Here is a 260,920-nt window from a genome sequence, read left to right as displayed (position 1 = left end):
AAATATTTTATTTCTTCCTTTCTCTCTATTCTCTTTTTCAGATGTTCTGATAAATATATGTTATCTTTTTTTATTTTAGCTTTCACATCTCTTAAAATCTCTTTAAAACTCTTCATTCCTTTGCCTCTCTGTGCTGTTTGCCAGGGAGTTTCTTTGGATGTAACTTCAGCTCACTAACTCTCTCTTCAATTGTGTCTAATATGCCTTCAACAGGTTTTAAGTTTCAACCACTGTGTTTTTTATTTCTTGAAATTCCATTTTAAAAGCCAGCTGTTCATTCCTAATTGTCTATTGTTGAGTGGTTTCTTTGCGAATGCATCTTTTATTTCTTTACCTAGCTCATAAATATATGATCTATATTTTGTATCTGAAAGTCCTCCAATCTTTTTAGGGATCTAAACCCACAGCTCATTGTTTCTGCTGATTCATAGACATAGTGACTCATCTCCTCATGTGTTGGTGATCTTTGATTGTGAGTTCATTATTTATTTAAAATCAGTAGGTGTCCTGTGGGCCTCAGCAGGGGCTTGGGGAAGCAGTTCTACAGTCAGCATTTGCTTTTCTATTTCTGCTGTTACCATGAGCACCACTGATCTGGGTTTATTTCATCTGCTTTGAATCAGGGACTCCAAGACTCCCCTTCCCCATTTTGAGTTGGCTCTAGTCTCAGTTTCCCAGTAACAGGGACATTTATCTGGCTGCCTGCTGACCCAGGCCTGGCCAGGCCCCAGTCCTTTGTCCAGCAGGGAGTATCCTTGGAGAAATGCCTTATCTCTTGTTAGGTCAGCTACATCTAAATGTGTTTTCCTGTTCTCAGCCATGATACCATAATGCTTCTCCCCCCAAATGGTCCATAGAAGCAAAAAATCCCTTATAGTCTCTAGTAATTTCCTTTCTACTTAAAGCATCATGCATGGATTCAATTGCTTGCACTAAAGATCAAATTTTAAGAGTGATTTTCCCGTGTGGTATAAAGTAGTCATCTATCTCCTTGTCTGCAAGAAGAGCAGCCCCTTCTCCTGGAGAACTGCTTGTTTTCCTCCTAGCCTGACCCCATGACTGGCAATCCTAGAACTCTGCCTCTCAGACTACAGAGCGGGGTCACATGATCCAAGATGGACAATCAGAGTCCTTCCCTGGGAGTTTCTGAGTTTGAGTGGGCAGAGAAGCTTCCTCCTCTTCCAGGCAACAGCATAGGGATGGAGCTCAGTGGCGAGGCAGTCGTGCTTCCCACGGGTTGGGAGCTCGCCTGCAGAGAATGCAGCCATTATGCCGAGAGATGAAAGAGGTGCAAGAGAGGGTGGGGATCGCCTTACTCCCGTTTTTATCTGTGGTCTGATCATGTGAGCCAACACTTCCTCCCTTGCTGCTCAGGTTTTCTGTCTTTTGCAGTCTTGCCTCTTACATGGTGAGATCATGGCTGGTTATTATTTTGTTTTCTGCCGTTCTGTGTTTTAAAAATGTTCTATCATCTACATACTTTTAAAAAATAAAAAGTATTATTAAAAACATTTTATAAAAAAGTATTAAGAAACTCCAGCATTCATTTCTTTGGTGAAACAAATAAGCTTACCCTTGGTTTTTGTAAAATGAGATCTTCACATGTTGGATTTGGCTAAAGCAGGGACCCACAGAGAGGGTGCAAATTGCACATCCATTCACGAAAAAGGTCTGGTTTCAGTTGTGTCACGTGTGTGTGATGGCTCTGACAAGTGGGCATTGGCCCTGGTCTCCCTGCCCCGGTGCCAACCTCTGCCTCTGCCTCACTGGGCTGTAATGTTTGAGGGGCTGCCTCATTCAGCTTGGTGTCCTTGGTGCCCTGGACTGAGCTGGCAAGAAACATTTTTATTAAGTGACTTATGCCAGACCTCCGATTCTGAGTCAAGCATCCCATAGCCTTCGGCTCGGACACCAACAAGTTGTGTGGTCTTGAGCAAATCATTTAGCTTCTCAGAGTCTTAGTTTCATCTCCTGTAAAATGGGCTTAGTAACTGGTCTTCTGCAGGGTGGTTGTAAGGATTAGACCCAATGCACGGAATCAACAGTCAATGAATTACGACAATGGGGGGAAGGAAAGGTTAAACGGCAGGTGCTGACAATCTCAGATTGTGAAAAAAGATGCTGAAAGATACTTTTCCTGTTGTCACTTAGGAATCAAAGTTGGGACAAAGAAGGGTTTGGGTTCACATTTTCTAGAGAAAGCAGACACTACTGCATGGCAGACTCCTCTCCATGGCTGATTAGAAAGTGGCTGAACCAGTTCTGCTTCTCCCACCGTTCTGCCTGGTACCAGCAGGGGCGGTGCATCACTGAACTGTCACTGCCCAGTTACCTAAGTTCCCTGTGCCTCAGCTGCCCCACCTGTAAATGGTGCCCACCTCCTTGGGTTGCTGTGAGGATTAAATGAGACAATACAGGTAAAAGAGAACAGTGATCAGGACCTAGGAGGTAAAATATGTATCTACTACTATTGTTGTTATTACCCAACTCTGACCTGTCCCCGACCTGCGTCTGTATAAGCAGGAACCTAGGAAATCCAGAGGAATCACTTGAGTCAAGGTCCCAGGAGGGAGGGCTCACCCTGGGAGAAACACTAGGGGCTCCTCTCTTAGAAGGTGGGGGTGCCCAGCATCTCATTCCCTGGCTGGATATCTACTCCCTCAGGCTGGTCCTCCCGCATGCCCACCTGAGCAGGTGAAGAGGAGGGGACAGAGGGTGTGTGGGTGGGATGGGGATGGCAGTGGGCAGAGCAGGATGAGTGAGTCACCTATGGTTGAGAGGACCCCGAAGGAAGTTAGGGCCATTTTCCTTCAGGGCTGGCCACTGTGAAAGGGACACTCAGCAACAGGAATAGAAGGGTGGACTGTGGGGTGGGTGCTGAGATGTGGTGAAAGGGGTAGAGCTGGCAGAGGGCACTGAACAGGCAGGGGACCCAACCAGGTCCCTAGAGCCACCATGCACACCACAGGAGGCCCTGCTCTGGACACGGGCCACACAGAAGGGAGATGGTCACTTCTCAGGGAGCTGATTACAGCAGAGGCCAGTGAGGTAGGGGGACCAGGTCCCTCCCTCCGCAGGCCCCTGGCAGGGACTGTGACAGGAAGGAGGAGGGCGTGTCCACTGTGAGGTAGAGTTTGAATGGGCACGAGATGGGACCGGGCTTTTCTGCAGGAACGTGCTGAGATAGCGGGAAGGAATGGGAGGGGACGCTGAAGGCGGGATTTGGGGAACAATCAAGCGCCTGTGATAGAGCCCCTGAGCTGAGCCAGCTCAGGAACCAGCGGGCAGCACGGCCTCCCTGAGGGCCCCAGTCGGCACCCCTAGCGTCTGGTTCAGCAAGGCCCCTTGCTGGGTGGTAGTCCCAGGACCTGGAGTGAAGCTGAGCCCCTGCCCTTGGCTGGACAACACGGCGACTCTCCTGGGCTGACAACCCCACCCAGGAAGTCCTAACCTAGGGGCTGGGGAAGGTGAGGCCACTAGACGGAGCCAGCTGGGTGTGGGGCCAGCTAGTTCAGCCTGGTGGCCTCCTTCCCTCTTGCCCTCCCTCTGTAGGGTCCAGCTCCGCCAGGCTCAGCTGACAGCAAAGGATCCTTAGAGACCCAGAGTCACAAAGCCCTTGGACTTGGAGCGGAGGCGGGGGGCCGGGCCAGGCCAAAGACTAGGTGGCGGCTCCCCTGGCAGCTCTGAGCCCAGGACTGGCTGAGGTCACCTGTCAGGAGGCAGCGGGGTGGTTTCCCTTACCGTGGCTATTCTACGGCCTTTCAGTTTAATTCTCCAGTTTGCTGAGTGAATGGAGGTGGATGGACCCAGTTCAGGAGCTGTGTACACCTGGTGGGAAACGATTTCAAAAACAACCTTTCTGAGCCCCAGTAAATATCACGAGGGTCATGATATTAACCTGAAAATGTTGTTGTGTGGGATAAATGAAATCGTGTAAAAGGTTTAGCACAGTGTTTGGGACACAGTAGGTGCTCAATAAATGGTGGGTTATTATTCTGCCTCCTCCCTTCACACCTGCCCCAGTTCCTAGCACCTTTATAAAGAAGGAATGGGTGGAAAGGAGAAATGATGGGGTTGAAGTGACCAGAAAGGTTGTTGGAGCGCCCTCTGGTGGCCAGTGGTGGTCAGAGGCCCAGTCAGAAACGATTCCAAGACTGGATGAGGGGCTGTACCCACCTCTGGAGAAAGTGTCACAGTCCTCCAGGGCCCAGCTTGGGGGCCAGCTGAGGACAGAGCTGTCCCATCCACTATCCTGAGACCCTCATGGGGAGGAGGGAGCAGCTCCTGTCCCTGTAGGGGACGCCTGTGCAATGGCAGGGACATCCAGTCCCCAAACCTGACACTTGTGCTGGGAGGGTGTCCTGGCTACCAACACTTGCTGCAGGTATGGCTGGAGGAAGGGGACATGGCAGGCGAGGGAGGAGGCTCCACGCAGCCCTGGAACTCCAAGTCACCTGGTCTCAGGCCTGTGGCTTCCCCTCTCCAGGTCGTTTCCTTCCCAGTGGACGAGTCCCCTGTCCCCCAGTGGGTCCATAGTTCAGGATTACAGTGGTTAACTTCTGCAACAGGAGATTCCCAGCAGGAGATTTTCTTTGCCACCTGACAGCTACTTTTCAGGGAGGTTAAGTGACAGCCAATGTCAAGCTTTGTGGCTATGCCTGGGACCCAGCATCCTGGCTCTGAGTACCACATTCTTCATGTTGTTTCTCATGGAGGGCCTCTTCTGCCCCCCCCCCCCCCCCGTCTTCAGCCCTGCCAGACTTACTCCTCCCAGCTGCTCGGGTGGCTTTTGCCCTCTTTACTTTGTAAAGGTGAGGGCTTCCGCTGGAAGAAACAGAAGTCCCTTGGGGCTGGCGCAGGGAACTATAGTTAGGAGCAGGGAGGGAGCCGGCCAGGCCTCAGGGAGGGAGCTCACTTCTTCCCCCTTCTCTCTAGGGCCACAGGTCATGAACTGCAGGTCCAGCCACACTATGGGGGTCAGTCTCCTTTTCTCGTGACCAAGTTCCTGGAAGAAAACATCAGGCTGGGTGTGAGCCTGCTGCTACGAGGGGCTTCTCCGAAGTCTGGAGGGCCTGCCCTGGGTGTTTGCCTGGGCAGCTCACCCACACTCAGCTTCCCTGGTGTCACCTAGGCCTGAGCCTGGTGCTTTCCCTCTGGGTTCCCACAGTATCTTGGGTTCACCCTACACAGTGGACAATGTCTTCTGAATTCCCCCTTCTCTAGAAATCCCCCATCACATATATAGCAGCCATGTTCTTCTACTGCCTCAGGCCTCTGGCTATATAGTTAACAGGGTCCGGAGGAGGCACCGGATCGGAACTGGGCCAATCATATTACCTTGACCTTGGCCAGAGCTAACTGGGTCCAGGCTGAGAATACATCACTTCCCTGTGGAGATTTTGAAACTGGGATCCAAGGAGTAGAGGTCAATCCCTTTCTCCTGTGGAAAGCAACACGGATTGAAACTCAGAAGCTCTTGGAGACCATGAGGGTAGAACAGCCTGTGGTTTCTTCCCCATCTTCAGGTGATGACCTCCTGATAGCTTTTTGGGAAGTGCCCTGGTCCCTGTGGTCTGATAGGACCGACAGACAAAGGGGTGGGCCCAATAACTGGGCTGGACCAATCAGATTCTCTCCTGGAGGTTTGGCACTTGTGCAGAAATACACAGAGAGACCAGGTAATTGGGGTTCACCCACCCCCCATAGCGGGGCCCCAAAAGTGGGGATGCCTGAAGCTCCTGCTTCCTGTTCTGTCCTCCCTGACACCTGGTTAGTAAACTGTGGTTTTCTTCTCCTTCTCCCTCTTCTTCTTCTCCCTCTCCCCACCCTCCCCTCCCCTTCCTCCTCCTCCTCCTTTTTTTTTCTAATTTTACAAGCTAGGAGTTTCCAATAAATTCTGCCTTTCTTTCTGTTCTCCAATGCTCCACCCACCACATGCACTTTTTAGTTTGAAAAATTTCAAAAGTTGCAAAGTTGAAAGGACAGTTCAATAAATATTCTTATCCCCTTCACTTAGATTCACCACCTGGTAATATTTGCCACATGTGTTCACATACACACATTCAAGCATTTGTGGTTCTTTCTGAATCATCTGCAAGTAACACTGCATCTCTAAGTCCTTCAGCAAACTCTCCTGAGAGTAAGGACGTCCTCCTCTATCACCGTAACACCACGGTCGCATTGTCCAGTTAGCACTGGTGCACAGTGAATCACCTTAACATTTGCTGGCTCACAGCAGCAGCAGCAATGCTTTTATTATCTATCTTGGTTCTGTGGGCTGACTAGGCTCAGTTGGGTGGCTGTCGCTTGGGATCTCTCCTGTGGTTGTAGTGAGATGGTTTTCCTCATTCACATGGCTGCTGGTTGAGACTGCCTGTTGCCTGGGACCTCAGCGGGGGTTGTTGGCCAAAACACCTACAGGTGGCCTCTCCAAGTGGCCCGGGCTCCCTCACCACATGGTAGCTGGGTTCTAAGAGTCAAGGTCTCAAGAGGCAGGAAGTGAAAGCTGCCAGGTCCTTCAGCCATGGTCTAAAACACTGGCCACCATCACTTCTGCCACATTCTATTGGTCAAGCAGTCACAGAGCTCAGACTTAGGGACAGGGCAGAGCCCCATTGCTAGACTGGAGGAGTATCAAATAATTGGGAAGCTATGTTTTAGAATTACCATGCAACCCCATACATTTAATATTGACAAAATAATATTACCTAAAACACAGTCTATATTTAAATTTGTCTCAATAATGTCTTTTATAACCATTTTTAAAAAATCCAGGATCCAATCAAGGTTAGGCACTGCATTTAGTTATCATGATTCTTTTGTATCCTAGAACATCCCCCATATATTTTGTCTTTTATGATATTACCATTTTTGAAGGGTCTAGTTGTCTTGTAGAATATCCTACAGTCCATATTTATCTGATGGTTTCCTTGTGATTAGATTTAGGTTAAAACATTTTTGATGAGACTATTACCTGGCTGGTCTTATACCTCCTACAGCACCCCTGGGGGACATATGTCAGTTTGTACCTTTGCTGGTGATGCTGAACTGGATCACTTGGTTAAGGTGGGGTCCACCAGGTTCTTTATATTATAGTAAAGGTACTTTCCTCCCTTTTCTAGGTTTTACTAAGGTCTCAGAGTTGACCATTCCAGGTCAACTTTTCTAAGTATTATACTTGATAGGCCTTTTCAACATGTAGATCATGCTGTTTATTTCTAGAACATTTCTTCTTTTGGGGGGGAAGTTATACCATTGTACACTGTTAGTTCTTTTCTATTGTTTTGTTTCTCTTCATTGGACACTCCAATTATGTGTATGTTGGATCGTCTTTTCATATCTTGTGTAACCATCTTTCTCTGTGATACTTTTTTTAAAACTTTGTTTTATTGATTTTATTTTTGTTCTCTTGGCTCTTTTCATTTCTTTTATTATATGAATGCCTCATTATATTTTCAGTTGAATTTAATTCCCTTGAGTACCTTGTAATTTAATCTTCCCTTCTGAGATGATTTTGACTTTTTCTGCAATTTCCTTCCTGATTTTTGTTAACTCTCATTTTCTGCTTCCTATTTTTTGTCCATTTCTGTTTGATGTTTAAAATTTTCTGATTTAAAAAGTGCTTTTCACATCTGCAAATGCTTGTTTAAAAATATTTAGTCCAAAGGAAAAAAAAAAAAAGGAAATATTTAGTCCAGGTTAGAGTGTGGTGTTAGAGTTTTCCTCTGCTTGGTGGTGTTTCTCTGGAGGAGAGTTTTCATCCACTGAAATGTTTTGATTCTCATTTTCTATTTTTCTCTTATAGTAGAGTTGTATGGATATTGTCTGTTTTTGTTTTTTTTCTGTTCATGTTGCAATATCTTCTATCTCCCTTGACCAGCAATAACAGGCATTTGCAGACAGGGTGAGGTTCAGGTGACTTATTAGATTTCTGAGTTCAAGAGAGCCCTCTTCTGTTGGTAGAGTGACTTTTTTTAAAAAAAAGTTATGAAAACTTTTTTTGGGAAGAGGGGTTGATGTATCTTTTGATTTGGTGATTCTTCTTGTTTTTGTAAGACCCATAACTTTCATAGTTTACTCTTTTCTCACTGTTCACCAGCGAGCCTTCACGGGACACTTTCCCCTTCCTAATCACCGTCTCACCCAGAAGCAGCGCCTTTTCAAGACAGCCACTCTGGTCCTGCACATTCTCAGACAACTTGCTTTCAATTCCTGCAGAAGCCAGTGCTCTTATCCACTGGGTCTCTCTCTCTCTTCCTCTCTCTCTCTCACTCTCTCTCTCCTTCTCTCTCTCACACACCTTTTGTTTGTGTCTCCTAGACTCCTGCTGCTCTCTCATCTTTTGCATGGGGTCTCTACTTGACCCTCTGCTCCTTGGAGTCCAGATCTTGTGCTATCATTTTCAGATATTTATTTCTCTACTTAGCTATAGATTGAAGTTTGCAGTACTCTGTTTCCTGGTTACCCTGAAGGCAGGGGCATGGCTTTGGGAGGATGTGTGGAGAGATTTGGATTTTGGCAGCTGCCATTATCCTAAGGAACCTGGAAACCAAGTCAGGTCCTCATAGAGAACCAGCAGTGATCACCAGCAAGTTACACGTGAGTTTGTCAAGTAAGTTCCTGTAATTTTCTTTTTGCTTAAGTTGGCCAGAGTCATTCTGTTGCTTGCAACCAAAGAACCCTAGCTGCAACATCACGTTTCCTGCCACCTGGCTGGAGCTGGGTTGCAGGGAGAGGCAGATATGAGCTGGAGAGAGAGGGAGAAGAGCTTTGGAGCCCTGGTTTCAAGCCATCCTGAGGTCCTGAGGGCATTTCTGGGAACCGGCAGCTTCAGAATTCTGTGTCTTTATTGAAACTTTTACTGAATGAAACACACTTCCACAGAGTGTCATTAGCATCCGGTTGAAGGACAGAGCATACAAAGCCCCAGACCCCCCTCATGTCCGCTTTGGTCACTACCACCTTCAAGAGTAGTGTTCTGACTTCTCTCACTTTAGGTCACTGTGACCTGTTTTATACACTGTGCATGGAATCACACACTATGTGTCCTTGGGTCTGGCTTATTTTGCTCAGTATTACATCTGTGAGTTCCTCCCATGTTGTTGTATAGATTTAGGATCTATTTTGGAGGTGGAACTGACGGGACTTGGAGGTTCATCCAGTATCTTTGGGCAAACCACTTCACCTCTCTGAACTCAATTCTTCATCTGTAAAATGGGACTGACAATGATATTACCCAGCTGTCAGTGCTGCCGTTTCCACACACATTGAGCTCCTTCAAAGGGCCTGGAATAGGGCAGAGGCCCCCAAGGCCATTTCCTTCCCTTTGTTTAAAAGAGTATAGTTGTGACTTGGAGCACTTGAGCTTGAAAAGGCCCAGTGTGTGAAACACACGCCCCTCTCTCCACCCACACACCCCTTGCCATTTGCACTTCCAAATTTTGGAACAATACTTTCATGCACACTGGCCTCTGCTCTGCACTCTGTCCCCAGTTCCCAGTCCTCGGGCCCATGGGAGGATATGGCTGTCCTATCAGTAAAAATATTACATGAATAATGATGCATATTGGTGAGAACCTCGCTCAGCTGTGTGGAGCTTCAGTTTGCATAGCATAGCACAGGGGTTCAATCCCAGTTCTCTGTTAACCTTTCTGGGCCTCTGAAGATGGGGACCATCCTATGTACCTCTCAGGGCCGTGGTGAAGGTGACATGGGCTAACCCATGACAGAGCCTGTCACACTGTGCTTGTGCCTGGCACCATGGGCTCAGGCGTGGCTGCATTCTGCATCCCTGGGGATCTTGAAGGCTAGGCCCTCCCACAGATTCTGATATAGCTGTTTTGGGGTGTGCTGGGACATCGGGAGCTTTAAAAGCTTTCCAGGTGACTCTACTGTGCAGCAAGGTTGCCAACCACGGGCCTGGCATATAGTTGGAGCACAGTAAATGTTAACATATTGAGAGAGGGAGAGGGAGAGAGAGGGGGGGGGGAGAGAGAGAGAGAGAGAGAGAGACACCTGAGCTGGCTTGGAAGGCTGGAGTGTGCAACTCCCTGTGGCTGGCGTGTCCCCCTGGGCTCCCTTGTACACCTCCTCATTTCACTCCCAACCCCTTACTCTGCCTTCCTCCTACAGAGGAATCCGGGACACTCCTCACCTGCCACCGCCTGTACGGGGTTAGCCGGGTCCCTCTGGCTTTTTGGGGGATATGGCGGATTCTCACTCCCTGTCGTGAGCGCAGGTGAGCTCGGCAGAGCACGAATCAGAGGGGGAGGCGGCCCAGCTGTGAAACAGCCCTGAAATAGGCCCCCCGCCGCCCCCGCTGCCTCCTCCCGGAATCTGCTCAGGTGAAAAACAACCCTCTCGGTTCCAGTGTCTCTCCCGGCTTCGGAGGGAGGAAGCGCTGAGCCGTGCGCGCTGACTACACCCTTGCCTTGCCTGGGGCTGGCTGAGATCCGCGCGGACCTGCCCGGGGCTGAGCCAGCGCGTGCAGTGGGGGCACTCGGCCACGGGTCGGCGCTGCTGGTCTGCGATGAGACGCCTAGCAGCGGCTGGGGCTCGCGCCCGGCTGGTGGGAAAGGGCGTGTGGCTCTCTAAAGGGAGGCTCCTCACACCTCTTTTCGGCCTGGGGGCCCAGAGAGGTGGTCTCCCTGCATTTTGGGGGGGTGGATGGGGCCGAATGGGCCCCTCATCCTGAGGAACCTGGGCTAGAGGTCTGCACACGCCAGTGTGTACACCCTTCTGACTCTTCTGCAGGAGCCCCAGAAAGAGGGGGGGGGGCATCATCCGCACTCTCCTAGTTCTTCTTTTTGTCCCACATTTCCCACGTGCTTCCTGAGCTGTGAACTTTGGGTGTGTGTGTGTACTATCTATCTATCTATCTATCTATCTATCTATCTATCATCTATCTAACCATTCATATGTGTGTCCATCCGCCTAACACTCCTCTCCTACAGTCTGTAAACCAGCTGGACTGAAGAAATGGGGGTGTATGTGTAAAAGATTATCCATTTCAGTATGGGGGAGGCAGACCAGTGAATTGGATGCCCTGGAAGTCTTGACCAGGGGTGTGGTTAAGTTGGGCCCTGAAAGTCAGCATTTCTGGGTAAGAGAAGGTGATTGGGTCACAGAGGTGAAAGGGAGAGTGGAGGGCCAGGGTCTCGCACTGGAGGGTACAGAGGAGGGAGGGAGGATGTGAGACTGAGCGGAGTACATGAGCTTACCTGTCCTTCCTTATCAATGAGGAAACTGAGGCTGCAGAGGTCACATGACCTTCTGTGGTGTCCACAGCTGGGGCTGAATGCAGGTGTAGTAGGCTCAGGTGGAGAAAGAACCCGGCCTTTGACCGCAGAGCACAGGAACTGGGGAGTAGGGACCTTGGTCAGCCCATGTCAGCTCACAGAGCACAGGAACTGGGGAGTAGGGACCTTGGTCAGCCCATGTCAGCTCACAGTGCGGAGCACTCTGTCACTGACCTTCCAGGGACATATGGGGTCTTTCAAGCTCCTGGCTTCTACTTTGTGTCCCTGAGGTTTCTCCTGCTCTGTTCTCTTCCCCACCCTCCTCTTGAGAGAGGCTCTGCCATCAGCCATGACCTCTGCAGTGTGTGGGAAAAGTCTTTGCCCCGGGAAGGTGATTTGTGTCTGCCAGGAGGCAGGGGCCACTTGGTGAGGCCAGGCCAATGCCTCCAAGTCCCCTGCAACCCCCAGTGGGGCTGGGGCCAGAGAAGCCGTGGGCCCAGGGGATAGGGGCTCGGGCCACGGGCTGTGCAGAGTTGGGGCCGGGGACAGAGGTCAGACAGCTCTGTAGTGAACTTGCTGTGCAGCCCGGGCCCGGTGGCTCCGCCTATCTGGGCCTCAGTTGCTCTTCTGTATGCTGAAGACAGGGTGCAGCGCCCTGAGGTAGGGGGCACTGAGGGGTGGAGCTGGGTGCATGGGGCGGATGGGTGGGAAGCTCTAGGTCCTCTGGGTAACGGCTGTGGCTTCTCATTACCACCCAGCTCTGCTGAGAGGCCCCGTCTGCCCCCCCAGCCACTCTCCCACCTTGTTCCTGCCTGTCCCCCCTCCAGTTGTGGGGGCCTCATACCCCACTCCAGCTAGTTGGAGTTCTATTAATATTTCAGTTTGATGAATTAAAGATTCTTTTACCCTCCTTCTGTATCCCAGGAGGGACTTAAAAACATATCCAATCCAATCAAACGCCATTAAAATGCAGCCCACGAGGGTAGGAGCTGGCGGGTGTGGGCTTTCTTTCCTAGCACTGCTTTGTCCTTTTTGGGGGTCTGGATGATGGGTAGGTTTTCGTGGGCACAGGAAGCAAGAGAAGGTTGAGATGAAGGTGGAGCTTGTGGGGTGTTTGTGTCAATGCTGCCATCCGTAGAGGCAGCAGAATCCCGTGTGCCCCTCAGGCTTCCGGGATAACTGAGGAGGTGGGGGTGGCGCCGTGTAGCTGTGACCTCAGCCCCAACACCTGACCCTGACACCCCCACCGTTGGATGTTTTCAGGGCCAGGCCAGCCTCTCGGGCTGTCCGTGGGGGCGCTGCAGAAGCCTGAGCACTGAAGACTTGGAGACAGCGTGAGCAAGCCGGACGGATATCCCCCGAGGCTCCGCTAGCAGGGGGTCCTGGGGGTCATTTCCAGTTTTCTGTCCTGTCAGCTGTCTGGGTCCCCCTTGGGAGGACCAGGGCTGAAGTGTGTGTGGTGGGATTGAAAGAGCCCCTCCCACCCCGGATTCCCAGCCAGGCTGTGTGGCCTGTGCCCTGTCCCAAGGGCTTGGGTCTGGGTGGAAGACAAGAGCCACCAGACACAATCTAGGGCTCCAGGTGTAGGCAGGCCCTACACGTGGAAAGCCTTTCTCACTCCCATTCTTTCCTTTCACCCCTGAAGCAACTCCAAGCAGAGTGGCAGCTGCATCCTGATTTGGCGAGGAGGCTGCTGAGGTTCAAAGTAGGCGAGTGGCGTGGGACACATGCCCGTTAGAACAGTGCCGCTGTGGACAGTGCCTGCAGCCGGGGCGCTGTGTGGTGTGTGTGTGACTGAGACTAGGGAAAAGTGCGGTGGGCATGTGGAAAAGGATTGGAGGGAGCTGGAGAAGACCTGAGAAGGCGCTGCAGGTGAGCGCCGCCGTGAAGCAAAGGCATTCCCTTTCCAGGTCCCCCACCCCCACCCCCGCCCCTCGCAGGTCTCCTCTCATGGCCAGCTGGACTGCGTCCCCTCCCATGGGTGTCACCTGGCTGCCCCCCTGGTGCCCAGAGCCCTGCCACTCAGCCGAAGGAACAGGCTGGCCTCAAGAGTGCAGGCTAGGTGGGAGGTGCTTTTACATGTTAATTGTATTTTGACCTCTGGGCTTGTGACATCCATGCTCACGACTCTTGGCTCGCAGCTGACTGCCCCCAGACAGGTGGAGAGAAAGGGATGATAAGTAGTTTTAAATTGCAGCGTGGCAAAGAGGCTGGAAAATCCTGAGTCTTAAAAAAAAAAGAGGGGGACCAGGGGGAGAAAAAGAGGAGGAGAAAGCGGAAATCAAGGAGGAGAGGACGCCTCCTTCTCTCTGGGGGAGGGGGTGGCCAATCATTCATTTGTTTAACAAGCAAACATTTATTGGGTTCCTACTGTACTGCATGCTTGGCACAGTCGCAGCCCACACCCCCTCTTGGGCTCTCAGCTCTGTCAGGGTCTAAGTGGCCGGGACCTCCTCTGGGGCTCCTGACCTCCAGGCCTCAGCTGCCCCTACCTTCCTGGCCACCTTTGAGCTTGAGGCAGCACAGGTATCTCCCCTTCTTTTTCTTCCTCATGTCACCTCCGTCTTCAGCTGTCTAGGTGGGGAAACTGAGGCCAAGGAAGGGACGGGGAAGCATCATTTTTCAGGCCAGGAAGCTCCAGAGCAGACGGGAGAAGAAGCTAAAGTTGATGTTGGACCACTTCTCTTCCTTCACAGGCCTAACCCATAGCTCCTCCCCTGTCCTCCCATTTGATGGATGTGCCTTCCTTCCCAGCTGCCTTGATCTCCATTCAGGTGGAAGAGACAGGGGCCCCAGCTTAGCCTTTAACCCCCTGTCCTGCACCCCCATTCTTGTGGGGTGCTCCTGCAGCATGTGTTACTAGCCTAAATCTTTACATACCTCGTCTGGTTTCTGCAGCTTGTTCTGTGCACTTAGGTTTAACAAAGCTGTGTTGGGAGTCTGCTCTTGCTGCTCTGCCCAGCCTGTCTCCTCTTGCTGTTTGCCAAGGTGGGTGGGAGGCTGTAGGTGTGACTGCTGAGTGCCCTGGAAAGCCTCTGATCCAAATGGGGTGATTACAGGTGAATAGGCCCTTCTCAGGGACCCCCAGGGCCTGATCTTCTTGGAATCTAAACCGATAATATGGTGCAAATATTACCCATTATGTAGCTCCCAGGAGGCCTGGGCAGTGCTCCCACAACAAGGCCCCTGGCCTGCATTCCTGCAGTGGAACTGAAACCTTCCACCACGGGAGCGAGGCAGTGACAGTGAGTCCCTCTCACGTCAGCTTTTGCTGGCAAACAAGTTTGCAGAAAACTTACCGGCAAACATGTGGTTTTCAGAGCTATGGATTTGGGAACTGAACAGAGGATTGCGGCTTTAGCCAAGTCATTGCTTCAAGCCAAAGGCTCGAGAAGGTTCTGTGGGGTATGGAAGGATTCCTGGAGGTTGGGCTCATACTGACTAGAGGAAAGAGCAGATTCCAGGGTCCTTTCTCTGCTAGGGGTTCAGAGGTGTCAGGAGGGGGTCACTCACCTTGTCCAGGCCTATCCCAGAGCCTGAGCTGGGGGAATTTCAGAGTTCCCATGTCCTTGAGACTCAATACTCCATGGGTCAAAAGAGAGAGGCTGGGTGACCTTGGGAGGCAAGTAAGAAAGACTTACTCCAGGATTCTTAACCCAGAGGTGGGTGGAGGGGACCTCAGCCTCGGACCCCAGCCTCAGCTTCTCCATGCCTACAGGTGACTTAAGGCTCTCTGGAGAGCCTGGGGCCATTTCATTCTCTCTTGTCAGCTCTTCATCTTGGAAATGTCCTGCCAAGGGACAGTTATTGTTTAAATAAACTCCCCTTTCAGAGACATTTCCATCTAATGGCCTGGTTTAGGAGAAACCAAAATTGAAACCCATCAGACGAGGCTGAGGCGGTGGCTGGGTCAATTCAACATGGGGACAATTTATCAGCTGTTCCAGGCCTGCCAGACTCTCCTTGGCCCCTGCACCTTCAAGCTCACTTTAATATATTTCAACAAATTCTAAACTTCAGGATTTCACAGACAATTGCTCTCTCTTATTAGGATTCTTTTGAAATGGAGAAGTCATAGAAGCAGCTTGGTGGGTTTGAGTTGCCAACGCAGTGGGTGGGAAGGGGTGGGCAAGTTATTTTCCCTTACCAGAGAGGCCAGAATAAGAGTGGGAAGAAAGGCTATGCTGCAGCAGGAGGGAGTGAAGTCAGACCGCAGGAAGAACTTCCAGGGCACAAAGGTAGATAGCACAGGTGCAGGACTTTGTATTATTATTTTCTCTAGGACTACCTGCCTCTTTTTCTCCTGCCCCCAGACCGCACTTCCCCAATGCTGAGATGGCATCTCCTTTTCTCTGGGTAAGCCTGTGTACACGGGAATGGTGGATTAAAATGATCACCCTGCTTACCTCACCAGTGTCAATCAGGTCAGCTACCTTTAAAGGTTTCAAGGTGAGACCCAACCCTGAATCCCAGCGTCCCTAGAAGGACCTCAGCCCAGCCTTGCATGTCACCTATGGGCAAACCAGTGCTCAGAGACGCTGGGGGACGCCCCCAGGTTATGCAGTCTTAGCATCAGGATTTGGCCTCCTGCTTGTAGCCCTGTGCCCCCTCCTAGTTAGAACTCTGAAGCGTGGCCGGCTTGCTGAAGAGGGCAGTTTGGAATTGAGGCCCTCGAACCAGCTGGCCCAGGACGGGCCCTTGCTACATGACTCCTTGAGGTCACCTCTGATTCCTCTTCTCCCACAGAGGTGGTTCTGTAGCTCCCTTGTTTCCACATAGTGACCCCAGCTCCACCAGGGCAGGGGACACCAAATGAAGTTCCTTGAGGTGTGTGTGTCTGTGTGTCTATGTGTATGTCTGTGTCTGAGGTCTCTGTGTATGTGCGCGTGTGGGGTATGGGTGTACATGTACGTGTATCTCTGTGTATGTGTATCTGAATGCCTCTATGGATGTGAGTGTGTGTATCTGTGTATCTACGTGTATGAGTCTGTGTGTGTCTTGCTATCAAGGGCTGGGAGGCCTAGAGGCCTGGAATGGCCCAGGATGGCTGCCCAGAAGAGCTAGGCCTCAAGCTGGGGACCTTTGAACTGGACAAGTCCACAAACTCAGCCATCTGCCAGCCAACAGTGTTTCTTTTTTTAACCCCTGAAAAATATAGCCTGCCCAGCCTTCTGCAACACAGCTGGTGGGGGGTGGGGGACAGGATAATTATGGCCAGAATGAAGAAACACTGAGGGGTGGGGAGTGGGGAGAGGGGCTGGGTTAGTTTTGGCGCTCAATAAACCATGGCCCAATTTATTTTCAGATTCATTCATTCATTCATTCATTCATTCATTCATTCAACAAAAGGACATTCAGTAAAAGGATACTGATGACTACATTCTGTGTAAAAATTACAGTGACTCCCACTCACGGGCACCTAACCTCAGGACTGGGTGCTGTGCGTTATTATCTCATTCTCTTTTCATGACTGCTTTTGCAGTGGGGCCAGGCGCTAGCCCTTATAGTAACTTTGTATGAATCGAACAAAGGACTCCCATCTTTTGGGCAGACACGGCCTCAAAACAGGGCATGTCATTTGTCAAGCCCAAGCTGGCTGAATTTGAGTCTCCCAGCATCCCCTCAACTGGGTGGCTTCTGGCATGCCATCCCTGCAGCCCTGCTCTGAGGTCGGTGTTATTATGGTCCTTGGACTACAGGTAGGAGACCGAGGGACCTTGGGCAGTAGGAGCCAGGCTCCAGCAGGGTTTGGTTGGAACCCAGTAGGATGTTCTCAAGGACACAGGCTCTCCAGGAGTTACTTGAGGTCCCTGCAAGCCCAGAGCAGTGCATACTTGGTTGGGCAGAGCCGCTGGACAGCAGGCATTTTTGTGGCCTTAGCTTCTGTCTCTCTAAAATGCATTGTGCGGAGGTGCGCGTGGCCACGGGGTGCACTTCTCAAGGGCAGGGTGATGTGCAGTCATCTATGTGTTCCCAGGCTGCGGATGCAGCAGGGTCTTGGTCATGGCTGGTTGCACAAAAAAAGACATGAATAAATGCATGATCTAGGCCCTTCCATCAGAGACTTAAGTCTGACTGGGAAAATGAGACATGTATTTGGGGCCATTACATGTGACAGCAAAGAGAGTTTGTGTTTTGCCAACATTTATTCATTTACCAAGCATTCATTGAGCTCACACTATGGGCTAGGCAAGGTGCCAAGCACAGGATGAACTGTGGTGAACAAGATGTGGTTCTGGCCTGCCATCAGGCTGGGATTCTGCAGGAGGGGGTGCCTGACTGGGTCTTTGGGAAGGGAGGGGTTTTGGATAAGAGGCATGGAGGAAAAAAGGGCAGACCAGTAGGGGAGAGTCAGACCCGGCTATTCCCAGACCCCCCAGGCATCCCCCTGACCTAATTCCCCTAGAAAGTAGGGGTTGGGCTGTGCGGGAGCGTTGAGTCCCCCCTAGGCCTGGGCACAGTGGAGCACAGGGTGGCAAGGTGCCTGGCAGCCGGAGGACTGAGGTACTGCTCGGGAGGCCACTGCCCAGCCACTCTCTCTCCCCAGCTCCCTGGCATCGTGCTGAGCACTCTCCCTGGGACAAGGACAGTCACACATCACAGCTCTAATTGAAGCCTCTTCTGCAGTCTGGGACAAGATGCTCTTGCAATCCTAAGAGGGCCACATGGCTCCCCCGCCCCCTTCCTCCCCAGCCTGCCTCTAAGACCAGCTTTCTCCTGGGATTTTTCACTGCCTCCTGGGAAGGAGAGCTGGGGCTCCAGCCTCTCGCTGGCTGAGGGATTCTTCCTCCCCAGGTTTGCTCCAGCGTGCCTGCCAGGCCACCTGTTACACTTTGCAAACCATGCTGGAGGGAGACCTGGGAGCTGTGGGCCATCGGGTCGGCTTATAGGGCTCTGGGGTGGACAGGCCCTCAGTGGAAATGGGTCCGGGACAAGCTGTGTGGTTAAGAGCAAGTGGAATCGCCTCACTGGGCCTCAGTTTCTCCCGTGTCATATGCTTGAACCAGGAGCAGTGGGGTGTGCAGATGAACATGCCACATGGGGGCACACGCCGCTGTTCGTGCTGATGTGCAAGAAGCAGCCCTGGGGGTGGGGGTTCTAGTGACGCACAGGGGTGGGGAGGAGCGCAACCCCTTTGCATCGTTTTGCTGTACTTCTCAGGGTGTGTGTCCGGGGCTGAGTTCCCTGACCCCCGACCTTTGGGGTCAGCAGGGGTCTCTGCCACGTCCGGGGTGGGGGGGTCGATGAGCTGACACACCTGAACGGCGGGAAGACGGGAGAAACGGGTTTCCAGGAGAGGGCGCCGGTGGGGGCGCGGCGGGAGGGGGAGCTGACGGCAGGGCGGGTGTGGAGCGTGGCGGGGTGCTCCGAGAGTCCCAGGCTTCCGGCGGTGGAGGTGCCGGTCGGGGGTGGGCTCTCAGGTGCTCTCTTTAAAAGGCCGGCGGAAGCGCTGCGCGCTCGGCCCGCACTTGCAGCGCAAACTTGCCGGGCTGGGCTGGGCAGGGCTGGTGCTTTCTTGAGTGCGGCAGCGGCCGCAGGAGCCGGGCCGAGTGGCTGCGGTCCCCTCGCCCCCTCGTGCTCCGAGCACTCCAGCCCCTCCCGCAGCCTCCCCTCTCCGCGTCTGCCTCGCTCTCCCTGTCTCTCGCTCGCTCTCATTTTTTTCCTGCTGCCGCTGCCGCGGCGCCCGCACCTCGGCCGGCTACGCCCGCTAGTCGACTCCCTCTCTACTCCTTTCCTAGCCCGGAGCCCCTCGGCCGGACCCCGATTCCTAGAGCCGCCTCACCCGCTCCCTCCAGCTCGGACGCTGGGCTCCCCGGCGGCCGGAGCAGGGCTTGCCGCGGCTCCCCAGCTGGCTCGCTCGCTCTCGCTGGAGCAGCCACGAACGCCGCGTGCTTGGCGGCGGCTGCAGCCCGGCGGCCGCCAGCTCTTCCCTGCGGCGTCCAGGACTCCGGGCGGCTCCGCTCCCGGCTCGGTCCGCAGCGTCAGCGCCGCCCGCCGCGGCCCGGGCTCTGGGCACCGCAAGAACCAGCCTCCGGCTGCCGCCTCCTCGCCTCCCCGGGGCGGGCGGGCGCGCCACCGACCCCTCGGCACGGCGCAGACCTCGCCCGCGCTCGGTGAGTTATGGCCCGCGGGGACGGGACAGAGGGGACCGTGCCCTCCGGCTTCTAGGGCGCGGGCTGCGGCGGGGACCCCGGGGCTCGGGGAGGTGGCCTCTGATGAGCTCCCGCGCGCAGGACTCCCAGAGGAAGATCAGCGGACTGGAGTTCTTAGGGCTGAGGGTCTTCCCTCGGGGCCGGCCCGGCTTTCTGAGTGCCCCCAAGGGAGGGACTGGGGCAGCGGCTATTCTGCGGGCCTGGGGGAAAAGTGTCTCCGTGTCCGGGGTTATGTCAGGTTCTATCGAGTGGGGGGTCGTGCCAGCTTTCAGGTGGGGGCCGCGGCATTAGCGCGCCCCTTTGCAGGGAGGCAGGGCAGGTGAGGGCGCGGGGCGTTATCTGCACCCCTTTCCTGCCGTGTCCCGGCGGGAGGGCAGTGCCAACCTCGCGCGCCCTGGCTCCTTTTCCCGCACCGCGTCCGGTGGCTGCCCCAGCACCGCCTTCGCCACCGGCCGGAGCCCGGCGCCTGCTTGCTCACAGCCGCGGTGGGTTGGGACAGCGCCCCAGGGTTTGGGGTCTCTCCCCGGGCCCCGGGACTTCAGAGCCAGGTGCTCCTCGGACACTCTGGACCGACCCTCTCCCGGACCCTGATGAACTCATTCCTCTATGTGGCCGCCGGGCCGCGCGCGCACGTGCGCGCGCGCATGTGTGTGTTGCTGGTGGGGTACCCTCGGGGTCGGACTTCCCCGGCACCCAGGAACTGGAAGCCCCCCTTTCCTGGATGTGCGGGGGCGGCCTGGGAGGTGGAGGCCGGGACTGAGAGAGGCGCCCCCGCACTGGGGCGGTCTGAGGCTGTTTATGCTGAAATGGGCGGCAGTGGCGGCGGCAGGGAGTCCTGAGGCCCGAACGTACGAGCGCCCCCTGCCCCCAGGCCAGGAGCGACACCCCTGCCTTCAGACTTTCGGTCCTTTTTGGAGGCGGTTCCTTGCTTCTTTCCCCTCTTGTCAGCATCCCTGCCCCTGGTGCGGGAGGAAGCTGCTTTGCGGTATTGAGATGGGTGTTCCTAGTGAGGTGCCCAAAGCCACGTGTCTGTGGGAGCGCTGCTTAGTGTGTCTGCCCCTCTGTCAGTCTGGCAAAAAGGCCTCCACGATGGGGGAGGGAGTAGTGTGTGTGTGTGTGTGTGTGTGTGTGTGTGTGTGTGTGTGTGTTGTGTGTGTGATCCAACATAATCCCTCCCTGCTCTATTCTGGGGTGCCAGTAGGGGCTCAGGTTAGGCAGGGTGGCCAGTGCTCTGAAAGTCTCCATACGGGGCACCCAATTCCCACAGCCTTCCACTCACGGTGGAAGTAAAGAATGTTCTAATTCCCATTCCCCACTCCCCTAGGATGTGCCCTGGGTCTGTCCCACTCTCCCCCTGGAGCCAGGCTCTGGGTGTACCTGCGCGGCGCCTCAGTCCCAGGGCCTAGGTGGTGGCAGAACGTCCATGAAGAAGTGAGGACCTGCGGGAGCCTGTCCTGAGCACCTTTCTTGAGGTGGCAGAGCAAATTCCCACCCAGGAGTCTGGAGTCTCCTGGATGTGGTCACCCACCAGGCAGGGGGTCATCACCTTTCCTGGGCAGGGCCTGGGGGCTAGAGGTGAGAGCCCTAAAGAGGGCCTGGCAGTGCTGGAGAGTGGGGTCCGAGCCCTTGCACCCCCTCCCTGGCCGCCACTTCCAGGAGGGCCTTAGATAGAATCCTGTCCTTGGGATGGGGTGTCGGCCTTTGCGGATGGTGCCCTGGAGACTCCGATTAGCCCTGGATGAGCACGCCTGCCCACTGGTGAGTCAGGTGGCCACTGTCTTCACCTCTCCCCAACTTTTGTCCTTTTAACCATCAACTTTCCCCCACCTGTCAACACCTTCACACCTCTCAGAGACAAAAAGTAGCAAAGTTATTCCCCTCAGGCGTCTTGGTTACTTCAAGGGCTACCCCTCCCAGCGACTTTTGCATTTAAGAGAGACCCAAAGAGGAAGATGGCAATGCCTAACCCAAAGGAATGCTCTGCTGATGGTGGATTTTCAGGAGAGAGATGTATGGGATTGTGGGGGCTGGGGGGCAGTCAGCATGTCTCATAGAACCGGTCCTATGCAGGCAGAGGGGGAGGAGGGGGAGGCAGGAGCATGTCAGGAGTTGAGCTGCTTTCTCCGCCTCAGTGGCCTAGCATAGGCCGCTCCTCCCTCCCTCCCTCCTCCCCCCTTTCCAACCTGCGTCTGGGCGGCTTCATCTGTTGGAGGCGTGACGTCTCCAGGAGGGAGCGCCTTGCACAGCGGCAGGCAGGCAGCCCGAGGTAGGTGAGGGAGCCTGTGAGTGAGTGATGGAGCCAGCGCGTGAGTGAGCAGTGTGCTAGCCCTAAGGGCCAGGGGGCGGACCCAGGCCAGAAAGGCTCTGCAGCCCCGCCCCCTTCCTGAGAGTCCCTAGCCCAGCCTCACTGGAACCTGCCCTGCTGCAGGGGGACAGCTGGCAGGAAAAGATGGGACGAAGATCCACCGGCTTCTGAGGGTTGTAATTACAGCCAATAGATACATCCTCTCCCCTAGACAAGTGTGGAGCCAGCAGCCCCTAATTACCACCCACCCCAAGACATCTGCCCACCCCTGTTGTCCTCCTCTGCTCAGCCGAGAACCCAGCTTTCCAGTGGGTAGACCCTGCCGGCAGCCTGGGCAGCTGGGCCCGCAGGCTGCTGGCTGGAAGGTTATCTCACTTCTGCAGAGTGGTAGCCTCCTTTGCTGCCTGGAGGGAACTGGCATCTGGGCTTTGCCCTGCTTGTTGGGGCTGGCAGATGAGCTGCTGGTTGGTCAGGCCAACCCAAGGGAGGAGGCCGAGGGCCTTCCCCTGGTGGGTGGGGGGCCTGGAGCAGAGGACACCAGCTTTCTATTGCTCCCTCCCAGCCTGGTGCTGGCTCCTAGAAAGAGCAGGGAGGGTTTGTTTTTGTGTCAACTCTGCCCTAGTTAGCAGGGGACTATCAAAAATTAATTTAGAGATTTCACTGCCTTTGGCCCTTGTAGAGTGCAGGTGGCTCTTCCCCTCACTTCTGGGAGCTCTTTCTCTCCTGGCTGAGTATTGTCTCTGGCCTCTCTCTGTCCTCTTGCTCTGCCTCTCCACTGTCGCCTCCCTGCTCAACCCGAGGCTTGTAGCTCTGTGTTTCTAACAAGCTCCCCACCCCCACACCAGTCCTGGAGTCAAGCTGTGGGGGCTTCTGCCTCAGTCCCCCCACCTCTCTTTCACTGCCTGAGCCTGCCCCTGAAAGGGAGGCAGATAAACAGAACTTGCTTAGAAAATATGAAGCCTGCCTTGCAGCCCTGAAGCCTGCCCACCCAACCTAGCCTGCAGGCCTGAGAGAGCCTCTTCCAACCTGTCTGTGTCTCTCTTGGCTTTTGGAAAAATGAGCACCACAAGGATAGTAAAAATCACCCCTTAAATTAAAGCTGATGACTCCTGTCGAAATGTTTTATTATTAACCTCACCATTTAGCAATATCGTGGCAGCAGTGAGGCATAAATATATGTGTATACACGTATTTTAAATAAATTGGGGAACGCAGTGCATAATGACATTATCTGGACCCCATTCAATTAAGGTAGATATTATCTGCAGTAATTGGGAAATGCCAGCCCACAGTGACAGCCCATGCCATTTCGGGGCCCAGCCATGCTGATGAGCCGGCTGTGGTGTCTAGTTAAGCCTCTGGATTCTCCTGGAGAAAGCACTGGCTTCTGTTGGCTGTGATGACAGTGAGTCCCAGGAGAGCACATCCAGCTGCTCATCCCAGGCGGGGCCATCTGCATTAGGACCAGGAGGTTTGCATCCTGCCCTGTCCCCCACACCAGCCCTCCCAGCCACCCCTCCGTTCCTCAGGGGAACAGATGCTGGCCCCTGGACCTGTTTTCCGGTTGGGGCCATGACTTCTAGTTAAAGCACTGGCATTGCTATAGGGTTATTTTTAGATCTGAATATAGAAATAAAGATTGGGGACTTGACCTGATTCTTAAGTTTCTGGCGGGTGATGGCTTTTTAGATGTCACTGTCCCTTCTCTGTGCCTGGCCTCAGTGTGGCCTGGGGATGGAAGTCTCACCCACAACTGTGATTATGTTCACAGCTGTGCAAGAGGGTAGCGCTTGGGCGTTGACTCGCTAACCCAGTGGGCCCCAGCTTTCCAGGGCAGTGCCGAGGTTGGAGGAGCTCTGATTTAAGGAGGGGGAGACAGGAAGAAGGAGGAGAGAGGAAGAAACAGCATTAGCAGCGAAGCCCACAATAGCAACAGCTGCAAACAAAGACACTTGCCCACTTGGGTCTTGTGCCGGAAAACAGGATGGTGGTGGCATGTGGGGGTGGGAAGGAGAGGCCTGGGGGGTTGTATGAAGTGGGGGCTGGTGGCTGGAGGAGATGTGGACAGGCATGAGCTTGCTGGCTGGTCCCTTGGCTCTGGGGGAGGGGGGAGGGTCAGGGATAAGCATTTTCTGGGCTGAACTTGGTGGGATCAAGGGCCAAGGAGAGGTGCTTGCTTTGTCCTGCAGCTGATGTGAGCTGCTGTGACCTTAGCAAGTAGCTGCCCTTTGAGCTTCAGCTTTCTCTTGTCACGAGTTCCTGCCTATCGCTGTGCTCAAAGCCACCCAGTGGGCCCTCACTTCTCTGTCTACACCATGGCCCACAGGCCTGCTTGATCCTGTGCTTGGTACCCACTCTGACCTCCTCTCCTGCCTCCCCCTTCCCACGGCCCTCCAGTCATGCTGACCTCCTTTCTGTTCCTTGAACAAGGAATGCTAAGCACATGCCTACCTTAGGGCCTTTGCACTTGCTGTTCTCACTACCTGGGATGCTTTTCTCCCGATACATGGCTCCTGCTTTTACTGTTTTTAAGTTTTGCTCAAATGCCACCTCCTCAGAGAAGCCTTCCCTGACTATTTCTTTTTTTTTTCTGAAAAAGTCCTTCTGGATCATTCTCTATCTCCTTACTGGCCTTATTTTTCTTTACAGCCCCTTGATTTCCTGAAGTACCACACATCTGTCTGTAGATGTATTTATTGTCTCTCCTCTGCCACCCCCTACTGGGATGTTGGCTCCACAGGGCAGGTGTTTGTGCCTGTTTCACTCCCAGCAGTTTCCCCAATGCCCGGAGCAGAGCCTGGCACATGGCAGGTACTCAGCACATATTTGAGTGACACACTGAGTAACTGAATGGTCATGGCAGAAGGGATTGTATTCTACGAGGTTGGACAATTAAGTTCGCGAACTCATCCTAGAAAAACTGCTACATACCTCATTGCTGAATATCACTATGGTCACCTTCGAAGTCCTCCCCTTGAGAAGCTATGCACTGATACCAGTCCCCAGTCCACCCTTCAAAGCAATTTTGGAACTCTTTTTCTGGAATGGCCATCAGAGCTGTCATCGTATTACCCTTGATGTCCTGAATGTCATCAAAATGTCTTCCTTTCAATATTTCCTTTATCTTTGGGTAAAGAAAGAAGTCATTAGGGGCCAGATCAAGTGAGTAGGGAGGGTATTTCAATACAGTTATTTGTTTACTGGCTAAAAACTCCCTCACAGACAGTGCTGTGTGAGCTGGTGCATTGTCATGATGCAAGAGCCATGAATTGTTGGCGAACAGTTCAGGTCGTCTTAACTTTTTCACGCAGCCTTTTCAGCACTTCCAAATAGTCAACTTGGTTAACTGTTTGTCCAGTTGGTATAAATTAGTAATGAATAATTCCTGATATCAAAAAAGGTAGCAACAGTGGTGCAATAAGTTCATGAACCTAATTGTCTGACCACGTATACCTGATCACACAAAAGAGTTGTAAGAATTCAGTGCAAGATGTGACCCCTTTAGTGGACCCAGATGCTGCTGCAGACCCCCTGCCCTTGGCTCTGCTTTAGTTGGGTGACTACCATGCTGCCTTTGGGCAGGGACCTGGATTTGTCTTGTTATTTATTGAGAATTTCCTGTGTTCTGAGCCTTGGGCTAGGCACAGAGGATGCAGAGCTGAGGGTGGTACTGTCCATAGGCCCTTAGTGTGTTCTCAGGGTTCACCAGTGCCAAATAACAACACAGAGAGAGGCTTTATGGCATTAACTGAGGAAGGAGATAATAGGAACTGGAATAATCAGGGTGGGCTTCCTGGAGGAGGAAAGATCTCAGTTGCTACTTGAAGGGATGAGTGTCATTGGGAGGAAGCTGGGAGGAATCAGGGTGTGGGAAGCATAGGCAATGGACTTAACGTTTTAAAAAAATTTTTTTAATTTAAATTTTTTTTATTGGGGAATAGTGTGCTTCTCCAGGGACCATCAGCTCCAAGTCATTTTCCTTTAATCTAGTTGTGGAGGGTACAGCTCAGCTCCAAGTCCAGTCGCCGGTTTCAATCTTAGTTGCAGGGGGCATAGCCCACCATCCCATGTGAGAGTTGAACAGGCATCCTTGTTGTTGAGAGCCCGCGCTCTAACCAACGGAGCTATCTGGCCACCCCTCCGGAAGCTCCCCCGCAGTTCATTGTCTTCAATCTAGTTGTGGAGGGCTCAGCTCCCTGGCCCATGTGGGAATTGAACCAGCAACCCTGTTGTTCAGAGCTCGAACTCTAACCAACTGAGCCAGCCGGCAGCCCCTGACTTAAAGTTTTTCCATCCTTAGTTCCCACTGGCATTCAGGTAAGGAATTTCTGTCTCTATCCTTCCCTCTCTCCTTCCTCCTTCCTTTCACATGAATTTCTCAGTGCCCACCACATACCTCGCTCGAAACCAGTCACTTCTGAATCAAGCCCTTGCTGTTTTGTTAGAACAGGGAGGTCTGGGGTTGCTGAGGTTGAGCGGGTTCTCCAATCAGGCTGGTGAACTGGAGCAGCTCCAGGAAGTGAGGGAAGGGGGCATGGGACAGGACCCCTGTGGTGGGGGTTGGGTGAGCGCTGGGAGGCTGCTCTTTCTACTAACATAGAAATGGACTACCTGGGAGGGAAGGGGGGCAGAGCGCAGGAAGCGTTCACTCCCATCGCATCATTCATTGACTTCCACGAGCCCTGGTGGGGGATGCCAGGCATTGTGCAGGCTGGGATGCAGCAGTATCCAGTTGAATATGACGCGATCCTCTCAAGTTGTGGTCCAATGGGGGAAGGTTGTGCTGCTAGGGTTTGAGGGAGCTCATTGGTCACCCCCTTTCCTCATGGACGCAGGTGAAGATCAAACTCTGGGCTTTGTGGCTGGTGCAGCTGGGGTGCAGCATGGCTCCTGATGACCTGTTCCCTGAGTTCAGACTGTCCAGCCAGCAACACCCCTGCCTAGCCAGGGCGGGGCCCCACGGGGATAGGAGAGAGGGGGCTACAGAGGTGGCCTCCACGCCAGCATCTCGGGCCCACATGAGCTCCCTTGGGCTAGGGGGGTGGTATAGGAGAGACCGCAGGTTTGCCTGCACTTTCCCCTGGGAAGAGTGGAGCTGCCAGTCCCTCCTGCTGTGGAAATGTGCCACATGAGACATCTAAACAGCTCAGGAGATCCAAAACAGATTCCACTCATCCATTTACACTTCCCGAGCTTTGCTGAGCACCTGAGCTGGGCTGGGTCCAAGGTGACAGAAATGAAGTAAGTGCCGCAGGGAATAAGAAACACCGAGGGGAAGGGGCTGCCAGCAGGTCGGGAGGCTTGGCTCGAGGAAGGCAGAGGATGGGATTGGAGGCAGCCCTGGGCAGGCCCGGAGCCCTCTCTGGGCCTGGCTCTCCTCGCTGAGCCCTGAGGGACTAGCCTGCAGAGGCGGGACTAGCCTGCAGAGGCGCCAGGAGCCTGAAGGCCCCCAGAGAGGAGAGAGCCTGCTGGTCACGGCCCCCACCCCTGGGAGCACAGTACAGGGTCATGCCCTCTGGCTCTGCCTTTCATTTTGGTGTTTGGAAGTATTCCATTTCCTCAGTTTTGGGAGAATAAAAAGCAGCTCAGTGAGAACTAAATCGGAGTTTAGTAAATCACAGTAGTGATCTTTGGATGTGGTTGTTTCATGGTTTGTGGCTGTTTCTGGCTCAGGCCCTGGTTGTTGAGGAAAAGATTTAGGTTAGACCTGGGAAAAGCGTGGAAGGCTGATTGTTAAAACTTGGGTCACTGAGGCAGGTTTGGGAGTCCTTTGTGTGGTCCTCAGATGGTGGGGGTGGCTGGGTTGGGGGGAAGAGTGGACTGCAGCCATCTCCCCCAGCTCCCCTCACTCCCCTTTTTACTGAAGAGAATGTTCTGGAAACTGCTGTTGGCCGGTGAACTATTGCTGTGTGGAGATGATTGCGTGTTCTTCACTCTGCTCCTTGTCCCTTCCTTACTTCTGTCCTCTGGAGTCAAAGAATCTAGCAAGGGCTGGAGAGGGCAGTGAATATAGAGTCAGGGGAGAGGCCAGGAAAGGAAATGGAAGATCAGAGAGGAGGGACCCACTTGGGGGTGGTGGGCACACTGGCTTGGATCTGCACCCATTCTGGTGACCTCACCTGGGAGGGATCCCCCTAACTGCCCCAGGTTTGGGTTTTCCTGGCTGTTTTGGAATTGGGGGGTGGTGGTCTGAGGGCTCCAAGCCTCCCCCCACCCAGCTCCCCCTTCCCCTGATGATGGAGGCAGCCTCGCTCCCCCACCTGCCCTGCCCCCAGCTTCTGCTTTTGGGGCTCCTTTCACTCACAGTATTTTTACTTTTCCCTTGTTCCTGTTACATGATCAAAGGAAAGAGGGGAGGCTAAAAGAGGTGGTGGTTTGCCCGGCTCTTTGGAGAAGCTCAGAAAGGCAGGCCTGGTAGGACTGAGATGGAGTGCAGCTCCTGTGGGGGGAGGCCGTGGGCCGTCCGACCAGCGTGCGCAGCGCCCTGTCCTCGGGGTCTTGATTGTATTCCTGCAAATATGTACCTTTCACCTCTCTGAGGCCTCCTTCCCCCATGTGGCTTCTGTCCTTTCCGTGTGTGTGATGGTGTGTGTGTGTGTGTGTGTGTGTGATGGTGTGTGTGTGATGGTGTGTGTGCGTGTGCCTGTGTATGCACATGGCCTAGCCCACAGTGCTCAGGCTTCAAGGAGAAGCCAGCATTGAGCCCTGAGGAAGGATCTGGAAGCCTGCGCAGGGCCTGACTGTCAGAAGCTGCTGTGCATTAGTCTCCCAGCCCGGATGCCCTGCTGTAGCCTCGGCACACAGCCTGTCATGATGCCAAAATCCCTCCATTTGAAATTCAGGAAAAGCAGGCCTGAGCTCCCTGGCTGTTGGAGCTGGGCAGGGCCCGCGTGGTGAGGTGGTCAGGGCATGGGCGGCCGGCACAGGCTCTGTGTCGCTGGGCCCTTGATCACTAGTTGAGCTTTGCTGCCTCAGCCTCTTCCTCTGTGTGATGGGGATACAAATACCACCTAGCTCACAGAGAGGTGAGCGCTACCTGAGGAAATGTAAGCAAAGCACTTAGGACAGTGCCTGGCACGTAGCCAGATGTTGTCATTTGCTGTTATTTCTTCTCGGACGCTACCGGCATTTGCACAAGACAGTGTTTCATTGCGCAGGTTGTCCCACCCCCAGCATCTCTGACCCCTGCTTGAATTCAGGCTAGTAGGTAACTCCCTCTCATCATTGTGACAACTGAAAATGCCCCTGCAGGGACAGTGTGGCCCCTCGGATGGATCTTACTCTAACCTACCCATTTTACAGATTTTGAAACTGGGGACTTTCTAGGGGACATGCCTGGCCTCCAGGCCAGTAGCAGGACTGAGGGATCTAAGGCTTCCTCAGTTTCTTGTTCTGAATAGCCCAGTATTGGCCTCAGCAACTACTTCCCCACGTCTTCTCAGTCCCCACAGCTACCTGGGAAAGAGGTCACATGGAGGTGTGAGTGATGATGACAGTTCCATGTAGGCATAGTCACCCCCTCCCCAAAGCACTCACACCCGCCTCCAGCCCAAGGTCACTGGATCCTGGCTTCAGGGGTCAGGGGGATGTAGGAAGCTTTCCTGCGGCGTCCCCAGCGCTCTCTCAGTGTGACTGGTGCTGGCTTTGAGTCCTGGACCCATCCTGACTTGCTGTGTGACTGGGGTGCTGCTGGGTATGGTTCCCCTGCAGAATGAGGTGAAGGAAAATTAACACTGCCCTTGGCTCTGAGGAGTAGTGGGGGAGGGAGCATTTTGATTAGGGGGTGAGATGTGAGGGGAGCATCCAGAAACCACTTGCCAGAGAAGCCCAGATGCTGAGACTGGGCTCTGAGGTGCTACCGTGTTTCCCCGAAAATAAGACCCAGCCGGACAATCAGCTCTAATGCGTCTTTTGGAGTAAAAATTAATGTAAGACCCGGTATTGTTTTACTATAGTAAACATGTAATATAGTAAATATATAATATAGTAAATATATTATATAGTAAATATATAATATAACATAATGTAATGTAATAATATAATAATATAATATAATAAACCGGGTCTTATATTAATTTTTGCTCCAAAAGACACAGCAGAGCTGATTGTCCGGCTAGGTCTTATTTTCGGGGAAACACGGTAGAACCTCTTCTCCCCTCCCCTGTCCCCAGGACTGGAGCAGTCAGGGCGTCTGTGGGGGAGATTACAGGTGGGAGATGGGTGGCTCTGAGACCACTGCTTGGCCTTGATAGAGGGACCACATCTGTCGGGAAACCTCCCAATCCAAACACAAGCCAATGACTAGGGAAACTGAGGCACAGGATGGGCAGGTGGCTTGCTGGTCTTTATTTGACCAACCCAAGAGGAAGGGGGCCTGGGGCTGGCCCTCTAGCCAAGCCCTGACTCAGCTTCCAGCCTTCTCCCTGGGCCTCCTGGGTTGAGGGAGGGACGTTGTTGGCTGTGAGCAGGGAAGCTGGGGCGAGGGAAGGAACCCCAAGGGAAATTAGCCCAAATTAGCAGTGAGAATGAGGAAGAGCTGGTGTTCCCTCCTCTACCCTTGCAGATAAATATTTAATCACGACAACAACAATAATGACACGATCCTAACAGTGTGATCCTAACAGTGTGCGTAGCTCAGGCCGCAGCTCAGGCCGTAATCCGAGCCCCACTGTCACCTCAGGGAAGTTGGGGAGAGGGAAGGAGCAATGGAGCAGTTGAGAGAGAAAGATGAGCAGAAAGAGGAAGGGAGAGAGCAGCCACGCAATCGGGAAGGAGGAGGCTTGCTTCTCACTCAGGAGCCCCAGGGTTTACCCACTGCCTGGCGTCGCTGGGCAGCTGGGGTGGAAACACCAAACAGGAGGGTCCACCTCCGGCTCTCTGATTCAGGAGAATCCTGAACCCCGACAGCCCCAGCTTCTCCCTGGCCTTCAGAGGGAGCAGCTTCCAGCCTGATTTCTTCTTCAGGGGACCTTACTGGCCTTCCTTGTCTCTGAGTCCCTAAGGAGCCTAAGTGTCTCTGGTTCCAGCGCTGGGAGCTGAAAAGCTGGATTCTAGGTGGCGTTCTGCTGGTCACTACCTGTGTGACTTGGGCAAAATGCTTTCCTGCTCTGGACCTCAGTTTTCTCATCTCTAAAACGGGGTTGGGCCCAGTGGAATTGATTTCTCGCTTCTCTTTCAGGTGGATGAGTGTTGAGGAAGACCCCTTGTGTTCCCAAGACAGTTCCAGGCTGTTCCCTGGGGAGTGTCCTCTCTGATGGCAGTGGGTACAGGCCTTAAGAAGTGTTCGGACATGACCTAATTTCTGCCTGAAGCTCTCCCATTTTGGCTAAAGTTGAGCAGCATCCAGGAGGAAACCAAGTTCAGGGCGTTTGTGGAGTTGTAGGCAATAACCTCCAGCATCTCCTCTCAGGCTCCTGATGAGAGATCAGAATAACTAATGTCTTCTTTGGGCTTCTGTTTGACTCTCCTCTCTCTCTCTCTCTCTCTCCCTTCTAAGGTTGGTAGGAGGAGAGCATTGGAGCTGTTTTCTCCTTGATGCCAAGATACGCCAAGCTGGGAGCACGCTCGTCCTTTCACAGTCGTCCATCAGGAACAGGCCTGCAGGACGTGGGGACCAAGACCAGAGCTTTGCCACATCAAGGCCATTCCCTGCCACCTGCGGGCATGGGCTGTGCCGGCAACTGAGCACCGCCCAGGTGGCAAGGAGCACCAGCATGGTTCACTCCGTTGGCTGCCCTCAGCCACCCTGCTACTGAAGCTGCCCTGGACAGACGTGTGGGGGTCGCTCTGCCCATGCTCACCCAGGCCTTGGGGCCAGGGGCCTGCCAAGGCTGAGTGGGGCCTCCCATTCATGGATCTCTAGGGATTTCCGAGATGCCTGGGAAGAGAGGCTGGGGCTGGTGGTGGGCCCGGCTGCCCTTTTGCCTGCTCCTCAGCCTTTATGGCCCCTGGGTGCCTTCCTCCCTGGGGAAGCCCAAGGGCCACCCCCACATGAATTCCATCCGCATAGATGGGGACATCACACTGGGAGGCCTGTTCCCGGTGCATGGCCGGGGCTCAGAGGGCAAGGCCTGTGGAGAACTAAAGAAGGAAAAGGGCATCCACCGGCTGGAGGCCATGCTCTTTGCCCTGGACCGCATCAACAATGACCCGGACCTGCTGCCCAATGTCACGCTGGGCGCCCGCATTCTGGACACCTGCTCGAGGGACACCCACGCCCTCGAGCAGTCCCTGACCTTTGTGCAGGCGCTCATCGAGAAGGATGGCACGGAGGTCCGCTGTGGCAGTGGCGGCCCCCCCATCATTACCAAGCCTGAACGTGTGGTGGGCGTCATCGGTGCTTCCGGGAGCTCAGTCTCCATCATGGTGGCCAACATCCTTCGTCTCTTCAAGGTGAGTGCTTGCTGGTTGGCCCACAGGTGTGCTTCCACCAACAGGGTGCCAGGGCTGCCAGCTCTTTTCTCCTCTTCTCTCTTTGAGAGAGAATTTCTCCCTGGGAGCAGTATCTGAGAATTTGGGGGCAGTCCTATGGTCAGAGCTGAGGTCCAGCTGAGTGACAGTGTCTGGGTCAGGGCCCAGCCTTGTGGCGCTGACCGTGGTTCTGAAACAGCACCTGCCACCAGCAGCTATTTGATCAACGTCGCTCCTCTGAACCAAGAGGGGGGAAGGAAGTGCTGTTGAACAACAGAAGGGAGAAAGAGATAGGTAGACTGACATATAAAAAGACAGACAGATGGAAAGGTAAATTAAAGGACAGACAGATAGATAGAATGGAAATATGAATATTGGAGCTTGCCAGGTAGAAAAAGTAAGAGTTTTGTTTTGACATGGTTTTCAAATAATTGCAATTTCCAAGAAAGATATGTTTTTCTTTTGGGTCATTGAAAAAGCCCCTTATTGCCCTCCTGCTTCAGCATTATGGTTAGAAAATGTGTCCTGATTTTTTATGTGGGGCGTTGGGCCACTGAACCCACAGAGAATGGAGATGAGGACGGAAAAAGGCCTGGGGTGAGCAGGCGGTCCCTGTTTCTGGTGCCTTTGGCCGTGACTCAAGCTTCCTTCACTCATTTCCTTCCTCTGCCCTTCCTCCTTGCACACCTTTCTCCCTTTCCTTCTGGAATCCCTCCCTACCCTCTCCTTGCCGCCTCCCTTCCTCTCTTCCTGGGGCAGGAGCTGCTGATTTGCAATTCAATTGGAGCCAAGTGCTTCGCTAAGCTGCTAAAACAACTGAAAGCTACCGGGTAGAGAGAAAAACATTACAAGCATTTTACCAATAATTATGTGCCTGCTCCTCTCTCTGAGCCTCCCTGTTTGCTCTGTGTGCTTCTGTGTGTGCGTGCTTGTGTGTGTTTGTGTGTGTGTGTGTGTGAGACAGAGATGAGTGGGGAGGGGGGGAGAGAGAGGGAGAGAGAATAGGGTGAGGAGGAAGGGATTCACAGAGAAAGCCACTGGGTCCCTCCTTCACCCTGGTGTCTGATTCTCGCCTCTGGATTTGGCCCCTTCTCTCCTGAGTCTCCAGAATTAGAGAGTAGACTGAGAAAGGGTGTTTGGTCACAGGCATGGTGGGAAGTGCTGGGGCTAGAGCCCTATTACCTGGACACTTTCTGGACCCCATTTGCTCAATCCCATCATGCATCATTACTTGGGAGCATCTGTGGGAGCTGGGGTTGAAGTGGGTGGAATGGTGCAGAAGGTCCCTGTTTTGGGGATAGGGGCGGGTGAGAAAGAAAGGAGGGCTAGAGTGGTCCTGTCACTGTGGGGCCCTGTTGGAACTCTGCCATGGCTGGTCTGGGCCTGTGGTCCTTGCCTTTGCACCTTCTTCTTGAGGTGTTGGTTTTACTTGATGATCTAGACCAGGGGTGTCCAAACTGCGGCCCGCAATCCATTGTTAATTGGCCCACAGCAGATTCCAAAAATATATTTAGTTTACTTAAATAAACCAGGTGAGGCAATACGTACTTTACCTCGAGTGAGTGGCCCGGCTGTTTGTGTATTTTACCGCATATGGCCCTTGGTAAAAAACGTTGAAAAAAGTTTGGACCCCCCTGGTCTAGATGAAAACACTATGTTAATTTGAAAACAAGTGGATCCATTATGAAGAAAGCAAAATGAAGATGAAGCAGGAGACTTGAGGACAGTTGGAGCAGTCCCTGGGGAGCTGGGTTGTTCTCGGCCATTCCTTGGCAGGGTGTTTTGAGAATGGGTAGCCTGGCCCAGTCCTTTACCTGCCCAATTTTGCAGTGAGGCGTGGAGACCCAGCGCGGGTGGGAGCGAGGCGTGCTATCCCAGGCTGAGGCGAGTGCTGTCTTGGGTGAGCTGAGTCATCACTTCAGCCTGCCTGCCCTGGCCAGTGACGACACCTGGGCCATCTGGGGGAGCCCAGTGCGGGGACAAGCCCAGGACTCCTTGTCAGCCTATCTGGGTGGGGCATAGATCCACAACCTCTGAGAAGGTCAGAGCATAGGTGGGTGCTGTAACTTCCTTATCTGAGCTTTTTGTTAAACCCCATCTGTGACTCTGGTTATTTTAGAAAGATGGTAAAACAGCCTGTTTGGGCCCTTGGGGCTATGACATTGGTAAGAGACCCTTCCACTCATGTCCCAGAGGGGACCCAGCGCCCACTTTATAGGGAGGTAAAAAAGATCAAAGGAGCCAAGGGCTGTCACGTGACGTTTGGCAACAGCTCCAAGAAAGGTCACTGTCAGTGTTAGCCCTTACAGCGTGTTCTTAGAAACATGGCTACTTTGGGATGAGGCGCCTAGTGTCCCACGTGGGGTGGGCTGTGACCTTTGTGCTAACTGCTCCCAGGATGGGGAAGATCTCAGGTGGGGTGAAGGGGCCGGGGGCCAAAGTGGCTCCCCAGCTTAGGGGCTCACAGGTGTTCCTTTTCCTCTGCCCATCTGGCCATGGCCTCAGTTTGTCTCTGCCTCCTCAGATTACAGAGAGATGAGTGGGGGGAGGGCAGGGGTCAGGAGTCCCCCAGGCTGCACAGAGAACTGGATGAGGCCGTGAGGTGATGGCCTGGGGAGGAGGGAAGGAATGGAGACAGAGAGGCATGTTGGGAAAGGAAAGTGAGGGGGAGCAGGGGGAGATGGGGAGAGAGCCAGAGGGAGACTGACAGCTGTGGTCTGCATTTTCTGGGTCTCTTTTAACAGCATTAATGTTCCTGGCTGGCGACAAGAGGGCTCCTCAATAATTAAACTGATAGAAATGAGAGGCTGGGCGAGAAACTTAAAAGCCATTTACAGAGGCACAAGGTTGAGCTCTGGGGAGGGGGGTCAGGAGCAGGAGCCTCAGGCAGGGGAAGATGAGACAGGGGCATGTTGGGGCACCTGGGGGAGCTGCCATGTCAGGTGTCTATTTCAAAGGGCACCACTGTGGCCCCAGCCCTGCTCCTGCTCCCGCCAAGGCCATGAGAAGGGCCTGCTAGGAACTTCCACTGGAGGCTGTGATTATAGCTCTCCTTCCAAGAGGTGGATTTCCTGTGCACAGCTCAGAGAGGAGCTCTGGGGTGATTTCCTGCCTACAGAATGTTGATGGAGTGCAGTTAGAGCGAGGTGTGAACAAAAGTCGACTGTCTGGACTGGGAGAGGCCAACTCCCCACCCTACAGGTGTGGAAACCCAGCCCTGATTAAGTGACAGGGCAAGGCTGGAAGTCAGGTCCCCAGCTCCCAGGCCTGACTCCTTCCAGACTGCCTGCTGAAATAAACTGGGTTGGAAGTGGGACTTGAACCCCGGGCCCTCGTTGGGAATCAGAAGCCCTGACTTTGGGAAGTCATGGATCTGACAGCTTATCTTCCTTACTTCCCTGCTCCCACCCCCCTCCTTCATCCTCATTTGGCTCCTTTCTCCTAGGACAGGGAACATTGATGGATGTAAATACCTTTCAGAGGAGATCTTAACCCCAGAGGAAAGGACCTGTACAATGCTACGTTGTGGGGACAGCCCAGGTTCTGGAGCCAGTCAGACCTGGGTTTGAATCTCTGCTCTGCCAGAGTTACCTAACCACATCCACCATATCCATTCACTATAGCAGTCATTTACATGATAGTATGAATGAGCCCATAAGATCTTATCCTGTGAGCAGCCATTGTTGGGGGGAGAAAGAACATACTAAGTGCCTTGGAAGGAAGCACTTTTTAGGTTCTGGGCCTATAAGAGCATAGAAGGATCCAGAAATCATTTCATTGAGTGCCTCGTTCATTTTGCAGTGGAGAAAAAAAATGAGGCTCAAAGAAGGGGCGATTGCACAGTGTGGTGGTTATGAATTTGGACGCTGGAGCCAGATAGCTTTTGCCACCTTGCAAAATTGTTTCGCTTGTTTGTGCCTCAGTTTCCTTATTTGTAAAGCGGGGATGGTGATTATCTCATAGACCAGGTGTGGGAATTAAGAGTTAATGTTCACAAAAGGCCTAGCATGGTGCCTGGCACACAGTCAGCCCACGGGAAATGTCATTGCACAGCTTGTAGCTGGGCCTGAAGTCAGCAGGAGAGACTCGTCCATGCAGAAGAGGCTGGAGCGGGTGGGCAGTGACAGACGGTGACCTTTGAGGCTGATCCTGGAGAGGCCCCACCATCTGCTGGTGTCTTCCTGCAGGGTTGAGACTGAGCAGCCAACTTAACTTTCGGAGGGTGAGCGTTTTCTCGCTGTCACAACAGTGGGGCGTGGGAAGAAGGACTGGGGTGGAGTGGAAGGAGGGCAGGAAGAGGCTGGCAGGAGAGAGGATGGAGGGGGACGCCTGCCAGCAGGGGGTGGACAGGTGCCCCAACTTCCCAGGACAGTGATGCTGTTATTGACATTAGTCCTCTGTGCACCACGCCCAGCCTGGCTGTGTGAGTTCTCTTGTCCCACGTGGGGCTGTAAGTTCTGTGCAGGTTTGTGGCTGCTGCTAGAGAAAGCTGTCTGCCGGGTGCTTGGCTTGTCTGCCCGTCAGTGCCTAGCCCAGGGCTCCTGGGGAAACTTTGTGGCTTAGCTAACACCAGATGTTCTGTTGAGGACATGGGTTTTGTGTCTTTAAAGTATGTTCACTGCACAACTAAGAGCAACTTTCGAGAGGACCAAGCCACTCTCCCACAGCCTGGCCATCTTCCTTGAAGACAGCTCTTCCTCCCAGTGCCCAGGCCAAAATAGTGGCGGCATTTTGACCACCCTCTTTCTCCTGTCAGCAAACCCTGCAGCCTTTCCTTTCAGGTGTCCTGGAGATGACCACTCCCCACCCCGTCCACCCTGGGTCTCACCCAGACCTTTGCAGATGCCTTGTCTCTCCTCTCCCAGGACCTCCAGATGGGCCTCCACAGACAAACCTTTGCTCAGCAGCCAGAGCGATTGTTCTAAAAGCCCAAACAAATCTGCAGACCCCACTGGTTAAACTTTTTATTGGCTTCCTGTTGCTGTTAGATGTAAATGGAAACTCCAAAACTCCTGTCTGTGCCACCTGGAGACCCTGACCATGTTCTTTGTCTCTCCTGGGGGCACGTGATACCAGTCATACTGTTTTCTTTGTGTCACTTGAAGATGCCATGCTATTTTCCCACCCCACGGCCTCTGCACCTGCTGTCCCCTGTTTTCTGGAATGTGTTCCCCTCACTCTTTGAGGCTGGATTCTTTTTGTACAACCATAAGCTTAAATAGACTCTCTCCAGACAGGCAGCTCCGCGCCCCCACACGCTCAGTTTGTGGTCGTGTCTTTGTTTGTTTTCCTACATACTTGCTATTGGCTTTTCCTCCAGCCTGCCAGCCCATCTCTGTATAGCCCCAAGAGCTAAGAATGATCTTTGTGTTTTAAGTGGTTACAAAAAATCAAAAGCATCATAATATGTCATGACATAGGAAAATTTATGAAATTCAAAGTTCAGTGTCTATAAAGTTTTATGGGAGCACAGCCACGCCCACTGATGTACATATCGTCTAGGGCTGCTCTTGAGCTGTGACCTTGGCATTGAGTGGATGAGACAGAGACCTTCGACTGACCCCTGCTAGACTCTAAGCTGCACCTTTAGGACCCCCAGCTGGTGCCAGGCCCTTGGTAGGCCCTCAGGAAATCTTGGCTGAATAGACTCACGGGAGTGAGGCATTTGCAGCCGCATGTCCCTCAAAACTCTGCGGCAACAGCAGGGGAGGCGTGGTCTGCAGAGCCCCATGTCAGCTCCCGGCTGTGGGGCGTGTGCCGCTGGGCCCACCTTGCCACTGGGTCAAGCCAGTGTCCCCCAGTGCCCACCTCTCTGTTGACCCCTGGGCCACCTGGATATGTTTCCTTCCCCCAAACACCTCCAGCTCCTCACTATTTATGGAATTCCTTTCACCTAAAGCTTTGTTTCTTGTTAAAGGGTACCTTTATGTACCATTGTAGGCTGTTATTAGAGACTTGTCCCAAGAGGGCTTGCTCAGTATTCAAGGGTGAATGAGGGACGCTCCCAGAGAGGTGGCTAAGGTGGAATAATCACATTTACATAGCACATATCCTGTGCCACGGTCTGCTCTAATCCTCACAGCAAGCCCCAGGGGTAGGTGTATAATTGTTATCCCCATTTTACATGTGGGGCACTGAGGCACAGAGAAGCTAAGCAACTCACCCAAGATCACACAGCTATTACGTGGTGGATCTGGGATATGAACAAAGGCTGTTTGGCCCTGAATCTACCCTTTCACCACTCTGCTCTCCTACCTCTTGGCCATCAGATAGGCTTGGGTTTGAGATCTGGCCTAATCCTCACTGTGTGGCTGCACTCAGCCTCAGTTGACTCATCTGTAAAGTGGGTGTGATGACATTCATCTGGCAGAAGCAATAATGTGTGCAAAGCTATTGGTAGGTGCTTAGGAGACGCTGGTGTTTCCAGGACAGGTTTGATAGACATTAGAGTACTGTGAATTGCTGGGCAGCTGAGGGAGTGGGAAGGGGTGGAAGAGGTGTCGGAAGTGGGTCTTGCTGAGGGTGATTGTCAGGGGCTTTTTTCCCGACGACGTGAGGAACACACAGCCCTTCTGCTTTTATATGGTCTCTCTTTCCCCTAAACCCAGGTGTCTCTTTGTGGCAGATGTCTGGGAAGGGGGCATCAAGACCCAGGGTTAGGCCTGAGCCCGAACAGAGCGGGGAGAGGGGTGGGAAGAGGGCAAATGTGGCATCGGGAAGCAGCCCCAGGGGAGGCAGGAGCCCCCTGACTACTCTCTGCCAGTTCTCCCTGTCCTCTTGGCAGGTCCATCCCTGGGAATGGAGCCACTGGGGCAGAAGTGGCATCATTCCAGTGGTTCTCAAGCCTGAGGCGCATCACCTGGGGAGATCTAGTTCCTGGGCCTCCGTGGGTGATGAGATCTGGGGGGTCAGGTCTGTGTTTGGACGCCTGCGAGGAGGCTCGGCTGGCTGCCGGAATGTCCTCCTTGGCGTCCCGGCCTCCCCGTGTGCCCATCCCACCTGGCTTCTCCAGGAAGTGCCCCCGCCCACCCTGCAGCCCTCTCAGCCCACTCCCTCTGAGGTGCACCCTGGGTGCCAGAACCTCTCTGAGTATAGGAGGTCTGGGAGTGGAAACAGGAGGCTTTCAGTCAAGTGACAGACTGGCAAACAGACTCATTATTGCGGAATTAGAAGAAGGGAGTAGAGACTTTTGGGTGTCTCTGGGGTGAATTCCTGGAGATGCCCTGGGGGGAGGGCTCTTAGAGACCACATAGAAACTGGCAGGGCCCCTGGGTGAGGTGTGTGACCTTGAGGAGGGGCTGAGCCTGGGGAGGCCCAAGGTCGTAATGTCTGGCTTCTGGCTCTTCCTCCTCCATCTGGACCTCCATTTGCCCATCTGTACAAATTAATTAATAAATAATTAATTAATTAGTTAGCTCATTCACCCAATCTGAATTGAACATCTCTGAGCCTTGCACTGCTAGAGCAGTGGTTCTCCATCTGTCTGCACATTGCAATCACCTGGGGAATTTGAAAAATCCTGGTACCTGAGCCCCACCCAAGGAATTCAGATTTAATTGGTTTGAGATGAGGTCTGCGCTCCCCAGGTGATACCCATGTGCAAACCAGGTGGAGAATCACCACTCTAAGCAACTTTCTAAGGCCGGAAACAAAACAGATGGAGGCCTTGCCCTGGTGGGGTTCCATGTGTGAAGGGGAAGGCGAGAAATGAACAGGGAAAACACATGTACATATAGTGTTAAGGGGAGACGTTCCCTGCAGAACAAAGCAGGGAAGTGGCGAGAGAGCTATGGGCAGCAGGGGTGCCAGTTTAGATGGGACGCTTAGAGGTGGACTTTTAGAAGAGGGGACATTTGTGCATAAACTTGAATAGAGTGAAGGGGGTTGGTTGTCCTCTGGATATCTGAAGGCAGAGTTTTCCAGTTAGAAGGAACAGCAAGTGCAAAGGCCCTGGGGCAGAACTGTGCTTGGTAGTTGACTTGACCCAGGAGCTTAAGAGGGAGGATAGCCAGCCCTGGGAGCAAGGGAGGAGCCACATCCTGCTTCTTCCTGCAAAGGGTGTCGTGGGAGAAGGGTCACCAAGATTCTGGTGACTTCAGGCAAGTCACTGGGCCTCTCAGGGCTTTAGTTTCCTCACCTGTAAAATAGGCAGTGGACCCTGGACTGTCTTTGTGAAGCCACAGAGGTGATGGGGAGGAGATAAAAGGGCAGAGCCTGTGTGAGAAGCATGTTTTTCCCCCTTGGCTCCCACCCTGCTGGCCTCCCCCCACCCAAGCCCCCATGGCCCTTCCATCTCCTCCCCTTTGTTTCCCTGCTGAGGATGAACAGAGTTGGGTGCTGGGGACCTGAGCAAGGCAGGGCCAGTAAAATGGGGAGCCCCGAGGGCAGTAGCATGCAGTGGGCAGAGTGTGGGCCCTGGGACTAGATTGCCTGGGTTCAACCCCCTGCTCTGCCATTTATTACCTGGGAGGCACCTCTCTGTGCTTTAGCTTCCTTGCCTGTAAAATGGGACTTCGGTAGCACATATCTCATAGGACATTGTGAGGATTAAATGAGGAACGCATCGAAAGTGCTCAGGGCAGTGCCTGGCACAGACTGTGGCTACCTGCTGAGTGCCTGCTCCTGGTGGGCAGCCCAGGGCACTGGCTCGGAGGCAGCCGTGCAGTAGGCAGCTCAGATCCAACCCCAGATCACGCTGGGACTGCGCTCATCTTACCCCTAAGAATCCATGTCTCTTTCAAGTGTGGAAGTAGAATGATATGGTGGGGAGCCGGCAGCACGGCGGGTGCACAGTGGGCTCAGCAATGTTAGTCCTCATCTCCTGCGCCAGAGCACGCAAGGGGGCTTCAGGGGGCACGCGTGGTCTGAACCACACAGGGGGGCGCTCTGCAGTGTGGAGGGGCAGGTCGCTGGCTTTTGGCAGAGGGATGACTCTGGTGAGTTTCCCCGAGTCCCCTGTGTGATGCTTCTGGGATCCGGTGGTGGGGGTGATCTCTGGCTCCCCACTTGGGGGATGCCTGTGAGTCCCCTTATCAGAAGCCTGCCATAGCTCAGGGACCTGCGTTCTGGGCCTGGCTCTGCTGCCAGCTCTGTGTGACCCTGGCTGGGTCAGCTGTCCTCTTTGTGAAACGAAGTCTCTGACCCCATTCCTCTACCCAGTCGTCTTTTCTGCAGAAGGAGCGCCTAGCTTCCTGCCCAGCGTCAGGGTGACCATGGCATTCCCACAGCCACCAGCGTCCCTTCCAGTCCCCTCTGTGTTGCATTCCGTGATCGCGTGTGGGGCTTTCCCAAACCTGCCTCCGCGCCTGTGCCTGGGCCGTGCCCTCCTCCTGGAACGGGCAGACTTGGACTCCTCCTTCAACCCTGACTCAGAATCCATGACTTCCCTGCCTCCAGAGACTAAAATGATCCTGGGGTACGTGGGTCTCTTGGGTGACACTCGTGGGTCTTCCCAAAGCCCATGACCACGTTGAGGGCAGGCTTGGGCGGGGCCTCTTTTGTCCCCCCCCCCACCAGTGTCTGTTCTAAAGAGACAGGCAGACAGACAGACATGTCAGGGAGCCGCAGGGAGCAGGGCCTGCAGCAGGGGTGGGCCCACACCATCTGAAGGGTTAAGCTCACCTACTTCCCCCTGACCAGCCCTGAATGAACTGTGTGCCTTGCAGTTTCCTCCCAATTTATTAAACTAGCGTTTTTATGACCCAGACATGTTGGAAATGAAAAGAAGGCAAATTCTGCTTTATATTCCAATTGACCTTTATGGCTTGCGACTGGCCCGCAGGCCTGGGCTGGGTGAGGGGAGGAGGTGCAGGCTCAGCCTCCCTTCTCTGTCCTGTGGTGCCACTGAGAGTCATGGCCCGGAGCTATGTTGTGGGGAGGGGAGCAGGGACTCTCAGTCTGAGGACCTCTTCCTCTACATGTCCCAGCTCCCTGCCTCATTCGGTGTGGCTCTGGCTTTCTCTGTTTTCCTCTCACGTCCTCCCCCATCTCTCTCATCCTCCTGGTCCCTTTTGAACCCTCTGCCCTGCCTGGGCTTCTCTCTGGGTGACATGGGGCAGCCTCATCCCAGAGCCCCGGAGGTAGAAGCGGCTGACAAGCCCACCTGCTCCTGGCTGGGCGCCTGGCCACTCACCTGCTTCACACCTGATTGTGGCTGTGACACCTCAGTACTGAGCACTGCCCACCGGGCTCCCAGCCCACCCAGGACCCCTCCCCTGACTCAGGGTGACCCCCACATAGCCCCAGAAATTTCCCCTTAAGTGTGACCTGACCATGGGCAAGTCTGGCTGTTGCTCTGGGCTCTGCTTTGCCCGCCTGTGGGATGACAGAGGTTGGCCCTGCAGATGTCCCAGGGCTGTGGGGGAGCAGGCTTGCCACACGGGCATAAACCTGCTTCAGAAAGGGAAAGTCCCGGCTCTGCCACCTACTGACTCTGTGACCTTGGGCAGGTCACATGTCCTCTCTGAGCCCAATTTGCATATCCCTAAAATGGGGAAAGGTTTTTTGTGAGTATTAAATTGGACAATGTAAAGGGCGCAGTGCATAGTACCTACCTCAAGAAACAGTAGCTGTTGTGAAGTGTGCTTGTGTGCGAGGAGGGGGCTGGACTCTACTCCTTTTCCCCTCCTTTAATTTCCTCATTCGTGGACCTGAGTCCTTCCAGGCCTCAGTTTCTCCCTGGGGTCTGTGGAGAGGTGCCCCAGGGTGACCCAGGAGATGTGAAGTTCTGCTCAGCCCAGTCTTGCCCCTGGCTTAGCGCCGGTGCCCTGAGGGCCGAACCAGGCCTCAGGGAGGCTGGAGGTCTCTGCCTCCCTCCAGCCGGCTCAGGGGCCAAGGGGAAATTTGAAACTATCACCGCTGAAATATCCTGAAGGGAGAGAGCCCACTGAGCACCACCCCCGCCCTGTGCCAGAGCAGAGAGGGGCCCTAATGGTTCTCCGGTGTTAGGGCTGCAGAGCAAAGAGAGGCAGCACTTACCTCATTCTCCATCCCCCGGGGCTGTGGTTTGGGGGAGAGGACAGGCTGCAGTGACCTCTGTCAGGGCCCTGGGCAAGGGGTGTTTGGCCTCCTCTCCCCACACTCAGAGCTGCCTGTCCTTCCGAGCGCAGGTTCTGGAAGCTGTTAGGGAATCCCGTGTGACTCCCACCCCAGAGCAGCTGGAAGAGGGCAAAGCTGAACCCTTAGGAGTGCATTCCATGTGGGATGCCCCCCAGGGGAGGTATTGGAGGTTTAGGACTGGGGGGGGCCTGTGAGGGGGCGCGTGGGAAATGCGGTGCACGCCGTTTCCCCAAATGAGGCCATTTATTTTATTAAAGATGAATGGCATCTTCAGTGTGGGTCTGACAGGAAGGGGTTTGTCTCTTTCATGAGGCATCATAGATTTTAATAACAAACTATTCCAAGCATACGCAAAATCATAGAGAATAATATAATAAACTGTCCTGTAACAACCACTAGGCTTGGTCAAATATTGATATTGTGCCCTAATTTCATGTCAAAATTTGTTTTCATTTTAAGAAAGACAACCCTGCAAATACTGGGAGTGCCAAAAATGTAGACAAGTGGACACTTTGGTCAAACGTTGCTCAAGCAGTCGTTCGCCATCATCAGAAGTGTCTGGACGCTGATGGGAACCACTTTGAGCACCTCTTGTAATTGCAGAAGTCCAACGTTGTATTCATCTTTTGTTATCGGTGTATATTAATGCAGTTTTTCCTTTCTTAGAACGTATATCCATTTTTTGGCCCCTCTGTATCATCGGAGGCCCGTACATAGCCGCCTTGTTCCAGTCCTTTTTTCTCTTCCCTCAGAGGCAGCCACACCCTATCCTGATGGGTTGCTTTTATTTCCTTTAATTCCTGTGCACTTTAAATTATATACATATCTCCACAAATACTACTTAGCTGTGCGTGTTTTAAGCTTGATGAAAAAGGGCTCGTGCTGTGTGTATTGTGCTGCTGGCTCGGTGTCACCCTGCTACGTGGTTTGTTCCTCGTCTTTGCTGCGTGGCAGTGCCCTATGCATTTCCAAGTTCGTTCTGTTGTGGCCACCTAAGCAAGGTCCCCGATGATCTCTGGTTTACAGCGGTGCCCACGACCATCCTGGCCAGTGCCTCCTGTGCTCGAGGGGAGCTTCTTGTGGGTCACGTCTGGGCTGGATTGCAGTCATGGGGGAGCTTTCCAGAGGCTGCCACATCGCTCAGCTCTGCTTTACCCACCTACCTCCCATTGGAATCCCCTGGGGGCTTGTTAGGACAGGTTTTCTTGGGTGCCTGGGCCTCAGCCAGCCCTGCTAAGGAGACTCCCAGGCTGTGGAGTCTTTTCTCATCAAGCTCCTCGTGGCTTCTTGGACCTGCACTTGGAGGTTCCCCTCCCAAGTCTGCCATGTACTCACTGTGTGACTTTGGGTGAGTTGCTGGATCTCTCTGAGCTAGTAGGGTGTCCTCATCTATAAAATGGGGATGACGCTAGGGTGAGGACTCAGTGAGGGCTGGCCCTTCCCTCCTCTGATGCAGCTCGGTGTTCCTGCGGTGTGCCAGGCAGCTGCACCCAGGCTGGGCTCGGGCGTCATTCTCAGGCGGTACCGGCCTCTTGACTCTATCTGTGACGTCCATGCTCCACAAATGTCAGGGACCCCTGCTTTGTGCAGCCCGTGCCATGCTTCAGGAACAGACTGTGGGCCAAGGACCCCACATTCGGGAGATGAGTGGGCAGTAATTTCCTGACAGTGAGATGAGGGCTCTAGTGGGGGTGGACCAGGTGCCCTGGGAATGCAGCCTGGGGTGTGGGTGTCAGGGGAGGGTTCTTGTGGGAGGACGGCTAGCAGAGGCTCGATGGCCAGTTCACAATGAACTAGGTGGAGGGCACACTGGCTGGCAGGGGAGGGCATTCCAGGAGGAGGGAACAGTGAGTCAGAAAGCTTGGTGGAGAGAGAGAGAGAGAGAGAGAGAGAGAGAGAGAGAGAGAGAGAGAGAGAGAGAGAGAGAGAAAGGCACCCATGTGCTTGGGAGCCTGGTGTGCTTTTGTGGTGGGGGGTTGCTCCGGTCTGCTCTGCAGGGGCTCCGGGTGACTGGGGGAGCTGGGGCCTGACTCAGGCGTCTGCCTCCCCCACAGGGATCGCTCCTGACTGCTTGGCCTCCGGTTGCAGCTGGAGGGGTTTATGGGAAGCCCAGAAGTGTGAGGAAATGTTAAGTGCCTTATAAGTACAGTACTTTGATTATTTTAAATTGCTTAAGTGGTTTCTAAGATGGTCCTAAGTATCCCAGTGACACAGACACAAAATCAATTAGAAAAGTACAACAAACCCAACCAGAGGAAAGTAGCCCCCTTACCTGCCTTTCCTCCCCCTACTCACGCCTGGGCCTGGCTGGTGGGCCTGGACCTGGACCCCCTCCTCGCACCCCCCAGCACCAGGCCCAGGAGCCTCCAGCCCCTGTGCTGGGCTCTCCCGGCCTTGAGTCTTGGCTTCTCTCTCAGTCATTTTAGGAGGGGGTCGGGGTAGGGTGGGGGGAGGAAGGAGAGGTTGTATGTGGGGTCACCTGAGATACTTCTTTCTCCTGAATGAGCCTTTTATCTGGTGGCCCCAGGGGACGTGGCGCTCCCTAGGCATGGCTTTCCTTTCAATTACAGCATTCTTGTTTGAATGCATAATACATTCCCTAGGGTGTTCAGAGGAACCAGAGGACATGCCCCAGCCTGGCCCTGGAGGTCGCCTTGCTCCCTGGGTGCCCTCTCTCTGCCCTCCCTGTGCCCTCCTGCATGCCCTTCCAAGGGGCTCCTGGGCCTGGGCACCGGCTGCCTGTGTGGCATACATGGGCACACCGTTTGTCCAGCGCACTGGGGCATGTGCACACCTGTGTTCTCTCCTACCGTTTGCACACGCGTACAGCACCTGCTGGGTGACCTGGCAGGGGCCTTGGGGATTGCTGTCTGTCAGTGACGGAGGCCTTTGTGTGGCCACACAGCGCTCGCTGCTTGCAGCCTCCTCGTAAGGGACACTTGGGTGGTTCCCCATCTTGTGCTTTTACAAACAGAGCCGTGATGGGTGACTTTGTGCATTGGCCACTTTGCGTGTCTCTGTAGGGTAAATTCCGACAGAATGCTGGGTGAAAGGACAATGTGTTTGTAATCTCTTGCCCCCCTGCCGTCGAGGGGTGAGGGCTGGACTTGGTAGTGCCCCGTGGCTGGGCCTCCGGCAGCACTGCCAGGTGGGCGAGCCTGGGAGGAGGCCCTGACCTGGCCTCCATGCAGCCTGGTGTAGGGGGGCATGGGGAGCAGGCTGAGCTGGACCCAGGACCCCAGCTCTCAGCTTAGGGGCTGCCCAGGGCAGTGAGTGGGCCCCTCTTCACCCTATGTGGGTGGCGTAGGGACAGGAGCAGCCCCTGGCCTCTGGGCAGGTCTGGCAGGAGCAGGAGGCAATCCCTGCATCCGGGAGGCCTGGGGGCTTGGGCCACCACCCCATGCATGTCCCCTGGGAAGGTGCTGAGAGCTGGTGTGGTGGGGGACCATCCCTGGCCAGGCTCAGCTGTCTGTCTGCCCAGCCCCCATCATGCTGGTGTGACGAATCCTAGCAGAACCTCTCGCATGCCCGTACTCTGCTGCCCTTTGGAGCCCATGCCGCCTTGTGTGCCCATTTCACAGATGAGACTCTGAGAGGTGGCGACCCGTTGGGTGCTGGATCTGCTCATGGGTGGCTTTGGGCTGGTCCTTTGCCTCCAGTTCCTCAGGGAATGCTTTTGTCCCAGACCAGCATATTATGCTCCTTCCCCCTCCAAGCCTTTGCTCAAGCAGTTCTCTCTGCTAGGGGTGCCCTCCCTTCTTTTCTAACCAGACTTGGGATCTAGGCAAAATCACTTAGACTGCGCCTCAGTTTTCCCATCTGCAAAACGCATCTAGACCAAATTTTACTGGAGACTTTTTGAGGGTAGTGAGGAAGGAGCTTTTCCACTTCTTCCTGAAGGGCCTTAAAACTCTTCTGTGTGTGTGTGTGTGTGGGGGGGGCTTAACACTCTACCTTTTGTGTTCCATGTAAGACATGGTCTTAAGTATCAGGGAATCTGCTGCCTTCGTTCTCCTGCCTGAAGGTACGCAGTGAGATGAGAGATAGAAAAGCCTGTCACCTGGAGCACATTGTACATATTTATTACATTAATTTTGCTTAATACATCAAACTCCCTTTGAAAAAGACATGACTCCCCTTGTTGAAACCCTACCCATTCTTCCCCATTCTCCTAGTCCAGCCTCAGACCTCCGCCTCTTCTAGGACCCTCCCCGCCCATGCCAGCCCTCACCTGCCTTGACTCCAACTGCTCAGACGGTAGTAGTGCTGGCCAGAGCTTTCACCTCCTCTCGTCTCCCTACTGAGAGAGAGAGAGAGAGAGAGAAATTCTGAGGTTAGGGACTATGTCATCTGTTTCTTTTGTGGGTCCCCATAGAATCCAGAGGGATGAGTCAAAAATTTTTTTTAACAGAGAGGTGTCAATGTGAAAAAAAAAAAGTCTCTGTTCTTAAAAGAAATCAGGCACAGAGCCTACTGGAAATTAGGCAGCAGGTACCCGAATCAACATGAGACATTTCCCTGTTTCATGACAGATCAAGTGAGTGGGTTTTGTCTCAGTTTGTACCGTTGTATTCATACAGCAATGCTTTACTGAGGCTCTCCTACAGGCCCCATATTTTGCTATTGAATGAGGAAGTGGCTTTTTCCTTAGCTTTGGTTTGGGTTCCAGTTCAATTAAAAATATGTGTGCTTTATGTATGGCTTGGGGTCCAGCCTATGACTATGGTCCATGGTTTTCAGGACTTTTGGGTGCCTGCTGTGGGGAGCTTCTGAGCATTTCTTAGCAACTGCAATAGGGCCACAGACCCTGGTGGAGAACGGGAAAGGGCATTCAGGGATCGGTCACAGCAGTTCACAGTTTACTTCTTGACCATTGCATCCAACGATCCTTCTGAGTGGCCAGGAGAGCTGCCCTATTTTATAGGTGAGGAAACTGAGGCCCAGGGAAGTTACCACGTGAGAGGCTATCTAGCTAGTTAGTCTCAGAGCTGAGCTTAGAACCAAGGTCCCAGACTCCCAGCCCGGTGCTCGGCCCTTACACTCAGCTGGAAGTCACGGGAGAGCCCGGCAGCTTTCTTACCGTGGGAACCCGTGGGTGGCGTTTGCAGGCGGGAATCATGTCGGTCCTCCTGCTGTCTCACGGAGCTGGGGATAGTGAGCCTTGGGTCTCTATGTGTGAGTGTGGCCTGTGGTCCCCTGACTCCTTCCCGTTGGTGCTGTCATAGAAGTTAACGTGGTCATTGTAGATGTGGAAGAAAACAAGAGCATAAAGAGCAAGTGAAAGTTGACCATTCATCTCACCATCCAGAGTGACCCCCTTATGTTTGTGTTTTCTTCTAGCCCTTCTGCTGTGTAATATATGAAGCTGGGATCATACCATCTCGGTGGTTCTATAGTCAGAGCACATTTGGGAGCATTTTCCAATATTCTTAAACAGTCTTTCAAACCCAGTGTTTAATGGCTACGTAATCACCCATGGGGGGCGCTATCATCTTTGATGTACCATGTCTTACTGGTGGCGGCTTCCTCCTGTGCATTTCCAGGGGGCTCTCTCTCCTGAGGAGATGTGACAGTGAAGGCTGGGGTGCTGGGTGTGGGAAGCAAGAGGTAGGAGGGCCCTACTTAACTGGAGCGGTTATCCTGAGAGAGGCAGGTGCTCAGGTGAGCTCCCTGTGACGGTGGGTGGGAAGGTGGACGTGGCAGGTGGAGCGTAGGAGGCAAACCAGGTGTCCTTGGTGATGCTGTGGGCGTGGGGCGTGGGGGCCTGGAGAGACATGCTCAGCTGAACTGCGGGCACGGGGCTAGGGGCCTGTGACTTACTTTGATTCCTGCTCGGTATGAAAGCCCCTAAAGCCCTGGAAATTACGCTCAGGGATTTCAATCCAGTGTGGCTGCCGAGGGAGGGGGTGGGCAGGGGGCCAGGCTGGCAGGGAGGGCAGGTGACCTCACTTGCACGATTTTCTGCGTGGCAGGAGGGGCCTGGGAGAAGGAGGCAGAGGCCCTGGGGTTCCCAGGGTGGGAGCCCATTACCGTGGCGGCCTATCTCGCCCACCTCAACCCCAGCCCCTCCCTCCAGCCCTTGCCACATACACTGCAGTTCCCCTGGGGCGCTGTCTCAGCCCCTCAATGTCCAGTCTCCTAGCCTTTGCTTCTCTTGTTCCCTTAGCCCCAGAAGAATGCTCTGTCCACCTTGCTTTACATTTAAAAATTGAAGTATAAGTTATACACAGTAAAGAACTTAAATTTCAGGGGCACTGCTGGAGGAGCTTTTATCAATGCAGGTGCCACTGTGAGCATCAAGATACGGAACACTTTCAGTGCCCTAGGCCCTTCCCGCGAGCCCCTCCCAGTCCACAGCCCGCACTCCCCGGGGCTACTCAGGAACCTGACTTCTAACAGAACGGATTAGTGTTGCCTGGTTTTGAGCTGCAGACAAACAGAATCGTGTGGCGAGTCCTTTGTGTCTGGCTGCTTTCACTCACCTTGTCTGTGAGATTCATCCCCGTGGTTGTGTATATTGGTTATTGACTCTTTTTCATTGCTCTGTAATATTCTATTATGTGGTTGTTTGCATAGTTTATCGTTTATTTACCCATTCTGCTGCTGCTGGACATTTGGGCTGAATCTAGTGTGTTTGGCTATTATGAATAAAGCGACTCTGAACATTTGTGTGCGTGTCTTTCACTGGACATAAACGCTCATTTCATATAAATATGTATAGGCTTGCCGGTTCATGGGCTGCATGAATGATTCACTGTAGGAGGCACAGCCAAAGGGATTATAGCTTCTCACCACTTTTTTTTACTGCCTGTGCCTTAGGGCCCATCTTGAATTCCTCCTCTCCCAGCATCCCAATGGATAACCTCACTGGTCACTCAGGTGTTAGGTCTGCCAGGCAGGGTGTGGTGCCCTTCTTCACTGCTCTATCTGCCAGCCTGGCACGTAGTAGGTGCTTCGTAAAACAAATGGTTGAGTTGATGTGCCTGGCACCGTGTCAGGAGTTTCACATAGGTTATCTAGTGTAAGTCGTTGGCTAGGAAATCAGTGGCACTGGCTCCATTCTGCAGGTGAGGAAACTGAGGCTCATCCAGACAGCAGTACAGGCCTGCAGCACTGCCTGCCGAAGCTTGTGCTCATTCCACAGTTCTCGGTGGCATGTGTTTGGAATTTCTTGTTCTTTTTCAGCTCGCCCACTTTAATTTTACTCGGCCTCATATTCTAGTCCGGGGGTTGTTGAATTAAATCTCATGGGTGACCTAGTTAGCTTGTGACCCAGCCAGCTCTTGAAAGATCTGTCAGCTCTTTCTTCATCCTGGGTCTGTGCCCCAGCATTGGGGGTTTCCAGGTTGGGGTAGGGGTGGGAAGTCTGCAGAAACCCATTTGTAGGTAAATAAAGCCCTCTTCTGGCATGGCCAACATTTGTACCTCATGTTTACTTTTTCAGTTTCCTTCCATTGATTGTGACAATCCCTCGAGGTCACAGCCTGGCTGTCATCATTTGCATTTTCCGAGTGACAAAAATGAGGGAGGGGCTGTGATATGCCAGAGTTCATCGGAGCCTGGAGAAGAGCTGGGGTGAGAGCCGTGAACTCCTGCCTTCCAGCCATGTGCTGTAAAGTGTTTTAGGGCAGTTGGGAGCTGGTGGAGGATTGGAGTAAGTCTCAAAACTCAGCCAGGCTTGTCCCAGGGCTGCTTGGGGCAGCTGGAAAGCCTCTTGCAGGTCATCGATTTACTAAATGGTCTTTTAGAGCCCTGAAAGCTTTGCTGGTTGTCTCAGGGGCAGCCTCTGGGCTGAAGTTCACCACAGACCCCTAGAGGAGCCTGGGGCCGAGAGGCCGCTGTCCGTGGTCCTGAAACAGGACCTGCTGCTGGGAGGTGGGGAGGCACAGCAGTGTTGGCCATTTATGGTTTTCCAGGAGGCTCTCTCCACCAGCCTCCGTGGCAGCTGGGCATGTGGCCGGGCAGGCGATGCGGGTGCCTTGATGTTTAGCTGAGCCTGGAGACGCCGTCGCTCTCTGCTGTGCTAACAACGTGCAGCATAAATAATTCAGTGGTGGCTGTGCTGTGCCTGCGTCCTCACCCAGGGGGTGACCACATGCGTGCTCACGCATGCACACTGCCGCGTGGGCCAGGCGCTGCTGTTACGAGCTGGTGGCTGGGCCAGAGACGGCTGTCATTCTAGCAGGGCCCTGGCCACCTCTCCACCCCAGTGGATAGGTTTCTTTCTGGGCAGCCCCCTAGGAGAGGTTAGTGGAATACAGGGCCAGCTGCTCCTATATGCTGTGATTAAGTGACACTTAAAGGTCCGTTTGTCCTCAGACCAGCCTGAAATGCCAGCAACCTGGAGGAAAGGCCCCTCTTAATGGGCACTCTTCCTCAGTTATGTTTGAACTGGTTGCATTTGATTCAGCAAATATGGAGCTCCAAGTTTGCGCAAGAAACCAGAGCAGGTGGTGGGGATGGGAGAGATTGCCAGAGTGAATAAATCTGGGTCCTTCCTGCATGGGGAGGTGTGACACGCCTGTGATTTGTCACAGCTTAAGTTGGGGTGTAGGGGGGTTGTGGGGAGGTGCAGGTCTGTGGGGGCTCAGAGGAGGGAGAGGTCAGTTCAGACAGGGCATGCATGCATGGGGTGGCTGCCTGGAGCAGGCGGTTGGTGTCCTGCAGGCAGAGAGGGAGCCATGACGCTGCTCTAAGTGGAAATGGCATGTATGGCTGGAGCTTAAGGTATGTCTGGTATGGGTGCAACAGGACTGTGGCGTGGGGGAGTTGGTTGGTGGATAAGTTGACATGGGGCTGAGGTGAACTGGGGGGCTTAGACCAAGAGTATGGACTTGATCTTGTAGAACAGTGTCCTGGTGAGATTTGGGGATTAGAAATACTCCTTTGGGTGTAGAGTGGAGGGTTGGTTGCAGGCTGAGGCCTGAGACTGAGAGAGTGATTAGGAGACAGATGGAATAATTCAGACTGGAAGTGATGGTGGCCCAAATGATGGCCTTAAGCATTTTGTCATTCATTCATTCACCAATCAAATAGTTAATGGGATGTTGAGCTAAGTTAGGAATACAGCGGTGAACAAAAACATATACAATCTTCTCCCACATGGAGCTGACTTTATAGAGGGGGAGAAAGACAGTGAATAAGAGAAGGAATATTTCAAATGGTGACAGGTACTGTGGAGGAAAATTGCTAATCGCCCAGGATCAGGGGTTATGAGAGTGATGGACGAGGGCAAGGGCTCCTTTAAACAAGGTGGTCAGCAAAGGGCCATTTGAATGTAGGCCCAGGCAAGTAAGGACGGGGGCTCATGGCAGCAAGTGCAAAGGCCCTGAAGCAGGAACATTCTTGGCCCATCTGAGGAACACCAGGATACTGTTCAGAGAGGAGGAGAGGTGGTACAAGGGCTAGACCAGCAGGGACTCCTGGGCCCCAGGATGGTTTGTTCACTCCAGCTGCAATGGGCAGCCTTTGGAAGGTGTTAAGTGGAGAGCGACAGGATCAGAGGTATGATTTACAAGGTCCACCCTGGGTGCCCTGTGTAGCATTGTCAGTGGCACCCGTGGTCATTGTGGAGTTTTGGTAATAACCCTCCTCCCTGTTCTCCCTTTTCCCCTCCCCTCTCCTCCTTCCTCCATCCTTTCCTCCGCCTCTCCTCCCAGGGGGCAATCAAGCCCTAGCCCTCTTCACAGAAGCCCCTGAAGAGGCTTCCAGGGGGCAATTCTGCAGAGCTCTGTCCCCCGTCCCCTGTTCTGCACTCCTGGTCCCCAAATCCTGGCCCACCAGGGCTGGGACCCTCAGGCCCTGCTAGATGGGCCTTGTGCAGAGTCGTCCCTGAGCCTCAGTTTTCCGTACCCAGGAGGTGAGCACCCTGACAAATGTCTCCCTCAGTGGGTCGATGTGATGTTTAAATGGGAAGATGTATGTGAAAGTTGTAAATGGAAGGCAATTGTTATTATGTTTCAAAGCCAGAGGGAAGACCAAAGGGGATGGTTGAGGGGACATCCTGAGAGTAGTTACTTAGGAACCTGTGATTCCAAAAGGTGGCCCTGGCTGAAACATAAATGGAGTCAAAAGCTGTAGGGAAGAGAAATTTGGGGAGGCGGAGGCCCAAGCAACTGTCAGAGGAAGCGGAGGGTGTGGGGCACATCTTTGGTCTGAAGGTGATGCAGTGCCCTGGGCTGGACAGGTTGAATCCTGTCGTCACAGGAAGTCCTTCCTCAGTTTCCCCTGAGCTCCCTCCAGCCCCTTCCCACCAAGAGGTTGGGGCCAGGAGGGTGTTTCCAGCTGGAACCTGCTGTGGGAACTTAAATGCCCTTATTTGGGGGGGGGTGCTTACACTCCCCACCTTTCACACGCAGACACTTCTCTCCCCACAAAGAAACTGGTTAGGCCCCCGACACCCATCAGTAAGGCCCAACCACAGGAACCTCTCTGTCTCGCCTCAGGGGAGTGGTTGAAGTTAACTGCTTTTCATATTTTTGTCAGAGAGCTGGCAGTGAGACCCAAGCTGGGCGTGCGTTAATTGAGGGGTTCCTCCTGGGGAAACCCCTCTGATTGGCATCCAAGAATCGTGGATATGCAGTGGTCCTCCAGGCACAGCTTATAGAGCTGTAAGCGGGGGAGACACCGCCTCCCCTGGGCAGGGGATAGGACAAAAAGAAACAGCCTGTTTAATTTAATTCCGTGTTTTTTTGCTTGTTGGATGAATAACTTTCATTAAGATAGAAGATGGGGGATGGACAGGGAGAAGTTTGATTAATTTTGAACTAGTTTCTCGTTTGTTAATTTTCTCCCAGTTCGGGAGGATTATTAACACAAATTACAGACATTGCTCTCTCCTCCCTAAGCTGGAGCAAGACTCAGCTCATAGGGAATCACCCCCCCACCCCACCTTCCACTACAGTTATTTAGGTGCGACTTGAGGTGCTAAAGGCGAGGCTGCCTCACCTCAGGGTCTCTGGGCAAGGCCCTTCTTTCTTGTTGGGGGTCCCGGCAGCCTGTGGAAGATCTGGACAACTGAGAAGTAAAGCAGAGTCACCCTCCCCGCAGCAGTACCAGTTACCTGGGTGCTCTGGTGCGGGGGATGAGGGGCAGCCCCACCCATGGCATCCGAGGGAACAGGGCAGCATGTGAGCATGGCACAGGGGCTCAGAGCCTCTGGGCTGCCCCAAGCCGGGGCCTCAGTCTCCCTGCACCCCTATTCTGACCCTTTTCCAGCCCTTCGGCTCTCACCTGCCTTGAGCTCTGCCCCTGCCAGGCTGGATCTCCCTCTGGCTGGATCTGCAGAAAAACTGCCCCTGCCATGTGTTAACGGGGGATGACGGGTCAGCAATTTCCTGCTCCCTCCTGGGCATTTAAGAGTTCCAGCTGCTTGGGGGACAGCTGGGCAGGGTGGTGACATCCGGGGGTTGAACACTCTTTTGTGTTCCCCAAAATGCACTGCGAATGCTGCCTCTGGCAGTCCTGACAGTACCAGAGTGTACGTGTGTGTGTCTGTACCTACAGTCAGGTGTATTTGTCACCGTGAGCCACTGTGAGCTGCATGTGCTTGTGTGTCCAGGGGTGTCTGTGTGGGGCTCAGGGAGTGCTTCCGGGGCACCGGTGTGAGCCTGTGTCCCTGAATGTGGGGGTTGGGGTGTCCAGTATTCCCTGTACCTGAGTGTGCTTACCTGTCTCAGCACACGCTGTGTCTAAGTGTGTTTGTGTGACCCAGATGTATTTCTGTGTGTGTGTGCATGGGTGCACGTCTGTGTACTGGGTGTAGGTAGCGTGGGTGGGGTGAGCACTTGCGTGTGTTTGTGTGTGAGGGACACATGTGTGAGCCTTTCCAGGATGTCCCTGTAGCACACCCATGTGTGCAGGTCCTTCTGTTTAGGGGGAATGACAGCCTGCTGGGTCCTGGCAGGGCTGGGTCCCGGTGTGTGTGTGTGTGTGTGTGTGTGTGTGTGTGTGTGTGTCCTTCTCCCTGGCCCCTGCCACCGTCAGCTGATACTCTGGAGCGTGAGATTGGATTATCTGGAGCTGCCCACCTGGCCTTGGCAGCCTGAGGGGAACCGTAGGAGACCTGTTTCTGCTTTGCTCCTTGTAACCTGTGGGGCACAGGATGCCACTGGAGAGAGGCCATTTCCTGTGGGCTCCTGGATCTCCACACCCCCGGCCCACTGTGGGGGACCGTCCTGCTGTCACCCTACCTCCAGGTGTGAGTTGGAGGAAGGGGCTGGGCAAAGGAGAGCTGCCAGGCAGGACAGATGGCCCTGCAGCCTGGGCCAGGGGAGGGGCACCCTCTTGACCTCTGACCCATGACCCCCTAGGGTCGGAGGGAATGCCTTGTTTCCTGTGGTTCACAGGCTGTGGGGGCTGCCTGTTCTGCAAGGCATAGCTGAGAGGTTGAGCCAGACATACACTCAAAGAGACATATTATAAGAGGGGCCATGGGTAAGGGGACAGGGAGTGGTGTGGGGCTGCCTTAGCTGTGCTGTTCAGTGACAAGCTCTCTGAGAAGGTGCCGTTTGATTAGGGGTGTGAAAGGGCACGCTTTGTGGGGAGAGGCCAGCTAGGCAGAGGGCAGTCAAGTGCACAGACCGTGAGGGAGACCGTGCCGAGGCGCTCAGGGACGGCTTAAGGAGACCAGTGTGGCCTGTGGGACGTGGTGGGGGAGGGGTGAAGAGCTGAGGTCTGAGGTGGGGGGTGATGTGACTGGACTCCTGTCTCGGCGTGACCCCGCGTGTCCCCTGTGTGTTCATGTGTGCACACAGGCAGACCTGGACCACCACGTGCGGGAGACCAGGCCGGACGCCTGAGAGGGGCTGCACATGGAGGTATCAGTGTAGAAGGGAGTCAGGGAGCCTCGGGGGCCTTCTGTCTGAGAGCTCAGGCGGCGGCTCTGGCGCCAGAGGCCAGACCTAGAAGCACATGGAAGTGACAAGGAGGCAGGTTTCAGCTCAGAGTCCTGAAAAGCCCGCAGGCCCTGGAGCTGGAATGGGCCACCGCATGAAGTGGTGAGCTTCCTGTCCTAGGAGGAGGGCAAGCAGAAGCCAGAGCCCGTCAGGGACACCGTGGGGGCCGCCTCCTCATCTGGAGTCTCTGGTTAAAGCTCCTTCTTCCAGGTGACGTGGGTGGGTTTGAGCAGAGACTCGCTTTGAACCTGGTGATGGGATTTGGGCCCTGCAGCCGGCAGGGGAGAGGCTTGGGGACTAGGGCTGAGCTTCGGCCTCCTCTGGACTTGCCCTGCAGAGGCCCACTGCCTGCTGGCTCCTAGGGGGGACCTGGTGCCTGGCTGGGCTGGGTGGCAAGACTCCTCTCCAGGCTCCACTACAACAGGCTGCCCGTCGTGGGCCCTGTTGCGATCTGGGCTAACTAGGGCAGAGCTTTGTCAACCCTCTCACTTTTCAGGAGGTTCTGGGCAGGGGCCTGAGCGGGTGGGACAGGCTGGAAGGGGCCAAGATCCCCTCGGGGCTTCCCTCTCAGAGAGTGTCAGCTCAGACTGCCAGTTGCTGGAAGCAGGACACGTTGGGCTGGGCCAGTGGGCATCTCCTGCCTGTCCCCTCGTTGTCGGGAGAGGATGCAGATGTGCTGGTGGCTCTCGCTGTGGCTCAAACGGAGGCCAGGCAGCAGGGGAAGGATTTCTGCCTCGGGCGTTGGTGGGCCCGGGTTTTAGTCAGCAGCCGAGCAGCTGATGGATGACTTCTCTCCAAGTGCTCGCCTATGAAACACGGATAATAATATCTACTTTGAAGATTGTTAGGAGTAAATTAAGTGAGGCAGTGGTGGAAAGCACCATCAGAGGTCAGTCCCTGGAGCAGAGATGAGGGTCACAGGTTTTCCTGGGAGGTAACCGCACGGTGCACCTGTGGAGAAACGAGAAGGAGTGGGCGCTGGGACAGGTGACTGAATGAGCAGGTCACCTCACTGGGTGATCGGGGCTCGTCCCACTGGGGTCTGCTGGGGACTGCATAGAGCAGGTCTCACTATTAGGCAGGGACTGCCCTTTCCCCCACCACGTCCCCATACCTGGCACACTGTGGGCAGGTGGAATGTGGTTGCTGAACTGAATCGAACATTTGGAGGTTTCTGCAGAAGGTGGAGAGAAGTAGGAGGGTCTGGGGAGCCATTCACCCCAACTCCTGGCTGCCATTGTTCAGGAGAAGCTGGGGCCTTCCAGCTGGGAAGCCAAATTTCTGGGCTGAGAATCACAGGAGGCAGCCACCAGATAGCTGGAGGTGATACAACCCAATCTGTATTTCCATGAGGAGGCGGCAGAGCGTGATGGCAGGCAGGGCCCAGCTGCGAGGGTTCAAATCCCAGCTTGGCCACTTACCAGCTGCATATCTCTGGGCAAGTAATTTCTCTTCTCTGGACCCCAGTTCCTTCCCATGTAAAGTGGGCTAAATGATAGTACCTCTGTCTGTGACAGGCTTCTAGTGAGGACCAAATAAATTGATGCATATGCAGTGCTGAGAACAGAGCCTGGCCCATAGTAAGTGCTCAGTAAAGGTAAGCTATTATAGCTGTTGTTATGATTATTAGATGAGAAACTGGGGTGCGGGAAGGAAGAGGGTCTAGTTCAAGGTCACATGATGAATTAGTGTAGAATTCGGTTGCTTTCCATTGCGGCCAGCTCATAGAGCTGCAGAGGGTGATGGCGGTGGAGGTGAGAGGTACAGGTGGCCTTCTCTTCCTGCTCTGGGCTTAGTCCCTGCTCCCCTCCTCACCCTGCCTGTGTCACGAAAGCAGCTGGAGAGCCCCCAGGAGCTTGGTTATCTTGAAAAAATGGGTTTTACCCAGAGGGGAAGCAGGCAGTTGACCCTGGAGAACATGTTGGCCTGTCTCCTCGCTCCAGGCCCTTCCTTTGGTTTTTGGTGGGTTCAGCGTTTAGGGAAGGGCTCAGCAAATGTTTGTCACAAGGAGGGAGACACTTGGGAGCTGGAGGACTTGTGGGAGGATCCTTCTGTCCATCTCCACTGACATGCCCTGGCCCCGGCTGCCCTCACCTCTCCTGGACCCGTGCGGGAGCCTTCGTGCTGCTCTCCCGGCTTCCTGTCTCGCCCCCTAGGTCTGTGTTCTGCACAGCCTGTCTCATGCTGCGCTCTCCCATCCTCTGGGTTCTTGGTCTTGCCTTTTAGTCCCCTGACCTGCTGTGGGCTCTCAGCCTCAGGGCCTTTTCACCCGCTGCCCCTTCTGTGAGGGATGCCCTTCTCTCCTTTTCACCTGGGTATTGCCTACCCCTCGTCCAGGTGTTGGGCAGCCCTCCCGCTCTGTGCCTGTGTGGGTGTGCATATCCCGTTAGAGACTGTCCCTCCTGCTGAACTCAGCTCCGCAAGGACAGGGATTTACCTGCTTTTGCTCACTGCGGCCGCCTGGTGCCCACCATGGTGCTGGGAGCATAGTGAGTGCTCAGCGAATACATTCTGAATGAATGCATGATGGAGTGGGAGACTCGTATCACCTCAAGCCTTGCCAGGGGCCAGAAACCCTCATTTTGCAGGTGAAGGTGGAGCTTCCACAGCAAATGTGGAACTCCACCCCGAGGGACAAGTAATGTGCATGTGGACCCCGTCCGGAGGGTGCCTGAGGGTAGCAGTGGGGCAGCCAGGAATCATATACCCCATGGACGGTGGAGGCGCCCCTGAAGGCGGGGTGCTCAGCAACCAGCTCAGTGCCAGGTCTCCACTGGAGGCAGTGCTGGGCCAGTGGGGTGCGCAGGGGAGCGGAGAGCTCCAGGGGCGGCTGGCCAACAGCTCGTCCTGTGGTCTTGGCTAAATTACTGCCACTTGACCTATCCATTCCTCAGTTTCCTCATCTGGACTAGGCCAGTGGTTTTCAAACTCTTTCTTTAGAAGCAGGGATGGTTTCCCAACAGAATCTTGTAAAACTCATTTCCGAGAATCAGGAAAAAGCAGACTGCTACTCTGGTTCATTCATTCGGTCACTGAACATTCACATCTATTTGCAGAGCCTGCAAAATGAGGGCTTTAGTGCCAGCTACTGTCCTCAGTGCTGGGGCGATGGCTGTGAGCAAGGCAGACAAAAGCCCCTGTCCCTGTGGGACTGACATTCCAGTGCAGAGGCAGAGGGTCAAGAGGACACATGAATGAATGTATAGTGTTGCAGATGGTGATAACAGGACTAGCCAGTGCAAAGGCCCTGGGGTGAGCCCTGCCTGGTGTGTTGGGTGGACTGGCATGGAGGCCAGAGTGGCTGGAGCAGAGTAAGTGAGGGGAGGTAGTGAGATGTGCAGTCAGGAGGGAAGGGGGAAGGTGGAGTAGGGCCTAGCGAGCCATGGCAAGACATTGGCTTTTACTCCGGCTGAGATGGAGGACTCTTGCAGAGACGGGGGACGGGATCTAACTGGGCTTTGGGGTCAGGTCTCTTGGGCTACCATGTGGGGAATGGACCGTGTCTGGCTGTGGGGGTGGGAGACCAGCACGAAGGCTGCTGCAAAGTTCAGGCCAGAGACACTGGCGCCAGGCCCCGGGTGGTAGCAGTGGAGGAGGAGCCATGCTTGGGTTCTGGATCTATTTTCAAGGTAGAGCCAACAATACTTGCTGATCAGTCATGTTTGGGGCATGAGAGAAATAGGAGTCAGGGGTGTGTCCAACGCTGGCCTGGCCGGGAAGGATTGGGGAGGACTGGGGGGGCGGGGGCTCAGCTCTGGGCCTGCCGAGTTTGAGATGCCCGTTAGATGGTCACGGGGAGCAGGCAGTGGGTGGGAGCCTGGAGTTCAGGGGAGCACTATCAGGCTGGAGGTGGCCTGAGAGTGAATGGGGAGAGAGGCGAGGGGCTGAGGACCACGCCCTGGGGTCACCATGGTTGTCAGGGGAAGGAGGCGAGGAGGGGCTGCCTGAGAGGAAGGAGGGCACTGGGAAGCCAGCTGGGCGCCAAGTGGGGCGCCTGCATGGTCAGATGTCGGGGCGGGGTCAAGTGTGGTGAGGACTGGGTGGAGGGCTGGGGGCCGGGAGCCCCCAAACCACAGCCTGGCAATCCAGCCTGGGGGTCACCGGGCCTTGCCTGCTCGGCTGCACCTTCCTTCCAAGCTGGTTATGGCTACTCCCCAGCCAGGGCTCGGTGCCCTTTCCTCCACGGCAGCCCCAGAGCTCCGCTGGGGCCTTCCTCCTGCCAGTCTGGCTCTGGCCAGGGCTGTGATATAAATTACCCAGAGTGATGGTGATGTGACTTTTATCAGCTCATGTGTTCAATAATGTTAATACATCCCATTATATCACATTATATTAATACAGAGCCATATATTACACATGGGGCAGCACATTAACTTGGGAGAGTGGCAGGCAGACACTGTGGTTAATTTCCTCTCAGTCTGGCCACGCCCCCACCACTGGCTCTCCGTGTGTGTGAAGTGGTCTGTAGGATGCTCGCATATTACAGACACCCCAGGCACGCCCCACTCACCGAGGTCGTCCAGCTCTGCCCGGCCTCCTGCAGCCTGTGGGCAGATGGGCTGGTTTTGTGGAAGAGGCTTTTGGATGTCAGTCCCATGTTGTGAAGGCCCCTCCTTCTGTCCTTACCTCATTAAGCCCCTATTGAACAGATGTGGAAACTGAGGCTCAGAGACGTGAATCGGATGTGATAGGGAGAGGCCTGCAGCAAGGACTTGACTCCCCATCCGGCTGCTTCCCAGGTGCAGGGGTGGTGTGGGCAAAGGGCAGGAGGCTGGGGATGGATGTGGAGTGCCCGTCAGGTGGGCACAGGGTGAGGGCACTCAGGTGCTGGAGTCAGACAGACCTGACCCAAATCCCTCTTGGCCACTTGCTGTGGGATTGTGCTTCCATAGTTTCTCAGGCCTCAGTTTTCTCCTCTGAGCAATGAAGGTAATAAATAGTGTTCACATCGTAGGGTTATTGTGTGAGGATTAAGTGAGATCGCCCTGTGAGGTGCTCAGCATGGAGGAGGTGCTCATCGAATGCGAGCTATGGGTCCCATTATTACCACTAACACCTGAGCAGCCTCTTGCCTGCTGCAGGCCCACCCCCACCCCCGCAGCTATCAAGATGCCCGGCCCTGGCCCAGCCAGCTACATGTCCCCAGTCCCTGCACAGCTGTACCCTCAGTCTGCCCCCCTGGGGTACTGCAGCCACCCCGGGCTGGTCCCAAGCCCCCTGCCCCTTGGACATGTGTGTGGCCTAGTGCCCAGTGCTGCCAGCTCCCTGGCCCATCGGTAGCTCTGTGGCATGGAAAAAGCCAGCTTTACCATCAGATGGGCCCGGGTGCCACTCCCGGCGCTAATGGTGCTGACCCACGCATGTCCCGCAGCTTTCTGAGCGCAGCTTCTCCTGTGTAAACCTGGGCTGAGGCTCCCTGCCTCAGGCTGTGAGAATTAGCAGCAGGAGCGTCCGTGGTCACTAACTGCCGCACCTGGTCTATTAACAGGTGTAATGATGGATTGCTGCCTTCTGTCCAAACTTCTTTAACATCCATTCTCCCGTGTGAGCCCCATGGTGAGACTGACAGCCCAGATTCTCACCACTGTGCCCACTCGACAGATGAGGAGACTGAGGCTCACAGGGGAGGTGGCTTGCCCATGGTCACATAGCCAGGTAGTGGGCACAGGATGTGGCAGCCTGCCTCTCACCTCTGAAACTGGGTTTTGAGCCCTTCCTGAAAAAGGGGGGACAGGTGCTGTGGCTCCATGAGGCACCCCCAGGGCCCTGGTCCTCCTCCCCAGGCCTCTGGGCTCCCTCTGTCCACCGGCCTCCCCCGACATGAATCATTCTTGACAAGGTTATGGAGTCAGCATGTAAAACCTGCAAAAGTGAGTGTAATTTATTGATCTACATTTCGGTTATGAAATAGGACAAGTGCTGATTTGAGGATCTCGTTTGCTCCCAGCCTTGGCTGCCTGCTCCCCCGCCCTCCCTCCCAGAGCTCTTATCTGCGGTAATTCCTCCGAGCCTGCATCAGAACCCCGCCTTTGTCAGCTCAGCGAGCCTCTCCACTCTGCGCCCTTTTCTTCTCCAGTCTCTGTGCCTTATCAGCCCCCCTTTTCTTCCTGGGTTCCTAAGAAAACATATAATGTTTAAAAGGGTGCGACAAGGGACTGAATAAAACGCTTTCTGGGGAGATATTTGTTCAAAGGCCTGTTGCCGGCATCTGTCTGGTTCTCTCCCGGAAAACATAATTCAGAACAGGCCTGGAAGTTAATCTGTGTCCGCTTGCTCTCCTGATAAGAGGCTGGGCAGGCCCCAGGGCGGGGTAGACAGAGACAGGCGTGATGGCCCCCCAGCGATTGCCTTCTGGGGTGTCGCTATGAAATCAGGGGTCCTGGTGCAGCAGGCCCTAGGAGTTGAGGGACGCCGGAGAGAGGGTCCTGCCGAGCCTTGGGGAGGGAGGAACGAGACCTCGGAGCATCTTTTGCGTGCTGACACTGCCATGGAGTGGCCTGCTTACCACCGAGCAATGCGGTTGGCTTGCCCAGGCGAAGCGTCAGGCCACGTGAGAATCACAACTTGGCCACTGACCCGCTCTGTGGCCTTGGCAAGGCCCTGAGGTTCGGAGACTCAGTTCCTCACCCCTCTAAGGTGTTCGTGGCACTGCGGAGCTTGTCCTCAAGCTGGTTGTATGGAAGGAGGAAAGTGGCCCCTTCGCTCATGGAGCACCTGCCCTCTGCCATGTGCTATGCCAGGTGTCCGACGACACAGTGGGGAATAAATGGTCCCTGGATTCATGGAGCTGATGGTTTAGGGGAGGTGGGTCACCAATGAAATAAATAAGTAACTATACAGCATGTGAGAAAGTTATCACTGTTATGGGGGAAAGCAAAGCAGGAATGAGGGAGATGCGTGCCGGGGAGGGAAGCAGGCTTGCCAGTAAGCAGGGTAGTTGGGGAAGGCCTTCCTGAGAAGGTGATGTTTAAGCCGTCTTGCAGGGAAGGAGGTGAGGGAGCGAGCCACGTACCGGCGTGTTCAGTGTATAGAAGGGAGACCAGTGTGGCTGGAGCCCAGGGAACAAGGCCAAGGTGGGCATGGTTGGATGTGGGGTCAGAGGTAATAGGCGTATGTGTGAAAAAGCTTTGGTAGAATGGCAAGTGTTGTTGATAACTTCGACAGCTGGCCTTACCCTGAGCTGCAAAGGGCATTTTATTAGTACCTGGCCGGGGTTCCCACAGGAAGGCTGGGAGGTGAATTTTGCTGGAAGAGGGGCCTGGAATCTCTCCTGTTCCCTGCCCACCTAAATGCCCCAGTTCTTCTGGCTGCAAAATGATGTGAACTCTTCCCAAGCTGTTTCCCATTATGATGCCAGAAGAAAGGAGAGGCCACTTGTGACTGTGGGGTCGTGCTGTGTGGTGGGAGAGGCTGAGGGCCCTTGATCCGGGCACTGGTGACAGTGGAGGTGCCCACACTTCCTGGCCATGACTGGGGCCTGAGGGAGAGAAGTCAGGGGCCATGAGCCCACTCTTTGGCAGCCTTGGGTGGGGTTGGTGATCCTAATTAAAAGCTTGGATCCAAAAGGCTTGATGATAGAATTTCTAATTAAATCAATTTCATCTCGTTTGGGAGACAGAGGTTTGCATATGATAAGCATGAAATTAATAATTATGTTTAGAAATTAGCTGTGGCTCAAAGCAGAGCCATTTACACAACCCTCTGGGTCCCCGGCCCCCACCCCTGACTGATCCTTTGTGTTGGAGATAGATGGGTCACTTCAGCCCACAGTGTGACAGCCAGGAGTAGAGGTGGGGGCTGAGCAGAAGAGGAAGTAGCTGGCTCTCTCCGCTGCTGCCCTGAGGACCCTGCTCCACAGGAGATGTGGGCGGCCCTCCTTGTTACTGGAGGCTGCCACCATCACCTTCAGATTCTGCACACACGTGGGCATGCACGTGTGTGTGTGTGTATATGTGTGTGTGTGTGTGTAGGCCCACTTATGTAAGGGGGAGACTGCGGTTTTACATGACAAGTAACAGCATGGGTTCTGGGCTAGACTCTCTGGGTTCAAACCCTGGCTCAGCCACTCACTAGCTGTGTGACCTTGGGCAAGTTACTTAACCACTCTGTACCTCAGTTTTGGGGAACTGGGGAGAATAAGAGGGACGTCCGTTCCATATGGTTACTGTAGGATTGAAGGTGTTAAGCCATATAAACCACTTAGGACAGTCTGTGGCACGTAGTCAGCACTCAGTGTGAGTTCCCACAATGGTGACGCTCACTGCGTGTGTGTCTGTTTGTGGAATTTAATTCAGTTCAGCCCAAACCAGCCTGTGATGAGTGTGAGCCTGACACATCCAGGCTCAGGAGGCAGAAATAAATAGAGCCATTCCTGGCTGTCCTGGAGCTTGTGCCACCTGTGTCTGGCGAGCTGATGCTGCAAGAACAAGCCACCCCCAAGTCTGTGGCTGAAAGTACAGCCATGTAATACCTGCTACATCACATGTCTCTATGCCTGGCCGAGTGCTCTGCCCTGTCTCCTCAGGGCCCAGGCTGGTCTGGAACATTGCTGGTCACGGTAGCAGAGGGAACATGTACCTTAGGGGCTCACGACAGCAATGAAATGCTCTGGTCTCTAAGTGATAGCCTTTTCTCTCGTCCAGCTCATTGGCCAGAACGTGTCACGGGGCCCCAGCCAGCCACAGGGGCAGGGAGTTGAATTTTACCTCGCTCCAGGAAGGCAGAGAGCTGGAAATGTCTAAGGAACAGCACCCATGATTAGTTACGTGTATATCCATTTATCATTGATTATCTCTCTCACTAGAATGTCAGCTCCATGACGGCAGGGTTTGCCTCCGTGTGTTCACCCCAGTGCCTAAGATTGTGCAAGGTGCGTAGTAGGTGTGCACGGTGCGTAGTAGGTACTCATTAAACCATCACTGAGTGAGTGAGTTAATGAACGGGAGGGGGAGGCTGGTGGCCAAGGGAGCAGCCGAGGCGAAGGGACTATGTGGGTCTTTGGGACAAGTTTTACTGTCTTTTAAGAATATTTGTGCCTCAATGACTCTGGTGTCCACTTCTCAGTCACGGTGGGGAAATGCTGCAGGCCACGGTGTGAGAGGACGGGGCCTGGGTGTTGGGGCAGAGGAGGGACAGGGCCACCCAGTCACCAGGCCTGGGGAGGGAAGGGGTCGGCTGAGCGCCCCGGGGCGGGAGACCAGCAGGCTCGGTTCCCTGGAGAAGACCCAGTCGGGGCTTGCCTGGGGCAGGCCAGGGAGAGAATCGATGGCACTGGGGCACAGGCCTGTCGGCCAGGGCCAGGCCCCTGAGTGACCGGATGCTCAGGCCAGCTGTCGTCAGCCAGTCTGTGTCCACAGAGCAGAGTAAAGAGATCTGAATAATGAGGGCATGCTGAAGTGAGCGGCCCCGGCTGGTCTTTGGGAAGTGGCCAGAGGCCCCCAAATGACCCTGTGGGTATGGGGGGAGGCCCCTGGTGTGTGCCCTGGAGGAGGCCCTGGGGCAGGTGTCAGAGACCTGGGGCCTATCCTAGTCCTATCCCCTGCCCAGACACCCCACCCCCCTCTTCCCAGGCTTTGAAAGTCCCTTCCGTGTTCTTTGGTAATTGGGGAGGGAGCACCTCCATGGGGGTGTGGGTGTGTCTGGCTTCCTGGGGGCTATCCTAACTGTAGGGTCACTCTTGCCTTCTGCTCTTGAACCCTGGGGTCGCTGTCACAAGTGGCCCTAGTCAGGGCTGACTCTCTCCTTTGCAGCTGGCAGTTGGACTCTCCCCACAGCTCCCCCTGAGGCCCCAGGGGTCACTGGTTGCCCCAAACCCAGCACTACAGCCTGGAGGCATATCACTCTGCGGACCTCCTTTTTCTGTCCCCCCAACCCCCGTGCCCAGGCTAGTTCTCTGAACGTGGGTTCTTTACGTCCATGTCCTTGGCACCTGACTGAGAGGAGGGGCCCAGTGCCCCACGAGGGTCTGTGTACCCAGAGCCAACTGTGTACCCAGGTCTCAGTGAGACACACTCCTGTCCCCCATCCTGAGGCCCTGTAGAGGGAGAAAGGGTGGCTGGAAGCACCGCTTGCTCCTCTGCGCACTGTGTCTCTGCAGCAAAGGCCCTTGGGAGAGGGTGCAAGGCTCAGGTGGGCAAGGGGTGTCGGGGGGCGTGGGGACTGTGCCCCTCAGCCCTGATCTTGCAGGCCAGGCCTTTAGAAGCCGGCCTTCTGTCCTCTGGCCGGCTCTCTGACCCACACGTTCCTGCCCGAGCAACTTTCGTGTGCCTAAAGGCCTGGCTGCCTTTCATCTGTGATGCTGAGACCCCAGTGGTTAAGGCTTCAAGCAGCCAGGATCAGAAGGGCACGGAGTAGGCAGCCAGCTCCAAAGTCTGCCCAGCCCCATGCAGGGTTCTCTGCTTCCTGGGTGAGAGGGTATGCAGGCGGGCAAGGGGGGGGTCCCGAGGTCTGACTGGACACTGGCCTGGGCTGGAGTAATGGCCAGAGGTGGCTGCAGGATCCCAGCCTCAATCTGGCTGCCTGGCCTGGCTTGTGGGTGGAACAGAAAGAGCAGAGTCAGCTGGGAGGATGGTCAGAGCATGAGGCCAGGACTCAGGGATGGTGAGCAGGGAGGCAGAGCAGCTTGGTCTGTGTCTTGTTGCTGATATCTCCTGGCTCTGATATTCAGAGGGCACTTTCATCTCTCTGACCCTCACTTTCCTCATCTACAAAATGGGTACAATGGTCCTAACCGCCCTCTCTAATAATAATCTCTGGCATTTGCTGAGGCCCCCGTGTTTTAAGCGCTTTGAGTATACTCACGAATGCAGGCCTGTCTATTGTTACTATGACAACTTTATAGGGGAGGGAACTGAGGCTCAGAGAGGCCCTGGCTTGCCTAAGGTCCCGGGATGTCAAAGCTGGGTCGCACAGCCCCAGGCAGTCTGGCTCCAGAGTGTGCTGGGAACTTACATGCTGTGCCAAGCATTAGGGAAGAGGAGGGAGGGGAGGTGAGTTTAAGCACTAAAGCTCACAAGAGGGTTTCCGTCAGGTGGCCCAGGCGTATCCATGGTGATGGCCACGGACATCCAGCCACTTAGCTTGGGGTGCCCCAGGCCTTGTGCAGGTCAGGGTAGGGGTTTCACCCCTGACTGTTCTGCAAAGCCTTGAACAACGTAGGGCCCTGGGCGGGCTCTGAGACCCTGGGCAGGTTGGCCATCCCCAGCCCCACCTCCTCTTCTTGAGTGGTGTGGGACACGGACTGGCTGCTCTCAGGGGGTCCTCAGATTTTGCTGGTCTGGGGGCCCTTGATCCAGAGCCTGAGCTGTGGGCATCCTGGGGCACCACCTGTGTGCCAGCCAGTGTCACCATACCTGGGCCTATGTGTGTGGCTGCAGGATAGGCACAGCAGCCCAAGAACAGTCAGGCTCTAAACACATGTGCATACATGTACATGGGCCTTTGCACTGGCTGTCCCTCTGTGTGAAACACCCCCCCTCAGGTCCCCACATGGCTCCCTCCTTTGCCTCCTTGGGGTCTTGGCTCAAATGTCCCCTTGTCAGAGAGGCTTTCCCTGGCCTTCTCTCTAACAGCCCCCGCACCTCCTCTTCTTTTTTTTCCTCCTGGACCCTTATCCCCATCTACCAGCTCTGTATCACCTTTCCATTTATACCTCTGTCTAGACTGGGAGCCCCACGAGGGTGGTGGTCACCGTCTGTCCCCGGCACTACACTTGGCAGACATCACTCTACTGACTAGTGGCAGGAGGAGTAAATGAATGAATGTGCTGGGTACTTGTGTGCTCAGGGTACATGCGCCAGCTGTACTAATACGTGTGTGTGAGCGCATGTGCCACACAAAGACAGACGGATGCACTTGGCATTCATCTTCATTGTTGCTCAAGCCCGGGAGCAGCTTTTGTCTTTCCCATGTGGCATGGACCTCCTTGTCACTCCAGAAGTCAGAGAGAGGGAGGTTTATTCATGGATTCTCTCCCACGTCAGTCACTCAGCCCTTCTGTGTGTGAGGCTCCACTGGGTACCAGCTATAGACACAGTGTGTGTCACTCAGGGGCGTCCACCTGCTCCCTCCCCAGGGGGCCCCCACAGTTCAGTGGGTGTTGACTAGAGTTTGAGCGTGGGATAAATCCAGTTCCCCATCTCTGCTCCCATGTGCCTTCCGCAGCACAATTGGGGTGCCTTAGAATGCCTGTTGAATTGACAAGTAGACCAAGCATCCCAGCACCTGAGAGGACATGCCTGGTGCCCCTGGAGTAGCCCAACTCCGGGCTGTGGGAGGTCCGAGCAGACTCTGGAGGACGAGGGTAAAGGGAGGGCTTTCTGGAGGAGGCAACATTTGAGCTGGGCCTTGCCTCACAGGGAAGAGTTGGATGTGGGGAGATGAGGTCATGTCTCTGTGGGCAGAGAGGAAAGAGAAAAAGACGGACAGATGGACCTAGAGTAGGACACCTGTGGTTGGTCAGGTGCTGTTGGAATCTGGGTTCTTGCTGACTCTTGCCTCCTGAGCGTGTGACAGGAGGTACCATGTCCCCAGCACCTAGAACAGTGCCTGGCACACGGTAGATGCTCAAAGTGTTGGGTGAGGGTAGGAGGGAGGGAGAGAGGGAGGCAGAGAGATGGAGGAACGGGCAGTGGGGTGGGCATGGCTGCCTCCCTCCCCTCTTATGTAAGCTGCTGTTGTGAGAGCCGTGCTCCCCCATCCCCTCCAGCTGGGCTGGGGAGACAGTGGGGGCTGAGGAGAAATCAGAGCCCCACTCTGCCTGTGAGGTTCCCAGGGCGATCCCTGGCTCTCCCCCACCTCAGTCCAGGCTGGGATGGGGAGGCAGGAGCATGTTGGAGAGCCTGTCAGCACCGGGGAGGAGGTATGCACTAAGCACAGCCATACTATGGGACTGGGGGCAGGAGGGGGGAGGCACAGGGGAGCATCCCAGAGGGAGAAGTCAGAGAGAAGGGCAAGAGGAGCGGGGCGGGTAATAACTCACACAAGAGCTAACCCTTTGAGTGCTTACTGCCTGCCAGGCGCTGCCCTGAGCGCGTCACATGAATCCCACGAGTCACCTTCACAACCTGATGAGAAAGGGACTGTAATGATTCCCATTTTGCAACTGAGGAAACGGAGGTCCAGAGAGGTAAAGTGACTTGCCCAGGGCTTCCCAGCTGGTGGGTGGTGGAGCGGGGATTTGAACCCGAGCTGTTTAGCTCCCAAATCTCTGCTTGAAACTGTCACCCTAGGAACTTCGGGAGGGCCTGGATCTGAGGAGAGAGCTGGCAGAAGGAACATGGGACAGGATGCTGCCTGATCCCTGGACACTGCTGAGGAGGCTGTCCCCTCCCCCGCAACCATCTCAGGGCTGGGTCCCTGTTCCAGGCTGTCAGGAAGTGTTGGGGACAGAGCAGGGGCCCAGGCACTCCTGCAGGCAGACACACATACCCTGCGGGAACCTCGCGCTTGGCCCTCCCACCCTTTCCTCGGAATGGGGGTAAGAAAGAGAGCAGGGGCCTGGGTCTGCAGACTGCTGACAGGGGGAGGGCCCTGGGTCCTGACACCTGGACATCCACCCGTCTATCTGCCATCCCGTCAGTCCGTCCGTGCCCAGGCTCAGTGACTGAATAGGAGGTGAGGTGGGAGGTGTGTGAAAGAAGGATGAGGGATGAGCGAGAAGTCACCTGTTGCCTCTCCATCCTGCTCTGCACCAGCCCCGACACCTCTTCTGGGCAAGCGCCCCTTTGACTCTGGGCACTGTGTTGGGAGAACACAGCAGAGGAAGGAGACAGTCTTCTAAGAGGAGGAGAGTGGATTCCTGGGTGAGTGATTAGGGCCAAGCCAGAGGTGAGCCAGCAAACAAACAAACAAAACCACCTTGCGTCAGCCTGCTGTGAGGCGGGCTGTGTCAGGCGGCCTGGCGGCAACCACCTCCACCACCTGCTCCAGCTCCAGCTCCAGCTCCAGATTCAGGGCACTTCTGTTCAGAGGGATGACCCACGGGCGGCATTTATTTTATTCTGTGCTATTGTTGACAATTTAAAAAATATGGACACTTCAGACAGGTACAAAGGCACAACAAATAGGGCACTGAGCCCCCATGTACACACCACTCAGCAGTTGTCAGCTGTCGGCCAATGCTCCCACCATGATTCTTCTGAAGGAAATCCCAGACCTCGTCATGTCACTTCCTCTCTAAATATTTCAGTACATATCTCTGAAACAGTGGGTCTCAGCGGGGGACAATTTTTCCCCTGGGGGATATTTGGCAATGTCCATAGACAATTTTGGTTGTTATAACCGTGGGAGGGGTATGTATGCTATGGGGTTACTGCCAAACATCCTACAATGCACAGGGTAGCCCCCCAACAAAGAATTATCTCCCCCCAAAGTGTTAATAGTGCTGAGGCTCAGAAAACATGCTCTAGGAGATAGGGACTCTCAAAAAGCAATCAACCAACTGCAACTATAATACTATTATCAGCCCTAAAAATAGCAATGCTTTCTAAATTAATCATCAAATAGCCAACTGGAGTCTACATTTTAGAGGGTGCTGTTTTCATGCTAAGTGCTCTCAGAGGCAGAGAGGATCAGGGTAGTTTTTGGATACTGCTGACACAGACAGGAAAGGGGTCACAAGATTCAAATATGGTTTGTTTTCTAAGCAGGTGTTATATTTACATGGTTCTACATGCAAAAGGTACAAAAGGTATAAGGTGAAAGGTCCCCCAACCCTGTCCCCAGCCACCTGGTTCCCTCCCAGAGGCAACTGTTTTGTTTCAGAGCTGTGTGAGTTTATACCTGAGTACGGTATTTCCCTGAAAATAAAACTTAGCTGGACCATCAGCTCTAATGCATCTTTTGGAGAAAAATTAATATAAAACCCGGTTTTATTTTAATATAATATAAAACCAGGTCTAATAATATAATATAATATAATATAATATAATATAATATAATATAATATAATATAATACTGGGTCTTATATTAATTTTTGCTCCAAAAGATGCGTTAGAGCTGATGATCCGGCTAGGTCTTATTTTCAGGGAAACACGGTATGTACCCCCCTCATACGGTAAGCAGGGTGCTGTAGCACACAGATCTACACTTTGCTTCTTTGCTGCTGTTGTTTTAACCCAGAGCAGTGCCCGGAAAGCCACCTTGTTCTTTTTTGCAGCTGTGTAATATTCCTTGTATGGCCATAGCTTCTTTCACCAGGTTGTTTTCCAACTGTTGCCATCATGAAAGGTGCTACAGTGAATGGCGCAGTACATGCCGTTTTATAAAGACCACAAGAGCTGCAACAAGAGGGCTTAGTTGCTCAGAAAATCCAGAAAACCAATCATCTGCTCTCCCCATGTCCTTTCCCCTGAGTGAGCTCAGTGAGGGGGGGCAGCGAGGGACCCCGGGGGGGCATCGCAGGGGCTAAGCTGGGTCATGCCCTTTTCGTAATGGGCATCCTCAGTGGAAGGTGCACTCTGACTCTCCCTGGGAATAGGGACACCATAGACAATGGCTAAGTGGGCGACCACTTATCCAGGGGGTACCCCCAATCCTCTTGCCCCCAAAGCATTTCCCTACCCTCAGTTGCCATGAGGACTGAAGCTCTGGCCATGAGGTTTGTTTGTTTGTTTGTTTTTTGCCAGGATTGAATCTTAGTGGTTCCTTAGGGGAATAAACCTTATATTTGACATTAACCCAGATCAATATGCCCACCCCTTCACCCCATCACCCTGGACAGCTGAGAGCAGGGCAGAGGACACACAGGAAAGGTATGTTTTGCTGTGGATGGAGGCAGGGAATAGAGATCATGGGCCATTGAGCAGCCCTGGGGAGCTGGCAGCATGAGGGATGTGAGCATAGGCTGGGGAGGAGGGCAAGGCACAGGAGGGGCCCCCCGGGCCTTTCCGCATCCTTTGGGGATGGTTGGATGTCAGCCAAAGGCGGAAGGGCAGTATAAGGGCTCTGCATCTTACCTTTGCCCGGGGGTGGGCAGGTGGGAGCTATGGGGACAGGGTCTGCTGGGTGATGACATAGGGGCTACCTCGGGGAAGGAGATGGGCCAAAGGACCCCTCGAGCCTCCCTCTCACCACCCTCATCCCCACCCCATACCCAGGCCGAACCATCTCACCCACCTGGGGATTTTTCCTAGATGGGATCGTCTAGCTCTTTATGTAAATCAAGGCCCCTAGAGGCCCCTGGGGTGTGTGTCCACACGCATGTGTGTGTGCACGTGTGTGCGCGTGTGTGTGAGGTCTCCGATGACGCTGTGGTGTGTACGTGTGTATTGTCGGGGGACCACCAGCTGCAGGCGCCAGGTGAGGCTAGCGGGGAGATTTTCTGGAGGACGGGTTGAAGCTCATATACCAGTCACTTCTCAACCTGATGTCAGCCTCACTCCTGCTGGGAGTGGGGAGGGCCACGGGGAGGGTCAGGATCGGGAGCCGAGTGGAGGTGGGCGGCGTCGGGACCTGGGCTGGAGCCGGTGGCAGGGCCGGTCGACCATTTACCCACCTTCTCTGGGCCTCCGTTTCCTCCTCTGTCAAGTGGCATAGGATCTATCCAGCCCACGTCACAGGGTCTCCCCCAGGATGAGAGGAGGCAGTGCCCGTGGGAAGGGCTGGGGAGGTCCCAAGGCTGTGGGGACAGGAGGGAGGTGGTGTGTGGGGTTGCGGTGTGCTGGGTAGGGTGGGGGTGCCAACCGCCCCCATTAGTGGCCCCTCTCCCCTCCAGATCCCTCAGATCAGCTACGCCTCCACAGCCCCTGACCTGAGCGACAACAGCCGCTACGATTTCTTTTCCCGCGTGGTGCCCTCAGACACGTACCAGGCCCAAGCCATGGTGGACATCGTCCGTGCCCTCAAGTGGAACTACGTGTCCACGCTGGCCTCGGAGGGCAGCTACGGCGAGAGCGGCGTGGAGGCCTTCATCCAGAAGTCCCGAGAGGACGGTGAGTCAGGCGCCTGCCTGCAGGGCCACGCTCGGGGGACGGGGGGATGTCACAGCACGCGGCTGAGCCCTGCCCGAGAGCCATTCTCTGGGTCCTCCTGTGGGCTCCACCTGCCCTGGGCCATGTCCCTTGTGGGCCTCAGCTTTCCTCTGAGCACTGGGGATTGGCCTGCAGCCTTGCTGGGCAGCTGTCTGACTCCTGGGTGAGGGGTGGGTGTGAATGACTTTCACAGACGCAGCCAGTCAGATTGAGGGACTGTCATATTCCTGTGGAACAGCCATTGTTCTCAGGCAGAGAGCAAGGGAAGGGGGTTGGGATGGAGGTGGCCTTGTTTAAGGGGGTCTCTGGGACCCAGGAGCCAGGGTCCAGCCAGCAGGTTCTTGGAGCAAGGGTTGTTTGAGGGATCAGGGATCCAGAGTCCCTAAGATTAAACAGTCTGGTGTGGGTGAGGGCAGGGCTGGGGAAGTCACATCTCACATGGCTGGGCTGCTCAGGCTTCCGTGAAGTAGGTGCCCTGTGGGTGGGATTTGAAGAGCTGTGCGAAAGTAATTTGCTCTCCTCGAGGTTCCCCTTCTTACCACAGGCCACCTCCCCTCTCTCCCCTTAATTGCTGTTCTCAGAAGCTCCAGTGATAAAGCTTTTAAGTATGGGCAAGTAGTAAGAGGCTAACATAACAAGGGTTAACACCTTGGCAGGCCTGGGCCTCTGAGTGGGTCAGTTCCAATAGCCATGATGAAGGAGGGCAGCCAGTGGGGCTGTGGGGTGGGCTCCGGGGGTGCTGCCCCGCCATCCCGCGGAGTGAGACTTCCCAAGAGGGATGGCTGATTGAGGGCTGTGGGGCTGAGGGACGTTGCCTGTCATGCCTGGGGTTTGGGGGGAGAAGTGGGGAGGCCCTTCTCCCTCCTCGCAGACCCACTTGCCTGCAGAGAGAGCCCCTCTGCCCCCTCTCCTGGCCTTTCCCAACGCCCAGTCTCTAAATAGCTCCTGTGGCAACCTCGACCTTGGGGGATGGTGTCTGTGTATTTATACCCGTATAACCCGGGACTCTAATTGCTTTTCAAGGACCACAGTGTCCAGAGGCTGGCGTTAGTAACACCCTGTGGGCATAATCCTGCTATAAATCTTGGATAAGCCCCTTTAATTGCACAGCCAAAGCCGCTTGGGTGCCTGCAACCTGGCAGAGAGGGCGGCCTGGGCGGAAGTGGGGCGGTGCTGACTGATGGCTGCGGCTCCAGGCCACGCCCCATTCCAGCCGCTGGGCCCGCAGAGGGAAGCTGCGCTGGACAGACGGCTCTCACCTCCAGCCCGGCAGGTGGCAGCTCCCTGAGACCCATGTTGGCAGTGTCAGACCCCCAGTGCTGCAGCCCCCTCCCTCTGGCTGCCCGAATGTCCTTTCCTCCTTTTGCTCAGACTCTGGGCTGGCCCCACGTCCTGCTCAGTGGCTTGACTCTTTCCCCAAACAAGCCTGCTGCCTTTCTGTTTAAGGGGCAACCTCTGCAGGATTTGGGGACAAAGGTACTGGATGGGGCAGGGACAGAAGGTTCAGCATCCTAGCGTTCACTTATGTTCAGTCCCTGCTGTAGGGGACCCAGCTCTAGGACCTCCGTAGCCCTCCCTGTGTGCCCAGCACACGCTCAGCACCTGTCTTATACCTGTTGTCCTGGGTATTCCTCCTGCCCTATGAGGTAGGTATGCCCACTTTACAGGGAGGAGCTCAGGCACAGAGAGGCCAAATAATAACTGGCACCTGGTCACACAGTATGTTACTGGTGGAGAAGGGATTTGAACTCAGGCAGTCTGGCTCTGTGACTAGAGGTCTCAACGCTTTTGTATTCTTGTCACTCTATCTTCTGCCTGTTTCCCACTGCATTAACTGAAACCCATGTGGACAAGCCCTGTGCAAGGGATGGGATATGACAGTGACACACACGTGCGTACGCGCACGGCCTGGAGGGACCCATGCTGACAAGAGTGTGAGAGGCATGGGATGGGGGTGAGGTCTGGGCATTGCATTTTGTCTGAAGCTAAGACTATTATTTAAATTTCTAGGCATTTGGTGGTTAGAAAATACAAAATCTACTCAAGGTTTTTAAAAAAGACTTCTAGAAAAATAAGAGAACTAGCTACTCTGCCAAGGCCTCCAGCTAAGGGGCACTTCTGCCCTGGCACAGCTGCCCCCTCACAGTGCCCATGCCCTCTGTACTCCATCCCATCGCTGAGGGCCTGACCTCCCATCCTGGCTGCACCTCCCGTGTCCCCAGATCCTCCTGCTGTCACCCAGTGTAGGGTATACAACCCCCGGCTCCTGGCTGGGCCTGCCCTTGTGTATCGGCAGCGAGGTCTCCCTGCCCCGCTAAATGAAATTTGATTTGGAGGAACGTCTTTAGGCGGGTGCAAAGAAAAGGAGAAAGCCACACTCCAGCTGGCCAAATTGGAATGAGAATTGAGTGGCCAGTAGAAAGAAGCCACTGTACCTTGTAGCCTAATCCCTGCGCAAGATTAAAGATGTCTTTGGCCATATATTGTATTGATTTGTCCTTTGGAGTATAAATCATCAGTGAGTTGCTCAGAGGAGTACCAGGGAGCGGGGCAGAGGGGAAGAGATGCTTGCCAGGCTGAAGATGCACATCAGAGCTGTGGCAAGTGCTTGGCCAGCAAGTCCTGGGTGTCTACTGTGTGATGGGCTCTGGGACATGCAAGGGAGCATAATCATGCCCATTTTATAGATGAGGAAACTGAGGCTACACTGCTAGAATGTGGAGGAGCTGGGACTGGAACCCAACTCTGTCATCTGGGTGGGGAGCTCCTGGGTAGCACCCAGCACTGATTGGGACACTGGCATAGGGCTTACAGAAAGCAGGGGCCTCTCCGTGGGGTCACTGGGGGATTTGGTTCTGGTCCTCTCTAGTGAGCAATTCCAGCATCCTGGGCACATCTTGGCCTGTGCTCCCAGAGTCAGAACAAGATAGCTTCTCTGGGTGTGGCAGGAAGGGGTGTGGGGGCTCAGGTCTGCTCCTTGGAGGACATCCTATCTTACACAGTGGGAAGTTCCAAAGCCTCATCTTCCTGTTGTGTCCCTGTGTCCCCCATTGATATTCTGGATATGCTGATGAGTCAAGCTGTTGCTGGTCTGACCTGCGGCTCCAACTCCCAGTGCTGAGCCTCAGATTTGATTTAGATGGCCCGTCAGCGCAGCATGGGCAGTGACTGGCAGGGCGACAGCCTGAGGCCCAAGGCTGGGGTGCCTCCTCACCCTGCTGTCTACGTGACATCTCTGGACTCAGCTTCTCTGGCTGTAAACAGAACACTGGCCTCCTGGGGGCTCTGAGGGGCTGGGAGAAGAGCTTGACCAGCTGGCAAAAGCTGTGCCAGTCCCTCTGGGTGCTCATGTTTCTGAGAGACCAGAGAGGAGAGGTTTGCCCTGGGGCACTCCCAGGATCCAGAAACCCCTAAGGGTGGACACTTAGAGTGCCCACTCCCCTTTCTGCTGCCTCCCCTTTACCTCTTTGACTTTATCTCCTTCCACTCCCCTCTCCATCTTTCTGCTCCAGCGACAACAGCCTCCTCACTGCTGCTGGAACACTCCAGACACAAGCCCACACCCGGGCCTTGGCACTGCCTCATTCCTCTGCCTGGAAAGCTCCTTCCGTGGATACCATGTGGCCCAGACACTCAGTGCATGCAGGTGTCTTCCCAGGTAGCCCCTCTTCAGAGCGGCCTCTCTGACCGCTGTATCTAATGTAGCCTTTTCCCCAGCCCGTTACCCTTTATTCTCTCTTCCCTGCTCTGTTTTTCTTTAAAGCACTTGACAAGTAAATTTTTATTTGTTTATGGTCCACTGGAGCAGAGATTTCCCCCCGGTTTTGTTCTTTGCTGCATCCCCAGCCTCTAGCACAGTCCCTGGCGTATAGTAGTTGCTCACTAAGTGTTTGTGGAATGCATGACTGATCACAAAATCTAGCCCCCAGCTACTCATTTCTCAGTCCTCCTCCCACCACTGGGCCTGCGAGGTTGCTCTCCCAGCAACCTTGGGAGGGCACTGAGACTGGCATAGCATCGGCATAGCATAGCATACAGAAGGGGACTGAGACTGGCATAGCATCGGCATCTGGGGTTAGTCAGGCTGCCCGCCCTGGGACCTCAGCCTCTTTCCCCACTGATCTCCCTGCTGTCCCCAAGCCTCTGCTGACTCACTGAGCACAGAAATCCTTTCGGGGTCGGGCAGAGGTAGGGATGTGAGAAGTCAGGGCCTGTCTGCAGCAGCATCGGGCTGAAATGTGGGCTTCAGCTTCCTGTCATTTCTCATTGCAGTGCCTGCTTCAGATGCTTTATCCTGAGGGGCTGCCTGCCCCAGGGACAGGAAGGGGAAGAGGCTCAGCCTTCCAGACCCGCTCAAGTCTCCCAGCTGGCCTGGGCTTCACGGATTTATTTCATATTCGCTGGGTGTCCAGAGGACAGGAGCTAGGCCATGGGCCCTGCCTGCTCTTAGTAGGCGTGGGAGGAGTGGTACAAGCCAGACCTAGCACCCTGCCCTGGGTGCAGTAGGCGCTCAGTAGGGTTCGCCTAAGTAAGTGAATGTAGGGATGAAATGATGCAGAGATGAAGAGAAACATTCTGGGGACGCAGAGGGTCCCAGCACAGCCAGACGGGCAGTCCAGCAGGGCTGCAGGGCAGGCTACTTGGGCAAGTGCAGAAGAAGGAAAGGGCACGCCAGGCGGGGGAACAGCATGAGCCAGAGCCTGGAGGTGGGAGTGAACAAGGCAGATGGGACTCCGGTGAGGGGCCTGGCCTGGTCCTAGTGGCCATGGGACAGGGAGCGATGTGAGATGGAGCTGAGCAGAGATTCTTTTAGGTCAACCCTATATTTTAAAATGTATTGGTACTTGGGGTCGTGCCTGCTTGCCCAAGAGAGTATGAGCACACATCACCTGCCCTGTGCAACCTGCTCATGGCCTGGGGGTCCTCTCTGCCCATCAAGGCTCAGTGCCAAGACCCCCCTTCCCTGCAGGCTTCCCTCATCTGCTCTCCCCCAGCAGAGCTGCTCACTTGGGTGGGGAGGATGGTCTGCCCCGGGCTCACTGCCTGGGAAGCCCCGTGCCTGTTGAACTCTCCCTCTGTCTCTTCCACTCGACTCTGGGCTCCTTGAGGCCGGGGTGCCTCTCGCACCCCGTGCACATAACGGGGCCTCAGTCGATGTGCGTAGAATGAGCAAATAAGCAAATGGATGAGCAGACCTGTGCCCTGGGCTTGTCACTGCCCTTCTCGGACCTCCTTTTCTCATCTGTAATAGGGGTGGGTGCGTCAGCCCATCACCCTGGTCTCGCTCTGACACCCCACAGGCTGTCTCTTCAGCGTCCACGGCCCCTGAGCCAGGCATTCTTTCTGTAAGCAAAGGCTTGTCAGGGGTGTTCTCACGATTCTGGCTCCTTCTGGAAACACCCTCAGACATTCACGGAAAATCACTTATTTAGGATGCTTCTCTCAGAGGAGTGCTGGAAAATGAACAATTGCTCAAGGTCTGAGGGAATGGTTGTCAAATGGTGGCACTTCAGGGCATGGTCTTTTGGTTCAGGGGTGATTGGGGCCAGTTGCACCTGGACAGAGCCTGGAGCGTGCAGTCTCCTTGCCCCCGATCGGATGACATGTGGTTGGAATTAGCCTAGAGGATGGGTTACTGAAAGCAGGGAGGGGTCCTACCAGCGGTTTGGTGTTTATGAGAGTGGGATGGCTTATAGCACCTTCTCAGGGAGGGACCCCTGGACTCTCCCTCCCATTGCCTCTTGGACTCTCGGCCCAGGGACCCGGCAGCCGGAGCCCAGCATGACCTGCCCCCTGGCCACACATTCTCCAAGGATGTGGGGGGGAAGTGGGCCCACCCAGCAGCCAGTCTCCACGTTCTAGATGATCAGTTAGGCCGCCCTGAACCTGAGACCCATCACATCTTTGGCTCCCCTGGTCTGCCACCCATCACTGTGCTGTGGGTGGCAATTAAGTGGGCCTGCGTGGGCACCTCCCACGGAGCCATGAGACCACCATGCGCTGGCCGAGTCTCCTGGCCGGCACTTGGAGATTGGCAAGGTGCTGGGGTTGATGTGACTGCTCAGTGATTGCCAGGTCAATCTGTGTCCCGCTCCGAAGATGAACCCTGTGCCTGTCGGGCCCGCCTCGGGGACTTCTCCTGTCCGCTCTGATTTTTCTGCCACTCTGGCCTGCAGCAGGGCGCTGACACCTCTCAATTTTGTGAGTCCCCTGGGTTGGGTGTCATCAGGTCACTTTTCCTGCACGCTCCGACTCCTCTGACATGTTTGGCCTGGCCTATCACGCTGAGAACACACTCCCATCTGAATTCGCCTATAAACTTGACAGGAATGACAGGAAGAAAATGTTAGACGCCAAGCCCTTTCTGTTCTGAATTTTCATCCCTTCCCTCTTGGGCAGGAAGCAACCATTGCTTTCACTGGCCTCCTTTGTGGAACGTGTTTGAAGATTTCTTTGGGGTTTAAAAAAATTTCCCTTTGCTGGGTGTGGCCCCTTTGTGGCCTCCGAATCCTGTCCTTTTCTGGATGACGCAGTAGAGTGGAGTGGTTAAGAGCTGGCTCTGTCACCGTGAGCAGTGCCACCTTGAGCAGTCATTTAAGGTTTCTGGCCCTCAGTTTTCATCTGGTGAAACGGGGATATTAATAGTACACGTATCTCCTTTTAAGGTTGCTATGAGCACTAAATGGGTTAATACACATAAAACACTTAACACAGCCTGGGCCTGTACTAAGCAGTAAGCTGCCCAAAGTGTCGGTCTCATTGTTATTAACCAGAGTCGGGGAGTGGGGCAGAGGGCCCTGGGCTGGGAGTCCGCGCCCAGGTCTAGTCCTGGCTCTGTCTCTGGGTGGCTTTGTGACCCTGGGCTGCTCACTTTATCTCTCTGAGTCTCAGTCTCATCACCAATGTGAAGGTGATGGGTCAGGGCATCTCTGAGACCCCATGAGGTATGTCTCACATTCTTCACCCACCTCTCCTGGCTTTTCTATGTGTCATCACCACATGGAGGTCTGGGTACCATGAGCATGGCCTTTGGCTTCCGGTGTCTATTGTTCTTGGGCCCAGACCTGAGGCCACAGAGCAGCCACGTCCATAGCAACCTGTTCCCTCAGCCCTTCAGCCTCTTTGCTTTCTTTACCTCTGAACCTTTGAACAAATAAATCCTAAACCTGGTTTGGACCCCATTTGCTTCAAGTTCATTTTCTTGCCCTTGCTGCTCCCTCCTCCCCTTGCCTGAGCCTCTTCACTGGGAACGCTCTGGGTTCTGTCCTTCTGGGTTCCCGTGGACAGGGCGTCCCTTCCGGTTTCTTCCCGTTTGTTAAAGAGCAAGTGGTGGAGGTCAGTGACCTTTCCTGCCCCCCTCCCCCACTCTCCAGGAAGTCTCCTTCACCTGTTTGCTGATTACTGGACTTGAGCCTATTTTCCCATCCGAGGTGGGTCCCCAGCTCCCCAAGTTCCCCACTCTAAGGGCCTTGGAGGTGTAGCGAAAGCAAGTCCCATCCCTCTAATCCTTTGCAGCTGTGGAAGGGCCCGTGAGCTCATGTTTCCTTCCCTCCCCACCCCCAGGCTTCCTGCTGCAGGCCAGTGTGTGGCTGCTGAGTGTCCTGGGTGGCATCTCTGTCTCATCCCCATCCCCTACTCCTGTGTGACCTTAGGCAAGGCACTTCCCCTCCCTGAGCCTCCAGTGTCTTCATCTGTAAGCCCAGGAAGAGGCTGTGTGCCGTCTTCAATGGGCTCATGCATGTGGACACACTGAGCATGCACACAGCCCTTTCCCCTTGTCATTTGCAGTGTCCACCCAGCCAGGCCTCTCCCAGAGGCCCCTGCACTGGCCCCTCAGCCAGCCTGGCCTGTGTGAAGACCTCTGAGCCTTCTTTTGTTTTAATGTACATATTTCTAGGGAAGGTCTCATTAACCGTCCTCACAGAAGCTGCCGGACCCTGGCCCCACCTCTGCCGCTGCACAGACGCCCTGAGAATTGTCCTCATTTTACAGGGGGAGTGACCATGGCCCGGGCTCCCTGAGGGCTCGCCCAGGCCCTCCCAGCTTGTCGGTGGCAGAGCTGGGGTTTGCACTCAGCTCCGTGCTACTCCACAACTGCCCAGCTCTGGAGCTTGAGGGAAGGAAGGTGGAGCCCTCCTTTCAATGACGGGTTGTATTTCCTTCACCTGGCTTCTCCAGGGAAGCACTGGTGGGTCAGTCAGATGGATGGATCCAGGAGGAGCCGCCCCTCACAGAGGGCCAGGGAAAGAAGAGGTGGAGTGGCTCCTGGGGTAGGGAGTGTGTGTGTGCTGAGGGGAGGAGAGTGTGTGACACAAGAGTCACCAGCCACACGTGGCTTTATATGAGCCTGAGGGGTACTGTCTAAAAGTGGGCAAAACAGGCCCTGGAGGTGGGGAGGGATGTGTCCCCTGGTGGTCGCTCCTCCAGTGCTGGCTCCCCTCGTTCTCCTGGGGTTTACAGGGACTCAGAAGGACAGAGTCCAGGATTCCACACCACACAGGGGACGTGGCTGGCAAGGGGGTGGGGAGCGGGAAAATTCCTTTCTTCTGCTCTTCTCTTCAGGCCTTTCATCCCTCACGTCTGCACAGTAATTCATTCAGTGGTGAATTAATATTTCTTGAGCACCTACTGTGTGTCAGGCATTGAACCGTGACACTGATGGCACAGAGCTGGACGAAACAAATGAAGATCCCTGACCTTGTGAGCTCACGTTTGGAGAGAGGGCCAGAGGCAATTTACAGTGAATAAGTACATACATCACTGTATTCTATAATTTCAGATAGGAGCTGGTGGGCATTGCCACGAACGAGAATAAAGCAGCATAAGTAGACAGAGAGGGACAGGTACTCAGGGAAGGCCATTCTGCAGAGGTGGCACTCGGGTACAGCCCTAGTGCAGGGAGGGTGTGAGCCATGTGGACATGTGTGGGGCGAGTGCCACAGGCAGGGACCCAACAAGTGCAAGGGCCCTGAGATGGGAGCCTCGCTGGCATTTGGGGAAGAGTCAGGAGGCGGGAGCAGAATGACTGAAGGGAGAGAAGCAGGAGAAGACGGGCAGATCCTGTGGGGCCTCTGGGCCACTGTGAGGACTTTGGCTTTTACTCTGAGTCAGACAGAAACCAGTGGAGGGCTGTGAGCAGAGGACGGATGTGAGCGGACTTGGGTTTGATAGGACCCCACTGGCCAATGTGCAGGGAATAGACTGTGGTGCTGAGGCAGGAAGGCCAGTGAGCAGTCTACTGCTGTCGTACAGGCAAGATCACAGCTTGGCCGGGGCTGGGATGGTGAGAAGGGACAGATCTGGGGTGTATTTGAAGCTTGAGTCCCCTGGACTTGCTCCCAGGTTGCATACGGGCAGAAGACAGGGGCGTTGTCCAGGCACTCCTGGCTTCAGCACCACGGACAGCGACACGACCCCAAGGCCAGAGACTTTCAGGGACGATCTGGTCAGCTCTGGTTCCCCAACAAAGGGCCAGTTCTCCAGTTCTTGGCCAGTCTGTGAATGCCGTGTGGGGCCTCATCCGTAAAGTGCAGGTCCCTTCCCCTCGATTTTGTTTTCATTTATTTTAGCCAAATATGTTTATTTCTGGGCACTGCTGCAAATCCTTTTGAGGACGAGGCAGGTCTGAATGCAATTGTATAGCTAGGATGAGAGGTTTGGAAGCAGTTGTCACCAAAAATCTCTGCAGCTGGCTAAACTGTTGTTGCAGGGAGGGGGAGGCCAGGCTGGGTGTGGGGGAGGGGAAGCTTTCCTGAGGAGGGGCCGTCCAGAGCCCTGAAGACCAGACCTGGTGGGCCTGTCCCAGAGAGCAGAAGGGGGCTCTGGGTAGGGGAGCTGAGTGACTGAGTTTGGTTCTTCACACCACCTCTTTCTGATAATGAGGAGGGGGCAGCATTCCTGAGAGAGCAGCAGTCTGCCCGGACTTGCTGTGAGTCTTTGGAAAAGCCACTGTTTTTTTTCTTTCTTTTTTTTTTAACAGGACTTTATTGGGGAACAGTGTGTACTTCCAGGCCTTTTTTCCAAGTCAAGTTGTCCTTTCAATCTTAGTTGTGGAGGGTGCCGTTCAGCTTCAAGTTGTTGTCCTTTCAGTCTTAGTTGTGGAGGGCGCAGCTCAGCTCCAGGTCCAGTTGCCATTGCTAGTTGCAGGGGGCGCAGCCCACCATCCCTTGCGGGAGTCGAACTGGCAACCTTGTGGTTGAGAAGACGCATTCCAACCAACTGAGCCATCCAGGAGCTCAGTGGCAGCTCCGCTCAAGGTGCGGTGTTCAATCTTAGTCGCAGGGGGCGCTGCCCACCATCCCTTGCGAGACTCCAGGAGTTGAACTGGCAACCTTGTGGTTGAGATCCCACTGGCCCATGTGGGAATCGAACCGGCAGCCTTCGGAGTTAGGAGCACAGAGCTCCAACCACCTGAGCCACCGGGCCAGCCCCGCCACTGTTTCTTATGGTGCTCAGTTTCTCCATCTGTAAGATAAGGATAATTGTAGTCCCTACTTTGCTGGTTGTTGTAAGAATGACAAACCAGGTGAATTAGCCATTAGAAACGCCAAGAAAGGGGAATGAGGTGCTGCCTCTGAGGCCCAAGGGTGAGCTGACACCTCTTCCTGGTTGGGGTTCTCCCCTCTCCCATGGTGACTACCCTCTTTCTCCCCAACTTGCACGGTGTGTTATATCCACGCTCCATTTTGCTGTAGAAGGAATGACCATATGGATATTCTATGCAGATTCTCATTTTTAATCAACCAGAAGGAAAGCAAACGATCATTTTGCAGACATCTTGGGGCCTGAAGGAGGCCTTGGGATGGGGAGAGGAAGGAGGACAAAGTGACAAGCAAGAGGAGGGAGGGAGGAGAACGAAAACGGAGGGGGGACAGAATAGGGGCTGCAGAGGGCTGGAGGGGATGGGAACCCCAGGCCCCATGGACCGTCTCCCAGAGCCTGCCTGTCTGCCCCATTGTACAGATAAGGAAGAGAGAGGAAGCAACTTGCCAGTCACCCCAGAAGGTGGGAGAGAGAGAGACTGAAAGGCGGAGGAGAGGGAGAAGATGGGCTGGAGAAAGGGAAGGTGGAGGCAGCCAGCACTAGGCTCTGGTTGTGGGGCTCAGTTTTCCTATCTGTACATTGGTCATAATACCTGAGACTGGGCTGATTGGCAGGAGCTATGGAGAGAACATGGGCAGAAATTATTCAGCTGACAAGTGCTGCATGAACATGAGGGGCCATGGAATAATGGGGCAGCGGGTGAGTGTGTGAGAGAGGGGAAGGGGGAAGGGGGAAGGGGGAAGGGATAGAGAAGACAGAGAATAGGGTGAGGGAGTGATTGGGAGGAAGACAGGAAGAGAAGGGTGGAGGGACAGGAGCTGGAGATGAAGCCAAGAGACTTTCTGGACAATAGGCCAGCCCTTAATTAATTAGTTCATTCATTCATTAATTAACTAAGTAATTAATTCTTTAGCATCTATCATCTATGTCATAAATGGATGTCAGTTCCATGAGGGCAGGATTCTTGTCTGTACCCAGAGTATCTAGGACAGCACCTGGCTCTGGGAGGCGCTTAGTAAATTGTTGCTAAATCAATGAATGTGCTATTCCTGGCAGCGGGCCTGGCAGTGGCCATCTCGCTGGAGCTCATAGGCTAGTGGGCACAGTGACATCTAGTCCAATAATTTCCATTCACTGTGCTAAGTACAGTGATTGAGACATTGGGATTGTTATGGGCACCCAGGGGAAATGGAGCCTGCGGTCACCCACGGAGACTTCCTGGAGGAGGGGGCCTGAGCTGAATCCTCAAGAATGGATAGAAGCTGCCTAGAAGAAGAAGGAGTTTGGGAAGGGAAACTGGGCATAAAGGTAGAGGGGACAGTCTGAGTGAAGGCCTGGAGATGGGAACCCTGGTGTGAGCTGGAAACAGCAGATGCTGCCGGAAGTGGGGCGTGATGAGAGATGAGGCTGCAGGGCCTCAGGATTGCGCTGAGTTCAAACTTTGCCCTGAGGGAGGTGAGAGCCACTGAAGGTGTGTGTGTCGGATGGGGAGTGACAGAGTGGGACTGGAGGTTTGGTAGAGAGTTGTGGGGGGCCAGGCTGGGCAGGCTGAGGCTTATACGCAGACATAAGGCTCTGCTGCGGTAAGATGGTGCAGACAGGAGCTGGTGTGCGCAATGGGTGAGGTCCTGAGGGTCAGCAGGCTGCTGCCAGGTGAGGCTGGACCTGCTCTAGGAGCATGGAGCCAGCCCGGAGAGGGGGCGGGGCGGCAGCGTGAGGGGCACGTGCAGGACTGCAGATCACGGCTGCTCTCTGGGGCTGGTTTAGATCAGAAAGGAGCTCTCAATTCTGGGCAGTCCACTCCGTCCCTGGGGACATTTAAATGTCAGTATAAATATCACCATGACATGGGTCCCTACTGACATTTAGTGCCCAGATTGCCAGGATGTCCTTGTACTGCAACATGGGACAGTTCCACGCAATGAAAAGTTGTCCCACCCCGAATGCCTATTGATTGAGAAAACTAGCAGATGGTAGCACCCCTCCCCTGGCTCTGGCCTGCAGGATGAGGGTCAGCTGAGCCCCATCCCCCAGCTCCCCAGCTCCTGGATGCCCTCCGGAGCCCACTCAAGGCTGTTCCAGGGACCCAGGCCACCTTTCTCTGGTCCACTCCCACATCGGGCCACACAGACCCCCAGGGTGTGGGGCCCCTTTTCCCCAACAGCAATGGAAGAGCCTGGGGCAGTTTTTGGGGGTGAGGTGAGCACTTTTGCAGCTTTGGCCCGTATCTAGGCCTCAGCCTCTGACCTTCGGCCATCAGCTCCTACTAACCTATGCCCCAGGAAAGGCTTTCGGGGCACGCTGGGTCCGGCCGATGGCTGCGCTGTCCTCACTGCGGGAGGCTGCCACCCTCGTCACTGCGCCTCACCAAGGCCAGTTTGTGGGGCACATTCACATCCACCATCTCAGTCCTCCTTCCCAGGCATGGTCAGCAGCCCCATTTTCTGGCGGAGGAAGCTGAGGCCTGGTGGGGTGAAGGCATCACCCTGCGTACATCCAGTACCAGCGCCGGCCCCAGGCCACTGTTCTCCGCGTGTCCAGCCATTTTGCCGTGGAAAGGATCAGCTTGGAGGAACCCCTCCCCCGGCCCTGGCCTGAAGAGGGGGGACGAGGGCTGGCACAGGAGAGGATCCAGGAGGACTTCCGTACCCAGTGCCTGTTTGTGGCGGGCGGGGGAGCCGAGCCATGGCCGCCAGGAGACATGCTTGGTCTGCCTGGGTATCACATGCCAACGTTTCATTTTGCTTGTCCGGCTCCACTTCCTGGGGGTGTGGGCTCCTAAATATTTCATCCTGGCCTACAGCTGCCTGTTCCTCTCTGGCCAACCGGGGGCCAGCTGCTGTCGCTTAACCCTGGCCCCTCCTTGTTCCTCTTGTCCAGCTGAGCTTAGGTTCCTGCTATGGGGTGCAGATGGCAGAGGTTATCTTCTCCGTGCCCCTGTCCCACACAGGGGTCTCCACCACCAGCCCAGGCCTAGCTCCTCTTCCCAAGGGGTCTGGGGTGAAGAGCTCGGGCAGACAACAGTGCTGGAAGTCAGGCTCAGATCAGCCAGCACTGACTGAGCCCCTACTTTGTGCCTGGAGCTCTGCTAGAAACTGGGGAGTTAGGAATGAGAAAGACATAGTTTCCCCTGAAGGGGCTTATTGGCTGTTAGCACAAACTGACAATAATATTATAATAATACCAAACATATTGAGTACTTATGTGCCAGGCACTGTTCTAAGCACCTTATATAAACTTACTTATTCCTCATATTCTATTATGAGGAGACGAGGTGCAGAGAAGTTAAGTAACTTGCCCAAAGTCACACAGCTAAGAAGTGGCAGAGCTCGGATCTGAACTCAGGCAACCTGGCTCCAGCCCTCAGGCCCTAAAGCATGAAATTATAGAACTGACCACAGCACAGGTAGAGGTTGGCAAGTGCCAGTGGTGGGGGTGTGATGAGAGCCTGAGGGGCAGTGAGGGGTTCCAACTGAGGGAAGGATCTGTGGTGTTTCAGGGGGGAGGAGGAGAAACTGAGCCCTTAGGCTGGTGGGGTTGGGCAGGTGGAGAAGCAGGAGGGCATTTCTGGGAGAGAGACCAGCAAAAGCTCAAGGGCGGGACAGTCTGAGTTGAGTTGGAGAGAGCAGCCCTGCTGTGGTCGAAGGTGGAATTGTGAGGCTGAGGAAGGGGCCAGCAGCCGCTATGTGACCTCGCCCTCCAGGTGTGTCACTGGAGCTGGGGGCAGATGGGAAAGAGGATTGGGGGTCTTGTTCTGTAAGTGGCTCCTTGGCAGAGAACTCAGAACAAACTCTTAGCAGTCCTGGGTCAGAATCCGCTTCTCTGAGCCAAATCTGAGAAATGGGTGGGATTCCCTCATTCTGACCACTGAGAGAGGGGGGAAGGTGAAGTCTGGGGGGCCAGGCTGGGCAGGGGTCTCCCCGGGGGCCTTGGGGTGGGGGCAGCCAGGTCCCAGCCCTCTCTCTGTGCCCTGCCCCCTTAGTCTCCTCGCGCCACCACCTGCCTTCAAACACCTTGGCTTCCTTTTCTATTTTTTTTCCTCCTTTCTCGCTTCAAAGGTGTTTTGCCTAAATGGGTTTGTGTTAAGATATTAGGTCGATCACTCAGCAAATTTCCCTGTGCTCAGAGCTGAGCGCCATGAATAATGCAGCCCTGAACAATGCTGCCGCTGCCCAGCTGCCTCCTGGGGAGGAGACAGCAGCCTCAGCTCAGAGGCACCGAGCCCCACAGCTGCCCTGACCCGTTCCCCAAAGCTGCATCCTCCCTCACCCCAAGTATCCCCCAGGGCTGGGGCTGCCTGCAGTCCTCACAATGACCCTGCTTGTCTCGGGGGTGGGGATAAGGCCACCCCATTTTGCAGATGCAGAAATGGAGGGTCAGAGAGGTTGGGTGAAGTGGCTTTTATCATGAAGCGAGCAGGTGATTAAGATGGGACGCGGCCCTGAGTGTGCCCAGGCTCAGCCTCCTGTCTCACACCAGGCCAGCTCGGACGCCTGGTTCCCCTGCATTCTCAGGCCAGCCCATTTCTCTGCAGGGGCAGAGCTGGGCATGAGTGCAGGGCCTAGTGGCGGAGGGAGAGGGTTTCAGAGGAAAGACAGGGCTCTGCCTCAGTGGGGCAGCTGCTCGGTGAATAGTTCTTGGGTGGCAGAGGTGTTGTACCCTCCATCCAGTCACTAGCCAGTCCCCATTGGCCCTCCAGCCAGGCCCGCCTCTGCACCAGTAGCAAAGCGGAGGTATTAGTGGTACCAAGGTACGGCCCAGGCCAGCCTGGCAGTTCCAAGGAGGTGTGGACATGTACCTCACGTGTGGGTGTGCACAGGTGTGTGGCCCGGTGACTCTGTAGGGTGTGATGGCGGGGAGGCTCAGTGTGGTGGTGCGAGGCTGTGCGGTTCCTGCGTGAGTTTGTGCTGCTGTGCGATTGTGTGATCTGTGACTGCGTGTGGCCGTGTGCATGTCCTTGTGGCTGTGAGGCTGTATGACGTTGTCTCCTGGTTCATACCCGTGATGTGATGGGGTGGGGCCGTGTGTCTCTGTGTGAAGGCTTGTGGCTGAGGTGGAGGTAGCGTGTGGCATGTGATTTTGATTTGTGAGGGTTTGTGTCGCTGTGTGTGTGTGTGTGTGTGTGTGTTGCGGAGAATGTTTAGGAAAGAAAGGATATGTCCCGCCCTGGACACATCCCGCCCTTCAAGCTATGGCCCTGGGTTCTGCCCAGCACCGTCCCTTGGGGACAGTTCTCGGTTTAGCCTGTTGCCCCTGGTCCCCAGAGCAAATGGACCTCACTAGCGCTGGATCCTGACCCAAACTGGGGATGAGGTCCCTGTCCCTCCAGCTCCTGCCCTCCCGCCTTAGCAGGCCCCACCCCACTAGGTCTTGCCCACTCCCCAAAGGCATTGGCTCCAGGAGGCAGACCCAGGCCTTCACAAACACCATCATTGACCCTCACTCCAACCTCACAAGGTGGAGTTTCTTTAAGTCCTCCCCCATTTTGCAAATGGAAAGCCTAATGTTCAGAGAGGCTATGTAACTTGTCTAACAGCGCACAGCCAGGAAACGGTGAAGGCAGCATCCCTGGCCTCAGGCTGGAGGGCTGGGGGAAGCTGCATGCAGGTGCAATATTCATGCTTTGCACAATCCTCTGCTGGAGTGCATTAGGGAGACACCTCCAGATGGGAAACCAGGTTGACTGTCTCCCCGTCCCAGGGCCCACTGTCTGCTGTGGGCTGGAGCCACCCTGGCCACAGCCGGGACGGTGAATGTTCTGTTTCATGTCCTTTACTGGCCCAGCTGTCTTCAGGCCCTGGGCCCGTGGGGCCCCACCGATTTGCTCAGCTATCTTATACTTTTATTTACTTGTTCTGCTTTTGTATGTGTATTTCCTCAGCACTCATAGCAAGGAATTTGCATCTAGATGGAGAAGTAAAATCTTAAGAGAAGGCAGGACTGAGCGAGGTGTCCAGGTGTGCGTGACGCCCAGCCCCACGCATGTACATGGAGCTCATTGGTGGTCCTGCCACAGCAGACGCTGTACGTGGATTATCTTTGTAACCAAGAGCCTGGAACCAAGTAGGTGCCAAGTGCAAAGTGGGTGCCCAGTGCCTGTGCACATAGATGTCTGGGCACTTAGTGTGACCAGGTGGTGGCACAGAGGGGAGGTCACAGTGGGCTGTGGGGATTAGGGAGGCTCCCAGAGGAGGTGGGAGGGTTTGAACAGGTGCAGGTGCCCACGTGGGATTCCTACACAGCCTCTGCCTCACGCCCACGATAGCAGCTTCTGCCACGCTGCCCCTCCCGTCCCTGTCAGACACTTAGTGGCTCATTCATCTAGGAGGTAGGAATCACTGCCTGTCCCAAACAGGTGCGGCGTGCGTACTGGGTGCTGTGAGGCCCTTAGTATAGAGACGGGCGGCAAGGACATGACTGAGGCCCAGTGAGGGAAGGACTGCAATGGGGAGCCAGAGGGTCACTGACCAGCCCTGGGGGGCCCTCCTGGCTGAGGGGGCAGCCTCTGCGAAGGCCTGTTGGGGAGCAGATGTGGTAGGATGGCGAAACAGTGTGAGGTTGGGTGCTGCAGGCCTAGTCCTGTGTGTCACACACACACACATGCACTCACACACACGCACTCACACTCACACACACGCACTCACACACTCACTCACATGTACTCACACACTCACACAATGCACTCACACAAACTCACTCACACACTCACCCACATGTACTCACACACACACGCACTCACACTCACACACACTCACTCACATGTACTCACACACTCACACACACTCACACACACTCACACACTCACGCACTCACACAGACTCACACACACACACGCACTCACACACACTCACATGTACTCACACATGCACTCACACGCACGCGCACACACACACACACACACACACACGCACTCACTTACACTCACACGTACACATGGGGCGCCACGAGGGTTGCAGGCAGGGAGCCATGTGTCAGATGGATTCATGCTTTAGAATGAGGCTGGAGTGGCAACTGAATGGTGGAGAGTAGGGCTGGGGGCAGGAGCAGAAAGGGACGGGGGCCTGAACCCCGCCTTCCCAGGCCTCTAGCCCCCGTGGAGCCCCACACCCAGCTGGAGCCAGAGCTGGTTGGAGTTGAGGCCACCCCTCACCGTCCCTGTACCACCCTGCTCACCCTGGAACAGCCGCAGGTTAGGGGGGCATTCACTCAGGGCCTTGCTGACCTCAGAGTACCCCCCCCAGCCCCCGCCACAGCTCTGCTGCCTGGAATCTGCCATAGAGCCCCATTTATGTAGGTAAAGGCTGCGTTCCCAGCTGAAAACAAAAGGAGCATCTTATTAGTCATCGATCCCTCTGAGTAGCTGCCTTTCCTGAGAGCGAATTTGGGGAGAGGGCCTGGTTTTGGAGTGGGAGGAAAGGAGGGGAGGACCATGCAAGCGTGTGTGTGTGTGTGTGTGTGTGTGTGTGTGTGTGTGAGATAGAGAGAGAGAGAGGGAGAGAGAGAGAGAGAGAGAGAGAGAGAGAGAGAGGGAGAGCGAGAGAGAGAGAAGCCTTAAGGTCCAGGGTGACCACCAGCCCCCCCACCTCCCTCTCCGCCAGGAACCTAGGGGAGCCTGGGGGGCCCCCTTGGTTTGTTTAACTCCACCCCCTTTCTATCCCCATTGCAGTTTGCTGCCTTCACATTTTGCTGTAATGTAGATTTTTCCACTTGATTTCCTAGAATTTGTCTTTTCATTGTTTTTCTCCCTTTTTAAATTTAAAAGGACAAAAAAAAAAAAAAAAAAGAAAAAGGAAAGGGGCGAAGAGGAGCCCATGTCTGCCGGCCTCTTGCGGCTGCGGGACTAGGAGAGGACAGGCCTGGCCGTGCCCCCAGGGAAATTGCTTGATGCTCTAAAGAGGGTTTTTTTCTTCCTTGTCTGGAGCTCAGAGCCTGGGGTGCTGCTTGGGCAGAGTGAGCAGCCCGGGGTGCAGAATGCGACCCAGGGCCCTGGGTGCTGGAACAAGAGGCGGGGGGTTGGGGGGGTGCCAAGTCCCCGGGGAGCTGTGGACGCTGTGCCTTATCCTGGTCACCTGGGCTGCCCACTGCCTGCAGGCTGGCTGTTTAGCATCTTCCTGGGCAGGGTCCAAACCTTGCCTTGGGGCCTGGCAAGGGTAGGTCTCCTGGTGAGGGAGAGGATGAAGGAAGGAGCTGGAAGAAACCTGAAGGAGAGTGAGAGGGATGCCCAAGCCTGGAGGACGTGGCTGAGAGCTCTGGGGAGGAACTGGGGAACCCTGGTCCCCTGACGGCCCCTACCTGGGGGCGGGCATGGGCAAAAGCAGGCTGCTCCAGGGGGAGGCCTTTCTTTCTGCCTTCCCAGGCTGCCAGGGTGGGGGCCATGACGGTAGGAGACCTGGGGGCTGCTGGCAGGGGCTGGCCTCGCAGGACGGCGGGGGAGGACTTATTTAGACAGGTGGAGTGGGGAGAGCCTTCCAGTGGGGACAGGGGCTCCTGGGAGGAGGTGGAAGCTGAGCACAGGTACAGTGATCACACCTGTGTAAACCTCAGTCCACTGGGGCATTAGGGAGATACCTCCCCGCAGGCAAGCGGGCTGACGGACTCCCCCTCGGTGTCCCTTAGTGCCTGCGGGTGTCTGTGTGCCAGCCCTCAAACAGGCTCAGATGGAGGGAACCAGGCACAGACAATCCAAGCCAGTGGAGCCCAGGAAACGAGGTCACTTCAGCAGTGAGCCTTCACTGAGGGTGGGATTTACAGGCCCAAAGTGTTTCCAATTTCTGGCTCACAAATAAGGCAGCAGCTCCTAGAGAAAAGTCCCTGCAGAATCCAAATCTGCCTCTGCCTCGTCAGCCCTGTGGCCTGGTCGGAGCCTCCAGAGTGCGGGGGTGCAGCTCCAGCCTCTGTCCTTCACATCGCCCTGCTTGTTTCCACCTCGGTCCTGACCCCAAGATGTTTTCCATCACGCTTGCCCAGCAATGTAGGCTCCATGGGAGCAGGGCTCTGTCCTTATGGCTGCCTCCCAGCATCTCAGCCCAGCCGGGCACATAATAGGTGCTCAGGAAACATGTGTTGACTCAACGAAGGAAAAGCCGTGGTGACGTGTGGGACAGGGCACGTGGTTGAATAAACAGCATCTGGGGAAGCGTACAGCCGGCCTGGCACCCAGGGGGCCTTTCCCTACCAAGGTCTGCTCCCACCAGGCAGGAGACTGGCATCTTGGCTTCTCAGGCTGATGTTCTCTCTTCTGGTCTTGCTTCTCCAACTAGACGCGGAGCTCCCAAGGAAGGGGTCTTACTTGCTATCATTTCTTAAGGATCAATTGTGCCAGAAACTGAGCAGGGCACTTCTGGAATGAATGAATGAATGAACAAACGAATGAATGAACGAGCACACAGACCCAGCCCTGCCCTTGGGGAGTGCAGGTGGACGCAGACACAGACACATACATTGGCTAGACCCAGAGAACACTGGGAAAGGTCACTAGACCACAAATGGAAAGGGCACAGAGACCACAAATACAACAGGAAACCAATATTAAGTTTCACCAGTGGAGTCTCTATGTCACATTCAAGTCAGGAAGGTACCTGAAGCCTGGGGGAGGCACAGAGCTCCAGCTCACACCACGGGAGGGCTGGCCAGGTTGGAGCCCTCCTCAGGGGAAGGTAGGATTTCAGGAGCTGGCTGGCTGGCAGGAGACGGGCGGCCCCAGGCAGGCTCCTCATACCCTGCCCCCTCCGCCCCACTGTGTGTACTTTAGGTGCCATTGGGCCAGGAGTGACCAACCGAGAGGCCCCATTTCATGGATGAACAGGGTAAGGCTTGAGTGTGCTCTGGTGTGTTCTCCACCAGGCAGCACACATGAGGGAGGCCTGGAATGCCTTCACTGTCATTGTGTCTGAGAGTTTTGTCTGGCCTGGGTCCTGGGGTCCACATTTACTGAGCATGTATATTTTGCATTATTTGCTTCTGATTATTTTTTGAAGAAATAAAACATGGGTTCCCTCCCGTCCCTCCACCTCCCGTGGAGCCCTCCTGAGTCTTGTTCGTGTCCTTCCCTCCCTTGAGGTAACCACAGCACTGAAGATGGTGGGTTCCCTTTTCATCCTTGTTTAGTCACTCAGCGAGCATTTATTGAGCACCTAGTATGTGCCAGACGCTGTTCTAGGCATTGGGGCGAGTACAACAAATCCAATAGACAAAATCTCCTGCCTTCATGCAGCTTTTGCTCACATATATATGTGTATGTCCACGTGTAATAAGTCTTATTATATGTAGTCTTTAAATCCTACAGAGGGGGCGGCCGGTTGGCTCAGTTGTTTAGAGTGCGATGCTCGTAACACCAGGGTTGCCGATTTGATCCCCACATGGGTCAGTGTGAGCTGCACCCTCCACAACTAGATTGGAAAAACTACTTAACTTGGAGCTGATGGGTCCTGGAAAAAGACACTTAAATAAGTAAAAGTTTAAATTCTACAGAAATGGGATAGATCATTTTGCAATTTGCTTTTCAGTCAACTATTTTCTCATGATTTTGTCCAGCCGATATGAGAGCTGTTTTATTAATCTTAATTACACAATATCCCATTGTACAAACACACCACAGTTTATCTGTTTTTCTGTTGGAAAATATTTGGGTGGTTTCCATTTATTTTTGCTGTTTCAAACAGTGCTGCAGCGAGTTCTTTGTGCACGTGTCCTCGTGCCCACGTGTGCATTTCTCTGGGAAGGAGTGTGGAAGGGATGTACGTGCTGGCTGTAGGCACTCAGCATACTCAGCTTTACTGGACCTCACCACGTGGTCTCCACAGCGTTCAAATGGACACTCTTCGATGAAATAGTCCAGCTTTCTTGTAGCAGAGGTGGGGCTTTGAGGGGTGGGACCAAGCACAAGCCGGGTTGACTGGTGGGACAGCACAGGGCGAGAGAGAGCAAGGTGTGGTGTCAGGGCTGATTTGGGGCCACCACAGCTGCATATCACTGCAGGTCTGGGATGAGGGCAGGGTGGGAGTTGAGGAGCTGGAGAGTCGGGTGGGCTGGTGGGGCTCAGGGAGAAACGGGATCACTGCGGGGTATAGTCTGTGTGGCTCTGCTTACGTGTGCAGTGACCAAGCACGTGGGAAGCCGTCAGAGGGCTGGCCTGGATTCTAAACCCCTGGTGCAGAGGCGAGAGCCTCATCTGGAGTGGGCTCTGCCCCAGCTACTCTGTGCCCCTGGGCAAAGCATGCTCCTCTCTGGCCTGTCTCTTCTCTCAAGTCCAGGTTGGGCCAGGAGGTCTCTGAGGTCCCTACCACCCCCGTGTGCTCAGATGTTCTTGGCAAGTGGCTGTGGCTTCCTGCCCCTGGCCCTGCAGGCGGAGGCACTGTCTTGGCGGGCAGCAGCTTGCAGCTGGCATGTGGTAGTCGGGTGCTTGCCAGGGGGCTGGGAAGCTGGCGTGTGGAGTAAGGGGTTTGCTAAGGCGGATCCAGGAGGGCCTGGGGGCCATGGGGAACCTCAGACTCCTCCATGCCCCTCCCTTCTATGAGCCTGTGCTTGGAGCTGGGGACATTATTGGAGGGTTCCAGCCTCTTCCCAGAAGTGGGAATGGGCTTTTTCCTCGCTAGGTGGGTTTAATTTGATCATATTTACTATCAGTGTGGACTCATGGATTCTTGTTTCATCCAATGTGAGAGACCATGGGGGAAAGAAAGTACCCCTTCCTTGGTGGAGAGGTTTGAAGAAGGTGTTTCAGGAAAGTGTCAGCCATGGTCCCCACAGTGATGGAGCTGCAGCTGCAGAGGCTGGACATAGGAGGGCTGGCCGGCTTGGTGTGCTACTTGGGGTCTCTCCAGGGGTGCTGCAGGAGATGGGGGTTAACAGAGACCCAGTGACCCGGGACTTCCCTTTCTCTGCCCAAGAGAGGCTTTGCACACAGACCTGGATTGCAGTCCCATTTACCGGCTGCGTGAGCTCTGTCAGGTGATTTAGTACCTCTGAGCCTCAGTTTCCTCATCTGTAAGATGGGGCTGTTAGCACCTGCCCCCAGGGTGTATGAGGATTCATTGAGTGCCAGGCATGCAGTGGGTACCCAGTAAATGCTGGTCCTTCCCCGGCCACTCTAGTCCTCTCTGGCAATAGAACGGGCCCTGCAGGGCAGTTGAGGCAGATGCTATGTCACTAACTACTGGGAGCTTGTGTCACCCCAGTAGGCCCTACTGAGCCAAACCCTGCTCTAGGGTCCCCTGGGCAGCCATGCTGACAATTGGGCAGCAGTGCAAAGGGGCACCATTGGCACTGGGCTCCTCACCCTGAGTGATACCAGTGGGTACTTACCTCAGGTCAGGTGCTGTGCCCCGGCCTGCCTGTGCTAACGGGCCCCAGGGGTCCCTCTGACTCCACAGGGCCTTGGTCATGACAGAGTGGATGGGCTGAAGGGCTGGCTGTGGGCGACAGGCAGCCTGCGGTCAAACCCCTGCTCTGCCTCTGACTGTCTGTGACCTTGGGGAAGCCACTTAACGTCTCTGTGACTCACTTTGCTCGTTTATACGCGTATATCGGAGCTGTGCTGATGATGCCGAGCTCAGGTGACTGGATCCATGTAACAGCTGCAGAAAAATATGCCACATGGGTCAGACACTCCATAATGTTCACCAGTGTCATTGAGCTCTGCATAACCCCCCAAACTCCCGTCCAGGCCCCCCTCTTGTGGTTGTAAGAATATCACACCTGGCTCAGACCGTGCTCTCAGCTCAAGTGCCTGTGACTCACTCACATTCTAGCTGACAGAGCTGTGGTCACCTAATTCTTCCTTCACTAGCAAAACGAAGCATGCAAGATATGCCCTGGGGTTTCACGTGGGGCCAGCCCACGGACCTCTTAGGGGAGCATTGCCCAGAAAGATTACTTAACCTAAGAGTTTCTCCCTGTTGGAGAACAATTAACTCCCAGCCCTGCCTCCCTCCCCTCTGCCTCTGGGCCCCCCTCCCTCCTGTAGCCAGGTGGCTCACCCTCACCCCCGTCCAGCCTCCTCCTCTTGTCCATCTGTCTCCCCTCATGGGGGAGAAACGTCGCATTTGGCCCACTTTCTAACTGGAAAGGAACCATATGGAGGGTTTAGCTGGAGCTGCGTGTCTGCCCAGCCACCATTAGTGCAGGGCCAGTGCTATGGGCAGCAGACTGGCTCCCCTTGGCTCTGCCTGTGACCCAGGACTGGTGGGGCCCAGTACTGCCCCAGGACCCTTCTTCCTTCTCTCCTTCCCCCATGAGCTCCTGGCAACCATACTTTCCTCCGGAGCTTGGGAGTTCTTTGAGAGGCTTAGGAGAGACGTGAGGAGCTTGGCCTGCCTGAAAGAGGCAGAAAGTAAGGGAGGGGGGTGCTGACCAGGGTGGGAGCTGAGGGCCAGGCTGCCTTGCCTGCCGCAGAGCAGCAGGGGGCGCACTTCCTGGGGGCAGGGCCCCAGCCCCGGCCAGCACCTGGCACAGAGCTGCCCCACTTCTAGTGTGAGTACCTCGTCCCCCTCAGAATGCACCTGACCTGGCTGCTTGCGCCTCCTCCCTGTAAAACTCAGCTCAGGGTCACCGCCTTTGGGCAGTCTTACCTGGTTGGCACTAAGCCCATGGGTAGAGGCCCCTCCTTGGGCGGAGCTGGGTGTTGGCACCTTTCCCCGGCAGACTTGTGGGGGGTTGTGTCCCCCTGCACTGTGAGCCCCTTGCAGCTCAGGCCCCAATACAGGTGCGTGGAGCCTGTGCAGAAGCCTCAGGTGGCCCCAGCCTGGACCAGGAGGCCATTGGGAGGCCCAGGGGTGCCCAGCCAGGTGGATGGTTTGAAGCATTGGCTGGGGCCCAAAGGGGTCCTGTTTGAGGTGAAGCTGGGCTGAGACCCTTGAGTGGGACTCAGGAGGGTGGTGGTCTTAACAAAGGGGCTGGCTTCATTAAGAATAATCCCCCATGCTTTTCCATCAACTGGGCCCTGACTCTGCCACCGCGAGCCCTGGGGGTCTTATTTCCTGGATGGGAATACCCTTCTGTACCCCAGTAAGGCAGGGCACTGTGTGGCTTTAGGCAAGCCACTTCTCTTCTCTGAGCCTCAGTTTCCTCCTCTGTCAAATACGTTTAATGACGAGAACAGGAGTCCACAAGTGCTTCTGTACCTGGAGATCAGGGCGGATTTAAGAACACGAATGACACCTGTCCCTGGCCAGCACTGGAGGGACACGTCTGAGGCTGGGAACTGGCTGGGGGACGTATCAAAGGCTCCCAGCGCTTCTGTGAGCACCACAGCCTGGGCGTGAGTCCGGCTCTGCCGTGTGTTGAGTGCATCCTGACGCTGGCTTGGCACCAGGCTCCTTGCAGAGAAATGAGCTCGAGGGGCAGGCTGGGCCTGGGGCCCCTCCCTCAGGACCCAGCCAGGTGGGCCGTGGACCAGAGAAAGAGTGACAGGAGGGCTCCCAAAGGCCCCCTGGTCCCAGTCAGAGCTGCTCCAGTCACCCCACCTGAAGCACGTAGTTATTTATTTATTTAGAGTTTAAAATGAGTTTATTAAAGAATGTTATTAGGAAAGCAACAACATTTGATTTGTCATTAAAAAAAGTTCTGTTTCTTCATCCTGTATAATAAAGGTAATGTAAGAGGCTACAGTTATAAGCTGCTTTCTACTGGGTTCTCTGATAGTAAAGCACAGTGTAGTCATTTTTGCAATCCTAGAATAAATAAAAATGTCCCTTCTATGTGAAGCACTCCTTTCGAATGGCCTTCCTGGGCTCTCCGGAGCATCCCGCTGGGAATCTGATCGCAAATAAGATGCGGGGAGGCTGAGGTGTCGAGGCACCCTGCCAGGTCAGGGTGGGAGCTGGAGAGCCCACTCTCTGAGGGGCCTGTGAGTGAGTGCCTGCAAAGGAACCTGGGAAGACCTGGGCGATAACGTAGCTGGGTTTGCAGCATCGTGGCCCGGGATGTGTGGGTACCAGTCAATAGCCATGAGCCCTGCTCTTTCCAAGGGGCGTGTTGATGAGCACAGAGCCTGGAAACAAGAGCCCTGGGAGGTGGGTGTGGGTGTGGGGTGCACTAATGGCCCAGGATGGGCAGTTTTTTCTCATTCTCAAATTTACTCCTTTAAAAAACCTTATGAAGTGTTTACAATGAAAATCATCAATGTTTACTAAGCACTTGCTATGTGCCAAGTATTGTTGTATCTATATGCATTAACTCACATAGCTTTATAACAACCTTATGAAGTAGGTAGTATTCTTATCTTCACTTTATAGGTGATGTATTTGAGGAACAGGAAGGTTCAGTAACTGCCCTGAGGTCACAGAGCAGTAAGTAGCAGAGCCGAGATTTGAACGTAGGCAGGACTAGCTCCTAAATATGATGCTGTAGTGCCTCTTGCTAGCAGCCTATTTTATGTATGGGGAAACTGAGGCACAGAGAACTTAAGTGACGTGTCCAGGATCACCCAGCTGGTGACTGGTGGAACCAAAAGTTCATTGTGGCTGTCCTGACTACACAGCTTGTGCCCAAAGATTGGAACTCAGGGCTAGGAGTCAGGCTGGGGAACTTGGACAGCCCCCACCCTCATTCTCCTGGGGGAATTGTGTGTTGGGGGGTGAAGGGGAGAGAGACTCATGCTTCCCTGCCCACCCTGGGTTGACTGGCATCCTTCCTGCAGGGGGCGTGTGCATTGCCCAATCGGTGAAGATACCGAGGGAACCCAAGCCAGGGGAGTTTGACAAGATCATTCGGCGCCTCCTGGAGACGTCCAACGCCAGGGCCATCATCATCTTTGCCAATGAGGATGACATCAGGTGAGGGTCCAGGCAGCGGGGCAGGGGTTGGGAGCCAGGGATCCCTGCTGGTGACTTTGCTAGACAAGTCTGACCCCAGCTTGGGATCCAGAGGGGAGGGGTGGGCTGGTGAGTGTGGAGCTGGGACACCCTTGTGTGTGTGTGTGTGGGGGCACAGGCTACTGCTAATGGCCATCCCTGCCCTTCCCCCTCTCTGTGTCCTGCATCCATTCTACCAACCCGGGATGGGAAGCAGGTATTTTTGTGGAGGGGCTAAGGCCCTGGGCTTGGGGCCTGAGCACCTAGGTTCTAATCCTGCTCTTCCTCCTGCTCTCGGTGACATCAGGCAAGTTTTTCAACCTCTCTGGGTGTCTTTTCTGCTTTAAAAAAGGAGCTAATGATACCTGCCTGATAGTGTTTGCAAGATTGTGCATAAAGGGCTTAGAGCTCTCTGGCATGCAGTAGGCACCTAATGCATGTTGGCCACCTCTCAGTACCTCCCTCTTTTCTTTGGTAGTGAGCTCAGAATATTGACTAAGGCGCTTATGCTGTGGCTCTAGTCCTGGCGTGGGCACACACCACTGTGGGCAGTGTGGCCCCTTCCTGGGCCTTGTTTCTGCAACTGCAGAATGGGAGCAGGTGGGCTCCCGGAGCCCAAACCCTGGGCCAGCCCATCTCTCTGCACATCTGCCCCTGGGTCCTGGGTCACAGGTCAGAAACTTGGTGCCTTTAAAAGATGACCCCTGAGCGCCCCTCCTAACCTGCTTTCCTTCTTACTGCCTTTCCCGTGTTACCACCTCTCTGAGACTGGATGTCAGGGCCAAGATGGGCCAGGCCTCCGTGATTCCCCAGTCTGAGGGGAGACACAGCCCCTATTCCGAGTCTGGTGGGGGAGGCACACCCCTGCATTTGCAGAGGAGGGTGAGACAGCAGATGTGGTCCACCCCAGACCTGGCCTTTAGGGAGCCGGCCTGAGCTGTCAGAGCTGCTGTGCCCTCAGGCCTCCCTGCCCACCAGCTGCCACCATACAGCTCCTTTCCCATTGCTAACCAGAGTCCACTTTGGGTCCCATTCTTCCTAATACTTTTCCCCCACTTGGTAAAGAGCCCATCCTGGACTTCTGAACTGCAGCAAAACAGAGTTGCCCCAGGAGACATTCTGGGTCTATGAAGCGATGGAGCGGAAAGTTCTGGGAGATCATTAAGGCCTCAAAAGCCGAAAGGAGCAGCTCTAATGGAGGTGTCTCAGGCAGCGAAAGACCAGGGAGGGGGAATCTTCTGAGTCCATCTGACTCCTCTGAGCTGAGCAGAGGTTGCTTCCGACCCCCTCAAAGCTTACAGGATCCCTAATTCTGGTTCCAGAGGTTCCTGTTGCCCACAGATCAGCCACCTCCTGGGAGGGGCCCTTCGGAGCTTTTTCCTCACTTCAGTCACCGGTCCCTGCGCTCCTGCCTCCCACTCCCACCCCAAAGCCCAGCACTTGTCGGGTCGCACACCCCACCCAGATACGCCCCTACTCCAGGCCCCTGGGGGAGGGGGAAGGGCCTTAGCCTGACTTGGAGTCGCTGTAGGAAGTGTGCTGGATGGTGGGGGCATTTCTGGAAATCCACATGCATTTTCCAGAAGTAAATAGAAGTAAAAATAAACCCAGGTGACTTTGCAGGGATGGAAGCTTGGTCATTTCTGGCCGGCAGGATGCAAGTGGGTATTAATAGGGCTGTGGGTATGGTTCTGAGAGCAGGCCCTGGGGGGCCTGCAGCAGGTCTGGGGGCTGGAAATGTCCAGAGTCAGGAGATGGTGACGGAGGGAAGGTATGGTCTCGGGGGCCTGGGAACAAGTTTCTTCCAGGCATCCACAGGCTGTCCTCTGCAGTACGTCGCTTCCCACAGGGCCAGCAGCCACCCCAAGCCCTGGAGTTGTGTCCTGGCCCTCACCCATGGGAGGGGCCTGGCGAGTTTCTAGTATCCCTGCCTCTCACTTGCTGTGTGATCTTGACCAAGCTGCCTGCCTCCTTTATGCTCCAGTCTCACCCGGAGGAAGGAGCTGGGTGGGAGGGATTCTGCCCAGCCCTCCTGTTTCTCTCCTCCTAGGAGATGTCTTTGAGAGGCCCTTTAGTTCATGCATCTGCTGACCACTGACGGAGCAGCTCCCGGGGCCTCGGCCCTGTGCTGGGCTCCAGGGCCCCTGATTTGATTAAGGCCACTGCCACCAGAGGCTGCCCCACATCCTTTCCCACATCCAAGAGGGTGTAGGGAGCAGCTCTTTGAAGGACCTGGACTTTTGGCACAGAAGGAGGTGGGGTGGAGAAGGCACTGCTAGCAGGGGAGCAGCAAGCACAGAGGGGGTAAGGGTGCAGAGGTGTGCGTGTATGCGTGCGTGTGTGTGTGCGTGTGTGTGTGCAAATATGAGAAGTGGCCAAGAGATGTGGGTGAGGGTGGCATGACCCTGAGAGAACAGGGGTTGGGCAGATGCGGTTCTGGGAGCCTGGGTCAGACATGGGGCAGGCACAGACCTAGGGAAATAGGTGTGGTCTTTGTAGGGACAGATGTGGCCCTAGGGGACAGGAGTGGGTCTGAGGGAGCACATGGGGCCTGTGGGCAGCGCGGGCCAGGGGACAGGCAGGGGCTAGGGGTACATGGGTGATATGGGTGAGAGGGGTAGCTGTGGGCCAGGGGCAGGGGAACCATGGGCCTGGGGAGAAAGACATGGGTTCTGGGGCAGCCATGGGCCCTGGGCTCATGTGGGCCAGGGGTGGGGGATCCAGGCATAGCTTTGGGGACAGGCATGGGCTGTGAGGGGACAGGTGTGTGCCTGGGGGAGGGGTCAGCCAAGGGCCCATGAGCGGGTATGGCCAGGGTGGAGGCAGTTGCATGGGCAGACACGGCTGGGCTGGGCTGGTGTGTGTTCCCACAGGCGTGTGCTGGAGGCTGCACGGAAGGCCAACCAGACAGGCCACTTCTTCTGGATGGGCTCGGACAGCTGGGGCTCCAAGATCGCACCTGTGCTGCACCTGGAGGAGGTGGCTGAGGGCGCTGTCACCATCCTCCCCAAGAGGATGTCTGTGCGAGGTAGACCCAGCACACCCACCTCTCGCCTACCACCACCGTCAGTGTCATCCCTAACTGTTCCTTCTGATTGCTCCCCCTCCGCCATTCCCTGCTTCTCCCACTCCTCATCTTCCCACATCCTGTCTGTCTTCTTTCTTGGCCCACAGCCTCTTTGTGCTGACGTTCTGGGCTGGGAGGCCTTTTTGGCCACACTCAATCCAGCAGGATACGAATCCAGATTCAGGACTTTTCTTCCTCCCTTCTCAGATATCTTTGAATGTGGGAGACGTGTTATACACAGGGGGCTCATTTATTACGGATGCTCCTTCATCCTCATAGACTCCCATCTCTTCTCCATCTGGGACGAGGCCCTCATCCTGCCTGGAGGGAGGCCTTTGCTGGAAGGGGCCGGGAGCTGCCAGCAGGCTACAAGAAGAGGGTGCTGTGCCAGGGGCAGGGAACTCCCTGCAGAGCCTGCCTGCATCTGGCAGGCTTTGGGGTTAGGCCTGCCCTGCTCAGCGTCCCTTCCTCTTGGGACAGAACCGATGGTCACTCTGGGCAGGAACACACTGGTCTGGCTGGAACCTTGCTGGGAGTGAGGCATTAAGTTTCCATTAACGGCCTGATTTGCCAGGGTCCTCACCACGGGGAGGCAGGCTCCCAGGGCCTTCTCCTCTGTTCTCGCTCCATTCAATGGAAAGGCCTGCAGACACCTGCCTCCACCAAACTTTCCAAGAGACAGAGGCCTGATCAGGGGAGGGACTTGGTCAAGGTCACACAGCAGCGTCCTCTGTTCACCCCGAGGCAGAGGCAGCACAGGCAGCAGTTTCCACACCCCTCTCAGCCTCAAACCCTAATAAACACAAAATAATAGCTATGCTCTTGGTACCTAAAATGCCAGGCCCCTTACAGACATCTCAGTTAGTCTCCCCAGCAACCACGTGAGACACTTTTATCCACATTTAGTAGGTGAACACATTGAGGCTCAGAGAGATAAAGTGACACAGTGGCTAGTAAGTGGCAGAGCTGGCATTTGAACCCAGGACTTTCATGACAAGTCCCTTTTCTCTCTAGGACTTGTCAGGAAAGTCCTGGGTTCAAACGCCTTTGGAGCAGTGGTTCTCATCTGAGGGTGCTTTTGACCCTCCAGGGACATTTGGCGACGTCTAGAGACATTTTTTTCATAATTGGGGAGTGATGCCACTGGCATCTAGTCGGCAGAGGTCAGGGATGTTGCTCAACATCTTGCAACACACAGGACAGCCCCTTAGTAAAGAAAGATCGGGCCCAAAGTGCGCGGTGGAGAAACCCTGCTCTGGGCCAGTCCACCACCAATGCCAGCATTTCTCCCACTGCTCTGTTAGTCGTCAGCCTCCACTTGGACCCAGCCACAGACAGGAAGCTCACCTTTGGTGTAGGCCCCATTGAGCTTTCATGCCTTCTGGCCTGTCCCAAGTAGCTGAGTCAACTGTGCACATTACATGGAACACGCACCAATGCAGAAGAGGCTGTGGGAGGAGAGAATGGGCATTTTTTCACCTTTCAGCCTGCCCACCGTAGAACAGGGTTTTCTGGGCTTAGAGCAGAGTTGGTACCCCCAGGAGCACATGGAGGAGGAGGCTGCATCTGTCAGTGCTGGGGAAGCTCTGCGCTTCAAGGGAGAAGATCCAAGTCCAGGTCCTGGTCTTGCTGTGTGACCTGGGTCATCCCCTATCCTCTCTGGCCTGGGCTCCTTGTCAGACCAGAGAACTCAGGTGCTTCCAGGTTTGGGCATCCCCATAGCCTCTCTCTGCTCTAACCTCAGGACCTCCAGGTAGCTCCTTCTGAAAAAGGCCCGGTATTAGCGTTTTGGTAGCTAATGGAGGCAGAAAATCCTCCTGGTGTATTTCTCTTCCAGAAAGGTAGCACTTGTAAGATTACACATAGTCCCTTTGGGACTTAATACAGCTCTTTTCATTTTGAGTGAAATGAAATGCTCCACATTTTGTTTTTTCCACCTGGGCCCTGCTCTTCCCTTCCTCCCTCCCTCCGCCTGGGCCATCTCTAAGCCTGGAGGAAGCAGGAAGGGCTGGGGACAGGTGGAGAAGGCGGGTCATGAGGCCCTGACGTCCTGGTTCCCTGCCAGGCTTCGACCGCTACTTCTCCAGCCGCACGCTGGACAACAACCGGCGCAACATCTGGTTTGCGGAATTCTGGGAGGACAACTTCCATTGCAAGCTGAGCCGCCACGCGCTCAAGAAGGGCAGCCACTTCAAGAAGTGCACCAGTGAGCACGCGCGCCGGGCGGGGCCGGGTCCGAGACCTAGAGGTTTTTAGGGGGCGGGGCCAGGAAGGGCCCTGAGTGGGTGGGGCTGTAGGGGAAAAGGGTGCGAGCGCCGAGTAAGGGGCGCCTATGGCCGACACTGCAGGGGCAGGAGTGTCCAGGGGCCCAGGCAACGTGGCGAGGAGATGGGTGGCATCTGGGAGCGGAGTTGGGGCCCCGAGGGGGGCGGGCCAGGGCCAATTCAGAGTTAGACCCTGAGAAGCCTCGGGAATGGAAAGGCTTATGGTGATAGAAACTGCTGTGGTGTCTCATACAAGCCATGGGTGACGCTGCTGAGTGGGGGAAGGGGCTCCTGGGTTTCGGCAGAGGCACCATCTTGCCTGTGACCGCCTCAGGGTTCATCTGGAGCCTACAGAACTGAACCAATCTCAGCTGCCCTGTGTCAAATCCTAACGTTGGCGGTCTGAGCTCTTTACAGAAACCACTTCTAACTCCTCCGGATTCCCTCAGTCACTCAACAAACACAAGTTAGACTCCAGGATGTGCCTGGCCCTGGTCTAAGCACAGTGGATAGTGCAGTGAAGGAGAGTCTAAAATCTCTTGGAGTTTTTGTCCTAGTTATCCTAGTGGGGAGAGCGACAAAAAACAAGATCAATAAGTAAATGTAGACTATGTGAAAGGAAAATGTGCAGTAGAAACAAATAAAACAGATACAACAGAGATGGCCTCCGTGCAAAGGTGACTTTTGAGCAGAGTCCTGAAAAGGACAGGGGATGAGCCACGTGAGGATGGCACAATGCGCCCATTTTACAGATAGAAAAACAGGCACAGAGAAACTAAGAAAAGGGACCTGAATTTCACAAATGGATGGTGGTAGAGCAAGATTTGAACCCAGGTCTGACCTCTAAGCCCTCAGCCTCCTAGGTTGCCATCATGGTGCATCCACATTTGGATGTGGGTCCTTATGTGCTCTTGGTCTGGGCAGCTGTGCACCAGGACCCAGCCTCAGTGACACTGGGAGGGTCCTGGGTGCCCCTCTGCCTGAGAGGTGCCTGTGCAAGGATGAGGAATTTCCTCATGTCCTCCTGGACAGATCAGTGCTGGGGCAGAGGGCCAGATGACCAAGAGGCCACTGAGTGGGCTGCAGGGACATGCTGTATGAATTGTTGGCAGTGGGGTGGTCTGAAAGGGCTAGGGAAGAGGGAACAAAATGGGGAGGGTGGGGAGCATGGTGCCCTCTGGTGGCCAGGGCCTGCTGGGACCGGTGCCACTTAGGACTGTGGGTATCCCCTAAGGGCCCAGGCAAGTTCCTATGTGGATGTAGGTGGCAGTGTGTGTGTACACACACTTGTGTGTGATTGTGTGTGCATGAGTCGGTATATCTAAGGGAGAAGGGGTGTGTGTGCGTGTTTGTCTTGTATAGGGGATTATGTTCCTGGGTAAGCTAATAACCATAAACAACACTGTTTATTGTGCATGTGCTATGTTCCAGACACTTTAAAGACATCATCTCATTTCACCCTCATAACAACTCTAGGGGCTTTTAGAATTCCCATATTATGGAGGAGGATATGGAGAGTCAGAGAGGGCAATCACCTTGCCCAAGGCTGCACAGCAAATACCTTCATTAGGCAGTAATCACAGCAGAAGTGCAAGAAGTCCAAACACATCTGGGCATGGGAGGCTGAGCCCTCGTGGGTAGGTTGACCATGCATTCTGTTCATTCCTTTTCTCCTGGCATAATTATTGAGAGCATCCCCCTTCATTCTCAGAAGTGCCCAAGTGGGGATGGAAAATTATATGGACACCCGGACTATAGTTCATTGGACATGGCTTTGGAATGGGTATGGGTGAGACTGGAAGATGGATAACTGGTCTTACCTGCCCAGGGCAAGGAGTCACCTCTTGTTCTGGGAGGGGCAGGTGGGGAGAAGGCCTTGGTCCGTCCATGTAGGCTCTGTCCAGACTCAGTCTTCAGGTCAGGATTCATGAACACTTCCCAGCTGAGTGGGTGAACCAGGAAGAGGGGTTCCTCTCTAGCAGCCCTCAGGGAGGTGTTTGGGCTGTCAGAGCAGGTGGGGGAAGGAGGACCAGAGCAGGATTCAGAAGAGTATAGCGCTTCCCTGTGAGGCAAGCTCTGTGGCCTCTCTGGGCCTTTGCTTTCTCATCTGAGAAATGGGATTGATGGTGAGCCAGCCCAGAGAGTGGTCTCAGCACAAGTGAGAAAGCATTAATGGAGGTGGTTTGTCAACAGTAAAAAGGTGGCTTTCAGGCCTGCCTGTGCATTAGAATTACCTGGGAGCTTTTAAAACCATACCAGGGCCCCACACCCACTAAACAGAACTCAGGGGTGGGTCCTGGACTATGGAATTTCTTTAAAGCTCCCCAGGTGATTTTATGGGTATTTAGGGCTGGGAATCTTGGGTGAGAACAGTAATTCCCCAGCCTTGCTCACATTGAATCGCCTGGGGACCTTTAAAACTACTGATGCCTGACTCCCACCCCCAGAAATTCTGATTGAATTGGATACAACCTGGGCATCAGGATTTTTTTAAAAGTGCCCCAGGTGGTTCTACTGTGCAGCAAAGTGTGGGTGGCTCAGAGGGAGAGGTAGGTAATATGAGGGAGGATAGCGTGCACCCCAGGCGGGAGGGAAGGGCTGGGCAAAGGAGCAGAAGCTGGAGTGAACACGGGGTGTGTCTCACGGGGAGGAATGGAAGGACAGCACCTCACAGCTAACATGGGTCCTTCTTGCTGCACCTGACGCCCCAGCAGAGGCTGGTAAAAGTCTTTGTGTGGCCCCGTCTCTGGGTGACGTGAGGAGTGGAGGAGCTGCTGGAATATTTGTGGGTCCTGAGACCAACCCTGGTTGAGGGGGAGGCAGCTCTGGCTTCCCATGGCCCTGCCCTGGTTTGAGTTGAACTGGTCCCTAGGGAGAACGTCTGGCCAGGAGGAGCAGGTTGACACCCACAGTGCTGGCTCTGGACTGGGCACCTGAAGGGGGCAGGGGACTCACCCTGGGTCTGGATCTGACACCTGCTGTGTGACCTTGGGCAAGTTATTTAACCTCTCTGAGTCTCAGAAGCTTGTCTGTAGAACAAAGAAAACAACACCCATCCCAATGGGTTCTTGTGAGGGTTGGAGGTAAAGTGTATGAAGAGGCAGGCTGAAAAATGATGCGTATGAGAGGTGCTGATGAAATGGTTGTCGTTATAGAGAGTGAGTGGGAGAGATGGGATTTATAGGCAACTGGGTAATTTAATAGTCCAACTCTGTCGGTACCGATACTGCCAGCTACAAGATCCTGGATCCCCAGGGTGGGTGGTATAGGCTGTCACAGGGATTGTGCCCATTTACAGAAGAGAAGACTGAGGCAGTTTGTGAACATCACAGCGCTGGAGAATTGGCAGAGCTGGAGTCACCCCCAGGCAAGCCTGGCTCCGGAGCTGGTGCCCTTTCCTGCCCTTCCTCTCCTGCTTCCATCCCCCACTCCCACTCCTCCAGGACTCTCTCTCTTGCCCTCAGCCAGCTCTGTATTCTCCACTTACCCCCTCTGTCTCCAGAGCCTGGCTTCCACTCACCTCTTCCAGGATGCCTGCCCCATCCACACTGGTAGCCTTGGATTGGCCCACTCTGGTCACCTCGATGCTAACAGATTTAACAGTCTGCCTCTGCCTGTTAGTCCCACAGGCCCTGCCTGCCCTGCCGAGATCTCACAGGGAACCACTCCTGTGCTGATTCTGCCAAATGCATCCCCTGCCACCCAGGTCAACAGATGGGCCCAGTGGTCTTCTGAACGTCTTATCCTGGTGTGAAATACTTGGGGAGGTTTGATCTACCCTTCAAGGCTGTCTTCAGTTGAATTCCCTCCAAGACAAGGATTGGAGAGCAAGTAGTTTATTTGGGAGCGGATACCAGGAAACACAGGTAGGGGAGGGAAGGCTGCCATAAAGGGTGTGATACGGAGGAACAGGTTACCACTGAGAAAGCTGGAGATTTACTTCCCTGGGGCTCTGGGGACAGAGGAGCACACTTTTCAGTCATCCCACTGGAGGTGCGGGGGCCTGGGGATGAGTACACCAACTTCTGTCAATCATTGGTAGTTCTCCAGGAGGGCGTTAGTTCCTCAGCCACTCTAGTCTGTCTAGTGCCTGGGCCATGAGGGTTTCTGTGACCAGACAAAGTCTCAGAAGAGTGGCATTTGGAGAGTGGGCTGATGTGTCTCAAAGTGGTAAGGGTGAGGAGGTATGGGTGGGCACCCATTCTTTCTCACACATAAGAGTACAGCTATGAGAGTCCATAGACTTGGGTGTGAATCCTGGTGCTACCATTTCCTTGCCATGTGGCCTCGGGCATCTCACTTCCCCTCCTAAGGCCTCAGTTTCCTTATCTGTAAAATGGGAACCATATCACCAACTCCCATTGCCCCGGGGTCCTGTCCCCAGCAGTGAGCCTGTTAGAACATAGATTGGATCACATCAAACCCTGCAATGGCCTGTCTCAGTCTGCATAATCGGTGATCTGCCGGAAACTCCTGCAGATGGCCTGTGTGTGGCTCACCCTACACCTGAGCGAGATGGGGGTCACTGCGCGGGCATCTGCAGCTGTCAAGGCCTGTGGGAGGGCATGCTCGCCCCCCTCCTCCTCTCCCGGCCCCCTCCCTGAGAGCAGGGTTTGGGAACTAAAGCCGTAAACAAGGCAGATGTGGCATCTGTCTTTTTGACAGCACTGCCAGCCAGGTGATGGCTGAGTGGAGGAAGGCCCGGTTTATGAGGAAATAGGAGAAATTTACTGCTTGCTGCTCCTGGGGACCAGGAGCTCTGAGAGGGCGGGTGGCTGCATGGCAGCTGGGAATGCATGGGAAACGCCCATCACCCAGCCTACGCTAATAGCCATAACAATAACAACAGCTAATATTTATATAGCATTTATTACTTGTCAAGCTCTGTTCTAGTGCTTTGCATTTGATCGTCACAGCAACCCATTTTACAGATAAGAAAATTGAAACAGAGAGGTTGCCCAAGGTCACAAGGTAGTAAGTAGCAGAGCTGAGATTTGAACCCAGGCTGTCTGGCTCCAGAGATGTTTTGCCTTGGGCCAGCTGATACCCTAGCCCCAGGGCCCTCCTGGCTATTCCAGCCTGGCTTTGAAGACCTTCCCACCTTCACATTCACAAAAGAAACTGAGGGAGCCTCCTTCTTGGGGAATGGAAGGAAGACCAACATTTGGAAGTACCTACTGTGTGCCAGGATGTGCTGCCCATTAGAGAAACTCACATTTGCTCAAGCCATCAACCGTATGGTGGCCGGAGGGATCCTGGGCCTTTCCACTCAGTGCTGCTTCTAAGAGGCTGTGTTTACTAAGAGGCTGACTGTGTGCCTAGTCCTGTGCTGGGCTCTGGGATGGGGACAGACCTGCCGCAGGAGCTCTCCCTGCAGGAGGGAGGCAATGTGGCCTGGCAGACAATGTGTGCTCCCCGAAGCCAGAGTGTAGGCCTCAAAAGAGGACCTAGTAGTGAGACCAGAGAGGGTAGATCCCGGAGGCCTCTTGGAGGGAAAGTGAGAGTGCTGGGAGACTTAGCATGTTGCCTTTAAATCGGGAGGTCAGGGGTTCTCACTGAGAAGGTGCTACTTAAACAGAGACCTAAAGGCAGTGAGAGTGAGGCATGCGGAGACGTGGGAAAGAGCATGCCAGGCAGAGGGCACAGCTGTGCCAAGGCCCTGAGCGAGGCTCAGACCCGGCAAGTCTGGGGAGCAGAGAGGAGGCCCATGTGGCTGAAGCAGAGACAGCCACAGGTAGACGAGGTCGGGTGGCACAAGTCTGGTAGCCTTGCAGGCAGTTTGTAAGGATTTAGTCTTTCATGCAGACTGACAGGCCGTTGCCGGGTGTGGAGGAGGACTGATGTGATCCGAGCTCGGTTCTAACAGGCGCGCTCTGGCTGCTGCCCGGAGAGGAGATAGGGGCGCAGGTAGCACGGGAGACCAGGAAGGAGGCCAGTGCTGTAGCCCAGGTGGGAGGTGATGGGGGCTTGGAGCGGGGTGGTCGCCGTGGCCTTGGTGAGAAGGGGTCAGATTTTCCTAAGTTTCGCAATGTGGCCACAGGGTTGGCTGAAGGATTTGAGGTAGAGAAAGACAACAGAAAATCAAGGATGACGCCAAGTTTCTTGGCCATGAACTGAAACGGGGGGAGGGGAGGGAGCGTCAGGCTGGGAAGAAAGAAAGCCAGGAGTTCAGTTTAGGACGTGGAGCGTGAGATGCCTGTGGGGTGTCCTTGTGGCACGTCGAGTGGGACCTAGAACCTGCAATTAGTGGAGCAGCCCTGCCGGCCTTATAATTTGGGGAGCTGTCAGCGTACGGATGGGACTGGCTGGGAGCACAGGGAGTGAGTGTGGTTAGAGGTCAGAGGACTGAGCCCTGGACACGAATGACAAGAGGGTGGGGAGAGGGCTGGCACTGGAGCTGAGCAGGAGCTGCCAGGGAGGCAGGAGGGAAACCTGGACTGGTCCTGGAGTGAGGAGCGGGCATCAGGGAGGAGGGAGTGACCGATGCATCACATGCTGTTGAGGGGCCCAGGGAGATAAGGACTGAGAATGGACCATTGGCCTCAGCAACCTGGAATTTTCTTGGAGAGGTAGGTGCAAAATCTGGATGGGAGCTGGTCAGGAGGAAAGCAGAGGAGGGAAATTGATGGCAGTGAGTCGGGACAACATTTTTGAGCAGTTCTGTTGTAAACAGAGAAAGACGGATGCTACTAGGGTGAAGTGGTGTCAAGAGAGGGTTTTTGTTTGTCTCAATGGGAGAAATGACAGCGTATGAGTATTTCTATGTTGATGGAAAGATCCAGCAGAGGGAACACTAGATGCTGGAAGGGGAAGGAGTGTGGCTGAGTGACGGGGGAGAGAAGACATCCACGTATGTGTGGGGATGAGCATGACTCAGGCCCCCAGAGCTTTCTCCCCTTCACCCCCGTCCCGGATCCTACCCCGTCTGGGAGACCTGAGTCCAAGCTCCTGGGCTGAGTTGCACAGGCCTGAGAACCAGTGAGTGGCCAAGAACAGCCTCTGGGAGCTGGCCTGCAGGTCCCAGGCATGGCCTCAGCCACAGATACGACTGTTCTCTAATGGTCCTGGCTGCCAACCTCATTTCACAGATGCCAAGCAACACGCCAGGCCCATAAGAGGCTGCATGCAGGGGGGTTACAAGCTGCTTCCGTCTGGCCCCGATACACATGTCCTATTTCTCAAACTGAGGCCTGTGGACATTCGGGGACACATTCTTGAGGTCAGACTCTAGGGACCCAGGAGTTCCAGGATGATTCTCAAACGTTGCATTTCCATTCAAAGGCCACCCAGAAGTGAGCTTTACCAACTGCAATGACAACTTGTCAGCTGCTGCAATCGTTGGCAGCTGGAAGTCACCATCACAGCCAGGACTTCAGCTTCTCTGTCAGTATTTTCATCCCGGGGTCCCATTCTTGGGGGCTGCAAGAATTGTTTTCCTTCAGAAGGGGTGTGTGGCTAGCTCAAGGTTGTGCAGCCCTGGGCTATAGTACCACATAGCTCTCGGAGCTGGGAAGGACATTTGAGAGTCAAGAGCCCACCCCTGCTGGGCGTGCCCCTTCGCCTCCCCACCCCACCTGCCCCAACCAGTCAGTAATCCCCCCGACACTCGACACTCGACACTCGACACTCGGGCCGGCTCAGCGTTCCCTGGGATAAAAGGTGGTGGAGAGCTGAGGTCGAGTTTTGGGGACAGACCTAGGAATGGAGGGGACCAGGCTGAGTTGTTCAGAGATACCCTAGAAAGCAGGCGACTTGATGGAGGCTGAAAATCCGTGGGGAGGGGCCCCCAGAAACCATGCTACGCGGCTGCAGGACAAGTGTGTCATTCTGGGTGAGGGAGAGCCTGCCACGTGACTTGCGGGCATGCTGGGCAAGACAGGGGTGGTGGAGCCTGGCCTCAGCCTCAGGACTTGAGGTACCCTCAGACCTGCATGCTTCAGGAGGTGACAGGGAGACTGGCTCAACCACAGGTGGAGTTAGGAAAGAAGGGGAGTGGCCAGAAAGTACAACATAGCGGCTTTCTCCCCGATCTGTGTGTGGGCACTGAGCTGACCTGGGTCCCTGTCGGCACACATCGTGTGTGTGTGTGTGTGTGTGTGTGTGTGTGTGTGTGTGAGAGCCAGCACGTGCCAAGTCGAGCCAGGACGGGGGGAGGCCTTGGGCTGGTGTGACAGCCTCTGGGGGAGGGGAGTTCCCTGGTGGAGCTGTGTCAGTGGGGACGGGAGCACTGAGGCTTACGGAGGATTGCGGTGGACGAGGTGCGATGCCGTGTGTTTTAAATCTGCGTCTCCTTGATTCCTCCCAGTGGCTCCTCAAGGTAAGTAATATTATCTTGAATTTACATCTGAGGGAACTGAGGCTCTAGAAGACTAGTTACGTGGCCTGGATTTTATAGTGGGTCCATGGCAGAGCCGGGAGTCAGGGCCAGCTGTGTGTGCTTGGTCTGCTACCCCAGACAGCTCTCTCTGGGGGCATCCTGGGACCCGCTCAACCTACTTCCGAAGTTTGCCCAAGGAACAAAAGCTGGTATATGTGTTTGCATATTTGTATGTAAATGCAAGTTTCTGTGTGTGTAGACGTGTGTGGTATGTACATATACCTATGCTGGGTTACATGTGTGGACCTGTGCGTGGGAACGCAGACACTGCTGGGTCCCCTCAGCGCTCACCATCGCTGCCTTAGCCAGTGGAGTCAAGGCCCCTGGGAGCAGCCCTCAGCCTGAGACCGGCAGGAGCTGCGGTCTTCATCCCTCAGACCGCACAACCCTGAGGCACCTGCTGCGTCGTCTCCTGGAGGCCCCAGCAGGACTGAGCCCCAGCCCCGTGCTTCTCCTTGCCCGTCCCACTCCCCCAGCCCCTACTTAGTGCTTTAGGTCACCGCCTCCCAAATAAAACACTTGCGTGCAAATCCTTCTCAGGACCTGCTTGGGGGGCTTTTCAGACCGAGAGTGAGTGAATCAGAATGACCACAACATGTTTGTATGCGTGTCATGCTAATTGTGTGACTATATTATCTTGTGTGTGTTTGTATGTACATTTGTGTTTACATGTTTGAACATGTGTACAGACGTGTGTACAAAGGCATGCAGGTTTGTGTGTTGCTACTCTATATGTGTAGATGTGAAAATACGTGGGGGTATATCTGGTTGATTTTGTAGTCTGTGAGGGAGCTGCTTCACGAGTGTGTGTGTGTGTGTGTGTGTGTGTGTGTAGAACTCAGGAGGATTGCACTGGGCGGGGTGAGCTATGGAGAGGTGAGGGGGGAGTCAAGGAGGAGCTCTGAATATTTCAACCTTGAAAACTCATTTCAATTACAATTTACAACCTGCAGACAAAGGCTGCAGTCACCGTAGTAACCACAGCTGCCCGGTTTTGACAGAGAAAATCCTTTCCCAATGGTTCCCCGGCTGGCTGTCACCCGTGGCAGAGCCAAACACATCTCTGCTCACTGTGCCCCGGGACACAATTAGGACATCTTCAAACTGTTGCTGCTGTCACTGCTGCTGTGTGTCTGGAATTTATCTCTTTCACTAACTCTCAGAAATGTGTGTCTTGCTTCCTCACAGAACTGCGGTGCATCTGCCTGGGCCTGTGTGTCCCACCCACTCACAAGAGGGGATTTTCTGACCCCCTTTCCCTCCATGACCACCCACCTCCTCTATCCTTGTAGACAAGGAGTAGCCCTGCAGACTCCTGGTTAGGTCTGGCCTGACAATTGATACAGGGCGAAGGAGGCAGGTCAGGGGCTAGATGGAGGGAGAAGAAGGGGAGGGACAGTTCAGGATAGTGGAAAAGCTTTTGGAGTCAGAGAGATGCGGGTTCAAATCCCAGCCCTGCACTTACCAGCCAGGCCAATCCCCAGGTATGTATGAACACCTACTGGGTGCTAGGATTCCTGCGAGACTCTGGGTTCGTCACCCCACCACCTGCACACCGCGTTAGCTCCTGTGCGAAGGCTTTCTGTGAGCGCCAGACATGCTATTGGGTTGTTTGCTGAGGAGCCAGGGGCCGTGTGGAGAGCGGCACTGGTTATGGGCACAGCTTCAGGCATTCAGCACAGAGCGTCTTGTCCTCGTTTGATTTTTGTTTGTGATTCCTGCACCCCCTGCCAAGTGTGAGTGCACTTAGGCTCCGTTACTGTTGCTCCCTGTGGGGCTCGGGGGGAGGGCCCTCAGGTGTGAGGGGTGTGTCTGAGTGTGTGTGAGTGTGAATGTGAGAGTGTGTGTGGGTGAGTTTGTGTGTGTCTGAGTGTGTGTGCATGTGTGAGTGTGTGTGTGAGTGTGTGTGAGTGTGTAGAGGACATGCTCAAGGCCTAGTGCTCCCTTGTAAGTAAAGGTCCTTTGCAGGTCATGTCACTGTAGCTGGGGATAGAATTGACACAAACATCATGGATGTGACAGTGTGTTGAGAAGTCTCTAGAAGTCCATGGTTAGCACTATGACAGCTCTGGGGTGGAGATTTGGAGGGGGCCGTGCTCGAGGGCCGCTGAGGGCCCCCAGGACCCCAGCACCTTCCCACAGGAGCCTCCTCAGGCAGAGGCAGCTTCCCTGGTGTGACCCCAGTGAGAGCACCTGGACCAGGACCTGAATGGCCCAGGACTGGATGTTTCAGCCGGATGTGCTGAGGAGCGACCCTGGGGACACAGGGAGAGGAGAGGCTGAGGGCAGCTCAGTCGCAGAGGTGCAGCCAGGATCCATCAGCTTGGGTGTGTCCTTGGCCTTGGGAGAGAGCTGCCTTCTCTCTGCAGTGGCCGCAGCCTCCTCCCGCTCTGTCCTGGTTAATAATTCAGTTTCTCATCCATATGAACTGAGGGTGTAATGGGAACTGCAGGGCCGTTGAGTTTTACCTTCTTCTGGCTGCAGAGGACAGGCCCTGGGGGCTGGGGAAGCGAGTATGGGGTCCAGGGCAGGGGCTTTCCAGGCCACCCTATCCCCTCTGTCACCCTTTGGGGACAGGATTGTCCCTTCCATCTCTCTCCCAGCTCTCAGAGCCTTGTGATCAGAGGCCTCAGACAGAGGCAGGCTGGTGAAGCTGGAGAATTTGCTTTCGCATTCATCCTGTCTCTGTGCCTTGGCCTAGAAATAGCTTTGCCTGTTAGCAAAGCTCTGCTGGCCCAGAGCTCCAAGGCAGGGCAGGGCTTGCATCTGTAAAACCCTTGTGTTTGACCAACTTCTGTAGCACTTGGCAAGTACCAGGCCTCTCTTTATGGCCTGTTGTGAATATTAACCCATTAGTCCTCATCGGGCCCTGATCCTGGCCCTCTGAGGTAGGAGCCATCATGATAATCATTTTGCAGATGAGGAAACTAAAGCCTGAGAGATGAAGTGGCAGGTCCAAGGTCACATAGGTAGAAGCATTGGTAGAGCTGGGATTTCAGCCCAGAGAGTCTTGTGCGAGTGCAGTGCAGTGGTAGCAGGTACGGAGGGACTTAGCTGACTGGAGAGAGACAGGGAGGCGGCCTTGGAGCCCACCCCATCTCTAGCCCCGAGGCCACGCCACAGAGCTGTGGGCTGTCTGGACCAAACAGTGCCCCCAGAGCCAACTGGACATCTGTCCCCAAACTGTCCAGTCTGAGTAATGGTGACTCTTGATCTCTGACCCCAAGTTTGGAGAATGTGGAGCCAAGTTCAACCCTTGATCACAGGGTCTTGGTGGCCAAGACAGGGATATGAGACATGCCACCAGCTCTGTGGGAGCCCTGGGCAGGTAGGTCACAATGAATGTCACTGGGTAAAAATGCAGGAATCCAGGGGTGAGCTGGGGACTCCTGGGGCCTCAGGTCAAGTGCAACCTGGGATGGAGGGCAGGGGAAGGGCTAGAGCTGCGAGGGCTCATCCTGTCACCAAGAGGCTGGCTGTGGGACCTGGGGCTTCCCTCTCTGGGTTTCAGTTTCCTGAAAAAGGACAGGACAGGAGCAGAGGACCCCTATGGTCCTGCCATCCCAAGCACTGTGGTCCCATGATTTCTAGTGTCCACTCAGCAATCTGAGTATCTGTACTGAGTGAGCTAGGCTGAGAATAGGATGGGGGCCTGGCCACAGAGTCAGCTGCGTGACCTGGCCAGCTGAGGAGCCATAGATGCCACAGCCCAGTCATCTGATATCCCGGTGAGTCAGTGACTCTCCCTCCAGGTGTGAGGGGATTAGATGGCGGAGCAGACCACAGGTACAGCAGTGTGTTTCCCTGTACCCTGTGTCTGCCTGTGAGGTGTCAGAGGAGGGGGATGGACACAGTGACCTCCGGAATTCCCACCTGGCTCCCACACAACAGATACTAGAGCGCAGGCCAGTGGCCCACGGGGCTGGGTGCAGGTGCAGCTGCTCATCCTGCTGCCTGCTGGGGAATTACCTTGGCAGGAGGCCCTGTAGCGGGGTGACACAGGGTGGGGGTGGCTTATGAGGGTTAATTTTCTTGTCCTGACCTTGAGGGAGGAGGCTGCCTGCCATGCTGTGTGCAGGGGCTGTGGTCTCAGGAGGGTAAGCTGGGCTTCCGTAGTGCTCTGACATCCTCTGCCCCCACCCTGCCATCCCGCCCGCATGTCCTCACCTCAGAATCCCTGCCCTCTCCCCTCCTCCCCTCCTCTCCTCACTTTCCTGTCCCAAATCTGGCTTTTGCAATCCCTCACACATAGTGTGGTACACAGGCTTGGAGCGGTATACCTGGGTTCAGAGCCATCTCTGCATGGTCCTGGAATGTCACTGAGTTTTTCTGTGCCTCAGTTTCTTCATCTCTATAATGGGGTAATTCCTCACCTCACAGCACTGTTGTGAGATTCAATGCGTTAATATATGTAAAGAGCTTAGAACAATGCTGGGCACCGAGAAGGTGCTCCACAGATGTTAGCAGCAGCCCTTCTTCATCATCATCATTGTTACCCAGGGCTCAGGCCAGGAGAAGCACCTCCACCTCCGGAAAGCCATCCCAGCCTGCTCTGGCCCAGGGACCTCTGTCACTTACCTCAGAAACCCCTCATTCTGACCACTTAGCACAGTCATCCTGTGGCTTGTCACCTACCCTGCGCCGGGTGTTTTCCATACTTCATCTCATTTAAGGCTCACAGCACCTCTGTGGGGCAGCATTATGATCCCCTTTACTGAGAGAACACTGAGGCCTCAGGCAGCCAAGAAGCAAGCATGGGGCCCAGAGCAGAGGGGTTGGGTGACCCCAGGGCCCAGGGGGTGAAGATGGGAGGCTAGAGCCCTGGGCCCATGACCCTGGGGAGCCACTGCAGTTTGCAGTGAGAAGGGCATGGTTCCCATTTTACAAAGTTTACTCACCCTGGCTTATGGGAGGGGGGGGTCACTGACTTGGGAGAGGAGTGGGTGGGGACAATGGTGACTTCTGGTGTCTGGAGCAACTAAAGGCCGTTGAGGGCATCAGGAAACCTAGGTCCTGAAACCTGAGGCACTATGGCCAGGCTCTCACCCTCTCTGGGCCTCAGTTTCCCCACTGGGACCCTGTGGGGGGAAGTGTCATCTGGTGGGAGTGGCTGCTTATGGGTGAGCTGCTGTGGGGCACAACTGCCCTCAGTGACAGAGCTCCTGTCCCAGTGATTTCCTGGTCTGTGCCAGGGCCAGCTGCTTCCATGATTAGCCCAGGCCAGGCTGGGGGCCGGAAGGCAGGTACCATAGCCACAGGGCGACAGTGACAAGGGGAACTGCCATGGCTGTTCTGGGGCCACAAGACCCAGGGTCCAGTGGTACAGTGGTCAGAGCAGTGGGCCCTTCCCTTCACCCTTTGGGGCTGTCCCCCAGGCACCGCCACCAGACCATCTCCTGGGGCAATGGAGCAAGCAGGGGCTGGGAGCCAGGAGACCTGGGTGAGCGAACGGCTGTGCCACTTTCCTGCTCGCCGGGTGCTGCTCTGGTTCTCACCGCACTGCTTGCGAGGATGGTGGGCCTCATGGGCGCCCCCCTCTGGGCGTTTGATTGCAGACCGCGAGCGCATTGGGCAGGACTCAGCTTACGAGCAGGAGGGGAAGGTGCAGTTTGTGATTGACGCTGTGTACGCCATGGGCCACGCACTGCACGCTATGCACCGAGACCTGTGTCCGGGCCGTGTGGGGCTCTGCCCGCGAATGGACCCGGTGGACGGCACCCAGCTGCTCAAGTACATCCGCAGTGTCAACTTCTCAGGTGGGGGCGCAGGGCGCAGCACCATCCAACCCAGGTGTCCTGGGCCAGGCAGCCAGGGGAAGGGGTCCTGGGCTCTGTGGGGTGGGAGTGAGGGGTCTCTTCACGTGTTTCCAAAGGTGAATCCTCCCCAGATGTTCCATGCAGGGGCTTCCCCAGGGGCCTCTCTGTCCTGGGCTCATAATCCTCCCAGCCTTTGGGTAGAGGCTCAGCAAAGAAACTGTGTGACACCCACCGGCCCCCACAGGCATTGCAGGGAACCCCGTTACCTTCAATGAGAACGGAGACGCGCCTGGGCGCTATGACATCTACCAGTACCAGCTGCGCAATGGCTCTGCTGAATACAAGGTCATCGGCTCTTGGACTGACCACCTGCACCTCAGAGTAAGCTCCTGGCAGGAGGGCAGGGAGGGGCCCCAGGGGATAGAGAGAGCCACTCACCCCCTCCCAACCCCGGGGTCGGGGAACTGAGGGGAGGCAGCACCTCAGTAATCCTGATCCTCAGGACTGCTGCAGCCAAGATGGAGTTTCCTCCCCTGCCCCCTCCCAGACCCCTGAGGCCCCCACCCCGAAACAGAGGACAGGGCAGCTGGACTTCTGCTCCTGCCCTTTCCTGTGGCCTGGGGCCTTCCTGCCTGCTGCCCACTCGCAGGACAAAAAGCTCTGGATGGACGATTCACTGGAGGGAAATGGCACAAAGGCTTGGTGGGTGTGGGGCAGAAAGATGAGGACGAGGGGCCATGTTTGGACAGAGGAGGATGTCTCAAGGCAAAGTGCTCAGTCAGATGTTGAGTAGGGAGCGGTATGAGAGTTAGTCCTGCAGCACTGTTACGCCTCGCTGGAAGGCCGTCATTCTTCTGGGTATTATGGAGGATGGGAAGGAACTTCTCCTGGGTCCTCCTAGCCACACTTTCCCAGCTCCCATTGTCCCAGGGACATGGTGGCTTTCCCTCTCTGGCCCTCAGTGTCCCCAGCCGTGAAATAGAGTAGTGTTTTTAGAGAGAAAGGACCTGTGGTTCATTCCCCAAGGAAATGCCTATGGACTTGGTCTCTACCTTGCAAGGTGAAGGGTGAGCCGTGCTCGAGTGGGCATGATGTGACATCTAGACGGACCAGAGAGTTTCCAGAGGCCCAGGTCCACGTCTGGCCTCAGCTGTCCTTGTTCCCGATCCCGGGAGAGCTGCATGGATGTCCCCGCTGTCTCCTCTTGTAATAATCTCTTCTAATGATGAGCCCCTGGAGTTCTTCAAAGCACGTTCTGCCCATGATCTCATTTAGCCCAACAATCCTCTCAGTCAGAGGAAGGATCTTAGGAAACCCAGCCTGAGGGGCATTCTGAAGGCCACACAGCACTGTGGGGACAGGGCCCATTCCTATGGGGATGCTCCTCGGGTTGCTGAGCGGAGACAGACAGACAGAACAGGGCAGGTGGGAGCACTTGGCAAAGTGGGGCGTTACCCCAGGTGGAGCCGTGTCTCCTTTTGGTGCAGTGGGTGGAGCAGTGGGGGCCAGTGACTCAGTTCCCTAGCAGCGGCAGCAGCAGCCGCAAATGCTTGCTGAGCACCTGCTGTATAGGTCTGCTGTCCTAAGCATGTGACTTTCTTGTGAGGACAACAGGCCTGAGAGGCAAGCAGGCACTATTATTACCCCATGCTACAGACGTGGTAAGTGAAGGCAGGGTGTGAGGGGGTGGGGCTTGCAGTAGACTCCCCTGAAGGTCTCCTCCCCAGTAATACAAGGTCCTTCCACCGGCATGGAGTTGGGGTGCGGAAGGGGAGAGGAGGGCCTGGACCTCAACTACCACACCTTCCCCACTTTCTCCATGAGTGCTCAGTTTAGGCTGTGCTGTGAGCGCCACAGAGCAGGGAAGGCTCAGGGGGCCGAGGAAAAGGCCTCCCCCTGCCTGCCCACTGTCTTCTTCCAGGGTCTGAGGAGGCCTCTTATGGCCAGTGCCTGGACTTACGACTTCTCTTATAGATCCACAGAGATCCACTGGCCCCCACTATGTGTTGGCCCTGTCTGGGGCCTGGAGAGGCAGCAGGGAAGCAAGCACAAAGCCCCTGCCCTCGTGGGGCTGATGTCCTGATGAAATAAAAGAGTTTGCTTTATGACTTCTAAGTGGCAGCCACCCTAAGTAACAAAGGGCAAAGTGGCTTTATATCTGTTATCACTGGATAAGATGGAAAACAAAGACTCAGAGAGGTTGAAGTGTTTGCTCAATGCCACACAGCCAGCTAGCAACAGAACTGTGATCCCCGAGTGTGACCACATTCACTGCTCTTTCCACTGGAGCTAGAGTTTTCCAGAACACCCACCATCACCCCGTGTCTTCCTGGAAAAGGTCCTTCCCTGGCAGTCTCACAGCTCCGGTACACAGGCATTGTCCTGCCTCGTCTTTCCAGCAGGATGGTGGCACTGGTCATTGCTGTGCTCTTTGGCTACCAGGGAGCTACAGGACAAGCTTCTTCCTCGAGGTTTTCTTCCCCCCTACCATGAGGCCATCTTTGGATTCTCCACCCCACCTTGTTCCTCAGCTCTGAAACCCTCCCCTTGGCCCGGAGCCAACTGGTTATTCTTACTCCAGGAGTGAGTGCCTGGCACATACGTGGCACCAGTGCAGGCTGGCCCACTGCTCTCTAAGCATATGTTTTTCCTAAGAGTCACTTCATGTAGAACGGATGCTTTGAATATGGCTCCTAAGTGTTGTCAGCTCCCTTTGCCCAGTGCCTGGAGCTCTCTGGGGCTAACTTTCCAGAATTTTGTAACATTCATGGTAAGTGCCCATGCTCTTGTGGCTCCTTTGCTCACAGCATTGTGTGTTTAGGGACGTGAGATGGTGGCTAGCACTAATTTAGAGCAAGGTGTAAAGAAGCACTAACCCCTGGGCGCACATTAAGTGTCCTCTGACTAAACCTTTGTTGTGTCTGCAGACCTCAGCTCCCTGTGCCACCTGGAGGAGGCCCCTTGAGCGTGCATAGGCAGCGCTTCTCCCACTCCCGCGAATCACTGCGGGGCTTGTTAAAACTCAGATTCTGAGTCAATAGGTCTGGGGTGGGCCAAAATTTCGCTTTTCCAACCGCCTCCTAGGTTATTCTGCTGCTGCTGGGCTGGGGGCCACTGGTGAGCAGTGAGGCCGTGAGGGGCTGGGAATCAAACTCCTGAGACCTTTGCTCTGCGGTGTGACTAGCCTGTCACTGCTCTGCTCTGAGCTCAGTCTCCCCAGATTCCCCACAGGTCAACCACAGGGGAATCATGTCGGGGAGCTCATGTACACCCAGCTGTTGGATTCAACAGGTCTGTGGGGCCTGGGAGGCCAGATTTTTTGCCAAGTAACTGGGTGATTCAGGTGTGGGTTGCAGGGTGCCCACGGGTGGGGCGGCGCAGGGCACTGGGGGCGTGTGCTGAGGCCCGCTCCTCCGTGCTGTCATTGTCAGATAGAGCGGATGCACTGGCCGGGGAGTGGGCAGCAGCTGCCCCGCTCCATCTGCAGCCTGCCCTGCCAGCCAGGCGAGCGGAAGAAGACGGTGAAGGGCACACCCTGCTGCTGGCACTGCGAGCCCTGCACAGGGTACCAGTACCAGGTGGACCGCTACAACTGTAAGACATGTCCCTACGACATGCGGCCGACCGAGAACCGCACCGGCTGCCGGCCCATCCCCATCATCAAGCTGGAGTGGGACTCGCCCTGGGCCGTGCTGCCCCTCTTCCTGGCCGTGGTGGGCATCGCGGCCACGCTCTTCGTGGTGCTCACCTTCATGCGCTACAACGACACGCCCATTGTCAAGGCCTCGGGCCGCGAGCTGAGCTACGTGCTGCTGGCCGGCATCTTCCTGTGCTACGCCACCACCTTCCTCATGATCGCGGAGCCTGACCTGGGCACCTGCTCCCTGCGCCGCGTCTTCCTGGGGCTCGGCATGAGCATCAGCTACGCCGCCCTGCTCACCAAGACCAACCGCATCTACCGCATCTTCGAGCAGGGCAAGCGGTCGGTCAGCGCCCCGCGCTTCATCAGCCCCGCCTCACAGCTGGCCATCACCTTCAGCCTCATCTCGCTGCAGCTGCTGGGCATCTGCGTGTGGTTTGTGGTGGACCCCTCCCACTCCGTGGTGGACTTCCAGGACCAGCGGACGCTCGACCCCCGCTTCGCCAGGGGCGTGCTCAAGTGCGACATCTCTGACCTGTCACTCATCTGCCTGCTGGGCTACAGCATGCTCCTCATGGTCACGTGCACCGTGTACGCCATCAAGACGCGCGGGGTGCCCGAGACCTTCAACGAGGCCAAGCCCATCGGCTTCACCATGTACACCACCTGCATCGTCTGGCTGGCCTTCATCCCCATCTTCTTCGGTACCTCGCAGTCGGCGGACAAGGTGAGTGTGGGGCCGGCGGGCAGTGGGGTGACGGCTGAGAGCAGGGCTCAGCCTCCAGGGCCTGGCCGGCCATCCACTCTGCTCCAGACCTGCCTTTGTCATGCCTCATTCTGTGCTCTCTCCGTTGTGGGGTTTTTCTCCAGGTTCTGGGTTTTCTCTCCTCTCTCCCTTCATTTCCCTTTTCTCTCCTTCTCCCATCTCTCTCCTTCCTCCTCCCCTCCCCGCTTTTTAGCTGCTTCCTCTTTCCCCATCTCTCCATCCCTGCCTCTCCCACCTCCTCTCTTTCTCCTTCCCATCTCTTCACCTTCTTTCCTCCCCCTTTTCTCTCTTTTCCCTCTCTCTTCCCTGTTAGCCTGGGAGGCTGCACCCTCTGTCATTCTTCATTCTTTTCTAGACTCTTTTCCCTTACTTTTCTCTCTACTCAGCCCCGTCTTCCTTTCTGCCCATTCCTGCCTTCTTCCTCCTCTGTCCGGCCCTCTCTCTGCCTTTACAGGGTCCCCATGGGTCCCTGAGGTGGGAGGTACATGAGACATTCTCTCTCTCTCCCCAGCCCCAAGCCACCCTAACACCCAGCAGTCTGGGACCTGGCAGTGTCAGCCGGGGACCCTTCCCTCTCCCCGCTGAAGCTGCAGACGGGCTGCGCCTCCTGGCTCTGTCAGGCCATCCTGGGAACACCCCAAGGGCCCTGTGGGTTCTGCTCGCATCACAGCACAGGGCTGCCTGGGTTCCAGGGGATTCTCTTGTAGAACTGGGGGCCCCTGCAGCAGAGGCCAGCGACAGGGAGGATCATTGGGGTCCAGGACCCCAGCTCGTGGTCTGAGCTCTGTGTCTAACTGGGATCCTGGGCAAACCGAATGGCCTCTCTGCCCCCAGTTTCTCTATCACTAGACGGGGGCTGTGATCCTTCCCCTGTGGTCCTTCCCCAGGCATTGTAACAATCACACAACATGATGGATGTAAGAGCAACTTACAGAGACTGGGGCTGAGGAGGGTGATGGGGATGAGGTTAGCGAGATGACAGGGCAGGTGGCATATGACCCGCACTTAGCATGTCCGAAGGACCTCCTCATCTGTGGCTTTTAGATGAGTGAGAAGGGAGCCACTGTAAGGTTGTGAGCAGTGAGGGCAGTGTTGATGTGGGTTTGAAAGGGTCCTCTGGCTGCAGGGTGGGGCCCTGAGGAGGGTGGGGTGGGATCAGGGCACCAGTGTGGAGGTTACTGGATAATCCCGACTGAATCCCGACTGGAAGCTGCTGGCATCAGGAGTGGTGAGGAGTGGGGGATTCTGGATGTGTCAGGCAGTGGGACTGGTGGATTTCTGATGGATTGTATGTGGGTGAGAGACGCAGAGGAGAGTCAAGTCAAGGGTGACTGTGGTTTTTGGTGTGAGCACGGGAAGGAAGGAATGTTGCACACTAAGGTGGGGAGGTGTAGAGGAGCCGGGGTGGGGCGCAGATCTGGACGGCCTGTGGACATGCTGCGTTTGGGATGCCTGTTAGTGTCCAAGTGCAGCTGCTGAGTCAGTGGTTCCAGGAGTCTGGAGTTCAGGGGCGAGGGCCAGCCTGGAGATGTAACTGGGATGTCGTCAGCCTGTGGATGGCATTTAAAGCCGTGAGCCTGGGTAGGAGCTCCTAGGAATGCTTGGCTTTCAGTGAGGCAGACACCAAAGCCATGATGGATGGGTGCTTGTCATAGCCCAGACACTTTACCTAATGGCCAGCGGGTCTCACAATAGCAGGCGAGGGTAGATAGCACCATCCTCATTTACAGATGAGGACGTGGAGGCACAAAAAGGCAAAGTGACTTGTCTAAGGTCACACAGCCAGTAGGTCGCACAGCGAGACATGACCCTACTCTGTCGAACTCAGAAGCCCTCAACCCACAAACCCCCTCTGGGGTACCTCACCTGCCCTGGGGATTCCTTGGTAGGTGCCCACCTCTTCTCCAGCTCCTCAAGGGCAGGAGCTGTGCTCTGCACTCCAAATGCCTTGGACCAGGCCCGGGGAGACCGGTGGCCTGTCTCCCAGTGGTGGTGTTGTGGGCTGGGGGTTCCAAGAAGCAGACCTTGGGGCTGGCAGTGTGTGCTGATGTCCGAGACCAGGCCTGGCTCCAGGCCACCAAAGCAGCCACCGTGCCCAGCTCATACTGAGAGCCAGGTCTCCTGTTCCCACCAGACCTGCAGGAGGCCCTCCCTGCTGAAGGCAGGTGCAGGCACAGCCCCCCCACCCTGAAGTGCCCAGGGGGCCCATGAAGCCAGCAGGGGAGGCCGCCCCACTCTGCAGGAAGCTGGCAGTTTGAGAAATTACCCTCAATAATACCAGGAGGCCCCTTCCCACGCCTCCTCAGAGAGTAGAGGTACCCAGCTGGGAGGCCGACAGCACGGTGATTAAGCCCCTGGCTCTGCCTTCCATAATTTCCTCAGGCTGCCTGCTGCACACGCTCTCTAGTGGGGTCCCTGCCAAAGCAGAGTATCAAGTGTCAGACCCTCCCACCTCCAGACTGGGGCCCCCTTCACTCCACCAACATCTCTCCAGGTGACCCCACTTGCCTCTGATTTCTCCCTTTTTAGGAGGCTCTCTTCAGCACTGATTATGAAAAGGAGACTCTGAGGTAATCTCTTCTGAGGCCCAGACAGGAGCAGGGCCTTGTTCCAGGTCACATAGCCGGCTGGCTTCACACCCATATGAAGAGCTGGCCACAAGACCCAGCTCTACCCCTGATGGTGGGACATGGGACGTGCCCCCTCCTTCCCTGGGCTTCTGCATGAGGAAGGGGTGGAGGAAATGAGCTCTGAAGTCCCTGCCAGTTCAGACCACAGGCTTCTTAGAGGCTCAGGCCACCCTGGGACTGGATCTGTGCTGTGTCACGTCAGAGCTGCAACATGGCCCAATGGAAGCTGCAGGCCTGGCTGCCAGGTGTGTGTGTGTGTACTCGTCCCTGCAGGTGTGGATGGAATGGAGTGGGGCTGTTGTGAGGAGTTGTGGTGTGGGTACAGAGTGTGTGTCTACAGATGTGTGTGTCTTTTTGTGCATGTTCAGTGGTGGATGGGCGGTGTGTGTCTATGTGAGTGCATGTGGGTGTATGTGTGTGCACATTGGTGGGATGGGCAGGTGGGGGGGTTCATGGCTGCGGTGTGTGTGGGGGTGTGCAGATTAGCTGTGTGTACCCAGCAGTGTATGTGCAGATGTGTGAGTGCAAGTGTGAGTGTGTGCGGGTATATGTGCTCAGGCATGCATGCAGATGGATGTGAATGCACCTGCATGTATGCACGTGTGTGAACCAGGTGTGTGAAGGGGTGAATGTGTGTGTGTGAGTCAGGGAGGATTGTGCGGTTGTGAGTTCAGGTGTGTGTGAATGCAGAGATGCATGCGTATACAGGGTGTGTTTGTGGGCGTGCATGTGTGCAAACGTGCTTGCAGGTGCTCTGCTGTGCCCCTTCCCCCAGGGTGCAGGCGGTGGTGCAGAGCGGAGCTGTCGTGCGCTCTGGTGAGCATGTGGTGGATTTCCCAGCCTTAGCCTGGATTTCCAGGGTTTCCCACCACAGCCAGGCAGCTTTACCCTGAGCCGACTGGAGCGGGGTTTCTGCACCGTGTGGGGTTACTGCTTAGCCGGGCTTGGGCAGGACGTGGCCACAGAGGCCGGCCAGGTTGTGAAGTTCACTTGTCTGGTTTATATAGACTCTGAGGATCTCAGTGCCCACGGGGTCAGTCTGGGAAGTGGCCCAGAGCAGGCCAAACTCCTCCATGGCCCCCACCAGGGCCCCTAGCACTCTGTCCCCACCAGGCCTTGCACAGAAACAGCAACTCCATCACCCACTGCCACAGCAGCTCCTTTCTGTGCCCTTTGCCCCACCCCAAGGTGACCTCTGTCCTCCCTATCAGACCCAGCCCTGACCGCCTCCTTCCCCGGAGAGCACTGACTTGTGAAGCTTAAAGCAGGATTCCTTATAGAGCATGGTGTACAGCAAGGCCCTGACCAAAGAAGGGAGTGGGAATGGCAGCAGTTTGGGCACCTCTGGGTTGGGAGATGGGTGGATGGGAGTGAAGGTGAAATCACGTTCTGAAGGTGGCCTCTCTTTCTGCCTGTTTTTAAGACCTGCACCCAGGGCCTTTTCTCTGGAGGAGTGCCTGGTGTGTTCTAGAGGTTCTAGACGACCCCTGCTTCTCCAATAGGGCTAACATGCTACCACCTCCTGCTGGCAACGTGCACCTTCACACAGGGGGCTCCAGAACAGTGCCCAAGCCCGTGGTGGGGTGGAAATTCCAGACCCTGGGGCAAGGAAAGGGACTGGGTGTACACAGCCCCACTTCTGCTGTGCGCAGGGCAAGCCACCCCCAGCCTGGGATGGCTAGAGGGGCCCAGGGCCCATGCTGGGAGAGGGGCAGCAGCAGGTGGGGGCTGCTTTGCCTCGGTTTGCTCTGCGTACTACACCCCTCCTTGTATTGTGTTTGCAGAAAGGCTCCTAAGCTGGAAAGCAGACTAGGACAAAACACTAAGGACTGTGCCATGCTTGTGAAAACTCCAGAGTTTTCAGGGTGCAGCACAAAATGAAAACAAAGGACCCTTGTTAAAGAATTATTCAGGATTCCAGATGGCAGCAGCAGGACATTAAACCAAGCGCGGCCCATCTAAGCACAGGCCTCTGTGTGACTGCCCAGGTTGCGTGCCTGGGGGCTCACTCTGCCTGTGGTAGTGGAGGGGCTAAGCGTCCCACACTGGGTCAGGGCAGCGTGGAATCAAACCCAGGCCCCTGGCCCCCAACACAAGTCTGTGTCCACTGCAGGTCTCACTCAGGGCTCCGCCCAGAGAGGGGGGCCTCTATCCCCATCCCACCATCTCCATATGGGCCCAATTGTACCCCCATAACAAGGTGGGGACAAAGGGCCCAAGATGGAAACATGATCCCTATACCCAAGAACGCCCAGTATAAAAGGAGAGACGGCCCCTGCCATTAGGGAGCCCCTGTCTAATGAGGGCGACACCCTGTCCCCAGGGAACTCCCAGTCCAATGGGAAGACCAAGCTAACAGGTGTATTCTTGTTATCCCAGACTTCTGTTTCATCCAGGAGTCTATTGTGATGCTCTGGAGCCCCCTCCCCTCCCTTCCTCCTCTCCTGGCCACCAGCCCCCTCTCAATGGCTTGTCATGACCTTTCCTCATCCGCTAGCTGGGAGGCAGCTCCCTGCCGTGGGTGAGAGTGTGGTTTTCGTGTGAAGACTGAGGTGGCTGTCTGTCTGAGGAGGGCTGTGTGCTCACTGGGGAACAGGCCCTCTTTCCCCTGGATCTGTGACATTTTTCTGAACAGTGGAAAATGGAACAGCCTCTCCACACTCCTAGCATCCTTCCCCAACTTTTATGTGGCTTCACAGTCTGTGCTTGGGTAATAGCATCATGGTTTGGGTGAGGTAGGCGCTATTATCCCATTGCACAGATGAGAAAACTGAGGGGACAGAGGGATGAGACTTCCCCAGGGTCACACAGCTCTCTCCTGTCAGACCACAGAGCTTTTCCAGCCCCTCTCCCAAAGGTGGGAAACTTGAGGAAGGGTGACTGGAATGAAGGCCTTCCGTTCCAGGTCATGAGGTATTTATGGAGAGGAGCAGGAGATGGGGAGGACCATGAGAACAAAGACCTGCCTCCCACCCCCAGGGGCTACCAGATGAAGCCAGGGCCCCTGGGACCTCAGGAAGCAAGCCAGATCCATGTCCCCCGCTGCTGGTCTGGGTGCAAGGAATGAAGAGTGTCATGGGGTGTTGGATAGAGCTTCGGTCAGGGAAACTTCCAAGAGGAGGTGGCACATCAGCCAGGCCACAGGGGTGGGGGCCGGAAACAGCAGATTTCGTGGGCAGAGCATCATGCTTCCCCATGCCCCGACCTGGGGGCCACAGCCTGAGCCTCCTTTGGCCCCACCCCGGCTGAGGGCAGCCAGAGGGGCTGCTGAGCTCTGGGGGACTGGGAGGGAGAGACGAGGAGGGGAATCCCGGGTGGAGTCGGTGGGAATTGTCAGGCCCTGCCTGGAAGGCCCCACTATTGAAGAATGGATTATCCGACACCCAGATTAATGGACTTTCATTTTGCTAACCATCTGTCACCGTTAGTGCTGGCGAGCGAGCGTGAAATGAGCTTTGACTGTGCTGCCACTGCTGCATCACGCTGGGCGCTGTGGCTCCCATGCCAATGGCCTGCTCTGCATAGGGTGGCACGCTGGGGGGCAGCCACTGGGTGGGGGGCCTGGTTGAGGGGCTGTGGCAGAGCCCCCACAGGCGTTCATCTCACTCCCAGCCCTGTGCAGGGGGCTGCTCCTGAGATGGGTCAGGTGTGGTCCCGTCAGGACCCCTCCTCAGGGGTGGTGCCTCCTCCAGACAGCACATAACAGTGGGAAACACTTCTATGTACTTTCCATGCGCCTGAGGTGGTTTTATATAATTTACCGTTTATCAGTCTTTTCATGCTCACAACAGCCCTGTGAGGTAAGGACCGCACTGTAATGCTCATGCCCATGTAGGTGAGAACCTGAGGCAGTGATGGGACTTGTGGAAGATCACATAGCGAGAAGTGGTGGGGTGAGGATTTGAACTCAGGGATTCTGGTCTAAAGTCCCAGCTCTATACCACGACTCCACTCTGCCCAAAGCCAGTGGGACACAGGCTGGTCCCTGAGTCTGTCCCTGCCGTGTCTGCCTCTGGGGTGAGTGTAGGGTCAGGGCATGAGAGGCCAGGGCGGAGCCCGCGCTAACGCCTCTCCCGGCCCGTCCCCAGCTGTACATCCAGACGACGACGCTGACGGTCTCAGTGAGTCTGAGTGCTTCAGTGTCCCTGGGGATGCTCTACATGCCCAAGGTCTACATCATCCTCTTCCACCCGGAGCAGAACGTACCCAAGCGCAAGCGCAGCCTCAAAGCCGTCGTCACCGCCGCCACCATGTCCAATAAGTTCACGCCAAAGGGCAACTTTCGGCCCAATGGCGAGGCCAAGTCTGAGCTCTGCGAGAACCTCGAGGCCCCAGGTGAGTGCCTGCCCCGCCCCCTCCCTCTGGGCCCGCCCAGGCCCCGCCCCTTCTTGGAGAGGGACATCTCCCTACTCTCACCCCTAGCCAGGTCCTGTTGGGACACTGGGAGAACTCCCCCCACCCCACCTGGCCACTGGTAAGCAGCTGCCCACCCAGAGGGAGTGCTGGGAGAACCTTGAGGATGCAGAGTAGTGCCCCTCTGCCCCACTTGCCAGTCCTCCAGGTCCCACCCCCATGCCCACCCTAGCCATGCCCATCCAGGGACTCTGCCCCAATTAGGGGGAAGGCCATGGAGGGCCTGGTCCATGTACCAGTGTGATACCCCGGGATTTCTCTGCCCTGGAAACCACATCTGGGTCTGTGACCTTTCAGTCCTTCTGGGAGAAGCTGTAGTCTAGAAGGCCCCTGCTCTCTGGCCCTTTGTTAACTTGGGAACCGTGACTCTGGCACCAGCCCAGCCACCCCCTAGCAGGGCCATAGAGATGGAGACTCAGGACATGGACCTGGATGAGTAAGTGAGGCGTGGGGTAGGGCGGGGGGCCTCCCGGGGCTGCAGTTCTCAGATAGCAGGGTGGCCCCAGGGGTTTGACCCAGGAGACATCAGCTGTAGAGGGTCGTGCTTTGAAATGGCCTGGAGAGAGAAGGAGGCAGGGAACTTGGCCTCTGAGGGACAGGTCCAAGGTCCACGCCTGGGCAGGACAGATCCCTCAGGCTGGTTCAGGTGTGTGCACGGGGAGGAGCAGAGCCACCATCTTTGCCAACTTCCCTGGTTCCCCTGGAGTCAGCCCATTGTGTGAAGAGAAGAGGTGGAGAGTGGGAGAGAGAGGCAGGGCATGTGAGGGATGGGTCAGGCCTCAGGGGGGACCAGTAATACGAGGTCGGACAATTACGTTTGCGAACTCATCCTAGAAAAAGTGCTACACACCTCATTGCTGAATATCACCATGGTCACCTTCGAAGTGCTCCCCTTGGGAAGCTATGCACTGACACCAGTGCCTAGTCCACCCTTCAAAGCAGTTTTGGAACTCTTTTTCTGGAATGGCCATCAGAGCTGTCATTGTATTACCCTTGATGTCCTGAATGTCATCAAAATGTCTTCCTTTTAATACTTACCTTTTACTTTGGGTAAAGAAAGAAGTCATTGGGGGCCAGATCAAGTGAGTAGGGAGGGTGTTCCAATACAGTCATTTGTTTCCTGGCTAAAAACTCCCTCACAGACAGTGCCGTGTGAGCTGGTGCATTGTCGTGATGCGAGAGCCATGATTTGCTGGCGAAAAGTTCAGGTCGTCTAACTTTTTTTTTATTTTATTTTATTGGGGGAGGGGAACAGGATTTTATTGGGGAACAGTGTGTACCTCCAGGAGTTTTTTCCAAGTCAAGCTGTTGTCCTTTCAATCTTAGTTGTGGAGGGTGCTATTCAGCTTCAAGTTGTCCTTTCAGTCTTAGCTGTGGAGGGCGCAGCTCAGCTCCAGGTCCAGTTGCCGTTGCTAGTTGCAGGGGACGCAGCCCACCATCCCTTGCAGGAGTTGAACCGGCAACCTTGTGGTTGAGAGGACGTGCTCCAATCAACTGAGCCATTCGGAAGTTCAGCAGCAGCTCAGCTCCAGGTGCTGTGTTCAATTTTAGTTGCAGGGGGCGCTGCCCACCATCCCTTGCAGGAGTCGAGGAATCAAACTGGCAGCCTTGTGGTTGAGAGGACGCGCCCCAACCAACTGAGCCATCCAGGAGGCAGCTCAGCTCAAGGTTCCATTCTCAATCTTAGTTGCAGGGGGCGGAGCCCACCATCCCTTGCGGGACTCGAAGAATTGAACTGGCAACCTTGTGGTTGGGAGCCCACTGGCCCATGTGGGAATCGAACCGGCAGCCTTCAGAGTTAGGAGCATGGAGCTCCAACTGCCTGAGCCACTGGGCCGGCCCCCAGGTCGTCTAACTTTTTCATGTAACCGTTTCAGCACTTCCAAATAGTAAATTTGTTTAGCTGTTTGTCCAGTTGGTACAAATTTATAATGAATAATCTGTCTGATATCAAAAAAGGTTAGCAGCATCATTGCAACAAGTTCACGAATTTAATTGTCAGACCTCGTAGTGGTGACCATTTCTTAAACCCTGACTGTGTGCCACACCTACCAGGTACCAGTTTTCATTCTCACAGCAACCTTGAAAGACAGGTATTGTTTGTCGTCTGCATGGTACAGAGGAGGAAAAGGAGGCCCAAAAGGCCAGGGACTCACCTAGGTCACACAGCCAGCAGGTGGCAGGGCCAGACCTGACCTGCTATTCCCACTGCCCTCTGCCTCCTCGGACAGACAGTGGCCTCTGTCCTGGGATGAGCCACAGAACCACCACCTGTAGGGTGGGTGGGGGCCTCCATGGGCCTCCCTTCCAGCTGCTCCAGGGTGGGGAGGGTTGAGGGGTCACTGTGTCACCCTGCCCCACTGCAGACCTTGGCTCCTGCCCTGGGCACCTGTAAGCAACCACATGGTTTAATGGCAGCTTCTCCTGCCTCCCACACTCTGAGTCTTGGGGGACATCAGATCCTCGTGGGACCTAGGAGTGAGCATTCTGCCTTCTCCCTCTAGTACTGAGGGAAAGGCTAGAAGTATCGATGGCCGCAGGACGGACGTGAACTAGACTGTGACGGCCCAGAGTACTGGCTCCAAGGGGAGCCCTTGTCATCCACCAAGAGACCAAGGGAAACAGGAGATTTTCCCTTCCGGTGCATTTGGGCTGGGGCAGTACCTTAAAGGATCTCCATCTCAGGGCTCTGGGGGAGGCATTGTCCCCTCCATTCTCAGCACAGGTCCCACATGTTGAGACAATATCATGTGTGGGAAGGACAGTTTCTTCCTACATCCAAACAGGATATTTCACTTGAGTGATCTTCACAGCAGTCCAATGAGGCTCCTTGATCCCCAGCTGAGGTCCTGAGAGGGTGAGTGACTCTCGTGAGGTCACACAGCAAGGTGGTGGCTGGCTGGCCCCACACAGAGTCTTTCCCTGGACCCTGACTTCATATGGCCTCTCTGCCCCCATTCTGTGCTGAGCACTATACCTGGCCTCTGGAGTACCCCCTCCTTTGAATGACACCCCCGACGGCTATGTTAACACCACCACCCTCCACCAGATGACCTCTGGCTCTGCAGTCCTGCTCCTCCTCCCAGAGCACCAGCTTCCCTGCACCTACAGCCCTGGGACTCTGAAATTAGAAGGGGCAGAGTGTCCTCACAGGACTCCCCACCACTGGCCTTTCGTGTATGCCCAAATGCAGCCCCTACCCAGGCCCTGTGTGGTAAGCAGGAGCCCCTCCCTGCTCTCTGCCCCCTACTCCTGACTTTGTTTTCCTCCTTTCCACAGAGACTTCCCCTTCCCAGGCCATCCCCCCAGGCCATACTCTGCTGGTGCAGGAACAGGTTTGTCAAACCAGCTGTGCTCTAGGACGCATGAATGAGTGGGGCATTAGCCCTCACTGGTGTCTAACTGGAGGTGACACCCTGACCCCAAAGGTGACGCTCATGGTGCTGTGACAGGCTAGGGAATCAGGGCAGGCCTTCACAGAGAGCTCTGATGGTACCTCACTGACTGCTGCTCCTACCTCTGCTCAGGCTGGAGACAGGGGACACTTAGCCCCATCCCCGCTAGACAAGGACGGGGTGGAGGCATGGCAAGGGAAACCCCAATGTTCGCAGCCCCCTGCTTCCTTCAAGGGAAGGATGAGAGCTGCCCACTCGCCCCCTGAAACGAGGGCCAGAGGCCAGGGCTCCTTGCCCCCGCTGTGTCTCAGCTCAGTGACAACAGGGGCCATGGAGGTACCAGGCAGGAGCCAGGTGATTAATTCCAGGGACAGCCAGACTGAGGGGGGGGTGAGTGGGAGGAGTGGGGAGGTGTCACTCCTGTGGAGTAGGGACATTTTTCACTCTGTCACTGGCAGGCCACGTATCTTTAAACAAACAACAGAATAAATAATTCAGGGCCCCGATTGCAGGCAGATTGGGTGCGGAGACATGGGGGCAACAAATGGGGTTGTCAGCTCCTGCCTGTCGCTGCCCAGCTAATTGTTCTCTGAGGTGGCGGAGCCTGAACACTAGCAGCGAGGGCCTGTCACCAGCAGGGGATGGGTTTGAGGGCCTCTGCTCACACCCCCTTGTCCCTTCCCCTCATACTGAGGATGCCCTGGGGAGTCACTCCCCCATGCTCTCCTCATCGCTGTAGTTATTTCAGCGCTGCTCCTTTGCCGGCATTTTGCAAGGTTTAAAGAGTATTTCCATCCACCCCGTGGCTGAGAGCCAGCCAAGGGTTATTTATCATCCCATTTTACAGATGAGAGAATCAAGGCTCCAAGAGGTTCAGTTTATCGGAAGGGCCACATGACAGGTGCTGAGATCCCCTGTACTGGTGAGGGTAGGACAGGATCCCAAGTCTCCTGACTCCTGGCCAGACCCTTCCTTTTGTTCCTCACAGTTAGCTCTTGGGGGCCCCCAGGCACTCATTGCTCCTATTTTCCAGATGGTGACACTGAGGCTCTGCTGAGGGACTCTGGGGCCCCTGGCTTATAGCTGAGGGCTGAATGCACTTCCAGGTTCTGGAGCCCTGGGTTAGATTTTCTATTGGAGACAGCTCTGATCTTAGAGGAACAACAGGGGCCCAAATGTCCCTAACCTCCCACCACTTTTTCTTATCCCTGACCTGGCCGTGCTACCTCAGCAGCGGCCTTCAGGCTCCTGTTTCCCGGCAGTTAGTGGAGATTTTGCTGCTGCTGCTGAGGTTTTCCCTCACCTCAGGGCCGGGAGCTGCTGACAGGTTTACAGGTTTGGAAACTCAATTTTATCAGTTCACCCAGGGGGTGATGGAGCCCTGGGGAGCTGATTCTCACCAGCCTGGCCTACAGGCGTGGGATTCAGAGCTGGCTGCTGGCCCTTTTTCTGCTGGTGGGAGATAGGGTGGGGTAGAGTTGTGGGGTGGGGTGCTCCTCAGGAAAAGGAGTCTAGGTAAAAAGGGCCACCCCTCTTGTGTTACAGGCTGGGGAACTGAGGTTTAGCAGGGCAGGGAAGGCACTGCCTGACGTCACAGGGAGTCTGAGGCTCCTGTCTCCAGAGTGCTGATCTGCATGTCCTCCCACCTCCCCTTCAGCAGCTCTGTCATCCCTGGGTCCCAGCCTTCAGTCACTTAGCTCCCCTCCCCAAGTGCGCCCCTGCCCAGGCCCCTCCCTGGATGCTGCTCCATCAAAACTGACCGTCCTGTGGTCCTTCCTCCCTCTTGGTCACCCAGTACCCTGGAGGGACATGGTCATTTTAGAAGTGAAGGTGCGAATTCTTTGTACATTATAAGGTCCTGTGCTGTGTTCTTATTCTCACCATTTCCTTCCATTAGCACCTGTCTGGGTGGCACCTAAAACTTGAAACTTCCTTGGTGCTGCCCAGCCAGCATCTTCTGCTTGACTATTTCCAGCCAGTCCACTCTGGGCTCTGGCCAGGAGAAAGTTCCTCCTTTAGCTCAGCAGCACTCTGATCCTCGTGCCTCTGCACTGGTCCACAGTGTGCGCTCTGCTCACCCCATCCCAGCACTGCTTCTTCCCACACTTGGATGGAGCCCTGAAAGGGGGACATAGTGGGCTTCCGGTTACACTGCGATGACAAACAGGCCCCAGAGCAGAGTGGCTCAATCAGATAGATGTTTGTTTCTCTCTGATACAATAGTACACAGTGGGTGGCGGGACTGGGGACCCAGGTTCCCTCCATTTTGTTGCTCTGTCAACGCCTGGAGGGCTGTCCTGGTCCTCATGGCTGAGGCTGATTGCCCTCAATGTCTGTTCTGCCCATGGAAGGCAAAGGGAGGAGGTACAGAGGAAATAGTTCGTTTTAATCAAATGACATGGAAGTTGCACACAGCCCTTCCGTTCACAGGGCAGCAGGATGTGGTCATGCAGGGCCACACATAGCTGCAAGGGAAGCTGGGAAACGTAGTCCTTAACTTTGGCAGTCCTGAGCCCAGCAAAAACGGGAAAGAGGATTGGGGGGACAGTGTGCAGCCCATCACACTGCTCCCCTCACTGTCCTCTTCTCCAGGCCAGACACCCCTGGCTGAGCCCAGCAGATGTGCCTCCTTTCCTGAGCTGGCAGGATCCTGCTGGCCGGTCAGGGAAGCTTTATGACAAAGGGCACCATGATTTTTTCCCATCCAGCCTCCTCACTTGACTCCAGCAAACCAGCCCCTACCCTAGGAAGCAATTCTGCCCTGATTGCTCTCCAATGAGCTGTCCCCCAGGCAGGACAGTACAAAACCAAGGCCCTGGCCAGCCTCCTCACCCTTCTGGCCTCAGTTCCTCATTTTGCAACGAGGGTGTCACTTATCTAGCCTCCTCACTAGGTTGCTGTGAGGTCTGAACCCTGGAGGGGTGGAGGTTGGGGGAGCACTCGTGCTGCCCATAAGAGCTGATGTCACCCAGGTGGGGGTGGGAGAAGAAGGTTGTGGCTGGGAAATGGGGGCCACCCAGACATGCAACCCCAGTCCCTGTGGTGGGTGAGCTGAGTAAGGGCCAGAGTGACGGGTACAGATAACGGAGGCTCAAGGCTGAGGCGAGACAGGGACACTCAGAAATGGGAAGGGTGGCTGCACAGAGGGCCGGGGGCCTGAGCACTTCCATTTCCTTTGAGCCTGGGGAGAAGGCTGAGTCAGTCACACGCCGCGGTTTCTAGCTTCTTAAGCCTCCTCTCTGGTTCCATTATTTATTTCCTGTCCCCATTCCCCACTCACTTCCTCTAGGCTGCTAGTCTCTGTATATTCTTGGCATGTGCTCTTCCAGAATGTGTGCTGTTGAGCTTCTGAAAACTATCCTTTGATAATATAGTTGGCCCTTAAACAACATGGGGGTTAGGGGTGCCGCATGCCCTATGCAGTGGAAAACTCCATGTATAACTTTTGACTCCCCCAAAATTGTCCCTTGGTATCCATGGGGCATTGGTTCCAGGACCCACCGTGGATGCTGAAGTCCCCTGTATAAAATGCTATAATCAGTGCACACAGTGGGCTCTGACAGGTCAGACTCCCAACCGCAGATCAAAAACAGAGCAGATATTTACTGGGAAAAGAACAAAGTATGTATAAATGGACCTGTGAAGTTCAAATCGTGTTGTTCAAGAGTCAACTGTTTTAAGAATCTAGCATTACATCACAAATAAAAAGTGATCCTCTTAACAGGTGGTGGAGTCAGGAGGCAGCAGGGGCTCTGTTGGGGGGAGACCCTCATGGCGGGGTGGGGTTTGGGAAGGAGTGCTCAAAGGAGGGGTCATATCTGGAGCGACAGGTGAAGAGGGCAGGGCACTCCAGGCAAGCAGCCCCACCTGAGCCAAGGTGTGGAGGTGGAAAGGACAGACTGGAAGGCTGGACCCAGCGCAGGGAGGAAGCAGTGGGATGTGCAGGGTGGGGCCGGCGCACAGGTGGGGGTGTGTGGACTGCTCAGTTCAGGGGCCTGGACTTGATGTCATGGGCAGGGCAGTGCCTGCAGCAGGGGGTTTGAGGCAGCCAGCCTCTAACTCCTGGGTATCCCTGGTTTCTCTCCTTCCAGTGCTGGCCACCAAACAGACCTACGTCACCTACAGCAACCATGCACTCTAGCTAGGCTGCTGGAGCGAACGGAGGAGGAAGAATGGAGACCTTTGTGGATGGTGCGTGGAGCCAGGGCCACTCCCAGGGGCCCAGCTGATGTCCTGCCTACCCATGGGCACCCACGGATGTGGCTTGGTGCTGAGGACAGCAGAATCCCGGCAGTCAATGCTGGGTAGCCTGGGCAAGCCGGGAGAGCGACAGGAGGAGGAGGAGGGGATGGGGTAGCTTCAGCCACCCCAAGACCTGCGTCTTGGACCAGGGCCCTTCCTGGCCCCAAATCACAGGGGCTCAGGTTGCGTGGGCCCCAGCGCTGGTTTTTCCTCTCTCCCTCTGTCTCTGCCTGTCTCATTGGTGACCTTCTCTGTCTGTCTCCATCCCTGTCTTTGTTTTCTCTTATTTCTTTGTATCACCTTCTTGTCTCTTTGTCTCCATCCGCGTGCTCTGCTTTTTCTGTATCTTCTTTCTTTCTGCTTCTGCCTCCTCTCGCTCATGAACTCTCTGTCTCCAGGTCTCCCCTGTTTTTCTCCTGTGCTCCACTTGGGTCTCTCCTCTCATACATTTTTGTTTCCTGTCCTCAGTCCCCTCCCCACCTTCATTTATGTCCAGCCTCTGCTTTCCTCTCCCTGCCACCGTTTCCCAGCTCACCAACTCTTACATGTCGCAAAAGAGAAAAAAGGGAAAAAAAAAAATCAAAACACAAAAAAGCCAAACAAAAACAAATCTTGAGTGTGTTGCAAAGTGCTGCGTCCTCCTGGTGGCCTCTATGTGTGTCCCTGTGGCCCGCAGCCTGCCCGCCTGCCCCTGCCCGTCTGCTGTGTGTCCTGCCCGCCTGCCCCTCCTGCTGATGACACGGAGTTCAGTGCCTGGGTGTTTGGTGATGGTTATTGACGACAATGTGTAGCGCATGATTGTTTTTATACCAAGAACATTTCTAATAAACACATGGTTTTGCACCCCGGCTCCACATCCACTGAGAGTCTGGCAGTTGGACCTCAGGCCCAACCTGCAGCCAGAGGGTCTAAGAGGGAGGGAGGAGTTGGGTGATGGAGACCTAGGGCTTGGGGATGGTGGAGGCTGCTCCAGGGTTGGTGTTGAGTGTGGGTGTGGAGAGACCTTGGGCAGGGAGGGGCCAGGACATTGTGGAAGATTCCAGAAATCAGCCCCTGCTGGTAAGAGGGATGCTCTGTCCCTGCCCTCTGCCCTGCAGCCCCAAAGAAAGATCCTATTTCTGCCCTGCCTCTCCTCTGACTCACATCCCTCACACCTGGGACCCCACATCCACCCCATAATCGAAGCCTCTCCTCTCCTTCCAGCCAGGAAATTCTCTTCTTAAGAAATTGGCTTGCGGGGCTCCCAGCACCCACAACCCTCCCCTCCTGCTTGTCCTGTCTCCAGGTCACAGGTGCTAAGGTGTGTCGGTCCTGGAGATCAGTGTGTGGAGTGTGTCCAGGTGGGCGTGCATGTGTGTGGCGCCCCGTAACTCTGTGTGTGTGTCCTGCATGCTTGTTTGTCTGTCTGTCTGTTTAGGCCCAAGTGGGTGTGAGTCCCTGTTCCAGCCACGTTGTCAGGAGGCCTGTCCCAGGCCATGGCAAGTGTGCAGTGTGTGTTCACAGCAGCTGGCTTCCCTGGCAGGTTGGGACATAGGGAGCGGGCAGCGGCTTATGGGCTGGGCCCTGCCAGGAGTAAATTATAGAGCCAGTGACACAATGAGGCCACAGACAGCAGAGCTGGAGCCCAGGCTGCCTGGGCCATCTCCTCCGGCCGCACCCGCAGGCCTCCCCACCATCTACCTCCTAGGCTGACCCCAGGTGGGAGTCAGGCAGGGGCTGCACGTGAAGGTGTGTGTGCAGGTGAGGCGGGTGGTATTAAATTGTGCCAGGTGTCAGTGTCCCCTGGGTAAGCCCATCTGACTCCTGGGAGGAGGCGTGTCTCATGTGAACAGCTGTGCTCAGGAACTCTCTTCTCCCCAGAGGGTCCATGTGGGACTGTGCAGCAACTACTGTATACTGGATAAATATTTGTGTAAGGTTAGGAGGGGAAAAAATGAGTGTTTTGTCATTGATGGCCTTGCTTGCACGGACGAACCCTAAGACCCAGAATAGATTCTACTCAGGCTCATCAGGCAAAACTAGGTTGGCAGACCAGGGATGTCTGCCAGAAGCTTCCGGGGCAGTGTGTGTGTGTGGGATTGGATGTGGACGGGGAGCGCAGTCAGCTCTCCCCTGGTGAGTCCCTGACAGCAACCCCAGCCTGGGCGCCTTGTCCCCTCTCTGGCCAGTTTCCCTCTCAAGGTGATTGCCGCTGAGGCCCAAGGCTAAGCAGAAGGCCTGGCCTGACACCCGAATTTCTGATGCTTAGCCCAGGACTTTCCCAGGTGACCCCCACATCTGTGGAAGCTCCTTTCTAGGATCCAGGGGGAGAATCACCTTTCCAAGGGGGGTGCTTCTCCCTCTACTCCCCTCAGCACTAAGAAGAGACCAGTGGGGGGTCAAGGTCAGTCTTCCCGGCCTCCTGGGGGAGGAGAAGGCCAAGGGTTAGAGCCAGGGCAGGCTCCTGCTGGGGCTTAGGCCCATGAGGCACGCCAGCCTGCCTGGGGCTTTGAGAAGGGGCAGGTGGGGAGGGGGCATCTAGGCCCTGCCCTCAGGGGGCCACCAGTCGGACGGGGGAGACACAGCCCTTAGGGGCCAGACAGCCTCGAAACGCTGAGGGTCCCAAAGTAACATAATTATGGGAACGGAGTGGGTTAAGTGGGAAGCCGTGGGTGGGGTGTGAATTCTGAGCACTGAGCCTGGGGTACAGAGGATAGGTGTATGGGCTCCGTAGGCCTGCGATGGAAAGGAGGGACCTGTCCCCAGCACTTTTGGAAGTCAGACCTGCTGCAGCAGTGCGGGAGCGTGGGCGCCAGTCATCATCTAGCAGGTACAGGCCAGTGAAGCCAGGGCTGGGACCCACAGGTGGGACAGTGACGCGTGCCCCGGTGCTCTGCTCGCGGTGGGGAAGACCCGGGGCCCTTCCTGGGCCAGCTACTGCTGACCTTTGCTCTCTGCCCCATAATGGTAATTCCCTGGGCTCAGGTGGGACACCCAAGAAAGGTGGAAAGATGCTCAGCATCTTCAAAATTTTATATTTTAATAAGAAGGGGTGGGATGCAGTGTCTCAGACTCCCTGGACAGAGAGCTGGCAGCCCCCAGAGACCTTTGCTCTGCAAAAGGGGTGACAGGGTCCCCATAGGCTCTGTGCTCGCCCGTCCTCTGGGGCCTCAGCTTCCCAGCCAAAGGCTTGGGGTGCTCAGTGGTGGTCCCCAGGGCTGGTCTCAGGGCAGAACGAAAAGATGAGGCTCAAGGTGATTCCACCTCCACCATCCTCATGAAAACTTTCATGAGTCAGATGCTGGGCCTCTCCCCAGAAGGACCAGATCTGAGGCTCTGTGGGTGGGGCCAGCACATGTATGTTTTACAAGCTTCCCAGGGGATCCGCTGTGCAGCCCAGCGGGCCAGATGAAGCAGTGTTCCAGCAGCAGAACCGTTTCTTTAAATCAGCGAGCAGCATCCCTGGGAACTTGTTAGAAAAGCAAATTATAGGCCCCACTCCAGGCTTGCTGAGCCGGAAGCTCTGGGGTGGGGTCCCCCAGTCTGTCTCACAGACCCTCCAGGTCACTGTGATGCAAGCGCAAGTTTGAGAACCACGGCTTAAAACTAACTGTGCTATAAGTCCGTGGCATGTGACTGAAATATGTTTGGGAGAAGAGGGAGGGAGGAGTCCAGGCCTCGGGTTACCAGGACGGGGAGTCCTGGGATGCAGGACTTGCTGTGCTACAACCAGGGAAGTCCCAGAAAAATTAGACAAATGGGCCACCCTGTCAGACTCCCTTCCTTACCTATTCATTCAACAGGTACTAAGGACCTGATCTGGGCCAGGCCTCAGGTACACAGTGGTGAATGAGACAGGTGTGGTACAGACCTTGGGGTTTCTGCAGCAAGAGGGAACAATGCCCACTCAAGAGGTGCAAGGGCTCAAAGCCAAGACCAGGCGCTACCAGCCCTGAGCAGGAGCCCACTAAACTACCAGGCTGGCTGGACACACAGGACACCTGTGTGGAACCCCTAGGATCCTGGAAACTCAGCTTCAGAAGCGGTATACAAGCTCAGGTCCTTTCCAGCTCAGATGGGCTCGTTCTGAGTGCCAATGTCCAATGTCTGTTTCTCCTATCCTGCCTTCTCAGGCCCTGGAGGCAGAAGCAAAGGGGGCCAGAGAGTGGCCTGTTAGCACCATGCCAGGGGTTCCCGCACCACCTCAGCCTCCAGGCCCAGGGAGGGGTCCTTGGGAGCCCACACAAAGATGTTGGGCTTCCGGGAGGCTGTGTGGCCCCTCTCCAGCCAGGAGACACTCATGGGCCCTTCCTTTTGACGCTTTCACTAGGACCTGCTGCTCCCTCCTCCCAGCCTGTGTTTCCACGTGCCCGTTGAACATCCAGGGGAGACTGAGGCCCTCTTCCTGGCCCCTAGAACTCTTACCCGCCCTCCTGCCTGCCCTGCCCTGCCTGAGTGTCCCCCAGGACACGTCCCTGGCACTCGGAGCTTCACAAGGCTTGGACCTCCCAGCAGACACCCCAGCACTGAACGGCACACAGTGCCAAAATCTCACTTCAGTTGGCAAAAGCAGCAATTAGCATCTAATGAGGGCTCTTGCTTTATTTTTAGGTAACCTCCAAGGCCCTGCCTGTGTAATTCAGCCCGCCATTGCTCGGCAGATAATTAAAGCATGTCACCATAATTTGCCTTTTTTTTTCTTTTTTTTTCTAAAGCTGGTAATTATGTTTTTATTACGAGTGAGGGGGAAAGAGGAAGGATAGAAAACAAAGAGATGTGGAGTTGGGGCAGGAAATGGGGCTCAGCTCTGTCAGCCAGGCTCCTCTACCCCACCCCCTGAGCCAGGAGCGCCCCATCCTGGGGCAGCTAGCCCTGGGTCCCCCTCACCTTCAGGGTCCTTCCTGTCCCAAACCCCTCCTTGCTGGCTTCCCTAGCTCGCACTTCTGGAGTCTTCCTCTTCCAGGTTGAGTTGGGAGGAAGCCCCCCACTTTTTTTCTTGTTTTTTATTAGCGATTATATTTTACTAAATTTACTTCCCAGCCATAAGTTTTTGTTTCTTCAGTTTCTTCCGGGGGATCTTTTTCTTCTGTGCAGCCTCTTTAGACCAATCTGCTCTTTCTCAGTGAGGATCACCTCAGTGTGGCAGGGAGAGCACATGTGTGGGTTATCCCGCCCACGAGCTCTGTAAGTTCTGCGCTGCATCTTGGGAGCTTTGTTCACCTGGCTGTGCTCACTGACCAGAGTCTACGTGTAAACCCTTACACTCAGCATCACTCTCTGCATTTTTAAGCATGTGCAGCAAAAATGCTGCATTCTTTGGGCCACCGACCCTGTGTCCAGCCCCATGTTGAGCCTGCGCACACCTACCAACTCCACCATTGTGACGATGGAATGGCACACATCGCTCCTTCAGATACTGGTGGCTTTTCGGAGATGCAGACCCTTGATGGCCTGGGCAGTTTCACGAGTGTTCTTAAAATGAACCCATAGATTTGAACCTCTCGATTTGCATGATTTTCTGGGGTTTTCTGGGTGAAGTGAATAGTGAACCATTTTCAAAGGTCACCTCAGGCTGCTTACGGGAAGAGCAGGAGGAAACCCTTTTTGCAGCCTCAGTTTGCTTCAGAGTATTCCAGTAGGCAGGAAAGCGGTGGGGTTGAAACTAGAGAAACCATGAGCTGATGATTCTTGAGTTGTGCACTGGTACCTGGGAGTTCTTTATGCTATTGTACTGTTACATGTGTTTGGAAACTTCCATAGTAAGTAGTTAAATGGAACACCCCTCTCAGGAAGGGGTCTGCTAAAGCCTGGCACCCAGTATCTGCTCTCAGGGGCACTTGTGGCTTGATGTTCTTTCTAACCACGAGAAGGGCTGTCTTTATGCACCAGGAACTGCATTTCAGTCATAGTTTTGGTGCTGGCGAGGGGTGGGGGTGATCCTTACTGGGCATCTGAAATCAGACTCTGAGCATGTAGGCCATGCTGGGAACAGGCAGGGCAGCTGCCCACATTGTTTCAGGGGGGCCGCTGCCCCCAAACATCTTCCTAACTGCTATATGTGCTGCCTGAAAATCTCCCACTAAAGCCTCAGGCTTCTGGCCCAAGGCATGTTCTCCCAAAATGCCTCAGTTTGCAGCCGTATTGGAGTCAGGTATCAAGACACCAGCTACTTGCTGCCCTGAAGGTGTGGGACAGGGACAGGTAAGTTTTGAAAGATCTGGTTTTGAAAGAACTTGCGGATTACCTTAATTCAAGTAGCAAGCAGTCCCCCACCACTTTCTGAATGCCACTCGGCCCCAGACACCATGCTCCATTCATTGTCTTCCTCCTCCCACCACAATATCAGCCCACCAGGGCAGAGAGTTTTGCCTATTTGATCACAGTTGAATCCTCAGGGCCTAGAACAGTACCTGGCACATAGCAGGAATATAATAAATATTTGTTGAATGAATGAATGGGGGGCAGGCTGGCTGGAGACCTAGGACATATTTAGTTGTATCTCCCCTTTTACACCCCCACCCCCGCCCCTCAGAGCTCAGCTGTATCTCTGCGTCTATGCCCAAAGTCCAATGGGTCATTTCTTCACTGTAGCTTCCCAAAGTCTTCCCCAGAGCATGGGTGTAGCATGCTGGTCGTTGCGTACGGAACTGACCCCCACTGCTCCACCCCACCCCAGGGTGACCGGCACCCTGGAGCTGGAATCAGGAGATCTGGATTCTAGGTAAGGCTCTGCTGATAACTCACTGTGAGCTTTTGGGCAAGTTGTTTTCCCTCTCTGGGTCTCAGTTTCTTCATCCATAAAATGAGGATTTGAGCTCTGAGCCCTCAGATCCTGGGTAAGCAGCCAGCATTCCAGCAGTACAGAAAGGGGAGGTGACTGCAAAGAAGAGTCTTTTGGGACCAGTTGCTATGGCAACTATGTACACACTAAAAATGGGGGAGGAACTTGAGTATGCAAATCAGGCCCTTCCTTCAACTTCCCTCACTCAGGTTGTCTGTGATCTGAGGAACAGGCTTTGTTACTCTTGTGGGGCAGTGGGAGAGGATGGAGAAATGGTGTGGGTTGCTGGGGAGCAGGGGGCCAGTCCAGGGGGGCCTGCCAGCCCTGCACTCCGCCGCAATGTGATAGATGGGCTTGCCAAGTAAAGGGAGTGTAGAACTAGATGCCTACGCTGGACAGGACCCACCCACTGCCCCCTTCACACACACAGTAGCAGAGGAGGAAAGAGGCCCCCAAAGACCCTCCCCACCACCACTTGGATCAACCTAGAAAGTTAGGGGAGCGTGGTTTTCAGAGGCCCCATAAACACTATCCCTGGTAAACAGTCCCTTCTGAGCTTGTATTGGGAAAGCAGGGAGCTGAGCTTGGAGGAAAGGACCAGTCTGTGCATCCAATCCATGCAGGTGGACAGCTGTGCCCAGCACCTGCTGGGCATACACAGGGGTTGGAGGGGCCAACACAGGGAGGCCCACTGAGGAGTCTGGGGTTAGAACCCTGGGTTTGGTCTCTTCCAGGTCTCTGACTCAGGCACCCGAGTCATTCAGCTCTCCCAGCTTCAATTTTTGTAAAACAGATAATAATATCTACTGACGATGATTTCAAGACTACAAAAGCATCACTACAAAAGAACACAGGAGGTCAGGAGGGGATCCAAGCCTGCCCTGGAGTTTTGGCTGCCTTCCCCTCCAGGACAGGGCGCTCTCCTCTCCTCCCCTGACCCATGTGTCCGCCTCTGTAGTTTTCGGTGTCCTTCTTCCACCCACTCCTCAAATGCTGGGTCTCCCCTCTGGGGCTCCAGGTCTGTGTCCATTCGTTCGCTTTTTCCTTCTTCCACCTCAAAAGTTCCTGGCCTCTCTCATTTAAACTTGTGGCTTCAGTGCTTTCCCATTCTTCCATGTCTGCCCCTCACATGTCCCAGCCTCCCTTGCAGTTGGGTTGAGGCCATGTGACCAGTCCTGGTCAATGAGCCGTGGGACAATGTGGGAGCGACAATGCCCATCACTTCCTGGATGGAGGCAACGGTGTCCTCCAGGCCTCTCTTCTCCTGCTGCGGCAACCTCGGAAGTCATGAGTTGAGATGGGTGGCACATAAGATGGCAGGCACCTGGGTCCCTGAGTCACTGGTTGGAGGACAGTCACTGCCAACCTACGATGAACTTTGTAGGAACAAGAATTGACTTCTTTTATGCTAAGATCCTGAGTTTTCAGGATTTGTTTCTAAGTTATGTCTTTTCCTATCCTGACTAATATGTCATCAGATAACTGCCCAATTTACATATCTCTCCCAGCCTCTAAATCTCCTTCTGCCCACACCACTGGCGACTCTGTCATCCACGGTGGAACCCACAGTCTTCTCCTAAATTTGCTCCTCTCCAGTGGTCTCCATTTTCAGCAGCCACCCAAGCCAGAACTCTGCACCTTCAACCAGACCCCCCCTTTCCACCTCTCGTCACTAGTTAAGTCCCAATCATTCCCTCTGTCCACTCCTCCATGCCCACTGCCACCCCTGGGCTCATGCCACCACTACCTCTCGCCCTGGCTGGCGGGCACAGTCTCCCAGGCCCTTTCTCAGCTCCCAGCCTTTATCTTAGTTCTTTAAACATGTTGCTCTCCACCTTCTGGCTTACGATTTTTCTCAGGAGAAATCTGCCATCATCCCTATCTTTGTCTGTTTGTATAATGTGTCTCTTTCTTCTGATTGCTTCTCAAGTTTTCTCTTTATCACGAGTTTTAGGTGATTTGATTATGACATGCTTTGATGTAGTTTTCTTCATCTTTCTTGTACTTGGGTTTTGTTGAGCTTCTTGGATCTGTGGGTTTATAGTTTTCATTATATTTGGGAAAATTTTGGCCATTATTTCCTCAAAAATTGTTCTGTCTGCCTCTCTATCTTTCCTTTTTTGGGGACTTCCATTACACATGTATTAGGTCTCAAAATTGTCCAATAACTCAGTGATATGCTATTCTTTTTTTTTTCTTTTTGGTCTTTTTTCTCTTTGTGTTTCATTTTGTATAGTTTCTATTGCTATGTTTTCAAGTTCACTAACCTTTTATTCTGTGACATCCAATCTGCTATTAATTGTGTCTGGTGCGTTTCTAATCTCAGCATTGTAGCTCTTATCTCGAGAAGCTTGCATGGACCTCTTTTATATCTTCCGTGTCTCTAGTTAAATGTTTAATTTTCCCTCTAGCTTCTTAAACATATGGAATACAGTTATAATAACTATCTGAAAATCTTTGCCTACTAATTCTATTATCCATATCATTTCAGGGTTGGTTTCAATTGATTGATTTGTCTTCTCATTATTTCCTTCTTCTTTGTATACTTGGTAATTTCATATTGCAGGCAGTTTTTTTGAGTTTTACCTCACAGGGTGTTGGTTATTTTTGTATACATGTAAGTATTCTTGAGCTTTGTCCAGAATATGGTTAAGTTACTTGGGAATGGCTTGATCCTTTCAGGTCTTACTTTCAAGCTTTGTTAGATGGGACCAATGCAGCATTTTGTCAGGGCCCATTTTGCCCACTAGTGAGGCTAAACCTTTGTGAGTTTTCTAGCCTATGCCCCATTAACTGTGGGGTTTTCTCGTCTGGTTGGTAGGTCTTGTGTGACCCTGGTGACTGTTCCCTCTAACAAGCCTCAGCTTGTTTCCTACTGGAACTTGACCATTGTTCATCTGAGAGCTTGAGGAGGGTCTCTCCAGGTTCTCTCTCTGTGCAGCTCTCTCCTTTCTGGCCTCTGACCTGTGAACTCTACCCGCCTTAGCCGCCCTGGACTCCAGCTCTGTCTGGCTCCGCCTGGGTCTCTCCTCCCTGTGCCACAGCCCGGAAGCTCTTTTTGGGGGGACAGCTGTAGGGCTCGCCTCATTTGTGTCCCATGTCTCAGGGATCACTGTCATTTATTGCTTAATGTCCATTGTTTCACGAATTTTGTCCATTTTATTGTTGTTGTTTCAGACAGGAAGGTAAATCTGGTCCCAGCTACTTCATTTTGCTTGGAAGTGGAAGTGTTCTGTCTTTCTAAGACGCAAACCTGCTCAGTCCATTCCCTGCTCATCTTCGTCAGGAGTTCCTCAGTGACCTTGGGCTAATAACAGGAAGGGCTAACTCAGTGCCAGGCACTATTCAAAGTTCAACATGCAGTGAATCGTTTCATCTTTACAGCTGTATGAGGGAAGCACTGTTTTTGTTCTCATTTTTTCAGGTGGAAACACTGAGGCTCAGAGAGGTTAAATAACTTGCTCAGGTACACACAGCCAGGAGATGGTGGAGCTGGGATTTGAACCCAGGCCGTCTGGCTCCAGTGAGTCCGGCTCCAAGGCTTACCCTTAGCCTCCTCTGCACACTGCCTGAGATACTCCGATTGGCTTCTGCTTCCATCATTCATTTAAATACAATTAAATTCGGTTTTCAAGCACAGCTGTGTGCCCAGGTCCACTGCTAGCTAATAGAGATGTGGAGCAACCAGCATTAAGAAATAATTAGGAAATTAAGGGGAAGTAGAGAGTAGGTCCATGCACCAGGAGCTCAGAGAAGTTTCTTTGAGCTCATTTCCTGAAGGAGTAACATCTGATGTGTTTCCTAAAGGATAAGGGATCTGTAAGGTAAAGATAGGAAAGGATATTTCAAGGATGAGCAAAGGGACAGAGGTGACAAACATGATATTAGGGAGGAGGAGCTAAATAGGGACATTGGGAAGATGAAGATGAGCATTCCAGGGGGGAGATGAAACTGGAGAGGTGGGCAAGGGTGAGGGGAGGAAGGCCTTGGAGGCTCTGCCCAGTGGCCTGGACTGTCTTCTAAGGAGCGAGTAACCTGGTCAGAGCTGCAAATTAGGCGGTCACTCTGTGGATGATGGATTGGAAGAGCAGGGCCTGGAGGCTGGGTGACCTGTTAGGAGGCCACTGCTATGGGCCTGATGGGAGGTATGGACCTGGAGAGGAGGGACTTGGCTGGATATAGAGGGTAACTGAGGGGAAAGAGTAGCATGAGGCTGGCGGCTTGGATGACTGGATAGTAGAGCTGCTGGCAGGGGAGAGTGAAGACTTGTGCTTCTTGGTTATGTCTTTAAAAGATGGTCATGCATTCCATTTAAATGCTTTCCCCTTCCTTCTGGTAGGGATGCAAATGTGACGGCAGGCGCTGGGGTAGCCACTTTGAACTCAGAGACTGAAGCCAAGTTTAAGGGACGGCATAGCCACATTGCAGCTTAAGAATATCTACCTCTAGACTGCTATGCGTGGGAGAACTCAACTTGTATCTTGTTGAAGCCATTATATTTGAAAGTCTAACAGCAACTTAGCATACAAGGTCTGACAATTTAGTTCGTGAACTCATTCTAGAAAAAGTGCTACATACCTCATTGATGAATATCACTACGGTCACCTTCCAAGTACTCCCCTTGGGAAGCTATGCACTGACACCAGCACCTAGTCCACCCTTCAAATAAATTTTGGAACTTTTTCTGGAATCGCCATCAGAGCTGTCGTCGTATTACCCTTGATGTCCTGAATGTCATCAAAACGTCTTCCTTTCAATGCTTACCTTTTTCTTTGGGTAAAGAAAGAAGTCACTGGGGACCAGATCAGGTGAGTAGGGAGGGTGTTCCAATATTTGTTTACTGGCTAAAAACTCCCCCACAGACAGTGCTGTGTGAGCTGGCGCATTGTTGTGAAGCAAGAGCCATGAATTGTTGGTGAAAAGTTCAGGTTGTTTTCATCTAACTTTTCTTTTCTTTTTTTTAAATTAAATTTATTGGGGTGACAATTGTTAGTAAAATTACATAGATTTCAGTTGTACAATTCTGTATTACATCATCTATAAATCCCATTGTGTGTTTACCACCCAGAGTCAGTTCTCCTTCCATCACCATATATTTGATTCCCTTTACCCTCATCTCCCGCCCTCCACCCCCCGCCCCCCTTACCCTCTGGCAACCACTAAACTATTGTCTGTGTCTATGAGTTTCTGTTTCTCATTTGTTTGTCTTGTTCTTTTGTTGTTTTTGGTTTATATACCACATATCAGTGAAATCACATGGTTCTCTGCTTTTTCTGTCTGACTTGTTTCGCTCAGCATTACTCTCTCAAGATCCATCCATGTTGTCACAAATGTTCCTATATCATCTTTTCTTACTGCCGAATAGTATTCCATTGTGTATATATACCACAACTTCTTTATCCATTCATCTATCGAAGGACATTTTGGTTGTTTCCATGTCTTGGCCACCGTAAACAAAGCTGCAATGAACATTGGAGCACACGTGTCTTTATCTCTAAATGTTTTCAGATTTTTGGGTAGATACCCAGGAGAGGGATTGCTGGGTCATATGGCAATTCTATTCGTAATTTTTGAGGAACCTCCACACTGCCTTCCATAACGGCTGCACCAGTCTGCATTCCCACCAACAGTGTATGAGGGTTCCTTTTTCTCCACAGCCTCTCCAACATTTGTTACTATTTGTCTTGTTGATGATAGCCATTCTGACTGGGGTGAGGTGATATCTCATTGTGGTTTTGATTTGCATTTCTCTGATGATTAGTGATGTTGAGCATTTTTTCATATGTCTATTTGCCATTTGTATGTCCTCTTTGGAGAAATGTCTCTTCAAGTCCTCTGCCCATTTTTCAATTGGGTTGTTTGTTTTTTGTTGTTGAGTTGCATGAGTTCCTTGTATATTCTGGATACTAGCCCCTTATCGGAGGCACTGTTTGCAAAAATCTTCTCCCATTCAGTTGGTGGCCTCTTTATTTTGTCAATGGTTTCTTTTGCTGTGCAGAAGCTTTTAAGTTTCATATAGTCCCATTCGTTTATTTTAGCTTTTACTTCCATTGCCTTTGGAGTCAAGTTCATAAAATGCTCTTTGAACCCAAGGTCCATAAGTTTAGTGCCTATGTTTTCTTCTATGCGGTTTATTGTGTCAGGTCTTATGCTTAAGTCTTTGATCCATTTTGAATTAACTTTGGTACATGGTGACAAATAGCAGTCCAGTTTCATTCTTTTGCACGTGGCTATCCAATTCTCCCAGCACCATTTATTGAAGAGGCTGTCTTTGCTCCATTGTATGTTTTTAGCTTCTTTGTCAAAAATTATCTGTCCATATTTATGTGGTTTTATTTCTGGGTTCTCAATTCTATTCCATTGGTCTATGTGTCTGTTTTTCTGCCAATACCATGCTGTTTTGATTATTGTAGCCCTGTAGTACAAGCCAAAGTCAGGAAGTGTGATACCTCCATTATTGTTCTTTTTCTTAAGATTGCTTTGGCTATTCGGGGTCTTTTGTGGTTCCAAACAAATCTGATGATTTTTGTTCTATTTCTTTAAAATATGCCATTGGGATTTTGATGGGGATTGCATTGAATCTGTATATTGCTTTGGGTAATATGGCCATTTTAACTATGTTGATTCTTCCAATCCATGAGCACGGAATGTCTTTCCATTTCTTTGTGTCTTCTTCAATTTCTTTCAAAAATGTCTTATAGTTTTCAGCATATAGGTCTTTCACATCCTTGGTTAAGTTTATTCCTAGGTATTTTATTCTTTTGCTGCAATTGCAAAAGGAATTGTTTTTTGTATTTCTTTTTCTGAGATTTCATTGTTAGTATATAGGAAGGCAATGGACTTTTGTGCGTTGATTTTGTAGCCGGCAACTTTACTGTATTCGTTGATTGTTTCTAATAGCTTTTTGGTGGAGTCTTTAGGGTTTTCTATATATAGCATCATGTCATCTGCAAAGAGTGATAATTTAACTTCTTCATTCCCAATTTGATGCCTTTTATTTCTTTCTCTTGCCTGATTGCTCTGGCAAGGACTTCCAACACTATGTTGAAAAGCAGAGGTGATAGGGGACATCCCTGTCGTGTTCCTGAACGTAGAGCAAAGGGCTTCAGTTTTTCTCCATTAATTATGAGATTAGCAGAGGGCTTGTCATATATGGCCTTTATTATGTTAAGGTATTTTCCTTCTATACCCATTTTATTAAGTGTTTTAATCATAAATGGATGTTGTATCTTGTCAAATGCTTTTTCTGCATCAATTGATATAATCATATGATTTTTGTCCTTTATTTTGTTTATGTGATGTATCACATTGATGGATTTGTGGATGTTGAATCATCCTTGTGCCCCGGGGATGAACCCCACTTGGTCGTGATGAATAATCTTTTTAATGCATTGTTGTATTCGATTTGCTAGAATTTTATTTAGGATTTTTGCATCGGTATTCATTAGAGATATTGGTCTGTAGTTTTCTTTTTTTGTGCTGTCCTTACCAGGTTTTGGTATCAGGGTAATGTTGGCCTCATAAAATGAGTTAGGGAGTACTGTCTCTTCTTCAATTTTTGGAAGAGTTTGTGCAGAATTGGTATTAGATCCTCTTTGAAGGTTTGGTAGAATTCACTAGTGAAGCCATCTGGTCCCGGACTTTTGCTTTTGGGAAGGTTTTGGATGACTGATTCAATTTAGTTACTGGTGATCGGTCTGTTTAGATTTTCCAGTTCTTCATGGTTCAGCCTTGAAGGCTATATGTTTCTAAGAACTTGTCCATTTCTTCTAGGTTGTTGAATTTGGTGGCATATAGTCCTTCATAGTATTCTTGGATGATCCTTTGTATTTCTGTGGTGTCCGTGATAACTTCCCTTTTACGTTTCTGATTTTGTTAATCAGTGTCTTCTCTTTTATCTTAGTAAGTCTAGCCAAGGGTTTGTCAATTTTGTTAATCTTTTCAAAGAACCAGCTCTTTGTCACATTAATTTTTTCTATTGTCTTTTTGTTCTCTATTTCATTTAGTTCTGCTCTAATTTTTGTTATTTCCTTTCTTCTGTTGACCTTGGGTTTTACTTGTTCTTCTTTTTCTAGTTCTTTAAGGTGTAACATGAGGTTATTTATTTGGGAGTTTTCTTGTTTCTTGAGATAGGCCTGTAATGAGATAAATTTCCCTCTTAAAACTGCTTTCGCTGCATCCCAAAAATTTTGGTAGGATGTATTTTCATTGTCATTTGTTTCTATGTATCTTTTGATCTCTCCTCTAATTTCTTCTTTGACCCAGTCCTTCTTTAAAAGTATGTTGTTTAATCTCCATGTATTTGTGTTTTTCCCCGCTTTCTTTTTACAGTTGATATCCAATTTCAAAGCCTTGTGATCAGAGAATATGCATGGTATGATTTCAATCTTCTTAAATTTGTTGAGACTGATTTTATGTCCCAATATATGGTCTATCCTTGAGAATGTTCCATGTACACTAGAAAAGAATGTATAGTCTGATGTTTTAGGATGAAGTGCTCTATAAATGTCAATTATGTCCATTTCATCTAATGTGTCATTTAGGGCTACTATTTCGTTATTTATTTTCTGTTTGGATGATCTATCCATAGCTGTCAATGATGTATTTAAGTCCCCTAGTATAATTGTGTTTTGGTCAATTTCTCCCTTTAGTTCTGTTAGTAGTTGCTTGGTGTATTTCGGTGCTCCCTGATTGGGGGCATAAATATTGATGACTGTTATGTCTTCTTGTTGTACAGTCCCTTCACCATTATGAAATGTCCATCTTTGTCTCTTGTTATCTTTTTCACCTTGAAGTCTGTTTCATCTGATATCATTATGGCTACACCTGATTTTCTCTGGGTACCATTTGCTTGGAGTGTCAATTTCCACCCTTTCACTTTGAGTCTATGCTTGTCCTTGTAGCTGAGATGTGTCTCTTGGAGACAGCATATGGTTGGGTTTACTTTTTTGATCCAATCTGCTACTCTGTGCCTTTTTATTGGTGAGTTCAGTCCATTTACATTTAGGGTGATTATTGATATGTGAGGATTTCCTGTCATTCTATCTTTAGTTTTTTGGTAAGGCTGTGTCTCCATTGTTTCTTTGCCTTTTGTTGTTGTCTATTATTTCTGTGTGGTGGTATTCTATGATGTTTCGCTCTGTTTCTTCTTTTGTTTCAGTATATATTTCAATTCTGGATTTATTTTGAGTGGTTACCCTTAAGTTTATGTAAAAGAAAGTTTGATATTTAGAGTATTCCATTTTCTTCAGCACGCTTACTTTCTCCATTCCCATATTCCGTTCAGGCCTTTACTCTCCCCTTTTTGAGTTTTGGTTGCCACAAATTGTCCCTGTTGATGGTGGTCGAATAGCCTCCTTTAGTATTTCTTGTAGTGCAGGTCGTGTATTAGAAAATTCCTCAGCTTCTGTATGTCTGGAAAGGTCTTTATTCCTCCTTCATATCTAAAGGATATCTTTGCTGGATATATTATTCTTGGCTCATGATTTCTCTCTTTCAATAGTTTGAATATTTGGTTCCACTCCTCCTGGCTTGTAGAGTTTCTGCTGAAAAATCTGATGATAATCTAATGGGCTTTCCTTTGTAAGTTACCGTCTTCTTTTCCCTGGCTGCCTTGAGGATTCTTTCTTTGTCGTTGATTTTAGACAGCTTCAATACAATGTGCCTTGGAGAAGGCCTGTTGGGATTGAGGTAACTAGGTGTTCTATTTGCTTCTTGGATTCGAGGGTCCAGTTCTGTCCACAAATTTGGGAAGTTCTCATCGACAATTTGTTTGAATATATTCTCTGTTCCCTTCTCTTTCTTCTCCTTCTGGTATGCCCATTATTCTTATATTGCTCTTCTGATGGAGTCAGAAAGTTCTTGTAGAGTTCTTTCATTTCTTTTAAGTCTCAAGTCTCTTTCTTCTTCTATCTGTGTCATTTCCAGGTTTCTATCTTCGATGTCACTGATTCTTTCCTCCATCTGGTCAACTCTACTACCTAAGCTGGTTATTTCATTCTTAATTTCTTCTATTGAGTTCTTAATCTCCAGAAATTCTATTTGGTTCTTTTTTAAAATTTCAATCTCTTTCGTAAAATGCTCATGCTGTTCTTTGATTGAGTTTCTGAGTTCATTTAACTGCCTATCTGTGTTTTCTTGTATCTCGTTGAGTTTTTTCAGAACTGCAATCTTGAATTCTCTGTCATTTAAGTCACATATTTCTGTATCTTTAAGTGCCTTCTCTGGAGATTTTTCACTTTCTTTCTGAGCTATCTTGTTGCCTTGGTTATTCATGGCGATTACTGGTTTACTATTTCTCTTCCTAGACATCTACAGGAGTGACTTCTGCAACAGGTTGATAGGAAGAGGTCTTTCTTTTGTTTTCCAGTACTTGTTGGTAGAATGTTTTATTATTTCTCCAACTGCAACTTATTTTTCTTCTCCCACACGGTAGTGCTGTTTTCTCTGCACTATTCCTGCTTCTCACACAATGGGGGGATTCCCTGGGAGACGGGCTTCTCCTCTGTTAATAGTTCGTCTAGGTCACAGGGCGCAGTGTCCCGGTGGGTATGCAGAGAGCTTTTGATGTTCCAAAGCTCTTCCAGCTCCTGATTCAGAGCCCGTATGTTTCAGCAGTTCTGTTTACTCCTGCAGGGATCCGCCCAGATAGGTGGGGTCAGGGGCGGGGTAAGTTGTGAGAGGTGGCCCAGAGCAATGGCGGCAACCACCACCACAGCCGGTCCTGCTTCCACGGCTCCCTCCCCTTTGCTGGAACTAGTTGGGCTGTGAATTTGTGTCTGCGGCCCACAGTTCTCAAAACAGCAAATTTTCTGTTCTTTTGATCTGACACTGCTACTGTTTCGCCTCCAGCACGGGGCAGGTGGGGGCGGGGCGAGCTCTGGGAGGGGAGGGAGGGGGCGGCTAGTCTCAGTGCCTAAGGCTCCGCTCTCTGCTCGGCAGTGAGGGCTTAAACCCCCGTTTTCAGCCTTTTTCCCTCAGTCTTTTCTCCGAGGTCTCTGCCGTGAGCGTTGGGTTCAGCCGTGTTATATGCTGTCCCCTCAGCCCTGTGGCCCGTAAGCAGAGCCCTAGCAGTCCGATCTCCCGCAGCTGCGGTAGTTCCGGGAAGCAGCGAGCTCGGCGCACTGAGCGAGGTCTGCGTCCTGCGCCCGCGCGACTCCGTCTCCGCGTACTTCTCCGTTTCCTCCTCCCCCCACTCGCGTGAATCTCCCACCTGTAGGTGATTTCAGTCGGTAGTGGGCCCCCTCGTCTTGCCCGTCCGCTGTGCAGGGAGTCCTTTGTGGAGCTTTTGTTGTTCCATTTGTTGTAAATTCCAGGGGAGCTTTACAGAGGCTCACCTCACGCCGCCATTTTTCCAGAAGTCTCTCTTCATCTAACTTTTCCATGCAACCTTTTCAGCACTTTCAAACAGTAAACTTGGTTAACTGTCCAGTTGGTACACATTCATAATGAATAATCCCTCTGATATCAAGAAAGGTTAGCAACATTGTTTTGATTCTTGATTTGGACCGATGGAACATTTTTGGTCATGGAGAATTGGCTGACTTCCATTGTGCACTGTGACACTTTGTTTCAGGGTTGTATTGGTACACTCATGTTTCATCACCATTGATAACCTGGCCCAAAACATCCTCTTGCCTCTCCAAAAGGTCTTGGCAAACTTTGACTCTCTTTTGCTTTTGTTCATTGGCGAGCTCCTTCGGGACCATTTTTGCACACACCTTTTTCACGCCAAGATTTTCAGTTAAGATTTTTCTAACTGTTTCTCTATCAATGTTTACTTGGTCTGCTATGCTTCTCACAGTCAGCCCATGATTTTGATGCACAATTCGACAAATTTTTGCAATGTTTTCATCAGTTCTGCTGGTTACTGGCCGCCCTGACCTCTCTTAATCAGTGATGTGTTCTCTCTCCTCAGAAAACGTTGAATCCTTTTGTACTCTGCCATTTTATTCATGGCATTACCCCCATAAACTTGGACTAACATGTCCCTGATTTCACTTCCACTCTTGCCAAGTTTAATAAGAAATTTAATGTTTGTTCGTTCCTCTAATTCAAGCTCAGATATCTTGTGATGGCACACAAAAACACAGAACAATAATGAATGCCACTCAGCAAGACACCACCACATGTCGACCTGTGAGACACTATATACCAAGGCTATGAAATCTTACTGAGCTGTTTGTACAGCGCTATCAATCTAAGCGCATCATGGCAAGTTTGTGAACTTAATTGTCAGAACTTGGTGAATGAATTGTCAGAATGTACACTTGAATGAATGTACCTATATTCCACTGATTCTCCACCATGCTATCTGGACCTTTCCAACCCCTGTCTTGACTTTTGCCTATGGTGGTCCCTGTGCCAGGGATGTCATCCTCTCTGGCACCTCCACCCACACCTGCTTGGACAATGGCCACCATCAGGTCAAGATTCTACCTTGGCATTCCTTCCTCCAGGAGCAGTCCTTCCACTGTGTCTCCACTCCACTCTGCTCTCATGTGTTCTTGGCCATTTCAAGCTTTTCAGGGGCTGGCCATGTCTTATTCCTTTTTGTGTGGCCAGTGCCTCTTTCTAGTGGGGACTCAATCCATACGTGATGGTTGAATGATTCTGAGAAGTGGGCACATTATGGGGCTGTTGGGAGAATTCAATGAGCTCACTCTGTGAGTGAGGTGGTTTAGGTTATGCTGTGTAACAAATGAGCACAAATTCTCAGTGGCTTCAAACACAAAGATTTTGTTCCTTTCTCATACTATCTATCCTTCATGGGCCAGGGGAAGAGGGCTGTGCTCATCATAGTTACTCAGGGACCACAGATGACAGAGGCGCCTCCATCTTATGATGTCATCACCTCCACACAAGGCTTCCTTGGCAGGAGAAGAGAACACACCCGCTCTTAAATGCTTCCATCTGAAAGTGACACACAACTTTTCTGCATTGGCCAAAACAAGTGCTCTAACCCCATCTACCTTCAGGGGGATGAAGATATGTAATCCTGTTTGCCTGGAAGGAAAAAAGAACGGGCAATATTGGGTAGCAGTGACGATGTGTGTGACAGTCGGGTGTGTGAAAGTCTGGCACAATATTGAGAACATAGTACAGGATCAACCCGTGTTTGTTTCTATTCCCTAGTTATTCATCATTCCACATATATTTCCATGCATTCAGTCATGTTCCTTGTCTCATGGGGCTTATGGTCAAGTGGGGGAAGAGGGACAGACATTTATCAAATCAACACATTCATGTATAAAAACTTACAGTTTGTAATAAATGCTCTCAAAGAACAGGGTCCCATGAAAGAGAATAATGGTGTCTGTGTGTGTGTGTGTGTTGTGTGTGTGTGTGTGTCTACATTAAAATGGGGAGTCAGGGAAGGCCTCTCTGAGGAGGCTGTCTTTGCAATGAGACCCAAAGGAAAATGAAGGGAAAGAGTGGGGGAAAGAGCTTTCTAGGCAGAGGGAACAGCAGGTGCAAAGGCACGGAGGTGGGAAAAGGTCTGGCAAGTTTAAGAAACTGAAGGAGGCTGAGGCTGGTGCACAGTGATTGAGGGGTGTGTGGGGGAGGCGAGGCCAGACAGACCCGAAGGGGAGACTACCCAGCACCTGGCAGCATGGCGCTGGGCGGCCACTGGAAAGCGTTAAGCAGGCTGGGGCATGACATGCACCTTGAATGACCTCTGAACGGTTTGTGCGTCCAGGGCTCAGGCTGCAGACTCCTGGACTTCTCCAGGGTTCTCACTCCCTCAGGGCTCTCATAGGTCCTGCAGCTTTGCTCCCAAATGTGAATCCCCAGTCCTGTCCCTGCACCTGAACTCTACCCTCGTCCCCCTGCCTATTCCCCAGCTCTGCCAGTGTAAGGGAGGGAAAAGTCTTCCTCCGCCCTCTTAGGGTCCCTGGCTGGGTCTGAAAACTGAACTGACAAAGACAGATTAACAGCAGAAAAGCATGCAAATTTATTTCAGATAAGTTTTACCTGACACGGGGGCCCTCGTAAGGAAATGAAGGCCCAAAGACATAGTTAGACCGAGTGGTTTTATGCTGGGTGTGATGAAGAGTGAGCGGTTGTGTAGAAATGTGATGGGTTAGAGTGTGAGGTGAGTGTAACAGACGGAAGGAATTTAGCAAGGCTTGTGTGTGAGGACCTCCCTGGCATTCGCTGGTCTCCAGAGAAGAGAAAGCGCCTTTCCCTCTGGGAAGAGGGAGGGCACTTTTTATAGAAGGGTTTTATGACTGGCTTCAGGGAGAAGCAGTGGTGAGGATGGTCAGAGTGACCTTCCAGCAAGCACCTTCAGCTTAAAATATTCAATAAGCCAAGGGGTCACATTTTGGGGTAGCATGTCCTGAACTCCATCACCAGGCACCCCCACCTTAGTGTGTGCAGATTCAGGCTCTTGGCCACCCCCTCAACCTGCTCCTTCCCCACCTCAATAAAAGGTCCCATCAAGGCAGAAACCTTGGGATCAACCTTGACCCCCCCCTCCCCCCAGCCCGCATCCAATGTGTCAGCAAATCCTGCTGGCTCACCTTTAGGATGTCTCCTAACTGCTTCCTCCCAAACAACCATGATCCTCGGCCTGGCTTATTTAGATGCTCTCCTGAGAGGGACCCCTGCTTCAGCTCTTGCCCCTTACTCAGTTCCCCATGCAGCAGCCAGAGGGATCTTGGGAAAATGTAAATCACATTCTTTCACAATCCTGTGTAAAACGCTCAGGTTTCCCATCACACTTAGAATAAACCCCAGACCTCGGCCCAAAGCCTGCGATGGGAAGGCCTTCAACCCGTTTCCTTCCTCCCTTCCCATTTCTCACTCCAGCCACGTGGGCCTCCCCACTCTTCCCGAACACTTCATTGCTTTTCTTTCACAGTGGAAACTTCTTCTCCCTTAATTCTGGCGAACTTCACTCAGTTGTCTTCACAGAGAGGTATTTCTTGACTGCCCCTCAGACGGCACCGCCCCCCGCCCCGCCTCCATCACGGCAGCCACGGACCCACTTCATTTTCCTTTTATATTTCATCAGCCCCTGACATCACATAACACACTGATCATGTCTCTCTCCCCCAGAACATAACCCTGAGCAGGCAGGGACTTGACTCTGCTTTCTACTAAACTTTTCATGCCTGAAACAGTGCCTAGCGCATGGAAGACATTCTATAAATATTTATTTAATGAATGAATCAGTGAATGAATGAATGGACTGAATGACCTTGGAATTCTAGGACTGCTGGGAGGACGGGACCTTGCTGTGTTTCCTCCGGGGAGAGGCCTGTGGGGTTGTGTGCGGTTTGGGTTTCTGGAGGCAGAACAGGCCTGCCTTGCCTCGTCCTCCTCCCAGGCTGGGCCCTGTAGCTACATACAAGTGGGAACCCGCCCCATTTGTTTTTCAGCAAACTGTAAAGTCCCCACTAATAGGAGTGCAGATGCTGCAGTTTGTGAGGTGGGCTGTTGAGTCAGGGAACTTGGGAGCTTCTCTAGCGGCTGTGCCCTTGGAGCGTTAGAGAAGCATCTTCCCTAAATGTGCGTTTAGTCTGCTATCCCCACATGTTGTCACTTTGAAATTGAATAACCTAGACTCTGGGAAATGTCTGCTCAGTTATTATGATTGCCTTGCCTGGGCCCAGAAGCCAGTCCTCCTTCCTTCCTTCCTTCCTTCCTTCCTTCCTTCCTTCCTTCCTTCCTTCCTTCCTTCCTTCCTTCCTTCAGCAAGTCAGTCCCAAGCATCTCCTGTGGCCCAGGTACTGGACACCAGGGTGGAGAAGGTGACACGACTCCCAGGGACCAGATGAATAGTTCTGTTGCAGGAATTGTTCGGGCCTTGGGATGGGGGGTGGAGGAAAAGATACTCTCTTTGAGGCTGTGGTCAGGGAGGTGAAGAGATGTGGAGATTTGGGAAGGAAGGAGATTGTGGAATCAGGCGAGGGCCACGAGGGTGGGATTTTGGCCTTTGTGAACCCCAGGAGTCACTGCTGGCGGTATGTCACGCCCTCCCAGAACTCGTCCAATTCCTTCCCAAATCTTCAGTAACACATTCGCTGGGCTTGCAGGCGCACTTGGTGCAGGGAGAGGGTGGGAAATAGAGAAGGGGATTATTAGACAGTGAGAAATGAGCCAGGGAAGCACACATGACAGAGGTGGACACAGGCAGCAGGGACAAATGGAGATCCTGCGGAATCTCCCACCACAAAACACCCAGAAGTGTTCCATAAAATACAACAACTATTCTTTTAAGTGCATGGCTGTTTGTAAAATGAATGAATGAATGAATGAATGCAAGGACAATCTTTAGGATGTCAAATATACAGAAAATGCTGGAAGCCTGAGTGTAGGGGGCTCTGAAGCTGCCAGGAGACCTCAGGTCGTTTGCACATACAGCTCCATGACCTAGATCACAGTTTCTATAGTAGCACTATTGACGTTTTGGGCTGGATTATTCTTTGGTGAGGTGCATTGTAGGATGTTTGGCAGCAACCTTGGCCTTTGCCCACTAAATGCCAGTAGCACGTCCCTCCTCCAGTTGTGACAACCAGAAGTGCCCCATGGTAAACAAACTTGTCCAGGTCCAGAAACAAAGGCCTAGAGGCTTGGGTGCTAAGGGTCTCACAGGGAAGAAGCAGGCTGGCAGGGGGCACAGTATGGTGGGGAGTTGTAATTGAGAGCTTTATAAATAAACAAACAAACAAAACCAGGGTTTTCATTTTTTCTGAAAGAATAAATTTTTAAAAATTCATCTAGTGGCAAAGAGAAATGATAAGACTGTTTGTCTATTTCAGCCTGTGCTCTAGGTAGAAAGAAAAGCATTTAAATTTGTAACCAGAGGCCTGCCCACATAAGGATTTAGGGAAAACATTTGCATTATCTGTGTGTTCCAGGAAATTCCAAATAGTGAAATTAACTCCAACTGTGTTGGTAGTACGTGGGGCACCTGGCAGGAGCAAAAGCACATTTTCTTTGGCGAGACAAACTCCTACTCTACAGGATTCCCATGGATAGAGCCCAGCTAAACTTGATTTTACAGTACAAAATTACAAAGCACATGGGGAAGCCATTGATCTGAGTGAGTCAATGAAAACAACAAATGGCAGACTTAGACCTTTAAGACTTAAACTATTGGAATGATCAGGTCCAGAATATTTAAAAAATAGCTTGTTTATTAAAATGTTTAGAGAAATAAAAATGCTACCAGGAAAACCAGGCAAATATGAAAATGAACAAATAGACTCAGAAATGAAAACAAGAATGTTGAAATTTAAAACCCAACTGATGGGTTAAATAGCATATTAGATACAGTTGAAGAGATAGGTAGTGAACTGGAAAATAGATTTGAAGAAATCATTAGCTATGATGCAGCACAGAGAGAAAAAACATGAACAACAGGAAAAAAGGGATGTAGAATGAAGAATTTAACAAATGTTATCTAGGAATTCCAAAAGAGATCATTGAGAGAACTGAGGGAGGCAATGTCTAATAATATGTTTGTTCATTAGGAAATTTCCAGAAATGATAAAAAAGACAAATCCCAGGAAGGAAGCATGAAGAATTTAATCAGAATAAACAAGGAGAAACCCAAACCTAGAAACTGTACTGAAACCACATAAATCCAAAGAGAAGATCTCAAAATCAGCTGGATAGAAAAAGTCAGATTAGAAATGACCACAGGATAGGACACTTGTCTTTGGGATGCCCAGAAACTATATAGGGGAGGGTACGTCAGGAGAAATGCCAGCCTGAGCAGGTGGAGTCCCAAAATGTTACTGTTAAAATATTAAAAGAAATATGATCTTAGTGTTCCCTCAAGCTGGTCTTGGGGGTTTCATACCCCAGTGTGTGTGTGTGTGTGTGTGTGTGTGTGTGTGTGCGTGTGTGTGTGTGGCGGGGCACACTCAGTAACCTCTGGGCAGAGGTCTGGTCCACAGGCTATAGGAGGTTACTTCTGCCTTGAGAGGAGAGAAGGCCACCTTTGAGACACTGCCTGGACACAGTCTGGGGAGGCCAGTGAACGTGAGGTAATGTGAGAGCTGAGGCACCTGGAGTGGGCCCTGAGGGTGATAGGGAAGGCCCTGGAACTGACTCTCTGACCTCCAGTCCTGTTTGGGGCCACTGCCCTCAAGGGACTCTGGAGGACACTAGGGACCACCTTCCCAATCCACAAAGGCTTTGTAGAGGATGTGATGGGCTGCAAGAGGAAGCTGGGAATAGCAGGATGGGAGGGAAAAAAAGTAGGAGTAGGGTGTGTGCAGGAAACTGTGGAGGGCAGGAGAGAGGCTGAGATGGCTGGCGGGAAACCCAGGGACTGCCTCTATTTCTGAATAAGTGCAGCATCTCCTACCCCTTACACGCCACACACACACACACACATCCTTCTCCATTCTTGCTATGAATTTCTCACCAAACAAGCTTCATTAATTGTCTAATAACCAGATTAATTAAGGACGCTGAAAGTAAACAGCAAGAAGGTAATTTGCTCCTGATTACTGTGCAATTCTGGGAGGATGAACTTATTTGCATATGCAAAGAAGGCTCCACACACAGAGAATGACAATGGAGAGAAGTAATTGTGTATCTGACCTGAATCCCTCTATCTTTCCCTTCTATTTCATGCCGCCTCCAGAACCCTCCTTAATCTCTCTTGAAAAGTGATTGAGAGGACAGCCTTTGTTCCCCACCCTCAGCCAAGCCAGTGGGACTTTCTTCTCCCCAAGCCCTCTGGCCCAAGCTGACTCCTGCAGTTCCTTTCCCTCCTAGAGAGGTGGGTCTCACAAAAGAGAGATTGGGCAGTCTGGCCTTGGCCCTGCCTGAGTGATCTTGGCAATGCCCATTCCCAGCCTCAATTTTCTTAACTGTAAAATGGGCTCAGACACCCACTCTCTGTAGTCTTTAAGAGGATTAAACTAAGAGCAAGGGAGGGAAACTTTTGTAGATTGTAGGGTGCTGGGTCAAAGCTGGCTGGGCATTACTTTTACCTGAGCTAGGGGTTTGCTGAGTGCATCTTCAATGGGCCCTTAGAATCCTGCCTCATCCGGGAAGCCTTCTGGGAATGTGCTCTTCCCAGAAACTGTCTTCCCTTTGGAGTCGGAATTTGCTAATTTCTGTAGAAGAGCAGGCTCTCAGCTCCGTACCCTGGGGGCTGGGGAGGAGTAAAGATCCCAAGGTACCTCGTCCCCTTCCCCACCCCAGACTAAACTCAGGCTTGGAGCTGCTGAGGTGTCCCCTACTTACCAAAGACTCAGACTCCAAATTGTTTCCTGATGGAGGCTCTGTTTCTCCTGAACTTAATTTGCGTTTTCAAAGCGGCTAATAGACGCATTAAAAAAATCCATTTTCACTCGGGATTGAATCTGACTGGAGAGAGATCAATGCAGAGAGGCCTTTCTCCTCCCGCCTCGCTCTCCCCTTGGCTCCCCATCACGTTGCCATGGAGACCGGGGAAGCCGCCTCGCCCAGCCGCCTCACCCAGCTTGGCTCTGGCCGATCTGCTGGGGTGGCTCTGCTCCCCAGCATCCTTCCAGCGCCCCCTTCCCTATCCCTGAGGTCGTCCACACCCGCGCGGGTTAGGTCGCGTACCACGTACCACGCGATCTCTTCCGAGAGTTCATAAACCCTCTGAACCCTTGGCCAGGACAAATGTGCAAAGCGGTGTGTGTGTTGTGGGGGGAGGCACCCCAAACGATTGAATTGCACCTCAAACTTGATTTCAACCCACCGTCCGCCTGCTCAGCCTGCTGTGCTAATTGCTTAGCTGTTGGAATCCAATAGCCCCCTAGTTTGAGAGGCCCCATAGTTCCGGGATTCAAAGCCAGCTCTGCACGCTCCTGGCTGTGAGACCTCGACAGGTCACTGCCCCTCTGGTTCCCATTTCCTCCTGTGTAAGATCAGTACTAATACCTTCTGTGCAGGATCGGGGTGAAGAGGAACCACGCTTGTGGTAGCAGAGAAACACATTTTCAATCCTGTGCTGCTCTGGGGAGTCAAGTACGTGTTTACACACGTGATGTAAGGCAGTCCCCCTCCCCCAGACTGTGACCCAGGTAAGAGCAGGAGCCTCACCTGCTGTATACTGTGTGCCAAGGCCGGGCGGACACTGGCACGCAGTGGGTCTCCCATGAATACTTATTGAATATTCAGTGGAGAAAGGGGGACCCAACATTTTAGCATAATGGAAATTGGAGAATAGGCCAGCTGGGCTACGTCTGAGTCCTGTCTCCACCACCTAGTACTGTGTTGTCTTGGGTATGCTAGCTAACATCTCTGTGCCTCAGTTATCTGATCTGTAAAATGGAGATAATTGTATTGACCTCATAGTGCTGTTGTGGGGATTAAATAATTCGAGTGTATAAAGTGCTTAGAAAGGTTGGCACACAGTAAGTCTTCAAGAAGTGTCAGCTCTTATTCCTCAAACCCTATGCCATGGTTTTATGGAAGGGGAAGAGGCCCCGCCCCCAGCCTTGTCCCCCCCGTCCCCCCCCCGTCCCCCCCCCCCCCCCCCCCCGCGCCTCTGTCCACTGAGAGCAGCTCCAGCCCAGAAGCTCATGGCTTCCTGCAGCTCCTCTCTCTCCAGATCTCCTTGGCCAGAAGCACAAGGTAGACAAAAGTGTCTAGTGTTTTTCCTTCTGTGTTCTAGTCTTTGGGGGGAACAGGACAGCCATGGGGACAAGGAGGTCACCTCTTGTTACCAGTCGATGGCTACTCTCTGGCCTGTGGCTGTCCTGACCGTCATCTTTTCCGCCCCTGTGCTCTCTCAGTTCTGCCCTCAAGCCCCCTCCCTGCCTTGGAAGCCCCTGCCTTTGCTCTGGTCTTGCTTCATGGACAGGTGGGGCTAGGACAGGTGGAGGGATGATGGGCCGGGCCTGGGTTTTGGATGAAGCAGTTGCTGGAGCTGGAGAGACTGGGAGTCCTCAGGTTAGCACCCCTGCTGGCAATGGGTCCTCATTAGTAGGACCACTGGTTTTGTGTGGCTCTGCCTGGTGTGGCAACAGCCCAGTGTCCCTCTTGGGAAAAAACTGCCTTTGAAGGTTCAGGAAGGTGTTCAGGTCTCAGGGTCTTCCCAAGCTGGCCAGAGACCCCCAGGCTCCCAACTCAGCAAGTGGGCCTTCTTTCGGGTGCCCACCACGGAACCAGGCTATTTGGAGGGACAGAGATGTTGGGATGGGCAGAGGGGCCTCAGGCTCTCAGTGGTCCCCAGTGCGGGGGCTGAGGAGTAGCTGACCTGTGTGACATGGACGTCCAAGCACCTGGTGTTTCTAATGGATCTGGAGACCAGGCTTTGGGTCCTGGGTCTGATGGGGAAACCGACCTTAAAATGGTTCCCTGCCATGTGGAACCGACCTAAAATGGTGGCCCGAGTGGAGAGAGAGGTCCCCAGCCTAAGCCCCAGCCCACTTCTGCATAACCCCCTCCAAGCCACACCCCGAGCCAATCACCAGATGACACCTACCCCTTCCCCGACTCAAGAAAGTCCCCAACCCATAAAAACCTGCTCAAAACCTTGCTAGGGTCTCAATCTTTTTTTATTTTATTTTATTTTATTAAATTTATTGGGGTGACAATTGTTAGTAAAATTACATAGATTTCAGGTGTACAATTCTGTATGACATCATCTATAAATCCCATTGTGTGTTCATCACCCAGAGTCAGTTCTCCTTCCATCACTATATATTTGATCCCCCTTACCTTCATGTCTCAGTCTTTTGGAAAAGATCCCACTGAGCCCACCGGTGTAATAAAGCTGACTCTCCTAACTCTCTGAGTGCCGCTTGGGTTCCTTCCAGTCTTGGATTCTGCAACAGGTCCACTCATAGGCAAGCTAGTTCACTTCTCTGGGCCTCAGTTTTCTTACCAGTGACTGGAGATGTGAATAGCAACATTAGTAATAATGATTGCTGCCTTGAAGCGTTGTTGCAAGGATCAAATGAGGCCCTGGAAATTCTCATAAACTGGTTAGGTCTTCCCCCTGGGCTTGGAAGGCAGACCTGGGTCTCCCTCCCTTGTGTGTCTCCAGAGCCCAGCAAACACTGGGTGCTCAATAAATGTGGGTGGATTTGCAAAACCAGAGGTTCCAGGGAGCCCAGGCTTGAACTTATGTGGGAAACAAGAGAAGTCAAGATGTCTCACCTAGAGGAGAGGGTGGTAGAGAGGGAATGGGGTAAGAGGATGTTAAAAAAAAACACTTTTATATAAATATAAAAGAAATATTTTGACTTAAACTTACTATGTAAAGTGGGAACCAGTGAGATGTTACAACTGGTTCGGAGGGGAATCCAAAGAGCCGATCCATATATAGGTCACCAGGAAATGAATTTACAAATGGATGAGAAACTGGTCAATAGCCACAGGTCAATAATAATTTGCACCTCTATGGGATAAGATTCATTTGCATTTCTATGGAAAGGAATCATTTGCTTTCCTGTCAGTTTTGTACAATTTACAGAGTTGTAAAAATAGCTCAAAGGCAATGAAAGGCAGAGGCTCCCATAGAAGCAGATAACCTGGGGCTGTGCAATTAGGACATTTAAGAGTCTTCCTCCCGTTTCAAAGCCTTTCACTTTTTATGGGGGGGGAGTGAGAGGGGGGATGGAACGGAGCCTGAGGGCGGGGTTGAGGACCATCAAAGGCACAGTTGTCCTGGGATTTTTAGGACAGAAATAGACTCCCTTTCAGATGTCCTGGGATTTCTAGGCTCCCTGGGATTTGGGGTCCTGGGGGGCAAAGCACCTGAGCCTCTGTTAGCCTTAGCATCCATAGCTTCTCTTTCTTTTCATTATTTTTAAAACTGTGATAAAACAAACTTACAGTAAATTGAATAAATATTAAGCCTATAGCCTGATGAAGTTTTACATGTTGACGCCCATGTAACCATTATTCAAGTCAAGGTACAGAATATTTCCAGACCTTCAGAGCATTCCACATGCCTCCTCCTCCTAGTCAGTAACTAACCTCCTCTCTTCTAGCACCATAGAGTAGTTTTGCCTTTTTGAACTTCAAATAAGTGGAATCATACAGTATGTACTCTTCTGAGTCTGGATTATTTCTCTCACTATAATATTTGTGAGATTCTTACATGTTGTTTGGACATCGGTAGTTTGTGCCTTTTCATTGTTGAAGAGTATTCCATTGAATGATCATACCACAGCTTGTTTGTTCTTTCTCCCTTTGATGCACTTTTAGGTTCTATTCAGTTTGGGGCTGTTCTGAATAAAGCTGCTATGAACATTGTTGCATACGTCTTTTTGTACACATATAGTTTGATTTTTCGAGAGTAAATGCCTGCACGTGGAAATGCTGGGTCAGAAGTCTGACATACGCTTAGGTTTAAGACATGGCGCCAAAGCAGTTTGCAGGCTGGTTGTACCAATTTACACCCCCACCAGCAGCGTTCGAGCGTTCCAGTTGCTCCACATCTTCACCAACACTTGGTGTTAGCAGGAGTTTTTCATTTTAGCCATTCTAGTGGTGTACTGTGGTATCTTGCTTTGGTTTTAATTTGCATTTTCCTGGTGATTCATTAGGTTGAGCACTTTTTCATAGCTTATTGACTATTTGGATATCTTCTTTGTGAAGTGGCTGGTAAAGTCTTTTGGCCATTTTTAATTGGATTGTTTTTCTTTTTGATTTGTAGGAACACTTTATGTATTCCGGATATGAGTTCTTTGTTGGATATATGTATAGGTAGATAGCTTCTTCCACTCTGAGTCTTATATTTTCACTCTCTTAATGGTTGTCTTTTGAGAAACAGATGTTTTAAATTCAATAACATGCATTGTTTCCTTTATAGTTAGTGTTTTTTGTGTGTGTTATGTTTAAGAAACGTTTGCCTATCCCAAGGTCATGAAAATATTCTATTTTTGTCTAGAAGTTTTATTGCTTTGCTGTTGACATTTAGATCTATGATCCATTTAGTATTAATTTTTGTTTATAGTGTGAGGTAGGAAGGAATCAAGCTTCATTTCTTTCTATATGGTTCAATTGATCCACTGGTCCAGCACCATTTATTGAAAAGAGAATCCTTTCTCCACTGAATTGCAGTGGTGTCTTTGACATAAATCATTTGATAATATGTGTGTGGGTCTAGTTTTGAATTCTCTATGTTCTCTTCTATTGGTCTATTTGTCTACCCTTAAACCAACACCACACTGTCTCAATTGCTGCAGTTTTACCCGGACTTCTCTGTAGAAAGTTTTAAAATCAGGTAGTTTAAGTCTTTCATCTTTGTTCTTCTTCATAATTATCTTGACTATTCCAGGTCTTTTGCATTTTCTTTTATTTTTTAGAATAGGCTTGTCAATTTCCACAAAGAGCTGCTGAGACTTTGCTTGGGGTTGTACTGGATCGACAGATCATTTGGGGGAGAACTGACACTCAACCAACATTGTCGTCCAGTCCCAGAAAACCATCTATCTGTCCATGTGTGAATGTCTTCCTTCAGTTCTCCTGGCACCCTGGCTTCTCTTCTAACCCCCACTGCATCTGGCACCTGGTGGGAATTAACTTCCTTCCCTGTGACTGCTGCTGCTTGAGGGGAGTTTGATGTCTGGCTGCAGCCCTTCAAGGGCATGAGTCCCCGAGGAAGGCAGAGGGGCAGGTGAAGAGATCTAAGGCGGGAAAGGGGCAGGCAGGCCCCCAGCCAGGGTCCTGACCGCTGAGCACCTCTTCTGAGGAAAATCTTCTCTGTGGGAGGACAGCTCTGAGCTTAACAATTTCCTACAACAGTCATTAACCTCAGTTTTCCTATCTGTGTGTGGTCTCAGTGTGGAATTGCAGTTGTGAGGAGCAAAGAATATACATTGCAAGGCACTTATTAGTGTTTGTCTTTGCCCTCAAGAGAAAACTGATGTCACGATCATGAACATAGATCTGGAAAGGACCAGGCTCACACCCACTTCTGTGCCAGTCATGTTTTCTCCTTTTGAGGGCAAACTGAAAGTGCACCTTAGTAATCAAAGAGGTGGAAAGAGAAAGATGCTATCTGTCTGGAAAGTCTGAATGGACAATGGAGGTCTGGCCCAAGTGACTTTAAACTTCTCGTGTTATCACTGGACTTTTCATTCTCTTGATATACTTGTATTTTAATCCATTCTTCCAGTTTGCAGGTCTGGCACCCACAGGCCCCCTTGCCTTTCTCAGGCCTCTGGCTGTTGAGGGTCAGATTCCTACAGCCTGAGCCCCTGGACCCCAGACCCTGGGCTCTGCCAATTCAGCTGAGCCCACTGGCAAGGCTGGAGTCGGGGGTCACTGCCGCTGGTGTCCCCAAACTCAGACTTTGCTGTCCCTTCCCAGGCTTGTAACCACTCCCACCTGCTCAGGTCTAAAGGCCTTGCCCTAAGTGCTAAAAGGAGCTAATTAAATCATCGGCAATTCTTGCTTTGTTTCTTAATCACTGACTTTCTGCTGACAGAAGCAGTTTCTTCCCAGATTATTCTTAAAGGGGGCAAATTCTTTTCCTACTGATCATTTTAAATATAATTACATGGAAGAGAGTAATTTTAAAATACATTTTGCTGAGCACTTTCATTTTTACTTAAAAACTACTTTTACAGCACTTGTCGTGGGCTAAGAACATCATAAATATTATCTCATTCAGCCCTGGCACTAACCTATTATTATCACCACCATTTTATGTGTGAGTGGCACCCACAAGGTAACTGACCTGCCCATGGTGGAGAGCTAGGGGGGCACAGAGCCAGGATAGAAGCCCAGGCAGCTTGGCTCTATAACCTTGAGGGTCACCTCCAGCCCTGGTGGCCTGCTTGGGAAACTCCTTTCCTGGGCAGCAGGTCTGGGGCTTTCCCTTCTGTAACCCACCACTGGACCTTTGGGACAAGCTCCAAGCCCTCTGCAGAGCCCTCATTAGCCAGGCGGTCCTCGGGGCTGTGGGCGGGGCACCGACTTTAGAGGTCTCCTCCTTCCTTCCACACTTGGACTTGCCTCAGTCCCATTCCAGACACATGGGATCCAGGTTGGGGAGCTTCATTACAGGCAGTTAGGCATTATGGCGTTTGGCTTTGAGTAAAAAAATCAGAGGACTTGGCATGCAAATGAGGCAGTACTCTGGAGTCTTGGCATAAAGCAGTCATGTTAACTAGGGTGGGCAGCCAGGGTTGGCAGATGAGGTCCGGGCACAAGAAAGGAGGCCCCAGGGCAGCCTGCCTGATTCACTCCCCTTGAATCTGGTCCAGCACTCTTTCTTCCTGACTGCTGGAGAGAGTGAGAGAGAATGAGAGTGAGAGCAAGAGTGAGAGACACCTAGGTCTCCGTCCCAGCTTAAGCATGCAGGACGCACACCAAGGGCTAAGCAGCCTCCTACCTCAGGGCCCTTGCACTTGCTGTCACTCCTGGACCCCTCGCTTCCCACATACCCGTATGATTCACACTTTCACTTCCTTCTAGTCTCTGCTCAAATGTCATCTCACCAGGGGCCCCTTGATCACCCCATCTAAAATAGCATACACTCTCCAGACCTCTATCCTCTGGTTTTGCTTTTTCTCCATAAGTGCTATAAAAACATTGTATGTACCTGCTGCTTTTTTTACTTATTGGCTGCCTCTTCTCCATTAGACTATAAGCTCCACAAGGGCAGGGAGCTTGTTCATTACTATGTTCTCAGTGCCTAGAACATGTCTGACAAAGTATGTGCTCAGTAAAACCTGCTGAGTAATTGATTAGTGAGTGCTGTGAGGCCAACACGCTATCTCTATATCTCTGTACCCAAATCTCCTTGTCTTTATAAGGAGGAGACGGTGGCTGTTTCCTACATCTAACTTGGGAGTGTCTGTAGTTGTCAGGATAGGCTGAGTTATGCTGTGGTAACAAACAAGCCCAGAACCTCAGCGTTGAGTTCTGATTTGCCTGTGTCTTCCTTCTGTCTCATCTTTCACGATGTTTCATGTGCACTTCATCTCTCCTCATGATAAGGAATCACTGAGAGAGTAATGGGGCAATAACATGCCCTCAGTCTTTCTAGGTCAGTCATGTCTGCAGGTTGTGAGTCCTTGGGTTTGCCCCCGTCCCCTCCCTCCCTACCCCAATCTTGCAGCTAGAAAATGAACTCTAACCACTTGTCCTACGCAAACCTTTACACCCTAGCTTCTGACAGTGGTGTCCTCTTTTAAAGGAAGCATGCAAGCAGACAATTTTACCAGCAGAATGCAAACCTATGTTGATGGCTGGATAGGTATCAGGTAACTCAGGACCTAATAGGAAAGATGGCCACCCAGCAGTAGGAAGAACCCTCTTCCTCACACAAAGAGCTCACAGCTAACGGCCCCACATTAAACCAAGAGTTACAACTTGTGGGGAGAGGTGATGGGTGGAGCAAAGCCCACACAGAATGGAAGTCCAGAGAAGGGGCTCCTCACTCCCCAAGACAGGGGTTCAGGTGGGGCTTCCTGGAGGAGGCGGTGCCTGGGCTGAAGCTCAGAGGAGGGAGCTGGGAGTTTGGTGAGGAGGCTGCAGCAGAAGGAGGAGGGAAAGAGGGAGAGGGAGAGGGACTGGGGCTTCGGAGCAGTGGCTCCTGCGAACTTGAGGCTCTAGTGAAGCTTCTCTGTGACCCTCTGGGGAAAATCAGTACTCGATGGGGTTTCTAGGCGCTGCATCTGAGGACCATGTTCAGAAACTGCCACGGCTCCCACAGAGGGGAATGTGAGAATGCTTTTCAAAATTAAAAATGTCTTCCCCCTCTGCCTCAGTATCCCTCACCTCCTTGAGGTGAGGGCTCTGTCCTCTTCAACCTCTGACGGGGTGGATGCCCTCCTCCTAAATGGCCCTCACCTGCTTGAGCAAATGGCCATTGTTTTGCATGGGGTCCCTCACTCTGCAGCCTTCTGTCCCTCTGCTTCTTCCTGTCCACCCTGCAGGCCCTGCTGTGACTGGTCCAAGTCCCATGTGCATGATGTTTCAAAAGGTCAAAACTCAAAACGTCAGGGTTTGGAATAAGGAAAGGTTTGTTAGTCAAGAAGGCACCGACCGAGAAGATGAGAGACCTAATTGTGCCTCAAATCCATCTTCAGAGAGCCCAGAATTCAGGTTTCTTTTATGTCAAAGGATGGGAGAGTGGGCGGGGCAAGAGATGGGATCCCAGGAAGAGCAGGAGATCGCCAAGCCTCTTTGTTCCCAGTCTGTTCTTGAGTTCTTGATACCCCTGATCTGAGTCCAGTCCTGAGATCCCTGTAAATCTTTGATAAACAGTCCTTGCTTTGCATATCTTTTCCTACCTTTTCAGGAGGATGTTTTTGCAGAATTCCTCTAGTTAATTGGAACTATTTGCCTGAAGGCGCTGGAGAAATGCAGGCTAGAATTTATGGTAAGAGATGGGAGAGAAGCAAAAGCATTCTACCCTGCGACACTGCCTCTGCCAGCCACGTCACCATTGCCTGACTCTGCCTGCTCCCTCCCACTTTCAGCCTTTACTTGTGCCATCCACTCTGCTCGAACCAGAACTGGTAGCACTCACCACCTGCCAACTCTCTGCTCACCTTTTAAGACCTCACCAAGATGTCACCTCTCTTGGGACCCCTTTCCTAAGCACAAGTCAGAACCTGTCCTCCGGGGAGTGGGACAACAGGAGGGCTGACTAGGAGGGTGGCAAGGGAGCCCATGTGCTAAGAGCCTAAAAGAAAGATCTGGGCCAAGAGAACGAGAGACCAAGGAGAGCCAAGGAGGCTACCTCCTCCCCACCTTTGTCCTGAAACACGGGGCAGGACAAGAGTTAATAGTTACTGGGAAGGAGCTAGCTGGGCTTCATAAGGCTCCGAGGTGGCGGGAAGGTTCTAAGAAGAGAGGGGATAGTGGTAGCTTATGAAAGGTGGGGTCTGGGGAGGGAGGAGATTGGATCTGATGAGACTCACTGAGCAGGTGGGGTGTAGGTTGGGCTGACGGGCAGCTGGGAGGCTGCAGGGGTGTTGAGGTGATGAGGGGAGGTCTCTAGAGGGGCTGCCTCCTTGGATTGCCTGGGCCAGCTCAGGAGACAGCAGTTCCCGGGGGGGTTTCAATCGAGGGGTTTCTCTGGATCAAGGACCAGACAGCACGCAGAGCAAAGACTTGTGTACCCGGTATGTTTGCACAGGCCCAGGCAATCGCCGGTGGGTTAAGCCAGGAACCGGTAGGAGGATTTGGTGGCTACAGGAGGGGGTGGGGACAAGGGAGACTTCTACAAATATTTTATTATGAAAATTTTCAATCATACAGAAAGGTGAAAGAGTTGGACAGACAATATCCATCTATCCACCACCTAAATTCTACAATAAATATTTCACTTGATTTACTTTATTTCACATCTCTCCATCTACCCATCCACTTACTCTTTGATGCATTTCAAAGTCAGTATACTTATCCCTAAATGCTTCAGCTCGTGCATCGTTAACTAGGGTTCAATATTTATTTACAGCTCTTTTTTGTGTTTGTTTAGAGATCTCTAGAGATAATATTTACATAAAGCTGAATGCACAATCTTAAATAAATCATTCCTTGAGCTCTGAAAAGTGTGTACACCTGTGTCATCTCACCTATCAAGATACAGAACCTGACATCACCCCAGGAAGTTCCCTCGTGCCCCTCCCCAGAGAATCCCCACCAGAGACTCTTCACTGTACATCTCTTGTATGACAATGCTCACCAATGTCTGCTCTCCCCTTGAGTACATGGCTGCCCAGGGAAGACTACATTTCCCAGTCTTCCTTGCAGCTGGTGTGGTTCTGTGATAAGTTCTGGTCTATGGAGTAGAAGCAGGAGCATCATCTTCTAAAAACCATCCTTAAAAGACAGCTGGTGTGTCTTTGCCCCTTTATGCCTCTTCCCTACCTCCTTTCTGTTGCCTGGGAAACAGCTATGAGGGCCACCAGTTTGGACCATGGAGAAGGGGCCATCCCGGGGTGGGGGGCAGTGAGATGGAAGGAGGCTGGGTCCCTGAACCCTTCATGGAGCAGAACGGCCTGGATCACTTTGGTGTGGGAGAAAAATAAACGTCTACCTTGTTTCCGTCACTGTCAAATGACAGTCTCTGTTACAGTTGAACTTAGTCGTAAGGACTAACTTTAGTGTCTTTTAAAAGTTATCCCATTGTGGGATAACTTTTAAAAGACACTAAAGTTAGTCCTTACGACTAAATTTAAAAAAAAAAAGAAAGAAAAAAAAAGTTATCCTATGTGCGTGTATTACCTATCCGAAAAGTTAACTATAGTACATGATTAAACATAAAACAAATAATAAGAGTCTCTGCTGTGGAGACTGCTACCCACCCTCCCACCCCAGCAGAGGACTGGTGAAGCCGCAGCTGGTTCTGTTCGTTACGACTGAGGATCGGTGTCACACGGCAGAGGCCCAAATGACTTCAACAAGATAGAACTGTATTTCTCTGCATGTAAAAACCTCAGCCAGCCAACATCACAGATTTGTGGCCCAGCTCCCGCCCTGCCAATGTTCCATGTCAGTGCAATGGCCAATTTCTGAACACAAAGCCCGGACATTGGGCCTCACACCTGAGGCGGCCATGGGACATCGGTTCCTTCCAGGAGATGTAGGTCCCCCTCTGGCTCACATAGTGGTAAACCTCTGACACTTGCCTGTACCCTGGGCAGCGGCCTCTCGTGCTCAAGGCAGAACCTTTAGAATGCGGGGGGCTCCCAGCATCGGACACCTCAGGGCTGGACCAGCTCCCCAGCCTGTGCTTGTGGGCTAGCTCCAAGCTGCCACCTCTATCCCCAGATGGCCCTTCTCCCAGGCCCAGGGATTCAGACGCAGGCCTCCTTATCTGGCCCTGCAGCAAGTTATCGACCCGCCTCCTGTCTTCTTGCTGACGTCCACTGACATTTACATGCCAAATCTTAATTTTAGGCCATCCTCGCTTGTAGCTGTCTGGACCCTGCGTCTGCGGCCCTCTCAGGTTTATGCTTCTGATCCAGCTGTCACAGTTCCAGTCCCTCACCACTCCCCCAACCAAGTTGTAAGAATGTGACCCGTGGCTAGTAGTTCTCATTCTGGGGTCTTCAGGGGGGCTATTTGTCTGGTAAAAGTAACCTGTTAAAAATCACTCTTAGATTTGGGACTGTTTTTAGACTATCCATAATAATAACCTTAGTAGGTAAAAAACAAACAAACAAAAAACAATTAGTGCTACTACTGCTTTCTAAATACCTACTAGGTGACAGATGCTCTTCTTACATCTTTCTGAGGCAGGGACTATTGGCTCCCATTTTACAGATAAAGAAACTGAGGTTCAGAGGTGTTAATAGACCCTTCCAAGGCTGGAATCCAGGTCCGAAGTGTTCTGCTCTACAGCGGTGTCCTTCCCCACGTCAGGAGGAAGACCTGGAGTCAACTCTAGCTCAGCCATCTACCAGCTGCATCTCCACAGGTAAGTCCCTCTCCGCCCCCCTCCCCCCACCCTACCTCCCCTGCCCCTTGGTTTCCTCACCTGTAAAGTGGAAAAGCTGATGCATGGGAGTGGGGACATGACAGCCCTTTTGCAGTTGCAGTGTGACACTTTCACCTGCCTGCTGGGCTCTTCAGGGGAGGGACCCTCAGGGTCTGTCCCTATGCCTGCCCCCCCCCCACCATCTTAGCCAGTGCTGCCGCATTGATCTGAGAGTAGCTAGAGCTTCTGTTGAGAGACATGCTTTGGAGAGACCCACAGTGGAAAAAGGGGGTGTCACAGGGGCTCCTTAGGGTGGGATGGGAGCTGAGAATGGGGAGGGGTTGGAGGGGGAGAGGTGGGATGGAACAGAGATCTGAAGTTGGAGATGACAAGAAATGGGGAGCAGAGTGAGACGGGTTTTAGAGCAGGGCAGACTCGAGGAGGTGATTCTGGGTGGCACACTGCAAGAGAACAGGCAGAGATCTGGGGGACCATGACTTGGGGTTTGGCTTCTGTGTGAACCACTCTGGCACAGGGTCCCCTGGTCCTGGCTGGCCCCAGGTCACTTCTGTCCCCTACTTTGCACCCCCTAGGCCTGCTCTTCTCAGGCCTCCAGAACCTTCTCTGGTTAGCTCTTGCGGCAACCTACTCCCTCAAGGAAGCCTTTGCCCCCACCGCGGACACCTCCCACCCCTCCTGCTCTGACAGCATCAGGATGAGCGTGGGGATGGTGGTGCGCAGTGGGTGACAAGGGAGTCCAGGGTAATGAATTACAGATAAACCTGTCAGCCCTGGGTGCAGCCTTCGGGGTAGGGGCAGTGGCAATTTGGAGAGCAAACTCGAGGTTGTTTACCCACTGGAGCATCTCCCGGTGGTTATTTACTTTTCTGCGGTGCTGGGACAGGGAGAAAATGAGCATGGGGCCTCCAGGGGCCTCCACAAGCAGGAGAGGTGCCTGTGTGTTAACTGAGTCTGTCAGCCCAGACACAACTAACATGCACAGTGGGTCTGGGGAGCCTTGGCCAGGACGGGCTCAGCACCGGCCAGCCAGGCGGAACATGGAGGCCAGGGAGGCCAGAACACCACCCACCACCCCCTGTCCAAATAAGGAGACTGTGGTACAGAGAGGGGACGCACTCATCCAGGTCGCACAGCCAACCATAGCCAGACCTGTCCACAGGGACCGGGTCCCAGGATGGGGGGGGGGAGGAGCATGGTGGGGAGTCATTTCTGGGTGTGGGGCTGGGGCTGTTTAGCCACTGGGCACTGCCACCAGAGCCCCGGGGGCCGTCCTCTAGCTGATCGGGCAGCTCTGGTGTCCAGGGCCCTGGCAGACCTGGGCTCGAGTCCTGGGCAGGCCCTCAACATCTTAGGGTCTCTGTTTCTCTGCAGTGCAGAGATGAGGAGACCTGTTGGGTGCCTCCAGGGGTGCCCAGGGGTGGTTCTGATATATTGATGGAGGTTTGTCGAATTTCCCAGCCTTGTTTCTGGAGGTCAGCATGATTCTCTTTTTAACAGTGAGAGGCAGTAGAGTAAGGCACCGCTCTGTGCCTCAGTCCCCTCGCCAGTGAAATGGGTATGATAATAAAAGTACCCACCTCGAGTGCTGTTACAAGGGTAATGAATTAGTCCTCAAAATTCCCAGGGAGGGCTTGGCAGTGTTGACGGTTACTCTCTCTGTTTGTTGGGCACCTGCTCGGTGCCAAGCACTCAGGGACAAGATTATACAGCCCCTGACTTCAGAGGCTCAGTCTCAAGGTGTGGTCCCAAGACCCTTTCATGGGGGCCACGAGGTCAAACCTATTTTCACAGCAATACCAAGCGGCATTTGCCGTATTGACTGCGTCGACACTTGCAGTGCTTAAAAGCGTTGGTGCCTTAGCAGGAGTCTAGGAGGTGGCACCAAACCGGGCTGGTAGTCATGTGTTCTTCACCCAGCCCTGGCAGCTTCACTAAGAATGTCCTCGAAGAGTCAATTCAAATCAGTAGCTTTATTAAAATGCTACCTTGAGTACACATCGTTTAATATTCTGTGTGATAAAATGGGGAGTATGTATAAAGCATTTATTTCTGCTGCATCCTAAGCATGCAATTGTCTCAAAGAACAGCACGTATGTGATTGACTTGTAAGGAGAAACGGCCATTTTTTTTTTTTTTTTTTCTTTCATGGAGCACCACTTGTACTTGAAAAAAACAACAAAAAAAACCCAACTGTAGACAAACTATAGTGATTCAGTTCTGGATATTTGGCATATATTTTGTTGAAAATGAATGAAATGAGCAGGTTGCTTCCAGGAAAACAACTGACAGTATTTGTTGCCAATGCTAAAATTTGAGCTTTCAAGTAAAAATTTGAATTTTGGACAACTTTTATCTGCAACTATGAGCTTGGCAGCTCCCCCAAACTTAAAGGCTTTTATTTCTAAATGGCCAATGCATGATGTTACAAAATGATACAGGGGTAAAAGATCCATTCAAAGTATAAGACAGACTGATGGATTTGAATGTAACAGAATATGGAAAGTTTTCTGATAAGGTTTCAGATTCCAGAATTCAACTAACCCTCTACCAAGTGTCGAGGTTTGGTGTAGTATCAAAGAATGCCCATAAGAACGGAAAAGGCTACTAGACTTCTCCTCGCTTTCCAACTGCATATCTGAGTGAGGCCAGATTTCCTTAATTTACTTCAATCAAAACAACATATTGCCGGAGATTGAATATAGAAGCAGATATAAGAATCCAACTGTCTTCTATTAAGCCAGACATTTAAAGAGATTTGCAAAAATGTAAAGCAATCCTACTCTTCCCTCTTGTTTTTGAAAATAGTTATCTTTCACAAAAATATTACTTATAGTAACATGCACTGAGTTTGTTATTTTTATTTTAGATGAGTTAATAAATGAATACTTAAAAATGTCAGTTTTAATTTCAACTATGGTAAAATACTGATGAAACCCACACAAACAAAAGCTCTTTGGGATCCTAAATAATTTCTAAGAGTGTAAAGGGGTTCTGACACCAAAAGGTTGAGAACTGGTGGTCTAGTACACGTGAAGTGGGAACAAGCAGACAGCTATGCTCAGCGAGTGTGTTAATGTGGGTCTGTACAGCACGGGAGGAAGGGGGAATGACTGCTGCAAGATAGAAACTCAAGCCAGGAAGGCTCCCAGGAGGAGGTATCCTTATACTAGCTAAATCTGGCTGACAGGAGATTGTGACAGCTACTAGAACAGAAGCGCTGGCATAAGGAATCTCCAAAACCGCAGGGAGAACCCCAGAAACTCATGTGAGAGGTTAATTGAGACTAAAACAGCTGAACAACAACTTGAGCTGTCTCCCCTAGACCAAAACACTCAGATCTGTACCTATTCCTCTCCCACCCCCAACTCTAGGGGGCTGATGTCTGCATATACCCAGTGTGGTCAGATCCAGACACCCCCAGCATGGCCCTCTCTCTCTGACCCCTAGCAGAGAGGCCCGTGGGACACACTCGTCAGATTTGGGCTATTCACCAAGACTGTGTCCTGTCACCCCTGTCCCCGTCTCCGCCCCCGACCTCTGTGCCAGGGCCGGCACAAGGCCTGCCTTCCTCCTCTCAAGGACCCCCTTCTCAGAGGCTTTGTCAGTTTCTAGTGTGATATATGAAAAGAACGTGAATGGGGTGGCCGGATGGCTCAGTTGGTTAGAGCGCGAGCTCTCAACAACAAGGTTGCCGGTTCAATTCCCGCCTGGGATGGTGGGCTGCGCCTCCTGCAAATAAAGATTGAAAATGGCAACTGGACTTGGAGCTGAGCTGCGCCCTCCACAACTAGATTGAAGGACAACGACTTGGAGCTGATGGGTCCTGAAGAAACACACTGTCCCCCAATATTCCCCAATTAAAAAAAAAAGAAAAACATGAATGAAGTGACTTTTGGACTGCACCTAGGCATGGGGGCGGGCTGCCAGAAGAACCATGTGATTTGAGGGTGATTTGAGGGTTGGAACTTTCAGTCCCACCCCCTGATCTCTGGGGAGGTGACAGGGGCTGGAGGCAATTGACTCAATCACCAACGCCAATGAGTTAATCAATTGTGCTTACATAATGAAGCCCCCACAGAGACCCACGCTGTGCCCTCTGCCAGAAGGCCCTTCCACTCAACTCCGAGTTTGGATATTTTGGTTGTAAAGAGTAGAGACACAGCTTACCTTAACCAAAGGTTTATTGCAGGATACATGTGGACTGGGGGTGGGGCCTGGGAGGTGGTGGGACTAGGGACCCGTCCTCCACGAGACACTCTAGTCCTGGGTAGGTCCCACCACGTGCACACTCCACTGTCCTTGTGCCACCAGCCAGCTTCCTGCTCAGCCATCACTCACAGAGTGCTGTCTCACGGCTTTGATCCCACACAGCCCAGCACGGCCTTTCCCAGCACTGCCTCTGCCCCTCTCCCACCCGTAACTGCCCATCTTCCACTGATGACTGCAGATTCCAGACTCAGACACACGTCAAGGTAGCCTCTGTCACTAGTGACTGGCTGCCACTAGTCAGGTGCCCACTATGGTCCTCTCAGCTGAGACCATGCAAACTTGTGGTCCTCATCAGGCTGACCTGCGAAAGGGGTGGGGTGGAGCCCTGGGGACAGGGGTAGGGTATCCTTGGTAATCCTGTACCCATCTCCCCTAGCCCTCTTCTAGGTCAAGGCCCATCTCAAATACAAACCCCTCCAAGAAGCTGAACTTCCTCGCACTTCCAGGCTGGGGAAAGTAGGCCTGTGAAGGAAGGTGGAGAGAAGAGGTGGGCCAGCACTTGCCTGGGCAGCCATGGAAACTTCCCCAAGTGCAGCCAAGTCAGAGTTGGGTGGTGGAGACGAAACATGAGGCAGGATGCAGAGAGTCAGGGGCCTCCCCTTTGGACAGGGCACTGGCCCCACCTGCTCCTTCATTCATCTTCATTGCCTGCCGCCCTGTGGGCTGCTGAGTTTGTGAGGCCCAGCGACAAGGAAGGCCCAGAGACCTCAGCTGGGCCCTGGACCCCTGACTCCCAGGGCACTGCTCCCAGCCACCTGCTCTGCTTTCCCTCCCACCCCAGGGCTTGTTGGTGGCTGGTCCTCTCTGTCTCAGGAAGGTGGCTGTGCTCTGACCAGGCCCTCTTCCCCTTTTCCTACCTGGCCCAGGGAAGAATCCAGTAAATAACATGCTGCCCATCGATCAGAGGTCACTTGGGCCAGGGCCGATCGATGGCCGCAGACAGCTGGGCAGGCTGGTAATGAAGTGCCAGCTCCCTGGCGGGGGTGCGCCTGGCCCTGGGATTTAATCCCCTGCCTCCTGGACATGGCTGGAGCCTGGGTGTCAGGGGAAGATAGATGAGACTCTGAGGCCGGTTGTGGGGGAGGGGTCCCTGAACAGGAGTGGGGGTGGAGTTGGTAAAGCTCACTAGGGACACGGGTCCTCTTCCCTCCCACGGGTGGCCTCTCCCAGCAGGCTTCCCTTAGGTACTTCCCAGAGGAATGCACACTCTCCACTCCACCCCACCCCGCCCACCCTACAAACCACATTCCATACTGTAGGCATAAAGCTGGCTGCCCATCTAAACTGACGGTGCTTTGGGGGCAGGGAAGGACACGGGAGGCTAAACGTTGTTGAGCACAGTATGTGCCAGCTCAGCGTCGTCTTAGTCCATCTTCCCAGCAATCTTCCCGGATAAATATTATTACGCCCAGTTATAGAGAAGGAAACAGGCTCAGAGAGGAATACGTGTTTAACAGTTAGAGTTACCCCATAATTGACCAGGCCAGGCAACCTCATAAGGTGGAGATCACTGTCACTTCAGGTATTCAAGCAGAGGTTGGAGAACTCGCTGTTGGAGGCTATGGACAAATTCCTGCACAAGGTGGGCTTTGGACTGCGGAGCCCTGGGGCCCTTCCCAACCCTGAGGCTGTATTTGTCTTTGGGAAACAAGGACTGAGCTGGATTTCTGGCTTCCAAACCATGTCTGCAGACTCTAGAGGCACTGCAGAGTCCATGAATGTTTGACTCAAGCTCATTTTCAATACGATTTTTATGATAAAAAAAAGTATTTAAAAACAAACACAGGCTGGCAATTATGTTAAAGAACTTTTAACCCATTTGAAATCACCAGAAAGGTTGCTCTGAGTGGACCTGGGACTAAAGATTCTCCTGTATCGGTATTTAATTGAAGAGTATTGCAAGGGCCGGTACTATAAGAAACACAAAAATACTCTCTCAACTTGCAATTACTTACCTGAATGAATAAATAACAATGTATAACACAAACAAAATGTGGAAACAGGTTGGAGGCCGAGGACAGAAATTGTCACTGATAATCTCTTATTTTTATTTTATTTTCAACGAAACAGTTTTGTTCTTATCTAATCTTATTATAATTGTTCTCTCTTAATATAGTAAGAATATGGCATACATGTGACTATATCAAGTGCATTTGTACTAACAAAATATGACTTTTATCTGTTTTGCATATTGTGATTCTGCTTAGATTTCATTTCAGAAAGAGCTCTGCTGTGAAAATGCTGGGATGTCCCCTAGCCAAGTGACCCAGGCTGTTTTCCAAGCAAGGTGGGGTGCGGGGTGGGTGGGATTCAGGTTTACAGCCCCTGCCTATCCTTACACACAGGCCATTGCGTCAGTGAGCCTGGCTCTTGGCCCCAGGAGACAGCTCCCACAGTGGAACCTGAATCCGAGCCCGAAGCACATGGCCAGCGGCTGGGGAGGGCAGGGGTCAACGGGGCAGCTGGAGCCTTCTGGCTGCCTCTTCCCCAGGAGGGAGGTGTGTGGGAGAGACAGCGGCGGGGTGGGGTGGGGGAGCTCGGTTACCTACAGACAAGGCTGTGTGCTGATGCCTGATGCGGGGGCCACGTGTAAGCAGAGATGTTGTGGGAGCAGGAGTCACAGGTCAGAGAAGGAGCATGAGGGTGGCGAGGTCCCCAGCTGGAGTCAGAGGGACTAGTAGACAGGAGCTGGTCTCCATCTACATGGGAAATGCATCTGGTCTTACTCTGTGGTCTGACAAAGAGGCCAGAGGCTGCGGCTACCTTGGGCCCCGAACTCTTTTCCTTTCCAGAATTCCCTTCTGGGGGCTACTAGGCTTTAAGGACACTTATGGAGCCACAGAGAGGCCTGCTGGTCTCGTTTATATCATGTGGTTCTGCCCTACTGACTCACTGACCGCAACATGGAAAGAGCCCATCTGGTCTGACCAGCAAGACCCAAGGCTCCCTTCTCCAAACAGCTCCCAGGATGGCCCTGATTGAGTAAAGGCTTAGGGGTCAAAACAGCAACCTTATTTCATATCACTAGCTCCTTCTTTCCCTGCCTTTCAGTAACCCTAGTCTTAGGTCTGCTTCTCCAACCTCCCAACCATGCTCCTGCCTCAGGGCCTTTGCACTTACCATGTCCTCCCTTTGAAAGTTCCTTCCTGCAAAGCTTTGCACAGTGAGCGACTTCTCAGGCTGAGGTTACAGCTTAGGTATCACCTCCCCAGACAGCCTCCTCTGACCACCTCACCCAATGACGTAGCCATTCCCCACCCCATCACCATTCATTTCATCACTTGGGTTCTCTTTTCTTCTTAGCATGCATCGTGTTTTCTACAATTATCTTGTTTCCTGACTTGTTTTCCTGAGTATTTTGTTTTTCCACAGCAGAATGTCAGCTCACAGGGCAGGGATCTTATCTGTCTGATTCACTGCCCTGTACCCATTTGTGTCCCCTGCCCTAGCACTGTGCCTGGAACACAGTAAGTGCTCAACAAATATTTGTGGAATCGAGGAGCTCAGAGCTTTGGAGCTGTGCATGAATTTCAGGGATGATTTACTGACAAATGGGTGACTCTACTTTTAAGCGCAAGAGCTTGGAGCCTTCAACGGGAAAATAGAGAAAGGGGCTCAGGGAGGGGGGGAGGACGGCTGGTGGACAGTGAGGCCTTGCTATGTGGGGACAGTGGGAGTCCTGGGGGGTGTGAAGACCCAAAAGTTGCTCTGGGGGAAGGCCAGCTGAAAGGTAGAAGTCTCTGGGTCTCAGTGATGTGAAGGGAAGAAACCAGGTCAAGGGGACACAGAGGCGGGGAACAGACAGGGCCCTGTCTCTGGCCTTCATCAGATCCCACTTCCCCAAGGCCCAGAGGCCCAGAGCTGGCCACTTAGCTGAGAGAAAAGGGGAAAGAGAAATGCAGGGAGGAAAATAAGATTGAAAAAAGCTTTTAAGATCTCATAATGTTATCTAGTCACATTTTATCCAGTGGACCTGGCTGACGTACAGATCTGCATTTCTCAGAACCACAGGGGAAATTTCTTACCCTGTGGGGACCCCCACCCCACAGAGGATGGAGCCACTGGCTGTGCCTGGGGTCTGGGAGGGCTTTTGAAGGATGAGGAGAGTTTTAGTTGTTGAAGGGAGAACAGCATCCTAAGTGGAGTCAATGAGCAAAGGTTAGGAAGTGGGACCCTGCAGGGTACATCCAGGAAAAGGTGTCCAGACTGGTGTGGCTGGCCTACGAGCAGAGGGGACAGCAGGCCACAAGGGCCCTCATGCTGCCAGGTCATGGGGAGGTGTAGGGGCTCAGGCCTGGGTGAGCCCATCCTGGGTGGTCTGGGAGGCGTGGGATGACAGGGCTGAGAGGGGCTGACAGAAGTTTGTTTCCCACGCTGCCCTCACCTCCTCAAACACAGCTGTCCTTTCATTTGGGCTCACCCTGCCCACCTCCCCACGTCTAATCTCGTTTAGCACGGCAATTAAATTTTAAAGGCCCGTCAGCACCGTCCCTTGAATACCAGGTTCTTCCCAGATAGAATTATTTAATAGACTGGATGGCAACTCTGCAGGCTGTGGCTGGGGCTGCAGGCCCACTGAGGCAGAAAATTAATAAACACAGTGGCTGCCCCCGCTACTCTGCTCACTCTCTCCTGCCCATCCAGGGGCTGGTAGAGACATTTCCCCAGGGGGACCGCATGGAGTTTGTGGGAGGAGGGACAGGAAAGCCACAGAAGCTTAACAGACCATCTCGGGGTATTGGAAGCCCCAGTCTGCCATTTATTAGCTGAGCAATGTAGTATAAGTTACTTAACCTCTCTGTTCTCAGTCCACTCATCCATGTAATGGGGTCATGTTGAGGCTCACAGAGGTGATGTATATAGAGCGCATGGCATGATAATCAGGCCGTGGAAGGAACTCAACAGATGAAAGTTCCTTCCCTTTCCCCTACAAGTATTTGCCATTTCTGTGCTGATGTCCGGCCACTTGGCTGGGGGCAGGGAGGAGGAAGGTGTGAGAACTGTAACATCAATCGTAAGCAGGCAGCTCCTGACTTACGTGGCCTGAGAGTTCGTGGGTCTGTGGGCTGAGCGGAGCTTGGATGTGTGGCATCAGGAAAAGAGGCCCCAAGTCCTGCATCATGGGTGGGACTTCTCACTGCCTGTTTGTTCTTTGGCAAGTCACTTAGCCTCTTGGGCCTCAGTTTCCTCAGCTCTAAAATGTGAATGGATACCAGCTTCTTGGGGTATCGTGAGGCTTGGTGAGTTGACCATGCAGAGCCCTTGGCGTAGCAGTAGGTGCCCTGGAGACCCAGGAGTGCAGTGTTTGAGTGGAGAGGGGGGAAATGAGGTCGGGATGAATGAGGGTACAGGCCTTGTGTGCACTCCAAGTTTCACTCAGAAGAAATGGGAGGCAGGGTGTGGGGTTCAGAGCAGGAGAATGACAAGATCTGACAACACTTTACAGGGGTTTCTGTGGCTTCTGAGGGGAAACTGCGTGTAGAGGGCAGGCAACGAAGGGCCAGTGAGGACGCAACTTAGACTGTCCAGGTAGGAGAGATGGGGCCTGGACGAGGGTGGGGACAGTGGAGGTGAGAGACCGCAGGCATTGTGGATATTTTGAGGGCAGAACAGAGGCGAAGCACACACACAGGACTGAGTTGGGAAAGTCTGTTTCCCTTGAGCCTCTGGCAGCCCTCACCTGCCATCATGCACATTCCCCCTCCCTCAGAGCCTTGACTCTTGGTTGGATGTCTGGCCCCTCTGCCCCTTCCAGGAACCTTCAGGGGCCTTCTAGAAGAATATTCCACTGGGGCCTTTCCCTGGGTTCACTGTGAGCCCAGGTGTCCCTGCCACCTGCTGTACACGGTGGGGTCTGAAGCCTTGACTCAGCTGGGAGGAGGGCTCTGCACCCCCTCGCCAGCTGGAGGGTGGGGGAACTATGTGTGTTCTGCCACAGTGGGAGATCCTGGGGCCATAGTGACCGGCTCTTTAAGGCTGAGGGGTGAGGGGATGGTGGGGGGTGGCCATGGACAGTCAGAATGAGAAGGTACAGTCCTAGGAGGTTTCCCTGAGGGCCCTACAGCTCCTTTACCCCCAACTTTCAGTGGCAAGCCCCCTATTCTGACTGCCCACGGCCAAGGGCGGGCGTATAGACCCAGTGTCCCCAGCCTCGCTCCCCAGACCTGCCCTCGCCCTCCTGCCGCATCCCTGACCCCACAGGCACCGGGGCCAGGCAGGTCGCCTGCCAAAAACCACGTGCCTGCCCTGAAATCCAGCCAATTGCTGGGTGGCTCGAGCTTGTCATTTCTGTGCGCTTCAGCGCCCCTGAGAATTATGTGAAGAGAAATCAGCCTTGTTTTCCTTTGTCCTCAACAAAGGAATAATGAAAAGGTTTTCAAATTGCTTCTAAAGAGGGGGCTCCACGCGCTTCCTGTGCAGAGGCAGGCACCTGTCCCAGGCTGTTTCCTGGCGCGGGGTGGGGGATGCTGGGAGGGGTGTGCGGAGATGTCACAGTGCCTCGGGAACAGAACCGGGGTCCCAAGACCCAGCCCGAGGCCTCTGGGGCAGGTTGAAATGTTGATTTCCGGGTGGCCCCGGGCTCCTGCGTTAGACGCTCTGGGGCGAGGACGTGTCCCTGCCTGGTCAGCACTGCTCACCCTTCCGCCTCCCCACCTCCCTGTATGTTTGAGATGCACAAATTCGAAGCCCACTGGTGAGGGGTGTGCTCTGAGGCTTACCTTACAATATACGTTTTAAAGTCCTGGTCCTTGAGGATTATGACAAGTTCAGGGGCTGCTGTGGCAGAGGTGGGATGAACGGGGGGTAGGCTTTGGCGCAGCTGCACACCAGCTGTAGGGGCGGAGGAGGGAGGTTAATGTGCCTTCACACACTCCTGTCACACAACTCACAAATGTTGGCTGCACAGAAGCAGAAGGAAGTTTACAGGGAAGGGACCAGCATGGGCAAAGGCCCTGAGGCAGGACAGAGCCTGCACCTTCACAGAACTGAGGAAAGGCTAATGTGCCTGGGATGCAGAGCAAAGAGCTGCTAGTGGAAGAGGAAGCTGGCAGGTGGGCTGGAGACCCTGCCTGCTAGTGAGGAGTCTGGCTTTTGTCCAAGACCACTGGGAACCTGGTAAAGATTTTAGCAGGAGAATGACATGGTCAAATTAAAAAAAAAAAAAAAAAAGTAATGTATGGTAAGATTGACTTTTGGGAGGGTGTATAATTCCATGTGTTTTAAAATATATTTGTGTAACCTATCAGGAGCCCGAACAATTCCACCTGCCCCCAAGCTCCCTGTTCATTAACCCTTTGTGGTCATCCATCCTCCACCAGAACCCCTGGCAACCACTGCTCTATTCTCCGTAGCTATAGTTTTGCCTTTTCCGGAATGTCATATGAATGGAATCTTACAACTTTTTGAGATTGGCTGCTGTCGTTTGGCAAAACGCCTTTGAGATTTATCCAGATGGTTGCATGTATCAATTGTCCCTTTTTATTGCTGAGCAGTATTGCACTGAATGGATGCACCATAGTTTTTGCTTCCCCTTCTCTTATTGAAGGACATTTGGGTTGTTCCCAATTTTTGGTGATTACGAATATAACATTTGTCTACAGTTTTGTGTGTGTGAATATGAGTTTTCATTTCTCGAGGGTAAATATCCAGGAATGGGATTGCTTGGTTATATGATATGTGTATAGTTAATGTTACAAGAAACTGTCAAATTGTTTTCCAGAGTGGCTGTACAATTTGCATTCCCACCAGCAATGCCTGAGAATTCCAGTTGTTCCATATCCTCTCCTGCATCAAGTGTCTCTTAACTTGATCATCCTGAAGATATGTCGTGTATTTCATGATTTTAATTTGCTTTTCTCTAATGACTAATGAGGTTGGACATCTTTCCATGTGCATACTTGGCATTCATACATCCTTTTTGGTGAACTATCTATTAACGTCTTTTGCCCATTTAAAAATTGATTGGTTCTTTTTTTTTTTACTGTTGAATTTTGAGGGTTCATTATATGTTCTAGATAAAAGTCCTTTGTCAGACATGTGATGTGCAAATATTTTCTTCCCAGTCTGTTCTCTTAATAGAGCCTTTCATACAGTAAAAGTTTTTAATTTTAATGAAATGCACTTTATCAATTCTTTTTTCATGGATCGTGCTTTTGGTATCATTCCTAAGAATTCTGCCTAACTCCAGGTCATGAAGATTTTCTTTTAAGTTTCCTTCTAAAAGTTTTTATTATTTTACATTTAACATTTAGATTTATGATTTACTTTGAGTTAATTTTTACAAAGATTGTGAGGTTTAGTTTGAGTTTCCTTTTTTTTTCTTCTTTTTTTCCCACTTGTTCTACCACCATTTGTTGAAAAGGTTATCCTTTCTCCATTGAATTGCCTTTACTTTTGTCACAAGTCATTTGACCATATTTGTGTGGGTCTATTTCTGGGCTCTCTATTCTTTTCCATTGACTTACGTGTCTATCCCTTTGCTAATATTTCCTTGCCTTTATTATGATAACTTTATTAAGTCTTAAAATAGGGTAGTTGATTCCTCCAACTTTTTCTTTACAAAATTGTTTTGGCTATTCTAGTTCCATTGTCTTTCCATATAAATTTTAGAATCAGCTTGTTTATTGGTATTTTGATTGGCATTGGGTTAAAAAAGCTGTAGGTCAGTTTGGAGAGAATTGATATTTAATTAACTACACTGAGTCTTCCAATTCATGAACATGGTATGTCTCTGCATTTATTTAGGTCTTCTTTGATTTTTTTCATCAGTATTTGTAGTTTTTAGCATACAGATCCTGCACATTTTGTTATATTAGTGCCTAAGCATTTCATTTTTGGCAACTATTGTAAATGATATTTAAAAAGATTTTTTTTTGTTTCCAAGTGTTCAATGCTAATATATAGAAATATGATTGGTTGTAGTGTGTTCACATATTCTGCATTCTTGCTAAACTCATTTGTTAGTTCTAGGAGTTTTGGGGTAGATTTCATATTTTCTACATAGATAATTCTGTTGTCTATAAATGGGGACCATTTTGTTTCTTCCTTTCTCATATGCAAGTCTCATTTCTTTTTCTTTTTTTTTTTTAAAGATTTTATTGGGGAAGGGGAACAGGACTTTATTGGGGAACAGTGTGTACTTCCAGGAATTTTTTCCAAGTCAAGTTGTTGTCCTTTCAATCTTAGTTGTGGAGGGTGCTGTTCAGCTTCAAGTTGTTGTCCTTTCAGTCTTAGTTGCAGGAGGCACAGCCCACCATCCCTTGGGAGAGTCCAACCGGCAACCTTGTGGTTGAGAGGACGCACTCCAACCAACTGAGCCATCCAGGAGCTCAGTGGCAGCTCAGCTAAAGGTGCCGTGTTCATTCTTAGTTGCAGGGGGCGCTGCCCACCATCCCTTGCAGGACTCGAGGAGTTGAACTGGCAACCTTGTGGTTGAGAGCCCACTGGCCTGCTGGGAATTGAACCGGCAGCTTTAGGAGTTAGGAGCACGGAGCTCCAACCGCCTGAGCCACCGGGCCGGCCCTCATTTCTTTTTCTTGCCTCATTACATTGGCTAGGACTTCCTGTACAATGTTGAATAGGAGTGATGAGAGAGGGCATCCTTGCCTTGCTCCTGATCTTAGAGGAAAGCTTTCAGTTTTTCATTATTAAGTATGATGTTGGTTGTAAGTTTTTTTTTAGATATCATTTATCAGATTAAGGACAGTCCTAAGGACATTTCTAATTTGCTAAGATCTTTTATCATGATATTGAAGTTTGTCAAATGCTTTTTCTGTCTCAGTACGATCACGTGGGGTTTTTCTTCTGTAGTCTATTAATATGATGGATTACACTGATTGATTTTCAAATACTAAACCATCTTTGCATTCCTGGGATAAACCCCACTTTGTCCTGGTATATTATTTATTTATTTTGCAAATTTGATTTGCTAATATTTTGCTGAGGATTTTTGTATTTATGTTCATGAGGGAATTTGATCTGCAGTTTTCTTTTCTTGTACCATCTGTGGTTTTGGTATTGAGGTAATGTCGGTGTCATGAAATAGGATGGGAAGTGTTTCCTCTGCTACATTCTGGAAGAGATTGGTAGTATTTCTTCTTTAAAATGCTTGGTAAAAATTGCCAGGGAAGCTATCTGGGCTGGGAGATTTCTTTTCTAGAAGGTTTTAAGTTACAAATTCAAATTGTTTAATAGGTATAAAACTTTTTTTCCAGGAATCATTTTACCAAGCATTTTAAAGAAGAAATGTATTTACTTATTTAATAAATAAATCATATTTATTTATTTTTCTTAAAGGAAGAGAGGAAAAGAAGAATAGAAGAAAAAATAAGATCAGGTGGGATGGTCCCATTTCTTTCATATATGTCATCCAAACTCATAATCACAGCACAATTTTAAGGTGGAGTTATCCCCATTTGGAAATGAGGAAACTGAGGATCAGAGAGTTTAGTGAGAGAGTACTTATTTGCAAAGCGTAGATTTAAAATAAATTCTGATTTCAAAACCTTTGCCTTATCCATATCATGGAATATGAGCAAATTTCCCTAAATATTTAGTGTTGGTGGAAATTACAGAGAAATATCATCCAAACATTTTTATTACATTTACACTTTTTATAAAGTACCAAAACAAATGATTCTCCAAAAAAGGAGAAATTGCTCTTCAGATGATGATTTAAGAACTCAATTTTTAGCAAAGCACAGAAGTTTTCTTTTGAAATTTCCCATTGTATCTTGCTTCTGAAGATACACTTCGTAAAATCTGCATTCACATTTTATTTTTTAAAGATTTTTAGCTAAAATACAAATTAAACTTTTTGAGGAACTTCTAAATGGTTTTCCATAGTGGCTGCACCAGTTTGCATTCCGCCCAACAGTGCATGAATGTTGCTTTTTCTCCACATCCTTGCCAGTGCTTGTTGTTTATTGATTTATTGATGATAGTCCTCCTGACAGATGTGAGGTGATATCTCATTGTGGTTTTAATTTGCATTTCTCTGATGATTAGTGACGTTGAGCATCTTTTCATATGTCTATTGGCCATCTGTATATCCTCTTTGGATGAACATCTGTTCGGGTCCTCTGCCCATTTTTTAATTGGATTGTTTGGTTTTTTGGTGTTCAGTTGTATGAGTTCTTTTAAATTTGAACCTTTGATATTTTAATTATAATGTGTCTTGGTGTGAGACTGTTAGGGTTTATCTTGTTTGGGACTCTCTGCACTTCCTGGGCTTGTCTATTTTCTTCACCAGGTTAGGAAAGTTTTCAGTCATTATTTCTTCAAATAGGTTCTCAACCCCTTGCTTTCTCTCTTCTCCTTCTGGTACCCCATATGATGCAAATGTTGTTACCCTTGATGTTGTCCCAGAAGTCTCTTAAACTATGCTTATTTTTAAAAAATTATTTTTGCTGTTCCAATTAGGTGTTTTCTGCTACTTTGTCTTCCAAATTGCTGATTCAGTCCTCGACTTCATCCAGTCTGTTGGTGATTCCCTCTATTTCATTCTTCATTTCAGTTACTATATTCTTAATTTCTGAATGGCTCTTTTTTATGGTTTCTATGTCTCTCTCTTTTTTTTAATGCTTACTATCTCTTTGTTGAAGTTTTCACTGAGTTCATCTATTCTCCCCCTAAGTTCACTGAGCACCCTTACAACCATCGTTTTGAGCTCTGTATCTGGTATGTTGCTTGTCTCCATTTCATTTAGTTATTTTTCTGGAGTCTTTCTCCTGTTTTTTCATTTGGGACATTTTTCTTTGTTTCCTCATTTTGGCTGCTTCTCTGTATTTGTTCTATGTATTAGGTAGATCTGCTATGTCTCCCAGTCTTGGCCAAGTGCCCTTATGTAGTAGGTACCCTGTGGGGCCCAGCTTCCCTGGTCACCAGTGCTGGGTGCTCCAAGAGTGTCCTTTGTCTGGATTGTGTATGTCCTCCTGTTATAGCTGAGCCTTGATTGCTTTTGGTACATTGGTGGTTGGGATTAGCCCTCAGGCTGACTGGCTGTGGGATTTGGCCATGTCCACAGCTTACGAGCTGCTGTGTGTGGGGCTCACCCTGCAGAAAGGGATTTTCCTCAGCAGACTCTGGTGCCTGTTGAGACCACCTTTTGGGTGTGCCACTTGTGGGGTTAATTGGGTGGTGCTCTGCTGTGGTCTGAAACCAACCTTTAGGTATGTTGGTTCTGGGGCCTCTTGGGAGGGGCTCTGGTGCAGGCTCAGGCCAGCCACTGCCTGTGACTGGCTGGGGAGTACCTGGTAGGAGCTACAAAGCAATCTGAGGTTGGTCAATGCCTGTGCTAGAGCAGGAGGAACAAGCAAGAGGCCATACTGCAAACCAAGGATAGCTACCATCAGTACCAGGCCTGGGGTAGCTCCACAAAAAGCCCAGGACATCCTGAGGCCTGCTACTGCCTGCCAACTCTGTAAGGCTCATCACTAACAAAGCCTCATGAGGTACAAGAGTTGGATGAGGAGGGGTCCCAGGGAGTCACCAGGATGGGACGAGTGGTGCTCACTAGGTTGGATTCTGGTTTGGTGCCAGTGTTGAGCCTGGAGCTACTCAGCAAAAGTCTCAGAGCACACTGAGGCCAGCCACCGCCTGCCTGGGGCCCACGGATTCCCAAGAGAGAGTTTTCCAAGAAGCAGTGCAATGAGGGCGGGGCTGGCTGCTCGCTGAGAAATTGCCTCCAGCATTGCACAAGTTGGGTAGGGGAGTGTCCCAGGGAGTGTCCCAAGGTGGAGCGAGCAGAGCTCACCAGGCCAATTCAGGTCCAGATTTGGCCCGTGGGGAGGGTTCAACACAGGAAAGATGCTGCTCACCTGCCAGCTGCATGGGAAGAGGATTTTACACCGGGAAAATGGTGACTGGCTTCCAGTCCTCTCCCTGGAGCCACACAACTCAGTCTCTCCCTGTATGTCTTTGACTCCTATTGAGTAACGGTCCCTCTGCTGAAGCCCAGGTTGAGTGCTTGTGAGCGAGTGAATCTGTGTGGGGGCCCTTTACGAAGACATCTCAGTGTCCCACAGCCTTCTGTCCCACCAGGATGGTTGGAATCCCCATTGTTTTTCACAGCCAGATATTGTGGGGGCTCCTCTTCCTGGCACAAGTACTCTGGGCTGAGGGGCTCAGTGTGGGGCTGGTGTCTGTCACTCCTCTAGTGGGTGAGGGACCTTCTCGACCAAGATATCCCTCCTGATTCTCAGCTACCACAGCAGGCGTGGGGCCAGCCTGGTCCACGTCTCCACCCCTCCGACCAGTCTTGACTTGTCTTCTTCTTTATATCCTTAGATATAAACTTCTGTTCAGCTGGACTTCAGATGGTTCTCCAGGTTGATTGTTCTATAATTTAGTTGTAATTTTAATGTGGTCACTGGAGGCAGGCACAGTGTGTATCTCCTTTGCCATCTTGGATCCTCCTTTCTGCTCTTTTCTTAATTCCTTCCTTTTCCTTCCTTTCAGTTTATTTTGCCCTTTTTTTCCTTCCAGTTTAGTAGTGTCTCAAGATGGAACTTGGACTGATGTTTTGAGACCTTATTTTTCCTCTGATATAAATATTTAATGTTATAAATTTCTCTGTAAGCCCTGCTTTAGCTATGTCTCTCAAATTTTGGTTTGTTGCAATGTTGCAATGTTACATTTGTTTAGTTAAAATATCTTCTAATGTTCCTTGAGACTTCCTCTTTGACTCATGGATTATTTATAAGTGTGCTGTTTTATTTTCAGTGTTTGGAGATTTACCAATTACCTTTTTGTTATTGACTTTTAATTTAATTCCCTTATGGCCAGACAATATACTTAGTATGATTTCAATTTTTAAAATTTGTTAAGGTTTGTTTTATGACCCAGGATATGGTCTGTATTGGTGAATGTTTTATGTGAACTTGAAAAGAATTGTGTAATTTTCTGTTGCTGGGTAAAATGTTATATAAATGTTAAGTAGATACAGTTTATTGATGATGTTGTTCAGTTCTATGTCCTTACTGATCTGTGTATTTTTTTCTATCAATTGTTGAAAGAGGAGTGTTGACATTTCCAACCATAATGGTAGATTTTATCTATTTTTCTTTTCTTTTTTCTTTTTTTTTAAATTTTATTAGTTTCAGGTGCACAAGACAAAGCAAAACTTAGACGTTTATCATTTATATCCCTCACACTGTGTGAACCCCCCTCCACCTCCCCCTATCCACTATCCCTATCTATTTTTCTTTTAATTCTATCACTTTTTGCTTCATGTATTTTGAAGCTCTGTTGTTAGCTACATACACATTTAGGAATGTTATGTCTCCTTGGTGAATTGACCCTTTTATCATTATAAAATGTCCCTCTTTATCCCTGGTAATTTTCCTTACACTGAAATCTACCTTGTCTGATATTTAAATAGCCACTCTAGCTTTCTTTTGATTATTCTTTGTAAGGTATAGCTTTTCCATCCTTTTACGGTTAACTATCTTCTCTCATAAAGTGGGTTTCTTATAGACAACATATTGTTGCGTATTGTTAGTTTTTTATTCATTCTGATAGTCTCTGATTTTAATTGGTATGTTTAGGTCATTTACATTTAATATAATTATTGATATGCTTGGATTAAAGCTTCCCTTTTATGATTTGATTTCTATTTGTTCTCTCTGATACTAGTTCCCATTTCCTCTTTCTGTTTTCTCTTGCATTATGTGACTATTTCTCTGTATTCTATTTTAATTTATTTATTGAGTTTTTAAAAACTATATCTCCTTGTATACTTAGGAGGATTTAGTGATTACAAGTTAATTTCACAGACTTCCTAGTAAATTTTGTTTGAACAATATCATCAGGCTGCAATGTAAGGACACAGGGAGATCAGTTAGCAATAAGATTGCCAGTGTTAGCAAATAAAAATACAAGATGAGCCTTCAAATATTTAAAGGATTTCATGGAATTTTAACTAGAAAATAACATTTTAAAATATAGGATGTTGAGTTACATTTGAATTTCAAATAAACAATCAATAATTGTTTAGTATAAGTATGTCCCTTGCAATATTTGGGACATAATTATACTAAAAAATATATTGTTTATCTGAAATTTAAATTTAACTGAGCATCCTATATTTTATCTAGTAATTCTATTAGGATGTTATTTTGAGTGAAAGTGCCCAGGACTAAGCTTGGTGGTGATAAGTACAATCAGACTGATCAAAAAAAAAAATTAGTAAAAGAAAAGATTTAGGAGGCAAAATCTGGAGGACTTGATAGATTGGACATGGCGGTGAGGGAGGGAGGAGCCAACAGTGGTGTGTGACCTGTGCCCTCACTGGATGGAGATTGGTACCCTTGCTGAGATGGGGAACCCAGGAGAAGAAGTGGCTTGAGGCTGTGGTGGGAGGTTTGGATGTAATGAATCTGTGTCTTTGAGACATCCAAATGGAGGTGAAAGGCTGGTGGTTGGATATCTGGGTGTTTGCTTGGGAGAGAGGTGTAGGTGGGATACACACACAGATGCAGATGTCTGGGGGTTCTGGCAGACCCCGAAGGGAGCACACTGTTTGGGGATAGGAGCTCCCAGGGCTCTGCCTGAGGAGCTCGACACATAGTGCCCACCTGTAGGAGGAGGACCCGGCAGAGGAGGCTGAGAAGAGGCGTCCCAGGAGCAAGGGAGGAAACCAGTGGAGGTGTGTCTCAAAGTGCAGGGGTGGGCAGTGGTGCACACACACCTGAGAGGTGGAGCCAGGTGAGTCCTGGAAGCCAGAGGGAAGTGACATTAAAGGACGTTTAACTTTTCCTTCTAATAGGAGAGATTCGAGCCTGTTTAAATGCAAACCATCTAGAAGAGAGGGAATGTGGAGGAGAGAGCAGAGGCTGGATTGTGGAGACTTCTCTAGAAAGTGGTAGAAATTACACTGCAGAGGAATGGTGATAAGTGTGACCTCCGCTGGGAGGAGAGACCCCCCCTCCATTATGTAACATCAGGGGCTGCTTAATTTGGATTCCCTGAAAGCAGAACCTGAGATAAGACTTGGTACAAGTTAAATTCCAAGTTGAACTTGGAGACAAGTTTGTTTGGGGGCAACCCCAGGAAATATAAATGAGGGTGTGAGAGGAATGAGAGAAAGAAGAGGAAAAGCTAACGGGGGCTGGCCATATTACTGAGCTGGTTGCCACTCTGGGCAGCTGGAGGTCAATCCTAGTGGCAGCTCTGAGGAAGCTGCAGAATGCCATGCGGTCTTGTCCCTCAGGGGGACATTTATTCGCCCGTTCCCATCTTCTATGGATGAAGTTGCCTGGAGTATTGACCCCCACCCCTTCAGTCTGCCAGGCCTGCAGGCTATGTGAGTCCTGCCCCTGCCTCCTCCCCAGCAGAGAGAGTGGATGGGCCCTGGGGTGGGGTGCTTCAGTGTGGGGGTAACTTTCTACACAGATGCAGCTGGTATCTCAAGAGGGCTGATGGGGTGTGGAGCTGGGAGGTGGAGCGGGACACTCAAATCATTATTATGGGGGGCAGTGAGCAGGCAGGGAGGTAGGAGGGTCACTGAGGGAGTTCCCCTCTACTGGTTCTCTGGTTTGGGGGATTGGAGGAAGGAGGTGCTGTGTTGAAGGTGGAAGGAAGTGGTGGAAAGGTGAAGCGGTAGAGGGAGGAGGGCATGGTGGGGTGGATCTGTACATTGTAGGGTGGGAGAAGCCAGAGCAGGTGGATCCAGGTATGTCAGCGTTAGGGCGGGGGGAGGCTGCCTGAGGCTGCTTACCTTGAACTCACCAGGTGTCTGTCTGCAGCAGGTGGCGCTTAGAGGAGTTGGGGCAGCTGGGGTTGGGGTTGTGCCAGGTGGCAAGCCAGCTCTCTCCCTCCTGGTGCAGGGCAGGCTGCGAAAAGTGGGATTCTCACTTGGGAACCCTGTCAGGAGCTGGTGGGGGCAAGTGCCCCCCCCAAGACAGTGAGTCTGGGGCTGGAAGGGACTTTTGGATCTGTATGACACACTCTGCCTCCTCTTGTTAGCAAACTCTATTGCCTCCACCTTCATAATATGTCACCCCTCTGGGGCCACCACCCTGGTCCCAGCTGTCATTATCTCATACCAGGATTGTAGTAGCAGCCTCCTGACAGATCCCTCTACCTGGGTAGGGATCTTAAGATAGACACCTGTGAAAGAGTGAGGAAGCAGGCCTGGCAGGGGGAGCTCAGCTGTGACGCAGTCCCCAGCAGCAACCTGGCTGCCAGGCAGGGAGCTCTGGAGCTGGATGGCCCTGCAGAGTTGTCCCGTGTTGAGGCCAGGGCTATGGCCTTTGTCGCCCCCATTTGACCAGTTAGGGATGTGGGTTGCCCCAGCGAGGCACATGACTTGGACGAAGCAGCTCCCCCTGGCTGAGGACACTTCCCAGAGAGCCAGATGGGCTCCCAAAGGAGGAGCTGGGCGGGGCTCCCAGAGGAGGAGCTGGGCGGGGCTCCCAGAGGAGGAGCTGGGCGGGGCTCCCAGAGGAGGAGCTGGGCGGGGTCCCAGAGGAGGAGCTGGGCGGGGCTCCCAAGATCTGGCCCCGTTCTTCCCTGACCTCATCTCCTTCCTTTCTCCCCCTTACCACCCTGCTCCGAGGTTCCCTCTGTTTGGAACTTCCCCCCCCCCGCCCCCCACACACACACCAGCACGTCTCCTTCACTTCCTCCAGGCCTCTGCTCAACTGTCCCCTTGTCAAAGACGCCCTCCCGATGACCCGATGTAAGGCTGCACTCCTGTTCCCACTCTGTCCCCTGAGCTGCTTTAGTTTGTCTTCTTAGTGTTAATGGCCGTGGGACAGTACATAGGTACTTGTTAGGTTCCCATGCTTGTCACCCCTCCTGCCCAACTCACTCGCTGAGGGCCGGGTTTGTGTCTGGTTGGGTCCCGCTGTACAGCAGGTGCCTGCTCAGTGCCAGGCACACAGTAGGTGCCCAGCATCTGAACCCCAGAGGTGGCAGTGGGAAGAGGTGCTTGGGAGACTGTGCCAGGGCAAGGAGGCATGTGACATCTGACAGCAGCACCTGCTGGAACAGGACAGGGACATATACGTGCTCATGGCTATGGTGGCAAGGACAGGAACACCAAGCCCGGCAGCCTGGGTGGAGAGCAGGGCTGGCTACAGAATTTGCAGGGCCCAGTGGGGCCCTTGTTGAAAAATCATTAAGAATTCCAAGACAGCAACAGCAGAGCATTAAACCAAGCGTCGGGCCCTGGGTGATTGCGTAGGCTGCACACTCCTGAAACCGGCCTGGGAAGGGGAGAAGTTTTGTCTCAGAATCCGCCAGAGACTCAAAGTCCAGGAGAGTCACGGACTCTACTCGGCCTCCCAACAGCTGGCAGCAAGACACTGAAATGCAAAATAAAGGAACAAACAAAACAGAAACAGACCCATAGTTACAGAGAACAAATTGATGGTTGCCAGATGGGACGGGGGTTGGGGGGCTGGGTGAGAAAGGTGAAGGGAGTAAGTACAAATTGGTAGTTACAAAAGAGTCATGGGGATGTAAAGTACGGCATAGAGAATATAGTAAATAATATTGTAAGAACTATCTATAGTGTCTGATGGGCACTAGACTTATCGAGGGGATCACTTCATAAATTACATAAATGTCTTACCACTACTCTGTACACTGGAAACTAATATGAAATAATATTGAATGTCAACTATAATTTTTAAAAAATAGTCACAGAGATATATAGCAGAGCATAGGGAATATAGTCAATAATATTGTAATAACTATGTACAGTGTCAGATGGGTAATAGACTTATTGGGGTTATCACTTTGTGAGGTATATCAATGTCTAATCACCTAAAACTAATTTAAAAAAAGAAACTGAACCTCTCACAGGCCCCTCAACCATCACCAGTGCTTCAGCTTTACTTATTAAAACTCCCACCACCATCTTCAGACGGCCTTCATCCTTACCTGTCAGGGGTTGGATGGGAGAGGAGCAGATGCCATAGGAAGGGGGGCCTGGCCCCAGAAAAGGGGGGGTTCTCGAGGCCATTCCTCATTAGCACACAGATAGAAAAGTGGAGGAGGCAGGAAGACTCTCGCTGGAGAGACAGTGAGTGGTCCTCGGCCCAGGCCGGAATGTGGCTAGGAAATGATTCCCTTGTCCCCCTGGGTGGGGACTGGGAAGAAGCCCTCTCTTCAGTCTCCAGGGGTTGGGGAACCCTCCAGGCTTCTCGGAGGGCGTGGGAGATGTAGGGTTTGCTGGGAGCCTGGGGCCCCTCCCCACTCATGAGCCAGGGCAGTGGAAAATTATTTAGAGAGCGTTAGCTGTGTTAGACAACCAAACTGGACCAGATGCTCCCTTATTATAATATCATGATATGATTAGAGAATAACATGGAGAAAAGTCTCTGTATATTTGGCTGCTGGGCTGGGAAAGACATCACGGCACAAGGACACCTTGGCTCTGCCCTCAGGGAATCCCATCTAATGAGGAGATGCAATCATGTCCTCAGCTAGGTCTGTTGGAAGAGACCACCTCTGTTTTCAGGGAGAGCCTTGTCCAAGGAAAGACAGTCCTGCCCCTGCAGAACTCCTAGTCTGATGGGAGAAACAGGACACACACACACACACACACACACACACACACACACTGAACAGAGACTCAGAATGGGTCCCCAGGAGACTATTACAGATGCAAATGCTTCAGGGCTGGAGTAAAGCAAAGGAGACATAACCCCATGTGGTATCACTAATCAAGGTCAGCTTCCTGGAGGAGGTGAGTTTTTACCAAGGTGAAAGGGGTGGATCTTCACAGCAGAAATGGGAGGGCATGTTTAGTTAGGGAAATGGCTCTTAGATGGTTTGAAGGCAAGATTGAGATACACAGGAGCCTCAGCTGACACAGGAAAGGATATCCTGCTCGACAGCCCATTCATGCTCGAATGCCCTCTGCTGTAGGCATCGGTTGGACTCTGAGCCAAGACTGTGTGCTGGAGATAGCTGCTGGAGACTAGGGCTGGTGTCCCCACCCCCACCATCCAGACCAAGCAGATGCTACCTCCCCCCACCCTCACCCCTCGTATGCCAGAGGCCAACATGTCACACACGCTTACCAGAGGCTCCAGGTCTTTCCTGGTCTCCTCCTGCCGTTGTCCAGCCCTGGCTTCTGCTGAAGGAGCTCACCATTCACCATCTGAGTGTCAGCCAGGATACTTTTGGCTGCAAGTAACAGAATTTGCAACTCAAACTGGTTTAACCAATAGGAGTTTTTATTATTTCTATTTATTTAATACCAATATTTCCAGGCATATGTGTAGGCATGTTTCTAAGAGTTTTACAAGTAAAAACTCATTTTTATCCTCATAACAACCCTATTGTTAATTTTATAAGTGACGAAGCTAAAGTAGCTTGCTTAAGGTCACAAGCTCACTTAACAAGATGTCAGGAGGTTGGGTAGATCCAGGGTAGGTCCAGCATCTCAGTACATCATCTTGGACCTCATTTCTGCTCATCATTCCACTCAGCTACGCTCAGCATGTCAGCCATGTTTCCCCTCACAGTCACAAAGTGGCTGCCACATCACATACTCACACCACAGTATCCAAGAACAAGAAAGGAGGGCTCATCTCCTAGCACATGGCTCTCTCTACATCAGGGAGTAAAATCTTTCCCAGAATCCTTCCTGCAAACTTCTCTTTATGACTTATTCGCCAAAATTGGGTCACATGCTCACCTTTAAACCCATCACTGGCAAAAGGGAGCAATGAGCTTTGTGTGATTGGCTTTGGCAAGCACGTGTGGCCCTGGGGGAGGAGCCTTCCTTCCCTGAGCCCCCACATTGGACAATGGGGACATGACTGTTGAGTGGGTGTCACAGCGTTTCTCCAAGGGTCAAACACTTCTGCTTCCCAACGCTTTGAAACTATCAAGGGAACTCAAACAAGTGTTTAACAGACTCAAAAATGGCTTATTCACAGGCATGAGCGACTATGGCATATCTGGGGGAAATTAAATCAGAGTGGTTTGGCTGTGGCAGCAGGTTTCGGTCAGGAAAGAGCAGAGCAAATAGTTGGGATGGCAGGCTGCTGGGAGACTGTGGAGGGCTTTGCCTGGGAACTCGAGGAGTCTAGGACTTTGGTGGAGAAATAGGGAGCCATTGAATGATTGTGAGGAAGGGAGGGTGAGGTGTAGTGGGTTTGAGGAGCTCACTCTGGATTGTCCAGAGGATGCCAGGGAAAGGGCGACAGAGAGTGACAATGCACTGAGCATGGACATGGCAAAAGGAATGGAGGGGAGGGAGGGGTACTGCTCCTTCCATCTCCCCTTCCCCCTGACCTACAGTCATGCTCTCATCCCACTCCCCACCAACGAAAATCATTTCCTCAACCTGACCTCCTGTTCCCGCTCTCTTCCTTTCTCCTTCCCCTTCACACATCTTGAAAGAGCAGTTTTCACTTGCCGTCCACGCTTACTCGACTCCCACTCTCTCCTCATCCCTCACAATGCGGCTTCTGATCCTGCCTCGTACTCACAGTGATATCAGGAAGCCCACAAGGAGCTAAGTTTATAAATAAACCCCCAAGGAAGTCGAGGTAAGCACCGTTTCAGTGGAGTATTTAAGAAGGGTGCCATGGGCTACTAATATCCTCCCAATAGGGTGGGAAGGTTTGTCCCAATGCACGTGACTTCCGAGGGACATCTGACACTATCTGACCCCATCTGACCCTGCAGGTGGCTCTCCAGGACACTGCTGCCATTTTTGTGAGGTGAAGACTTCACCCCATTCCTCTTCTTCTCAGATCTCTCCTCGGGTTGCTTTTCCTCTATTTGTTCCTTAAAGCTTGGGGTCCCCCTGAGTTCATTCCAGGACCCCCTTCTCTCCATCTACATCCTTCCCCCACCCCCCATATTCCCCTATGGCTGGAATTCCCACTTTTGGACCAGCATCTCTGTCTTCCTTTTGCGCTGCTGACTTGTCTACACCAGCTGACTGGATGCTTCCACCTGGATGAGAACCTAGGTGCTCAAACCAAGGGGCCAATTTGCGATCATCACCTTCTTTCTTGTTCCTGCTCTTCCTCTTTCTTTACTGGCTTGTTTCATCTTCTTCTAGCCACCTAAGCCAGGAGATTTGGGGTCATTTTTTAACCCCCCACTATCTACCTTCAATAAATCAATGAGCCTAGTGGACTTCTCAGAATTGTCTTTCAAATCTATTCTCAAATCTGCAGCCTGCAGCCATTGCCCTGGTCTGTACCTTTATTGTCCTCTTGCCTAGACCACTCTTAAACCTCCCAGCTGGGCTCCTTATTTCAAGTCATCCAGGTGCTGATCCAAGTTTTGAAAGGGCTTGACGCTGCAGGCCAGGCCTGCAAGAATGACACCCACAGCAAACTGCAGAACTGGCCTGCTAGTGGGGCCATGCTTCTGTCCCCACACTGAGATGGGGATCCCAAAGCCACCATTAGAGCTATTTAAGAACTCATCCCACATCTTAGAGCTGAGACCCAGGGTCACAGAGCCAGGATGAGGATGCTGCTGTCTCCACTGCAGTGCCTCTTCAGGAAGCTGGAGGCTGACTATTAGAAGAACACTGATGCAGAACTATTCGGTGTCTTCTCTTTGCTTGCCAGTGGGAAACAGACAAGGCAAGAAGATAGACTCCCAGGGGGTTATCTGCTTTCCAGATCACAGGTAACTGCTTCCACCTGGCAGAACCTAATTCACACTTCAAAACATAGCTGCAAAGGAGTCTGGAAACCTAGTGTCTAGCTTGCCATGCTCTGCAGTACTGGTAGGCATGACAGACAGGAGTGAGAGAGGATGCTGAGGGCCAGTCCATTACTTTGTTCCAATCCCTGCTCCCTTTTGCACCTGTGGAACATTCTGAAACATAGGTCAGATAATGTCACTTCACTGTGCTAAACCATCCAGAAGCTCCCATTTTCCCCAGAAGAAAGTCCAACTCTCCATCCTCAATAGGTGTCTTTCTGTCTTCATGCTGTGACCATGACTACCCGTGCGCCTGGCAGTTGCTGCACTGGATCTTTGCCATGGCCCTGCACGGCCTCCACTGCCATCGTTCCTTAAGGCTCAGACCACACCTCCTCTTCCAGCCCTCACTTCCTCCTGCCCTTCCCACAGCACCTCAATGCACCTCAGGTGTGGCACCTTCTGAATGATGGTAGATGGGTTATACATCTCTCTCCTCTACCACCCTGCACTGTGGGGTGCTCACACATGGGGACTGTGTCTTATTGATCTTGGCACTTACAGAACCTAGTGTGGGCACATGTAGCAATAATAGCAATAATAGAAATTGCTTATTACAATGGAAAATACCCTATAAGCAATTTACAACGGTAAATACCAGGTACAAAGGGTTTTATACTTACTAACTCACTTGATCATTCCTAACAGCCCTCTGAGGGCATGTGGCAGGGGTGGTTGTCCCCTCTCTCTTTCTCCCTGGGCTCATGACTTGACCACATCGCCTGGCCTCCCTTGCAGCTGGCATGTCTGTGTAGCCGTGATGGAGACTGAGTGGACGTGATGTGTGCCACTTCAGCCAGGGCTTTCAGGAAAACCGCTGTGCTTCTTCCTTGCGCTTTCCCCTCTGCCAGTGGGACATCGGCCCTGGACCAGCTGAACCATGAGGACAATGGCAGGGCCCACTGTGGAAGGTGGAGCACTCAGAGGGAAAGGGCCTGTGCCTTCTAGTCCCTGCATGGCAGCGACCCTGGCGTAGCTACCTTTCCTGGGCTGAAGTGTGAGTGAGGAACAAGCTGCTTTTGAGTTGGAGGCCTTACATTTGGGTCCGCATGGCAGGTCATCCCGTCTTGGTTCATGCAGTGGAGGCTGTGATTACTCCCCACATGATATGCCCATCCTAGAAGTGGGGAAACTGAGGCATGGAGGCGTTGGATAACTTGCTGTGGGGACAAAGCCCCGGAGAGTAGTTTCCAGGCTCTCGGCCTCACGTGGAAAGGTGCTGGCTCGGGTAGTAGATGGCTGTCAGCTGTGGCTAGTTGGCCGTCAGCTGTAACCCTTGAGCTATTGGCCACTAATACAACTGCCATGGCTGCGCTGGGGAGGCGAGTTGAGGAGAGTCGGTCGGTTGTCAGAAAAGCGGACAGCAGGTCGCACGTCGTGTGAATCCAGCCTCCAGTGAGACTATAGTGGTGTGACTCCCCTATGGCTCCGTGGGTGTTCCTTTTTGGCCTCACCATGTCCTGCATTCTTATGTGGGGAGCGGGAGCTGAGACCCCGTAGGTTGCCCCGCACGACACTTGCCCAAGGTCAAGGGTGAACCAGACAGCTTGGTCTCTGCACTATGTGCCCTCAGCAGCCTCTGACGAAGGTGGAAGCAGAGACAGGGGCAGTTGGGCCTGGGACGTAGCTAGGTGGTTGGGGGTATGGAGACCGGGAGAAGGGAGAGGACAGAAAGAGAAAGAGAAGTCAGAATTGAGCTCTGGGACACCCACAGGAAGAAACAAGGCCTGAAAAGGAGGTGCTGGAATAGTCAATGAGGGGACAGTGGGGGCCAGTGACGGAAGGGAGGTGTCCAATGTGTGGCTGGCAGCTGCCCTGAGAGGACAGGCTGTGTGGTGCCCAGGTGGTCCTTGGGTGTGGCAGTGGGGTGGGGCTGGAGCGCCAACACAGATCTGATGCCACGGATAGAACCCTGAAGAACCTTGGTGATCAGCTGGCCCTGCCCTACTGAGGAGAAAACAGGCTGGAGGGGTTAGGTGGCTTGCTGAAAACCCAGTGTTGTTGTTTTTTAACTGCAAAAGATGGCTGTGTGACACACGCTCCGCTTCAGACTCACATCTGGAGCCCAGGAAACCCAGAGCACCCCCGCCAGCCCCGGCTCATCCTGGCATCATTGTGCCATTATTTTAACTATCGAACTCGCAGAGTAATACTGCCAGCATGTTAAAGACTGTGTTAATTAATTAACCAGGCACTTCATTGCGAGTCAATGGCATAATTGTTGTTCGTGGTGGATAAATACTAATTGAATATTAAGAACATATTTGTGCAGAAGGAGCCGCTTCGGGAGCAAGCCGTGCCCTTTGTCAGCCAGATGTTGGGCTCATTATGGAGGCTGAGTCATTAGCCGGGAGCACCCTGGCGTTTGGGCTCTGCTATTCTGTGTCTGAGAAAGAAGCCAGGCAGCCCGTGGAAGGACTGGCTCCCAGGCAGTAAGAGGCAGGGGAATCGCCACAGATAGACCTTAATAATTGTATTTAGCAGATGACAAATACATATACATAGATATTAAGCTTTGACTTGGGCAATTTTAGATGTGATTTTAGGCACTGCAGAACAGCTTCTCCCCCTTGAAACCCTTCAAACAGCTGGTTTAATCCTGGCCAGTAGGGCAGGCAGGGTGGGGCCTGTCAACTCCATTTTATAGATGGGGAGACTGAGGCTCTGTGACTTGCTCAGCATCACAAAGCCACAGAATCCTAGTCTCGCATGTTTCCAGCCCAGACTTGGGCTTCTAGATCCCTGGTCAGCCAAGGGGAGACAGCTCTCTTCCCTTGGTTCTCTGTAGTCTTTGTGCCTCAGGACTGACTGGCCTCTGGGAGTCAGAGCCCTCCCCAGGTTTCCAGCTTTCATAACTGGCTCAGCCCTGTCAAAGCAGGGTAATAAAGAATGCAAGCTCTGAAGCCAGAATTCTTGGATTCAGAGCTCATCTTAACCTCTTATATTCTGAGAAATCTTGGGCAAGTTACTTAAGCGCTCTGGTCTCTGTACTTCAGTTTCCATACTTATAAAATGGAGATAATAGACCTCACTTCATAAGCAAGGCAGCGGATGGCCCATACTGTTCTTTACATAAATTTTAAAAAGCTGCCCTCCCCATCCGCTACCCACAGGGACACACACCGTGTTTCCCCCAAAATAAGACCTAGCCGGACCATCAGCTCTAATGCGTCTTTTGGAGCAAAAATTAATCAGTATATATGCCAGGTACTGCTTGGTGGGAAGAAAATGGTCTGTGCTCTTGGCCAAATGCTTTTGTTCAGTGAATAACCTGCCCAACTGTACACAGCAGCCCTGCCTACAGGCTTGTTATGAGAGTAAATGAGACATCACACGGTAAGCACCTAGTACACGCTAGTAATCTTCCAGTTTTCTGGCCCCACCTCCTCAAGAACTGGGCATGACTTCACTGCCACCCACATGTTGCTGACAGCCTCCTTCAGAGGGGCTGATAAGAGGATGCTGATGCCTAGATCAAGAACATGAGAGAAGACAGCTCCTGTCACAGCACGAAAGGCAGCAGTGTCTGCAGAAACTGATAGCAAAGCCTCTGCTCAAATCTCTGGCCCTGAAGCACTCAGAGCGGCTGAAGGAGGACCCCCTCTCTGCTCTAATTGCAGCCACTTAGTTACTTGGTCTTGGGGAAACCTGGCTCACAACTGTGTGAAACTCTTACTTGGGGTTTCCCAAGAAGCAAGCCCTGAGATAAGCGTTCAAATCCCACTGAATTCCAGTTTAATTGGGAAGTGATCTCAGGAAATTCTGGGAGAGGAGTGGGAAGTGAGACAGGGAGGGAAGGCAGCACTATAGTGAGCTCAAGTCCTCTGGGGAGCTCTGGGGAGGGGGAGGCACAGAACACGCCCCGCAGTTACCCCACCATGGGCTCAAATTCCCAGCTGCTCCATCTGCCCCAGGCCTGCCACTGGGAGGGCTGTGGGACCTCAGTCATTCCTCTGAGAGATTCTGAGCAGGGGGCACAGAGTGGAAAGGGCCGAGGGGATGTGGTGGGCATGCCCTTTGAGGGAGTTGGAGGCCTGGGCGCCTGGATCCTAGCGACAAGGACAGTACTCTCTGTGTGCCAGGTACTGTCGTGTTATGTAATTCCCAAGATGTAGGTCCTGTTATGGGTTCGCTAGGAGAGAGGTGAGGCTCAGAGAGGTGAAATGCCTTTGCCATCATCACTAGGAAGGGACAGCACCTCATGACTCTAGAGCCCAGGACCACTGTCCTGCATGAGCCACACTGTCCAAAACCGATCAGGCACAAAGGGGTGTAAAGGGAGCACCTCTCCCAGACCTGTCTTGCCTCTGAGGACATTTGAACCAATCTCCTTAGGGTTGAGGGAGGGCTCCCTGCCACACTGGCCACCCCCTCTGTAACCAGAGGCCAAATGAGTAGCTGCAGGAGTTGGGTCATGGAATAAGCATTTATTATCAGAGCACCAGTGGTCTGAGAAGGCAGCGGGTTAACACCTCCAAACACTGCCTTCCATTCTCAGACCGCCTGGGGGTGTTTAAAGGAAAATCGGGGTGTTCTCCCAGAGGCTGCATGACATCCCAGAGGTCTGTCTCCTTTCATGATACCCCTCTGTCATTGTATTTCTTGTGGTGCCAGCTGTCGGGAACAGTGCGGGGAGCAACCTGGGAAAATGCTAAGTGATAGTTTGTAATTACCACGCATCTACAAGGTGATCTAAGATAAACAGCCAACCAGACAGGGCATCCCAAAGGCATTCAGAGCTCAGCCACGGGGGTGGGGTGGGAGGTGGGGGTGGAGTGAGGGGGTGGTGGTGGGGGGAGGTGATTTACTATTTAACTAAAAAGTGAAGCCAGCCAGATGAAGAGCCCGCCCAGTGTGGGCAGGGCTCCTGCTACGTGGGGCCTCGCCAGGCCCTGCTTTACCTCCACACACACTCAGCCCAGTGCCTTTCACCCACCGCAACACCCTCCCGTGTCTCCTGGGCTACAGACCAGGCAGCCGCTCTAACCTCAGCTCCGTCTGCTGCCGTGTAAGGCTATTCTCATTCGTCAGGGTCTGGGTGAACCCCAGCAGCTCCCATCTCTCCCTGTCACTTTCCAAGCCAGATCAGGCTCTCAAGACAGAGTCCCACAGGGGCACCACCAGCAGGAGAGCAGGACGCCCTCCATAGGAGTGTAACTGAGATGCAGAGCCCCTCCAGGCTCTCCAGTCTGAGGAGGGGGCCAGAGCACCAATCTGAAAGTCTGAGCAAGCCCTGGTCCTCTGGAGGAGGTACAGCGCCAGTCCTGGGGCAGCTCTGTGTCCTCTACCGTCTTGACAAAGTGGCAGGGTCTGAACAAGTCCACACTGACACTCAGAAATACTAGGGGGAAGCTTGGAACCTGGAAGGAGTGGTGGTGGCTGGGGTGGGCGTGAGGGCAACGCTTGGTGCTTTCTTCCCGGAGGGAATGGGACTGGGTCCTGGAGACCAGCCAGCGCCATGCTGAGAGGCTGAGGCCGGTGTGGCAAGAGCTAGGGGCCATCTGCGTCCCTTGTCATTACCTGGACCCGTCTCACGGAGAGGTGGGGACTAAATGAAGCCACCATCTCCTCAGGGTCCCCCGGGGTCGCCTCCCAGATCCAGTACAGTCCCTGGACTCAGTGGAACCAGCTGAGTGATTTAGGGGCAGTGTCACGGAAGGGTCCCTTTGTAGGTGCCTCAGACGGGCTCAAGCGTGGCCTGCACAGCCCGGGGTGTGAGTCCGTGGCAGGCAACAAGGCGCTTGGAAGAGGCAGAAGTGCGTGAGCTGAGGTGCTGAGGTGTGCTGGGCTAGGCCCCACCACTGAAGCCTTGTCACCCAGACCTTACCCTAGGCCCCCAACTCACATCAGCAAAGCTCTACTGAGAACCGATGACAACAGAAGTGTCCCAGGAAGCCACCCGCCGGCAGGGTGACAGACGGGACTATTTATATGAGGGAAGGCAGCCCTGTCACCCTCCAGCTCCAACTTGCCTTCTGCTTCCTGCTCAGCTCCTGCCTATATCAGGAGCCTGGCAGATGGAAGGAGTGGGACCTTCCTCAGGGCTCTGTGTATGTCAGGGCGGCCCTGAGCCAGAGGGGGCCTGCCCACCGCTCCTGGGCTGTCTGTCCCTGCCTCAAGCCCTAGGGGTAAGGACTTGGTGCCAGTCTGATTCTGGGGGCACAAACCAGAGGGACCCATGGAGAGGAGATGCAGAGAGTGGGGGATCAAAGAAGGGTAGAGGAAACAGTGTAGAGACAGGGGTGAGGGACTAAGGAGCAGGGAGGAAAAGTAAGATCTGAGAGGGAGGCATAGAGGGCAGAAGAAAGAGGACTCGGGGTCTCAGTGGCCCCCAACTTCTACAGAGACTTGTGAAAATTGGAAAAGGTGCCCTCTGTGGGTTGATGAATTAGAAAAAGGTGTAAGTCAAGTATGTCTTTGTGTGAAGAAAAAGACACCCTTCTTCCCAGAGGAAATGGCCGCGTGCCAGGTCACCCAGCTTGGGGAACCAGGCATGGGCCCAACTGCAGCCTCCTCATGAACAGCCGTACCTGGCAGCCTGGCAGCCTGGCAGCCTGCTCCTGAGCGCCTGGCAAGAGGAGGCAGGCCTACCTTGGGCCTGAGCTCAGAGTGAGGGATGAAGTTGGGGAGCAGGCTGCTTCAGGTGGTTCCCAGCGCTCTGCCTGCTGGCAGCCAGGTCTGACCACCCGAGAGCCAATCCATGTAACCATACTGGCAAGCAGACAAACAGCTCTTGCCATCTCCCAGCTGAGGGCTGTAAGCTCGCCTGGGAGCCCAGGCTCATTAGGAAACCACACAGCGTGTCACCCCAGTCAGACAGAAAGCCAGCAGGAGGTGACCCATGGCAAGCTCCAGCCTGGTCTCCTATGGGGTGACATCTAGCTGTCTGGCCCCCATTTCCGGAGGCAGTGGCTGCTACCTCTCCCAGAAGCCCCGGAGGCAGGAGGAGCACCTGGCTCAGCATCCCGAGCCCACCTGGGGCCCATCCTCTGTTCCCCTTTTCTTCACACACCTGGCACCACCCCAGCTGCTTGGGGGTCCTGCAGCCTTGATTCCTGATTGTGTTGTGTGGCGTTGGCACTCAGAAGGTGTCAGAGACTGAAGTGCAATTTGCATTTTAATAAAGAAAGTTGTGTTTCAGTCATTTGCATTTAAATAAGGTGCTGCTTCCTCCCTCTCTTTCTCCCCTGCTGGTGGTTGCACCTTTGGGAGAAGACTCCCTAGGCCTCCTGTTCTCTGCACGTCTCCTCAGCCAGCCAGCTTCGTGGGGGTGAGGGGAGCAGCAGGATCCTCCCCCCAAGACTCTGCTCTCTGCAGTCCCCCAGCACACACACACACACACACACACACACACGCGCATGGATGCATGTGTCTGTGTACAGCACGTGCACCCACACACCTCACGCCTCCATGTGTACATGCAAACACCCACAAACACCCACACTCAGTGTGTGCTCATGCACACACACACACACCCCACGCACACATGCAAACACATGAGTGGGCCCATGCATGAAGACATGCATGCTTCTGCATGCACACATAGTACACACATGCGTTAGCACACACACAAATCTAGCCACCCAGTGACAGGCTGCCCCTCTTGCCTACCATCTGCCCAACCCAGGTAAAATAGCTCTCAGAAATTCAGCCCTTAAAGCAACACCCATGCACCCACTGCAACTGACTATTCCTGGGTCCCATCTCTGCACTTAAGTCAGGAGGGGCTGAAATGCTTGGAATGCAGTCATGGCAGGCGGCCTGGAGGAAGACAGCTTTGATCTAGAGGCCAGGCTTGGCAGGGCAGAAACATAAGTGTCACACCAGTGTGTCTAGGAGCCTGCTCCTCATCCCAGTTTTGCTGCAAGCCCTTTGGCTCCTGAGGGTTCAGATGTGTTGGCAGCTTCCTTCCTTCTCTGCCACCTGTGGCTTACCAGGTAGCTCCCAAGTGGCTGCCAGCTTGCTTTGTCTGGCTACAGCTTTCTCTTCGGAATCAGCTACCCGCCATTGCCTGCACTCCAGCATCCCAGACTCCCCAAGCGTGAAGCTTCCTCAGACAGCATCCGCCTTCCTCTTCCTGCCCTCCTCTCGGTCCTGCCTCCTGTCTCTCCCTGAAGTGTTGAGGGAGAGAGCACAGACTTTCACATCACTCCCACCAGGCTGATTTGCTGCTGGCTCGGTTACTTCGCATCTGAGTGTCAGGACAGAGGACAGGGGACAGCCGGGCTGATATTTGGACACAGACCAGAGGAGCCTGAGGCAGGAGCATGCTGCCTGTTTAGGGACAGGAGGCTGCTGTGAGGTATGTCCCCAGCCCTCCAGACCACACTGTGTCCCTGCAAATGGTGTCACTTTCTGTGTGTGTTACGGTGGCAGGTGGCAAAAGGCTGGGAAGCAGGGCTCAGACAAGAGGCACCCGGGGAGTCAAGAGATGCCAACCTGGGCCTCCCTGAGCAGGAAGGGCAAGGGTGCTGGCCCCTGGGGTGGAGTCTGAGGGTGAAACAGGGAAATCAGACTGCATGGACCGTGGCCGGGAGCCAAGTTTGCCCCGGCTCTCAGGACCCTCTCCTTAACAGTTTGTGCGGTGCCTTCCTGCGTTGCTATCATCGTAAAGCCTCCACATTCACGAGTTAGGGTCCTGGAGAGTTCCCCTTCCAGTGGCATGATTAGACTTCCTCCCCACGCCCGTGTACAGGAATTCCTGCACAGGCACAATCCCCAGCCCAGCTGCTTCCAGACACTTCCTGTGACCCAGCACCAGCCAGCCTGCTCAGAGTGCGGACGTGCCTCCTTAGAATGCCTGGACATCTGCAGCAGGAGAGCTCTGTGGAGTCCCTTTGCCTTCCCCACTAAGGATCCAGATTCACCGGCAAAAGCCCAGAACTGGGGAAGCCACGGCATTGACCAAAATATGCTGTAATTTACTGAACGTTCACTACACACCAGGCACTGTGCCAAGCATACTATTTTATCTTCACAACAACCATATGAAGCAGGTATGATTGTCTCCATCTTACAGATGAGCAAACTGAGGCTCTGAGAGGTTACACGATGTGCCACGGAGCCGGGTTCACCCAGGGCAGTTCACTCAGGCTCTGCTCTTACCCCTAAAGTGCATGTCCCTCTGTGCTGGTTCCTTCCCTCCCTTCTCCCCTCCCTCCCCCACCTTCCACCCCACCCGCCTCCCCACCAGCCTGGCTTCTACCCATATTTGTTGAGCTGCTGCTTTGTCTTGGCCCTCTCTGCACAGTTTACATTCTAGAACAGGGGCTCCTCCAGTGTCTGGACCCCTTCTCAGAATAACACTTGTAAATTCACACAATAAAACTTATAAGACTCGAAGGAAACCAATTATATTAAAACGAAGTTATCAAAATATTAAGAAAAATTTGGGATGGAGTAATATATGTGCTTTATTAATGCACTAAATAATAAGATCAAGCAGCGAGTCTAATAAAACTACCATCATTTTGAAGTAGGGTTGAGTATAAGTGATATTTTAAGATTTCTGCTGCAATTATACTATGATTTGAAATTATCTGCACTTTCTCTGTGTGACAGAGCCACAGGCTCTGTGACAACTACTATGGTTTGTTGCTAACAAGCACGATGGAAGGAAGAGCTAAATTTCAACTAAAGATGAGAGAAAATAAAGATGTGATTTTCCCCACCAATCATGTTGACAAAGCCCCTGAATTCTATCCAGGATATCTGGATCCGGTCTGTGTCTGTAGACCCCAGGCCTTTCCTAGTAGCCGGAGACAAACAGGAAACAGATAAACTAGCCAGGGTATTGAAATGCAGGGCAGGTGATGAGGGGCAGGTGTGGGAAGTTGCCAGACACCCAGGGGACACCTGCTGGCAGGGAAAGGGGAGCCTGGAGGAATGGGGGAGGGGAGGGATGAGGGGGGTCGTGACGGGAGGGACAGTGAGGAGGCCAGGGTGGTGGGTGTGCCCAGGTCGGGAGAGGGTGGTGGCAATGATTTTGCAGCGTTTCGAGCCATGCTAAAATTTAGGATTCATTCTGGGGATGGCAGGGGTGTGGGACCATGGAGACCAGAGAGGGTTGTGGTCTGACAGCTGTTTTCACAGGGTGCTCTGGCTGCAGGTGCAGGATGGACTATGGGGCAGGAAGACGTGTGCGGGGATGACTGCCAGGGGGGCAGCAGTGGGGTGGGGAGAAGTGGGTGGATTTGGGGCGCATTTTCAAGTAAAGCCAGCAGGATTTCTGAGGGTTGAAGGTGTGGGCTGGAAAAGGACAGGTTCTCATGTCCTGTTCCCTGGCCCCACCCAGCGGATTGGCCCTGCTGCTCCAGAGGCTATGGTGGAGCTCTGGCTCAGCCCCCTGTCCCCAGCTGACAAGGTGCCCTGTGGAAGCCAAGGCAGGAGGGGGGGACAACCGGGGGCGGTGTGGGGAGAGCACCTGACAGTGTCCAGATTGCACTCACCTCTTGGTTTCTCAAAGCTAATGCTCTGCCTTTCCCATCAATCAGTGCTGCCTTTTACAGGAGCCTTCGAGGGCACCTTCCCAACACTCCACAGAGCACTGGCTTTGCTAAATGACTGGTTCTGCCAACACCCAGAGATTCCCTCAGAAGACTACTTACCTGCTCTGTTGACATGGATGTCCTCTATTTATTCACTTCCCAAGTGGCTCAGGAGCGTCCTTGGCAATCCAACACCATGCTCCCCCTCTTCCAGAATCATTCCCTAATTCAGCAGCAAGACTCAGAGGCTTTGTCTCAAACTGAAAAACAAGCCTGAGTGAGTGTTCAGAAAATGTTTGGTGACTGAATAAATAAGGTGAACAGGGATAGGAGAGAAAGACATTTCAGCTCCCTCTGAGAGGGTTCCCTCTTATTTATCTTGGAGCTCCAGAGAATCAGACACACCCTGTCACACGGGGAGTCAGGCAGGGCCTCTGGTCCGCTCCCTGCACCAGAATGCAGGATATGGTGAGGCCAAACAGGAACACCCACGGAGCCATAAGAAAGGGAATCATACCACTATAGTCTCACTGGTGGCTGGGTTGGAGACACAGGAAGCAGGAGCCACACGACCTGCAACCTGCTGTCCGCTTCTCTGTCAACCAACCAACCCCACTTGCTAGTTGCAACCTGCCTTGCTAAATGAAATCTGCTCTTGCTAGCTCAGCCACCATCTTCTTGCTAGCCCCCATTTTCTGCTAGCATAGCCATGGCAGTTATATTAGTGGCCAAGGACTTACTGGTTACAGCTGACGGCCAAGTAGCCACAGCAGATGGCCGTCCAATTACAGTTGATGGCCATTTACTACCTGAGCCAGCACCTGTCTATGTGAGGCCGAGAGCCTGGAAACTACTTTCTGGGGCTCTGCCCCCACACTACCTGTCTGTGCTCACACCCATGCATACCTGCCTCTCAGCCTGTTTCTGTCCCTCATGGGCCATGCTTTATGGCCATTTGGCCCTAAAGTGGAATAGGTTCTCCAGCACCCCATTTTTGCCCTTCCCACTCTCCACCAGCAAGACTGTATGGTGGGATTTTAGACTCCCTGCCCCCCACCCCCAGCCCAGGATCACGTTCCAGGAAAGTTCCCTTTGGGATATCCAGGGAGTCTCAAAAATCTCCAAAGTCTAGGGCAGCCGGATGGCTCAGTTGGTTAGAGCGTGAGCTCTCAACAAGGTTGCCAGTTCAATTCCCACATGGCCATGTGAGATGGTAAGGCTGTGCTCCCTACAACTAAAGATTGAAAACGGAGATGACTTGGAGCTGAGCTGTGCCCTCCATGACTAGATTGAAGGACAACTACTTGGAGCTGATGGACCCTGGAGAAACACACTGTCCCCCAATATTCCCCAATAAAATTTATATTAAAAAAAATCATCTGTATTTTTTAAAAAAAATTCTAAAGTCTAGATCAGGGGTAGCCAAGCTGTAGCCTGTGGGCCAAGTCTGGCTTGCCACATGTGTTTATATGGTCTGTGAGCTAAGAACGGTTTTTTACATTTTTAAATAATGAAAAAGAATCAAAATAAGATTAATGTTTTGTGACGTGAAAATGACTACCTGAAATGAAAATTTCATTGTCTATAAGTAAAGTTATATTGGTACATGACCATGCTTGTTTAGGCATTGTCTGCGTCAGTTTCTGCACCACAGTGGCAGAGTTGGGTGGTTGTGACATCCTGTTTGTGGCCCGCAAAGCTCAAATATTTACTAGTTGGCCCTTTATAGAGCAAGTCTGCCTCCCCCTGGCCCAGATAGAGCCTGCGGCCGGGGGAGCCCGGATCTGGGGTGCTCTCCAGGCCCCACCACTTACTGGCTGAGAGAGTGAGTTTACACAAGTTCCTTCATCGCTGGAGGCACGAGTGTTTTCCCTCCTATAACTCACACCTTCCGCCAAGATCATTTTGAGGATTTCATGAGATGGGCTTGAGTGACATCTGGCATGTGGGTACAGAATGGTGCCTTTGGGGAGCTCATGCTGCAGTCCCTGAAACTGCCCAAAGAGGCAAGGCCACTCTCAGGCAGGTGTGGCACATTTCATCCCAGAGAAGGCAGCCACAGGACCAGGATGGGGCAAGCTGGCAGGTGGAACAGGGTCACACTGGCTTTTAAGAGGCCCAGTAACTGTTGAAGGCCCCTTGGCCTTGGGTGTGGGAAGAGACCCATTAGGCTTGGCCACTGCCTGGACTTAGGGGATGGGCGGGGGAAAGAGGGGTGTGGGCCGTGTGGTCCAAAGAGCACTGTACAGCTGGTCCCTGGGTATTTGGGCAAGCCCTCACCCATTCTGGGACTATGCTCTATTGACACCATTGGATGGACTCACAGTCCCCCGCCCCCTCCCCCAAAGTCGTGGCTGAGCAGACCCTCCAGCAGTCCCCCTGACATCTCCCATCTCTCAGGCATTCATTACCCATAACCACCTGCCCCCAGGGCAGGGCCATCTGTGTGACTGGGCCCAGGGGCCCAGCAGCTGGCAGAGCTTGCCCAGCCTGGGGCATTGAATCCCTCCGTCTGGCCTCCCACAGTGGCTTTATTAATTGTTTATATTGGAGTCTGTTAATTGGCAATAACCAGCGTGCTAAAGTATCTTTTAATCACCCCCTCTCAGGGCCCCCAGGCTGTGAAGGATTGGTGGATTCAACCGTGAGAAGAAATTAGCACTCGCCCCCCTCCCCATCCTCATTATCAGTTAGATAAACTGCCAACACCTGTCATGCAAATGAAGTGGGAAAGAAAACCCTCCCCTCCTCCTGGTCCTTCCGGAACTTCTCTGGGTGAAGTGAGACATAAGCCAGACACACTGGGCATTGCGCATTCATACCCACACACACCCACTCACACACACACACACAGACACCCACAGGTGTATACCCACCCACAGAGTCACCTCCTGTGCTGCCCTAGAGCATACCCACTCAATCAACAGGCATTTTTGGAGCACCTACTATCTGCCAGCTGCAGTGCTGCCTGGCAATATGACAATAGTCTGTCACAGCCTTTGAGAAAACTGCAGCCCAGGAGGAGACAGACCAGTAACCAGTTGCTAAACAGTAACATTAGAGCAATGACAGAGGTCTCTGTGGGGTGCTGTGGGGAGCCAGAGGTGCAAGAGGAGGCCCGGCGGTTTATGTAAGCTTACACCTCCTGACAGTCACATACACAGGTGCTCGCTCGCATGTGCCCCACTCGACCTGCTTTGTACCTGGAGTGCCCACCTCTGTCCTTAGGGGCAGCTCCATCACCCTGGCACTCCTGTGGTTACTGGGTATCTATCACTGGGCTTGGAGACAGGGCAGCAAGGAGAACTTTGCAGACAGGCTGAGCCTGGAGCTATGGCGGCTGCCGGGGTGGGCGGGGCTGTGATGGGCACTCCGGCCGCTGGAGGCCAGTGTGAGGGTCCTGAACAACACTCAGTGGCTCCCATGGCCAACGTCTGCGATAGGAGCAGGGTCTGCCTCTCCACCTGAGCCTCTCCCTGGAGCCAGTGCTGCCATCCACCTCCTGTAATGCACACCCCATTCTCCAGGCACGCTCGCCCCCCAACACTGCAGGACCTTTGCCTTCTGAGCAACAGCTTCTGTGCCACCTCCCCACCTGCCCAAATGCCTCCCACCCATTCTGCAAGGCCCAGCGTCATGTCTTTTCATGGCGGAGGGGGCAATACGGACAGTCGGGAGGAAAGCAGTGGGCACAAGATGCAGTCTGTCCCCTGTTCAGCCCTTAAATTGGGTTTGAACCTTTTAAGGGGGAGGTGAGGACTAGATGGTGAAGGAGCAGCTCCTGTGAGAGACAGGAGGGTGGCCAATGTGGGAGAAGCCAGGTCTGGACCCAGAGTAGGGAGGGGACCACTTCCTGTCTCTACATGGAAGACATTGTGTCCTGTTGAGGGTGCCACCACATTGTCCAACATACAGGGTACGGCCGAAACCTTCCAGGACATGAGAAGCAGCTGGCATGGGGCACCCCTTTGGGGTCTTCTGGAGAGGGGGCCTCTGTAAGAAGCTGAGAGATTGCACAAGCAGATTCAGGCAGGTAACAAACCAAGGGTTTAAAAGTTGATGTGACCATCTCTGTACCAAGAGATTGCTGCAGTGACTGGGCTCCTTCAGTGTCACACCTGTCGGCAGATCCACCTCCTCTTCCAGACTTGCAGGCTGTGAGCTCCCCAAGGAGCAAGACTGGGTTTTACGTGTCCCTGTGTCTCAGGCCAGGGCCCAGCACCATGGAGGAGCTAGCAAGGATCGTTCCATAGCTCGTCCCTGTTACCCAGGCGCCCAAGCAGAGAGGGAGCCAACGCTGACCGCTGGGCTGTGGGGCCTGGCCAGGCCCTTTCCTGAATAGCGCTGCTCCCAGGAGGTCCCTGATCTCCCTCCCCAGCTTGGCTCTGCAGGTGACCTCCTGTAGCCCCAACGAGGAGGGGGCATTACTGCACACGTGACCTAGGCCTGGGCAGGCACCTGGGAGGGCAGAGGAGAGGCCAGGTTGGTCCCTCCGATATGCTCTTCCTCTTGAGAGCAGTGCGGGGCCAGGCAGCAGCTGGGAGCTCTGCATGTCTTATGTGTACTGGGAACCTCTGATAAATGAGTGACCAGACCCCAGCCAGTCACTTCCTCCCTCTACACTCTGATTTCCTCATTGGTCAAACTAGGATCCTAAATCTCAGCTTGCAATTTCCCTCTTGAGAACTACTGGCCCCCATTGTTTATGAAATGGAAGACTTGTGTCTTCTTGAGGCAGGATAGATAACCTAGGAAACTGAGAACCCCCTCCAGGCTACAAGATGAGGTGCCTCACTGGTTACACAAGTAACAAGTGACTGTATCCAGTCCTGCAGCTGGAGAAAAACAAGAACCATTTTCATCTAGCAAGGCTAATCTGTATGACCCTATGACCGGGGATCTGACATTTAGTTAATTATAACGTCATTTGCATTGCGGTTGCTATGACTCCCATCAGGAGTCTGATGCCATGACAGTTCAGGAAGAACCAAGTAAGGACGAAAAAGTGGGAAACGGAGGGTCCTGCCCAGGGAGAGGAGACGAATGAACCAGTCAATGGGACGTCACCAACACCCGCCCTGGGAGGGATGAAAACCCCTAATCCTGACTTCTTCAGCAGGGCTCATTCTGAGTTCGCCTGCACTTTCCTCTCCTGTGTGTACTTTCATTTTCAATCAATGACTTTCGCTTTCCTGCATCTGTCTCGCTCTTGAATTCTTTCTTGCACGGAGACAAGAGCTCAGTCACGGCTGCTCTGGGTTGAATCCTCTCTTGGACATCCCCGTGAGGGTCCAGTGACATTCTGTGGGCATGCAAGACCCTAGGGGACCAGCCCAGCTGTCTTTCTAGCCCTGTTCCCCATCTTCCCATACTAGGCCCCCCACATTCCAGCCACGGGGAATTTCTGGATGTTTCCTGAAAGTGCTGCTCTTCCATACTCATTTTTGACCTTTCCTCAGTCTAGATGCTCTTTTCTTTCTCTTTTTTCAGAATAGAAACCAAGCAATTTATTTTAAAATTATAATAAACGTTATGAAAATACATGTGCCCACTACATTGTTTCTTCAAATGTTTGTTTCAGTAAATGTCTGTTAATTACTTAACGACATATTGATAATGAGGGTAATGATGTGTGTAAGGAAAATTCATTTCGACACAAAACACTGTTATTCAGATTTTGAGATATAATAAAATGTAATTTGGGATTAATTGTATGAAAGAATCATATTCAGAAGTTCTGAAGTGCTAAAATATGTTTATAGAAATACAGTATATTTTCTTTATGATATGCATATTTGGAAGTAATCAAAAAGGTATTTTCAAATAGATAGAGTTTTCAAAAATATTCAACTTATTCGCAATTAGAGGCAAGCATTTGTTTCCCAGAAATTGACGTGCTAAAAGGCTTGAAACTGGGGTGGCCGGATGGCTCAGTTGGTTAGAGTGCGAGCTCTCAACAACAAGTTTGCAGGTTCAATTCCCGCATACGATGTTGGGCTGCGCCCCCTGCAACTAAAGATTGAAAACAGCAACTGGAGTTGGAGTTGAGCTGCGCCCTCCACAACTAGTTAATGAGTTGACTTGGAGCTGATGGGCCCTGGAGAAACACAATGCTCCTCAATAAAAAATTAAAAAAGAAAAAAGGCTTCAAACTGTTCTAAGAAATATCTTGCCCTGTATTATTTTTCATAGTATTAATTAACCAGCATACTTTCTTCATGGTCAAAGCAAACACAATGTTAAACACAGCCCAGGCTAAACTGTTATACATTATTAAAATTAGTGGAATCCTTTTTTTTTTTTTTTTTAAATTAGGGAACAGAGTGCTTCTCCAGGGCCCATCAGCTCCCAGTCGTTGTCCTTCAATCTGGTTGTGGAGGACGCAGCTCAGCTCAAAGTCCAGTCGCCGTTTTCAATCTTTAATTGCAGGGGGCGCAGCCCACAATCCCATACAGGAATTGAACCAGCAACCTTGCTGTTCAGAGCTTACGCTCTAACCAACTGAGCCACCCAGCTGCCCCAGTGGAATTGTTTTTCAATTGTAAACATTTTTTATTAGTTTCTGGTGTACAAAACAACATAGTAATTAGACATTTATATACCTCACAAAGTGATAACCCCAATAAGTCTATTTCCCATCTGACACTGTACATAGTTATTACAATGTAATTGTATTATTGACAATATTTTTTATGCTGTACTTTATATCCCCATGGCTATTTTTTTAATTTATCGCTGCTGTTCAATATTATTTTATATTAATTTCAGGGGTACAGCGTAATGGTTAAGCACTAATATATTTTATGAAGTGAACCCCCCGATAAGTGTAGTACCCATCTGACACTACACATAGTTTTTACAATATTATTGACTATACCCATACTGTACTTTACATCCCAGTGACTACTTTGTAACTACCAATTTGTACTTCTTAACCCCTTCACCTCTCTCTCCCAGCCCCCTAACCACCCTCCCAGTTAGAAACCATCAGTTTTTTTCCCTATATCTATAAGTCTGTTTCTGTTTTGTTTGTTTATTTATTTTGTTCTTTAGATTCCACATATAAATGAAATCATATGGCATTTGTCTTTCTCAATCTGACATATCACTAGCATAACCTCTAGGCCCACTCATGTTGTTGCAAATGGTAAGATTTTATTCTTTTTTATGACAGAGTAATATTCCATTGTATATATGTACCATCTCTTCTTTATCCAATTGTCTATTGGTGGGCATTTCAGTTTCTTCCATATCTTGGCTATTGTAAGTAGTGCTGCAGTGAACATAGGGGAGCATATATCTTTTCGAATTAGTGTTTTGGATTTCTTTGGATAAATACCCAGGAGTGGAATTGTTGGGTCATAAGGTAGTTCTATTTTTAATTTTTTGAGGAACCTCCAAACCATTTCCCACAGTGGCTGCACTAATTTGCAATCCCACCAACAGTGCACGAGGGTTCCCTTTTCAACACATCCTCACCAACACTTGTTTGTTGATTTATTGATGATGGCCATTCTGACAGGTGTGAGGTGATATCTCATTGTAGTTTTAATTTGCATTTCTCTGATGATTAATGACTGTAATGACGAGCGGGGAAAAGAAAAGGGGGGGAACACAGTAGAGTGGGACTAATGAATTTATTTAGCAATGTCTAATCAATGTATTTAGCAATATGCAATAGTGAAAGACAAAGGCAATTAATAGAATGTGCTAATGACAGAAAGTAAAGGTGGTTAAGACTAAACTATATACATTGATAACAATGTCACATCAAAGGAGTACACACACTTATAAGTTTAAGAGATGCCAACACATGTTTACTATTGATCAAAGATCACTTGGCTAAATACACAAATAACATCAGTAAGGAGCATCCAAAAGCAGTACTGAGCTCTATAGGATAGTTACTATTACAGTAGATGCCAAAAGCTCACCAAACCGGGGTGGGGAACAGCACTGGAAAAGTCATAAATCAAAGCCTTGCCAGGTCTGTAGCTGAGAGAAACTCAGACGTCTCCCACACCGCTCCTTGCTAGTTCCCAAGAATGCTGCTGCTATTGCAATTGTTGCTGTTGTTGTCATTGTTGTTGTTGTTGGAAGTTAGGAAGTCTTCTGATACTGCAAGCTGCAAGTTACATACAAGTTCCCAAAGATGCTAGAATGATGACAATTCACCAACAAAAGAAGTCTCTGCTGTCCATTGAGGCAAGTTCCGACCTCTTACTCTGAAACAATCCAATCCTGAAAAGCAGTCCTGAAGCAGCCAATCTTCTGAGTAGCAATTTCTTGAAATAGTAATCAATCAATATCAATCCACCTGAGGTCTGTCTTATATATCTCTTTAGATGCACCCCAGAGACAAGTTTTTGTGTTCCTGCCTCCCCCTCCGGGAGTGGCCAGTTCCGGGAGGGTCCGGCAGTTACTGATATGAGTGCTGTCCATCCGGCCGAAGGGCCAATTCATCCAGATAAGCGATGTCTACTGTCCTTGCTCAGGACCATCAGCCCAAGGTCTTCCAAAGCCCAGCAACGTGCCTGTCACGTCGTCCTGATATAATTTAGCTACTTCTTCACTTCATCTGCTGATGTGGGCGAAACAGACAGAACAAAGAGGGAATTCTCTGAACCCCTGATCAAGAATTTCTTTAACCCTAAGCTAACTATCACCTCACAGCACAGACAGAACAGCAAACATCATCTCATATCTCCCCTACTCGAGAGAATGAGACCAAACAGAAAACCTCATCTCACGTCTCCCCGGCTTGGGAGAATGAGACCAAAGGGGGAATTTACTCAACCCCTGATCACAGCACAGAAATCACCTCACATGCAGGAACAGATAAAAGCTAATAGACAAAAGCTCACATCAACTAATGAAGGCAAATTTTCCTCAACATCTACCCTACAGTGACATTGAGCATGTTTTCATGTGTCTGTATGTCCTCTTTGGAGAAATGCTGCTGTTTAGGTCCTCTACCCATTTTTCAATTGGATTGTTTGTGTTTTTGGTGTTGAGTTGTATGAGTTTTCTTTTTATAAATTTTTGATATTAACCCCTTATCAGATGTATCATTGGCAAATATGCTCTCCCATTCAGTAGGATGTCTTTTCGTTTTGTTGATGGTTTCCTTTGCTGTGTAAAAACTTTTTAGTTTAATGTAGTCCCATTTGTTTATTTTTTCTTTTGTTTCCCTTGCCTAAGAAGATATATCTGTAAAAATATTACTAAGGGTAATGTCTGAAAGTTTACTGCCTATGTTTTCTTCTAAAAGTTTTATGGTTTCAGGTCTTACATTTAAGTCTTTAATCCATTTTGAGTTTATTCTTGTATATGGAATAAGTTTCATTTTTTCTTGCATGTATCTGTCCAGTTTTCCCAGCACCATTTATTGAATAGATTGTCTTTACCCCAGTGAATATTTTTACTTTCTTTGTCATAGATTAAATGGCCATATAGGTGTGAATTTATTTCTGGGCTCTTTATTCTGTTCCGTTGATCTATGTGTCTGTTTTTATGCCAATACCATGCTGTTTTGATTACTATAGTCTTGCAGTATAGTTTTATGTCAGGTAGCATGATACCTCCAGCTTTGTTCTTCTTTCTCAAGATTTCTGTCACTATTTGAGGTCTTTTATTGTTCCATTTAAATTTTAGGAGTATTTGTTCTAGTTCTGTGAAAAATCCCATTGGTATTTTGATAGGGATTGCATTGAATCTATTGATTACTTTGAGTAGTATGGACATTTTAATGGTGTTAATTCTTCTTATCCATGAGCATGGTATATGCTTCCATTTATTTGTATCTTCTTTAATTTCTCTTGTCAATGTCTTATAATTTTCTGAGTACAGGTATTTTACTTACATGGTTAAAGTTAACCCCAGATATTTTATTTTATTTTATTTTATTGATGTAATTGTAAATGGGATTGTTTTCTTAATTTCTCTTTCTGATAGTTCATTATTGGTGTATAAAAATGCAACCGATTTTGGAATATTAATTTGTATCCTCCTATTTACTGAATTCATTTATCAACTCTGATAGTTTTTTGGTGGAGTCTTTAGCGTTCTCTCTCTATATAGCATATGTCATCTGCAAATAATGACAGTTTTACTTCTTCCGTTCCAATTTGGGTGCCTTTTATTTATTTTTCTTGTCTGATTGCTGTGGTTAGGACTTTCAGTACTATGTTGAATAAAAGTGATGAAAGTAGGCATCCTTGTCTTGTTCCTGATCTTAAGGGGAATGATTTTTAGCTTTTCCTCATTGAGTATGACATTAGCTGTGGGTTTGTCATACATGGCCTTTATTATGTTGAGGTATGTTACCTCTATTTCCACTTTGAGAGTTTTTTTATCATAAATGGATGCTGGATTTGGTCAAATGCTTTTTCTGCATCTATTGATACGATCATGATTTTTATGCTTCATTTTGTCTTTGTGGTGTACCATGTTAATTGATTTGCAGATATTGAACCAACCTTGCATACCAGGAATAAATCCACTTGATTATGGTTTTTGATCTTTTTAATGATTATTGAATTCAGTTTGTTAATATTTTGTTGAGGATTTTTGCATCTATGTTCATCAGGGATATTGGCCTATAGTTTTCTTTCTTTTGTAATGTCTTTGTCTGGTTTTGGAATCAGGATAATGGTGACCTTGTAGAACGAGCTTGGGAGACTTCCCTTCTCTTAAATTTTTTAGAATAGTTTGAGAAGAATAGGTGTTAATTCTTTTTTGAATGGTAAAATTTACCTGTGAAGCCATCTGGTCCAGGACTTTTCTTTGTTGCAAACTTCATGATTACTGATTTGATTTCATTAATAGTAATCTGTCTGTTTTTCTGGTTTTCTGTTTCTGATTTTCTGTTTCTTGTTGATTCAGCGGTAGAAGATTATATGGTTCTGGGAATTTATCCATTTCTTCCAGATTGACCAATTTGTTGGCACATAATTGCTCATAGTATTTTCTTCTTCTTCTTTTTTTTTTTTTTATATTTCTGCGGTATCAGTTTTCACTTCTCTTTTATTTCTAATTTTATTTATTTGGGTCCTCCCTCTTTTTTCTTCATAAGTTTTGTTAATTAATTGTTTATCAATTTTGTTTATCTTTTCAAAGAACCAACTCTTTGTTTCATTGATTTTATATATATATATATATCTCCTCTATTTCACTCTGATCTTTATTATTTCCTACTTGTGCTCACTTTGGGCTTTGTTTACCATTCTATTTCCAGTTCCCTTAGGTGTAAAGTTCGATTGTTTATTTGCAGTTTTTCTTGTTTCTTGAGGTAGGCCTGCATTGCTAAAAATTTCCCTGTTAGGACTGCTTTCACTATGTCCCATAGATTTTGGGTCACTGTGTTTTCATTTTTGTTTGTCTCAAGGTATCTTTTGATTTCTTCCTTGATCGCATTGTTAACCCATTCATTGTTTATAATACTGACATTTATCCTCCATGTGCTTGTGTATTTTTCAGTTTTCTTTTTGTAATTGATTTCTAGTTTCATACCGTTGCGGTCAGAAAAGATGCTTGATGTGATTTCAATCTTCTTAATTTTATTGAGACTTGTTTTATGGCCTGACATGTGGTCTAGCTTGGAAAATGTTCCATGTGCTCTTGAAAAGAATGTATCTGCTGCTGCTTTAAGTTGAAAAGCCCTAAAAATATCAATTAAATCCATCTGGTCTAGTGCATCATTTAAGGCCACTGTTTCCTTGTTAATTTTCTGTCTGGAAGATCTGTCCATTGGTGTCAATGGGGTGTTAAAGTCCCCTACTATGTTGATCTCTCCCTTTATGTTGGCCAACATTTGTTTTATATATTTAGGTGCTCCTCTGTTGGATGCATAGATGTTCACTACGGTGATGTCCTCTTGTTGGATTGACCCCTTTATCATTATGTAATGTCCTCCTTTGTTTGTTATTATAGTCTTCATTTTAAAGTCTATTTTGTCTGATATAAGTATTGCTACTCCAGTTTATATTTTGTATCCATTTATGTGAAAAATCTTTTTCTATCCCTTTACTTTTAGTCTATATGTGTCTTTCAGTCTGAGGTGGGTGTCTTGTAGACATATGCATGGGTCTTGTTTTTGTACCCATTCAGCTATCCATGTCTTTTGATTGGCGCACTTAATCCATTTACATTTAAAGTGATTATTGATATGTGCATAGTTATTGGCATTTCACTATTCATATTTTTTATCTTCTTTGTTTGCCCCCTTCTTCTTCTTAAAGAAGTCCCTTTAAGATTTATTGTCATACTGTCTTGATGGTAGCGAATTCCTTTAGCCTTTTCTGGTCTGGGATACTCTTTAGCTTGCCCTCAATTTTAAATGATAGCTTTGCTGGGTAGAGTAGTCTTGGTTTTAGGTCCTTGCTTTTCATCACTTTGAATATTTCCTTCCACTCCCTTCTGGCCTGCAAAGTTTCTGTAGAGAAATCAGCTGATAGACTTATGGGAGTTCTCTTGTAAGTAACTAGTTGTCTTTCTCTTGCTGCTTTTAGGATTACCTCTTTGTCTTTAACCTTTGACATTCTAATTATAACGTGTCTTGGTGTGGGCCTGTTTGTGTTCATCTTGTTTAGGACTCTCTGCACTTCCTGGGTTTGCATGTCTAGTTCCTTTGCCAGGTTAGGGAAGTTTTTAGTCATTATTTCTTCAAATGCTTCTGAATCCCTAGCTCTCTCTCTCCTCCTTCTGGTACTCTTATGATGCAAATGTTATTATGCTTAATGTTGTCCCAGAGGTCCCTTAAACTATCTTCTTTTTTTTTGTTTGTTTAGTTTTTTTTCTTTTTGTTGTTCCGATTGGGTGTTTTCTGCTAGCTTATCTTCTAAATCGCTGATTCAGTCCTCTGTTTCATCTAGTCTGCTGTGATTCCTTTTGGTGTATTCTTCATTGCAGTTATGGTAGTCTTTATTTCTGAATGGTTCTTTTTTATGGTTTCTATGTACTTTTTTACGTTTACTATCTTTTTGTTGAAGTTCTCACTAAGTTCCTTAATCATTCTTGTAACTAGTGTTTTAAACTGTCTCTGGTAGGTTGGTTGTCTCCATTTCATTTAGTTATTTTTCTGGAGTTTTTCTCCTGTTCCTTTATTTGGGACATATTTCTCTGTTTTGTCATTCTGGCTGCCTTTGTATGTTTGCTGCTATGTATTAGGTAATCTCTTATGTCTCTCAGTCTTTGATGAGTGGCCTTTTGTAGTAGATGTCCTGTGTGGTCCAGTGGCACAGTCTCCCTGATCACCTGTGCATGTGTTCCAGTAGTGACCCTTGTGTGTGTTATCTTGTTGTAGTTGAGCCTTGATTGCTTTCGGTGCATCAGTGAGTGGGATGGATTCCCAGGCTGACTGGCTGTGAGAATTGGCTGCACTCACAGCGTATGAGCTTCTGTGTAGGGGCTGACTCCTCAGAGGGGGATTCCCCCAGCAGGCTCTTGTGTGTGCCGTTTGTGGGGTTAATTGGGTGGTGCTCTGATGTGGTCTGAGGCTGGCCCTTGGGTGTGTTTTTTCTGTTGCCTCCCATGGAAGCCAATTTCAGCTTTGCCTCTGATCAGACTGAGGATACCTGGTAGGAGCTACAAAGCTATATGCAGTTGGTTGTTGCCTGTGCTGAACCTGGGGACACGTGAGGGTGGCCTGGCTGTGAACTGAGGTCTGCTGCCACTAGTATCAGGCCTGGGACAGCTTAGCAAAAGGCTCAGGGCCCCCTAGGCGCATTGTCACCTAGTGGCTGCCCATAAGGCTCAGCTGCTAAAATTGCCTCCTTAGGTGTGTGAGCCAGGCTGTTGAGATGGTACTGACAGTGCCCCCTGGTGACGCAGCCCAAGTTGGGCAGGGCAGGGCAAGGTCCCAGGGAGTCTCAGGGTACAGCCAGTGGTTTTCGTAGAGTTAATGCAGGTTCAGTTCTTGTACCAGTGCTGAGTGTGGCTACCCCACAAAACATCCTGAGAAAACTGTGGCCAGCCATCGCCCACCTCAGGCTCACAGAATCCTGAGAACCACTCAAGAAAGGCCACAGTGAGAGCTGGGGCTGGCTGCCTGCGAAGGACAGTTTCCTAGGCTACTGCAGGCCCACAGCTGCTATAAAAGGCTTCTGCAGATTGTGGGGTGGGGCTGAACCTGCAGACCCTGGGCAAGTCACCCCCTTCCAACACCTCCCCCCCACCCACACACACAGAAGTAAAGATAAGGCCTGTGTGAATGCACCTATCCCTCATCCAATAACTTTAATTCATTTCTGAAAACCCTGCCCCTGATGAAATGCTATAAAATGGAAACATTTTTTCATTAATTTTCCTGAAAAAATTACAGTGTGTTCTATCCCATGCCAAGACACTCAATTTCTCACAGATAGAAAAACATAGCAATTGAACAAGGAAAACATGTTTATGTACATCATAAACAACAACCTGAAATTAATACAACACTATAGTTTGTACTAAAATGTAATGTGATGAAGGTTTATCTTTCCTGCACAGGAGGGGCAGCGCCCTGCCCTGGAGGAGAAGGGCGGGAGGGGGCGGGCATCTCTGAAGGCTGACTTTCAGGCAGTGCCTTTTGGGGCTCATGGTTATCTTGCACTGAAAAATAAAGTTACAGCAGAGAAAAATAACTTCCGGGCAAAGTAAAGGCTTACCAGAGCCGTCCTGAGCAGATGGCCACGGCTGTGCAGGCAGCAGCCCGAGGCGCGATGGAAGACGGCCCCTCTTCCTGCACGATAACAAAGCAAAACAATTTGGTCCACGCAAACATGGCCCGCAACTGAGATGTGTTCCACATGAAAATCTCTGCCTAGAGATGGCAGAGTCCAGGAAACAGATGGTAAGTGTGTCTTCGTCTGAAATCGTAATGCAGAAATATCTCTTTGTAGAGTATATTTAATTAGTGGGTTTGGGGTGAAATGTTTGTGCAGTTAGACCTCGTTTTATTGCACTGCACTAAATCACGCTTCACAGATGTTGCGTATTCTACAAACTAAAGGCAAGACTCCACCAGCAAAAAGATTATGGCTCGCTTGATTGTGGTGGTCTGGAACCAAATTTGCAGTATCTCTGAGGTAGGCCTGTGTAACAAAAAAAGGGAGGGCTTGCTGTCTGAAAAGAGCCCCTAGGACAAAAAGTCTCCAGCTTTTTGTCTCCGCAGAGCCTGAGACAAGGGCCTATATTTTCCCAAGACTCGTTTCCCAGGTTCTAGCCCTGTTATTAGGCGTCCTCTATGACCCCCAGCTGCCCACTGGAGAGGGGGAGGCTGGGTGGAAAAGCCAACTCTTGTGGTGGTAAAGTATGTTTGGGAATTCAGGAGAAGCAGAGCTGGAGTTGAAGCTCTTAGGTTTTATCCACTGCCCTCCACCCAGAGGCCACAGCTTCCTTCCCCTCTTCACAGCTAGCCGAGGCTCTGGAGGAGAAAACATTCCATGAACATGGTTGGAGTCTGAGAGTTTATATTAGATGTATATTATATAAGATTCAAGTCAAAATACAGGACTATGATTCTATAATCAAACATGATTCTTTCCCCTCCCCCCTGTGGAAAGCCTGCTATTTTCTGGGCACAGTGTCCATTGCCCCCACTTTATGTCAATAAAGCCCCGCATTTCCTTTGGAGTACTGCCCCTCCCCGACTCTTGGTCATGCTGCTTGGATAGGGTTGGCTCCTCTCAGCCCCAGGGGCAGGGCCTGGATGTCTGCAGCCAATCAGTGAAATTCCCCAGCCATAGGCATTGACATACAAATGAGCACATGATCTGATTCAGTCCAGGGAGACAGGGTATTCTGGGAAAGGAGCCACTGCTTTCCCAAGAGTTGCTAGCAGAGGTGTGCTCACTGCCTCCAGACTTGAAGGAGGAAACAGTGTAGTACCAGGAATGCTGACAGCCATCCTATGGGGGGTGCAGAGGGCAATGTTAGGATAAGGTTACCACCATGGAGGGCAGATTAGAGAGGGCAGGATCAGGTCCCTAAACATATCCCAGGGCTGCTGGATCCAGCCTCACCTGAAGCAGTTAACTTTGTTTGTTTTTAATTGTGTGAGCCTTTCTACTGTTTAATTCAGTGTTTTTTGTTACTTGTAACTAAATATTCCCTCCTGATACTCCTGGTTTCTGCTGCAGAGTATCGAGGCCCACTCCCATGTGACAGGAGTGTCCTGTCTCAGGTTACTCACAGACAGGGTTACTGAAGCCGGTGCTGCTGGGTGCACCCTGCGTGGGGCCTGGAGGCCAACACATTTGATTCATGATGGACATCTCACGCTGCCAACTGCTTGGTAACTCAGGGTGAGGGGGTCAGTTTTCTAGAGCCCATGGCGAGAACCTGTTTCCTCAAAGCAGAAGAATCACTTCTTCAAAGGCTCTAAGACTTTCGGGACTTTCCCCCAGGGGGTTTGCTGCAGAGGAGCCCTGTACAGCATTATGCCCTGCCCTGGACGCTCTGAGCACCACGGGGCAGGGGCTGAGGGCAGGGGGGCCTGTGCCACAGCCGGGGTCCCAGCAGAGACTCCATTGCTCGGGGCCCCTCAAAGCTGGATTCTTACAAGTTGCTTAGAAAAGGTGTCAGAAGTGTTGGTGTTGAAGCTGCTTCCAAAATCCAATGAAGGCCACCAAACATTGTGCCTCTTTTTCAGGGATAGGGGTTCAAGCTGCAGCAGATTCTCCTCACTTTGAAGAGAGTGTTCCGACATACCTCAGACCATAGACCTACAGGATTCTCACTGAGGTGGCAAGTCCTGAATTATATCACCCACAAGGCCCCTGATTTTCTCTCGGGAACCTGAGAAGTAACTGCCGGAGGGGGTTGAGTTCCTGCTGACCTAGTGTAGAGTGAATTCAGGTGGGAACTGTGTTATCCCTGAGCTCCTGAAGGGATGCTCGGACCTACCGACCACAGTGGAATTCCTGTCCCCAGGAGTTAGCCAGATGCTCATCTAACATTCCCTCCACTTGGCCTGTGCTCAGCACCCAGGTAAAGGGCAGCAGCTGGATGGAAGACTCATCGTGTCCTCTGTTGCAGCAGGTCTTGCTCAAAGGCACAGCCCGCTCCTGCATTTGCAAGGCTCTGGGTCCCAGTTACAGGTTCTCAGGGGAGCCGATTATTCACCAAACCTAGAGGATTTGGGTTGTAGAATAAGGTGAGACCTCACGGGCTGCTTGCTCATTTCAGCCCCAGGGACCCTGATCAGTTACTTATGTCCAGGGATCTCTGCCCCTGGGTGAATCCCGTAGCCCCATCCCTGCCCACCTTCTGCCTATTAGAGGATGGCTGTGCCCCCAGTTTTCATGTGATGACTTTACCTGTGTTGGGTTCCTCCCACCCACTCTAAGGTTAGAATTCCTGTTGCAACAGCAGCCCTTCTGCCAGAATTCCTGGAGCAGTAGCTGAGCTCACTGTAAAGATTTGAAGGTACCGGTTAACAAGGAGTTTGGTTGTTGTTGGTCATGTTTGATGTGTGGCCAAGAAAATGGTTGTCACCTACTGCAGGGCACATAGTTGACTGATGGCCCCCCTGCTGCACTCTGAGTCCACTCGATTTGTGTCAAGGCCACATCTCCCCAACTGGGCCTGGCAGGGATACCCGGCAGGCCCGTTCTGTGCCGGCTTTAGCTCCAGGACTCCCATGGGCCTTGCTGAAACTTTCTTAGAACTGCATGGGCTGCAGTCTGGGACTCTTGCCACCCAACTTTTCTGCCTTCGCTCTGTCCTTCCCATGGGTCAGGCTGCGTAGTGATCTGATGGTCCTCCCCACTCCTCTGCCTCGCCCCATTTTCCTTCACAGTCATTTTCTAATCCCATCTTGATGTCTGCTTCACCTCACATATTTCATATCTTAAGTTGGATAAGAGGTTCATGCATGTTTTTTATATTATTCTTTATACCTCTTATATATCTGAAATGCGGTACTAATTTTTTGATTGAAAAAGACAAGATTATACTTCTCTCACTGATAGCGTCCTCACAGGGAGTAGGAATCCATAGCTGCATCCAACGTTCCTGTCTCCAGTCGCTTTGCCTTCCTTCCCCTGATTGTGCCAGGGATTTTCTGGTCCGTATTAGCCAATTAGTGTGGATCGTCGTTTGGTCCAGAGTCTCATTAGTGACTTCTGCAAAATGTCAGAACTTCTGCCAACTGCCTGAGAGAGCACCCTGAATGCAAAATTTCTGGTGATGATACTCATATCAATGAACTCAGCCCAGTCCCCACTCCTGCCCCTTTCAGCTTGATCAGGGCACCCTCAAAACCCGTTACCACACATATTCCTCGTACCCTAGAAATGTAAAGTACTGAATTCCTGCAATTCTTTCTGGGTATGATTCTTCTCTTCCCCTGATTCTTCATTGTATCGTCTGGACCATGTGCAATCCAGATCCTGGATATTCCAGGAGAAACAGTGAGGGGTCCTGGGGGAGCTCAAGGCTGGGACAGTGAGCTCCTTGGGGACTGAGTGTCCTCCGAGTCCTGTGATCCTTCCCGATATCACCGCTCCGAGGCGATACTAATGCTTCCTGACCAATGCTCTCCCTTTCACAGAAGGGACCTGGTGAGGTCGTGAATTCAACTGACACTGTAATTCAGTAACTTCAAACTCAATCTCTAAGTTCAGTCTTCAGCAATTTCAATTCTATGGCTACATGCAATAAAAGATTCTTTCAGCATGGTCATATAATGGAGCTAAATTTTATTCTGTGCCTTGAGGCGAACACTGTGAATTGAGCCTGTCACTTTCTTGCTTTAAATTATCCAGTGTTAGGAACAAGCACCCAGCCTATAGTCCCAGCATTCCTCGCCCCTTATAAATTGGCCCAGGGCAGCTGTTAGAGTTTCACTGTCAGCTGGCATGGGCTCCCAGGTGGCTGGAGGGTACAGCACGATTGGCCATTCACCACTGTGTCCCGTTGGTGTCCTCTTTTCTGTTAAATCATAGGACCAAGGGTCCTACTGATTTTGGCCCCATGGAGTTATGAAAACCAATTCCAAGTAGCTTGCATATCCATTGTTGTTTTTCATGAATCCCTGGTACTAATTTTTGAATTGGGATTATTTGCTTGCAAGAACCAAAAATTGACTCTGAAAAAGTGCGACAAGAACAGGGACATATTGAAGAGACAGTGAATCGGGTCACAGAATGGAAGAAAAAGCTGGACAGTGGCGTCAGTATCTACGGGACCCAGGGCCACTCTGGCAACCTGAGTAGCACGATAAGCTGTGGGGACAGAGTCCCAGAGAGCAGTTTCCAGGCTCTCGGCCTCACGTGGGGAGGTGCTGGCTCTGGTAGTGAATGACCATCAACTGTGATTGGTTGGCCATCGGCTGCAGCCGGTTAGCCAATTGGCTACTGATGTAACTACGGGGCTGCGTTGATTGGTTGGTTGGTTGGCAGAGAAGTGAATGGCGGACTGAGGATCCTGTGGCTACTACTGCGTGTGTCTCTCCTGACCGCCAGCGAGACTATAGTGGTATGACTCCCCTACCTATGGCTCCATGGGTGTTCCTTTTGGCCTTGCCATATCCTGCGTTCTTATATGGGGAGTGGGACCAGAGACCCCGCAGGCCGCCCCGCATGACAAATGGCACAGCGAGCAGGGTCCCCCGCATGACACAAGCTCTCTAGGGCACGGCCACAAGATGCCTCAGCTCTCACCACCTTCCATCTGGTGTGTCTCTGTTAGAGATGCAGACTCCTGAGAGATATTCTGATTGGGCTAGACTGGGTCATGGACCTAACCCTACGGTAAGGACACAGTGATTGGTCACCTCCCAGAAGAACACAGGGCCCGAGAAGCTAGGCCCCCACCCCAGCCAAGGGAAAGATGCTAATCAGACAAGACCAGAATGCGGATCCCTGTCACGCAGGGTCTCCCCGCAGGAGAACGCAGGACATGGGGAGGCCAGAAAGGAACATAGGTAAGGGAGTCATACCACTATAGTCTCGCTGGCGGCTGGGCTGGAGACACAGGAGGCAGGAGCCACACGATCTGCAACCTGCAGTCCACTTGTCTCTGCCAACCAACCAACCCCACTTGCTAGCTGTAATCCGCGCTTGCTAGCTCAGCCACCATCTTCTTGCTAGCCCCCATTTGCTGCTAGCGTAGCCACAGCAGTTATATTAGTGGCCAATGGCTCACTGGTTATAGCTGATGGCTAACTAGCCACAGCTGATGGCCATCTGATCACAGTTGATGGCCATTTTCTACCCGAGCCAGCACCTTTCCATGTGAGGCCGAGAGCCTGGAAACTGCACTCCTGGCTCTGTCCCCACAATTCCACACACCACTGCCTTTCAATTCTGACCCTTTCCACGTTCTGTTCCCTTTTCCTGGAGGGCTCTGCTCTCCTGTAGGCCTTGGCATAGATGTCACCCGCCCTCCGGAAGCTTCCATGAGGTTCCAAGCCTGGTATAAGTCCCCCTCCTAAGTGATTCCATAGCACGTATTTCCCTGTATTATAACCGTCTCCTTGTCCTTCTCTCTCACTGGATTATAAACTCAGTGATAACAGGGATTATATTTGCCTTGCATTAGAGCTCCCAAATTGACACAATTCGTGGCACATAGTAGGTCCTCAATAACTATTTGTTACATAAATAAGGCATGAAGACCTGGCTCCTCAGGGAAAGCCCCTCTCCTCTGAGCTTTAGTTTTCTCATTCATAAAACGCTGAGCAGCAGCACCTCTTATTCAAGGATAGTTTGATGGCAAGAAATAGAAATCCACTCAAGTTAGGTCAACAAAGGGACAGGACCTGAGGCAGCTCTCGGGAGCTGTTATGAGGAATCAGGGGTGTCCACGGGACCTGAGGGCTTCGCCGAGAGCTGACCCAGAATGTCAGGGATCAGCACAGACTCTTGCTTCATCTGCCCCCTCCCGGGGCCATGTGGTCTCTGTTTACAGATGACAGTGGTCTCTTCAGCCCACATATCTCAGGTCCTTCCAGCTCTTGCATCGTGGGTTGGGCTCCCTGAGAGGCAGACACTGAGATTGAATCTATCGTGGAGGGTGTTTATTAGAATGTTTTCTGGATCAACACCTGTGGGAGGAAAGGAGGATGCAGGAGTGGACAGAGGGAGAAGCTGAGTTCTGACACCATCCCCAAAATGTCCTCAGCTGATCTCATGGGAAGCTCTGGACCTGGGTAATGAGGGGACCAGGCCTTTAACAACCCCTTCACCCCGTTAGTCATTAGATGTGTGCTGCTCAGGAGAGAGGGCGTGACCTTGGCAAGGCAGCTCTGTTCAAAGGCAGTCCTTGAAGGGGCGACAGCTGAGAGACACCTTGTGTGTGTCATGTCGGCAGCACTTCCAGCAGCTGGGGGACTGTGCCCTTCACTCCTACAGGGGGTCTGGGCGACGCCTCACGGTGTTCCCCACAGGAGACCAAGTCCCAGGCTTGGCTGAAGCTCTTGAGAAAGGATGACTCAGCTCTTGGTCAGGTGTCCACTCTAAAGCCAACGGGCTGTGCTCAGGCAGCTGCCAAGTTACATGGGACAAACAGTCCTGTTAGGGATGGGAGGGGGCCAAAAAGAGGGAGTATCATGAAGAGCCTCCAAACACGTCTATAAATTCAGTGCCAGGCAGGACAAGGTTGCTAAGAGCAGGGGCTCTGGAGGCAAACTGCTTGTGTTTGAATCTTATTAGCTAGGAGCACATTCAGCAGTGAGTAACAGGAAATGATGGTAAGAGGCTTGACAAAGGAGAGGTTTATTTGGCTCATCCCGAGACAAGTCTGGGAGAAGGTAGTCCTGAGCTGGTGCAGTAGCTTAAAGATGTCACTGAGGACCTGGGATCCTTCATATTTAGATAGTTGACTTTCTCCTCATGGTCACAAGGTGATTGCTGCACCTCTGACCATCACATCTATGTTCCCCTTAAATAAGGGTAAGGGAAAAGGGCAACCAGAAAGGAGTGGGAAAGAGGAGGGCAAAGGGTTCTCCTCTAGCTAGGCTTTGCCATTTAATTTGGAATGGAATGCCTGCTCCAAGGACTTTCACCTCTTGCTATTGGCCAAAAATTGTGTCACAAGGCTACTCCTAGCAGTAAGGGAGTCTGGGAAGGTGAACATTTCAGCTTTCCAGCCAGAGAGTAAGGGAAGGAAGAGAAAGGGGCTTGGGAATAGCTTTTGGTGGTTCATCCACTGTGTGTGCCACGACCACTTACTGCCACGTAGTTTCTCCAGCCTCAGTGTCTCCACTGATAAAATGAAGACAATCATAGTATCTACACCATTAGGTGAGTTCATACAACAGTGCCTGGTATGTGGGAAGCACTCAGTCAACGTTAGCCAGTAGTCAGTTATGACTCTGACGGTGTGGCATCGGAAGCAATGGTGGAATATTGGGGGTGAGGTGTGTGTTATGCCTCTGCCTTGTGGGGTTCTGCCTTGGACAGCCCAGCTCACTGAGGTATGAGGGATGTGCCTTGGGGAGGCAGATGGGGCCAGGATTTGGTTCCAGTTTGAAGTGTCTGGGGTCAGGGGGAGGGCCCCCAGGGTTGTGTATACAGCTGGCTGTGGGTGTGTTCCCATCCCATGAGGCTGGACAGAGCAGCATTCGGCTTGGGTGCTGGGGCAGCTCAGTGGTGGGAGGGTGCAGGTGACATGTGACAGTCTGGCTGGGCTCCCTCTGGCTGGCGTGGTTTCATTTTAATGAGTAAAATTTGGCCCCGGGGCCCCAATGCCTCATTTCTCTTCTCAACTGTTGGAGAATCAGAACAAATCATCAATTGTGAGCAACTTTAATAAATTGATTCAATTTGATGAACAAAAAAGGCAAAAGAGAGGGAAATGTGTATCGCTTCCAGCCATAGAGCCAATGGCTAATCTCAGCTTCATAACCCTGTCCGGTGGTGGCTTAAATAATTAAGCGCAATAGGGCCAGCTAAATGATGCCTCCTCCCCGAGGAGGCTTGTTCATGGAGGAACCAATGGCCCCTGTGGTCGGAGCACTCAGATTCCCAAGGGCGGTTGCTCTCAGGGACCTGGGATGGTGCGTGGGCCAGCACCAGGAGGGCTCATGGCACGCATGCAGACCTTCACGCACACACAACACACACTCCCACGTGCACACACATGGTCGAGTCAAGGAGGAAGCCCTCCCACCCCAGCACCGGGCGCACTCTCACATGTGGGCCCACTCAGCCTCCACCCACACTGGCTTGAGAAGCTGGCCTGGCCCCTTCCCCCCTCAGTAATATGGGCATCGGAACAGGCCCCAGAGGGCCTCAGGTAAGTGGTGGCAAGCTCTTTGTGAACCGCCCTGGCCTCGCTTGCTTTTGCACTCTTGCTCTTTTCCTGTGACACCCACCACTCCCCTGGCAGCTGGCTCAAGTCCTTTGCATCTGTTCTCAGAAAAAGACCCCATTCCTGATGACCCAGCTGCATGTATGTGTCCTATGTCTCATACCAAAGGACCTGCAGCTTGAGCCTTTTTCTTCACCAGGTCTGTTTCGCAGGCACTTGGCAGAGCGGGTAAGAGTCCAGCTTGAGAGCCCCACTGCCAAGGTTGTGTGATTTCCATCAAGTTACTTAACCTCTGTCCCTCAGTTTCCCCATCTATAAACCGGGCATAATAGTTGGGTCACTGGGTTGTCGGTTGTCGTGAGGTTCAAAGAATATACAGATCAGGTAGAGCTGCGCCTGGCCGCAGTGTCACATAAGCATTAGCACTCTTGAAAGCAGCAGCTGGGTGCTGGGGAGAGGGCGGAGGTCCCCTAGGTGGAGCAGGGCATCTCAACCGTGGCAGCATGTGGGAAGCACCTGGGAAACGAACAACATATTCACATCCAGGACAAGGCCTTCTCTGTACCACTCAGGTGAGGCTCTCTGGGTGTGGACAGGACATCAGGAATTAAGAAAACTTGCCACAAAACTCACGTGACAAGAGCTGTGGAGGGCAATAGGGGGCCCCTAAGGTGGGTGTCATATAGCTCTGAGACGTGCCTCCCAGCCCTGCAGAGCCCAGGACTGTCCACCCCACCCCCACCCACTCAGGCTCAGCCTCTCCCAGCTTCTCACCCTCCCTTTCCCAGTGTAACTTCATGCAGGCTCCCTTGGGCTCCCACTACCCTTTGCTGTCCCTCCACCTCTCTGGCGAATGAAACCTGCACCTTGCACCAACTCCTACCTCGGTCTACCTCCTCCAGGCTCTACTCAGGGTTCAGAAGGCAGTCAGAAGGGGGAGGCCATCAGGGCTGCCCCTCCACTCCTGGGCCCAGTGGGGACAGGATATGTCTCTGGGCAAAGAGCATGTTCAATGTCTGTCCCATGAGCCCCCCGACCTGTCCCATTTGGAGTGAACAAGACCTGGGGGTTGGAGATGTGGAAATGGGGGTTGCTGCTGCCGGCCAGTGGAGAGAGAGGGCACAGAGCAGGCACTAAGTCCCTGCTAATTCTTTCCATCTTCCTCTTCCCCATCATAACACAAAGTACTTTGTGAAAATTTTGGTTACTCATAAAAATCTATAAATGACTATCTCTTTTTATGACAGTTTGAACACATTTAAAATCTACTTTTTCCCCAAAATTTCCTTCACAGGTGCTAGCGGGGATTATGCTTAGATCTGAGGTTATAAGGCCCAAAGAGAAGATGTTGCTGCCATAATGGAATAGAACTGGCTGCCTGGTAATGTGAAGGTGCTGCGGCCACACGCCCTACTGAGGCCACCCCAGCCGCTCCCACTCGCTGATTCTGCGTCACCAGATGGTGACCCACATCCACTCCCATGCCCGGTCCCTCCTCCCCTGACGGGGCTCCTGTCTTCACTCTGGCCCCTGGGCCTCAGGCTGCTGGGCCCACCTGTCTGCCTGCCCTCTCGGCCACATCCCCAGATTCGTCACATCTGTACTCCAGTGCCCAGCCTTCCTAGGCCTTCTCCCTGAGCTGCTGGGGACCGCTTCGACCAACCCATGTGCCCAGTAGGCTGGGCAGGCTCAGAGTTAGCCTCTAGTTAGCCCCTAGGTGGCGCCCCCACCCCAACCTCTTGGCAGAAACCACACCTCCCATTTCACAGAGAAAAAGGTATGGGTGATTTCTGGACTCCTTTCACCTGGGCAGCCACATGGCTCCCCTCAGAGTTCTCCCATCTGCTGTCTGGGCCCCAGCCAGGTGTTGCTGCTTCCTGGCCCGGACTGGGTGCTGGCTTGCCATCTAAATGGGTTAAAGCACCAGCAGAGACAGCACTCAGTGACCTCACTTCACCAACAGAACCTCGGGAACCACATGGAGGCAGGTGCGGCCCCATGAGGGCAGCACCTGCAGATGGGGCAGGGCCCAGGCCACCCCCAGCAGTTTCTCTACTCTGGTCCTTAAGAAACTCTTCCAATATTTGATAGAGAGTAGACATCAGAGAGTATAAAGTACTTTTCCTGTGCCTTTCTCAATTCCCAGTTTGTCTCAATGAACGGCAAGCAATTCACTCAGAGATGAATTCACTTCTCCCTGGCCCCTGACCAGGCCTGATGGGGGCAGCTGCCCTCTTATTCCATTGAAATGAACTGGGCCACCTTGCCGGGAGAAGTCAGCCACCCACTCTGTCCAGGAATGAAACTACAAAGCCCCTTGCTGGGGCCCCCAGAAGCCCTGCTCCTTCCAAAGTTGAAAGCAATGATGATTTGTGTGGGGACAGAGCCAGGAGGGCAGTTTCCAGCTCTCGCCCTCGTGGAAAGGTGCTCACTTGGGTGGTAAATGGCCATCAACTGTGATTGGATGGCCATCAGCTGTGGCTAGTTGGCCGTCAGCTTTAACCAGTGAGCCGTTGGCCACTAATATAACTGCTATAGCTACGCTAGCAGCAAATGGGGGGCTAGCAAGAAGATGGTGGCTGAGCTAGCAAGAGCGGATTGCAGTTTTAGCAAGTGAGGTTGGTTGGCAGAGAAGCGGACAGCAGGTTGCGGATTGTGTGGCTCCTGCTTCCTGTGTCTCCAACCCAGCTGCCAGCGAGACTATATGGTATGACTCCCCTACCTATGGCTCCATGGGTGTTCCTTTTTGGCCTCACCATGTCCTGCGTTCTTATGTGGGGAGCAGGACCAGAGACCCCACGTGACACCCTGCATGACAATCTGCTAAAGAAACCACAACTTCAGAGAAAACTGCTGAGAAAAGGAGGCAAGGGGCTTGGGAGCCCTCCCCCCCAAAACCAAGTGGGGAAGGAACGATCTCCTCTGGTTGTCTGAGATCTTCCCACCACTGATCCCAACTTCCGCCCTCTGAGTGTCCAGGTAAGGAGGACACCAGCAGCGCTTCCAAGCTGCATTCAGCACATGCGTTTCCCAGTCCCCATCACGCCTACTGGCTGGAATGGGCTGAGGGGAGGAACTGCCTTTCCCTCCTTGTAGTTCTTGAAGTCCACGTCCACCCCTATAGTGGCTGTGGGCTGCAGCCAGCGGTGCTTGGGCAGCTGCCTTCAGGGACATTGCTGGGCTGGGGACAGGGGCAGGGGGTGTGCGCAGCCTGTGACTAACGGACAGAAGGAGGGAGGCAGCAGTCAGCACTTTTTTCTCTACATTTGGGCAGGGGTTTTAGCTTACATTTCTTGGCAAAGAAACATCTCAGTGCACTTTTTAAGCTGCCATCCCCTCTTCCCAAGTCTTCTAATTAACATCTACTATGTGAATTATTTATTGGGAACATATGTTAGAGTGGAAAGAGCCTTGAGTGGAGATCCTTTGCTAGTCAATTTAACAGGTTTACATATTTACTACAAGCCAAATTGGAGCTTCTCCTGCCACTGGAAGCCTGTGCTCCCACAAGCCTGTGCTGGGAGTTATTTTCAGCTCATACCAAGCCTGCTGTCTACTGTTTTGCTCCCCCCACCACCATCCTGGCCAAGGAGTCTCCTCCTATTGGGATTCTAACTGGGATCTGGAAAAAGAAGTGTTATCCATCCTTCCCTTTTCCACCAGAAAAGACACATATCGGTGAGCTCACAGCATGCCACTCTAGGCTTCGAGCCACATGTTCCCAGACCATGCGGGCTCCTCCACCGGGATAGAGAAGACGTCAGCCTGAAATTCTAAACGAATGAGGGCTGCAGGACTAAAGGACCCCATCTGTGTGTCTCTCCCCAGTGGCACTCCTCAGTGGGGCAGCCAGGGAGCTGTGGAGTACTTGTCACTCCTAAGTGCTGGGGGCTGAAAACATTTGAAGGATGGGGTGGGGGATAAATGATCCAAACAGGCAAAGGCCCTGGTCTCCACAAGAATTTACAGTCAAGGAAACGGCCAAGCCTGCACCTCGTCACTATCACGAACACAAATGCGAGCTCTGTGCCCAGGGACCTCATCTTCCCTGCCCTCTGCCAGCCCCAGCTCAAGAACCTCCCTAGCTTCTGAACTGAAGCAGGGCCCAGTTGGGACCCCTGTAATAGAGGCCTCGCCTCTCCTGCCCTATAGCTTAGTAGTAGATCAACCCCTGCAGCTTGAATCGGGATGTCTCGTCCCCGTTCCCTGCTTTATAAAATTATCCTGAAACTTAGGATTAACACTCTCATACGTACTGATCAGTCTTTATGGCCTAACATTCTTTCCAGGTTACTCCCATCACTGCTCCTGGGGTGATGACCACAGATAAGAGCCACATCGCCAGAGAGGGAAGGCTCCACGCAGACCCCTGAACTGTCCCACAGCCTCTGGAGGAACGCCCACGTTTTCCCTTAAATAGCCCAGGCTGGTCTGAGGATGGTAAGGCAGTGTTTGAAGGTGTTAACCCGCTGCCTTCTCAGACCACCTGTGCTTTGATAATAAACGCTTATTCTACGACCCAACTCCTGTGTTGGTCTATTGGCTGAGCGGCGCAGGCAGTGTGAGCCCTGGATTCATTTGGCCTCCGATTTAAGAACCACTCCTAGTAGAGGAGAAACTGAGGTGTTTTGGAAGTCCATGGGGATCCCCATGTCCACCACAGCCCCATTTCATCTGCCAGCAGCTCTTGGGGCTCGGGGTCTGCCCCCATGGAGAGATGGTCTAAAGAGTAGACGCAGGGGACAAGGGCAGGCAAATCATGGCTGGTTGAGTTCCTCTGCCCCATTGCTAATTCTTTCCATCTTCCTCTTCCCCATCATAACACAAAGTACTTTGTGAAAATTTTGGTTACTCATAAAAATCTATAAATGACTATCTCTTTTTATGACAGTTTGAACACATTTAAAATCTACTTTTTCCCAAAATTTCCTTCACAGGTGCTAGCGGGGATTATGCTTAGATCTGAGGTTATAAGGCCCAAAGAGAAGATGTTGCTGCCATAATGGAATAGAACTGGCTGCCTGGTAATGTGAAGGTGCTGCGCCACACGCCCTACTGAGGCCACCCCAGCCGCTCCCACTGCTGATTCTGCGTCACCAGATGGTGACCCACATCCACTCCCATGCCCGGTCCCTCCTCCCTGACAGGGCTCCTGTCTTCACTCTGGCCCCTGGGCCTCAGGCTGCTGGGCCCACCTGTCTGCCTGCCCTCTCGGCCACATCCCCAGATTCGTCACATCTGTACTCCAGTGCCCAGCCTTCCTAGGCCTTCTCCCTGAGCTGCTGGGAACCGCTTCGACCAACCCATGTGCCCAGTAGGCTGGGCAGGCTCAGAGTTAGCCTCTAGTTAGCCCCTAGGTAGGCGCCCCCCACCCCCAACCTCTTGGCAGAAACCACACCTCCCATTTCACAGAGAAAAAGGTATGGGTGATTTCTGGACTCCTTTCACCTGGGCAGCCACATGGCTCCCCTCAGAGTTCTCCCATCTGCTGTCTGGGCCCCAGCCAGGTGTTGCTGCTTCCTGGCCCGGACTGGGTGCTGGCTTGCCATCTAAATGGGTTAAAGCACCAGCAGAGACAGCACTCAGTGACCTCACTTCACCAACAGAACCTCGGGAACCACATGGAGGCAGGTGCGGCCCCATGAGGGCAGCACCTGCAGATGGGGCAGGGCCCAGGCCACCCCCAGCAGTTTCTCTACTCTGGTCCTTAAGAAACTCTTCCAATATTTGATAGAGAGTAGACATCAGAGAGTATAAAGTACTTTTCCTGTGCCTTTCTCAATTCCCAGTTTGTCTCAATGAACGGCAAGCAATTCACTCAGAGATGAATTCACTTCTCCCTGGCCCCTGACCAGGCCTGATGGGGGCAGCTGCCCTCTTATTCCATTGAAATGAACTGGGCCACCTTGCCGGGAGAAGTCAGCCACCCACTCTGTCCAGGAATGAAACTACAAAGCCCCTTGCTGGGGCCCCCAGAAGCCCTGCTCCTTCCAAAGTTGAAAGCAATGATGATTTGTGTGGGGACAGAGCCAGGAGGGCAGTTTCAGCTCTTGTCCTCGTGGAAAGGTGCTCACTTCAGTGGTAAATGGCCATCAACTGTGATTGGATGGCCATCAGCTGTGGCTAGTTGGCCGTCAGCTTTAACCAGTGAGCCGTTGGCCACTAATATAACTGCTATAGCTACGCTAGCAGCAAATGGGGGGCTAGCAAGAAGATGGTGGCTGAGCTAGCAAGAGCGGATTGCAGTTTTAGCAAGTGAGGTTGGTTGGCAGAGAAGCGGACAGCAGGTTGCGGATTGTGTGGCTCCTGCTTCCTGTGTCTCCAACCCAGCTGCCAGCGAGACTATATGGTATGACTCCCCTACCTATGGCTCCATGGGTGTTCCTTTTTGGCCTCACCATGTCCTGCGTTCTTATGTGGGGAGCAGGACCAGAGACCCCACGTGACACCCTGCATGACAATCTGCTAAAGAAACCACAACTTCAGAGAAAACTGCTGAGAAAAGGAGGCAAGGGGCTTGGGAGCCCTCCCCCCCAAAACCAAGTGGGGAAGGAGCGATCTCCTCTGGTTGTCTGAGATGTTCCCACCACTGATCCCAACTTCCGCCTCTGAGTGTCCAGGTAAGGAGGACACCAGCAGCGCTTCAAGCTGCATTCAGCACATGCGTTCCCAGTCCCCATCACGCCTACTGGCTGGAATGGGCTGAGGGAGGAACTGCCTTTCCCTCCTTGTAGTTCTTGAAGTCCACGTCCACCCCTATAGTGGCTGTGGGCTGCAGCCAGCGGTGCTTGGGCAGCTGCCTTCAGGGACATTGCTGGGCTGGGGACAGGGGCAGGGGGGGTGCGGAGCCTGTGGCTAACGGACAGAAGGAGGGAGGCAGCAGTCAGCACTTTTTTCTCTACATTTGGGCAGGGGTTTTAGCTTACATTTCTTGGCAAAGAAACATCTCAGTGCACTTTTTAAGCTGCCATCCCCTCTTCCCAAGTCTTCTAATTAACATCTACTATGTGAATTATTTATTGGGAACATATGTTAGAGTGGAAAGAGCCTTGAGTGGAGATCCTTTGCTAGTCAATTTAACAGGTTTACATATTTACTACAAGCCAAATTGGAGCTTCTCCTGCCACTGGAAGCCTGTGCTCCCACAAGCCTGTGCTGGGAGTTATTTTCAGCTCATACCAAGCCCGCTGTCTACTGTTTTGCTCCCCCCACCACCATCCTGGCCAAGGAGTCTCCTCCTATTGGGATTCTAACTGGGATCTGGAAAAAGAAGTGTTATCCATCCTTCCCTTTCCCACCAGAAAAGACACATATCGGTGAGCTCACAGCATGCCACTCTAGGCTTCGAGCCACATGTTCCCAGGCCATGCAGTCTCCTCCACCGGGATAGAGAAGACGTCAGCCTGAAATTCTAAACGAATGAGGGCTGCAGGACTAAAGGACCCCATCTGTGTGTCTCTCCCCAGTGGCACTCCTCAGTGGGGCAGCCAGGGGAGCTGTGGAGTACTTGTCACTCCTAAGTGCTGGGGGGGGCTGAAAACATTTGAAGGATGGGGGTGGGGGATAAATGATCCAAACAGGCAAAGGCCCTGGTCTCCACAAGAATTTACAGTCAAGGAAACGGCCAAGCCTGCACCTCGTCACTATCACGAACACAAATGCGAGCGCTGTGCCCAGGGACCTCATCTTCCCTGCCCTCTGCCAGCCCCCAGCTCAAGAACCTCCCTAGCTTCTGGAACTGAAGCAGGGCCCAGTTGGGACCCCTGTAATAGAGGCCTCGCCTCTCCCTGCCCTATAGCTTAGTAGTAGATCAACCCCTGCAGCTTGAGCTCGGGATGTCTCGTCCCCGTTCCCTGCTTTATAAAATTATCCTGAAACTTAGGATTAACACTCTCATACGTACTGATCAGTCTTTATGGCCTAACATTCTTTCCAGGTTACTCCCATCACTGCTCCTGGGGTGATGACCACAGATAAGAGCCACATCGCCAGAGAGGGAAGGCTCCACGCAGACCCCTGAACTGTCCCACAGCCTCTGGAGGAACGCCCACGTTTTCCCTTAAATAGCCCAGGCTGGTCTGAGGATGGTAAGGCAGTGTTTGAAGGTGTTAACCCGCTGCCTTCTCAGACCACCTGTGCTTTGATAATAAACGCTTATTCTACGACCCAACTCCTGTGTTGGTCTATTGGCTGAGCGGCGCAGGCAGTGTGAGCCCTGGATTCATTTGGCCTCCGATTTAAGAACCACTCCTAGTAGAGGAGAAACTGAGGTGTTTTGGAAGTCCATGGGGATCCCCATGTCCACCACAGCCCCATTTCATCTGCCAGCAGCTCTTGGGGCTCGGGGTCTGCCCCCATGGAGAGATGGTCTAAAGAGTAGACGAGGGGACAAGGGCAGGCAAATCATGGCTGGTTGAGTTCCTCTGCCCCATTGCTAATTCTTTCCATCTTCCTCTTCCCCATCATAACACAAAGTACTTTGTGAAAATTTTGGTTACTCATAAAAAATCTATAAATGACTATCTCTTTTTATGACAGTTTGAACACATTTAAAATCTACTTTTTTTCCCAAAATTTCCTTCACAGGTGCTAGCGGGGATTATGCTTAGATCTGAGGTTATAAGGCCCAAAGAGAAGATGTTGCTGCCATAATGGAATAGAACTGGCTGCCTGGTAATGTGAAGGTGCTGCGGCCACACGCCCTACTGAGGCCACCCCAGCCGCTCCCACTCGCTGATTCTGCGTCACCAGATGGTGACCCACATCCACTCCCATGCCCGGTCCCTCCTCCCCTGACAGGGCTCCTGTCTTCACTCTGGCCCCTGGGCCTCAGGCTGCTGGGCCCACCTGTCTGCCTGCCCTCTCGGCCACATCCCCAGATTCGTCACATCTGTACTCCAGTGCCCAGCCTTCCTAGGCCTTCTCCCTGAGCTGCTGGGGACCGCTTCGACCAACCCATGTGCCCAGTAGGCTGGGCAGGCTCAGAGTTAGCCTCTAGTTAGCCCCTAGGTAGGCGCCCCCCACCCCCAACCTCTTGGCAGAAACCACACCTCCCATTTCACAGAGAAAAAGGTATGGGTGATTTCTGGACTCCTTTCACCTGGGCAGCCACATGGCTCCCCTCAGAGTTCTCCCATCTGCTGTCTGGGCCCCAGCCAGGTGTTGCTGCTTCCTGGCCCGGACTGGGTGCTGGCTTGCCATCTAAATGGGTTAAAGCACCAGCAGAGACAGCACTCAGTGACCTCACTTCACCAACAGAACCTCGGGAACCACATGGAGGCAGGTGCGGCCCCATGAGGGCAGCACCTGCAGATGGGGCAGGGCCCAGGCCACCCCCAGCAGTTTCTCTACTCTGGTCCTTAAGAAACTCTTCCAATATTTGATAGAGAGTAGACATCAGAGAGTATAAAGTACTTTTCCTGTGCCTTTCTCAATTCCCAGTTTGTCTCAATGAACGGCAAGCAATTCACTCAGAGATGAATTCACTTCTCCCTGGCCCCTGACCAGGCCTGATGGGGGCAGCTGCCCTCTTATTCCATTGAAATGAACTGGGCCACCTTGCCGGGAGAAGTCAGCCACCCACTCTGTCCAGGAATGAAACTACAAAGCCCCTTGCTGGGGCCCCCAGAAGCCCTGCTCCTTCCAAAGTTGAAAGCAATGATGATTTGTGTGGGGACAGAGCCAGGAGGGCAGTTTCCAGCTCTCGCCCTCGTGGAAAGGTGCTCACTTGGGTGGTAAATGGCCATCAACTGTGATTGGATGGCCATCAGCTGTGGCTAGTTGGCCGTCAGCTTTAACCAGTGAGCCGTTGGCCACTAATATAACTGCTATAGCTACGCTAGCAGCAAATGGGGGGCTAGCAAGAAGATGGTGGCTGAGCTAGCAAGAGCGGATTGCAGTTTTAGCAAGTGAGGTTGGTTGGCAGAGAAGCGGACAGCAGGTTGCAGATTGTGTGGCTCCTGCTTCCTGTGTCTCCAACCCAGCTGCCAGCGAGACTATATGGTATGACTCCCCTACCTATGGCTCCATGGGTGTTCCTTTTTGGACTCACCATGTCCTGCGTTCTTATGTGGGGAGCAGGACCAGAGACCCCACGTGACACCCTGCATGACAATCTGCTAAAGAAACCACAACTTCAGAGAAAACTGCTGAGAAAAGGAGGCAAGGGGCTTGGGAGCCCTCCCCCCCAAAACCAAGTGGGGAAGGAGCGATCTCCTCTGGTTGTCTGAGATCTTCCCACCACTGATCCCAACTTCCGCCTCTGAGTGTCCAGGTAAGGAGGACACCAGCAGCGCTTCCAAGCTGCATTCAGCACATGCGTTTCCCAGTCCCCATCACGCCTACTGGCTGGAATGGGCTGAGGGGAGGAACTGCCTTTCCCTCCTTGTAGTTCTTGAAGTCCACGTCCACCCCTATAGTGGCTGTGGGCTGCAGCCAGCGGTGCTTGGGCAGCTGCCTTCAGGGACATTGCTGGGCTGGGGACAGGGGCAGGGGGTGTGCGCAGCCTGTGACTAACGGACAGAAGGAGGGAGGCAGCAGTCAGCACTTTTTTCTCTACATTTGGGCAGGGGTTTTAGCTTACATTTCTTGGCAAAGAAACATCTCAGTGCACTTTTTAAGCTGCCATCCCCTCTTCCCAAGTCTTCTAATTAACATCTACTATGTGAATTATTTATTGGGAACATATGTTAGAGTGGAAAGAGCCTTGAGTGGAGATCCTTTGCTAGTCAATTTAACAGGTTTACATATTTACTACAAGCCAAATTGGAGCTTCTCCTGCCACTGGAAGCCTGTGCTCCCACAAGCCTGTGCTGGGAGTTATTTTCAGCTCATACCAAGCCTGCTGTCTACTGTTTTGCTCCCCCCACCACCATCCTGGCCAAGGAGTCTCCTCCTATTGGGATTCTAACTGGGATCTGGAAAAAGAAGTGTTATCCATCCTTCCCTTTCCCACCAGAAAAGACACATATCGGTGAGCTCACAGCATGCCACTCTAGGCTTCGAGCCACATGTTCCCAGGCCATGCAGTCTCCTCCACCGGGATAGAGAAGACGTCAGCCTGAAATTCTAAACGAATGAGGGCTGCAGGACTAAAGGACCCCATCTGTGTGTCTCTCCCCAGTGGCACTCCTCAGTGGGGCAGCCAGGGGAGCTGTGGAGTACTTGTCACTCCTAAGTGCTGGGGGGGCTGAAAACATTTGAAGGATGGGGGTGGGGGATAAATGATCCAAACAGGCAAAGGCCCTGGTCTCCACAAGAATTTACAGTCAAGGAAACGGCCAAGCCTGCACCTCGTCACTATCACGAACACAAATGCGAGCTCTGTGCCCAGGGACCTCATCTTCCCTGCCCTCTGCCAGGCCCCAGCTCAAGAACCTCCCTAGCTTCTGGAACTGAAGCAGGGCCCAGTTGGGACCCCTGTAATAGAGGCCTCGCCTCTCCCTGCCCTATAGCTTAGTAGTAGATCAACCCCTGCAGCTTGAGCTCGGGATGTCTCGTCCCCGTTCCCTGCTTTATAAAATTATCCTGAAACTTAGGATTAACACTCTCATACGTACTGATCAGTCTTTATGGCCTAACATTCTTTCCAGGTTACTCCCATCACTGCTCCTGGGGTGATGACCACAGATAAGAGCCACATCGCCAGAGAGGGAAGGCTCCACGCAGACCCCTGAACTGTCCCACAGCCTCTGGAGGAACGCCCACGTTTTCCCTTAAATAGCCCAGGCTGGTCTGAGGATGGTAAGGCAGTGTTTGAAGGTGTTAACCCGCTGCCTTCTCAGACCACCTGTGCTTTGATAATAAACGCTTATTCTACGACCCAACTCCTGTGTTGGTCTATTGGCTGAGGGGCGCAGGCAGTGTGAGCCCTGGATTCATTTGGCCTCCGATTTAAGAACCACTCTAGTAGAGGAGAAACTGAGGTGTTTTGGAAGTCGATGGGGATCCCCATGTCCACCACAGCCCCATTTCATCTGCCAGCAGCTCTTGGGGCTCGGGGTCTGCCCCCATGGAGAGATGGTCTAAAGAGTAGACGAGGGGACAAGGGCAGGCAAATCATGGCTGGTTGAGTTCCTCTGCCCCATTGCTAATTCTTTCCATCTTCCTCTTCCCCATCATAACACAAAGTACTTTGTGAAAATTTTGGTTACTCATAAAAATCTATAAATGACTATCTCTTTTTATGACAGTTTGAACACATTTAAAATCTACTTTTTCCCCAAAATTTCCTTCACAGGTGCTAGCGGGGATTATGCTTAGATCTGAGGTTATAAGGCCCAAAGAGAAGATGTTGCTGCCATAATGGAATAGAACTGGCTGCCTGGTAATGTGAAGGTGCTGCGGCCACACGCCCTACTGAGGCCACCCCAGCCGCTCCCACTCGCTGATTCTGCGTCACCAGATGGTGACCCACATCCACTCCCATGCCCGGTCCCTCCTCCCCTGACAGGGCTCCTGTCTTCACTCTGGCCCCTGGGCCTCAGGCTGCTGGGCCCACCTGTCTGCCTGCCCTCTCGGCCACATCCCCAGATTCGTCACATCTGTACTCCAGTGCCCAGCCTTCCTAGGCCTTCTCCCTGAGCTGCTGGGAACCGCTTCGACCAACCCATGTGCCCAGTAGGCTGGGCAGGCTCAGAGTTAGCCTCTAGTTAGCCCCTAGGTAGGCGCCCCCCACCCCCAACCTCTTGGCAGAAACCACACCTCCCATTTCACAGAGAAAAAGAGCACTCGCCAGAGAGGAACCCTGTCCTCCAGTCCATGTTTCCTACCCCCATCCTTACCCTCTCTCTGGCCCCACTACCACGGTCATTTAAATGTCCCAAGGTCTCTCCTTCCCAACGGGAGTGCCATAGGCATGCACCCTGCTGAGATCTGTCTGTCCCTCCCCTCGCCTCCCAAGGACCCAAATGAGGGAGCTGGGCCTGAGCTTGCTGTTCCCTCTGCCTGGTGCTCCTGTGCTCATACCCACTCGGCTCCCTCCTCCTCGCAGGCAGCCCTGACACCCCCGCCCCCAGGAGTAGCTGCCTGCCTCCTCCTGCAGCTCTGTTATGCATTTACTCATTGGTTGTATTTCGTTTGCTACACCCACACCTGCAGACAAATACTAATTTGTTTTGCATTTGTTTTGTCCCCCTGCCTGTCAGCTGGAAAGTCAGTTCTGGAGAGGTGAGTGCTTGTCTTGTCTTATTCATAGGTGTATTCAGGCATGTATCTGAAAACATTTGTTCAATTGTGGCCTGAAAATGTTTGTTCAATGAATGAATGAGTGAAGGAATGAACGAGTACCATCCTGATTATACAGGTGAGAAAACTGAAGCAGCCATTCCTTGTCCTCTCAAGCCTCAGCCCTCAGCCTGGTGCACCCCGTTTTCCATCCTGGGTTCCCTTCCCACCTCATCTGCTCGCTAGCCCCAGGGGTCTTGCCCATTAGGTTTACATCGTCCCACGAAGCCCTAGTCCACCTCTGTGGGGCCCGCTGGGATTCTTCCCCCACATGCTCCCTGCTCTTGTGTGGGGTTCTTAACAGAAGCCTCTTGCGTTGGTCAAGAGGAAAGGAGATTTATTAAAAGATGACAGCAGAGCACATGCTCTCGGGACAGGCAGCAGAGGTGTCTCAGGACAGGCCGGTGGCCCCGCCACAAGCAGAGGCTGCACTGGCTAACCCCACCCCTTCCCCCGCTTGGCACCAGGGACGCTGGGGCTGGACTCCAGAAGCTCTACACCCGCTCCAAAGACTCCAAGGCCCCTCTTTTTCTGGAAAACAGAACTTCCTGGACAGCATCACAGCAGTACCTCTGATGACAGAAACCCAGATCCCTGCCTCTACCTGGCTCTGAAGGAACCAGGGATGGGAATTCTCTGAATTCTCCCTGGAGATGGCTGAACTCAGAACATGGGGAGTTACCGCCCTCTCTCCCATCTGTGATGGGTCAGAACATTGGTCAGTGTGATCTGCACCGACGCCCACTGCGGGGGGCATCAGGCACCCCGACAAAGGCAGGAGCTGCCTGACCTTTACTCATTCACAGGCTAAGAGTCTGAAAAGCACAAAGATGCTGCTGCCGCCTCCCCTGATACCCTCAGGACCTCACGGCTGGAGTCTGCACAGTGGATCCAGGACGCTGGTGGGGCTGGAGACAGGCTGGGGCTGGGCTGGGGAAAGGGGCGGAGACTCCTAGATGCTCACTCAAAGCTGCCAAGGCTGGACAGCGGCCCAAAGAAAGCAAAGACCCATTTCGCACATCCCTCACCCTCCACTTGTTTTCCTGGTTGTCAGCGGCAGGACGGTTGTTTCCCTGGTAATGGCCTCTATGCAGGTGGCATAACTGGGAGGGCAGCTGGATCTTCAGGCCGGAACTCTGCTGAGTTCCTGGAGCAGATATCCATATCTTCCATCTCTTCCTCCACAGGCTTGTACCCTGCTTCTCCAGTCAGACATGCTTCTTTTGCCTCGAGTGGGCCCTTGCCTGGCTTCGCCTCCTCACTGAGGGCCACCTGTACCTGGTTTTCCAGGCTATCAGTCACCCCCTCTCTCCAGCCACCTGTGAATTCCTCTTCATCTGTCTTTGAAGTTTGTGCTGTCTATCTCCAAAGTCCGTCTCCATCTCTGCTATTTCCTAAGCTCAGGCCTCTGCCATCCCTGACTTTCTAGCTGCAGTAGTCTCCTAGCTGGACTTCTGCCCAGCCTGGCCTGTGCCACCTGCAGGTCAAGGCCTTCTCCAGCCGACACTGGATCCCATCACTGTCTACTCTCCCCTGCATGGCCCGAAGGGCTCTGTGTGCCTGGCCTGGCTCTGCTTCCTCTGCACCATCGTTCTCACTTGGCACTCCAGCGAATTCCTCTCGGTTCCTTCATTGCATCATTTGCTGCCCTCCCTGACTCCTTCCCAGGCTTGCTCCTTTCCATCCTTTAGGCCTTAGCTCCAATGTCTCCCTTTCCTGGAAGCTCTCCAGACTGGGATTCATACCACACCTGTATGCTTCCCAACACCCCGTGCTGTCCCCAACTTACACTGATCAAACTGTGTTATCCCCTCCATGTTGGCAGAGGCCATATCCATCTGTTGAATTGCCACAAGAGCCCCGTCAACGCTGCAGGGGCCAGCAGAAAGGCCCTGCCTCCATAGGGATGGCATGTGAGGTGGTTCTGGATGATGAGATGTAATAAAAGGGCCCATCAGGCCTTCTGTCCCTTTCCTCTGGGCATGGTACCTAGAGGAACTTCAGTATCTTGTGACCACGAGGATGGAGGTGACATGCTAAGGATGGCAGAAAGACAGACAAGGTCCCTATGGCCTGGGCCCCAGCCCCAGCCTGCCAACATCCATACGTCCTCTCCCAGTGGATGTGGTTGCTATTCCTAGGCCACTGGCCAAGACGCTTGGGAAATCCCCGACACCTTCCTCAGACGTCCTGGCGGCCCATTGGAGACCTGAAGGCACCTCCTCTCCGTACTGCTGTGTTATCCTCCCTGCCCAGGAGACCCCACTGTAGCCACTCTCCTGGGCTGAGAGCCCAGTCAGGATGGACCCAGGCTCTTACAGCCTGTTATGATTTTATGGTTTAATGCTCAGTCTGAGCTGAAGTTCCCTCGCCACTGGAGGAGGGGTCAATATGCTGCCTGATCTCCAACTCTGGTCTGTTTGGCACCCCTACTCACCTTGGTTGTGGCTTCCAGAAACTTCTGTCCACAAGGCTTGTCCCCTACCCTGGAGGGTTAATTAAGAAACCCTGAGGAGGCTCTCCTGACCCAGGGATTAACTGGACCTAGAGGCAGGGGACATGGGGAGGGGCAGGCAGGCCCAGATGTGCATGTCTGGTTCATCCATTGTAGACCTTGGGCCCAGCACTGTCTGGAATGACACAGGACTTTCAGGCCGAGGCTATTTGTGTGATTGATTGGTCAGTATCAGCACCTTACCCTCTGTTTTTCAACAATGACCCTGGAAACACCTTGGAAAGGACGAGGAGATGCTGGCAACCCAGGCGGCTTCTTGGCACTACAAGTGCTGCATCCCCTGATACGCATGGTGCTGCTGGGGCTGGGCTGCAGCCTGTAACCAACACAACACAGAAACGAAGTAGAGAAAATGAAATCTCTTTATTCTGGTTATAGTTTAAAGAAATAGTAACTCTGCCCAAATGCCCATCTGGATTAAAGTTCAGTACCATTCGATAATGGAGAGTATGACCCCTCAGCCTGCCCATGAAAGGTAACCCAGGGGCAGGTTGTGCCAAGTGGCCATGGGCCACTCTGCTTTGACCTTACTCAGCTAGTGATGCTCTCCTTGCTCTGGCACTGAACCCTGGGGAGGGGGTTTTCTGTTTTGCTCTTCTCCTTCCCAGAATGCCCTGGGCTGGCAGGGCCAGCCTTGCCCCTTCCTGTTCCACCTGGACTTCACTTAAGTAAAAATTCCATAGTCCAGCTCACTGAGCCCGGCCCTCAGTACCCCACTGAAGGTGATTAAGAAGTTAGACACTCTTCGTTCAGAACCAAAGCCTGGTTTTCTTCCTCCTGGAATTGTGGGTAATGCATTGCTACAGAACCAGAAGCTGGTGATTACTTCCATTGCCTCTTTTGTTCTAGAACAAATCAAAATGCTTCCATATTCCAATCCTAACTATAAATATTGGGCCACTTCTTTATTTGGGTTTTATTCCTAAATTAGCTCTCTTGCTCCTAGGTAGTTTTATGGCATAAATACCAGCTCGTCCACCATGGTAGGTGATATCACATTCGTCCATGAAGACTCTGAAGCCCCATCCCACCCCCAAAGCACCCCATCCCTGCTTTTGCGTATATTCTCTTCCCAAGAAGTTGAGGCTAGTGGAACACTAGTCCCCAGTGGAGGCTAAGGAGTCTCTAATCATCCAGGCCAAGTTCAAGGCCAGGCTACAATCCAAAGAGGTCTGGCCCACAGACAATCCTGACTCAAGGCTCTACCACCAGCTCCTCCGTACTTCCAAGCTCTTCAACCAGGGACAGTACTTTACTTCCCCTTCTTGCCTCCAACCCAGACTCTTAAGAAGCAATTTTTGCACACTCTCTGCTGCCTCTTCTGCTAGTGGGGCACCCGAGGTTCTACTGTCACACCTACACCTTCTCCACTGTCAGGATCCCAAGTGCCACAGGCAGGTTTCTGCTTTGGTGGCTATTTGGGGCCAACCCTTAGACCCCTTAACTTTACTTACTCTAAACTTTTAAGCCTACAGCTCCCCAGGAGTTAGAACAGAAAACCTCAGAAACCCTAACTCCTGATCCTTACAAAAATGGCGTGGCCCAAACCTTTGCAGCCAGATGCCCCAGCTTGGATTCCATTGCCCTCACCTACAAACCTGGAATTGTGGCTGATCAGGCAGGACTGGTCCCAAGGGGGTCCCTCTCATGGAAGGCCTTACTGTGGGCATTGCTGTCTTAGAAAAAACCCTCCTTCTCTACCGCCCACTGAGGGTCACATAAAACCCTTTCCCAGGTCTTCTCCAACTGCTAGGGACCCGGGGGCTGCCAAGGAGGCACAGGGACTGACATATGGGCCTGTCTCACCCCACACTGATCTCAGACCCTCTGCGCCTCAGCTCCCACCACCTCCCACTTTCAGTGGGGTCATCCTGTGCTGCTAGACAATTTGAGCCCCCACTGCCGCCCCCACCCCGACTTCCTATGGCCTGTGAATTCACACAATATCCAGGACAAACTAGATCTCAAGTTGACCTTCAGGAGACTCAAGAAAATCCAAAGGTATACAAAAGAGAAGACAGAGCCTGGGGCCCTTGGAGAACACCAGCGGAAGGGCCCTTCTGGTCGCTGATGCTTCTGTCCGGTGAGGGACAAATGCTCTGTGATTGTTTCTGAGATTTTTTAACATCCTTATGTTGTTATGCCACTGTTCTTAGCAGAGAAGCATTTAAGATGGACTGGGAGGTGGCCAGCAAGCAGGGAGCTGGAGTGCCTCTTGTTGGCTCCTCCTGAGGGCAGGGAGAAGAGCCTCAGAAGGTAGGGTAGGTGGTTGCAGCTGTGAAGAGAAGAGGACGCTGCACTGAGACCCTGAGCCCCAGCAAGAAAGGGACCCACAGGAAACAGACACAAGACCAGGAAGGAAGCAGGATGGAGTTTAATTGGCAAGAGCCCCATTACCAACATAGGGGACAGGGGACAAGGAGTTGGGGGTGACATGGGCAGGTTCAGAGGACAGCTGGTCCGCACAGAGGAAATGCCCGATGGGGCCCCTTGCTCTGGGGGGCAGCAGTGTGGGGGTGCGCAGAAAACATCAGATCAATGCCCCATGGGCAAGGGGGCAGTGTCTAAAGCCACCAAGCCTCACTTTCATCTCCTGGACCCAGACGCCAAGCCCCAGATGTTCTCTAAGGCTCAGACTTGAATGCTCTTTGGGGACACCGGGGGATACTCGCAGACCCTCCATCAGGGGTGAGAGGCCTGGCCAAGGCTGGACAGGCAAAGAGGACATGGGTGGGGTGAAGGGCAATCTGTCCCCTCACCCCTACCTGCTCTTTGTATAATTTTGTCCAGCGCTGCCCAGAAGACACATCTGTATGGGGAGGGCTCTGGTCCTAAACATCCCCACCCAGGTCAGTATCAGCTTGCGGTTCCTCATCCCCAAACTCAGATATTCTCTCTCTTAAAAATAAACATTTGTGCTCCCTCACAAGTATAGAAAGAGGGAAGGAGCCCCTTGGAAGTGAGAAAAGGGTGTCATGAGCCTATTCTAGCACCCACCTTCAGTGAGGTTCTTGAGTTCCTCTCTGAGCTTCCCTGCCATCCCTCCCCTCCACTGTCTGACATTTCCTGACCTTGAGGTGTTGAGACACTGAGGGCCAGGGGGAAATCTCCAGGTGCCTTCTCTTCCTTTGATTTCTCATTGTTTCGGCCATGCTGGGGGCTCAGATGTGGCTGTGACAATTTGGTTAGCTGGAAAAGTGAACGGGCTGGAACCACCTGTGCTAAAGCTGGGACGAGGTCCAGGCTAAGCCTCCACCCAGAACCCCCAAACACCTGGACTTGGGCAGTGAGCAGCCCCGCATAGTCCTGCACCTAGTGCAAGCCCCTCCCCACTGCCCATCAGTGGACTGGCCACTATTCCCCAAGGATTGTGACACCCTCTCCAGAGAGCCACAACTCCCACTCCATCAGACAACCTGGGGACAACACTTCTCCCTCCCCTGCCCTCAGAGACCCCTCGCTACTGTCTGGCCTGCAAGAGCAGACCCCAAGCCTGGGCAAGGGGAACAGAACTACACATTTTTGGTCCTTCCTTTCCCTTCCTCCAGGGGTTCAGGCTCAAATGAAATGGGTTGCATCGCACTCCACACATCTTTCAGCATGCCATCTATCAGGGAGCAAAGACTGGTGGCCCAGGCCCAGAATGCCTTTTTTACCACTGTTTGCAGGCGCTGTCCCCAGCTGGCAGGTCCCCTGTAGGGGGTCCTGGATATGACCCCCATCCCACTTGAGACCTGGTGCTTGTCCATTTGTTGTCATTCACCCATTCATCCATTCAACAGATACTCATTGAGGGCCCCTCTGTGTCAGGCCCTATTCTAGAAGCTGGAGGTACATCTGCAGGCAAGAATGACCAGTACCTGCCTGCACGGAGTTTACCTGCCAGGGAGGAGGGACAGACAACCAGCAGGGAATCAGAAACGGACACGCTAAATCCCAATGATGAGAAGGTTATGAAGAAAACAGAACTAACAGCATCACCTTGGTGGGGAGGGAGCCCACTGGAGCTGCGGGCCTCACACACTTTTCTGAGGGACTGTGAAGCTGAGCCAAAGGAGTGAGGATGCGCCAGCAGTGTGCAGAAGAAAAAGTGTGTCAGCTGAAGCCAGACGGTTTCTATTTTCTGGGAATCGATTGGGGCGGGCGGGGAAGAGCGGGAATGGATGGTGGAGCTGAGGCCTGCTCCCTAGGGAAAAGCTGGTGGCCATCCAGGCCTCCCTGGGGCCCCGTTGCCTAGCATCGGCCTGGCTTGTCTCTGATGGGAATTCTGCTCCCATCTCCCCACCAGGCGCGTCCCCTGCTGCCTCAACTCAGACCAGTCATTGCTGAAAAGGAAGGAAGAGCAAGCACAGCCTAAGCCGAGGCCTGGTGAACTCACACTGGAGCTCCTGTTCCCCACGCCCCTCTCTGTCTGTCCCTCCCCGAGATGTGAGGATGCTTGAAGGATGATTTATTACCCCCACTGTTCAGTTCAGTTCGGCCTGTGTTCAGTGGCCACCTTGACTGTGCTCTATTTCCAGCCCTCCAGGAGCCTGCTGTGGACCCCTGTTCTGGGCCCTGGGGGGACCTCCTTCCAGCCCCTCCCTGTACATCAGACCTGACCATTCCCCTCCACAGCCCTCCCTCTGAGCTGACATAGCTGTGACGGGACTCATTAGGGGGCCCTCCGGTCCCATATGCAAAGCCACAGTGCCAGACCATGGAACTGAGACAATGGCCTGGATTAGGAACCCTGGGGTCTGTCCCCTCAGCCCAGTTCCCAAGTCCACACCCTTCCCAAGAGGCTTTCCTTTCTTGGAGCCCTCACCCCCACTGCACCCGTGTCCCTGAGCCTCCCCTACATTCCCTCGTCGGGACAGGGTCATAGCACCAGGTCCAGCTTCTTCATTGCCTCTGGAGAGCTCATCTCTTCCATCCCACTGAGGTACCAGCCATTGTGGGAGCGAATGCTGGTGTTATCTGAAGCCCGTGCCTGGCTTACTCAGTACCCTCTAACCCATCAGTCACTAATACACAGGCCCTTAGCGGTTAGCTTGCAGGCTGGCTTCCCCGAAACTCTTTACCCCCAGGTGGTGGTGGGGGAAGGCTTTAAAAGAAATGCAGGGTCAGGCCTATCCTCAAGGAGTTTATTATCTTGCTATACAGAGAAAAGAATGCTTAAGAAACTCTTAGAGGTTAAAACAGAGCTAAGCCGCAAATGGAGTATAATAAAGCACTAAATAAAATATGGGATATAAGCAATAAAAGCCCTACGTTGTCAGAGGACTGGAGAGATGGTGGTGGGCTGGGATGGACCGAGAAAGCTTCCTGGAGGAGAAGGGCCCAGGCAAGCCTTGGAGAGTGGGCAGAGTGATGAGAAGTGTGGCGTAGGAAGCTGCAGATACCTGGATAGTATCCCAAACAACACAGCCACAGCACTACAGGGTGAGTTCCTGGGGTCAGGACAGAGGAGGACCTTTTGGAGGACTGTTTCCTGCTGTTTCCTCGTTGTTTTCCTGAAGGCACTTGGAAGTTGTGATACAGGTTAGCTAGCGTGTCCCTAGGTAGACAGGGAGGTCCCTGGTGGAATAAAGAAAAGACAGTTATATCCTAAAACTTCAGGTGTTGAAATCACTCCTTCGCTCCAGGACATAATGTAACAAGGCCTTGAGGTTAATCATAAAATTCCTTTTGGCCTGACAAACGGAGCAGATCTGACAGATAAGAGTGGGTTACTTTGCTAATTCCTCCAGGATGGGTAAGCAGAACAAACCTGGTAGACGAATTCCATTAGAAGGCGCCAGTTCCCTTATTCAAACAGCTCCCTTCCCCAAACAGACAAGGGAAGGTATAAAAGTAAGAGCTTTTGCCTCAGACACAGGGCCACCCCCATTCGGGACCCCTCTCCCGCTCGGGAGCTCTGACTCTTTGCTTTCAATAAACTATCCTCTTTTTAAAACTCTTTGCCTCTTCTGGGTCTGTGTTTCTATTCTTTGGTCTCACAAGACACGATCCCGGCCCACACCCGGAAACTGCTGGCAGATCCAACATCATCTACGTCATTTGGGGACTCACAGAAAAAATATTCCTCCATCAGTTAGTTGGACCTGAGAGGCCTGAGCAGCCCTCCTCTCTCGGCCTGTCCAAGAGGACAAACCAGCTGAGGCTGGGTGGGTGTGGAGAGGCTGCTGGCTGGGGATAAGGAAGCAAGTAGGGAAAGGCCTGGCGGGGAGGGGCTCCTGTCATTTGGATCTGGAGGCCCCTAGGAGGGAGAGACAGGCTGTGCCTGGCCACCTCTGTACCCAGGGAAGAGGCGCTTTCAGCCTGGCTGCCAGTGGACTCTGTTGTTGGTGCAGATGGATGGTCCAGGGGTGGGGAAGGGAGGGCAGGCACTGCAGCCAGTGCCAGAGAGGAGCTCTCCCAAGTAGGAGTGGGGCAGCCCGCCGGCAGCACAAGTGCGGCCGCAGAAGAGAGGTTTCCATCAGATTGCCACTCATCTGCTTGTCGATGGTCCCAAAGGGTGGCTGTCATTTCCCAGACTCCCTTCTTTGCTCCCAAGGCCCAGAAGGCCTGTCCTCCTGGCCACAGGTGGACAGTGTCCTGCCCCAGTGTGATGCTTCACACCTCTCCCTCTTTCTCTGCATGTTGGGGGCTTCTTCAGCTGCCTCTCTCTGCCTCATCCTCTCCATCTCCCCAGCCCTCTTACTAACTTGCCCCTGGATTCTAGAACTTCTGACCCCCCAGATCAATCCACACATCGTGTGCTTGCTGCTGTCCTCTCTGCCTCAGGCTATTCCAGGCTGGGCTCACCGTTTCATTCTGTCCCTCCCACTCTATGCCTGCTATTCATTTGTTAACACCAGCATTTTCATCCGACAATTCTCTTGCTTATCTGAAGTCCTCAGTTCCAATGCAGGACACAAGGCAGGGCAGGGCCTCTGAGACTGAATGTGTGGGTTGGATGAAGAGCTGTAAGCTGCAGGGAGTGAGACTCAAAGGGAATCAAGGTAGTTTTCAAATAAAATAGGAAAAAACACCAATGGGCATCAAACTGTACGAGATTCTGATTGGTACCTACCCCGTGATAGTCAGTTGGTCAGGAAGAAATGTAAAGGGATTGGGAGAAACTGGGGGTAACAATGAAATAAATGTACCCACATAATCTGACAACTGGCAGGCCCAGGAAGTGGCAGGAAAGCAAAAGTGTAACTGTTTCTGCATGTATATTGCAAGTAGAGAAACGAAATGGACGAGTGGGAAGGGTTGGAGCTGTCTTGACAGAAGCGGAAGAGATTAGGTGGAATGCAGCTAACTGGCCAATGGCGGGCACACTGGAAATTCTACAGGAAGGAAGAAAACAGGAGGGCTGCCCTCCATGGGACGGTTCAGCAATCACTTCTACTGCACACAGGTAAGTCACACAGTCGTAGTGGACTTGTTTTAAACAAGTCTCGTTTTACTAATTGTCCTGAGTTGTCCCCCAAGCTTTCTAGGACGTTATCTTTCCCAGTCGCACCACTTTTCTGGGTGATGTGTTCCATCTGTTGTCCTCGTCAGTCAGTTGCCATTTCACCGCTCAGAAGTAAAGGGGGTCAAATATATGGTGATGGGAGGAGAACTGGCCCTGGGTGGTGAGCACACAATGCAATAGATACATGATGTATTACAGAATATACACTTGAAACCTGTGTATTTTACTACCCATTGTCACCCCAATAAATTTAATAATATATAACAAATAAAACAACCCTCCTCGGCTCCTGACGCTCGCTCTGCTGACTGCCTCATCAGGAACGACACTGAGGTGCATGCAGCTCTTGGTTAAGACAAATGCCTGCTTCCTCAAATGCAGTTTTCTTCTCCATAAAGACAGGAAATAGGCTAGGTTCATCCTCCCAAGTGACAGACTCCAGAGTGGTCCTCAGGGTGGTGGCCCTGAGGCTCTTAACGCCCACATGATAATAGTTAACACTCTAGTGGCAGAGGGCAGGGCCCCATGTGCACTTGTCAGGCACTCAACTTCAGGCAAAGCCACTATGGTGAATGCAACCATTAGTAAGGGAAATAATCAAAAGGAACTGTTTAAATAGCAAAAACCCCACAGGAAGCCTGCCTTGGAGAATATTTGAAAAGAGGAATAAAGAAAAAGTGTGTTGCAGAACAAAAACTCCAGGTCCATGACCAGATGCCATAGGCGACCGAATGCAAAGCCACCATGAGCAGAAAGCCTGCTGGGAGAGAGGGCCTGGGAGCCGGGAGCCACACACCCACGGAGCCCTCACAAACATGAAAAGCAGGAACTAAAGAATGCTCGGGGCTGCAGAAGGATTCCATCAGTGATAGAATGGCGGGACGCACACAAGCCCAAACACGTCTTGCAAACTAATGACAGACACCCGACGGTCTGCTGCTGGCACACAGGTGAGGGAGGAGACTGCTGACCACACGCTCCAAACTAGCCCCTTCACATGGCTACCCATGGTGGG

At 52.3% G+C, this 260,920-nt stretch overlaps 1 protein-coding gene, 1 long non-coding RNA gene and 1 other non-coding gene across 10 annotated transcripts; 2 read left to right on the top strand and 1 right to left on the bottom strand.

Moving 5' to 3' along the window:
* Positions 1 to 17,891: 17,891 nt before the first annotated feature.
* GRM4 (glutamate metabotropic receptor 4) lies at positions 17,892 to 138,756 on the top strand. 7 transcript variants are annotated; one of them, XM_074332812.1, is made up of 13 exons: positions 17,892 to 18,032; positions 31,192 to 32,087; positions 72,775 to 72,991; positions 99,210 to 99,345; positions 102,237 to 102,391; positions 104,496 to 104,636; positions 118,627 to 118,827; positions 119,072 to 119,208; positions 119,375 to 119,524; positions 122,259 to 123,194; positions 129,952 to 130,198; positions 133,556 to 133,611; positions 137,763 to 138,756. In XM_074332812.1, the coding sequence occupies exons 2-13, from the start codon at positions 31,569 to 31,571 to the stop codon at positions 137,814 to 137,816; spliced, it is 2,949 nt and encodes a 982-aa protein (XP_074188913.1). In that variant the 5' UTR covers positions 17,892 to 18,032; positions 31,192 to 31,568; the 3' UTR covers positions 137,817 to 138,756. The 7 variants fall into 7 exon arrangements, with proteins under 7 accessions (XP_074188913.1, XP_074188916.1, XP_019594321.2 ...); XM_019738762.2 differs by lacking the exon at positions 17,892 to 18,032 and adding an exon at positions 18,547 to 19,351; XM_074332813.1 differs by lacking the exon at positions 17,892 to 18,032 and adding an exon at positions 21,639 to 21,656.
* A 48,117-nt stretch (positions 138,757 to 186,873) lies between these two features.
* LOC109450938 (uncharacterized) lies at positions 186,874 to 213,741 on the bottom strand. Of its 2 annotated transcripts, XR_012496538.1 has the most exons (5): positions 213,602 to 213,741; positions 200,336 to 200,441; positions 198,115 to 198,610; positions 197,020 to 197,134; positions 186,874 to 187,133 (listed from the first exon to the last, which is right to left on the bottom strand). It is a non-coding gene; the product is annotated as an uncharacterized LOC109450938 (transcript). The 2 variants fall into 2 exon arrangements; XR_012496537.1 differs by lacking the exon at positions 186,874 to 187,133 and having other exon boundaries at positions 190,969 to 197,134.
* A 14,349-nt stretch (positions 213,742 to 228,090) lies between these two features.
* Positions 228,091 to 232,353, top strand: LOC141571625 (uncharacterized). Its single transcript, XR_012496536.1, has 3 exons — positions 228,091 to 228,311; positions 229,600 to 229,754; positions 230,112 to 232,353. It is a non-coding gene; the product is annotated as an uncharacterized LOC141571625 (long non-coding RNA).
* The last annotated feature ends 28,567 nt before the right edge of the window (positions 232,354 to 260,920 follow it).

The sequence above is a fragment of the Rhinolophus sinicus genome, linkage group LG05 (genome assembly GCF_036562045.2).
Source record: "Rhinolophus sinicus isolate RSC01 linkage group LG05, ASM3656204v1, whole genome shotgun sequence".
NCBI classification, from domain to species: domain Eukaryota; kingdom Metazoa; phylum Chordata; class Mammalia; order Chiroptera; family Rhinolophidae; genus Rhinolophus; species Rhinolophus sinicus.
Note: the sequence above shows the minus strand (reverse complement) of the source record. Positions and strands in the feature narration are given on the sequence as shown.

What these genes read in the sequence shown, in the direction of transcription:
- GRM4 (XM_074332812.1), top strand. Translation starts at nt 31,569, where the DNA reads ATGCCTGGGAAGAGAGGCTGGGGCTGGTGGTGGGCCCGGCTGCCCTTT. An exon ending in ACATCCTTCGTCTCTTCAAG is followed by an intron (nt 32,088 to 72,774) that starts GTGAGTGCTTGC and finishes TCTCCCCTCCAG; the next exon opens with ATCCCTCAGATCAGCTACGC. An exon ending in CAAGAGGATGTCTGTGCGAG is followed by an intron (nt 102,392 to 104,495) that starts GTAGACCCAGCA and finishes GTTCCCTGCCAG; the next exon opens with GCTTCGACCGCTACTTCTCC.